This window comes from Talpa europaea (genome assembly GCF_964194135.1).
Source record: "Talpa europaea genome assembly, chromosome: 9".
Classification (NCBI taxonomy): Eukaryota; Metazoa; Chordata; class Mammalia; order Eulipotyphla; family Talpidae; genus Talpa; species Talpa europaea.
In genome coordinates, this window is record NC_140076.1 from 48,660,860 (window position 1) to 48,949,217 (window position 288,358).

General features: G+C 37.8%; 1 protein-coding gene across 1 annotated transcript; it reads right to left on the bottom strand.

Moving 5' to 3' along the window:
* Positions 1-12,878: 12,878 nt before the first annotated feature.
* Positions 12,879-229,822, bottom strand: ST6GALNAC3 (ST6 N-acetylgalactosaminide alpha-2,6-sialyltransferase 3; the record flags this gene model as incomplete). The annotated part of the gene is made up of 3 exons (XM_084243186.1): positions 12,879-13,065; positions 14,405-14,512; positions 229,464-229,822. The coding sequence occupies 3 exons, from the start codon at positions 229,820-229,822 to the stop codon at positions 12,879-12,881; spliced, it is 654 nt and encodes a 217-aa protein (XP_084099312.1).
* Between the last annotated feature and the right edge of the window lie 58,536 nt (positions 229,823-288,358).

Below are 288,358 nucleotides of genomic sequence, written 5' to 3' on the forward strand. Positions count from 1 at the left end.
CAAGGACCGATAAGAGACTTGTAAGTGTATTAATTCACCATCTTACAGGAAGCTATATATTTTTCCTTTACCATTGTTTCCCACCCAGAGTAACTCTCCTACAATACAGGATAGTAATTTTTCCTAGAATATATATATATATATATATATATATTATATATATTTATTTAAATATATATATATATTTATTTATATATATATAAATAAAGTTTTATATATATATATATAAAACTTCTAAGACATAAGTAGGTCATTTAGGTCATAAAAGCCATTTAATCACATAAAACAATGTGAATCCTCTGTTAGATGTACTTTTTTAAAAAGATTTATTTATTTATACAAGAGCTGGGGTATAGGTCAGTGGCGCAGGAGGGTGAGAGAATTCACCAGAGACAGAGTGGGGAGCAGAACAGGCAGACGGACCGAAGACAATGTTGAGGGGAGCAGTGGGTGAGGCAGGAGAGGTCTGCCGCGCCATGTAGGTTTCTCCCTGGGCCTGCCAGAAATAGAACCCGTACTGCAGAGGCTGCGAATAGAACCTGTGCTGCAGGGGCTGCGGACAGCTTCACAGCACGGCGCCCAACCTGCTGTGCCACCGGGTTGGCCCTAGATGTACTTTTGAAGTTGTAGACAACAGGTGAAAGTTAGGACAGGTGCTCATTATGATTTTTGCTTTCCCAGTCTGTTTCTTAGTTCTGCTTAAATCTCCAATTAGATGCATATAGCTATCATTACATTAGAAAATTTTCATTCAAGCTCAGTAGATAAGTATAGATGAAACCATCATAAGAAAAAGCATAATCAGGGTAATTCACATTCATGGTAACTCCTAAAGCTGAGAGTAAATGCCTATCAAGAATAATAACACAAGACTAATTGATCTACATGGATAAAAGGGATAAAATGGATCCATATTTACACCTACATTGGTTCCACATCCTATGCTATTTGAATTCACAGCTTACTTTGAAATGTCTTTGAAAGGTGCTGTTTGTTCAGTGAACACATTTAAAAATAGTACCAGAGCCTTGACAGAACCCTGGGGTCCCCTGGCAGATTCCAGAGAAGACAGGATTAGAGTTATTAGCATTTTACTATACTATGGACATTTTCACTTGATTTTTCAAAAAATAACCCCTACATGGGGGGAAGCAAATATTGTTTAAAAATGAACAATGATGTAAAAAAAAAAGTAACCCCTCCACTTTCAAATAAACATTACTCTTCCATAAGACACTGTTTTCAGGAAGGCTCATCTTGCATTAGATGTAACTTTATGTCTTGATGATTGTCTCCTGTATTAACAATTTCTATAAGACATTGCTAATAGAAGTTCAAGATGAGCTTCCTGAGATTCAGTATGTGCTGTGTCATCTTGACAGCTTGAATCACCCTAGAGGTATATTTGAACATTACTTGTACATATAAAGACAGTTTTGATATCTGAATCCTCATTTCCTTATTCTTCTGCGTAACATATACCATTACCTTGTTCTGGGTTATCTTGTAGCTATTTGAAATTTTGATTTATCTTCCTAATTCTTTGGTAAACTCAATAGAGATAAATACTAGGGCCTCCCTATCTCTGCACTGTCTAAAGCCCTAATGAAGTAACACAGATTTAGTTACATTTAATATATATTTGTTGAAATAATACTTTTGTACAGATATGAATAAAGACTAATTCCAAGACTAATTCTACAGTTATAAAGTAATCATATTACCAAGCTTTTGCTCTAGTTACATTGCCAGGAGCACAATTAAGCTCATGGCCTATCCAATTCTCAGTAATGAGAAGACAAGTTTGACAGTGTGGGATGATTAAAATGCTTAATGTTCAATTAGCTTTCTTGGATTAAGTCTAGTAAAGGAAAAGGTAGGTAATTTAAAGTTATATTATGTAGAATAGCATTTTGCAAAAAACTTAAGAGGGCAATTTGAGAAGGGCATTGATTGCTCAAAACTTAAAATATCCAGGACATCATTTTGAAACTACAAAGACCAGATAAAAGGATTATAAATACACTGAAAGTGAATGGTACAGACTAGAAAAATGAAAAATGTAGCAGAACTCGATATGAAGAATTTATTTAATCTAGCAGAAATAGGAAAAGGTGGACAATATAAATGACTCCTAAATCTATAGTGACATCCATTATCATAAATTACCAACATGAGGAATGCTATGATACTAAATGTAATTTTCTTGAGTCATTACATTTCAAAGACATAGCACAATAGCAAGTATATAAAACATGGATATATAAAATGTGAACAAATTTCCCCCACTGAGAAGCAAAGGAAGTTATAGCTCCTTGGGAAGCATTACAGGAATCAAGTCAGTGAGAGGCAGCACTGTGGTGGGGTGGTGGCATGTATGTGTCCCTACCTGACATCAAACATATTCCCAGAATTTGCAAGCCAATTGCAAACATAAATTTGGTAAAATTTGCCAATATCAGAAATAACTTGCATTAAGAGGTGACTTCTGAGTATGCTTGCTGCTAAAACAAAAGACTCCCAAAACTCAACAATTTTTGCCTTATTTGTACCATTTCAGTGTCAAATTTTGCCTTTCCCTCATGTCTATTTCACACAATGTATGTGTTAGAGGAGGCCTTAGGGTCCAGTGAGTCCAACTTTCTATGAAATCACATGAATCATTAAACTAGTAGGTGGTCTGATCTACCTGGGAATATTTTCCACAAAACTCATTCTCAAAATTTGCACTATAATTTCAGACTCTTCTGAAAGTCCTCCTGAGATAAAATCTAAAATTTCTCTCATTGCCTCTGATTCTGCCCAAATGGAAGCATAGTTTAAAACTAGCTTTGGACCTCCATTATGCTTTTTATTTTATTTATTTATTTTTAAAGAATACTTGAATTTAGTTCTCCCCAGAACATTCTATCAAGCTGGCTAATTGCTTTGAATCCTGGTGCAATCTGACTTCCGGTTCCCTCATGGTCAGTCCCTGTTCCTTTTAACTTTTTCCCTCTCTTTTGAATGAATGCTCATTTGCAAGTATCTTTAAAGTAGTGTGACTCCCACTGCAGTGGATACATAGACAAAAAATCAGATGAATTAATTCATGAAAGAAGAAATGTGAATTGCCAATAAATATGCAAAAATTTTCATTTCCATAGTAATCAATTAAATGTTAATTAAAGCAAGATAAGCTTTTTTTTGCATATGTAAAATTGGCTTAGGTGGAAAACAATCACCCATTTTTGGCAAGGGGGCAGGAAAGTAAGAACCATTTGTATATTGGTGCTATAAAAAAATCAGAGAACTGTTCAAAAATTCATGACCAAAGCTGATTATCATATAGAGAAGAGTGACGATGAGGGAATGGTTAAATAGATTATGGCTCAGTGTAACTATTAAAAATGGTTTAGGATAATTTAATGACATTGGGAAATGCATATTCTTATTAAAGAGAAAAAGGATATAAAATGGCATTTTTATACCTAAATTTTTTTAATATGTATAGAAAATGCCTGGCTGAATACTGGGCAATGTGATAATATGCATCATAACTTTTGTCCTTCAGTATTTCTAACAATGAACATATACTACTTGTCCAGTCAAAAACTGAGTGAAAGCAAGTGTTAAAAATACTTCCAGATGTAGGCTAACCAATCCTGGACCTTGTTACTGTTCTTAGATGACTCTTCTCTGCATTTTAGGTCATACTGACCTTCTAAATTGCTATGTCTCAGAGTGTTCTAAAGCCCCCAAAATATTTTTCAGGAGGACTGCTGTTAAGTCATGCTCCTGTTTTTTTGAACCTAAGTGCCTGACTTTACGTTTGTTCCTGTCAAATTTCATTTAGTTTCATGGAACTCCTGTGTTGTGTTGTTGAATACATTTTTTCCCCTATTGTTCTGGACTGAACAGTGACCCACAGCTGTGGCATTAATATCCTCATCCAACATTAATGTCCTTTTATCCATCAAAGATTGTAGAATGTGCCTTTTCCCCCCTTGAGATGAAACCCATTATAGTCAGTGTCACCGAAAGAGGTGTTGGGCTAGCCATTTTAATTTGAGGTAAAACTGCTTGTGAAGATGGAAGCTCATTCTAAGTAAATTTCATTGTATGTGTTATACTTCTGGGGAAATTGAGGAACTTGGTAAAGTTATTTTGGAAGATTATATAAAAGTGATTTCATAAACATAGAAAATAATGTTTGAAAAGTTTTACCAGCGAAAGATGCAAGTTTCTGCTGGGTACACACTCTGTTTACTTGTTAACATTCAAGAATGTTAGCCATGAGCTTAGGTGTAGTGAGAACCGCCACTCTGAATAAACAAAACAACTTATTCTTGTAAAGCACATTAAAATATTCTTATCACCAGGTAGAACTCTTACAAAGAAATTCACATTGATTCCATTTACCAATGAGGTACTACTATTTCTTATCCTTAAAAGAAATTTTACATTGATCTGGAAGATGGCAAACACTGGCAGATTCTGTTCTCTAATGATTTTACTTTTAGTGTCTCAACTAATTTCTCTCAATGGACAAACTAAGAAAATTTATATGCAAACATGCAAAATATTTTCCCCAAGACAGCAAACAGTTTCCTGTTAGGTGAGAAAGAACTTTAGGATGAGAAATACTATTGGTATTAAGGGAAAAGGATTTCTAGATTGTAAAGAAAATAATGTCAAAGAATACAATGCACTGCAAAAGGGAGAGAACTATTGGGAACTGAAAAAATGAGTATGAAGGGCCTCTCTCCGTGGGGATGTAGCCTGTGCTGTTTTGGTGATGGCCAGCCCTTGTTTACCACATTTGGTTATTTTACTTTGAGCAAGCTCATATACCAATGGGAATAGAGAAAAGGAGACGGTGAGAAAGAGAGAGATTCATAATTTTGAGATATGAAAACCAGCAGTTTTATTTTTATACATTAAAAAAAATCTTTGCAGCATTGCATAGTCCTGAAAAACAAAAGTGAGTTGAAGGAGATAATAGTTGTGACATCTTGCCAAAGAAATGGGCATTCACATATACATGCAAACAAAATGAGTTGATGAGAGGCAAAGATGGATATATCTTACTTAAATCATGGATCATTAAGACATTGAAAAGCAGGTCAATTCTACTGTTGGTAGAATTAAGTTACATCGAAGTTTCTAGCTTACCAGTTTCTAATTCCTTCAGTAGAGAAAATCATGGCTTCTCTCTTAGAATTATAGGACATAGAAAACATTTTGTTCCCTAGTATATTCTGTTCATGGTGTAGATATTGACATCTATGTAAAGACAATTTTTGTCTCAAGTATTCCTAACTCTTGAACAAGGATTATCAATGTAAACCACTCATCGATACACTTACACAAAACTGAGTAATTTTTTTTAGATTATATGTTATCATAATTAAGAATATTAAGGCAAAGATGGCTATACAGCTATCAAGTTCTCTTCTTTTTCTTCCTGAGCACACAGTTAAACGACATTGCCCACTTTACTATCAGACTACACAACTGAACCTGGTCAATGAATGTGGGAAGAATGATGCACGTCACTTCTGGACTTACCCATAAAGCCTTCCAACACTAGATCCCCCATGCTCTCCCCAATAGTAGGGCAGAGAGGCTTCCAGCAATGCATAAGAGGGCAGAGTCCCAGGACAAAAGGACCCTGTATCTCTGTGTCATCCTTTGATGTAAATTGGCTGGGGAGGACCATCCATATAGCACTCAAGTTTTGGAGAGAAAAAAATCTTTCTCTGTTAAACAACTGAAATTTGGCATCATTGATTACATCCAGTAGCCTGATCTAGCTAGGTATAGACTCTGGGTCAAATTATCTGAGTTTAGAACCTCATTCCATCACTTGGTATGTAAACTTGGACAAGTTACTTTACCTCTATGTGTGTCATTTTCCTTATATGTGAAGTGGTAATAATATTATGCACCTCATAGAGTATTTGAGGGACTGAATGAGCTACACAGCTCTAAAGGATTGTATTAAAATAATTAAAATAATTAAAGAAACCTGGTTTATAAGTTATTACATTATTTCCAAGGAAGACCATCATTTTCAGATCATATCCAAATAAGGACCTCCTTTAACTTGTAAAGTACTGTAAGCTGATTCGTATAATGAGAAACTATCCAAATGTGATGGACAATTGCAAGAATGCTAGTTTCCTTGAAAGAAAGTAAGGAGAAGTGGAGGGAGGAAAAGGCAGAGGTAAAGAAGGAGAGAGAAAAGAACAAAGACTTCAGCATTTTAGCAGTTTATATACTAATCCAACTCTGTTAATAGGTCTGACACAGCAAAGGGAGGAAATTCACTGCAGAATCTTACAGTTAATGTAACAAACAAAATCCAGAGACTGGTTCACATTTCCTCTTGTCATGATCTGCAAGTAGTCACCCATACATCTTTCTCTTTGTGTATAGAGTATATTAAATACCTTTCCAGCTCTATCCCACTTCCACCCTGCCTCACTTTTTTCTTTCAGTGACAAATACTTTGCTCATCTCTCCTTACTTGTCTTATTGTAAAAGCAAGCCAAACAAAAATCCAGCAGCATCCATTTGCCACTTAGAAAGCTCTAGGCACAGTGACTATAAATAGAGCAATATGATGCCAGGGAAACACACCACCACCTCACCAAATGCACAACTGTGCATTTATTGTCTCTTCTATAAATAGATGAAAATTACAGGTTTTTAACATGAATGAAAGACTACAGCAAAAATTGTGTGAACTTAGAAAAATGAGTGAAGCATAAAAATACTGTATGTAATAGAAATGAATATTTATCCAGGAGCATGACAACAAAGTTAAACACAAGGAAACTAGTATTTTGTAGGTTTTGTAACAAGGAACCCTGAAAAGCCCGGTTTGGGTCCTTTTGGAATTTCTTAGAAAAAAATACTCACTGTATAGGCAAATATATGAATTTAGTCATTGACTATTTGTTAAGATGTTCTTCAGTTTTATGAAAGTGAGCTTCTATTTTTCTGAAGTCTCTAAGGTATGAAAAAGAGAGACATATCCGTGGAGAAAGAAGAGCTTTTTACTCCAAAAACAAATTGTGCCTATTCTGAAAAGGAAAAAAAAAGAACTTGAAAAAAACTAAATGAGTTTTTCTGCAATGTTACAATGCCCAAGGACAGTTCTGGTTTGATGCCTTAGCAATTTACATGGAATTTTACTCTAGTGGTTTCTCTAAGGTTCAGCAAAAACAAGCAACAGAACAATATGTTATCTCTGTGCCACAGGAACCATTTTCAGCGCCTGGTGCATATATTTTCAAAATTCTCCTCTTCTAACTTTCATATAGGTAAACTGTAGAGAAAAATCCCTTTCAATCTTGTGTGGTGATTGAAGCTTGTGTGGCTTTTGGGACTTTGATTTACCTTTAAGAATGATATCTGGGTTAAAAGATTATGTGCATTATAGAGATGAGGGTGAAACCAAGGGGTAGCATTTCACCAGCTAGTGAGATTAGTTCACTAACTCATTCAGCTGAATGCCTGGAGAATGAGGACACGAAGGTTCTGGGGAAAATTCAGCAATCGGACCTGCCAGTTACAAGACACAACCTCCATACTCAACAACCTAAGGAAAGAAGAAATAAACTTCTTTATATTAGCCCTGGAGTTTTATGATAATGGAACATGGTGTAGTCTTTGCAATAAATGTAGATAATAGAGAATATAGACAATTACTGGGAGATGTTCCTTCAAGTATATGCACATTTTTACATACAGTGTGTGGATCTCTCTGGTCATTATTAGAACCAACACAAATTGGAGCCCTTGCTTCTCCGGATTAGAGTCTTTCAGTAAGTCACTGATTCATTTTTCTAATGAATTACTGTTCTAATCTTAAGAAATAGTGGGAAAATCTTACAGAAGGAGAGATGAGATAGAATGTGAGTCTTGATACTGTCATTCATCTTTTTTACAGTCACTTGTACGTCACTTCACCCCTATTGGGTGAACTTCAAAATGCAGGGGTTGGGGGCCTCCCCTGGTGGCGCAGCGGTTGAGCACTGGACTGCGAAGCTGCCTGCAGTCTCTGCAGTGCCGATTTGATCCCCGGCCACCTGCGAGGGTCCCACGTGGCACCTCTGGTGAATTCTCTCACCCTCCCCGCGCTTCTGACTGTACCCAATGCTTGTATAAATAAATAAATAAATCTTAAAAAAAAATGCAGGGGTTGGGTGGCCTGGTCACCAAAGTCCCTGGCAAGTGTAACAGTCTAGATTAATTACAAAGGCTGGCACTGCTCTTCACTAACACCATCTATTAATGCTATTAAAATGATGATGGTCTCACTCATAGCAGGAATCTAGAAAACTTAAATAAGGGACCAGGAAAAAGAATAACTATAAGAAGGAAAATATCAAAATCAACAAATAACTATAAACAAGAGACACTCTATGGGGGATGGGGGGTGGGGGGCGGGGGGCGGGGAAAGGAGGGCTTGGGGTAAAAATAAGGGGGTTGAAATTATATGGGGAATATAAAAATAAAATTTAAATTAAAAAAATAAAAAATAAATAAAAATGAAGGTAAGGGAAAAGCATTTTTCCCCTCATCACCTGGGAACTGCAAATCATGTGCTAAGACATAAACATGTGACACTGGACAACGTAGTTTGTTCTTTGCATTTGACATGCCACATTAAACATTGTATGTTGTTAAAAAAAAAGGTAACTATCTGATTGTGTTTCCTTGCTTATTAAATTTAAAGCAAGCTCACAATTAACACCCAATTAACACCACCAGGTGAAATACTTAAGTGTTGTCTTTTCTCTGAGGTAATGTAAGAAGTAATTCTCTTCTGCTAGCTTTATTCCTGTAGAAAGGTCAGTAAAGTGCCCAATTCGGACTCTTGCTCCCACATTGGCTGACTCATTCCAAATCCTCAAAGAGCAATCTCCTTATATAATTTTCTTTTTTCACAATGGTCACAGTTCTCTAACCATATAATAAAAATCATGCAAATGTGCGTTTGCTTAAGCTAAAGACAGGCTCATTTGAATAGGGGGACCAATGTTCATTCATTTCAGTGTGAATGAAGCTTGATGTGATGTTTTTCAACGTGACTTTAGTTGAGCTGCAATCTTGCCAGAGACTACGATACAGATTGCTATACTTACCGGTCTGATTTCTGACAACTGCTGACACCTAATTGTGTTCTCAGTTCTGGATTTAGCAGTTTCTCTAGCATTCTTCTTCAGACTGACTTGCCACTGAATGATTTTATGCACTTCGAGTAATCAATGCATTTAATTTGGACTTTTGCTTTCTTTTTTCATCAGCATTCAAAATATAAACTAAAAGGTTTCAGATGAAGTCTAAAATACGTTTTTTTTTAATGAATATATACTGATTCATACATACCAGTAAAACATACAATAATGGCACATATGCCATTATTCACACACACAAATGTACTCTATACATATATATGAACATCCCCCAAATTAATTTTTTGATAAGTTTGTGACATCACACATTCTGAAAGTTTTCCTATTCAAGTGATAACATAGTAATCCATCATAACAATAGAAATCATTAGGACTTACCATTAGATGAATTCAGGATTCGAATATTCATTTTAAAACCCTTTTAAAATGTCCATACTTTTTCTAGGTTTTCACAGAATTTAAAGCATTTATTATTTTTAGATTCTGGTTTTTTTTTTTTTAAAGATTTATTTATTTATTTATATAAACACTGGGTACAGTCAGAAGCGCAGGAGGGTGAGAGAATTTACCAGAGCCAGAGCGGGGAGCAGAACAGGCAGAAGGACCGAAGTACACTGCTGAGGGGAGTAGCGGGCGGCAGGAGAGGTCTGCGCACCATGTAGGACCCTTGCCCGGCAGCCCGGGATCGAACCTGTGCTGCAGAGGCTGCGGGCAGCTTCGCAGCCCAGCGTGCAACTGCTGCACCACCGGGGAGGCCCTAGATTCTGTTTCTTATACTTATTTCAGCAAACGGTGGCCATTTTCTGCAGTACATTTGCCTAAAGCCTTGGATGGCACAGAAATATTTTTCATAGATGTTAATTAACTTTTGAGATATGTATACATCAGTGATAAGCAAGTGCAGTTAAACTTTGCAGTGTTTACATGGTGGGTGAAATTTCTTTCAGTTGGCTAGAACCAGTGGAATTCACCAGAAATCTGCATGACAATTTAGTTTCCAGGAATTTGCTCTTTAGACATGCTTTCTCTATCAGCAAATCTTAGATGTAAAATTTTTCCTCAATATGGGAAAAATTAGACTTTGTACTTCAACTAGAATTAGGAGGTTGAGAGTAAAAAAGAACAGGACATGGAACTAGAGAAAATTAAGACTGCAGAGAAAAGTCAGCCATGTGATTCTATCAAAGTGCTGATTACACTGAAGATCATTCAATTAGGTTTCCAAATTGAGAATCATGTGCTTTTGTTTCCCACTTTTAGGAAAAAAAAGAGACAAGAGACAACAACATTAAAAAGTATAGAGATTTAGTTAAGATAAAAGGAAGGGAAAAGAAGGGAAAAAGAGTTGAGGGGAGATGAGGGAAGGAAACCCCCTCTCTTCCAGAGGAAGCACTGACTATTCTGCTCATATTACTGTCATAAAGTGAGGAATACAGGGCACCTCAAAAATCTCCATGGAAGAAGCTATAAAGAAGCAGGAGAACAAAGAATTTATCAAAATCTTGTCATTGTTAAGGGTTAAAACAAACAGAGTTGGTCCTCCATTTACTAGAATACTAAATAAATGATGCCATTCCCTGAAGCATTTTGATAATCAAGAGGTTCCTTTTTATTTAAAAGTAGACTTCTATATCACAACAGGGGAGGAAACAGTCTGCATTACAATTTTAACATTTGTATCTGTTTATTTTCTTTGATTGGGCATTTCTATTCATCATTAGCTTGAAAAAACTAACATACACAGAACTGAAAATCACACAAGGAAACAAAAGAATAGCAACAATAACAGTTCCAGTGATAGAAGTGGCACTTTGTTATTTTTATCAATTTGAGTACTGGGGTACAAAGAAGAGAGCTGGAAAGAGGCATTTGCCCAAGATGGCCCATAATAATGATAACTAAGCACAGGACCTTTAGCACTGCTAAAGACCCACAGTACCCCCGAGGTGAAATGCATCATTACATTACTTCCAGCCTCCCGAATATTTTGTAAATTAAGCCTGACTTTTGTCTTTTGAATTATTTGCAAAGATCTTTTTTGGTCTCTGAGCTACTTTCTCAGCAAATTAACCCTCTCAAATTTAGTGATCGATAGGGAAAACAGAATCATATTATGATGGGGACAGGAAACTATTTTTCTGCTTTCATTTCTTCCTGTTGTGCCTGCTATCTCATGCTTTCCCCATCTAAATAGTCATTAAAAATAATTAAAAGTACCTGTGTTCACAAGGGTGCTAGTCTATGGTCCAGACCATCCTTGTGATACTTTTTGCATAATTCAGATATAATGTATTTGGCACTGAAATCAATTGGTTACAATTATACATAAATGCTATTCTATGAAAATATTAGCAAGAGGAGTAATCTGGAATATATTAGAACAATTAACAAACTACACATCATTGCTGAGGAAATATCAGAAGGTGTAGGCAATAGTCCAATGGAATGGTCTTGGGCATCACATGGGATAATATCTGTGAAAGGACCCCAAATGACAAAGCACTTTGGACATTAAGGTCATTACTGTTGCCAATATGGTATAACAACTGGTACACTATGGGGAAAATAAACCCCAAGAAGGCAAAAACTCTGATTAGATTAAATACAAGGAATCATATCCTCTCCATGTCTAAGAGTTGGCACTTGGCAAAGATAATGTAATGTATGGAGAGACATAATTAGGCCTATAAAATAGAAATTTGAATATACAAATATATATTATGAAGTATGGTAAGTTACAAAGTGATGTAAAAATATGCTTTGCTTTCCCTGTTTCATGATTTTAAAAAGCATGTACGTTTGTGTTGTTGGATGTTGAAGAGTTAGCAAACCCTTTTGGTGATGTTTTAAGAATGTTTTCACAGTATCTGTTATTACAGTGTTGGTATCTTACATGTTACTAGCCTTCTGAAATGTCTTGGGCTCAACATAACTAAACATTAATATAGATCATTCTATTAACATGTTTAGTTACATTGTTTGGGGTAGCGAGAATGGAGTGGTAAGAGTGGAAATTCATCAAGATTTGCTATTTGGCCCATTTTGAATTAAATATATGAGATAATCGAGTAATCCTGATGGGAGGGATATCCAAGATATCTTTGTTGTTAATTGGGTAATGGCCTGAGGCTTTAGCTGGAGAAATTACTGTAGAAAAATGGTCAGGAGGAGAGTCTTACCTGTCCGCAGACTAACTGGGAACTATGGTAAGATACTTGCACCCCGATTGCATTTCTGGGGTCAATGTTTAACAATTAATCATTCTTCAAGATAATAGAGCTGCTTAGGTTTGTGAGCCCCTGGAGTTAATAACCTTGCCGTAGGAGGCCTTATTCCATAGCTTTTGAAAGATCCTTCCTGTTCAAGAATTCTTGGCAGCTATCTTTAAGGATAATCTTTCTGTTTCTTAAGTCACTGCTGCCCAGTTACTGGCCTTCATTTAATTCCAGTTAAATTATAAAGTGCAGTATGTAGTATTGACCCTTCAGAAAGAATATAATGAGCACAACCACCCTCCATGGATCCCAAGTTCAAATTACTGGCAGAGTCACCACCCATATCTGAAAATGTACAGAAACTTGATCATCATTGTTCATGTAATCATCATCACCATCATCATCATCATCCTTAGCATCACAGTTGAAGTATCATAATCATGTCAAGTGGTATGGCAAGGTCAGAAAACCAATATCAAGACACGGTCCAGTTTGGGTGTGTAAATATTATTCTGTGTTTCTTGGCCCAGTTAGCAAACACTTTCTTTTCAGTGATAAACCTATGGCCCCCATATGGGGCATGTTCATGAAGAAAATATTCATCACACTCATCTCTTCCTTGTTCATAGTAATGGTAGGGAACTTTTCTATGCCCTTCTGTCCTAGAAAAGAAAAAAAAAAAGAAGAGGATTGAGATGAAGAATGAAGCATTCATTTAGAAGAATCCATTATGTGCCCAGTAAATGCATTCACTTGCAAACCCATGCATGATTCTTATCCATGGACTCAGTTAAAAGCTATTATATATAAAAGCTTTTAGGAAAATGTATCAGGTCCTTAATACTTTAATAAATCAAACAAAATGTACATATCACACCAATTACATTCAAACATATAAAACAATATAGCTATCCTTTAAAGGAGGAAATAGTATATAATGAAAGCAAACTTTGGATAGCCTGATGCTCCTGTAGAGCTTGAAGAAGGTTTGTGATTTTTCAAGAGTAAAATATTTGATTCAGGGCCACCCCAGTGGCACAGCAGGTTGAGCACAGCGTTTGAAGCTGTCCTCAGCTTCTGCAGTGCGGTTTTGATTCCCAGCCGGCCAGGGAGATACCCACATGGCATGGCAGACCTCTCCTGTTCTGCCTGCTTCTACTCTCAGTAGTGTATTTCAGTAGATCTGCCTGTTCTGCTCCCACTCTGTCTCTGGTGAATCCTCTCACCCTCCCATGCCTCTGGCCTATACCCCAGCTCTTTAATAAATATATAAACCTTAAAAAAATTTTGATTCATCTGTACTCCATTATGCTTATACTTAGGGTAGAAATATTTCATCATGAAAATTATGACTTAGTTACCATTCTGACAATATGATTGAAACACTATGAATTATTTTGTGTCAGTTGTTGGTAGGGAAATATTCTCAATTACCTTGATAAAGCATGGAGGATTTGTTTTATTATCTAATTAGAACCTATTCTACGAGAAAGGTTAATCCATAGTATTGTGGATTAACATACCCATTTTAAATAAGGATCTGGGAGATTACTCACTTATTAGTAAAATGTAATTTTGTTGTCAGTTTCTCTGAGGTTTTAGGACATTTTGTATTTCATGATCAGATATAACCATTGAGCGTTGAGCAGACAACCATCTATCAAGTCATTAGAGGAGCAGAGATGACAAACTTGCTTTGCAAATTAAATAACCACTGAACTTGCTCTGGATTTCCAAGCCACAGTCCCTGATAAGCCACTGATTAAAGGGAAAATGTTTCTTCTGGCATTTGACATTAGATTGTGGTAAATATTTTTCTTTTTATCACCCTTAAAACTCACAACTTGACGCACTGACAATAAAATGTCATGTCAGTAAAGAACCCCAGGAAATAATTGTTGCTTTATCTGTTTCTCAGATTTATGATAGTAAAATGAATTGTGATATTTTGACAACATATCAGAATAGGAGATGCATAAAAATAATTTCCTGTAATCTTACTTGCAGTAGGTGTCATTTATCATCCCATAGACGTGAATGCTGTAACAGGCATCCATGGCCAGAATGAAGGTAAACCACCCCGTGCTGAGATAAGAGCCAGACTGGACTCTGTGGGGGGAAAACCAACAACAACAACAACAACAACAAAAAAAAAAACAGAAAAAATACACAGAGCAATAAAGTGTGGTGAGAAATGACACTTTTGTCAAGAACATAGCACTTGTTATCAGAAAAAAGCATTAAGAAATGACAATCTGTCTAAGTTACACACTTATTTTGAATTATCTCTGAATAATTTATAGGCATGCTCTGATTCTTACTACCTTAAGCCTAGAAGCAATGTTGTATGGAAGAGAAGCCATATGGCAAATATCTGAAGTCAAATAATCCTGCTCCCTTCAGGTGAAAAATAATTTTTTTTGATTTTCTGTAAGACACAAATTAGTGCTATGTATCAGAGGACAGGTTTCCAAAAATTGCTTGGAGCTCTGATGGGAACTGAATGATAATGGTTTTATCTCACTTACCTGGACATATCACTTTCTCCAGAGTTGCTGGGTTTCTAAGTGAAAATTGGATGCCATATAGGTGACTGACTTGGCCTATGGAAACTCCTGAAAAGTTTTCTTTCATTGCTTTCTAGGCATTATGAGACAAGACTTTTCTTCTTACAGACCTATGTTGCCAACCTCTTCAATACTTTTTTATAGTATACCTACTATGAGCCCATCATTGCTGTAGATGGGATACAGCAGTTAACTAAACAACCAAAGCTGTTGTCTTCATGGAGGCTGAGAGTTAGATTTGGAGGTGATTATGTTATAAAGCTTGATTAGTGAAGGCCCTTGATAATAGAAGCAAAGATTTGGGGGGAATATATGGGGAGGATAGTCAGGGAAAGAAGCCATGTGGTTTATGTTGGGAAAGGCAGCCTCATATGTGCCATCCTTTTACCTGTTTCAGCCGCATTAACAATGGGCCTTGAGGCTGTGGCACTTCCTACACAAGTGATCATGGGCTCTTATCACCTGTGCTAGAGGTGCCACCTTGTGTGGGAGTATGTTGCCTTATTTTAGATTTACTGCATGCTCTTTTGGTATGCTTGAGCATGTATGCCTTTTGGCATCTGGTCAACCTTGCTGCTATATCTGTCTCCTGTAAAGAGGGGAATGGGTTCTTTGTTCCGTGGCACAAAAGAGTTTCAATCAGGCCAATGGCCATGCATCAGCTGCTGGAAGGGCCCACCGGCCATGAGGAACTGATGCCTGTTATTAGGGTTATCTTTCTCTGTCTCTTCATGTGAGTGAAATGTTCCATCCAATGCTTGACTGGTGTGTTTTCCTTGATGTGTTTGCCATGATGCAATGAGACAAGGGTCCAGACTTTTACTTCTGGTGATAGGCAACAGATGACACTAGTTCCACTGACTACATGAAAGAAAAGTCTTTCAAGAAGAGGAAACATTAAGGCAAAAATCACAGATATGGAAATATCTGGTATATGTAAGGAGGAGAGGAAAAGCAGTCAATGAAGATGGAGAGTGGCTGTTGTAATAAGGCAGAGTGCTGATTGGAGGAGTCTGGTAAATTCTAAATGGTCCAGGGAGATATTTGAGGAAAAGTTGGGTTTTTATACTTGTCTTTGACAAAGGTGACCCAATCTACCTAAAACAGAAGACTGCCTACCTCCTTAAAACTCTCCCTATAGGGGCATTTGGGTCACCTCAGGTTGTCTGGTGACTATGTAGCACCATTTCTAAAACAGGCTAAGTTTCCCACATTCCATCTAGATTTCATGGCAAGTAAGCACAGCCAGCTCTTCTCCAAAGTGACACTTAGACACTGATAATCCCTATCTGGACACGACCCTCCAGCCAGTCATTGCCCCGCCGATGTCCAATCCTACTGAAGCAGTACTCTAGAACCAAGCCATCAGTGTGCTATATTTAGGAACCCAAATCTTTTGATTCTTTTTTTAAACAGGCACTGCTTAATATCAAATTACTTACAATGGTAAGCATTTCAGGAGGAACAAAAACTCACAGTGGGGTCGAGTAACTATTTTTTAGCCTTTATTTCAGTGACTTTGGATGATGTGCAAAGAGAGACAAAGGCAGTCCACATGTATCTGTCCCCTCTGCTTGCTTGTCATTGAATCTGAAATGCCACAGTGTAAGCAGCCTTCCTGTGTTTCTCCTGGTGTGTCTTTTAAATGGAAAATATTCCAGAAAGAGGATCACGTTGAGTTACATGCACTTTCCTCTGTGATAGGAACAGTAGCAGCAGCATGGGTTAGGAATGGGTGCCAAATGGGTGGGAAGATGTACAGGGAAGTGAAATCCAGTAAAGAGCAACTATGCTTATTACACAACTCAACCTGCAGTCAATCCTGCATTCCTGGGTCTGAGGAGGCACAGCAATGATGGGAACTGCTTAAAGTACCATCTGCTTAAAAAGTCCTTATTTGAAAATTGGGAAAGATCAAAAGAGGCAAGAGTCTTGACAAAAATCTCCCAAACTAAATCTAGAAACTTTGTCTATGCACTGAGATTTTCTGGTTATTCTTCTTACTCAATTGTATACATGATTTTCCTCTCCTTGCATGCTTATCCTACTTTTTTCTAGCTTTCTATCCTATCCTTCTTCAATTAGGCAGACCAAACATTAGGAGATTGATAAAAATTACAGCATTTATTTGTATATGATGAGGAAAAAAAACCAGATCTCACTAGTCACCCATTTATTCATTTTTTTCAACATTTATTGGGATCCTATTATGTGCCACTGACTGTATTAGAAGCTGGAGATGAATATTTTCTTGAAGAGCATGTGGTCAAGTGGGTAAGCCAAGCATGTTAAAACAATTACTCACAGTATAATACAACAAAGCATCAATCCGAGTCAGTACTGAGTGCATACAGAATGGAGAGTGAGGAGACCTGGATTCACATTCTGGCTGTTGTCCAAATATAAGGTTTGGGGCAACTTACTTAACCTTTTTAGTTCATCTTAGTTTCCTAATCTCTATAATGAGATGGTTGAACTAAGTCATGTCAAATGCTTCTTCCAATTTTTAAATCAAATGATCCTGTGATCAACATCAAATCAATCTAATTTAAGTTACAGTCATTCTAAATTATTAGCCTCCATGCATGTTGGATGGAAGCTTAATAAGCACATTAATTAGTTAGATCACATTTAATGTGCACTTATGTGATAGGATGCTACTTGATGTCTGGGTGTATTTTAAAAGGGTATAAAGATTTTACTTTCTAAGGTAGTGGCAATCGCTACTCAACTTTAGGAGGGAGGAGCTCTATATCTTCCTACCTCATACTACTGCTCATGGTACTGGAATGGCTATTTAGGGCCAAGGACACAACTGGACCATCATATTGAAGGCAAAGCTTAATTTTAGTGAGGAAAAAAAATCGAAATTGGGTCAAGGTATTTTTCTTTTTATGCTTTTTTTCCCCTAGGAGTTCAGACCTTCATGGAATTGCTAAATCTCAAGAGTCAAGATAATATAATAACTCCAGACTAAAGAGGGAATTGTATGGCACTCAGTCCCTTACTCTAAAAACAACCCCTCTTGGCTCATTCTGGTCCATTCTAGATAGTCATTTTTGAGAGTTCAACAGGAAGCTCTGAGAACAGAAATCTCAAAGGATAAAGAGAGAACAATTACTGAAGTGGAATGCCTGTCCATCTATTCTTTACCACAGGAAATGAGGGTCAAGAATATTAGGGCTTGGCATCTGGTCAAAGATCTTCCCATCTCACCACCTAATAAGGAAAGATTACCACATTTCTGATCCTTGATTACTTTCAAGCTTAACCTGATTAATTTTCTTTCTGGGTAGACAGATCATAATAACTAGCACAAAAACACTTCCAATGAGCTATGTTGCATTTGATTCAGACTGGGGAGGTTCATATTGCCCAAGTGTCCTGTCCTACAAATAACATTTAATCAGGCTGTTGCTTCTTCTTTTCCTGATGCCTCTAATATATCTGGGATATGAAATCATGTCAGGTTTCCTATCCATGGTTCATACCAGGGCTAACAAAGTGGATTTATTACAGATACATCTCATGACAGGAGGAAAAATATTAGCACAGTAAATGTGAGCCATATTACCCATGCCCACTTCCTTGCAGCCGCCTTGGACTACAATTCCCAGCATGGCATGCTGGGCAGCAGCTGGGAAGGAGGAGTAGACATATATTGGAGGTGGAAAGAAAAGGAGAACAGCTGGAGAGACACTTGAAGGAGACATATGGGAGAGAGATATGGGGAGGTTGCTCCTGGTCCTTAGCAGAAATAGACAGAGACTTGGCAGCCGTTATCTTGACCTTGTGGTAGATTATTTGTGATATTTTGAATTTTAGGTCTTTCCTTCAGTGCCAGCTCACTGGAGACTGCCTAACCCTTTTCTTAAGTTTCACCTTCAGAAGGTACTTTAGACTTGTGACAAGCATTTGGGTCTCAGTCACACCACTTTGGGTTTTGTCTATTTAGCTGGGAATTTGCTCATAAGGGGAATAGATCATTTTCAGAGTTTTATTGGGACTCTGATATTTGAAATCTTTCTTCCCTCTCTCTCTCTTTGTACATCAGTTCTATTAAAGATCTTCTATACCAAGAGTCTGCTTTCTTTGCCTTTGTGAGTACGCATGGGCAGACTTCTTTTAGTGTACCCCTTTACACTTTGCAAGCACTCAGTGCCCCTCAGTTAGAGCCAATGTCCATATAATGATGCCTATGATGTAATAATGACAATTACTAAATTAATTCAAGAATTCATCCATACAAATGTAATGGTGATCTGGGTTCCTAAAGGAATTTACTGATCTGGATGGAACTGGCTCTGGGATTCTTACAGCTGCACCATTTCCAAGTTCTATTGTGCAAACATACTAGAAAGGAGGGAGTATAAATTAAACCCAAGTAGGCCTTTTTGAGAGTCAGTGAAAACAATAACAAAATGACTTGAGTTGATATATAAGAAATTGTTTATGTTTTTTAGCTTGGAGAGTCCTAGTGATAACTACCAGATGCTTTAAAAATTTCTTAAAGGATCTCCTCTGGGACCAAATAATGTCTTGTAATTTATCACTCATGCACATGGCACTAACTATGTACCAGCCAGTCATCAGCCATAACATTTTTTGTGACTTCCACATTTTGGACTCTATAAAAACAATTATTGTAATTTGCAAATCAACAATCAAAATTTTCATAAGAATGATAAGATAATTTAAGCCCCTAATTCAATACAATAAGGAAGCTTAAATTAATGCAGCAGAATAATGAGCCATGCAGGGAAAAATAAAAGCAGGAGTGTTAAGAGGAAACTATCAATCATCTGTTTCCACTGGCCAAGCTTTGCATCCCACTGCTCTTTGGTAATCAAGATACTTACCACTTGGAAACTACTTAAATTTACTTGCTCATCTCTTGGAAAAATGATGCTGTCAACAACTTGATGGAGCACATGCTTGAAGGCATATTATTTAAAATATGATCTTTCATCTAGTTTATTACCAATAAAATATAAGCTACCTTGCTTCTTCAAGTTTACCCCTGCTCCTTGATGTCTAAAGGCCATTACATGTTCACAGGGATTCCTTGTCTGTCAAATTATCCTTTTTTAAAGCAATCTCAATAGTTTCGGCTGTCAGCATGCCTCTTTCACCTGCACCATTGCTTCTGAGCATGCTCTCTCATCTCTTTTCTAGAAACATGCTGTGAAGCATTTTCTCCTATTGTCTGGAATGCTGAAACTTTCTAGGTGAGTGATATTTCCCTTTCGGACAATTCCAGGGGAGGAACTGAGGAAACTGAAGTAGTCACTCTTCAAAAGAAAATGGAATGTATTACAAAATGCTCTGCTAATCATTGAATATTAGTTCAGTGACTTGGGCTTTTGAAATCTATAAGCTCATACTTTAGTGGGAAAAATAAGAGCTCTTTCTCTATATTAGTATTTCTTAGTCTCAGACTTATTGATGAGATAATTATTTGGTGTGTGTGTATGGGGGCGGGGGGGTTGCGGGAAGGTAATTGTCCTGTGCAGTAAGTTCCTTTTCACACTTTTATTGGAGTCACCACTGTTCCAACCTCACCTGTGTTCTCAGAGAATAGATTTCTTAACTTCCTAGTGCCTGCTCTAGGCTTAGAGTGATCTTTCCCAATGTTTTCTACCCTAAAAATCCAGGTTCTCCTTAACTGTAGTGTCTTCTTTGCCTGTTCACTAGCCAAGCATCTTACTCTTTTTGCCTTATTTACAAGTCTGTGGAGTCATTCAGACTCAGCCAGTATTGAGTCTTACCTTTTAACACCACCCTCCAATGGGGGATGTTCAGTGAAGAATGGAAGAAAGTGTCAGGAACACGGACAAGGAATCTAGTAACTTCAGTCTCTGCACTGCCTCCTCTTTATGGAATGGTTCCTTTGGGTGCCTTTGACTCAAACTTTGCAGCCTAAATTCTACTGTTTCTCACTCATTTCTTCTATGAACTGATGAAAACAAGGCCTGGGGCACTCAAAGCTAACATTTCCAAAGCATAAAAATCATTTATCAAAGCCCAAAGGGGATCAAGACCCACCTAATAATGGAGGTTTATTGGATAGCACAATATTGGCAGCAGCTTCTGAAATCTGCTACACTCAGGAGTAAAAAGGGAATTTAAAAAAAGAATTAATCAATATTTCATGTCTTGTTTTAACACTATTGGACCTCGGTTCTTTCATCAATATACTACACTGGCAGGATAAATAAAAATAGCAAAGCAACTTTCCATATACTTTCCCAGGGAGAAGGAATACCTGACAGAATACAGATTATTCAATTAAAAACACTCTTTTTTCCTCCATTTTTTTTTAAAGCACATGGATAATGAAAGAATACATTTAAACAAAGAGACTGGGTAAGAGAAACAGCTGATGATTATCAGTAGCACCTAGGGATTCAATCTAATACTGTGAAGCAGTCTAATGGAAGCAGAACTCAAAGTGTGGAAACAATTTCAGCTGTCCCCAAGTCATATATTTTGGTGTATCATTCGATAGTTGGGAGCTATGGAAATCCTCTGGAGTTGGCTTATTATATTAACACAGTATATTTGTACTATCTATCAATAGGACATGTCCAGAAAATCTTTAGGCAGCAACAACTTTCTGCAAATCAGGCAGCAGAATCCTCGATCTTGGATGGAACCATTTGCAAATAAACACGAATATTTCTAATGTATAAAACCATTGTACTGTGGATAGTGATTCTTAAGAGACTGCACTAAATGAAAGGAATCCACACCTGGAAAATAATGAAAAATGAACCATAGGTAAATGGAGAAGGGAATAAATTTTAGAGAAGGATTCCCTACCATCCTGTTCAGCTAAAGCAAAATGCGTGTTAATCAGTAGGCACTTGGATTGCGAATATAACAAATAGTTTTCCTGCCATAGAATCAACAGGGCTCTCTGACGAGTGATGAATGCAATGAAATTGTACAAAAGGAGGATAATAAGAAATGACGGCATTCTTTTCAAAATGTACATTTAAAAGTAAAATAGTACAGCTCCCAAAGGTATGATTTATGGCTGTTGTAGAAATAGAAGATACTACTCACAAAAATTACTTTGTTCATTCATCTCAAATATTAAAAGGTCATTTTGCTTTTGCCCTTGGACTTTAAAGCCCCTTTGATTGGAAATGTGGATTTCTGGGATTTCAGTCACTTTTTTTACATGAACAATGGAACTTCAGGAATGGCAGGGATGAACGATGGGATCTCTGCGGTTCACTTCATTAAGTCAGCACTGGCCCTAAATCGCTGAGTATTGTGTGAAACATATCCCTTCCAAATTCACATGCTTAAGGTCAAACCTCCAGTGTGATCTTGTTTGGAGATTGGGTCTTTGGGAGGTAATGAACTTTACATGATGTCCCGAGGGTATGGCTCTCCTATTGGGATTGGCTCTGAAAACATCATTAATGTATATTTTTATAATAGATTATTGGGTAGAGACAGTATGCCCTTTTTTTCTTTTTTTTCCTTTTTTAAAGATTTATTTATTTATTTATACAAGCACTGGGGACAGTCAGAAGTGCAGGAGGGTGAGAGAATTCACCAGAGCCAGAGCAGGGAGCAGAGCAGGCAGAAGGACCGAAGTACACTGCTGAGGGGAGCAGCGGGAGGCAGGAGAGGTCTGTGCGCCATGTGGGACCCTCCTCCAGTGGCCAGGGAGCAGCCGGGAATCGAAACAGAGCTGTAGAGGCTGTGGGCAGCTTCACAACCCAGCGCTCAACCGCTGCACCACCGGGGAGGCCCGACAGTGTGCCCTTTTAAGAAAAGGAAGAAACACTAGATTTTCTTATCTTCCCCCATGTGAGAAGGCAACAAGCCAGGAACAAAATTCTCAGAGAAACTGACCATGCTGGCAACCTGTTCACTGACTTTCAGCCTCTGGAACTCTGAGAAAATAAATTTCTGTTGTCTATGGTATTTTCTTATGGCAACCCAAGCAGAGTAGACAATGGGTATTTCTCAAGATCCTGACAAACCTAAATTCCCAACTGTATTTTCCAGGAATATTCTTATTGATCTCTCTTGTCTCATCATGGAGATCATTTATTGCTTCTTAAACACATCTTGTGCCTGTCAGCCTCTTTTTAGTATCTTTACTTGTGTATAAGTTCCTTCTTCCTGAAACAATCTCCTTCCACATCCTATCTGGTTTCTAATCTTATTAAGTTTCATTTCTGCTTACTCTCTTCCTTTTCAAGAAAGATTTGTTGAGTGCACTGTGTGAGGCATTAGAAATACCCAGCTGTCTGTGATCTCAACTCACAGTAAGTGGAGGAGAGAGGCTCCATGACTATTTTCAAAAATAGGACTGGAAGGAGGTAATATCATTGTTATAGGAATGCAGAGGGAGAAAAAGGCACAATTGGGGGAAATTGAAGATGGTAATTCCTTCCCCGATAGGTGGTAAAACTTGAGCTCTGGATTAATGTTAAATAAGAACACCAGGCAGGAAAAGAAGGAGGAGACTCTTTCAGGCAGAGAAATAAACCTGTGCAGTTGTACCGAATTATACAGATAATAGAAATACAGAATAGTTCTGATCTCTCTACTCTGGAATGGCTCTGAAAACATCATTAATGTTTTTTTCCATAATAGATTATGGGGTAGAGACAGTGTGCATAAGTAACACTGATTTATTATTCTTCCTTACATTACATTTTGAAATATAAGAGATAACTTGATGTTCTGGGTAGTCCTTTTTCAGATGATGGAAATGTATGGATCTGGAGAAAAATACTGAGGAAAAATTGGCAAAATTATATTTTTTCTTTCTCATTAAATTCCTCATTAATTCAGAATTGTGAACAAATGTAAACATTATGACTGAATAGAAACAATTTACAAATATGTAGCTAGTAGTGTTAATCTGTGTCATAAATTAAGTTACAAGTTATGAGCAAACTCATTTAACCTCCACTGACCACCAAACAGGCTTCCTCAATACACAGTTGGAAGTTCTCAACCTCTTCTACTAAAAAGGTAAATAGCTCTCATATAAACAATATACTAAATTATTATTTTTTTATTCATGGAAATGAAGACTCATACCATTGCTGCTTTTAAGATATGAAACCTTTGAAACATCTTTTAGGTCTGGAAATGCTATTGAGCTCAATGGCCTCTAAAACTACATCTCTTCTACCTAAGTGAAGCTTCTGGGAGAAGGGAAGGAAGGGGCTATGTATCCTGATATTCACTCCATGCTAAGTAATTCTGTTGCCTTCCTTGGATCTCTGTTTTTCCTAATGAGGCCATATCTTTTGAAGACATGAGGTGTTATGGATGCCTGTGTGGCTTCTTGTTTCAGACTATTAAAAATACCCAGAAGCCCTTGTCTCAATGACCCTAGATTTTCTTTCAACCTTCCTGTGCTGGGTGGTATTATTCATTCCCTTCTTGAATGTGGCTTGCTTGTGGGAACAGTAACTTTCCTGCCTCACTGTCCTTGGGCTTGGCCAAAAGAACTGCTTTGACTGATGTAACCTAAGTAGAACTAAAAATTGCTATACTTCCCAGTAGAGATTTTCAGAAGCACCACATAGTTCCCATTTCTTATACTTCTTTCCTCCCTCTTCCCTCTCTCATTTCTTATACTTCTCCCCTTCCCTTACCCCTAAATAGGGATTAGTTCTTCAGCTGGATCTTGGGATGAGAAAACTCATATAACAGACATGAGCCCCAAATTGGATCCAAGTTCAGTTAACTCAGCAGAATAATAGCTGACTATAGATCTATGAATAGGAAAGAAATATTCTTAAATACCATTGAGTTTCAGGGTTCTTTGTTATTTATCAAAGAGCTGACTAAATTTTTGGATTAATAATAACAATTAACTGCTATAAATATGAAACACATTTATGTTCCAGACATTGTGCCAAGAGTCATGCATAGGCATCTCAATTAATCTCATGACAACTTCACCCCATAAGGAATTTCAATATCCCCTTCATACAAATGAAGTTTCAGAGAGGTATTAAGTAGTTGTCCAAGGACAGTCTGGTACCAGAGAAGTCTGTTTCTTAACTAAGTTATTTTTTCTTATTGTCCCCAGTGTCGCCCAAGGCACCACAGCTGACAGTGCAGCCATCCAACGACCTTGACTCTTCTGGTTCTACTGCTAATGCTCCAGGAAATCCTGAATATGTTACTTTGGGCTCCATTTTATTGATGACCAAAAGAGAGGACTGGTCCAAGAAGTTTGGGGTCCCTACAGGTTTTGTATTTGTAGTTATGTTAGTGTGAGGCCAATGGGTAACCCAGGTACCTCAAACACTAAATGGTGCACCTTCTATGTACACAAAGGCAAAGGAACCATACTCTTAGTGTGAAAGACATTTACAAATCAAGATAATGTCTCTTTCTAAGGACAGGCTCTGCATATCTTTCCCACTATCTCTTACAAGTCTCTCCACCACACATCTCCTTCAAGTTCCTGGGTGCAAGTTGAAACTGGAAAAACAAGAAAGTAGAAAAGCAGAAGACAAGCCTGCCTGTCTTCTGTGTTATATAGATCACTCAGTTCTGCACCTAGTATCCAGGAGCTCCCCCACTTAGGAAGTTCAGTTCATGGCATACTGGTGCTTATAATCTAAGATGGATGTTTGTCATTGGGAGGCAAAATGGTGCCCTTTCAATGTTTTTGCCAATTCCATGGAGAATCATCTGTAGCAGATAGACAAAACAGTCCATGCTGGAGAGATTATACATATACAGCTGTTTTTTTAGGACAGGGTTATTATCAGTGCTTTATTTATTTTTAAAGATTTTTTTTATTTATGCATACAAGAGCTGGGGTACAGGCCAGAGATGTGAGGGGTGAGAGGATTCACTAGAGACAGATTGGGGAACAGAACAGGCAGACTAACTGAAATACACTGCTGAGGGGAGCAGCGGGCAAGACAGGAGAGGTCTGCTGCGCCATATGGGTCAGCTCCTTGGCCAGCCGGGTGTCTAACTCCTGCTGCAGAGGCTGCAGGTTGCTTCATAGTGTGGTGCTTAACCCCTCGCGCCACCAGGGAGGCCCTCTATCAGCACTTCATAGATTTGTTTTCAACTTCAGAATTCAAAATATTTATCTAGAATTTCAACCATGGTTATGTACAAATGATAGCTTATGTCAAAAGTGTATATGCATCAACTTCAATTATTTTATTTTTAATTTTACTTTTTGTGTTCCTTTTTGCATCAGTTTTAAAGTAAAGATCAGGTTCCTGGGTCCACTTCATTCCCCAGGCATGGCCTCGATCTAGATAGGTTCTATAAACTTTTAATAAATTCTCCTCTTTGGATGATGTCAGCTGGAGATGATGTCTGCTCCTTGCAAACAAAGATTTGAAATTGGTCTGACTGACTTCTAATATCCTTTCTAACAAAATGAATCTACTAAATACTCTAGGTATAATTAGGGGCTTTATTTCTAACTAATTCTTAACTTATTAACAATCACCATTTGATCTGATCCTACTTTTATACTTAGGCTTAAAAAAGTTCCTTCTTTCTAACTTACCCTTCAACTTATCTTAAATCATGCCCTTCCTAAATTGATGTGATTTTCAATATTCTGAATGCTAATCACCTTTCTCTACCTAAGGCATGCTAGCTGCTAACCTGATAAAGGTAATTAATGGAAGGTTTGGCTTTTTCTTCTAATTCATTTATCAGCCATTCTCCCTGCTTATACTTTCCTTAAGACAAAAGAAGAAAAAATAAATAAAAAGGAAAGATTGTAATCAAGTAGGAGTATATCTAAGTAGATAAAAGAACTTTTCCTGCCACTTTACCCTTTTAGAAGAGAAATGAAATGATTCACTCTCCCTTCACTTTTTTTTTTTTTTAAGATTTTCTTTCCTTTTTTTTTTTAAGATTTATTTATTTATACATACAAGCACTGGGTACAGTCAGAAGAGCAGGAGGGTGAGAGAATTCACCAGAGCCAGAGCGGGGAGCAGAGCAGGCAGAAGGACCGAGGGACACTGCTGAGGGGAGCAGCAGGCGGCAGGAGAGGTCTGCGCGCCATGTGGCACCCTCGCCCAGTGGCCGGGGATCGAACCAGCACTGCAGAAGCTGCGGGCAGCTTCGCAACCCAGCGCTCAACCGCTGTGCCACTGGGGAGGCCCTCCCTTCACTTAAAAAAAAAAAAAAATTATACAAGCACTGGGTACAGTCAGAAGCGCAGAAGGGTGAGAGAATTCACCAGAGCGGGGAACAGAACAGACAGACTGACAAAATACACTTCTGAGGGGAGCAGCAGGCGCCACAGGAGAGGTCTAGTTGAGCCATGTGGGACCCTCGCCAGTGCCCAGGGATCGAGCCGGTGCTGCAGAGGCTGCGGGCAGCTTTGCAGCCCAGCGTTTAACCACTGCGCCACCAGGGGAGGCCCCTCTCCCTTCACTTTTTCACTTAACTGGAACGTGAGTGTAGGGGCAGGAATGGGCACTGAACAGGTTTTCTGATCCAGCAGACAGGGTAAAGGGGGAGAGAGTCCTGGAGCCCTCGGTGGCTTTTGCAGGCTTTTATTGGTATTTACCAGGTACATGGCAGGTAGGGGTCCTGGGGGGCTGTGAGGCTGGCAGGCCTCCCGAGCCCCCAGCAAGTCTTCATTCTATCTGGGCTTTCCCGTGTTTTCTCGTGGCTTCTTTTCTCTGCTTCTGCTTCTTCTCGTCTGCTGGCGTCCCCGTGACACCGCCCTTAAAAGCCCAGTCTTAGCCCAGGTGACTCCCATCTACCTATGCCCACACCCTATTCCACGTGCCCGCCATCAGGCATGCATTCAGGACCACAGGGTTCCGTCATCTATTCTAATGGCAGGAAGGCAGAAAAGCCTGATACTTTTACCTTACCCTACAGGGAGTTCAGCTAAGCTTTTCCTGTGGAAATAGGTCTGGCACAAAATCAGACATAAGTTTGCCCCTGATGTGAATGCTTTCTGAGTCCCTGTATTTCTTTGAAAATGAAAATTTATATTTAAGAATAACTTTAAAACAACTACAAGTTCTAACAAGGATTTAAGATAGAGATTTGAGGTGGTTTCACTCCACTGAAGGAGACTGGGCATTCAGCTTATTGCTAAGTTCTTCAGTACCACTGGGATCAGGATCATCATTAAACCAGCCTCAGCCAGAGCCCCAGCCAGGAGGTTCACATAAAAGTGAAATTTCAAAAAACACAAAGCAGCTCTGACCTTCTTCTGGCTAAGAAAGACTAATTTTGCTGCCACTTTCTTCCTAGTATTGCTTTTCTGACTGAGTTACATGGCTCAATAAGTCCTGAAATAAATTATTTTGAGGGGGAACATTTATTTTTAATAGGAAAGCTATGCTGTACCCCTATTTCCCCCACCTATTAAAATTGTTTTTATCTGGTTCACTAAGGGAGAATAATTCAATTAGAAAAGGTCAGAAGCAACAACTGACATATGGGCCAGCAGGCACTGAGAATTTTAGCCCCTAACCTAAAGAAGGAAGCTTTATTTGTCATTTTTCCAATAGGCTGACATTCACTGACTACCTTATACACAATATCTTTGCCAAATAATAGGCTGTTATGAGTGTATCAAAGCAGACACTGATCTGGTTCTTCTACCACAGCACCAGTAAATTCCTAAAAGGGAGTCTGACACCTGAAGTCAAAAGATGGTGATGGAATCTTCCCTGAAACAAAACTATTAATAGCTCTTAAATAAACTGCTTGCTAAAGAAGAATGTTATTCCAATTTAATTTTGCCCAGGAATTTCCATCCTAAAAATCTCATCCCTATTCTTGAGATGGGATAGGGTTTGAGAGGAGAAAATTCTTCCTTTGATGCTTGACCAAACTTTCCAATTAAACTAGTGTAGAGGCAGGAATGGCCACTGAGCAGGTTTTCTGATCCAGCAGGCTGGGTAAAGGAGGAATTCTGGAGCCCTTAGTGGCTTTTCAGGCTCTTATTGGGATTTACCAGGCACATGGTAGGCAGGAGTGCTGGGGGGCCTGGGAGGCTGGCAGGCCTCCCAGCCCCCAGCAAGTCCTCACTCTATCTGGGCTCTCTGGCCTTCTCTGATGGCCTTGTTCTCGTGGTTCTTCTGCTTCTGCTTCTGCTCTCTCAGCTTCTCTGCTTCTGCTGGCATCCCTGTGACGCCACCCTTAAAAGCCCTGTCTTAGCCCAGGTGAATCCCATCTACCTATGTCCACACCCTATTCCAGGTGCCCACCATGAGGCATGCATTCAGGACCGCAGTGTTCTGCCATCTATCCTCATGGCGGGAGGGCAGAAAAGCCTGATACTTTTTACCTTACCCTACAACTATCTTCCTCCTTTAGTAAAGGGAAGACTTTCTTTCACGGAGTTGGTATCTTCTCCTCAGTATTGTACAGCTCAGTAAGAAATCTATGGCAAAGGACCTGTGTGTTTGTGCTGTGCATGGTGTTAAAAAAGAAAGAAACGGGTTTAAAATGTAGTTTTTCATGCTGCACCCACCAAGACCAAATACCTAACCTAACTGCAGTTTCAGCTGCTCCCCAAAGTGGAATTCTAAACTAATCAATCTGGAGTCTTCTGGTCAGCACTAGTGAGGTAATCGGCATGATAAGACCCCCCTGCCTTCCTCTGAGTGAGGTGACTTTGCCTGAAATAACCTTCTTTCTCTTTTGCTGATAACCTTGTTCCACTCTTTCTGACTATAAAAAACCTTCCATTCTGTGCAACTTCTTGCAAGGTTTTCCTGCTTGCTAGATGGGAAGCTGCCCCATTCATGAATCTTTAATAAAGCCAATCAGATCTCTAAATTTATTCACATGAATTTTGTTTTTTTAACATTTCCCTCTTGTGAACTAGACAAAGGGAAATAGGGAGGGATGCTGACACTGGGTTCTTACCAGCTCCCTCCCCATCAATGCAGCACCAGTGTTTCTGGAGCTGAATATCCCAGACTCCTCCACCATGCCAGATTTCTGAAAAAACTTTTATCATCATTGAAGTGTAAGAGCCAAGTCACAGCACTTTACTCCTGTGGCTTCCCTAAGGAAGACAGCTGGGGAGCTTGGAAGAAAGTCCTAAGTCTAGAACCAAAAGGCAGAGCAGGCCATCAGGGTAGATGTTAAAAGACAGATTTTGTGGGTGGTTGAGTGGGGCCTCCTGCTTCTGCAAGGATTCCCCCCTACCCCAATACTCTAAGGTCTCCCCCACCAGCAGGGCCTCCAGCTTCTGATCTCAGAGCTTTGGCAGGTAGCAAGTTCCCACTTTCTTGAGAGACCTTGCAGTGGCCATCTTGACCTTGTGATGGACTCAGCTTGGGGGTACATTTTGAAATTTAGTTCTCTTCCTCTCCCAACCCTTTGAGCCCTGTACACCTGTAGCTTGTGTTTCCTGCTGGGCGGCTGCCTTGAATTCATTCTCCTGGTGCTCTGTTCTTGGACTTTGGCTTTTTCACTTTGAGCCCTACCTGTTTGAACTTTTTGTCCAGGAGATGGTAGATTTCAGGAGTGTGATCTGGAATCTGTGTTTTGAAATCCATCTCTTCCCTATTCCTCTTCTTCCTCTCTCTATTCCCTGAGAGCATCTCATTTATAAAAATCTTTGTGCATACTAGAGTTTGGTTACTTTGATTTTATGTATACTGGTGGGCATGAATCCTTAGAAGAGACTGTCAGAGTACCACTTAATAAGGTTAAAAACTAAGCCCCCACTCCTTGCCCAATATACACATTTGGGAGACTTAAATGGATAAGGGGAGTGGAAGGGTCTGGCCTAGAACTGGCCTATTGAGGTGATATTCTGGATCATGAGTCAGGACATGTCCAAGACCAGAATCTCAGCCAATCACTGATGCCAGAGTATCAAAGGACCCTTGACATCTCGCCCAACGCAGCTGACCTCTCCTGTCTCTCCCACTGCTTCCATCAGCAGTATTTCAATAAATCTGCCTTTTCTGCTGTGCACTCTGTCTCTGGTGTATATTTTCACCCCTATACCTCCAGCCTACACCCCAATTCTTCCTCCAAACACAGATAACTTGGGGTTTTCCCATGTTAATAGTTTAATAGTTTGGGGTCCCTGAGGACCTTTTGCATTTCCCCAAAAGCCATAGCCCAAAATCTCTTCAAAATTGTGAGTGCTTAACCCCATTCCTTTCCTCAGAGGCTTCTTAGTCATTAGTGCCACTATACCCAGACCCCCCACCCCTACCCCCTAGAGCCCTGGCCTCTAATACCCGGTTACAGTCCTGATACCAGTCTCCTTGGATGCTTTGTTTCCTGCCCCATTACCTACCACTGCTACTGATGATGGATTCCAATTTTATGGTCCTGGTGAGTCTAGTCTGGGTATTGGTACTTATTAAAAATAAAAAAAAACCCCTCTTTTAGATGATTATAGTGTGATGTGTGCAGAGTTGAAAATCACTGCTATACATGGCAGTTAGGTTTGAGGATTTCTATTAGAAGTTGAGATCCACTTTATTATGAATTAAATTAGCTTTTAAGGATTAGCTTGAGTCTCTAGCCACTATATTTAAATTTATTTCCCTAGGAAAATGTGTCCCAATTTATGAGCAGCTGATTTGCAAACTGACTGGAAACATGTTAAGTAAGGGATACTGGTCAGCAAAGGTGTCCCATTTTAGTGAACTATGTCTGGCACATAGTAGGCACTCACTTTGTCCAATTAGGTGAATAATTTTTGGAATTCAGGCTGTTCCCAAGTAGGGAATTGACAACATTTTCTCCCAAGGAATTTTAAATAGTTTGCCAATATTTTCCTCATTGATGATGTAGTAGGAAGGTCTACTGAAAGGTCTAAGGATATAAGATGTGAACTGAAATTAAAGTTTCAATGATAGTTAGACAAGGAATTTATCAGATAGTCAAGTGAGGATCAAACCTGGGAAGCAAGGGGACAGACTGTACTCTGGAGCTATTCCAACAACCCCAAGTTTGAGTTACAATTTCCATACTTGTTATGGAGTAGCATATGTGCTTAAAAGATAGGAATATTGAGTCACTGATGTTAAAAATGTAATTATTCTGGAAAGGGGGGGGTTCTCTGGCATTTGTCTATAGGTTTAGATCTCTTAATTCCTAAGTTATTTTGACCTAAAGAAATGTTGATGCTCTCCATGCATAGAAGAGGGCAAATGCTGGGATTTCAAATCACTTTGCTGATATCTAAAGAATGCACTGTGGCCTAGGAGCCTTCTGCTTATCTAGCTCCTGGGTTATTAGTGAGGGGTGAAAAGGTGGGTTTACCCACAGGTACCAGATTCCTGCATGGCTGCTTCACAGAACAGACCATCACTTGTTATGAATCCAAGACTATGCAGATAGCTTTGTTTGTTTGCTTACTACAATGGGGTGGGGGTTGGGGTGTCCCTAAACTGTTACAATATATTCACATCTACAGGTCTGGAATACAACCCAAATCACCACTCAAAATTTGATAAGCCTCACATGTACCCTAAGTAACATTTATCTCTGGAATCAAATTTCCTCCCTAGCATGACTGAGATATTAATGACATAGAACAAATGTAAATTTAAAGGTTACTAATGTGACTAGCTACATACACACACACACAAACACACACACACATGAAACAAAATGATTACCACAATAAGGTTAGCTAGCATCTCCACCCCTTCACATAATTAGAATTATGTATGTGTAGTGGTAACATTTATTTATTTTTTTTAAAGATTAATTAATTAATTAATTAATTTATTTATTTATACAAGCACTGGGTACAGTCAGAAGCGCGGGAAGGTGAGAGAATTCACCAGAGCCAGAGCGGGGAGCAGAGCAGGCAGAGGGACCGAAGTACACTGCTGAGGGGAGCAGCGGGCGGCAGGAGAGGTCTGCGCACCATGTGGGACCCTCCTCCGGTGGCCGGGGAGCAGCCGGGGATCGAACCGTCACCGCAGAGGCCGCGGGCAGCCTCGCAACCCAGCGCTCAACCGCTGCGCCACCGGGGAGGCCCCTGTAGTGGTAACATTTAAGATCTACTCTCTAAAATACTTTCAAGTGTATAGTACATACTGTAAATTATAGTCACTAGGCTGTATATTAAATCCCCAGATCATATTTATCTTATAGCTCAGACATAATCAGGTTTGAATTCCTTTTGAGTCTGCAGACCTATAGAGTTCAGCCAGAATTCTAATTTTCACTATCAGGATTGAAAAAAACATGCTCTGGATTTTTTTATAAATAATGAATTATGGCAAAAGGCTAGTCACACACAGTCTACCACAGAGAATGAACAGAGGTAGGCTGCAAAAGGTGGGAAGGTATTTATTTTCTGTAACTTATTGGACCCACAGTAGATATATATAACCATCAAGAGGCACGTTCACTGTTAAATTCCTGAAATCATGGGGTAAAATATCAAGTTAGCTAAATTAATTTCAATCTCTTGAATTTTCACTGCAAAGCAAACTTTTAGAAATTTAAGTGTCACTTGTACCTTCCTGAAAATGTACAGCACATACTTAATGGAATGTCATGGCAACTGAGGTCTTAGGTCATCCCACAGATATCGACAGGACTCTTTCCTCCCTGCTTTTGGTTGCCACCATGTGCCTCTCTTGCTGCTATGATCTCCAGTTTCATAATCAAAAAAGGCCAATGGTAATATTTGCATATTGGTCTCCCTACAAAAGTTTTTAGTCTTCCTGTAAGCACAGAGTTCTTTTGATTCAGTCTTAGAAGTGCCATTTTATTTATGAGAAGGCTACTTTCCCATTTTTAAATGGCTTTGGACCTGCCACTTCTTTGAGCAACCTTGACTACATGAGCGATTGTCATTCACCTTGGGTTGGGCTTAAATAACCACCTGCCATGACAGGCATGCTTTTGTATAATAGAGCTATTGTATTCAAGATGATACCCTGAAATACCGAGAAGACTTTCTAAAACCCAAGTATGCAAATTGCAAACCCAAGCTTCTGATTTGCACATTGTAAGAGAAGAAAAATAAGTGTTCATCATAGATGGCTTTGGCTCCTGAATTATTTAATGAATTGGTTTGGGGATGGTGACACCATCGCTCTCCAGGTTAATGCAGGTTGCCTTTGGCTTGGCCCTCTTTCTCCTCTTGCATGCCCCATTAGCTGAGCTGAGTCAGCTGTCCCTTCATGGTGTTCCTCACATGTATTTCTTCGTCTCCCACTGCTACTTTAAAATCCTGGGTAACAAAGGGCCTTGGATGTAGGCCTCAGATTAGTACATCCACCCACTGTGGAACACCTCTGAAATGTAGCTTCATCTTTAACAGAAGGGAATGAGGTATTGGATGAACAGGTGGTAGCACTGGACAGGAATCCAATTCCAGGGAGTCACATCAACACCATAATATCCCTTCACAATCTTGGCATTTTCTTTAAAAATCACAAAAAGAAGAAGTGGGAAGGGGTAAATAAATTTTTTTTAAAGGAAAACACTCAAGCATTGCTATGGGAGAATGATTTGTTTTCCTATCGTCCTAACCAATAATTTTCTAAAGTCACAGGTGACTTTATTGTGGAAAGTTTCTATGTATTTCCTGGTGAGGTATTGGAACTGAAAAAGTGCAAGCTGGGTTAGACACAAAATCAATATTCTTTGATTCAGTTTCAGCTCTTCACTGTGGCACTTTCCCCCCATCATCTCTTTCAAGAAAGCAACACAACAGGAAAGTCAGATTTTTTTTTCTCTAATCAAGAGTAAGGAATGATTTTTAGCTTTGTGATAATCAAAGAGCTTCAAAGAACTCAGTGTTGGTTAAAATATCACAGCCACTCAAATCCTGATTTCATGTTGCAACATATCACTGAATCGTCTTTTGATTACTATTATTTTTCCCCTTTGTGCACAGCTACAGAAGTTGCAATATTTAATAAGTATATTAAACATAGGTCTAGCACTATTAAATGAAAGGACCTTTCCATGGATGAATGGTTGAATTAGTTTCTCCCAACAATTTATCTAGATAAACATGTTTTCTTTGAAGAGAATGGGCGAGCACGGAGAGGAGGGAACCACTTTTCTCTTGATAGCCATAATTTTTCTCTAACACACCTTTCCTTTTTCGGGGGTGTGTGAGGGAACTGATCACAGCACAGAGAATAACTCAGTAGTATGCAATCTTAGCAGTTACTTTTTGTCTTGAAAGAAATACACCCAGGATTTATTTCAAGAATTGCATCAGATGCAATTTGCATTTTAGACAAAGGTACATTATTTTTTTTAAAGATTTATTTATTTATTTATACAAGCACTGGGTACAGGCCAGATGTGCGGGAGGGTGAGAGAGAATTCACCAGAGCCAGAGTGGGGAACAGAACAGACAGACTGATGAAATACACTGCTGAGGGGAGCAGCGGGCGGCAAGAGAGGTCTGCGCACCATGTGGGACCCTCACCCGGTGGCCAGGGATTGAACCAGTGCTGCAGAGGCTGCGGGCAGCTTTGCAACCCAGCGCTCAACCACTGCACCACCAGGGAGGCCCAAGGTACATTATTTTTATTCTTAGGCTACCAAGCATATGAACACACAAATAGAAAAACCCATAACTTAATAGCTTATTTAGAAAAATCCTCTCCAGTATTAAGTTCCTTTAATATGGTGAAATATTTGAGACCATTATCACATCCTGAGTGTACTGTGATAAAGATGCTGAAAGTTTAAGTTTCAGTGCTAAGATATGCACTAACTAAAGGAGGATAGAAAATAAATATTTAGCCACTAGGGCAGTATTTTATATCTACAGATAGCCCCCATCTTATGATGATTTGACTTAACTATGATTCAACTTAGAATTCTTTTACTTTAATGGTGTGAAAGCAATATGACTTCAGCAGAAACAGAACTTACAAGTTTGAATTTTGATCTTTCTTTTTTTTTCCTAGGCTTGTGATAGATGGTGGGAAACTCTCTTGTGATGCTGTGCAGTGGCCATGAGCTGCTGTTCCCATTCAGCCATATGGTCATGAGGGTGAATTACTAATACTCTATAGTGTACTGTGTTGTCAGTGGTTTTTAACTATGAGATTTTCAGCTTATGGTGGGTTATCAGCAAGTAACCCCATCACAAGTTGAGGAAGATCTGTATAATAAAAAAAAACAAACTTTGGATTCATTTCTCTCCATTTCATTAATTACCCCTTTTTTTGAAGCACATCACTTGTATAAAAATGGGAAGATAACACATATGAGCTTGCTTATTCTACAAATACCACTTACACAGCGAGGTGCTTGCTATGATACTGGCACTGCACAGCTAAGGTATTTTCCTTTTAATGTTGAGCAATCCCAGATCAGAAAGGATCTGTCTGTGTTTTTAAGCCTGGGTCTGTGAAAGATATGCAATGCATTTTTTTAAGATTTATTTATTTTTATATGAGAACTGGGGTTCAGGCCAGATGTGCGGGAGGGTGAGAGGATTCACCAGAGACAGAGCGGGGAACAGAACAGGCAGACTGATGAAATACACTGCTGAGGGGAGCAGCAGGTGAGACAGGAGAGGTCTGCCCCGCCATGTGGGATTCTCGCCGGCCAGCCGGGATCAAACTGGCACTGCAGAGGCTGCGGACAGCTTCACAGTGCGGCGCTCAACCACCTGCGCCACCAGGGAGGCCCCATTTTGTTTATAGTAATATGTCACCTCTCTGAATAAAGTGTTCTGTGGCTTTGTCTCAAAAGTGACCCTAACACCGCATTTCTCCCCTTACCAATGATAAATATGCAACTTTGTCCCACACTGCTTCAAAGAATGTGATTTAGAAAGGACTGAAATTTTTGGGACTCTAGACCCCAATATTTGCCCAGCTTTGTTGCCTCCCTCCCTCTGGACCTAATTAATGTCACCTCACATCATTCCCAGCCCCAGGGAAATATATTCCTGGAGAAGTTTGATTCTCCTGTCTGAGAATCTATCCTTTTCTGCTCCTCTGACCTGACTTTGATGCTCTCCTGTTCTGGGCTGAACTGGAGTGACAAGAGCAAGGAGTTATGGCTTCTAAGCAGAGTAGGTTGTCTGAACTGTTAACCCTCTGGAGCAAAGAGCAATCATGTTTACTCATAGGAAAAAAATGGAGACACTTGAAGCCTCATCAGTAAAGAAAATAGAACAGGGGATTCAATTACAAGCTCACTGACAACCAGCTAGCACTGTGTTTGCCTGTCTCTCTTTTGACTATTTTATAGAAAGCATTTCATACTAAGAAAATAAAGTTCTACGTTAATTCCCATGCTGCTTGAATTGCTGCAGAGCCCAGAACAATATGGAGCATTTCACAATTCATATTACCCAGTTTACGTCACACTAACACCAAAACCCAGGAAAGACCCAAAAGGGAGTAGGGATAAAAAAGACAGTACAACGGCTTTTATAATTAGAGACTTAAAATTCCTCAATTTAAATCCAACCAAATGATCTTAGCACTGCATTAAATGGCCATACTCTGTAGCCAAACAGGTTCTATTCCAGGAGTACAAGGATGATTTAATAGAAGGAAAGCTATTATATTAATGTGGCACTTCTCAAGTGTGTTAGATTGAACTCTAAGTCAATGGGGTGCTAATGGGTATTATATAAGGGAAGGGGAGCAGGTAATGTTGGAACATGGTGGGTTTCATTCATCAAATTCATTAAACTCAGTTAAAGTTAACTGCTTTTCTTGACTATCAGATTTGTCAGTGTCTTCACATGACAATGAGCCAATGAATCTCCAAGAAGGGAATATGATACACAGTGTTTTTGTTTCTCCAAGTTATTTTACCAGACAACAATAGCCCCTTTCCTACTCAATTTTTTTTCATAGAAAATTTTTTTCCACGGTGGAAAAAAGTGTTTTCAGGGAAACATTTCTGATATAGCTTATATTAATTTATTGTATCAGTCATTCAAAGAAGAAACGCCATATAATTTTTTCAACAAATGCCAGATAATTTGATAAAATTCAATATTTAATCCAAACAAAATTACTTTAATCACGACAGAAGGGATATCTTCCTAACCCTGCAAGGAAGGGATATCTTCCTAACACTACTCTTAAGGACCAGCATTATAAGCAAAGGTAAAATGTTAAAAGTTAGTGTCATCAATATCTGGACCAAGAAAAATGTGTAGCTATTTGTTTTCTTTAACACTGGCCTGTAAATTTTAGCGAATGGAATAAAACATAAATTGTTAATGATGAGAAGGAACAGCTCTTACATCTACTTAAAGTAATTGTTTAAAAATTGTAGAAGGAAACTACACACTAGTAGAGTAAGAGGATTAAATAAAATTGTTGAATATGAAATATATATTTTAAAATGAAGAGTTTTCTCTTATAACCAGAACTGATAGTTAGAAATAAAATGTTCTGAAATAATCCCAAAATTCATTAAAAACAGCATGTGTAGACAGACACATACAGACACACACACACACACACACACACACACACACGACTAACTTAGAAAAAAAAAAAACTTGTGACGCTTTTAGGAATGGACTACCAATTTTAATTACTGGTAAGACTGAAATTGCAAATATGTTCAAATTAAGTAATAATTCAAATGAATAAGTCTGAATGCAATTTTAATAAAAATTCCACTGTTGCAGTAGTAATCACAAAGGTAAACTATTGACAAAGTAGGGGGAAAATATGGAGCACACATATGAAATGCAGAAGGTTAATGTTTTGATATAAAAGTTGCTCTCTAAAAATGATTGAAAAAAGGTAAATGTTGCAAAAAATGTCCATAGCTGTAGGTACCCACACATTTCTGGCTCAGGTACTTTGGTCTCTGACAAATGTCCCTGAGTGAGCGCTCTCCTCTGACCACTTTGTAGAATAGCAAATGCACAACCTTTACTCCTAGCCCTCTCATCCACCTGATTTTTCTCTGCAGCATTTATCAACACCCAAAATAGCAGATATTGTTCATTCATTGTCTTTCTCCTCCCATTCAATTCCATAAAGGTCATTGATTTGTTTGATCTCTGTTTTCCCAGGATCTAAAATAATGCACCTCATTCTTGTAAAGGCTCAATATATTTCTTGATTGGGTGAATAAACATCATTTAGTTTCCTCTAAGTATTTCCTAAATTCATTAGACATTTTGACTTATTCTTTGACATGTGATTGTCTTTTTCATTTATAACCAGCGTGTGCATGCTTCGGTTCCTGTATTAACCTCACCGGCTTACGATGAACTTGCTCTTTTTTAATGAAATTGTATTTCATATGAAGCAGGACACTGAGCTTTGTCTAAAAACCACATTTTAATCTGAGTTGGTTACAGGTCCAGAAATAGCCCAATTTGTGTTGACTTATCGGCACATCTCAGGATATCAGAAAATTATTATACAGAAAGTAGTTTAAGAGGAGTTATCAACTAGTCACAGGCTGACTGCCAAAGATAATTAGGCAAATGCTATGCTTGGTTGGGACAGACATAGGACCACATACAGTATAGGGCTGCTGATCAGAATCAGAGCTGTAGGTCATGACTATGCAGCTAGTTCCCTATACCAGGGCTCAAGGCCAGGAGGGAGACTTGGGGATACATAAGACCTAAAATGAGTCTTTATTCTGCCTGTAAGACTTATTTCTTATTTATGGCTTTATTAACCCAGAAAAAGGAATATGTCTTTCAGTAACCCCTCACCCAGAGGGCCATCTTTTTCTATTGAACAAAGGCTAGGTATATGATACAACGAAGACTTTTGATAGTAAACTAGACCACTAGTTTAGAAGACAGAGAAAAAGAAAATCATCAGAAATTCTACAACTAGGACATTGCTGTCAATGAAGGGGAAAGAAAAGGCCCTGGGAAGAGCCACTACTAATTAGCTGTTAGAGGAGCAAAATGCCTAGTTTTAGTAAATCTCAATAAGCTTAATAAAAAAAAAATATACAGGGCCTCCCTAGTGGCGCAGCGGTTGAGCGCTGGGTTGCGAAGCTGCCTGCAGCCTCTGCAGCGCCAGTTTGATACCCTGCCGCTCCCTGGCCACCGGAGGAGGGTCCCACTTGGCGCGCAGACCTCTCCTGCCGCCCGCTGCTCCCCTCAGCAGTGTACTTTGGTCCTTCTGCCTGCTCTGCTCCCTGCTCTGGCTCTGGTGAATTCTCTCACCCTCCCGCGCTTCTGACTGTACCCAGTGCTTGTATAAATAAATAAATAAACAAATCTTTAAAAATATATATATATATATATACAAAGAGACCAAGGTAAGAACAATACTGGAAACATGACTTTAAAAGAAACTCTGAATAAGTTTACACCCAAAATGAGTTTAGTAAGATTGATAACAAGAAACATCTAATGACAGAAGTGCCACCTACCCTTCTATTCTTTAATTCATACTTTTAGTGAGGTTCTTCCAAGTGTCAATAGATTATGGCAAAAACAAGAAGGATGATTAGGTGAAGAAACAGTATGCTGGGTTAGATGCTACAATGGAAGTCCAAACAGATTTCTGGTAGTTTAGAAAATGAAGTGACTTCTCTTATCAGGAATGTCGGAGAAGGTGTTCTAGAGAAGGTGACATTTCTGGGTATTAAAATATGGGTGCATTGGTGAAGGAAATTTTGTGGGGACTACACCTGAGGAGGGGGAATAGCAAACATTGTTTAAAAATGAACAATGATGTAAAATATATATATAAATAAAAAAATAAAAATTAAAAAAATTAAACTATGAGCAGGAGTTTGCATGTTGAGGAAGAAGACAAAGCATTCCTAACAGAGGAATCAGTATATAAAAGAGAAGTTAAGCTACATAACATTCAGGGAATGATGAGATGTTTAATACTACCATGGCATACAATATGTATGATGGATGGGACAGAAAATGAGACTAATTAAGGTACTATTAGACTGTAAAAGATTATTCTTTGCCAAATTTGTGTGTTTCAATTGTATCTTTCAAGTTATGGAGAACCAACAGATATTTGTTAGGCAATAACATGGTTAAATTTTTATGATAATAAGTCCAGGAGATTATAAGCTACATTTGGGAAATATTTATGATAGAATGACAAGATAGGAAGTTCAGTTAAAACATAACAAAGATGAATACTAAGGAGTGACAAAGGATTAGAGAAAAGGAAGGCCAGTACTAGCAAATATTTGAGAAGAATAGCAAAATAATGCAAGAAGATGCTGCATGGAGTGAAACTGAAGTTATTTCTAATTTGAAAACTAGTCATGATGATGACACTATAATGAAGATGGAGAATCCAATGGCCAAGTTATGTTAGGTTGTAAGACAGCATCTATATTTTTGTGTAAATTTGAGATATCTCTGTGTTTTCAGCTTACAAAGTTCCTAGATAAATTCAGATCATGAGTTTGGACAAGTCAAGTCTAGAGAAAGAGATCTTGAAATAATCAGATTATTGATTGTAGGGGAGGAATAGAGATCAAGGAGAGGAGTAAGAAATGGGTCTTTAAGGTACTCTAGCATTTATGTTTTCATGGTGCGAAAGGGTTCAAAGAAAGTGATGGAGAAGAGATTGTCAGAGAGGTCACATGAAGCACAAATCTGTTAGTTGCTAGAGATCACATTTTTATTCTCTCTCCAGCTCTCATCAGAAACCTTTGAATTTTGCATACTGTTCTTTTAATTAATTTTTTAAAAATTAAAAAACCAGTAACCAGTATACATTGTTTCTTCTGAATTTCTAAGAGTGGTTATATTTCCAGAACTTTCTGAACATATTTGATTACAGAAACTTTAACATTTGATGTCTCATAGATCATATTCTGGAAAATACGATACTAAATACTTTTAGTAATCCAGTGTTCTTTAAGTACAGAGTAAAATTGACAGATTTGTTTTAACCAGGTTGTTTTTTTACCTATTAGCAATGAAATACATAATCTAAATATTTAATCATTCTTTAAAAGAAATTCTGACTTTGCAAGGCCCATCCAATTTCTTATGTAATTATGTAATTAAGTAATCTGGAGTTGAAGTCACAAACACTTATTCATTGAAACAAACATGTATATTTAAAAATTAACACCACGTTTTCTTCTGTAAGCTTGACTTCTTCTTTCCCAATTATTTTTTGCCCAAGTTTACATTATTTGTTATTAAGAAATATCTCATACATATGACTAGAGGTATTATTCATATGTCCATAGAATAATAAGCTAATAAGTTTAAGATATCAGGACCTTGTGTTCCAGTCACATCTCCTAAGAGTAACCATCATTTCAAATTTTGGATTATTTCTCCATATTATTTTTCTGTATACTTTAAATTACATTTGTCCATGAACAAAATATCATTTGGTTTTATTAATTTTTCAACTCTATATAAATGACTTTATTTTGCCTGTATTCCTCTGTGACTTGTCTTTTTAATTCAATATTTTATGTGTGAGATATATCTCCATCAATGCTTGTAGCTATAGTTCAATCCCTTTTTACTACTATTGTACTCCTGTTTATGAACACATAATTTACTTATCCATTCTGTCAATGGGCATTTGAGATGTTTCCAGCTCCCTTTTCCCTCTTGCAAAATATTACCACTATGAGTAATCATATACCGTAGTAGCATTTCTTTAAGCAAATACCTAGAAGCAGCATTGTTAGGTAGAAAGGCAAGCAAATATTTAACTACAAGATAATTCCAAATTGTTTTCCAAGGGACTGGGATCAAATTATACTCCTATCAGTAGCTGATAAGAGCTCCTGCTGTTCTTTGGCTTTAATAACAACTATATATTTTCAGACTTTAAAATGTATGCCAATCTGGTGGGTATAAAACAGTATTTAATTTTTGTTTGATTTTTCATTGCCCTGATTACTAATGAGGTTGAGAATATTTTCACATGTTTATCAGCTACTTGTGTATCTTCTATGAAATGACATTCTGGTTGCTGCTTATTTTTTTCCAATGGGTTGTCTGTATTTTTCATAATTATTTTTTAAGAGTGCTTCATGCTACCCCTATGTGTATGTTATAAGTATCTTCTCCCATGGCTTAATTTTTTAGTTTTTGTCTTTGAAATTTTACATTTTAGCTTAAAATTAATGAATTCATTAGCTTGATTTTTTTTAAAAATAGAAACCAAAGCAATTAAAATATAATTCAATTAAGAGTAATCAAATGTATCAATCTTTTCTTTTACAGTTTACGCTTAGGGACTGATTTTAAGAAGTCTATCTCTAATATATTAAATGGAAGACTCTTTAAAGACCGCATTTACTTACAACTTAAAATCACAAACCTATTATATTAACTTAGTATTATTATACGAATATATTATAACCAAAATAATTCAAGGGGTCTTGGGAGTATTTTTGTAACTTTTCTCTTGCTAGTCCCCCTTCCTGTTCTCTCATTAGATTTATTCATTTCAACAATTTTTTCTCATTCACCTGTACTCAAAAGTAGGTGTGCACACATGCACCAGCACACACACACAACACAACGTATCTGTGTGTCTCTCTTTTTCTCTTCCCATACTCAGTTCCAGTTTTGCCTGAAGCAGTTCCCAGTCATAACTTGGGTGGACTGAAAACATGAGATTTCCACACTTAACCTTGTTCCTATGACCACATGCAATACTTAACTAAACTATATAAGTGGTTAGGTTGCTTTTTAAATCCCTACTTCCCTCCCTTTCTTCTCCCTTCTACTCCTTCTTCCTCTCTCTCCCCCATTACCCTTTCTTTTTTCTGTCTCCATTTCCCCCTCCCCTTTTTTTCTTTTTTCATTTTCAACAACATTGAATTTTGAGTCACCTGAAATATCTGTTGCATTCAAATGCTCAGTAAGGGCCTCCCCAGTGGCATAAGGGGTTAAGTCTCAGCACAATGAAGCTATTGGCAGCCACTGCAGCAAGAGTTTAGTGCCTAGAGAGGGAGCTAACCCACATGGTGCAGCAGACCTCTCCTGTCTCACCCACCTGCTGCTCCCCTCAGCAGTGTATTTCAGTTAATCTGCCTGTTCTGTTCCCCACTCTGTCTCTGGTGAATCCTCTCCCCTACCCCCCACCTCTGGCCTATACCCCAGTTCTTGGATGCATAAATAAAAAAAATCTCTAAAAAAATGCTCAGTCATGTTAATAGTTGAACTATTTATTTGATTTCAATAGATACTCAATATTCCACATACTTATGTCACTTCAACATAGCATCGCACACCAAAACAATACTTTATTTTTTAAATTTTGACTCATTACTCCCATATGATGGTTTTTCAGGTGTCAAGTGTTCTCCTTCTAGAGAAGTCCTATTAACTTCTTCTTTTTTCTCACACATGATCACCTCATATCTTACTTAGCAATTATATACTATTTAGAAGTCTCTAAAATTTCTTCCTCCCTGTATTTTTCACCTCCTCCACTGAACTTTTCTGCACTTGAAATCTGTTTTCATTCATTTGGATAGAAGAGGGATGCCTCCTAAGCCATTGGGGCCCAGTGTTCAAATCTTGCCTTTACCAGCTTCCAGTTAGACTTCCTTTTACTGCTTGAAAATTTTTCCTTTCCTGAGTTTTACTCCTCAGTATCATGTCATGTGCTCATCTTCCCCTAGGTTGGTCATTTTCAATAATGCCTGTACTAACCTCTCTTTTTTACTCCTATTCTCCCCAGCGCAAACTGGCTTCTACTCAAGTGTTTAGATCACAGACTCCAAATGGTTTTTCTTATGAGACCAACATTCGCACACTGACCTGATCACTGACTGGTTGTTCCAAGCCTTGGAAGATAGAAAAGGAAGATCACCCAGTTACATCATCCTTGTAAATGGAAATAATCATCCCTCCCTCATTAGGTTGTTGTGAGAATTAAATAAAACAGTATTTGAAGTTGAGCATCATACCAGCCCATGATAGGATTTTTGTATGTGCAAAGTCTCTTCATTTTTTAATTGCCTCTTCTTTAATCTCTCTCAACTTTAAAAAATAGATTTCTATTGTTTCTTAACAATTTAATAATTTAAATATTTTTGTCATAAATTATCTCTTGCAACCAAAGCCCAATTTCCTAATTCCTTTACTCATTAAAATAATGAAACATTTCCCTCAAATTCTTTTACTCAGTTTACTTCATTCTTTTTATTTATCCAGTAAAATTTCAGTGAATACTGGAAGAAAAAAAGCAAAAATAACTGAAATTAATGGACTTTAATATACTGTTTTCCTGAAAGAAAAGACTTTTTCAGATGGCATATTGACTTCAATGCATTTTGTCCATTTTGTAGATGACCATTTCCAGGAAATTTTCCAGTGAAATGGGATTTGGAAAAACACATTAGATAAATGGCTTCTGAAATAGTGTTCTAATCTAATTATTAAAACCAATCCATATTCATAAATTGGAAACTGGCAAAAAATATGTTGCTTTGATGCATCCATTTTATAATAACCTTGACATGTTCTAAAATGTACCAGACAGACATCTTCAAGACACATCACAGTACACTCTCAGAACAGCAAAATACCACTGAGGTGGAATAGATTTATTAACTAGATGATGTAGGAACTGGCATTCACTCAGGTCCAGGACATTTTCTGGAGGGGGATGGTGATACAGAAAAATGAGCAGGGCCTTTTTCTATCTGTTTCTGTGTCCCTAGTTTCCAGCAAAATATATGTACTTAGATATAAGTACATATAAGTTTCTTAGATATAAGTTAGATATAAGTTTCTACTCAGAGAAACCTGTACTAAATAATGAAGGTATGGTTGAAATATGACTCTTCATTTGAGAGAGGTGATGATGATCCCATTTCCAGATTAGTATACCTTTAAAATCAAATTTATTCTAAAAGAGATTTTTAATTCCTACCTATTTCTCTATTCCCATAAGGTCATGTCTCCAGTTGCAGAGAATCAACAATTAGGCTATCAGATTGTGTACTCTGAAAATTATATATTAATGATCACATAATCTCACTGATACACATAAGCTAATATAATGAAATATGATAGAGAATGGAAATATTTTTCCATATTTTTACAAACAATACTCTTTCCATCACACACACACACATACACAAATGGAGGGGGATAATAAAATAATCAAATAACCCATTTTATTATAATTACTTGGATATTCTAGGCAATCCATGATTCTGGATAGAAGTATGCTGATTTTTCAAATATGGACACACTACTTAGCTCCTTTTTTACTGTGATATGTTTATAATAGGCTCATATTCTAAAACTAAAAAGAGAAATCTTACACAAATGTTGCAATTATTTTATGCATAAAATGATAAAAGATGACTTGTTCTAATGTGAACAGCTAATGAAAAATAAATGAGAAACATTAATGGTAGTTCTTCTATCAAATTTATGGAAATCAACAATCCTAAAAATACCCAAAGAATGAAAACAATGCATGGATCTACAAGCATGAAAAACACAGAAGCAAATAATACTAATATAGGTAGATGACTTGAAAATATAAATATTTCAATACTCATAAATTTCTTCAAGTGTTGCTATTTTCTATGAAAAAACACAAAAATGTGTAAGACTTAGATATATTTATATTCCACATGTGGAATATCAGAAATTGATTTCAATACAAATGTAGGAATAGGTTTATGGTAGACATTGGTATTATTATTATTATTTTAAAGATTTTTTTTTTATTTATACAATAGCTGGGGTACAGGCCAGAGGCATGGGAGGGTGAGATGATTCACCAGAGACAGAGTGGGGTGCAGAACAAGTAGACAGACTGAAAGCACTGCTGAGGGGAGCAGTGGGCACAACAGGAGAGGTCTGCCGCGCCATGTGAGTGTCTCCCTGGCCAGCCAGGAATTGCACCCACACAGAGGCTGTGGACAGCTTCACAGTGCTGTGCTCATCCCACCGCGCCACAGGGGAGGCCCAACATTGGTATTATTGAAGAAATGCCGTAATCAGTCTTCACTTAAACACTTAGTGAAAGGAATCCTCCTCTTTTCCTTAACAGAGGCTTCCCATTTATTTTTTATTTGTGAAGCACTTATGGCAGGGCTGAGCAGTGAGGCCTTGTCTATAAAGTACCCCTGAATCACAAATACAGAAGAAATCAGTGGAGCGGAGGTTTGAAAAGGTATTTTCCTCCCATCATTGAACACATTGGAGTAGATGCAAAAAGTTTTTGATCCAGGACTGAAATAGTATTAGAATTCCTATTTCTTTCTCAACGTCTCACCATCAGTTTAAATTCTAAATCTGTAAGCAATATTTTGCAAAACATTCCTACTTGTCATCTTGACTCCAGTCATTTTTTTGATATCCTGGACAACTTATCTTCCCGAAATCCTGGAGGCTGTGTGGTGGGCAGAAGTGCATGAATGTGTGGGATCCCCGTTTTCCTCCGGTCTTACTGGCATCCTGCTCAGGAAGAATCTGCCATCTTAATTGAAAAGGGACTTAATTATATGCATTTGAATTGAGCCTGGATGACTAAAATCAGGGCCTGGTGGAGAGAAGCATGCCAGATGGCAAAGAGCATGAGCAAAGGCACTAATTTAGACATGTCTCTGAGGGAAAAGCACAGAGCCCAGGGCTCCAATTCTAGTTCTGATATTTATCAGCAGTGTGAATTTAAGCCCATGACTAAATCTCTTTGAGTTTCCATTTCTTCATTAGTAAAAGGACTTTAAAAATACAGGAGCCTTGTATTTACTAACAGCTTAGTTTTATAACAGCTGTTCAGATGCCAATTTCCTTAAGTTCAAATTACCAATTATTGAATTTCTTTGAAAATCACAATCTTAATGTTCCTTTAAAGTTTAAAATCAGGAATACTTTCTTTCTTTCTTTTTGGCATATGTTATTTGGAGGAGAATTTTTTTTCCAAAATAGAGTCCAGTTGCTTATGGACAATGTTAAGAGAAATGTAAATCTCCCCCATGTCCTGCCACCACAAGTGATGCCCATGTTGGCCAGAGGGAGCACTGCCAGCTTATGGATCTGTCTGATCTTTCAATGCATATTTCTTTACATGGTGCAGACTGGAAGAGTCTATGACCCTATGGAGCTGTCCCAGTACAAGATAAGAGTTTTTTTTTTTTTTCAAAGATTTATCTATCTATGCATACAAGAGCTAGGGTACAGGCCAGAGGTATTGGGGGTTGGGCGGTGAGAGGATTCACCAGAGACAGAGCAAGGAACAGAACAGGCAGAGTGACTGACATACACTGCTGAGGGGAGCAGCGGGTGAGCCAGGAGGGATCTGCTGCACCATATGTGTAGCTCCCTGGCCGGGGATCGAACTCGTGTTGCAGTGGCTGCGGATAGCTTCACAGGTTGCATCTTAACCCTTTGCACGACCAGGGAGGCCCTCAAGATAATAGTTTTATCAGCAGCTGTTTCCCCATGCTTCTCCAACAATGCTTGACAACTCCTGAGTTAATATGGAGTGGGTCTGAATCTCAAAACACAAAGCCAGATGTATATGACATACAACTTTCTTAATTAGTATTTTCAACTCCATTTATATATATATGGCAAAAGTGAAGTAAAGTGTGTGTGTGTATGTGTGTGTGTTTCTGTCTGGTTTGAATTTCCACAGAAAGGGAAGGAAACATGCTACCATCATCATCAGGATGAGGCACATGGTAAGAGAGTACTGTATGGAATAAATGAATAAAAGATGACTCAAAATGAATGACTAGTCGGGCGTCCCCGGTGGTACAGTGGTTGAGCGCTGGGTTGTGAAGCTGCCCGTAGCCTCTGCAGCGCCAGTTCAATCCCCGGCTGCTCCCCGGCCAACGGAGGAGGGTCCCACATGGCGCGCAGACCTCTCCTGCCGCCCGCTGCTCCCCTCAGCAGTGTGCTTCGGTCCTTCTACCTGCTCTGCTCCCTGCTCTGGCTCTGGTGAATTCTCTCACCCTCCCGTTCTTCTGACTGTACCCAGTGCTTGTATAAATAAATAAATAAATCTTTAAAAAATAAAGATGAATGACTAGTCAAAATGGAACACCTAGACTCTCTGCTCCTTCTTAGATCCTTTCCAAACTCACTGAAGATTGTAGGTAGGAGTGTATTCGTGGGCCTCCTACACTGATCAAATGGGAAAACTAATCAGCAGAAAACTGCACAGCATCTCTTTGCTTTATGTTTTCAGATTGGACTAAACTATAGATTTTCTTTCCTTTTATTAATGTCTCTAGAAATCTTTTAGGTAGTAAATCTCTTTGAAAATACAGCAGTAGTTAGCAAGAAGGGAAAAAAAAGAAACCTTTTAAACGATCTCTTAAAATGAACCCAAGGATAATTATAAGATCACAAGTATAAACATGTTCAATCAAAATTGAATTCAGATCTAAAGAGACTGATCAACAGCATCCCATACATTTTGTGTGTAGGGGCCCAGATTGTGCTTGGCCAAGTGTACAATGCATTGATAGCAACAGATATTGAAATGTTTTGATGTGAAATAGAGGTGGAAAGTCTGGACCGATATTATTTCAACTTTGGTATGGCTTAATGGAATCAGTCATTTACTTGTTAGAAACCCCAGTGCCACTATATGTGGCTTACTTTCTAGAATGAGAAGTTAAACTAAATTATTTAAATAAAAAATTTCATAGCTGCATTACAGCAATATATCTTACAAGTTGCAATAACATACAAATGTAGATTTGTCTATACTGAATTTCTTAGAATTTAAAGTCAGTGTTTATCCAACAAGAATTTTTTCAGTTAATACTAAATTTTATATATATATAAAATTTTTTTTTCAGATTTATGCCCACCCTGTCTTCCTAGAACACTTTTGAGCAGCTACTATGTGCCAGGAATTGTGTTAAGAGCTGTGGTTATCTCACAAAAACAGGCCATAGTCTTTACCTTGGAGACCGAATGTCTAACTGGAGAGACAGGCAGTGAACAAATAATTATAATTTCACATGATAAGTAAAATAAAAGAGGCATGCATAAGTTATTAAAGAGAGACTAATTAATTCTGCTTTGGTGGCAAAGGGGATACAAAAGCTACAGTAGGAGGTCCTTGAAGAGTTTTCTAGGAGTCCTTCAGGCCTAAATTAATAAACAAGGCCCACATTTTATATGTTTATCTGAATTAAAAAGATAAACTCTGCGTTTCCCAATGTCCTGGTTCTCAGCCTTGGTTGTGCATTGGAATCACCTGGGGAGCACTTACAATATGGGGATGGGGAAACAACACAGATGAATTAATTCGGAGTCCCTGGAGCGAGCCTCAATCACTGGTACTATAAAAATATTTCCCAAGTGTGCTTCAAATAATGTCACTAGACCTGACAACAACTTTTAGATAGGAACCAAACAAATACAGGACTCCTAAGTGAAGGGGGCTATTATTTGGAGAGGAGATAAGAAATGGAATAGAATGATATCTGTCCATCTGTCCACCCATCCTCCTTGGAGCGAAAATATAAGAAAAACATAAAAGTTTAAAGTCCACAAGATGTGTGTGTGCGTGTATGTGTGTGTTTATGGAAGTGGATAAGGACAACAGAAAGGATGGATTTTTTATGACTTAGGAATGATCTCAATTGTCCACTGGCCTGTTTTTCAGAGCAACATGCTGTTATATCAAAGGACAGTGAGTAGAGGCAGGTAGGAGGGAAGGGAGCAAGATGACCTAACGGTCCATACACTGCCACTGTCTAGAGATCCTGATTGTTATTAGTTGAATTCAAATTGTTCTGAAATCAATCCCTGGCATGAGTGACTTAGTGGGAAGTTTCCTTCTTCTAAAGGGAACAATGCTACTCTATTCACATCAGAGCATGTTTTGCAAGAGACACACCCCAAGTTGTACAAAACTTCCCCCACTGGAATTGTGGTCCCTCTCAGCCCTGGCTGAGAGTTTATCATCCCTGCTTCTAAGAGAGATGATTAATGAGCAAGGGATGCCTAGAAGGAAGGAGGCTGAAGAGGAGGACTCCATCAAGTCACCAAACTCACTCTTTTCCCAGAGTCTGCTCTCCATTCAAGATGACCCAGTCTGATTCCAATCCTGAAGTTCTCTGTTCTTATCCCATTTGGATATGCAGTTACATCTTCCTGACCATCCCTGCCAGCCCACATGGACTAAGTAATTCCTTATTTGACCTTCAGATCTCATTTCAATGTCACTTTCTCAGAGAGACCTACTCTGATCCTTCTAGACTGAGTCAGACCTCTCCCCACGTTTTACATATACATAAAACAATGAGTACTTGCAGAATAATCTTAATGCACTTTTGTCATTAGATGAGTTGCATCTCTCTTCCTGTGGGCACTGAACACAGGGATCATCTCTGTTGTTCCCTTTTCTATTCTCTACCCAGGACCTAGCACACCGTTTATTCAATAAACTTCTCGTATCTGGATGAAAAATAAATAAGTAAAATCCCCAAGATCACTTTTGTACACCTGACTGCATACTTCAAGGTGGACTAGTATATACAAGTGATGTTTATTGATACCTACTTATTGGGCATTGAGAATTACAAATCAATATGTGGACCTAAAGACTCTTACATGTAGAACACTCTGGGATTGTAAATACTTGCAATTATTCCTGTCTCGAACTATTCTAAGTGGTTGCTGAACACTTTATGTATGCAATGGATTGAGCATAGAATATATCACCAAGTAAAGGTCTCCATTTTTCTTTATAACCATAAAATATGAGGTAATTGGAAAAAAAATATGGATTTCAGCTGATAATGCAACGTATAAATATTAATTTATTAATTGTGACAAATAGATTAATGTAAGAATCTTATACTAGGGGAGACTGGGTGTGACATATTTGGGAACTATCTCTATACAACAAACTTTGCAATATATCATAAATAAAATTTTAAAGGTTTCTATTTAAAAAGTGTTTCCATTTTGTTTTTGTTTTTTAAAGATTTATTTATTTATTTATACAAGTATTGGGCACAGTCAGAAACATGGGAGGGTGAGAGAATTCACCAGAGCCAGAGCGGGAAACAGACCAGGCAGAGTGACGAAATACACTGCGGAGGGGACCAGTGGGCAGCAGGAGAGGTCTGTTACGCCATGTGGGACTTTTGCCAGTGGCCAGGGATTGAACCGGTGCTGCAGAGGCTGTGGGCAGCTTCGCAGCCCAGTGCCACCAGGGGAGGTCCTCCATTTTGTTTTTAAAGCCAATATGCATCATTCACTGGTCCCTTTCTCCTGCAGCATGAAAATTTGACCTTCAGTTAATTCTCTAGATCTTTTACCTGATAATAAGATAGACTATCAACTATGTTACCAGGCAAACATTGTTTATGAAAAAAAATGATGCCTAGTCTGATAAATTACATACAAGCTGGGAGCATAAATATCTAATAGGAAGTGATAGCTGTAGGCTCACTTGAGTGTAAAGATTCGTATTTGGCATGACCTTGACCTTAGTGGGGGCCCAAGCTATGGTTATAGGAGATATTGGCTCCTGTGAGACATGAGGTTTTGAATTCAAGGCAACTTTCACACAGAATGAGGCTCCACTTGAGCTGGATGCCAAGGCAGTAACTGCTAGACAATTGTATGGATTCTGAATGATGTCACCAAAGAGGAGTGTCAGATGCTACCCTGTCCTCAGGCTGTATTTCTTGTCTTAGAGTTTTCTGAGTAACCAAATTTCCAAGCATGGTCTTTGAAAACCTGTGAGTCTGCAGCAGAACACTGTTTGATGGGTACTGACTACCTAAAAAGCTGTAGACATAAGAGAAATGGTTTCTTTTCTTTCATACATCCAGGCATGCTTTCATACATTTTTTCAATGGTCACATAGGTCAATTCAAGAAATAAGTAAATGGGCCTCCCTGGTGGAGCAGGTGGTTGAGTGCAGCACTGTGAAGCTGTCCACAGCCTCTCCAGCGCCTGTTCGATCCCAGCCAGCCTCGGAGCAACCCACATGGCGAGCAGACCTCTCCAGTCTCACCCGCTGCTCCCCTCAGCAGTGTATTTCGGTTGTCTGCCAGTTCTGTTCCCCATTCTGTCTCTGGTGAATCCTCTCACCTTCCTGCGCATCTGGCCTGTACCCCGGTTCTTGTATAAATGAATAAATCTTTTAAAAAAGAGAGAAATAAGTAAATATTCCTACTAATTCTGTTGAATCACATTTAATTCAAAAATGATCAAAGAAAATAGGTAAATTGCCCAAAGGAATTATCTATCTACGTACCTACCTTCCTTCATTCTTCCAAGTTTTTTTTTTTTTTTTTTTAAATAGAGGCATGTTTTATTTATTTATTTATTTGTTTGTTTGTTTTGTTTATACATGCACTGGGTACAGTCAGAAGCATGGGAGGGTGAGAGAATTCACCAGAGCCAGAGCAGGGAGCAGAGCAGGCAGAAGGACCGAAGTACACTGCTGAGGGGAGCAGCGGGCGGCAGGAGAGGTCTGCGCGCCATGTGGGACCCTCCTCAGGTGGCCGGGGAGCAGCCGGGGATGGAACCAGCGCCGCAGAGGCCGCAGGCAGCTTCGCAACCCAGCGCTCAACCGCTGCGCCACCGGGGAGGCCCCCTTCCTTCATTCTTCTCCTCATCATCATTTATAAGTTATTTATGTTTTCACCCATCCATCCATCTATTTATTGTATTGAGGCTTTCCTTTATAGAGGAAAGTATCAGGATGAAGTTAATAATTTATTATAGATATAATTTTGTAACACAGGTCCTCTGAAAAGCTAAAAGTAATGTGGGGTTATTAGAGATCTTTGGTATTTTTGAAAGTCCTATAAGTCAATAAAGATATTGAAGGATAAACATATTTCTTTCTAAGAACAGGGACCAAGTTGGATAAATGTGCTATGTTCTTTTTTTTTCTGTTAATCTAATATTGTAAATGGAAATTGTGGGATATAATATTTGTAATACTGACTGATGGGGCTGCTGGCTTTCTAATTAAAAACAAAATTAGTTCTGGATGTGTAGAAATTGCTTCATTTTTATGTTTGCATTTTTTTCATTCTTTACATTTGTCAGAAAAATAGATTTATTTCCAAGACCCAAAACTAAAATCATATGGCCACGTGACTAAATTTTAGCAGCCACTGACAGTTATTCCCCAGCCCATGTCAGAGCCAGGCCCAACACCATGCAAGAGCTTCTATGGACGTAATGAGGGAAGGAAGGACAGTATGAGGTCTCCCCTTCATTCCGGGTTCTTTTTTATGCCTAGTTGTGACTCACTCTGTATCTGGGTAATTCCTAGAGATTTCTACAGGTGAGTGTGCAGCTTATTCTGAAAGCGCAGGTTTACATCCTTTGTTCGTGCTGCCCCTCCCACCTACAACATCAGCAAGCTTGTCACACTGCATTGAGGCTATTTGCTACAGGTCTGTGCTTCCCACCAGATTCCACTGTGAATGCCTTGAGAGCAAGACCAGGTCCCATTAATCCGATTCCACAATAGTAGAATCACAACAGACAGGCATTCAATGATTAACTATTGGAGTGAAAATATACTTTTGGGTGGGTACAGAGCAAACAGTTTCATGTAAATAGTCGAGGAGATGATTCTAAAATTCTGGATAGAGTTTGGTATAATCTTTACCAAAGAAAGAAAATACAAAAGTAGTTTAAAAAGATAACCATTGATAAAAATATCTTTTCATTCTGCAAAGTCCGTTTCTAAAATCATGCCCTTTTAAAGGCTATCAGAGGGCCTCCCCGGTAGCGCAGCAGTTGAGCACTGGGTTGCGAAGGTGCCTGCAGCCTCTGCAATGCCGGTTCGATCCCCGGCCACCATGTGAGGGTGCCACATGGTGCGCAGACCTCTCCTGCTGCCCGCTGCTCCCCTCAGCAGTGTATTTCATCAGTCTATCTGTTCTGCTCCCAGCTCTGACTCTGGCGAATTCTCTCACCCTCCTGCACTTCTGACTGTACCCAGTGCTTGTATAAATAAATAAATAAATCTTAAAAAAAAATAAATAAAGGCTATCAGAGCCTTCTTTGTCTCTGCTCTATCTTAGATGTATGTTTATTTCCAAATGTTCATCATGGCAAGATTTTGTTATCTAATGTAGGCACTTAGAACTCTAGATAGGTGCTAATAACCTTGTTGCTATTAAGGATACCAAATTAAAAATTAACAATGCAATCACATAAAATTCCAATGATAGCATCACAATTAGCTCTGCAAAACAACACAGTTCTCTACAGAATCTTCGTTTCCTTCTATACTGCATTTTGTCTGATAAGCGCTTGCCAACAAAGACATCATACTAATTACAATTTGTTATACAAAGGGCAGGAAAACTGATAAATGATTCATTGATTATTTTCTTTCAGAAGTAATTCTTCCATTCTTGTCCTTAAGTTACATTTGGATAATAAGTGGAGCCTTTAAGTGCTTTCCTAAGGAGTTATTTAGAAGAAATCATGTTGACAGTTTTAATTCTTAGAACTTAGCGACTGTGAGTGGATACCTATTAAAAAAAAACACACAAATATTTTGTGTTCTTTGTTTGTGGAAATGAATGACTCTTTTAAAAGTAGATCTGTCCATAAAATGTTTCTTTTGGTTTTCTGTAAGATTTTTCAACCCTTACCATTCCAAATCCTGTGAAGTGTGACTTTCTCTCCTCTTTAGTCCCAGATGCGTGTGCCAGCAAGACAAGATGTGACTTAGCATTTATTCTGGTTTTCCTATCCTGAAGAGATCAACACATGACAGCCAGTCTTTGCAAGGACTATGGTTGGGAAACAGCAGGAATTTGGGCAGGTGTGGGAAGGGAGGTGTAGGGCTGTGGGGGGATAGGGAGGGATATGAGCTAGTTGACAAGGTATTCAGTGACTAGGAATGAGTGTCCAGTAGGGTAGAGATGAAGAAGGGTGGAGGGGGACACAGCAAGAGTCAGGGGATTTCAAGGTTCTCTCTGATGACTTCTCTTTCCTAAGTCTGTGAGTAAGTGAGTTTATGATCCTCAGATATATGCCAGTGGCCCCAAGCTCTCTCCACTGGAATGTTTTTCTTTCATTCATAACATGCTGCAAACATGGCTCTTTGTTTTTTCAACCCTTTTCCCATTTCTGTATCCCAGTCTCAGTTGATGCAGTAAATGTCACAAAGACCAGAAATATTTTCTCATCATCCCTGTCTCTTTATTTCCCCTTAACTCTACAAATTACTGCTGGGTTTTACTTCATAAAATTTCACAAATTCATTTCCTCCATTACCCTTCACTCAGAATCTTATCGTCTCTTTCTGGACAACCATAATCACTTCTCCACTGGTCCCTTTGCCTTCTATCATTTCTCCCACTTACCAATTTCCTAAAATGCTGCCACAATAAATTTTTTATAATGCAAACCTGATAATGCCATTCCCCTTGCTTAAAATATCTCATTTGTTTTCCATCATCTAGACCAGAGAAGAAAATTTTATTTTTTTTACCTTGCATTAAAAGCTTTCCATTATTTTTCCTCCATTTACATTTTGGGTCCCCTATCTATAAGATGACTTGCTACTTGTTTGGTGTATTTGAACCATTTAGAATAACATGTAGAACTCCTTACTATGCCAATTGTAAATTAAACAGATACTTGGTATAAGTATCTGCTGTTTAGATACTAGGTGTTAGACATTTCTAGCTCCCGGGGATGTAAATGTGATGTCTTTGCAATATCCTTCTGGAAGGCCCATTCTAGTCTAGACTTCCTTTAAATTATGCTCACATATCATCTCCTCTGTGGAGTCTTCTCTGACTCTCCCAGACAGAGGAAACCAGGCCAGAATTTACTGATCAAATGCACACAGTTCTGGGACACACAGTTCAATGGGGACAGACTCCATATTTGTTACATAGGAGAAGCTTAAAACACATTTGTGGAAAAATAAACAAATGATCTAGTTTAATCTTTACAATAATTATCCAAGGTAAACATTTATCATCTGCATCTTACAGAGAAAACAGATGCAGTTAAATAACCTGTCCAAGTTCACAAAGACACAGATGAAGTTCTGGGACAGCTACTGGGTTTGTACATATGGTTCTCTGTATCAAAAACTGACCAAGAGCTATTTAAAAACATGAGTTTAGCTTTATCATTCACTGCTGAATGCCTAAGAAAGTTATTAATTTTAAACATGAGTTAAAAAAAATATGAGTGGATCCACACAGGATTTGTCTATTTCGATCTCTTAGCTCTGATTGGAAATAAGTCAGTATTAACAGTGCAGTGTTGTTGAAATCCCCACCATGACTTATCTAAGTGGGTGCCTGGAGTCTAACAATAGAAAAGGTAAGCCTATTTTCTCCTCTAATATATGGTTCTTGTATAATTCCCGGTGTGAGTTTGAAATAATTAAAAAAGTAATCTGATATTCACAATTTAGTGAAACATATCTGACGACTGGGTATTTAAGAATTTATTGGTGTGTTATTTTAAAGCCTTTCTAAAATTCTAATCCCATTTCTCTTACAGAATGGATATATTCTTTCCTATTAAAAGACACTAAAAATTAATGGCAGATGAAATGTGATCACATTGAGCAGTTGCTCAGAACTACAGAAATGCATGAATTTTGATTATACAGAGTTCTATGAACCCCAGTTAATAGGGAGTAGAAACAGAGGCACCTCTTGAGGGCAGAAGCATCACCTGGGCACTACTTAGCTACGCTGAGCACATTTTCCAGGGCCACTTGTTGATCTTGTTCTTCCTGCCATTGGATGATGAGAATTTACCTTGGATAATTATTGTAAGGGTTAAGCTGCCATTTTACTGTCAATTCTTATATGGATTCATCTGCCATTGGAGATAACATGCATTCTTGGTTTGCAGGGTATTTAGCCCAGTGAAAAGGAAGGTAATAATGAATACCAATTGGATTATAAAAACAGAACTGGAATCCACCTTCTACCCTCAGAGAAAGTAAGGACTTTCTCTTCCTCACTATCCTCTTCTTCTCAAGTCTGACGTGGACAAAAACGTAAATGTGTGAAGGGGTACTAGTCATCAAGGAAGAACTAATTCATTAAGTAAATTTAATTCATTAAGTAAATGCCCAGTTTATTTGGTTCTAAAAGGATCTTGCTATAGTCAAAGTGAACTTAAGCTACCCTTGAAAATGAGCCAGTTTTTCTACTTCCTATCTTTCAGATAAGTTATCTTAATATTATTCAAGCAGTCACAGGGTTAGGACCAGAACACTGAGGAGTAAGTTCCTTTACCTGACATGTTGCATCACATTAATGTGGAATTTCAGACATGAATTATTTTAATGACCTATTTTATACGCTACATATGAATTCTTACAAGAATTAGCACATTTTATCTCTGACCATGTAATAAAATCTCTCTCTAGTTTTTCTTACTTAGGAGGGGATGGTAGAAAGCAAGCTAGGGCATACTTATCCTGCGGTCCTGCAGCTTCCTTTTCACCAGGGCAATGGGCAGACCATCTGGTGAGTAGAAATTGACTGTTTGGTAGGAAGCATAGGGTGAAAGGAAAAATCTATTTCAGAGCTCATTTTCTAACCTGGAAAAGTGTTGATTTCTTGCAAATTACTATAGAAGTGTTTGACTGTCATGTGAAATACTTTAGACTTTATGAAAATCCTCAGAAAAACAAACATGGAGGGATATTTGCAAATGACAATAAATATTAGAACAGAGCAGTTCTTGGCTGTGATGGAATGTCTTGGTGCCTTCATCATGCACTTTTGTTTTTATTCAGAGCTGTCTAGACATGCGTCTGCTTAAATGCATTAACTTTCCCATTCTAACTGAGTCATTGGTCAGAAGGAGGTTTATATCACCATGTGGAATGTATCATTCAGGGTCTAGATAAGAAACAGAACCTCTAGATATTAAAATGGGCAGCAGGTACATGAAAAAAATTTTTCACAATCACTTATTATTAGAGCAATGCATACCAAGACCACAATGAGATACCATCTCATACCTATGAGAATGGCCCATAATGAAAAGACCAGAAACAAGAAGTGCTAGAGATGATGTAGAGAAAAGGGAATCCTCCTACCCTGTTGGCGGGGATGCAAACTGGCCCAGCCACAAAATTCAAAAACACTAATTCAAAAAGAAACTGGCACTCCCATGTTTACTGAAGCACTATTTATTATAGCTAAATTATGGAAATAACCTAAGTGCTCCAGAACAGATGAATGGAAAAAGAAGATGTAGTATATATACATAATGGAATACTACGCAGGGATCAAAAAAAGATAAACTCATGGCATTTGCAGCAACATGCATGGAGCTTGAAAGGATAATGTTAAATGAAATAAGTCAGAAGGAGAAAGATAAACACAGGATGGTGTCAATAATATGTGGAATATAAAATAACTAAATTAATAGTCAGACAAAGACAAGCTGAGAAACTAACCCTTGATAGCTGACTATAGAATTAAAATACCAAGGGGGCAGAGTATGGGGGATGGAAAAGAACAAAGAGGGGAGGAAGTAAAGTGATCTGTGATGGTGGAATGTAGGTGATTTGGTGGTTGGTGGTAATACCTGATGGGAGTACCTCAATATTACCTCAGTTAAAAATAATTAAAATAAATAAAAAAGAAGCAACCAACTCTACACATTTCAGACAGAAAATGTAATTACTGGAATGTTTGCAGATGATGGAAGTCCTAAAATGTCCATAAGCAGAGGATGAGCCCACCCAGACATAGGCAACGGTAGGATGTCACTACCCCTATAAAGTGGTACTTTTAGAAGCCAGTTCACTCTGGCAGGAAGAAGTACCTCTGTGGAGACTGCCTGACAGAGTGGGGAAATGGAACCAGATTGAAATGGAACCTGATTGAAATGCTCGAGGCAGAGGGAGAAAAAAATACCTTGACCTCTCTCTCTTCCAACCTCCAGTCTTCTGCTAGTACACCCTGGTGAGTAAAACTACCCAGAAGTTGGTGGGCAGGGAAGCCAAAAAAAAAAAAAAAAATAGCGATACCTGTTATTGACAGCAAAGCAGGAGAAGGGAGGGAAATGGATCTAAGACACACCAAGATGGCCAACCAGCATGTATTGGCTGCCCTTAAGTTCCTCAACCACGGCAAATATCAATCACATTCCTTTTGTGCTATAAACCTTGAGATTCAGTTAATGTTATCTTCTCTTAGTGACTTTTTTGACCTATACCTTGTGTCTTGTGTAACACAGAGATGCTGGAGTTTGCAATGGTAGAAAAGCAGAGATCAGGAGGTGATGAGAGCTAAGGGAGGAGACCTTTGGGGAAGGCATTGTGTGCTTTGGAAATAGCTTCATTTAAAAAAAATCTGAGTGGAATGTTTTATTTACTGACTTTTTAAAAGTATGTTTCTTTTGACCTAGTCTACATTTTTAAAAACTATTCATGATAATCGAGCTGTTACTGGGTCCATTATTCATTTTTAGCATGGCATGGGTACAGGGGCTCAGAGTATAAAGAGAAATGAATGGGTGCTAGGCTCCAGCATGGAGCAGAATCCCTATGGATCAAAATGGAAAAGCTGCAGAGCATGCTCTATACCTCTATCATCCCTGCTCCTTATCTCTTCCATTCTACCATCCTCTTTTGGCATACCCCAGAACCTTAGATCATAGCTCTCCCAGTACCCTCCTCAAGTTCCTTGAGGACTGAGTAGATCCTCACTAGTGGATGCTTGCAAGGAGCTTACACTTCCACAGCTAGCAGTGGGATATGCCCACATCTTTCAGTGCCATGAACCAGCCTTTTGCCAATTCTAGCCTCTGGGCTTTGCCATCTCCATGCCATTTTCCTTGTCCCACTGGAACTCCCTGTCTGAGGACCGGACTTTTCTTCTAAGTTCCATATATCAAGAGCCCACTGTGTGTCCAGAGTTGCTCCAGACATTTTGCTTGGATTTGGATTATTTCATTTAATCCTCATGGTAACTTGCAGTTTACAGATGAAGAGACAGATTTAGAGATTAAACAATTTTCCCAGGGGCAGCCAAACAATAAGTCATAAAAGTGGGATTTGAACCAGCTTCTGTATCCAACCATATTTTCCATCATATTGTCTCAGAGAGCCTGGGGTCATTACAGAACAACAGTAGTGCAGGCTGTTCTTCATTTATACCAGCATCTTGACATCCAGAGAACTTTGCTTTTTAACCATGTATCTCAAAGCCACAATTAACAATGCTACTCTTCTCTCTCTCTTTCTCTCTCTCTTTCTCTCTCTCTCTCTCTCTCTCTCTCTCTCTCTCTCTCTCTCTCTCTCTCACACACACACACACACACACACACACACATGAGCTGAGGAGAATTGGATGGGCAGTAACACCTTCATCAGCCCAGCTGGCCAGCAACAGTGTACATGTTCACAATGTACTGACCAGGATTCACACAACATGCTCCCCTAGTCCCTGGACTCCTAATTAGCCTCCCATCTCACAGAGGGAACTGGTGTCAGGTAATCAAACACATATCTTTCCTTGTCTCTTCTCATTTAGGGGACTGTATCTACTTCCTACAGCTTATTCTGTATCACTTATCAAGACTAATGTACAATCATCCTAATAATAATCCACCCAAACTGACTTTCCTATCTGGTGTCTGTTGGAGTATAACAGAAATCTTTTCATTTCAGTTTTAAAGCATTGCTTTCATCCAACCAGCTGAGTAAAAACTGACACACATTCTAACCTAAAGGTTATGGATCAGCAGGTAAATTCAGAAATTCTATTAGTTTTCAGATCTGGGGTTTATGCCATTCGTTTTAAATGAAACCAAAATCCTACACAGAAATAGGAAAAGTACCAGGGATAGATTCATTTAAAAAGCATTCACTTACCTATTACATAAGCACTAAGAAGGCAGTCGTTTCTGTATTATCATGTACGTACTTTTTATTCCTGTTCACTGACTTTGACAGAGACAGTACATAGCATACAGAGAATAGATACTTTCTGAAGAAATATTAAAACACTGATTAATGTAATGTTAAGAAATGTTAAGTCCCTTGCATAAAGAGAGAGAAAAAATAAAATGCCTTTGGTTCTTAATGAAACTGCACCAGGTTTATATAAATCTAAATTCCTTACCTTAACCTGTGCTTAAAATAATGGGCTAACTTGACAGAGCTTTACAAATCCTAGCAATGAACATTATCATTTATTACCAGAATGACTGATAATAGGAGTAGAAGGGAGATTTCACATACTGGGAAGTGTCCAAAGAGTTTAGCAAGCCAATATTTCTTTTGTACAATACAAAGATAAAACAGTCGTAAAACCAAGACTTCATTACATTCACACGGAGGAGAAGGGCGGGTTAGTGTTCTGGTTAAACAGATTGCAACCCTCTCCTATAGGAGCGTAAAGGAAAATGAACAAACACGAGGTAATATTCACTCCACAGTGCAAGAAGTTACATGGATTTAAAGTCCATCGCTGTAATTAAATTTCAATGTTGACACAGTACATCTCAACATTTAGAGTTCTAAATATAGTTTATACAGTGCCTGTGAGCAAAATGCAATGTACATGAATATTTATCTCACTAGAGACGATTCTTCTGCCACATGCTCAGAGAAAAAGGGTTGAGATTAGGACAGACCAGAACAAAGTCCACAGAATTTGTTAATAATCATTTCAAATAGTTGAAATGATCTTGTGGCCTTATGTGAGGCAGTGGTTTTCTACACAATTTTGGTTTCAGAATCTTCTGAACAAATGAAATCTAATTAGAAGCCAAATATTTGAAATGGATTGAAGTAGAGCTGGGCAGTTGATTTATGAGGGAGAGCAGGATGTTTTGGGTCCTGGGCTGCTGAATATCACAGTAGAACCTGAAATGCACACCCTAAAACTACTATTTTACCCATAAATAGGTAAAATAAAAAATCCATTTGGTGTGATTGATTTAAGATACCGTAGTGATTTTAAGACAATGACAGATGGTAGAGGGCTATGTATTTCAATGGAACAAATCATGGAATTGGTTGACTATGATAGAGAAGAGGCAATAAGCTGAGGAGAATCAAATCTTACTTATTTTCTTAGACTCTTCAGGAAAATACCATCTTCTTTCATATTATTCCCAGGTGGTTAGCAATGGGTCTGGTCCCAGTATGGACTACACATCCACTCAGTGATTACTTGTGCTCCCAGTCTGTCCAACTCTGTGCTCAAAGATGTTGTCCACATTTAGGCTTTCTCTTTGCTGGAATTAGTAGGGACTTTCTTTTATGCTTAATAGGTTTCTCCAGCATTAGCTCAGATGTTCTCCAGTATATTCAGTACTTTATTATTGAGTTTTGGATATGCATGCTGGGGTAACATATAATCCCAGTTCCCCAGAGATTTATAACAACTTATTTCTTGCTAGTGTGACATGAACACAATGAATCGCCAAATGGTTTCTTCTCTCTAGGATCCAGGTTAATGGCACCCTCATATTTGGGCATTGCTGGCTTTGTGATAAAGAAGTAGCTATGAGACAATATATTATATAAGCGTTCTGAAAACTTCCTATTGGAAATGACACACATCAGTTTTGTTCATATGACATTGCTCAAATAAGTCAACTGTACATCAACGTGGAGGTGAAGTTGGGGGATAGATCATTCTTCCAAAAGGATGCATAGGAAGGTTCTATAACTGCTTCACTCATCCTAGGTCTGCCATTTAAGACCTACCTACCATCTATAACCTTCTCTATCTATAAAATGAGGAAAATAAAGCTATTTCCCTCATAGATTTGTTCCAATAATTTCTTGAGATAATGAAAAGCCTATAGCAAAGCAAGCACCTTACAAATATTAGTTGTGAATCTTATACCACTATGACCAGATTAAATGTTAGAATGGGGATGAGAAAGAGAAACTGATTTTGCAGAATTTCATCTGAAAAAAAATCTGGGGGGGGGTTTCATTGAAGGAGTTTAATATGAGACAAAAGTGTAATGTAGCTATTTCAAAGGCTAAATTGAACTCAATAAATTAAAAAATGTCATAGGAAAATTAATTCTATTTCAGTCTTCTCTGATCACTTCTTCTAAGTGATCACAACTCACCTAGGATAGATATATACTTTTTGATGTGGGGCATGCATTTCTGAAAATGGAATGCTAACAGTATCTTAGGAGACAGAAGGTCCTAAAAACATAGTCCCTATGGAGATGTGTTTCTGGAATTCTATGCTGACAAGCACTCTTCCATTTTTTGCTAAATCACTAGAAGTCATGACAGACTCTAGTTTCTTGTAGGGAATTTCAGACAACTGTTGGTCAGTCCTTCAGGGATGCTTTACAGTGCCCTTCAGAATGTCAAAAGGACTTACACCAATCCCCAATTTCCTGCTGATCTTTACCATCTGCTACCTTGACCTTTTCATCAAAGGCTCCTCAAGCTGCTGGGAACCCTGCATGTTTACACTCAGTATGATACTCTTCCTGTATTTCTTTGCCTCAATCTCAGCACTACCACTTGCATACATTTTGTTTGCCATAATGCTTTGAAGCAGTTTCTGAAAACACAAAAATATCGGACAAAAAAGAGGCTCCTGAGGCGCATCTAGCACTCGTTATTGGACACTTCCATTATGCCCTGTTCTAGAGCACAGATGAGGACTAAAACCTGGAAATGATGAGGGCATTTGTTTGTCCAACTTGAGAGATTTTCTAAAATTTAATACTATATAAAAAGGAATAGTCTGTATTCTGTGACAATGAGCTTCACATCATCAGAGTTAGCAAGCTTGGGCAACTCTTTGCTAAGAATGCGACATATGGGATTTATGCATTGGAGAGTGTAACACTGGCCAAAAATTGATAATATGACAAACTGATATTGCTTTCATTCACAGGTGGAGTCTGTGTCCGCTCTCCTTGAATCTAGGTGGGCTTGTCATTGCTTTAATTAAGGATTGTAGAAGTGACACATGTGACTTCCAGTGCTAAGTCATTAGAGGCCTACGTTTGCCTGGTGTCCTTGGAAGGCTTGTTCTCAGATGCTGTCCTCTCCTCTAGTCATCATGCTGTGAGACATCCAGGTCATTTGGAAAATTTCCAATTAAATTTATAATTTTCATTTATAACTTTTTTTTCTGTCATTTGAAAAATCAAAAGTAAATTAAGTTCTACTAAAACTTAATAGTCTACTGGATCATGACATCATCACTCATCCATATGTCAGAGTCAATATATTATACATTTTCATTCATATATTGCTGCATATGTTGACTTATATGGTCCAGTCAAATTAGTTTATATATTTAGATATTATTTAGGTTTAAGTTATTAATGTTTCCCCTCAAAATGCTCAATAACTTAAGATTCTTGCAAAGAACTGCACATTGATGAAAAATGAAAACACGTGTACAAAAAGAAACTAGCGAGCTGACACTTCACCTTTCTAGGTCAACCTTCTATTTAACCACAGTTTCAAAACAAAGTATATGATGCCCTGAGCAGAATGAATAAAACAATTCAGAAATCATCTCAGATATTATATGAAATACAGATTTACATTGACTATAATATTGAAATTCACCCAAAGAACTATTCCTTGGTATATTAGTGATAATAGCACATGTATGCATATTTGTAAATAATAAGTATTAACATAAGTTGAAAAAATGAGAAATTGTCAATGCTGAAATATTTGATCCACAAAAATATCTATTTCATGTGGCTCAACCTAATTTATGAAGCTTAAATGCTCAAAAATTATTTACCTTTAGAATGAGCATAATAAAATATGTAAGTTACTGTTAAAAGGACATGCGATAAACTTGGATTTAGTAATTGCATAGAAAATTATTTACCATTGCTCTCTAATTCTATATATCTCTTGTATATATTTAAGCTCTGACACATGACATGTTACAGAATTATTGCTTTCCTTGTCTGGGGGATAATTTTATTATAACACATACACCCTTTCCAATTAGAGTGGCTCTTAGCACCCAGATATATTGTAAAGTACTGACTTGAATGACAATGATTATTCTTTGTCTGGCTCCATTCTGCAGTGATCTATCTAGAAAATCAACATTCCTTAGGAAGAAACAAGGCTTTAAAAAGAATGATCTTTATGGGAGCTGGTGGTTATAGAGAATTTTAGTGCCAATAAAAAGAAGATGAGGATTACTTGTTCCTTTGAGGCCATGAGGTAATTAAAAAACAATATTTAGTGGCTTTTAGAACACCTATTTCCATGAAATTTCAGCACTAAACAATTCAAGGCAATCAGAACAGATAAATCACCTAAACAGATCAGAAGAAATGGATAAAGGAACCATAATTCTATGCTACCTCCACCCCCTCTAGATTCACTAAATTATCTCAACCTCTTAGCACAAAATCCCATAACACTCCAAAGCATGTGTCTCACTTTGGTGCTTGTCAAAATTACTATCTAAAAGACTGCACAGGGGATGCTTCTCTGTACAAGGGACAGTTCCCATTGAAGTCCTTCTCCTAAATGGCTCAGGATACCCACTCATCCTGCTCATGTAATACTATTTTTCTCTTATCAGCTAATACTGCGTTCAATTTCAGAATGCAATGTCTAAAACTAGATATGTTCCTGAAAGTAAAAGGAGATAATGGATTTGCTTATTTATTTGTTCTTTAAGTCACTGATTCATTCAACAAATATTCTGGGGCTACCATGTGCTGGGTATTGATGAAGGAGACACAGAAATATACAGCAATTTGTAATTCTGGGGCTGAGAGACCACCAAAAATTTTGAATTCCAAACACCAGGTAAATTTGGTTCCCTGAGATAACATGAAAATGAGAAGAATAAGACAAATTGTTGAAAACTAATGTGTTCTGTCACTTTTGTGTATCTCAGTAATTTACATTTAAAAAATAGCTCCTTCGGAAGCTATCCCAAAGTTAAAATCATGTGACAGAATACTTAGAATGAGCAGGAAACAGAAATGGTAGGCAGAATAAAAGGGAGAAGGAGCAGTCCATTTCCAAAATCTCTGGGATATAATATCGCAGAGTTAAAAATGGACATGATGTTCAAAAAAACATTAACAACTTCCTCCTGGCTAAAGATAGGACAGTTTGAGCATCAATAAGAATAATAACTGCAGTGATTGAAATACTGCAGTAAAATTTAAATTTGTGTGTTCATGATATTAAAAAATGTCATTGGATACTGATGACAGCCAGAGAGCTAAGTCATTATTTTGAAAACTATAAATAAAGAATCTAGATTTTGCCCTCTTTTATACACTAACTGTATGTACCACTAGTAACTAAAGACTAGATAAGTGCAATTTTTATTATAGAAATATTAAGTTATAATGAAGAATGCCTAAGAAAATGAGAATATCACCATTTTAATAACTAATAAATTGATGAACCTAGGCATTGAATACCAATGACTAACTCCAAGAGACAACAAGTTTTATGTACTTTCAATATTAATTAGACAAATCAGATATGTAGATTTTTAAATAAAAAATTTAAACAAATCTCTAGATTCCCAAATACTAATTACAGGAAATAAGAGGACATTTAAAACTCTATTATGAGGATGCCATCTGCAAAAGTTAGACAGTAAGAAACTATGATGAAAATCTTCATGTATCTTAAAACCACATCAATGGATTGCAATTTAAGGACTTTATTTGAATCTTAAGATAATTGCTGAAGGTGGCTACCCTAACCAAAAAAATTTCAATGAAGACAAAACAGCTTTTTGTTGGAAAAAGATGGCATCTCAGTATTTCGTAGCTAGAAATGAGAAGTCAGTGCCTGACTTCAAAGCTTCAAAGGACAGGCCGATTTTCTTGCTAGGGGTTAATGCTGCCGATGAGTGTAAGTTGAAACCAATGCTCACTTACCATTCTAAATATCACAGGGTCCTTATGAATTATGCTAAATCTCTGCCTGTGCTCTATAAATGGAACAACAAAGCCTGGATGATAACACAGCTGTTTACAACTAGGTTTACTGAATATTTTAAACCCTTTAATGAGTCTGGCTGCTCAGAAATAGGACTCCTTTTAAAATATTTCTGCTCATTAGCGATATACCTGGTCACCCAAAAGCTCTGATGGACATGTACAAGGAAATTAATGTTGATTTTCTCTTATCCTGTTTATCACACTTATAATTATAAACACTGACTGGATATTTGATGATATGAGGAAGTAGTTACTTTGTTAGTATGATATTGGTATTCTGGTCATACATAAAAAGTGAGTATCTTTTAGAATAAATATTTAGAAATGAAATTATGTAGATAATATGATTTAGATTTACCTCAAAATAACACAGAGGGTGGGGCTGCGTTAATGTGGCTAATTCTGGGAACAATTGATATTGGAGGGGATGATGGATATGTGGAGGTTCCATTTATATTTGTGAATATTTGGAATTATCTATAATTAAAAAGAAAAAAGAAAAATAGTGGGCACATATACCCAAAAGACCTGCAGGAGTTGACCATTTTAAGCTCTTACTGGTTTCCCATTCAAGTTACCATACATCTAATGGGCTGCTTTTCTCAGTCAAAGCTATACCTAGGAAGAAACATGAATAGATGATAGAGGGCCTCCTCTGGTGGCGCAGGCAGTTGAGTGCCGTGCTGTGAAGCTGTCCACAGCCTCTGCAGCACTGGTTCGATCCTGGCTGGCCAGTGAGGGTCCCACATGGCACAGCAGACCTCTCCTGTTGCACCTGTTGCTCCCCTCAGCAGTGTATTTCATCAGTCTGCCTGTTCTGTTCCCCACTCTGTTTCTGATGAATCCTCTCACCCTCCCATGCGTCTGGCCTATACCCCAGTTCTTGTATAAATAAATAAATAAATCTTTAAAAAAATAGATGATAGAAAGAAAACAGGAACTCTCTCAGCGTACTTGAATATATCCATGGCCACATACATACACAAATGTAGCCATGCATATGATATATTCCTTGATAGATCTTTTTATTATTCTGCTTGAAACTGTTCTGAGCCTTTTTGGAAAATGCTAAGATCAGACTGAAAACAAATAAACCAATATTTCAATTAGCACAAAACACATTTCAAATTATGTGCCAGACAAATGACCTTAGTGGCGTGAATAGGTAGCAGATATAAAGTGTGTCCACACGAATGAACATGCAGATCCTGTGCTGCAAAGATTAAGGGAATTCTGCATTATTAAATGTCTGTATTTAGGTTAATTTCAGCCTGGAGAAAATGCACTAGATTTAGGAATTCACACTGTAGAGCAGTTCCAAGTTTCCTGAGGCAAATCTTTAAAACTGAATACACATAGAATCTTCTCCAACCCAACATCATGTAATAAAAAGATGTTCTACCTACTTCTCATATCAAAGGTCAAAAAATTCAACTTAATACTACTATGAAATGCTAGCACAATGAAATTAAAAGAAACAACACAAGCAAATTAACACAAAACTCCAAACTCCTGAAAAGTAGGTCCAGATTATGATATAATGATATAATGGCCTCTTCAGCTGATTGCTTACCGCAACCAGTTGTTTACACAGCATAGAAACCCTTATGGGCTCCTGCATTATTAGAGTAAATTAGCATGTTTCAAGAAAGTGGTGGATTATTGCAGATGAAAGTGTTTTACCAACAGGGGTTTTATGGTTGGCAAATGTGATTATATATCCATTAGCATCTGCAAGCCAAACAAACATGTGTCATGTACCTCCCAGAAACACCTCAATGTGTATATTCTAATTTCCACCATTTCAAAAGGACAAAAGAATTTTTATCCAGGCATAGCCAAAGATTATTTTTTAAAAAACTGAGTAGTAAACTAGGGCAAATTTTTTCTGTAACTTAAACAATTACCAATTCCCCATCTGCTACTAAGGATAAATGGCAAAAAGAAGCGTCTGTCATTTTTTGAAATGTGGCAAATGTTGACCATCTACTTAATTAGTCTATGTACTCACCCACTAAACATATTGAAATTTTATAGAAGAGAAACTTGGGGAAAGTGGTAAATAGGCTCATTCTCCATCTGAACAGAATAAGGTCATAAAAAATGAGAAAGCTGCCCTCCCAGAACTGCTGGCTGGATGAATGCAATTCTGGGGAGCACTATCACTGCCCTGATGTGTTTACCGTTTCCATGACCACTAATGGGAGCAACATGTGCATGGGGATGAGATGACAGCACCTTGATGCTTTAAGGGTGTTGATCTGAAATATCCCCTCTCTCTACCACTGCTTTACTTTTGACAAATGCTGGTGTTTTTGTAATGAACTTTAAGCAACAGCTGGAGGAAGACATGCCCAGTTTTCAAGGTCTATGGGAAATGAATGTTTTTTATGACATGATTTATAAATGATATTATATCTATGAAATTTTAATGTTTTAATTTTGGCCCACATGACATGAATTAGTGAGCCAAGATACTATCAGGCCCCGTTTTTCAGAAGAGCAATTTCCACTAAAAGATTAAGAGGCCTTAGCTCTTGCTAAAGGTTACCTTCCCAGCAGAAGGACATAGTGGCAGTAGAAACCTAGCATGGCCTTTTCTACAAAACAATTCCCTTGGAGGAATCAAAAAGCACTCCATTCTACAGTCCTATAATCAAAATCAGAGTAATGGGAAGATTAAAAAAAAGTTTTGCTTGGACAAGATTCAATAGGACAAATTAGATAAACCAATACAGATCAGAAAAGAGGAAAAACCTTTAAAGAACATTTACATAGCACAATTTCCTTCCTTTTTTTTTTTTTTTTTGGTTGTCATCATATCTGAATAATTATGCAGCAAGCCAACAAAGCAAAAGAACTTTACTTAGGTCATTAGCAAAAGAACTTTACCTGGGTCATTCAACCACAAAAATAGAAATTTGTTTTGCTTATTTTTTCTCCCCACCCCACCCCCCTTTTTTTTTTTTGTTGGGGGTGGTGGTGGTGGTAGCTGGTGCTCAATCAGACAACACTGCATGCACATCTCTGTACTGTACTAGACATTGTAAGAGAGAAGAAGCAATGTCAGAACTGATTTTGGGCTCACAATCTAGGTAAGAAAAAGAAACTTAGAGAACAAACTGTCAAGGTGGAGGATGATACTGCCTGGTGTCATAGGTTCTAAATAGTTCAGGAAGGAAGGAAATAACCAATATCTACAGTGATCAGGAAGGGTCTATATAAAGAAGAGATGAAGAGTTAGGGCTTGCATGGGGCACAAAATAGAATAAAATAAGATAGCTACAGGGAAAGGATACTCTAAGGCAAGAGATCCTACTAGATTAGTATTGGAGCTTCAAGCCTCCAGTAATGAACGTGTCTGGAAGCTTCAGAAGAATATACATTGTATTTGCTACATATTATATATCCTATCATGTATTTTATTATATTTAGACACTGAAGGGAATTAGTTGCACATGTAAATCTACTTATAAGAATCAGCTTACAGCTCTAGTTCCTTGTGTCTACTGTGGAAATGGTTAATTAGACTCCTCAGAGTTCACTCTTCTGGCATTTTTTTCCTAGCATTTCTTCTGCACATTCCAGAGTTATTATACAAGTTTTATGAAACTAAGTCTACAAGACAGGCTTTCAGGTGTGACTGATGTCTCTTTTGTAAGCCAGAGAAATTTGCACAGACTGTGTCTCAGGAGGCTAATATTTCAGCTCTTCTTGGGGTGTTATTACCTGTTTGTGTCTGACTTTCACAGCACTAGACTGCCAAAATTCCTTGGTCTAAATGCAGCAAGGGAAAGCTATCATCAATTATGGATTGGGAGCAAACAATTAACTTTGCAGGAAGCAATTCAAATGAGAGCCAAATTTCTTTTTGGACATTCTGTGATATCAAAACTTCAGCTTATCAGAAGATACAAAAACACTTCATTTTCCATAGTGTCTAGGACTTCCATTAAGTTCTATCCCTTGGCCTTTCCCTGTGCTGCTATAAAAATAAAAGCACCATCATGGAGAGAAATACCCATTGCCAAATGACTAATAATATTGTTCTCCATTGCATCTGATGGTCTCTTGGGCAGATGCAGAGAAATTCTTTGATCAGAGCTGCATAAGGTTTCCCTAGCTGGCCCTGACTATTCTGGCCACCTGTTCCCTGTTTAAAGAAACCATCCTTCTCTCCCCCAACCTTCTGTTCCTTGTCTCAGACTAACGATGATATATGGGGTGCTGTGTTCCTCCTAATTATGAAAATTGCTTTCTATTGGTTCCAAGATTTTTATTTGCTATCTTCTCAGAATCTTGGCTAGCCTCTGTGCCTTGGAGTCCTTAGGTAAAATTAGATCTTAAAGCCCCCATATGGGGTATGACATACAGCTTTTAACCAAGAGCTCTTACTTAAAAAAGCAAAGCTGATGCTTCAAAGAAAAGATGACAGTAATTCACCATGTCACCAAGCCTGGCCTTCTCCATCTAAGGAAAAGGTCCCAGATCCCGGGGCTTGAACACCATGATCAATGAATATATCATTGCCCACCTCTTCTTCCCTATAGCTCTCCATTAGTATGGTGCTCTGTTATAATTCCTTGCTGAAATTTGTCGGGGCGCCAATACCCCCTAAGCTCCCAAGTCATAAACCTGAGAATCACCTTTGATGCCTTCACCATTCTCTCCTTCACCACTGCCATAGTTAGTTACCATCAAATCTTTCTCTTCAATATCTTCTACTCCTGTATATTCCAGTCCACCCACATCCTGCTACTTTATATTAGGCTTTTGTGATTTTTCCACTGGGAGTATAGTAAGCAGGCAGCAATTCATTCTTAGTTCCATCTGCCCTCCTTGCTTTAGCCTTATTCCTGTTTGTTTCTGCATACTGTAGCCTGAGTTCTGAATTGTACATCTATTTTTGTCCCTTGCTTCAAATCCTTTAGTGACTCTCCACTCCCATCACACGATACACAGTCTTTTGCCAGTGATGCTTGATTGTCCTTCCTTTTTTCTAACTCCATTTGCTCTTGGAACACGTCTGACAGATGTCTTTCATGTGTTTCTGTATTTCTCTGAATAACCTGTTAACCTGCTTGTTTCCATGAACCCCCCTTTGTGGGATGGGAGGATGCTCTGTCTGATTGGTCTATGAATCCTCAGCACAAATGATAGTCTGACACACCCTAGGTTTATATGTTTAGTGAAAAAATAAATGAATGATAAGTTAATGAATAGTCAGCCCTTCTCCTCATTGCCATTAGGGGTAGAAGAGCCCAGGACACTGGTTTTCTGGCACTACAGGAAATCATAAGATGGAGGACATCCATTCTTCTATTTTTATCATGTTACTGTTATTGAGTTTACAGTGGATGTTAGAAAGGAAACCAAGAATGGTTACCTTTCCACTGGTAATTATAGTGGATTCCCCCATCCTCTGTACATAATGATGAGACTTTTCTTAATGTCTCACACAAGACATTTCATTGTTGTGTTGTCCATGACAGCATACTCTGTATGTTTGAGTCTCATCTCAGCTACAGAAAAAGGTTGCTTCAAACTGCAGTTTTATATAGGCAGAGTTACTATTAAAATATCTCAGCTATTTCTATATACTTGACCAAGCACGTGTTCACATAGGCTTAGAAGATCAACTTCTTTGCCCTGGCATATGACTTGAGGGACCACACACAAGGATCAGTGAGGGAGGTAGGTGTGACACTTCTAATTTGCTAAGTCAGATAAAATCAGTCCTAAGGACCAAGAAGAGCCAGATCACCACACTCCTCACCCTTCCAAATACCAAGGTATCGCTTTGATCCACTCTGTTATCTTCTTCATTGGTTTTTTTGAAAGAGAGTTCAGCAACTTAGATGCTTTCTAGGCTTTTCCTGGCTGGTTGAACTTTTGAGCTTGAGAAACAAATATGCTCATATTTAACCTGATTGTTTCAGATAATTCCAAAGACTTGCACATTACTTTTATCAGAAGAAATGAGAGGTCATGGATTTCAGTTAACTATAAGGAAGATAGTTTTTAAAACTGGAGTTAGAGGCTGGTACAATGGTCTGCCTTAGGAAGAAGAGAGCTTCCTGTGCTTGAGATTTTGAAAAGAGGCAGATACTGTTTAATATGCTGGGGAGAGGACTCAAGCATGGGAAACAGGGTTGTATAGTGTGTAGGAAGGGAGAGAGAAGATAAGATAATATTTAAGTTTATTCCATCTTCAGATTCTGTGATTTTAATAGATTTGATTTAAGTAGTGACAAATTTTTTAAATGATTTTTTTTAGAAAGATTTATTTATTTATTTATATAAGCACTGGGTACAGTCAGAAGCACAGGAGGGTGAGAGAATTCACCAGAGCCAGAGCAGAAGGACCAAAGTACACTGCTGAGGGGAGCAGCGGGTGGCAGGAGAGGTCTGCGTGCTATGTGGGACCCTTGCGGGGGGCAGGGGATTGAACCGTCGCTGTGGAGGCTGCTGGCACCTTTGCAACCCAGAGCTCAAACGCTGCGCCACCAGGGAGGCCCAGGAACATTTTTTTTTTTTTTTTTTTTTTGTGCAGAGTTAAATAATTGTCAAAAGCTATAAAATAGCATCTGGAAATATGGCCAATAAGATTGTTTCATTTTCATGTAACTCACCATCCTAGACACCCAGATTAGATAAAAATTCTTTATTATGAATTTAACACGCCATCATTCAAAACTCTACCATATACCAAGTCCTGTAAGTGCTGACTTAGAGTAGTTTGATTTATAGGATTTTCAAGATTTGCAAAGGGCATTTCTACCCTTCTCTTCCACTTTCTGTGAATATAATCCCTACAAAGATATTTTTACATTACTCATAGTAGTATTTTTAGAATCTAAAACAGTACTTGGCACATAGTAGGTTTTCAATTAATCTTACTGAATGATGAGAATTTTCTTACTTATGAGATTTGCCAAAAAAGATAAAGGTATCTATTAGGAGCAAACATTTCTTTGTTTCCTTCTCTGATGCCGCCATGACCTGCCCACTCCTACCCATAATTGCTCTAGGTTCTCAAATAACATAATCAGACCATTTTTACTTTATAGCGTACAATACCAGGGAATAATTGCAAAAATATTAAGTGTATTTAGTTCTGGACATGCACATTATGAATATGCTTAATTTTTTCTTTATGCTTTTTCATTTAAAAAGTTTTTCTAAGATGAACTGTTCTTACCAGTATTACACATTTATAGAAGGAAAGGGAAAAAGATGCCATTTGGGTCAAACCTTCAAATTTGGCCAACATCTCTAGAAATGTGGAGCCCAAAGCCTGATTTTCCATTTTCTCTGTGCTTAAAGCATAAGCAGTGTGACTAAGGTCCCAGAGTCAAACAAAGGAATGGACAGAGATTGGACAGAGCTGATATTCAGGCTCCTGGAGTCAGAGGAGGATCCAATCATGAGTTGCCCTCCACTGTGCAGAGACACAGAGCTCTGCTTCCTCACAAATAAGAACACTAGTTTAGGTATTTCAAATATGTGTGATGTATGGGGCTACGTGGCAGTCACAAGTGAAATTCGCAATGTGGATGGAGAAGGCAGGTGATACAATGGCCTGTCAGAGGGTTCATACTGCTTTTGATGGTTTTGGAAGCTCGTGAGAAGACCTAAAAGGCTGGTAATCATTGTATAAAAGGGCCTACAGGTATCATCGGGTGACTTGCATGAGACCTGGTTGAAACAAAGTGACTTCTGTAGTTTGTTCAGCTCTGCCTTCAGCCAGAGCAACAACTAAAATGATGAAGCCTATTTCCCATGAGTCCCCTGGCAGCATGCTTTTAATCTGGCCACATCAATCACCGGGAGAAGTTATCCACTTCTACAAAACTTAGTTAACTTTCTGGGCTATGGTCTGAGATCAGCGAAGCTTCTCTTAAGTGATAAGACAAGCAATTTCATTTTCTTCTTTAGTGAGCTTAAGGTACTAAGTCACTACCTAGAATTGTTCAAAATGGTATCTTCTTGTCTCCTTGCCAAAGTGTGAGATTAACAATACTTTTGACATGCTGAAAAATTCCGTAGCTGCCTGCTGTCTCTGCAACAAATTTACTTCATCAACTAATTCACTAATTTGGGCCTTCTTGAGAACTCAGCTAATTTGTAAGAACAGGTGGCTCATTCCATAAGTGTTCAATAAAGATTCACACATGATTACACATGCAACACTGCCTTAAAAACAAATGAAAAAATGTGTGTATTTATGGAGAAGCTAAACAGACGAGAGATTCTTCAGTAGTTAACAGTATGCATCTGGTGATCTGGCAAAATTATTTCAAGACTGGTGCAAGAAGGAAGTGGAGGCAGGTGACATAAGGATATAAAGCCCTTGTACATGGACAGATGAGTATTCTTGGGAAACTACCAAGAAGTGATGAATATGAAAACAAACAAGCAAAACTCATTAACCACAACCTCACTCTTAGTTTTCCCTATTCTTCTGTTTACTTGGATTTGAGTTCATTTACTTATGCAACATCTTTTGAGTACAATAGCATTTACTATGTGTCAGGGCTGTTCCAGGCCCTCAAAGTCAACTATCTTCTTTCATTCTAAAAAGAAGAAAAGTTAATGATATGCAGTTAAGAAAATACCATAATCTTATTTAAAAAAATAAGCCACATTCCGATATATTGATGGATTATGTTAAAAAAAAAACCATGGTACATGTAAAAAAATGTAAAGGCAATCAATTCACCAACTGCTTGTATATAAAATATGTGGGAAAAATTACAGCAATGATTTTGGCTGATGTTTTTGCTGAATTTAAAGATTATTTTCTCATGAGGAATAAATAACTTGCTTTAAAAAATATCTAACATGAGAATATAGAAGATAAAAAGTGTTGTTATTCTCATTTTGTTTAAAAGATGATAATTTCTTCTAGAGAATTCCTGAAAGAGAACATATAAACGTCTCCCTATTTTTTCTTAGTATGCGAATTAAGAAAACTCATGAGGATGTTGCAAAAGTCAGCTTATAAGCCATCAGATCAAACAATACAATGTACAATCAGTGCCACAATGGTTTCAAATTAACACATACAAAACAGGGTGACAATGAATTAATTCACTTGTTCTTTATGGCCAAGAGTGAGCACCAACTCATTCAGGCACAGCGGACCATTCTATGTACAATTCTGGCTATCCTTTTCTATTCTTTTATCCAGGGTAAAAGAAATGTTTGCATTCATAAGATAGTAAATACTTCTAGTGCTCTGAAGGCTTAAAATAGAGGTTAATGGAGGTGAAGAAATCAACACAGATCCTTAACAAAACACAATTGTCTGAAAGAGAGAGGATTCCATTCTACAACCTGTGATAAAATCATGGCTGTTAAAATCCTTCCACAGGTACAAGGATTACTGACCTTATAAATGTGGAAGTTACCTCTTTTAAAGATACATGGATACAGAGGTAGTCAACATTTTTAGTCTAAGGTATTAAGAGGCCTCAATTATTTATTCACTTTCACTAATTTGTTCACTTACTCTACAACCATTTCCTGAACATCTACTGGGTATCATGATTAGCTCAAGGCATATGAAAGTAAGTGGAACATTACTACTGATGACTGCAATAAAGTTTATAAGTCCCAAGAACTGCTTATGGGCATCTAAACAAGATTGATTTGAAGAATACATAAGAGATAACTTTAAGGGGAGGTAGGATATAGGGAGCTACCTTGAGACAAAGAAGATGTATTTGTAAAAATAAAAGTAGCTGTAGAGATGGCAGTGACTCAATTAGGTAGAAGATAAGTTCAGGAGTATTCAAGAAAAAAATCTATATATCTTTATCATCTATAGCTCCATCTTACCAGTTCTGTTTCTCTGGAGAATGCGGACTAATACAATGGGAAGGATTGAGAGATTTTAATCAGAAGTGTGATATGATTGGATTTGCATTTTGTTGGAGGCCATACCAGAAGCAGGGATAATATTTCAGAAGTTATTAAACTAATTCAGAAGACAAATGACAATTAAAAGGCAGTGGGAACGGGAAGAAATATACAGATAGGAGGTAGAATGGAATACGTTTATTGTACAGTTGAATGTGGAAGATAAGGGAAAAAAGAACCTTAGATAACTGAGATGTTGGCTATAGGACTGAGTAAAAGCCTTGTTCTATTACCAAGTCCATCATTCTTGACCGTTGTTATAAAAATAAACCAATTAGTAGTTTTGAGAAAAAACAGAACATGTTTAGTGTTTAATTTCTCATTTTTTGAGTTTTAGTTGTCTATAGGGACACCAAAGTGTAGACATCTAGTACATAAATATTTGAGACAGAGGGAGTCATCCCAGGGCAAAGTGAAAGCACAAGGCCATGGGCATGGATGGACTCACCTAGGGATTACCTACAGAATTAAAAGGAATATCCAGGGCCTCCCCGGTGGTGCAGTGGTTGAGCGCTGGGTTGCGAAGCTGCCCGCAGCCTCTGCAGCTCCAGTACGATCCCCAGCTGCTCCCCGGCCACCGGAGAAGGGTCCCACATGGCGCGCAGACCTCTCCTGCCGCCCGCTGCTCTCCTCAGCAGTGTGCTTCGGTCCTTCTGCCTGCTCTGCTCCCTGCTCTGGCTCTGGTGAATTCTCTCACCCTCCCGTGCTTCTGACTGTACCCAGTGCTTTTATAAATAAATAAAAATAATAAATAAAAAAAAAAGGAATGTCCAAGAAAAAAGACTTGGGGGGAAATGCTATGTCTGGATAAAGAAGATCCAAGTAAGGAGATGAAATATGAAGAGTAGTGTCCCCCAAAGCAAGAGAAGAGAGCATCTGATGAAGGGGAAATGTGTCCAATGTTACAGAAAGACAAAAAAACAAACCATCCCTTTGCACCCCCACCCACCCTGAGAAAATGTTCATGTACTGTGGCAGCATAAGATGGGATTGGTAAGTTTACTGATGCGGTAGTGTGAAATAAAACTGCATGAATTTAAAAAGTAAATGAAAATTTAGGAAGGAGACATGGAAAGTGCATAACTCTTATAAGCAGCATAACATTTCATAAATATGAAAGAATTTTATTATAGTAAACAGGAAAATATGAGATATAAAAGAAAAAACAAGGAAGAATGGACAGAATTAAGCAGTTTCATGAGCTGCATGGAGAAAAATCAACAGTACAGAGACATAGCTGGATATATAAAAGAAGGGAAGAAGGAAGCAAAAAAGAGGGAGGGTGGAAGGGAGAGAAGAAGGCATACAGGGACCCTTCATGTCAGTGCAGAGTATCCGAAGCACAGGTGAAGAATTGCCCATTATTATACATACATTTTTAATAATTCATAAAGGTTTATTTTATAAAGATATTCCATAAAGGTTTAAATTTCATATTGATTTAAGATGATCATTATTAGCTCAACCAACATGAGTGCATACTACTCAGAACTGGCTGAATTAACTATCTAAATTAGATCCATTATGTCCATGGGTTCATAGCATGGCCCAGGCCTTCTTTAACTGCCACTTCATTACAGAAAATGAATTGAGTTCAGATCTAACCTCAGACAGAAAATGATTGGTGATTCATCGTTCTTGCCATGGATGAAACACCAAAGTCACTTGATTGTTGGAGAGAAAGTAATTGTTTGAAACTGATTTCCTAAATTTTATAAACATCAAATCCAAGAATGCAGAAGTTTCTGGCTTAAAAACAATCTCTGATGCTAATAGCACAAGTGATAAAATATAGTTCTGATCAAAGTGACTCAGTATTGAGCATTACGCCCTGCAGCACCCAATTACTCAGTGCTGTTTCTGGTGAGAAATATGATGTTTGGGAGTACTGCCTAACCAGCAATCATAAATAATATACAGGGTGAAAGAAGTGGGAAGCAGCTCCTTAATGCTGTCCTACATGATCTTAATTGTAGTCCTATTAAGAAGAGTAATACTTTGAAGGTGTTTTCCTCAAGCAATCAGGTTTTCACATCCAGAGCGCACTTCTCCTAAAGTTGACTTGCTAATAAAGTTGCATTTGCAACCCATATTAACATGATTTTATTTTGAATGTGTCATTTTGATTTGCCTAGGAGTCTTGTTTTGATTTGCCTGGCTTAATTTTGCAGCAGAACAAACAATATTCTTCAGTTGTCTCAGCTCACACAAGGTTAATCTGGCAGCCTCTGTATTGGGTTGAAGAAGTGAATTGCCATGTTTCTAACAATTCACTTTTGCCAAGTTAAATTCATTTTCAGCCTAGAGTACTTCTTCCTCCTTGCATACATGGAACAGCTCCCCCCCCAACACTTTTTTTTTTTTTTTTAACCAATGCAGCAAAATATGTCTTGGAACAGAAACTGTAACTTGAAAAAAAAAATCTATTCTTTTTTACTATTTTTTTATTGTATTGTTTTTGCGGCCTTCACTTCACACAGGTGTATGTTTGGGCAGCAGAGACAGTAGTAAATGGCCCTTCATTTATTTCCCTAGAGAATGGTTTATCAACTACTGAAAAAGGAGTTATTTTACTCTGCAAAACACATATCAGATCTTTTGACAAGGAATACTCATTAAGGTCCTTCCACAGACAAGTGATCTCTGGGGGCAGTTTAACCCATTTATTCTTCTCAATTTCCCTCTAGGTTTCTAGCTACAAAAAGAACAAAATATATTAAATTAACAAAATCCATTTGCAAAACGAATCTTTTGTAATGGATTCCTGGAAATGTTCAGTGCAGGCACGAACACTAGCAGCATTTCCACTCGCATCCGAGAAGGCTTTGCTTTGACACATGAGCGGAGACACTCTTGGCAAACCTGGGATTTGAGGCCAGGGCTCATTAATGCACCTGCACGCGAAGTAATGCGCGGTGTGTCAGTGTTTCCACTGTGTCTTCCACTACCTCCTCTCCCTGGTGTGGAACCTGCATCTGCTATTATTTGGTTGGGTAAAAGCTGCCGGTGGAGGTGGGGGAATGGCTGTGTGTTTGAAGTAGGTGTTATTCCATGCATTGGTTCAATGTAGTCGGCCCCCTGCAGAGACTCCAAATTACAATGCGACTGCACAGGGTTTTTAGACAACTCTCATGCTGGGATGGAGATGGTCTGCAAAGAGAGTGCCAGGAAGAAAGTACACACACACACACACGACACGGAAGCGGATGTGGGCACAGATCGCCTGAACATTTCTATAGATAGGCTTTGGTGTGTTACAACAACATGAAATGCTTAACATATATATCATTTCATTTATGGCAGGAGATGTGCAGGTATCCTAGAAAGAACACTACACTACAGGAGGAGGGCAGGGTTCAAATCTTGTCTCTATGTGGACTTGTCTGATTTGGGGCAAGCCACTGAGCTCTGAGCTTTGAGAGCAGGGTGTGACAACCCTTTTCACCTGCTTATAGGACAGACCCACATAAAAGCTAAACAACCTCCTAATGTCCTCATCGAGTTAGCTAGGCACAACCCCAGGCACTGGGGATACAATGTAGTAATAGGTAATTTCAGCCTCGAGTTTCAAATGTTTTCTTCCTTTCTTTAATTTCTAAAGCCTCTTTTCCCACTGTTGTAAGACCTCAAGGCAGCAATTTGTACCACACAGGTGCAACTATGGAGGGATAGAGATCTATAATTATTTGCTCAGGTCAAGTAAAACAGATATTGAATCGAGAGCCTGTGGTCCTGATACCCAAGATTAGAAAGGCAGGTACTTCCTTGTCACATTCCACAAACTGATTACATATTTGTACATCTACCTCGGACAGGTTGAAGAATTGTCAAAGCAAATAACTGAAATGCACCCTGAAGAGATACATTAGGTTCTTGGGAACCACAATATAAGGATCCACAAGAGATATCTATTTCCTGTAAGTATCAGTTTGATTTTATTTGGGCTGCTCAAAGGATATCTTTGAAATATCAAAGGAATTAAAACTGCAATATTATTAAGCAGCTTCACATTTGGATATCATTGCTTCTGGTGGAGTGGCTGCCTAGAGGTGCAACTTTAAAATGTTTTATTGTGTAAAAGGAAAGAAAAAATGACGTTTTATAACATTGTTTTGTTAGTTTTAGTACATCGCTGGAAACAGTCTTTCATTTTGCTTGGGTTTTTCTAGTAAAATTTCACAAGTAAATACCAATTGGTACTCCCTGTTTCTTTGATTATTGTTCTCTTGTTGGTATGTTACTTTGCCCCTCATATCAAAACTAAGGGCATGATTGCTCCCCTGAATATGCATAATTATAAAGCCTGCACCAGCTTGCACAGTATATTAAACCTGGAATTGAAATTCCAATCAGATGTGTTATGGTACTGTGAAACATCTAAACCAAGAATAAGAGGGTATCATAGCTGTAAAAAAAACATATTTAATTTGATCCAGGCATCTCCTGAAAACAGAGTACCAAAATAACTCTTTTGCTTTCCCTATATGTAACAGGGAAATATTAATATCTTTGCCCTTTCCCTTCCTCGCTCTGTCTCCTTTTTCCCAACTCCTTCCCTCTCTTCTTCCCTGTCTTGGTTATTTTCCTTCTCCCTCTTTCTCTCATTCAACAACTATTTATTGAGAGTGGATGATCAGCAGTCTGGCATTTCAGGACAGAGTGAGTTCTGGGATATGCATTTTTTTCTGCTAAAGCTGAGAAATTTCCAAGCAAATTAGGATGAGTTGGTCAAGATAATTGATAGTATACTTTGTGTCAGCTACTATACTAGGGCCCAGACTTCAGCAATAAAGCAGATCCTATCTCATGAAGTATACTTCCAATGAAGAGACAGAAAATAAAGCTGGACCATTCAAACAGGTGCTAGGAAGAACAAAACAGGGTGGGAGGACGGGTGGTGGGTAAGGCGAGGAGAGGGCTCTTGTTTTACTCAGGGTGGTCCAGCAAAACCTTTCAACTTAGGTGACATTTCAGCAGCTGCACAGAAAAGGAGATGAAACACAGGGTCTCAGGGAAGAGTATTCCAGTGGTGATGGTGCACAGGTGCATTGGTGAAGGAAACTCTATGGGGATTAAACCTGAGGGGGTGGGGGGAAGCAAATATTGTTTAAAAATGAACAACGATGTAATAAACAATAATAATAAATGAACAATGATGTAAAACATATAAATTAATTAAAAAATTTAAAAAATAGCATATTGCCTATTAAAGATCATGATGATTTGAAAAAAAAAAAAAAGAATATTGCAGTCTCTGGAAAGACCCAAGACCTGAGGCAGGGACGTGTGGAAGGGCTGGAAGAATAACACGGAGGTCAGAATGAACTGAGAAGAGCAGGAGCAAGGAGATAGGGAAATGCTGGGACATTTTAAATAACTTGATCTTTTACTGTTAGTCCAATAAAGAGCCACTGGGGGTTATTTAAGTCTATAAGAAAGGTTCTTCTTTTTTTTTTTTTTAAGATTTATTTATTTATTTATATAAGCACTGGGTACAGTCAGAAGTGCGGGAGGGTGAGAGAATTCACCAGAGCCAGAGGGGAGAGCAGAGCAGGCAGAGTGATGAAGTACACTGCTGAGGGGAGCAGCGGGCGGCAGGAGAGGTCTGCGCGCCATGTGGGACCCTCGCCCAGCAGCTGGGGTTAGAACCTGCGCTGCAGAGGCTGCGGGCAGCTTCACAACCCAGCGCTTAACAGCTGCGCCACCAGGGGAGCCCAGAAAGGTTCTTCTTTCTGTGTAGAAAAGAAACTCTGGGGAGAAAGGGTGTAAGCAGGAAGACTAGCTAGGGAATTCTTGTCACAGTCCCTCTATTATTGGAGTGTTTGAATATGAATTGCCCTTTACCATCTGGTTAATCCAGGTTTCTTTGAAAGCTACTATAATATTAGGCCATGTTTGAGATAACTGTGTACAGAGGTATGTCATGTCACTCTCTGGAGTAGAAACCAGAAGATATTTGCTGGTTGGAATTCAGTTTCCAGGGATCCAGATCTCATTTGTTATTTTTCTATTATCAAGTATCTATTATCCAAAGAACCTGCCATATTAAAAAACAAATCTTTGTTAACCAAATAGAAGTATGTAATTACCTGACTAATTCTGAAGTGATGTCAGAATATTAAACTGTTACTCAGAACAATAATTGAAATAAAATAAAAACATAACAGTGCTCTTAGCAGAAATGTTTAAAAGAAAATCCAGAGACCATGACCTCTTATAAGTTTTATGGAGACAATAACTTTGAATTACAAAAAATGAGCTTTTTTCCTTCTGCATCTCTCCATCTGCACTCCCATATCGTTCCAGAGGCATCCATTTGTCCCAGGGAGCATTAAGAGGTTTAGGGCAGGATTGCAAAGTAGAGGGAGAGTTGATATATTGCTTTGGATATCCAGATGGTTGATTCAGGTAGCAAGACCATAGTTCTGAACAACTGGTTCTACTGAACACGAAAAGGATTTTCTTGTCTGTTAGCTTCAATGAACACATCAAGAACAAGACCTGAAGCACAAATCAGGTTTATTTGTGCTTTTTTTCAATAATGTAGACAGGACACCCTTTCTGCCACTTCAGCTGATCTGAGAAGCTGATTTTGCTAGGAAGAAAGATATAATTTAGAGGAAGCCCATTTAAGAGAGGAAGAGATAACAGAACGGCCTCCTCTTTCTCTGAGGAATTCCTCTGTGGGAAGCAGCAAGAGAGAGTGCCAGGGGAAACAGAAGGAAAAGACGCCCGCTTGGATGTCTCCCAGGGAGTGGAGCATTGTGTTCCAGGAAGAGGCTGCAGGGGTGACTCCACCAAAGTGAAATGGTCTACATTTAGCTCTTGAGAACCTTCCTTAACTTATGTGTGGTGCACAAGGTATCAGAAGCTTCATTCCATACTTTGTAAAAAGCAGAAGGTGGATGGTGTGGTGGTAAGCTTAAAACAGGGTGTCTTTGGCCTCCCCTGGTGGCACAGGCAGTTGAGTGCAGCGCTGTGAAGCTGTCCACAGCCTCTGCTGCACCAGTTTGATCCCGGGCGGGCAAAGTGAGGGTCCCACATGGTGCGGCAGACCTCTCCTACCTCACCTGCTGCGCCCCTCAGCAGTGTATTTCATCAGTCTGCCTGTTCTGCTCCCCGCTCTGTCTCTGGTGAATCCTCTCACCCTCCCACACATCTGGCCTATACACCCATTCTTGCATAAATAAAATAAATAAATCTTTAAAAAAAAAAAAAAAACAAACAAAAAACAGGGTGTCTTCTCACTTGGAGTTATTTTGTTTCCAGCATGGAACCCTCCTAAATTTTATCCATGGAGGGCCCATGAGAAAACACAGGCACTATCAATGAAATCAGAGACGGCCTCTGCCCTGGGACACCAGGACCAGAGGAACCCACACCCCTAAATACCCAGGCCTCATCAATGGGAACAGAAAGGGGGAGGAGAGAATTCTGAAAAGGCCAAACTCTTTCTTGGAAAGGAGTATTTAAAATGGAAAGGAAAAGAAGGAACAGAACTGTGAAGTTGAGGTCTCTCTTGTAATCTAGGACCAGGATGAATATTCATGATGATTAGATTATTTTCAGAAGAATAAAGATGCAGTATTTACTTTGCATATTTGAATCAGGTATGTTACCTTTGATCTCACCAGTTTGGTATCACCAGTGGATCTACCACCAGTTTAACATTTAATCCAAATCTAGCCTTGCTGTGAAGGTTGAAGTCACCTCTTGTGGCATTACATTGAATTAAGTACTCTGCATGGGTAGATTGAGGTGGCATAAGGTCTAAACCCTATGTGACTGGGGAGACTGGGGATTTTAAGAAAAAATAAAATTGCAAATAGAAATTAGGTATGAAAATACATACTTAGAACAAAAATATTATTGGGGAGTTTCTTTTCCCTGTGATCTGTTTACCTCCCAAATGGGTCCATGTAATTGAGGTCTCCTGATGCTAAAGCATTATTAGCTTCATGTTAAATACCTGGTGCTCAGTTTATGCCAGTAGGCTGGTAGGAGAGCCTACTTTCTGTGTATGATCATCCTTGTTGGAAAAGCAGCATATGGTCAAGTTCACACATCCCATCCCTTTTGCTCACTTTTCCCTAGACTTGGGAGGTTTAATGGATCCTGCTTGCACAGAATGGGAGAAATTATTACTAAACTCTAGTCCAGCTGAAGGCGTTAGAAAAGTGAATATTAATATCCAAAACCCTATTTAAATGAGGTCAAGGGACTAGAAAGAGAGTATCCATTTATGTCTAAATCAGCAAATTGCAGGATCCAACATGCATCGCATCTCCCAAGAGAAATGATGCTTTCCCTCTCTATCAGAACTGAGGGGGAGCTGTCTATAGGTTATATAGGGGGTTGTTAGCCTTGGATTATGGAAAGTTCATGAGTCTTGCCGTGAATGCACTCCCCAATCTGCCTTCTCTTCTTTTGTGTCTGAAAGAACCCTATTTTGCTGTTGGAATAACTGATGACTTGTTTGAGGTCAACAGGGACATTTAACTGTTAAACTAAAGTGCCTTTGGAAGGGCAGAAGGGAGAAAGAACATTACTGAGCACTCTCTTAGAAGATGCACTAAGAACACTTCTCTGGGCTTAATTTTCCTATAGAGATAACCTTTTTTGCTTCATATTTTTTAATAATAAAATCAAACAAAACATATATTGAGCAGTTAAACAGCACAATTTTCTCTACTGGGTAAATTAAATAAGACAATATATGTGAAGTGCTTTGTAACTGTATCATGCTAAATAAATGTAAAATATTTTTATTATTGTTATTATTGTTATTATTTCTACTGCTCTGGGCCATGAAAGTTAAATAGGTTAGATGTGCCTAACTTTTCATCAAGGTGTTGCTCAGACTCTCAAATTCTAAATATTATCTTCCTTTGGGGAATCCTTGAGAAAATAATATGGGTGAAAAGAGCAACATTTTAAAGAAAGCACTGGAAACAATCAGCATGACTTCTGAGATACCACCTGGTTCTCCAGGCAAAAAACAATGTCAGGCTTCTGCTGCTGCCATTCCTCTCTTTGTCCGCACATGCAAAGTGATGCAGATTTTAAAGTGGATGGACCAACAAAGATTTAATTTCATCTCTGGCTCAATGCCTAATGTCCTTCCTGCCTTTCCACAGGTCTCCTGCCTGCCTGGTGCAGTGAGAGGGTTGTCAAACAAGATTGAAAACAGATTGATTTCCCATTTTGATACAGCTACGTTGCTAGTTGTAGTTTTCTTTAGTAGTGTTAGTTAAATATTTAATGCAATCTTAAGAGAAAAATTCTGTCTGTATAATATAAACATATTGTTAGGTTGCCTGAAAGCGTCACATCTTGATTAAGCTGAATGTCAGGAGTATCGATAGTATTTGAGAGATGCCATAATAAAAGCCCCACACAGCGTCAGGCTGCTATGCCTTTCATGCACTGTCCAAGAGTATTTATGCTAGTCCAACACCAAACAGAGGCCGGATCCCTTCATCTGCACAGCTGACTAACATTTCAGGTTTTTCAAAAATAGAATTCTAATTTTAGAATTAATCTTTCTGATCTTTATTGTACAAATATGTACAATCTATAATCCACAACAGAGCCTCATCATTTTCTAAATAAAACTTTCGAAGTTACAGCAACAAGTTTATTTTTTTTTTACAAGGCAGAATGTAAGACAGCAGATAATGTTGCAAACAAGCAAATATTTCTCCTAACAATAAAATCAATTAAACTGATTCTCTAGCTAGGCCAGTTGAGAGGTAAAAGGTAAGGAATAGAGATTGCAGCTCTGGGTATTTGAAAATAAACTGATGGCTACCACCCAGCAGGGATGATGTTGGAATAGCCTGCCTAATTATCACTTTATAACCCTGCATTTGTTTCCTTTGGACCATCTCCATAACTACTGTTAGTTTAACCTCAAACATCTTGAGCAATTTGTTGAGTTTTTAATAAAGTCAAATGCATTTGAAATACTTGGTTTCTGAGATTTTTTGCTTTACTGGTGTGTGCATCTACGTCAGGAGGTTAGCATATCTTGTTTGATAGCTTTTGCTTCCTTGAATAATAATAAAAAGCTTGCAACCCCATGCAAGACTCCCAAAATTGTTTATTTTATTTTGTTGGCTCATGAAGTTCAAGTCTAGAAACTACTACTACAGTGAACCACTAAAAATTTTGAATTCAAAGGGAAATTCTTAGATTTGTATGTTAGAAAGAACAGTGCTTCAAAAAATGGTGTTAAGACAAATGTAGTCACATACAAAACAGTGAGCTGAGACCTCTACCTCACACCATACCTCAAAATGAATTAAGTTGATAATAGACTTAACTGTAGGTAACAAAAAAAAAAAAAAAAACTCTCAGAAGAAAACAGGAGTATATTTTCATGATAATGCCTTAGTCAGTGGTTTCATACATTTGACACAAGAAGTATAAACAAATACAACAAAATAGATAAACCAAACTTTATCCAAATTTAAGACTTTCATATTTACAAAACCCCTGACAATAAAGTGAAAAGGAAACCCACCAAACAGGAAAAAAATATTTGCAAGTTATGTATCTGATAAGAGACTTATATCTAGAATATGTAAAGAATTATTAGAACTCAGACAAAAAGGCAAATGACCCTACTGAAAAATGAAAATGGATTTAAGTAGACATTTCTCCAAAGAAGATATATGAGTGGCCAAGAAGCTGATGAAAATATGCTCAATATTATTAAGCATCAGAGAAATGCAAATCAAAACCACAATGAGATACCACTTCCTAACCACTGGATTGACTTTTATCAAAAAGACAGATGATAACAAGTGTTGCAAAGATGGAGAAACTAGAATTCTCATGCATTGCTTCTGGGGATGTAAAATGAATCAGCTACACTAAAAGGTCTGATATTTTCTCAAAATGTTAAACATGCAGTTGCCTATTATCGTTTAATTGTACTCTAAGAGTACGGAAAACATCTTCACACAAAAACTTGTGTGTGACTGTTCAAAACATCATCATTCACAATAGCCAACAAGCAGAAGCAACCCAAATAACCATCAAATGATGAATGAAGTAAAAAATATGGTATATACTTACAATAGAATATTAATCAAAAATGAGAAGTTCTGATCCATGTTATGACATGTATGATCATTGAAACATTATGCTAAGTGAAAGAAGTCAGCCACAAAAGAATAGACATCTGAAAATCAATCAGTGGTTTCCTAGAGCTAGGAAGGATTAGGAGTATTGGGGAATGACTGATGATGGGCACTGAGTTTCTTTCTTGGACAGATAAAATGTTATGAAATTAATTGCAGTGATTACTACATAACTCTGAATATATGAAAAAAGTGAATTGTACACTTTACTAGGGTGAATTATGTGATATATGAATTATATATCGCAACTAAGCTGTTTAAGAAAAACAATGTCCTTTTTCAGAAGGCCTGATTCAGTTTATCACTCAAGACCTTATAAAAAATACATCCTTGCCACTCTAATATACTCTTTATCAACTTCTCCAATTTTCTTTCTTTTTTTTTCCTAAGGCATGTTTCTATTTATTTATTTATTTATTTGTTTGTTTGTTCTGTTTATACATGCACTGGGCACAGTCAGAAGCGCGGGAGGGTGACAGAATTCACCAGAGCCAGAGCGGGGAGCAGAGCAGGCAGAAGGACTGAAGTACACTGCTGAGGGGAGCAGCGGGTGGCAGGAGAGGTCTGCGTGCCATGTGGGACCCTCCTCCGGTGGCCGGGGAGCAGCCAGGGATCGAACCGGCGCCGCAGAGGCCGCGGGCAGCTTCGCAACCCAGCGCTCAACCGCTGCGCCAACAGGGAGGCCCTCAACTTCTCCAATTTTCTTGAGCTATTTACTTTAAAAAAAAAAAAAACAAAAAACAACAACTTATTCAACCTGCCATTCCTGCTCTCTTCCTTACATCTGCTCTCACCTTTCCCCAGTTCATCTATATCCTCACTCTACCTTATTCCCAATAAAGAATGTGCCCCAGCTCCTCTGAACTAATCAACATATCTTACCTTCTTTGGCTCTATTTTAAATACCATCTTGGGCCTCCCTGGTGGCACAGGCAGTAGAGGGCAGTGCTGTGAAGCTGTCCGCAGCCTCTGCAGTGCCGGTTCGATACCCACCAGCCTTGGAGCAAGCCACATGGTGAGCAGACCTCTCCTTTCTTGCCTGCTGCTCCCCTCAGCAGTGTATTTCGCCAGCCTGCCTGTTCTGTTCCCTTCTCTGTCTCTGGTGAATCCTCTCACCCTCCTGCACATCTGGCCTGTATCCCAGCTCTTGTATAAATAAATAAAATAAATAAATAAACAAACAAATATCATCTTCAGGATAACTTGAAGAACCAGCCCCATTCTGCTTTGATCAGTTGGCACTTGCTATGTTTTCCCTATCAATTTGTTCATATGTGCTCATGAGAATCACAAACAAGCAGGAGTGAAACAGGGCTATAGCAGTGCTCCAAAGGTTAAAGGACAGTGCCAAAGCAAAGGACAGGTCCTTGTGTATGGGTTCTTTACCCATGTGCACAATTGCAAGACCACTCAGGCTCAGGGAACAACAACGATAGGATTTAATTAACAAACAAGGGAAACAAAGTGTTTCTTTTTAAAAAAAATTTTTTTCAATTTAATTTTGCATAGAAGAACTGGGGTGTAGGCCAGAGGTGCAGGGGGTAAGAGAACTCACCAGAGACAAAATGGGGAGCAGAACAGGCAGATCTACTGAAATATATGGCTAAGGGGAGAAGTAGGCGAGACAGGAGACATCTGCTGCATCATATGTGGGTTGGCTCCCTGACTGGGGATTGAAGTCAGGCCATAGTGGTGACAGCACAGAAACTTAACTCTTAGGCCACCAGGGAGGTACAAAGAGTTTCCAAGGGCATAGATGCCCAGCTGTCTCACCCCTGATATTGTCCACACTGTCCAAAAATCCCAAACAAAAGGCTCCTCTTCCAAGATGGCACTGTCCTGTCAATGAGGTACTGGAGCTCGTGGCATGCCAGCAAGCAGTGGGCCAGGATCCAACTCATGGTGGCAGCTGGAAATATATACATGTGGGGTTGACACAGCAGCAGCCCACAGCAACTATCTGAAAAGCTGCACAGTAATGGGTACTCACTGGTCATCAATAGAGGCAATAGCCAGGAGGCAGTGTAGGATGTGGACAGCTCTCAGAGATGACCCAGAAATAGAGTGCCAGTCACCTGTCAATAGTGCTGGACAGCACTGGCCAGTAGTGCTAGTCACCACTGGTCACCAGGAGTCAGTTTCAGAGATACCAGTGTTAACAGCTTGTTGTGAGTTGCTGGTCTACACAACAACAAACAGCTCTATGAGACCCCAGGGCGAAGCCTGTGCTCCTTTCTGGCAATGTCAGAGGCAGGTGTAATGGCCAGGTCTCTGTGAAGGTCTTCAGCTTCTCTTCTTTGTTTTGAGGTCAGCTGCTTATCTTTCTTCTTTCTTCAGAGTCCAGGAATTAAATTCCTAAGCTGGCTGTGGCATTCAAACTTGGCTAGCTAGCACCAGGCCAGCCGTCAAGTCTGGCCCTCTATGGTGGGCCTACACATACCTGTCAGGGCAGCGTGGGTGCTTCCAAGGTCCGGTGCTTCAGAGCAGCCAGCAGGAAACTCCTGCTGTTGCTGCTGGAGCTTTAGGGGCTCCTGCACTGAAATCCTGCTTGCACTGGGGGAGGGTTATCCAAGGCCAGCATGCTTCAGCAATGGGCTGGGAAACTCCTGCTGCTGCTACCTGTTGCCACTTTCGGAGCAGTGCTCACTGGCTGCAGCCTGCACACACTGGGGCAGGTGAATCACCACTGCCCTTCAGCCTCTGGGCACTGCCACCAAGGTGGCCAGTTGTGGCAAAGTTGGTCAGATTCTTGTGTCGCAGGCTCTGGTTTCAGAAGAAATCTTAAAGGGAAGTTGTTTTAAAACCCCCATTGTGTTACAACCAAGACAAATGAGATCCAGAGAAATTGGAATTCAATTTCAAGTATTTGCCTACTTTGCATTTGTTGACATTTTGTTTTTTAATTATTTCAAGTAATTCCTCATGCATTTGCCTTATCTGCCTGAGTCGATGTCAATCTTGAAGCTGTATAGTAACTTCATCCACATGAATTTCATGTTCCTGTTAACAATGGAATATAGGACTACCTTAATATGATTCAAGTGCCTTCTCAAGGAAGTGAAGGGTATTTATTTAACGGATATTTAGGCTATTCATAAAAGGCAATAATTAGGTAGTCTTTCCATTTCACAGTAAAGAAATAATTTAACCTGCCAGGGGACGCACTAAGGTAACCTTGGGCAAATTACTCAATTTTTCTGAATTTCAGTTTCTAATTGTAAAATGATAGAATACCTCTCATGTGTGTTTTCCATAAGTAGTAAATGAGTTATTTTTTATTACATGCTTAGAAGGTACTTGCATGGGGTATCTGTTCAGGACATGTTAGTTACTTTTATCATGGTGGTCATTATTATTATTGGAAGTATGTAGCCTAGCTTTTAGAAGCCCAAAGATATTTTACATAGTTGGAAAGTATCTTTGCCTTAGAGCATTAAAGTAGGTTTTTTTGTACCTGTTTAGCTAACACTATTTCTCATAAAGCTAAATTTCATCTAGTACATTAAACACTAGAATACTACAGGTAACAAACATTCATGATACTAATTTCCACCTCTCCTTGCATCAAATCTAAAGGAACTAGTTCTGGGCCTCCCTGGTGGCGCAAGGGGACAGCCTATTAGGCTGTCTGCAGCCTCTGCAGCATGAGTTTGATCCCCCGGCAGGCCAGGGAGAAACCCATATGGCACAGCAGACCTTTCCTGTGGCCCACTGCTCCCCTCAGCAATGTATTTTGGTCCATCTGCCTGTTTTGTTCCCCACTCCGTCTCTGGTGAATCCTCTCATCCCCCACACTTCTGGCCTGTACCCTGGCTCTTGTATGCATAAATAAATGAATCTTTAAAAAAAATAAAGGAACTGATTCTATTAACCAAGTAAACCTCCTGACTCCAGTTTTCAGAGAAGGAAAAGCCTGTGTCTCAGAGCTCACTGTCTCCATCAAGTAATAACATGCCCCATGTGGAGTGTCCTCTTTAGTTAATTTCTCCCATTAATTTCATGTTGAAGCTTTGTTTTGAAGCTGACTTAATTGGCTTTTCCCCCCTGTAGCAAAAGTTTTGGGGGAAGATGTATATCTTGAAATCTAATTACATATTTTAACTGTAACCTGAGAAGCTTAAAATTCACAGATGCACTTTATCTGTCAAATAAGGAGACAGTTGGCAAATGCGGGCCATAAAGGTAAAGATTTAGTACCCAACTGCATGAATTGTTGCTGCTTTCCTATGTTTATTACTTCACAGTTAATCAAAGAGATAACTCCCAGGAGTTTGGTATCTCTCTCTCTATGTTCTATATGATGAAGGGGGAAGGAGAAAAGAATATTCTGTTTGCAACACATTTTCAATTGGAACAAAGTATCTGGTTCACAAAGCCTTGAATGAAATATGAATATTAAATGTTTTAATCAATTTCTGAAATCTTTTTTAAAGCCAACAGACCAGGACATCATATTATTATGACTGTGAATACAGTTCTTTTGGTGTAGTAACTTCTCAGTAATTATATGATATGTGCATGCAATTAGTACAGATATTTGGAAACAGGACTACTCAACAACCATCAGAACCATATTTCTATACTGACCTGGCATTTTACCACCAAGGGCAATTACATTGAAATAACTTTGTAATATGGAAGCTGTAATTATTGAGCAGAATATCGTTTCTTTGCTGAGCATCAGAACTACAAAAGGTTTTACATGTCCATAAGTCTCAAAAATGCTGCAATTACCGAAGATGAATAAAAAGAGAGAAAAAGCAAAAGTGACTCTAAGATAATAACAGCAGATGCGTTCAACATCATCAACCACCATCAGTGCTACCCAGGACAACTTCCAGGATGACAAGTCCTTCCAATTCACAAGCAATACTAAGCTACGCAGAGTAATTACAGGTTTGTGTCCTAAATTACTATAGATATAAGTGTTGTCAAGATTCTAGATAAATGGCCAGAAAGATTCACCTACTCTACAAATACAGTAATTATGGCGCTGGACCAAGTTACTCCAGAAATCCTAGACTGTGTGGAGAGTCTTCTAATCCTTCATTTCATGATACAAAATAAGTATTGTTAATATTTCCACCCTTTTCATTCATTGTTGTTATCTATTTCTACTATTTTACAAGTTTTACTTGTTTCATTTTTCAAAATAAAGAAATTCAAAAAAAGGAAATAAAGAAATTGTGAACTTAATGTACAAAAATCTAAAAAGAAACTTATGTGAAATCTTAGGGTTTCTTGTCATCCAGGAAAAGACCCAAATGTTTCTTTGAGAAACTTATGAAAATCTTTGTATATAATCTTAGGTATGAAAATGTCTTTCAATATTAGCAAATGCATTATTGCATTACAAAATATTAAAAAGGGTAATTCATAGTAAGTTTAATGTATGCCAAAAGGGTATTTAATGATATTTAACATGTTTAAATGCTTATTAAATAGAAATAAAAAAAGGAAATCCTACTCTTGATTATTATTATCAAACATCTGTAGGAAGAATCCAACTAAACTATGAAATTTAACAATGTTATCTCTAGAATTATATAAGAAAGACTCTTCTTCAAAGCTATTAGGTGGTCCCAGTCAACAAAAAACAGGAAAAATAAAACGAAGTACATATTGGAAATAGAAAAATAAAACTCTATTTATTTTTAAAGAATCAGTTTGTTTGCATAAATAAGCCATGGTGATCTACAGAGCTTTAGGATTAGCAAGGTAGCTAGATAAAAATCAATGAAAAAATAATAATAGGATTTCTACAGAGCAGTAATTGCTTAACAATATAAAAAGTACCTCATTCACAAACAGACTAAAATATAGCTAACAATACATGTAAAAATACGTGTTGATTTTTGTGGAATTAAATAATAAAATAATTTTCTGATTGACTTAAAGAATTTAATAGACAAAGAGGTATGCCAAATTTATGGATAAGATTCGTCAATCCAAATATCAATGCGATGGCAGCTGTATTTTTGCTTTTTAAAATTTTTTAAAGATTTATTTATTTATGCATACAAGAACTGGGGTACAGGCCAGAGATGTGGGGGGTGAGAGGATGCACCAGAGCCAAAGTGTTGAACAGAACAGGCAGATTGACTGAAACATACTGCTGAGGGGAGCAGCGGGTGAGACAGGAAAGGTCTGCCTCACCTTGTGGGTTTCTCCCTGGCCAGCTGGGGATCAAACTTGTGCTGCAGAGGCTACAGATTGCTTCTTAGTGTGGTGCTTAATCCCTTATGCCACCAGGGAGACCCTATTTTTGCTTTTTTTAAATGACACATTGTATACCAATCTTGAAATTCACTTGTAAGAGGAAAAGTGCATCAATAGTTAAGACAATTTTGAAGGAGAAAAAAATAGTGGTGGCCTGAGCTATCAGTCTTAAAGGTTTTAATTATTATTAATTATACTTTATATAAGAACTAAAATTAATAGCAGCTAACTTGTATTGAGCATTTACATGCCAGGTAAAAGCTTTTCAGGCATTATGAGTATTATGAGTATGTACAATTGTTGGTGCTCTGGCAGAAAATTATTAAGAAGCTTTTGCAAGGTACCAAGTGTTGAGTATAGAAACAGTTGTGGGAATATCAACTGGCACAGTATTTCACAGAACACTTAGTCAAAAATCAAATAAAACTGAAGAATAGGGCCTCCCTGATGGCGCAGCAGTTGAGCGCTGGGCTGTGAAGCTGCCTGCAGTCTCTGCAGCGCCTGTTCGATCCCTGGCTGCCGGCGAGGGTCCGGCATGGTGTGCAGACCTCTCCTGCTGTACCTGCTGCTCCCCTCAGCAGTGTATTTCTTCAGTCTGCCTGTTCTGCTCCCCGCTCTGGCTCTGGTGAGTTCTCTCACCCTCCCACGCTTCTGACTGTACCCAGTGCTTGTATGACTAAATAAATAAATCTTTAAAAAAAAAACTGAAGAATATATCTCCTTCACCCTATAACATTATTTCTAGGTGACTAACTTAAAACTAAGATATCCTTATACATGTGTGAAAGAAATAAGTAAAAGAATGTTAACAGTAGATAGCATTATTTGTAATAAGGGAAGATTGTAAACCATCAACCAAAATGTTTTCCAAAAGAAAACTGGGTAACTAAATTGTGGTATATTGATAAATGAAACACTGTATAGCCACATGGAGAAATATGGTTAAACATCAGTAACATGAAAAGAGTAAAATGAGTAGAGAATATTAATTTTAATATTTACACAATTTATATAGGGTTTCTATAAAATATATTTGTAAAAAGCTTTAAAACATGCAAAATAATGCCCCACAGCTTTATGTTACTATGGATACATATATAGTCATAGTACAAAAACATATATTAGGTTGGTAAACTCAAATTCACCATGGTGATTATCTTTAGAGCAAGAAAGGCAGGGGCAGGAACATGGAACCAGGAAAAAGGACTAGAACTGCATTTGAGATGTTTTGTTAATTAAAATACACTAGTATCATCCATAGACCTCAAGGATCTAGGGCAAAATCTGTGAGTTTGATAGAGCAGGGTGGCGGATATGTGAATGTCCAATATTTAATTCCACATACCATACACCTCTTTTTAAATCTGAGATATTTTTAATAGATAAAAAAAGCTATTTTGATAACCAGAATGAAAGCAAATTTTGATAACCAGAATTCTATTGTTCCAGGAGTTTGTGATTATATGATAAATTCAAAGGCAGATACACTTTTCATTTTCTTCTAGTAGCCAAGAAGCCTGTGAATTAAGTAATATTAAAGTGCTTGCCATTAGTCAGGCACAAAGTTAGGCAAATAGTGTAAAATGAATTGGCCATGTTTTGTGTGTGTGTATGTGTATTTATGTATATGTGTGTGTGTGTTTCCAGTGGGATTACAAAATTTTGGAGAAATATACAAAAATTACATCTGCAAACCATAATATATGCCACAAGAAAAAGGAGGAGGGAACTGACTGAGAATGACTGAGGAGAAGTGGTTATATATCATGTCAGTGAAGTTTGAGTTGTCCACATTCTCTCTTTTCCCTTGTCGCCTTTTTACAGATGTATGGCAGCTAATTATGATTTTCCTCCCTTTTTTGCATGTAGTTCTAACCAAGCAGATATAGTGAAGAGACTCTGAGGAAGTCCCCCCACCCCCGAATAAAGATGCAAAGCCTCATTGGAAGAAAGCCTTTCTTTCTCCTTAGTTCCTCCCCGGTTATCCTGCCTGTTGCATGGATGTGACGCTAGGGGTGGGACAGACATCTTCAGGTGGTAAAGAGGGAAGCCATATGCCTGGGAGTAGAGCTGAGGCTCTTGGGTTCTTGATGACATGGTTCAATTGGGGTATCAGTTCTGGACTGTTTACTCTAAATTTTTAAGCAGGTAATTAGAATCTACTGGATTGAACCACTATTAATTAGATTTCCTCTTATTTGCAACCAAAATCATTCCAAAAAGATATATTTTTACTGAGAGAAATGAGAAAGAGGCAGCCATTCAGAAAGAAGTATGGGGTGAGGAAGTGAAAGGTAAACAAGAGCAGCCCAGAAGGGACAGCATGGTCCAAAGGTTTCCATATTCACCCCAAGAGCTCACTAAGGCTGGAGTTTGCTAATGTGTGACTGGTTTACAACTGGTTAGGAATCTGAATGCTTGACTTTCTTTCTCAGGCTCCAGGCCAAGAATAGTGTAGTCAATGATCTGTAAATAAAAATGGATTCTATAGCATCCAAGGAAGTTGCTATTTTTAAAGACCCTTTTCTACAAAAAAAAAAAAATCTAAACCCTAATTCATCCACTTGGGTATTTCCATGTCCATTTTTTACAAAGCAAGGTCTAGCCAGTCCACCTGCAGTCTTGAGGCATGGCTTTCTCCCATCGCTCAGGAGGGGAAATATTAGCATCTAACCAATGCCTTTGACAGAAAGTAAATTGCAATGATAGGATTTAAGCAGCGGTTAGCCAACCGTTTCGTAGGCATTCCCTGTGTGACAAAGGTTTCTATTTTGTTCTGTATTTATCTGAATGGGAAGGAGCAACTTCATTGTTGAGAAGTCTGACTTGAACAACACAACAAAAATCTAGCTCCTTTAATCCTGTGCTCAGTAGGCACTGGGGAAAGAGTTGACCGATTCTCTAATGTGGTTCTTATTGGTCGGCTTCCTCATCCTATATTCTTTCAGCAAACAAAGATTATTTTATCAGATAGTATTTACTGAGAACTTGGTTAGACAGAGAGTGGGTTCAGGCAAGAAGCCCATGATTTGGAAGAAAATGTCCATTTTCATCTGAAAAGTCTTAATGTGATGGATATTCTACAAGTTTCCACTTGGCTATTTTAGAATAGAGCTGCGTATTTATTATTAGTTTCTGGACCTCCCCTCCTCTTCCCCTTAGCTTTCTGCAGCTAGACTACAGCTATCTTTTAATCTCTCCTCCAAGTCCTTTCCTCAGGCTCCTGAATTCATTCATTCTTGTTGCTATTCTCTGCACTTTTTTCCAAATTGCCCGAGCTTCCCTAGTAATGAGATGGTGGGAATACAAGGTGTGGTGCCAGGTGCTGTTCAGCTAGAACTGTCCACAGAGGAACTGTTATTCTGTGCCCTTCTGCACAGGCAGCCTCAACCTGGACTTGCCTTTCATCCTGCCAGACTGCATGGCTGGCCTGATTTTAATTTGCAGACCACTGTGCCCCTGGGGTCTACTTTGGCGTCGCTGCGCTCTGGCGTCTGCTTCCCAGAGAACAGCCCTGTGTTTGGATTCTCTTCCCCCAGGTGTATTTGTTGCCTTGCCTTTTTCAAATGCTCACAAAGTTATTATTCCCAGCCTACACACCTCAAGTCTCAAAGGTCGTTTGCATTTTATTTCTGTTGCCTGAGCTGCTCACGATTCTTTCCAAATTGGAATCATTAGTGAATTCCAAAAATGAGCAGCTTCTTCCTTTTTCCCATCCAGGTCATGAATAAGAATGCTTAAATAACAATCAGACTCAGAGTGGCGGCAAGAGCGTATTAGGCTACACATCTTCTTAATCCTTCCTCGCTAGAAATCCCTCTACAAGCAGTGTCACTCAGAACATTCTTAGTTTACAGGAGTTTTTCAGCCAATTGAAAACCCACACACTCAACCTTCCAAATATTTATTGAGAATTATACTATGTACTATGACGGATTCCAAATCATCTAAGACACAATCATTGTCCTCAAAAGACTTTTATCACTATAGGCTATGTGAGGTCTTCAATATTTCATAAGCACCTTCAATGTGCCAAGCACTATCAGGTACTGAGATTTCAAACAAGGAAAACAATAGAGTACTTACGTGTTTCCTTCCATTGTAGCAAATTACAGCATATGATTGCAATATAATGTAAAAACAATAATGAAATGTAGCCCTGGGTAGGTAGTCTTTCAGTTTCTCCATCATAAAATGGTACCAATCTTCCAAGTTGTATTTAGGGTTTATATAAGATGAGGAATGGACAGCGTTCAGTGCAGTACATGACACAGAGTCCTGAGAATGTGATTAACAATAATAGCTGCAAGACTATGGTTTTCCGGGTAGTTCTCTGACTTAGGAATGCCACAAACTGCATAGGACATAACTGACTTATATTTCTGAATGGGAGGAAACTGATGTCAAATTCTAGGATCTTGGATCCCTCTGTGACTGTCAATGCTGTACTGCTTTGATTTAGAAACTCCAAATGTGTTTTTAAGCATGAAGAATCTAACAGGTCTGGTGAAGTGGGGTGTGGATAAGACCTACTGCTACCAAAATGAGGTCATTCCTGCCTAAGGCAGTTGCAGAAACTCTAGGGCAATGATTTGCAGCTGTTGCTCCTGACAAAGTTCTCACAGATGTACAGCAACATAAGAATGATAAAGACAGTAGAGAGAGGATTTCATACAACTAAACATCCTTCACTGAAATGACTGATACTGTGTTCTTTCTATTTTGTGGGTTTTAAAACATCATCTCTTTCATTGAAAAATGGCAAGAAGATTTCTCCTCAAGTATGAGGCCTCAAAATATTCTAAGTTCCACAGTGTTTGCTCCTATGAAATCTTATTTGCTCCCACAGTTTTAAATACCATTGACATGCAGGTAACTGTTAAATGTATATCCCACAGCAAAACACTCCTCTAAACTTCTGACATGTATACCTGCTTACTTTGCATATCTCCCCTAAAATGGGACCCTGGATTTTCTCCTTCTTATCTCAGCCTAGTCTTCTCTTGGTCTTTCCATTCAGTAAATGGTACATTAATTGGCCAGTTGTTTAAGCCCAGATGATGAGTCAATTTGCTAACTTCTCTCTTTTCTCTTTCTTGCCTCATCTATTAAGGACTAAGCAATTCTAGTTTCAAAATAGTCTTCACATCCAAATACCATGGCAGCTGAAATAACCATGCCACTGAAATTCTGTTGCATTCCTTTTACTCCTGTTTCCCTCCAATTCATTCTCTAAAAAAAATCCAAAGGAATATTTAAAAAACACAAATCCTACATAAAACTTCTTCATGACTTTTCATTGCTGTTAGCATAAAGTTAAAATTCTTTACCATGGCCAACCGGGTCCTGTATAGTCTGAGACCTGTTAAGTCCAAATATCACTTTTAAAAGAGTTCTTAACCCTATCTGTCCATATAAAATCAATGTTATAGACACCCAGAGAACCATATCTTTCTTTCATTGCACCTATCTTTATCATATATATGTGTAATGTATATGTATAAACACGTATATAAATACACACGATTAATTAATAGCTGTCTCCTCCGCTAGACTATATGATACTTGAGGGCATTCCCAGGGCATACTTAATAGCTATAGCTAGAACATACACAATATATATTCACAAATTAACAAATAAGTGAAAAGTGAAAAATAATTTAAATTATTTGGTAAAATATAAAAGTGACCACCTCTTAGCAGGACTTGAATTAAGATGAATTTTTTCCTGGTCCCCAAAACCCAAAAGTCTGGAATCTATTTCTGTAGGTTGAAAAATATACATCAGCTTGATTCTCTAGAAATTACTAGGAGGTTCAGGGGTTATGCAATCGACCTTTGAAAGCTTATAGGAAGTGGCCATACAGAGTCCCAGTCCATTATATGGACTATAAATTAGTAAAGCAAGATTCTAAGCTAGTCAATCAGATGAACATTTTCAGTAGCAGCTTGTGTTATAGCACCCTGATTATTCTATCAAATAATTTATTGAGATCCAGATGCCCCAGTCCCGATCTTCCCTGAGTGAATGGTCGTCAGGTATTCCTGTCCAAAAACAAGACAATCGGTACTTAACTATAGGCTCTCACACTTGTCAAATGATCTCCAAAGAATATGAAATTGCTTGTCATCTTTGTCAAAATTACACATGAATGGGATATTTACTATCTGTGTTGTAATTAAAAACTTAATTAAAAGAAATTCTGAAATCGTTATCAACTTTTTCAGGCATGAGTTGTTCTACTGAAAAGCTGTTTATAGCTTAGATTTCATCAGCGCTCAGAAGATGGTTGAATTACAAACAGATTCAAGGAAAGGTAAGCTCTCGACTAAGATGGCAGTATGCTAAAGGAGGGTAAAAGCAAGCTATAGACACCTTATTTGTCATGTGCTGTGAGAAAAATACACACGTGACTCCCCAGGTTCCTGACACAAGAGCGCAGGAACACTTTTTGACCTAGTTCCTGACACAGGCTTCCTGAAAACCTTACACTTTCCTAAGTCATAGGAATATCTTTTGTTCTAATGAGGCAATTTTGGGTGAGATCCAAATGAGGGTTGGTCATAGGACAGAATGTTTTTTCCATGATTAGAAGCTTGGAATTTTCAGCCACCTCTCATTCGCTTGCGCAGGAAGAAGAGCTGAAAATGGAATGAATAATTGATCATGATGAAAATATATACTGAATTGGGTGATGTGTCCCAACTCTACAGAGGTAGAAGCTCCTAGACTCAGGATTTTCACAGACCCCACCCTCTGTATTTCTTCATCCAGCTGTTCATGTATATCCCTTATCATATCCTTCTGTAATAAACTAGTTAATATTTAAGTAAATATTTTCCTCAGGTCTATGAGCCACTCCATCAAATTAATGGAATTCAAAGAGGTAGTCACAGGATCCTCCAATTTTTGTAGCAAAATAGAGGACAGAAGTTGTGGATAATTTGGGGAATTACTGAAACTGTACAAAGCTGAGGGGTATCAAAGAGAAAAACCTATTTTGCCCATTCTAAAAAAAGTCCAGCCATCTGCAAACACAAAGGCAAAGAAAGTAGGCTTAGTGTCCTCAAATTTGTGTGCAGAGAGAAAGAGAGTGGAAGGATTTCAAACAACAGACTCCCAATCAAACATTGAAAATTACTCATCCCTTCATGGGCAAATGCCCAGCCAAACAGGCTTGACCCAAAACTGAGCAGCTGAAGCCTGAAAGCTTGTCAGAACTCTAAAGCACCTCCTGACAGGGAACCACAAGAAAGAAGTTAGGCAGGTCTCAGAGAACTGGGGCAAAAGTAGAGACCCATCATTCAAAACGAACCATTTAACTCACCAAGACCAAGGACAAGGAGCAGTTTCCCTATGGATAGTTCCTCTCCACATATTTCCCCTTCCTTCCACATCCAATATACATATATCAGCTTCATTCCTTCCTCCTCCACAGCTGCCCCCCATTCAAGAAGTCTGGCTCATGCATGCTGGGAGTTGTAGTCCAAAGCAGCTAAGATGTTGGTAGCATGGAAAATGGTGGCCACAGCAGACATTCTACCCCCTTTCATGGCTACTTATCTTGTAACATTATTACTTGTGACTGGTACCTTAAATGTGGTGGGAACAATCTCCTGGGACTGAGTCTTTCACCTGAGGGATCTGATGCTACCTCACAATGTTAGAATTGAATTAAAGTTGCAGAATATACAGGTAGTGTTACAGAGAAGTGCTTGGTATACTGAAAACCCCCCACATATTTGGTGACCCTAAGTGTCAGAAGTGAAATGATCTGTATGAGTAGCAAGAAAGACACACAGGAGAGAAACTCAGGAGGTAGATGGAACTGAGTTTTTTTTTTTTTATTCTATAGCAATTTCTTTCATTCAGGCACTAGTGTGTATAACTGCAATTCTCTAATTAGTTTGTCTCATTTCATTAACATTGAGGACCACTGTCCCTAATGAGTCTCTTCAAAATGAGCAAACGGGAGGTAGCTTATCATTATGGCTCTCATTTATACCATGCCTATCTACTAGATGAATATTATTGGAAAAAATTAATTGCATTACAGTGGGTACCACTGAATGTACGCACATTTGGTTCTTAGGGAAACGATTATCCTAAGTGGCTGATCATATTAATTGACTACAGAGAAGAAACATCAGTGATGAGAGCAAAACAAGTATATGTGCAGATCTGAAAAGAAAGCTCTCCATTTTATAGCCATATAGCTGAGGCTGGATGAGAAAGCATTCCCAGTCTCGGCCTAGAGCTAGATAGCCCAGGCAATTTCTTAAATCAGAGCATGCCTTATTAATAGTAATAATTCAATAGCAGCCTCCTTTTATTGAGAACTTACTATGCACTAGTAAAGAAGGTAGGTCCTTTAAAGTCATGATCAAACTTAGCCCTCAAAATAACCCTATGAGATAGGTCTCATAGTGTATAAGTGGTCATCAGGAAGAAAATCCATTTGGCTCTAAATCCTGAATCCCTAACTGTAATGCTGCGCATTCTAGACTCACATTCAGTAAAGATCAGAGCCCCTGGGTTTTTATTAATTGCCCAGCCATTCTATCAGGCTTCACATAGTGAGTACATGTGGGGTTAAGTCATCTAGGTATGATACTGAGTCCAAGGAGCTGCTATGGATATTCTTTCTTCTATTAACTTGAAGATTGGATATCATGGAAAACACCATTTTTTAGGGGGCAATGGCTTTTCCTTTACTACTGTTATTGCAACACTAACTCGCAGACAATAGTAAAGTCCAATTTTAAAAAGTAGCACTTATTCAAGCTTTCTTAACTTTCTGTTAAAACAGAAGGTGTGATTAGTATGCCTCTTCTGGATCCTAAGACTTGTAATGATGGAGGAAACATATGTTGGAACATGCCGTATCAGAATCAGCAACACCTCTGTGCAGAGCTGCCTATGGCATTCATTTCTTTGTCAGGTAGGAGACAGCTCAGAAGGTTGTCACTGTTCCAATTATAATTCCAGCCCTGTGGTACGAAAACCATGGGGTTCACTTTTAGGAAAAAGTAAAGACATAGAATGACAGGAGCACAGAATACATCTTGATGGAATGTGGGCAGAAAGGTTTGAATAGAGGGGTTGGGTCTCAGAAGGCAAGGCCATTGAAAGCCAATGCATCCATCTAAAAGGTAAGTGCTCCTGGGAAGGTTGGCCCAATTCTCTCTGAATGAAATTGATTATAATATACTTGAATGAAGACAATCAATGCATATTTTAAGGGGAAGACAGTGTGTGTGAGTATGGGGGTGGTGGTGAGGCATCCAGTACTACTACAGAAAAGTATATGCATGGGTGTGAGAAAAGAGCATCAAGAATCAAAGGTAACTGAAGGGCAATACTTTATTTTACTCGTGGGAAAGCAACTCTGAAAAGGACGGTGAAGGACTTCTGAAGATGGTTTCACCTCCTTAATCCTTGTGTTTCATCCTTAGGGGAATGAATAAATACTAAAGACCTTTGTTTGAAGTCATGAAGCATGAGCTCTTCCTCTACTTGTCACCCCTTCTTTTCCTCCATCCATCCTTCCAGTCTCACAGATTTAAAAATCAAGTCCTTCCTATCAAAGCCACTTTTTCCTATGTATCCCACTCCCTCCCCCTCTCCCATTTTCTCTGGAAAAAACATTGCATCAATTTATTTCCATTTTATCATTCTATCTTTTCCTACAACTGGTTCCTTCTACTCAGGCTCCAAATTAAACTTCTCTACACTTAAATTAACCTGCTCTTGACCCTATATTTTCTCTAACTGCCACCCTATCCATCCCTTTCCTCAGCCCAAAACTTTCCACTAAGGATTCTGTGCTCATCTCTCCAAATTCATTCCTTAAGAAACTGAAGGGGAGTCTCTGCCACCACCACTGCTGTGAAATTGCTCTAATAAAGTCACTGTTTTCTAAATTGAAGGATACTGGGTTTCACTGCTTTGGTTTCTCTTTGGATTCCTGAAGCTTCCTGAAACTATTCCTCTGCAGTCTATGACATGATACTGTATTGGGTCCCCTTATACCATTTTTTTACAGTCCCCTCTAGATGTCTTTCTTATTTTCCTTTTCTGTCATCCAGCTTCTAAATGCCAGTGTTCCCAGGCCCTTGCCTCTCTTCCCTGAGAGTTTTAACTACCACTTATAGTCTTATGACTTACAAATTTAAATTACTACCCAGATCTGTTCACAACCCAGGGCTACATGTATAATTGCCTCCTGGACACTTATAGAAACCTTGAAATACACATATCAAATTATGAACTTATATCTTATCCCTTATAACTGATTTTCCTTCAGTATTCTGTGTATTGTAATATACTACAAATTACCCATTGAGTCAAAATATAAACTTGAGGGTCATCCGCCACAGCCATTAAAATTAATTGCCATGCATTACCCTTCTTCACTATTTTTCAATTTTGCCCTCCCTATTCTACCCAACTGTCCTTGCCTAAATTCCTACTCTCATTATCTCGGCCCTGCACTACAGCAATACTCACCTCATTACTTTCCCTTATACTCTAATCCACTTTCCATACTTCCCCAGAGTTATCACATTCTTCCCTGGCTTCACTACATTTCCATCAAGGGCAGAATAAAAATCTGAACTTTTTTTCCCTCCATCCCAGCGCTCCAAAAGAATCTGAACATTTAATCTAATATACACTCCTTCTGTAATCTGACCTCTGCAACTCATCTTTTGCTATCATCTGCTTGGTATTTTATTTTTTTAAAGATTTATTTATTTATGCATACAAGAGTTGGGGTACAGGCCAGAGGCATGGGGGGGTGAGGACTCACCAGAGACAGAGTGGGGAACAGAACAGGCAGATGGACTGAAATACATTGCCAAGGGGAGCAGCAGGTGAGACAGGAGAGGTCTGCTGCGCCATATGGGTTGCTCCCTGGCCAGCCGGGGATCAAACTTGTGCTGCAGAGGCTATAGATTGCTTCATAGTGTGGTGCTTAACCCTTTGCACCACAAGGGAGGCCCTGCTTGTTATCTTAAACTCTAGGTATACTGATATCTTTAATGACTCAGATTATACCGGGTTGTTTTTCACCTCAAGACTATATTGATGCCATCCCTTCTTCTCTCTAAATTCCTCTGAACATCCCTGACTCTAAAATTTAATCAGGGACTCCTTTCCATGCCTCCAAACACCTGGTATATCTTTATCAATTACACTTACCACAATACATTGACGCCCTTTGTTTAAAACCATAATTATAAATCCTTAAGGGCAGAGAGTGGTGTTATTCTTTCTCTAAATCCTCAGTGCCTAAAGCAATTCTTGGTATACAGTAGGCACTCTTCTCATTTTTTATTGAATGCAATAATAACAAAACAAATATGCATAGAGGACTTTAATTAGATTGCCTTCCCACATATTATCTCCTTTAATTTTCAGGCTAATTCTTCCTGCTTATGCAAAATGTATATTTTATTTCAGGTCATACTACAGGGAAATAAATGGCAACTTTCTTTGAGAACTACCTGAGAAACACAACACAGAAAGACATTATTAAACACAGCCCATCTTTATTTTAATAGTAAACTATGGTACTCCCTGAAATTAAGTTCATGAGTCAAAATACATAAATTAAAACAAATCAAACAAAAGAGGTGCCTTTTTTTTTTTTTTGAGTCCCTATTCACCATGTAAGTCTGAGGTCTTTCTGAGCTATAAAACAAATGGCTCATGTATGGTTCCTATGTTGTTGTTGGTAATTGAACATTTTACCTACCTATGTCTACAAACTTTTGAATAGAAATTTTAATCTTTCATTAGGTCAAAAATTTCCAGTCTATTCGAGTCCCTAGCTCTCATTTTGTATTTTCACTTGATTTTTTTTTTTAAGGTGGCAGATGAATCCACAGATTGGAGTTTGCATGTACAAGCATTAAACTGAAATTCTATTTGATTTAGACTTCTTTGACCCAGGAGAAAAGTAAAGCCCAATAGTTACCAAATGCTATTTTCGCTCATGAAGCAAATATAGTTAAATTATAAAACCTGTGGCCCATTACCAATACCATTTAATTTTTTTCTTTAAGACAAATAGGTTTACCTTTTGACCTAGAAAAAAGGCCTGTAGCAAAAAACAAGCTTATGCTTTAAATGCTGTTCAGAATTTTAATAATGTTTGTCCAGTATTTGAATTCACTTCCCTAAAGATAAGAGAAACAAAATTAGGTTATTTAGTTACTAGTTCCCTACTAAAGGGAAAATATCTCCCACATAAGATATTAATAAATTCACAGTTCTACTTTAATTTGTAAATGGGTGCTCTGTGGAAGCAAGATTTTTTTTTCTTTGACATACAGCAAACATTGAACTCAGGGTTCTTGTCCCAATATTTTTATTGCTTGCTACATGATCTTGAAGGACAATATTTCTTTGCTTCACTTTACAAAAGTCATGAAAATAAGAATGTGTCTATTACCAGAAGAAAAGCAATTTAGGACTAGAAGAAATCAGAATGTTGTCTGATAACTACTGTCCTATGCAAGAAACTATTAATTTCATCAGTGATGCTAGGATTCCTGGGGTGTTGTTTATATTTAAGTATAGAGAGCAGACCTCAGGCATCAGACAAGATTATCACAAAGGTTAGATTTTTCTAAAATTTCTAAAAATAATAATAAACACTTTTATAGCACTTACTATATACCAGACCCTATTATAAGCACTTCACAATTAGTAGCGCCTTTTATACTCCTAATAATGTTGGAAGTCTAAGAACAGTACCCAATAGGTTGCTCTCCCCTCTACTCAGTGCTACCTCTCCCATGTTCTGTTGCAATGTGTTCCATGGAGATGACTTCATAGTGAAGATTCTCTTACTTCAGTATTGGAAAATTGTTAATAGTCACAGGGTCTTAGCAAGTTAGAGTAGATGCAGATCTGAAAAATCATCATTTTAATCAACACCTAGAAAAGCTACTTGATATGATGGGTGTCACATGCTCATTTTGTGGCAAAGCAGAAACAAAACTATTGTATCTTGACCCCCGACTTCCTTTTCCTATACGAAAGGTAAGACAAGCATTTACTGCAAGCAGATTTCCTAATCACCTACCACGTAACAGTTTCCATTTAGACACTGGAGATATGGTTAGAAAAATAGAAAATACCTATCCTCACGGGGTCAAGCTTTTCCATTTACTAAATAAACAAGGATTTATTGAGCACTGGTTAGAAGAAGGTGCAAAAGTGGTGATGGGTAAAATTGGGGGAGGGGAGAGAGTAAGAGAGTTCCAAGGAGTTCCATAAAAGAGAAAACACTTCACAGGAAAATAAAAAGCACATAAAATTGAGAACCCAGTTGTACGGTAAATGAATACTGAGGGATTTTTGAGAAGTGGAGACCCAGAGAATGAGAGGGACCTGGCTGGGTACCTCAGGAGAAAGTGGAGAGGTAAAGGTGGTGGTTGACTACCATGGCATATGGAACATGCAGTAGCCAGATTTAGAGGCATGGATCAAGACTTTAAAGATATATGGCTGAATGAATAAAATAGACAAAATTTAATTCAAGTCATTAATTCAAATCAAAATACATGCAAAAAATAATAATGGTTATTTTGGCAAATCTCAATGCAAAAAAAAAAAAGATGCACAGAAACACAGCAGAATGCCTGTCTAAGCAGAGAGGGGAAAGGAAATAGGAATAATTATAGTAAATATACTAATTAATCGATTAATTAAAAAAATATGATCAGGGTTCTCCCAACACAATGATGAAAATGTACCATAACCTGATCATGTCAATCAACTTTCTGCCATCAAGTCTAAGGAAAAAACTCAGCGTGGGCTGTGAGAGACAGGAGGAGCTTTGTTGGACATATAGACCATATTCAGGCTCAGAGAAGACTGGCAAAGATGATCTGGGTGAGGGGAATGTATGACTGGGAAGAGACTATTTTGTCTTAAGGGGAAGGTGCATGTGGAGGGAGTGGGGGAAATGTGGGCAATTAGATGGCTTTGATGTTTTAGGGAAACCCTTAGAAGTCATGCAACAATCTCAGAGCTGATGTGGTAGAAAATGTAGACTGAGGGCATTTCCTGATCAGAGAAACAGGAGACAGAGGAAGATGAGCCTGCCAGCACCTTCAGGGAGAAAGACTAATAGGATGGGGCACTAGGAATTCCAGATGTCCAAATGTGTATGGATGAGGGTCAAAAGCAGTGTTTCCATGAGAAAAAGGGAGATGAGAACATAAGGGGACGCATTTATTTGATTGTGTGTACCATTTTCAAAAGTTTGCTTTGGAGTAGCCATAGTTCCTGAAAAACAGTTAAGTGGGTTACTTGCATAGCTTTCCTTAGTGGTAGATTAATTAGTCAGCTAAAACTCCCGGATCTCTATTTTTAAATAACGACTTGCATAAATCTCTGAAGACAAGAACTTGCCTCCAGTATACAGCATATTCCAGCAGCTGCAAGTTATTATGCCCAGTGGAAATTAAGTATCTTTTAGGGAAATCATATAAGATCTCGTGACAAATATGAAATTAACCCCTGCCACCTCTATGCCCAACTCATTTCTTCGCTTGCCTGCCATCCTAATGAGCAGAGTCTCTGGGGTTCTAAAATGACAGCAGAATTGGCAGTACTTCAAATGGCATTATTCGTCAATGAGCATCAGTGGAACAGAGTGTTTGTCAGGGGTTGGACTAGAAGCTTTGGAAATCAAACATCAGTAAACACAGACAATAGGCTGTTCCTCAAAAACTATTAACCCATGGTCTGATGAAGATACCTACCACCCCAGGGATGTAAACAAACACTTTTATTTATCATTTAGGTGTTTTGTTTCCTCTCACTTCTCCTGAAACCCTCAACCTTACACTTTCCTTTCCTTCTGACCAAATGCATTTTCATTCTAGTTTCAAGCTCCAGGTTTCAAATAACATGTAGTTTTTTTACTTTCCCTTTTTATTCCCCAGTTTTGGGTTTCTTATAGTTTGTAGGAGATATGACCCCTGCATTCTCAGTTGGAGCAAAAACCCAGCAGATAGAGCAAGAATAGCAAGAGTTGACTATAACTCTGACAAAGCTGTGTTAGGAAGAGTCTCAAGGTCTGGGATGACATTTGGTATTCAGGTGCCATTTGTAAATGTCTTTTTAATAAAGTGGCAGTCAATTCACCAGTCTTTCTCCCTGAGTAAAGCACTTCATTTTTTTGGTAATTTTCCATAAAAGGAAGAAGACAGGTATGATTTGGGCAGGCAACCCTTCCCTGGGTGGGTGAAAATGTAATGCTCCAGATTACTAAAGCAGTGTAGACTCTACAACAAATCTGTGATTTTTCACTTGAGTGCCATGTAGCGAGAACCCAGGAGAGGAAAAAGAAGTCATGCTTTCCTTGTGCTAAAGAAAAACAAAATTCATAAATTTAGAGATCTAAACTGGATTTATTAAACAATTCATGAATCAGGCAGCATATCATCTAGCACAAAAAAATGGAAGGTATTTTCAGTTAGAAAGATGGTGGGAAAAGGTTATTAGCAAAAGAGAAGATTACTTCTGATAAAGCCACCTGTCCTTAGGGGAATTCAGGGGGGTCTTATCAGGTAGACGACCTCACTGATGCTGTCAAGGAAACTCCACATTTGATTGGTTTAAGACTACTCTTTTGGGAGAGGCTGAAATTGCAATTAGGTTAGGTATTATATCTGTTGCATCCCCTGCACAAACAATACCATTTGGGACCTGTTGCTCAATTTTTAACTATACAGATGATACAATTTTGACTCATATGAGAGGCAGAGGAAATGAGACCTGAAAGGAGAACTGGAGGTGACTTTTATCACAACACCCCTGACTGGAAAGACCAACACTCAAGCTGATCACTGTGAAGTTGGGGTCTATGGGTCTCTTATTGTTACAGAGGTATCCCCATGAAAAGAGGAGGAATACTGAAGAGCATTGAACAGACACCATTTTCTCAATCCCACTTCCCTGCAGCTGCCTTGGACTACAAGTCCCAGCAAGCCATGACCCAGACTTCCTGAGCAGGGGAGCTACTGGAAACCAGGGGAAGAGCTAAGCAAAGTATATAATGTGGAAGGCAAGTGGGTTGATTCTTCTACTTGCACTCTGGTAATGCTGTGAAGGAGGCTTGGGGGAGACATATGGAGGAAAGACATGAAGAGATACTTGGAACAGACACATGGTGAAAGGCACATAAGAAGACTGTCCTTGACAGAGACAATGGCAGCCATTACCTCAATTTGTACTTATATTCCAATTTTGCACTTTCTCTCTCTTGTTCTGTTCCAAACCTGCCTAACTTTTCTTGTGGTTCTCTGCCAGAAGGTACCTTAGACTTGTGGCAAGCTTTCAGGCCTCAGCAGCCCTGCTTCAAGCCAACCCTATTTGTCCATAAGGAGACAGGTAATTTGAAATATCCTTTTTTTTTCTCTCGATGCATACCAATTCTATTCAAATACTTTCACTTTAAGATTACGCTTCCTATGCCTTTGTGCAGCAGATGGCTGGACACCTTTTTGAGTGTGCAACCTCTTAACAGTTTGGGGTTCCTGGCTGTCCCCCAGCTGCATGCTCACATTATCAGTAGTCACTGTCTTGATGATTCCTGGCAACCCTCCCACATTAATTTCCTTTCCCTAACTGTCCACTTGCTCCAGGATGTCTCTGAGTCTGCAAATTCTAGTGTTTTGCTTTTTCATCTGAGTCCAGACAGAGTTAAAGCCTGGACCTTCACCTTGACCCTTTGATCTTCTGTGTCAAGAAGTTAACAGGGTTCTTCCCTCCAGCTAATAGTTTCCAACATTTTAGATTGGGAGTCTATCTTATCAATTATGTGAACTTCAGTCTTTGGCATAAAGGTCATTATTGTGTTATGCACCTGGAATCACATTGTAATGAGGCAATTCACAATCTCTTACAGTCAATGAGGGGGAAAAAAGCATACAAAATGGAAATTATTCCTAAAATGACCTTGCTAGATTTCTACATATGACTAGCAGAGCCTGTTTCTATACATCAAGAAATTGACATGGCAGCTTTGTCATACAACCAGGCAGTCCAATCCCATGTTAGCAAACATGCTATTATGGAACATATGGCAGAAGCCCATTAGTAGAGTGCACAGTTGATGAATTCCCAGAATCATACCAGTGATGTTTACTGATTCACTGTCACCCTGCCCTAGGCTGCTTCCAAAGATGTCAGAAAAATAAAATGTAATCCATATTTGCATACAGAAGTTATTCCATATTTACACATGCTAATAAAAACAAAAGCTTGCTTTTTAAGGAAGGGGCAAGCTCCATAATCAATTTCTGAGAGGCCCAAGTGTTTGACATGTTCTGCATACATTGCATTCACTAGAATAGCAACTTAAAAAACAAGGGTAGTCTGGGTCTGTGGTATCTCATCCTTTCCTGGACTGACAGCAGCTGAGAGCAGACAGTTACCCATGAGAGCTGGGGGCACCTGTGGACCATTCATTTCTTCTACCTAAACAACTTGCCTTAGATTGTTTCTTAGTGACTGAGCAAATATTTGATGAACTGGTGAATGAATTAGCTATGCAGTTGATCATTACCTGATGGAAGCCTAAACATTTTCTCCTTTTCATAATAACCAGATCCCTCTCCAAGTTCCTTAGCCTTGCTCACTTTACTGGAATATATCATTGTGAGGATCATTAAATAGGGCATGAAGTTCTGACTCTGTAAATCACTGGCTGTGTGATTTGTGATTTTCATGAACAAATGACTTAATCTCTTTGATCCTCAATTCCCTTATTCATAAAAATAGGTGAAATTAAGAATTTATCTTGTAAAGATTCTTCTTTAGAATGTACACCTCTTATTTTGATAGAAACCCAGTTTGAACTAATTTGAGAGAAACACAAAGAATAAGTCTCTTGGTTCATATGACTGGAAGATATATTGGCATATATGACCAAGTCAAAGGATGGGGATACAGGTCTCAAATACTAGGCCTCAGAGCCACCAGAACTCATCCTTCCTCCATCTCAGCTCAGCTTCTTGCTCTTCATTTGGAGACATGCCTGCTATATTTGGAATGAACTGGGTCACTTTTAATCCTAATTTCAGATTCTTCTCGCATCATGAACCCAGAGGCAAAGCTGTTTATTCTTTACTTTCACATCAAATCCTTGTTCAGTATCCCAGGGGAAGCCCAGATCAGCCATGCTGGTTTGCATGTTTACCTTGGTATGAGAAATCTCTAACTTCTCAAGCATGGGGTCATGCCAACCTTGAACCTATGGTAAAAAGTATGGCTAGAGTGAATTAGCAAGAGACAGGTAAACAAAACCTTGCTGAGCAAGCAAGGTAAAAAGTAAGAGCCCACTCTATTTACCTATCTCACTAAGGGGATGTGAGGATCTAGACACACAGCGAATGTTGGACACCCATAGGTTAATCTTGTAAGTAATGTAGACTGTTGAATGCCATCTTAGCAAAGCAACTAATTCTATTTATTAATTATTTGTCTAAATGTGGAACTTACTTAGGCCAGTATTAATGACAACTATAATGATTATAGTTAACATTTAAGGATCAATATTGCATGTTAGGGACTACTTTTCTGAGTGCCTTCTATGTAAGTAGGAACCATGGAATAGGTATTATTATTGTCCTCAGTTTTAACATAATTAAACAAATGCAAAGAAAATTAAAGCCACTTGCCCAAAGTGATATATAAAAAGCAATAGAGTGAGGGTTTGGACCTAGAGGGAAGTAGTCAATACTCACAACCCCAACATTCATGCCTCAACATTTAATGTAACTAGAAGTATGGAGTGTAGGTTAAAAAGCAGTGTTTTGCATTATACTTTGTGTCTCTTCCTTGATGCACTGAAAACTCCATGAGATTGGTAAATATGTCTATCATGCTCACAGTCACATAAATATGACACTTTTATGGGCTATGACTGATACGAGAAGAGTAGAGATAATTAGGATGGGGCTAGACTTTTATTTGAGTGCCTGAATATCATTCAAATAATAGTGCTTTTGAAAATGAATATGCACACTCATTTTTCTGAAATTCAGAAAAGATGCATAATATTCAGGTGCCTAATAACTTGGCTGCTAGTTAATCATGCTTGACACTTATATAGCACTTCACCTTTTAAAATCATTTTAGAATATGTTAGTTCATTAATCCCTACAACATCCATGTGAGACAGGGAAGTCTTATGAACCTGCCTCTGATCTTCCCACCATCTGTTATCTAAATACTTGATGGACTAGGGAAGGAAGAAAAGAATGCACAACCCAGACAAAGAAACATGTACAGCTAAGAACGACAGAAACTTGTGGGCAGTGAAAGTGGGAACATCCTCCAATTTTGTAATGTTTGCCTAAGATTCATAAAGTTTCAACATGCAATATCCATAATAATAATTATTCACTTCTGATTGGTTAAAACGTAAGAAAATAGCAATTGACATTCATCAACTTCAAATGCTTGTAAACCAATCACTCGACCTTATCAGTAGTTATTTCCATTGAGTAAGATGTACTTCAAATTGTAAATTTTCATGAATTTTTAAATATTTATTTTCTAGGTCATGTTGACTGCACCATTTTATACTTCTCAAAAAGGGATTTTTGATGTTAACATATAGCATATTTTTGGCCATGTTTAGTATCAAGCATTTCGTGTTCTCTTGTCATTTGGCTAACTTTTACCCTAGGTTTAGAGTGGGCATAACCCCTTGCCTGAGCAATCAGAGACTTCTCACAAGGTAAACATGCAAACCAGCACAGCAGATCTGGGCATCCCCTGGCATACTGAACAAGGATTTGATGTGAAAGTGAAGAATAAGTAGCTATGCCTCTGAGTTCATGATGCTAGAAGAATCTGAAATTAGGATTAAAAGTGACCCAGTTCATTCCAAATACAGCAGGCATGTCTCCAAATGAAGAGTAAGAAGCTGAGCTGAGCTGATGAGGGATAGAGAGGGATGAGTTCTGGTGGCTCAAGCTGTTGCTGAGCCGATTCCAACACTCACCTGAACAAAGATGCTATAGCTATTATTTTCCCATTAATCTACAGGGATTACCGCAGTCATGAATGCTAATTACCACTCAGTCCAAAAAAAGTAGAGAGATAGGTACCTGAACAAGGTATTAGGACTAAAGTCATCATTTTGGAGCCACAAAAAACACTTTCAGAATTAGTGAGATGGCATAAAATTAGATTCAACCCAGATTAGCATATAGTCATGCCTTTGGTGAGTAGAGAATCATTTTATTTCTAGCATTGGCTCGTCCTACTATCTCAAGGTGCAGAGGACTAAAGGGACAAAGTCACAAGACAAAGGTTAAGAGTTGAATTCTAGGATCAGGAAGACCTGCTTTCAAATTGCTTGAACAAATTACTGTGTGACTTTGGGAAAGCTGCTCATTCTCTCTGAGTGTCCTTTTTTCCATAAGAAAATGCCAGAACCTAATGTGAACAATTGTTGTAAGTTTAAAGAAGAGAGTCACTCACAGGCTCAGCACAGTGCAGGGATAAAGCGAACATACAGAAATAATTATTAACAACTATCAATTCTCTGGTATTATCACATTCAATTTTGAGGTATGATATTCGGTTTCTTTAAAATGATAAGCACAGCAATTCTAGTTAACGGTTGTCTGCGAAAGAGGAATATATGGTGGTCGGTGTTAACATATAATGATCTTCATTCACTCAGGCTAGAAACAGAAATACTCTAAATCACCCAAAAGGTCAGACACTTGCCTGCAGTTAGCAGACTAATATGCAATGTTGACCCTGGGCAAAATCAGGGAATAGATGATCTGTCCATGACAAGTCTGTGTTTTTCTGCTTACCCCCTCTTCCCTCTCTTGAAATGTTATCCTTACCTGATTTGATTTGGGGGAACTGAAGCCCTCCTAGATACCCTGGAAGTTCCCACAACTAAATGACCATTTTACCTACTCATGAGTACTACTTTGACAGCTTAAGACTCTAAGGTTCCTGATAGTAGCTTTTGTCTACTTCCTATAGCCACATTATTAACTTGGATGATTTTTCAGCACCTTCCTCTCCCTTCAAACAGCTACAGAGATTGTCCATGATATAAGGACTTGACAGTGTCTCTGACTGCTCATTAGCATGGGACATGACAAGGATTCGAGGGGCGGTGTTCTTAAGATCATAGGTTAATTTGCATTAGTACAGGGAAATCTGAGTACATCTTTTTAGAATCAACCCATGCAGGGGAAATATAAAAGGAAGCATTCTAACCACGGTGCTCAAGCAGAATGAACACTTATTTCACAGACACAATTACAACTGCCAGGGGAGAAAATTTTTCCAAAACTATTTAATCTTTGAAATGGGCAATAAGCTTGTCAGCCTCTTGGGCATTTCAACCTTGGTTCAATGGTTCATAGCAAATCTTTCCATGACCAAAACCCATCAGATTCATCAAGTGTCTCCATTCACTCACAATAAAAGTCTTTTAAAGCTCTGAGGATGAGGCAAGTTTTGTGGATGCAATATATGATGCTCTTTGTCACCAATGCAAAACCTAAAAATGTGCTGGAGAAAGGAGCATTGAAATATGAAGATATTTGTCTTGCAAGTGTTTGAGATACTATTTCTAAGCTAATCCTCCCCTACAAATCAAGGAGTCCAATTCAATTCAGTCCAATTCAAGCTTGTCTTTCAGAATGTCTAATAAATCTTCCAAAACATGAACTGTGCACTTGCTTTGTGGCTCATTTTCTACCCATCTTCCTCTCAGCTTCAGGAATTCATTATGACCATGGAAAGCATTAGGTCTAGAATTAGCAATCAGAGAATTTGCCAGAACTAGCCATTTTTCCCTATCATGTCTATTAATGACTGCAACATCATAAACAATAAAGTTTAATTAGGAATGAAAGTGTCTACAGCAATTAAATATGAAGGAAGTATTCAAAAACACAGCAGGAAGGATCATATTTTTAAAACATTTAAATTGCAAATGATGTTATTGATGGAACTTTTAAAAGAAATTTTGTGTTTGGGGGGAAAAAAGAAGAAAGAAGTTGAAAGTAAAGTGTTGATTCCATGACATTTACAGACAAATAAATATTTAGGATGGCTCAATTTGCAACAATGAGCAGATGCTTCAGGAAATATATAGAGCTAATGGGAGCTGTCCTTAATTTCTACCTCAGTAAGTCAATGAGGAAAAAAAAAAAAACACATCAACTTAAAGGATTCCAGAGTAATGACATGACTCATTAGTGTTAAGGCCACTTCAAATTAAAGGATTCATCTTCAGTAAATGAGAGAAGAAAATTATTAATGAGTTTCATGCATGAATATTTAGAAAGGGCTACAGCTTACTCTCTGGGCAAAAAACTGCATAGTGTCTTAGTTTCTGAGAACAGATTCCAAAAAGTTTTAACCCACTTTTCTTCTGCATGACAAACAGTGCTGGGAATGGAAGTTATGTCACCACAATTCCACTGAGAAGAACTGGGAGTGTTGTGAACTATAGGGATTGGGTAAATACTGGAGAGAATGGAAAATGCACTCATCATAGAAAGAAATGCAAAGGAAGAGGGAAGATGAGCCTTCATTTCTCTAAGTTTATGTTATTCCAAACATAATGGTGGAAAGCTCAGGGCACAACATAAAGATGAAGAAAGGTCAGGCATCTCTAAATACTCTGAAGTACAGCGCACCTACTGAATTTGTCATTGTTATGGCATTTGTTCTAGAGCCTGGAACTTAACCTTCTGCTTACATCTTGAATTCTATCACATATTAGAACATTCAACCTCCAAAGAGGTGTCTATTTTAAGCCTTTGGTAATAAAGGTTTGTTATTTGAACGAACTGTACTAAGTGACCTCTCTTACATCTTATAAACAATTTATATAAATAATATCTTCATAGAAAGCAAAATATTCAGGTATAAAGTTTTGAGGAATACATTAGAGTAAGCGCTCTCTACAAGATTGGAAACAATTGGCACTTGGGATGATCTATACCCATAGCTCAATTCTATTTTTTTTTAAAGATTTATTTATTTATTTATTTATTTATTTATTTATACAAGCACTGGGTACAGTCAGAAGGTCGGGAGGGTGAGAGAATTCACCAGAGCCAGAGCGGGGAACAGAACGAGCAGAAGGAACGAGGTACACTGCTAAGGGGAGCAGCGGGCGCAGCAGGAGAGGTCTATCGTGCCATGTGGGACCCTTGCCTGTGCCCGGGGATCGAACAGGGCGCCACAGAGGCTGCGGGCAGCTTCGCAACCCAGTGCTTACCCGCTGCACCACCAGGGGAGGCCCATAGCTCAATTCTAAATTAAGGAAGGTAGAGCAAAGGTTGATCTTTGCTAATGGACAGGAATTCCTAATGGACAGGAATCAATCTTTGCTAATGGACATGGAATTCCTAATGGACAGGAATCATGGCAATTTTTCTTCTAGTATGGTTATGTTTCTTCTTCCTCTGTGTTTGAATTTTAAAAGAACAGAAGTCTGGCATTCCCAGTTGAAGTTCTTTAAGTTGACAGTGTGATAGTCTGATCTATTTTTATTTACTTCTAAATTTAAATTCAAACCCAGTGTTCATAGGTGTATTTACAATGAGCTATAGGCCTATGGGAAATGCTCCCCGGCTCCTCTGTTTATCTAAAGTTTGGTCTCCTCATTATGATCAATTAATATTTCAGAGAGCTAATTTTTTTTTTCTGAGATTGGAATAGATGTGACTTTCCAGAAAGTCATTTACATTGCTATTCATTTTCTTTTCAGTGCCTTGTTTATGACTAAAAAATGCACTGATTTCATAATGAGAGTATAATGTAGAAATGGAACCATAATCTTTCAAAAGTATGACTTTTTATGTGTTAGGTAACATTTCTCTTCAATTTCCCTTTTGATGTAATTTTTTTTTTTCTTTTCTAAAGGGGAATGTGTTAGGAGAGAACTAAAACATATATCACAATTTTTTTTATATGTATAGTTTGAAGTACTATAAAATCTAAAGGGAATAGATGATTAAAGTCCTTCATTTTTAAAGCATTCTCATTGAGAAATCCCAGAAGCTATAGGAAAATTGTTTTTATTATAGTTTAAATTGTGTTTAAGGGCACAGAATATAATAGGCTCTATAAAGAAGTAAAATATTTGTCTTTATTTCTCTAACATTATATAGACTATTTTAGATTTTCAAGCATTACTATTCATAATTACAATAAAGATTACAATAAAGCAATTGATAGTGAATATCATGAGGCCATTATGCATTTATTTATTTTAAAATGATGCTATTCACTTTATGTAATTACATATGCTACATTTTGAGTTACGCATGAAAATGTATGACCTATGTTTAAGAAATGTATAGTATGTTAGCAGAGTTAGTTATACTCAGGTAACTATAATACAGGGCAGAAGGTACAAATGCTATTGGATTTGTAGCTCGGGATGGCTGACAGAAGATATTATCTTCCTTCTCAAATTATTACTGACCTGACCTCATAACAATAAATTATAAAAGTTGTTGTAGGACTGGAAAATGCGCCTCCTATCTGCAGACTAGTACACTGACAGGAATGGAGGAAGACATAAGTGAGATTCATAGACATTTTGTTCCATATAAAGTAGTTTTCAGTCAACTCACATACCTGCTGAGAAGAATTTTAAAAACAAAATAAACATAAAATTCCTGTGTGTAGGTAAATTCAGATGCAAAAATAATGACTAGACAGGCCAAAATCATGGAAAGGGGAGGCGCTTGGAAAAGTATCATAATGTTCTTCAGCTGTATTTTCCGTGTGTGTGTGTGTGTGTGTGTGTGTGTGCGCGCGCACGCGCCCACATGTGTGTGTGAATACACTATGCCAATCTCCTGGTTTTAGAGAAGGTAATTCCAATGTTTCTTTCTAGGATTAAACCCTTAGCATAGTTTTATAAAATGGGACTTCTGAGGAGTGCCTCTGGTAAGTTATAATCTCCTATGCCCTATGAGTGGCTATGAACTATTTTTGAAGAAGGGCCCATTAGTTATGTATTTCTTTCCCTGGACTAGTCCCTAGAACCAAGACTCCTGTTATCAAAGCTCATCTAGCTCATGTTGCTAGATCAGAGGGGATTTTTATTTGTGCTAAGAAAATAAGATATCACTATCCATAAATATATGTCACTATCAATACTTTGTAGTAGATACTCAAATACAAATAAGAGCAAACAGGTATGAATCACTAGACTTTTGAGTGAAACTACAACATGGAAAAGAGTCACTGATTCCATCAACAAGTAAGCACCAAAGGAACAAAGTTAACTGAGAAAATAAGAAAAAAATATGTATACATTCTTTATATATGTATATAGGTTTAAGTAATTCTCCTAAATAAAACAATAAAAGAACTTATTGCTATAAAAAATAAATGAGTTTGGGATTACCATAAACTTAATAAAATAGCAGGATAGTGGAAATATGAATATTGAACTAGAAGATCATAATAAAGGATTTGACTATAAGGCAGTACACATGAAAAAGAGTCGATGGGTATGACAGAAGGATATGCTTCCAAAAAGCCTAAAAGACTCTAAGAAAGGATGAAGATGGGCAATATGAGATAATTAACCACAGGGTATGTTTATAGATCTAAAAACAGTTGCTAACAACATTGCAACATTTTAAGGCAATTTCTCAAAATAATTTCCAAGAAAGTGTTTTAAAAGATAAAAGCTGGGGCCTCCCCAGTGGTGCAGTGGTTGAACGCTGGCCTGCAAAGCTGCCTGCAGCCTCTGCAGCACCGGTTCGATCCCCGGCTGCTCCCCGGCCACCGGAGGAGGGTCCCACATGGCGCGCAGACCTCTCCAGCTGCCCGCTGCTCCCCTCTGCAGTGTACTTCGGTCCTTCGGCCTGTTCTGCTCCCCACTCTGGCTCTGTTGAATTCTCTCACCCTCCCGTGCGTCTGACTGTACCCAGTGCTCGTATAAATAAATAAATAAATAAATGCATAAATGAATAAATAAATAAAAATAAATCTAAAAGAAAAGATAAAGGCTGACTGAGTATATAATTGTTAATCATTTCCACAGAACACATAAGGGACAGAAAGGTGGAGGCAAAGTGAAAAAGTATTAAGGGCATAACTGAGAAAGGGTAGTTTTGAGAAGTCTTAAAATAAATGCAGACTTGGAAATTTTAAGTTCTCATAGTGTGTTTAAGCATACACTATAAGAGAAAAATTGAATGCATAATTACGAATTCCTTCTTTAGAATGAAGGAAAAGAAAACCAAATAAAAATCAATGAAATACAGGGCACTCTCCGACCGGCAGAGAGGAGGGAAACAACAAACCAAAACGGCCAACAAGAAAAACGGACGCAGCAAGTGGGACTGTGAGCGGAAAGGAACTATTTCAGCCACCACACCCCGTGAGCGGGAGCTGTGGAGAACCCTGCAGGATCCACCGCGGAGGTGAGCTCCAGGCGCCATTAAAGAGAGCCCCGCCCCCCAGGAGGAGACCAGCCCCAGCACACAGCCCCGGCCGCCCAGTAAGCTTGTGCAGAAAGCGGCGCGCTGATCCACATCGGATCGCAGCTGCCCAGGTCCCCGTGCCTGCGACCTAGGCTTGCAGGGAGACCGCGGAGGCCCTCCCTGAGTGAGCAGGAACAAGGCGCCCAGGCAGGGAAGCGGGATTCAAAAGGCGCCATTCCCGCACCACTGATCTGGGCTACAGCCCGCGTCCTGGAACTGAGGGCTTTGGAACTGAGACCCGGGGCACGAAATTAGGGGCGTGGGTTCCCCACGACGGTGGGGCACAAGGCAGACACAGCACCACAAAGCCGTTGAGGTGTACCCTACCATCTCCGCTCTGCTCCCTGTCCCACGGGGTGGAAAATCAGCTCCCCAAGGGCTCTAGGAGAGATCTCTGGCGCCACCTAGCGACTTGAAGCCAGCAGAGGCTCCTGAAGGAGCTAGTGGCCAGCTGGGGAGTTAGCCCACACCGGGCCCCTTCCAAACAAGTAGTCTGAGCCCACAGGGAGAGCGAGCACCCACAGCTGGGGCAGACCAGGCGCACAGAAGAGTGTGCCTGAGACCAGACGCGCAGGGAGTGTGTCCCACATCACCATTTTAGAACAGGAACATTTCTTCAGTAAAGACTACCTGCAGAAGGCTTCCTCAGGAGCCAGAGGTGAGCGGGGGAAGTTCGCCCACGCCAGACCCCCTCTGGCCTGCAGTCCAAGCCCAGAGAGGGAGCAGGAACCCACCGCCGGGGCAGACCAGGCGCCCAGGGGAGTGTGTCCCCACATCGGCATTTTAGAACAGGGACCTTTCTCCAGTAAAGACTGCTTGAAACTGACAGATGACTCCTAGAGGAACCAGAGGGGAGCAGAGAAGCCCACCCAAGATGCCGGCCAGTCCCAACAACACAGTGTCCCAACGCATACGGCAAATTAGAAAACAGACAGTAGGGAGGAGAAGAACCACACGCAACCTAGCAACTCTCCAGAGAAAAAGCACACCACAAAAAGAAAACCAGCCCCCAGATTGCAACGACAATAACTTGGAAGAATTTCTGAGCCTTCCAGAAAGAGAATTTAAAATTGCCGTGATTAAAAAACTGACAGAAGTCATAAAGGAAAACATTGATAAGGGAAAAATAATCAACGATCAGAAGAATGCAATTGAGTCCCTAGAGAGGGAAAACAATGGTCAGAAAAAAGAAATTGAGTCCCTAAAGAGGGAAGTAAAAGAAATGCAGGAGATCAAAGAATTAATGGAAGAACTAAAGAATTCTGGGAAAAGCAATGAAAGCAGAATAGATGAAATGGAAGAACGAATAAGTAATCTTGAAGACACAGAAATAAAAAGAACCAAAACAGAAAAGGAAAGAGAAGTACGAAGGAAAGAGAACGAAGAAAGACTTCGGGAACTATCTGACTCCATGAGGAAAGGAAATATAAGAGTTATAGGAATACCAGAAGGAGAGGAGAGAGATGTAGGAACAGAGAAAATATTCCAGGAGATAATTGAAGAGAACTTCCCAAATGTGAAGAAGGAGCTGAAAATTGATATAAAAGAAGCAAGAAGAACACCAAACTTCCACGATGAAAGGAAAAATACAGCAAGACACATAATAGTAAAGCTCCCAAGAATCCAGGACAAGGAAAAAATAATGAAGCTGGCAAGAGGGAAGAAACAGATAACATTCAAAGGAAAACCAATCAGGCTGACATCAGACTTCTCCGAAGAAACACTACGGGCAAGGAGAGAGTGGAGGGACATAGTCAACAGCCTCCAAGAAAACAGATGCCAAGCAAGAATACTCTATCCCGCAAAGCTCTCCTTCCTCTTTGAAGAAAGAATATGGACCTTCCCAGACAAATAGAAACTCCGGAATTTCATTGCAACTAAACCCCCACTCCAAAAAATACTACAAGGAGTCCTAAAGCCAGAACCTCAGAGGGACGAATAACAATGAAAGAAGGCCAAAAAAAAAAAAAAGTTATTAAAAGAATAAATAAATAAAATCAAAGGAAAGACAAACACAATGGCAAATACAGATGTTAACATATCAATATTAACTCTAAATGTAAATGGACTAAACTCTTCGATAAAAAGACACAGAGTTGCAGCCTGGATTAAGAAACAAAACCCAACCTTTTGCTGTCTCCAGGAAACACATTTAGCTACAAAAGATAAAAATAGGCTCAAAGTTAAAGGATGGAAAACAATCCTACAAGCAAATGGACCAAAAAAGAAAGCAGGAACAGCTATACTTATATCAGATAAAACAGATTTCAAACTCAAAAAGATAAAAAGAGACCCCAATGGTCACTACATTATGATCAAGGGGACAATACTTCAAGAAGAAATAACACTCATTAACATATACTCACCAAACGAAGGAGCACCAAAATATATCAGACAACTGTTGTCCTCTCTGAAAACAGACATCAGAGAAAACACATACTTAGTGGGAGACTTCAACACACCACTATCAACAATGGATAGATCAACAAGACAAAAAATAAGTAAAGAAACCAAAGCTCTAAATAAGGACCTAGAGCAATTAGGCTTAACAGACATCTATAGAACACTAAACCCCAAAAAAACGGAGTACACATTTTTCTCAAGCGCACACGGATCATTCTCCAGGATCGATCACATACTGGGGCACAAGACAAACATCAACAGATACACCAAGATTGAAATCATATCAACCATCTTTTCTGACCATGAAGGCATCAAACTAGAAATAAACCATAAAAAGAAGGCAAGGAACTTTCCTACCTCATGGAGATTAAAAACCACACTACTGGAAGACCATTGGACTAATGAGGAGATCAAAGAAGAAATTAAAAAATTTTTTGAATTGAACGACAAGGAGGACACTAATATCCTAAATGTATGGGATGCAGCAAAAGCAGTAATAAGAGGAAAATATATAGCAATAGAAGCTCACATCAAGAAACAAGAAAGAACGCAAAGAAACAACCTAATCTCAAAGCTCAAAGATCTAGAAAAAGAACAACAAAAAAACCCCAAAACCAGTAGAAGAAAAGAAATAATAAAAACCAAAGCAGAAATAAATGAAATTGAAACTAAAAAAACAATCCAAAAGATCAATGAAACCAAGAACTGGTTCTTTGAAAAAATCAATAAAATAGACAAACCCCTAGCCAGGCTCACAAAGGAAAAAAGGGAGAAAGCACAAATAAACAGGATCATCAATGAAAGAGGAGAAATCACAACGGACACAGCAGAAATCAAAAGAATAATCAGTAACTACTATGAACAGTTATATGGAAACAAGTTTAACAATCTAGAGGAGATGGACAAATTCCTACAACTCTACAATCACCCAAAGCTAGATAAAGAAGAAATAGAACACCTAAACAGACCAATTAAAATTAGCGAAATTGAAATGGTAATCAAAAACCTCCCCAAAAACAAAAGCCCAGGACCTGATGGATTTACAAATGAATTCTACCAAACATTCAGAGACGAATTAGTGCCTATCCTTCACAAACTCTTCCAAAAAATTGAGAAGGAAGGGACAATACCAAACACGTTCTATGAAGCCAATATTACACTAATACCAAAACCGAATAAGGACAACACAAAAAAGGAAAACTATAGGCCAATCTCCCTAATGAACACTGATGCAAAAATCCTCAATAAAATTTTAGCTATCAGAATCCAACAATGTATCCATAAGATAATTCACCACGACCAAGTTGGATACATTCCAGGGGCACAAGGATGGTTTAACATCCGAAAATCAATCAACGTTATCCAACACATCAACAAAAAGAAATATAAAAACCATATGATAATATCAATAGATGCTGAGAAAGCTTTCGACAAAGTGCAACACCCATTCATGATAAAAGCCCTTGAAATTCTGGGGATACAAGGAACATACCTCAACATCCTAAAGGCCATCTATGACAAGCCAACAGCCAGTATCATTCTCAATGGTGAAAAGCTGAAAGCAATTCCATTAAGATCTGGAACAAGACAAGGATGTCCACTCTCACCACTGCTTTTCAATATAATACTGGAAGTCCTAGCCAGGGCAATAAGACAAGAGAAAGACATCCAAGGAATCCAAATAGGAAAAGAAGAAGTCAAACTATCACTATTTGCAGACGATATGATATTATACATAGAGAACCCCAAAAAGTCCACAGAAAAACTAATTCAACTCATCAATCAGTTCAGTAAAGTGGCAGGATACAAAATCCACACGCAAAAGTCAGTAGCCTTCCTATACACAAACAATAATTCTGAAGAAGAAGAAATCAAAAAAACCATCCCTTTTGTTATGGAAACAAAAAAAATCAAATATTTGGGAATAAATCTAACAAAAGAGGTAAAGGACCTATACAAAGAAAACTATAAAACACTGTTAAAAGAAATAGAAGAAGACACAAAGAAATGGAGAGACATCCCCTGCTCATGGATTGGAAGAATAAACATTATTAAAATGGCCATCCTTCCAAAAGCAATATACAGATTCAATGCTATTCCAATCAAAATTTCAATGTCATTCTTCAAAGAAATAGAACAATTATTGATGAAATTCATATGGAATCACAAAAAACCCCGAATAGCCAAAGCTCTCCTGAAAAAAAAAGAAGGGAATGGAGGCATCACACTCCCAGACTTCAAACTATACTACAAAGCCATAATCATCAAAACTGCATGGTATTGGAACAAGAACAGACATACAGACCAATGGAATCGAATATAAAATCCAGAAATAAACCCACAGATTTATGGTCAACTAATCTTTGACAAAGGAGCAAAGACTATGCATTGGAGCAAAGAAAGTTTGTTCAATAAATGGTGCTGGGAAAACTGGGTCGCTACATGCAAAAGAATGAAGCTTGACTACTACCTCACACCATACACAAAAATCAACTCAAAATGGATTAAAGAACTAGACATAAGACCTGAAACCATAAAATATATAGAAGGAAATATAGGCAAAACACTACGTGATTTGCACATCAAAGACATCTTCACAGACAAATCACCCAAAGCAGTGATAGTGAAGGCAAAGATAAACAGCTGGGACTACGTCAAATTAAAGAGCTTTTGCACAGCAAAAGAGACAATAACAAAAACAAAGAGAAACCCCACCAACTGGGAGAACATTTTTGCACCCAACACTGATGACAAAGGACTGATCACAAAAATCTGCAAAGAGCTGATGAGACTCAACAACAACAAAGAAAATAATCCAGTCAAAAAATGGGCAGAAGAGCTAAAAAGAAACTTCTCTGAAGAGGAAATGCAAATGGCCAACAGGCATATGAAAAAATGTTCAACATCACTTGTCATCAGGGAAATGCAAATCAAAACTACCATGAGATACCATCTTACACCAGTGAGAATGGCACATATTAAAAAAACTAGCAACAACAAATGTTGGCGAGGGTGTGGAGAAAAAGGAACTCTTCTGCACTGTTGGTGGGAGTGCAAATTGGTCCAACCACTGTGGAAAGCTGTGTGGAGATTTCTGGACCTACTAAACATAGAGCTTCCATATGATCCAGCAATTCCACTCCTAGGTATTTACCTAAAGGACATAGAAACATCAATTCCAAAGAACACCTGCACCCCTATGTTTATAGCAGCACTGTTTACAATAGCTAAGCTTTGGAAACAGCCCAAATGCCCAAAAATAGATGACTGGATCAAGAAGATGTGGTATATATATACCATGGAATATTACTCAGCATTCAAAAAAGATAAACACATGCAATTTGCAGCAACATGGATGGCGCTGGAAGGGATCATCCTCAGCGAAATAAGCCAAAAAGAGAAAGAAAAATACCGGATGGTCTCACTCATAGCAGGAATCTAGAAAACTTAAATAAGGGACCAGGAAAATGAATATAAGAAAGTGAAAATCAAAATCAACAAAAAACTATGAACCAGAGACACTTTTAGGGGGGCGGTGGCGGGAGGGGAGGGATTGGGGTCAGAATGGGGGGGCTGCAATTGTATGGGGAATATAACAATAAAATTTATAAAAAAAAAATCAATGAAATACAGAAATAAAAAAAATGAAATATAAAAGACTAAATATTTCAGTTATTTCAATAAATGGGAATCAATGGAAATATCTTATTTAAAAAAGCTATATATGAAACAGAAAATAGTTTCAGCTCTATGTTCTTTACTAGAGTCAAACCTACTTAACAAAAAACTTTCCAGGTTTAAACACAAAAAACCACTTTCAATAAATCTTGATTTTAAGAGGAAACCAAACTAAAAAGTCAGCATCAGTGAAAACATAACAAAATGGGCGAAGAGATAAAACTCAATGGAAAAAATGTAGCCTTAAATGTACCAAAACAAAACTATAGGAAATAATTAAAAAAACAGCAAGTAATAAATAAGGAAGCAAACAAAATAATGTTAAAGGAAATAATTGATAAAGGCAGAAAGTAAACAGCAATAACTGAAGGTAAACCTTAAAAAAACAGACTTGATTAATGACAACCAAAGCTGAGTCTGAAAAAAAAAAAATACAATTTACAAAAAACAAGATTAATGAAAAAATATATGTTAGGTAAAAATGAATAATTAACTTTTTTGAATTCCAAAATATAATATTAATCTCATATTGTTAAAGTCTATCTACTAGAATCATAGAACTATAAAATACATAGATGTGCCAAAAATATGCAAGACCTACATGAAGGTAATGATAAAATTTTATTGAAGACATTAAAAGAGACTTGAAAAAATAAAGCAATATTTTGTATCCTTGGTTGGGAAGAGATATTTTAAATACATTGATTACCTTAATACTGCTACAAAGTTAATATAATTTCAATCAAAATCTCATGATTATTAATCAATTTAAACAGGTAACTTTTTAGTTTATACAGAAAAATAAAACGTTTTAGACTGTCAAAGAAAACTTTGAAGTTAAAACAAAATTAATTGGGATCTGACTTACCAGATATCAAATATATAAACAAAAAGATAAAAGGACTTAGAAAAAAAATGAATGAAAAACTGAAAATTTTATTTTATATGTAATTACATATATACACAAATATATTTTAAATTTCTTTTATTTTTTTAAAGATTTATTTATTTATGTATACAAGAACTGGAGTACAGGCCAAAAGCGAGTGGTGGAAGGGGCAGGGGTTTAAGTGGATTCACCAGAGACAGAGTGGGGAATAGAACAGGCAGACTGACTGAAATACACTACTGAGGGGAGCAGTTGGTGAGTCAGGAGAGGTCTGCTGTGCCATGTGGGTGTCACCTACCTGGCCTGGGATTGAGCTCATGCAGCAGTGGCTGCGGATAGCTTCATAGCGCTGTGTCTTAACCCCTTGTGCCACCAGGGAGGCCCCATATTTTAGATTTCTTTTTCAAAAGTTAAGATAAGGGGGGGGCGGAGCAACATGGCGGCGAGGAGACTCTGTGAGTAAGATCTCCCATTAAAAAAAGTTAATAGGGAGGAGAAGCGGCAGGTCCCAGTGAGAACTGGGACACGGAAGATAAACGGGTGACTCCAGCAAACTACCCGAAGAAGAAAGTGGCCATAAAAGAGGACCAGAAGGGAGGGAAGCGCAGAACCCTGCTCCCCTCCCCCGCCCACAGAGGCGGCACTCTCCAACCGGCAGGGAGGAGGAAAACAACAAACCAAAACGACCAACAAGAACAAACGACGCAGCAAGCGGGACTGTGAGTGGAAAGGAACTATTGCAGCCACCACACCCCGTGAACGGGAGCTGAGGCGAACTCTGCAGGATTCGCCACAGTGGTGAGCGAACGGCTCTGGGCGCCATTAGAGAAGAACAAAGACCCCGGGAGACGCGCACACAGCCCAGGCTGCTGGTAAGCTTGTGCGGAAAAGCGGCGCGCTGGGCGCGCTTGAAAAGCAAGTGCAGACCTGGATCGCGGCTGCCCAGGTACCCGCGCCTGCGACCTAGGCTTGCGGGGAGACGCGCGGAGGTCCTCACTGAGGTGAAGGTCCCTCCTGAGTAAGCAGGAACCAGGCGCCCAGGCACGGGAGCGGTGCAAAAGGCGCCATCCCCGCGCCACTGAACTGGGCTACAGCCCAGGTCCTGGAACTGAGGGCTTTGAACTGAGACCCGGGGCACGAAAATTCGGGGCGTGGGTTCTCCACGACGGTGGGGCACAAGGCAGACACAGCACCCCAAAGCTGTTGAGGTGTACCCTCCCATTCCCGCTCTGTTCCCTGTCCCACGAGGTGGGGGGAGGCGAAAAACAGCCCCCCAAGGACAATAGGAGAGATCTCTGGTGCCACCTAGCGACCAGGAAAAAAAAGTCACTAACACCCCATAGAACAGGAAATTTCTTAAGACTGCTTGAAAAGGGCAGAAGGCTTCTGGAGGACCCAGTGGCCAGCCGGGAAGTTAGCCCACGCCAGGCCCCTTCCGACCAGCAGTCTGAGCCCACAGAGGGAGCAGGCACCCACGTCCGGGGCAGACCGGGTGCGCAGAAGAGTGTGCCTGAACCGGAGGCGCAGGGACTGCATCCCGCTTCGCCATTTGAGAACAGGGACATTTCTTCAGTAAAAACTGCCTAAAACCAGCAGAAAGCTCCCCCAGAAGACAGAGATGGCTCCTGGAAGAGCCAGAGGGGAGCGGAGAAGTTCACCCAAGATGCCAGTCAGTCCGAGCAACACAGTGTCCCAACGCATACGACAAATTAGAAAACAGACAGTAGGGAGTAGAAGAACCACACGCAACCTAACAACTCCTCAGGAAAGAAGCACACCACAAAAAGAAAACCACTCCCCAGATTGCAACGACAGCAACTTGGAAGAACTTCTGAGCCTTCCAGAAAGAGAATTTAAAATTGCCATGATTAAAAAAGTGATAGATCAGAAGAAGGAAATTGAGTCCCTAAAGAAGGAAGTAGAAGAAATGCAGGAGATCAAAGAATTAATGGGGGAACTAAAGAATTCTGGGAAAAGCAATAAAAGCAGAATAGATGAAATGGAAGAACGAATAAGTACTCTTGAAGACACAGAAATAAAAAGAACCAAAACAGAAAAGGAAAGAGAAGTACGAAGGAAAAAGAATGAAGAAAGACTTCGGGAACTATCTGACTCCATGAGGAAAGGAAATATAAGAGTTATAAGAATACCAGAAGGAGAGGAGAGAGATGTAGGAACAGAGAAAATATTCCAGGAGATAATTGAAGAGAACTTCCCAAATGTGAAGAAGGAGCTGAAAATTGATATACAAGAAGCAAGAAGAACACCAAACTTCCACGACGAAAGGAAAAACACAGCAAGACACATAATAGTAAAGCTCCCAAGAATCCAGGACAAGGAAAAAATAATGAAGCTGACAAGAGGGAAGAAACAGATAACATTCAAAGGAAAACCAATCAGGCTGACATCAGACTTCTCTGAAGAAACACTACGGGCAAGGAGAGAGTGGAGGGACATAGTCAACAGACTCCAAGAAAACAGATGCCAACCAAGAATACTCTATCCCGCAAAGCTCTCTTTCCTCCATGAAGAAAGAATATGGACCTTCCCAGACAAAGAGAAACTCCGGAATTTCATTACGACTAAACCCCCACTCCAAAAAATACTACAAGGAATCCTAAAGCCAGAACCTCAGAGGGACAAATAACAACGAATCTTCATAAGTTTTTGACAAGATTTGTTCAAAAAATTTTAATTACAACTCTGCGTTTTTGAACTAATAGCATATGTTCTTCAAACACATATTAATATTGCTTTTGATAGCATAGTTTTCTTTTGCTATATCTGAGTGAGTTAGAAAGAAAAATAGTGAAGAGAAAAATTAGCATTTTCTTAAAATGTAAAACAGAGGAACACATTTAGCTACAAAAGATAAAAATAGGCTCAAAGTCAAAGGATGGAAAACAATCCTACAAGCAAATGGGCCAAAAAATAAAGCAGGAACAGCTATACTTATATCAGATAAAACAGACTTCAAACTCAAAAAAATAAAAAGAGACCCCAATGGTCACTACATTATGATTAAGGGGACAATACTTCAAGAAGAAATAACACTCATTAACATATACTCACCGAACGAAAGAGCACCAAAATATATCAGACAACTGTTGTCCTCTCTGAAAACAGACATCAGAGAAAACACATACGTAGTGGGAGACTTCAACACACCACTATCAACAATGGATAGATCAACAAGACAAAAAATAAGTAAAGAAACCAAAGCTCTAAATAAGGACCTAGAGCATTTGGGCTTAACAGACATCTATAGAACACTAAACCCCCAAAAAACGGAGTACACATTTTTCTCAAGCGCACACGGATCATTCTCCAGGATCGATCACATACTGGGGCAGAAGACAAACATCAACAGATACACCAAGATTGAAATCATATCAACCATCTTTTCTGACCATGAAGGCATCAAACTAGAAATAAACCATAAAAAGAAGGCAAGGAACTTTCCTACCTCATGGAGATTAAAAACCACACTACTGGAAGACCATTGGACTAATGAGGAGATCAAAGAAGAAATTAAAAAATTTTTTGAATTGAATGACAAGGAGGACACCAATATCCTAAATGCATGGGATGCAGCAAAAGCAGTAATAAGAGGAAAATATATAGCAATAGAAGCTCACATCAAGAAACAAGAAAGAACGCAAAGAAACAACCTAATCTCAAAGCTCAAAGATCTAGAAAAAGAACAACAAAAAAACCCCAAAACCAGTAGAAGAAAAGAAATAATAAAAACCAAAGCAGAAATAAATGAAATTGAAACTAAAAAAACAATCCAAAAGATCAATGAAACCAAGAGCTGGTTCTTTGAAAAAATCAATAAAATAGACAAACCCCTAGCCAGGCTCACAAAGGAAAAAAGGGAGAAAGCACAAATACACAGGATCATAAATGAAAGAGGAGAAATCACAACGGACACAGCAGAAATCAAAAGAATAATCAGTAACTACTATGAACAGTTATGGAAACAAGTTCAACAATCTAGAGGAGATGGACAAATTCCTACAACTCTACAATCACCCAAAGCTAGATAAAGAAGAAATAGAACACCTAAACAGACCAATTAAAATTAGCGAAATTGAAATGGTAATCAAAAACCTCCCCAAAAACAAAAGCCCAGGACCTGATGGATTTACAAATGAATTCTACCAAACATTCAGAGACGAATTAGTGCCTATCCTTCACAAACTCCTCCAAAAAATTGAGAAGAAAGGGACAATACCAAACACGTTCTATGAAGCCAACCTTACACTAATACCAAAACCGAACAAGGACAACACAAAAAAGGAAAACTACAGGCCAATCTCCCTAATGAACACTGATGCAAAAATCCTCAATAAAATTTTAGCTATCAGAATCCAACAATGTATCCATAAGATAATTCACCACGACCAAGTTGGATTCATTCCAGGGGCACAAGGATGGTTTAACATCCGAAAATCAATCAATGTTATCCAACACATCAACAAAAAGAAATATAAAAACCATATGATAATATCAATAGATGCTGAGAAAGCTTTCGACAAAGTGCAACACCCATTCATGATAAAAGCCCTTGAAATTCTTGGGATACAAGGAACATACCTCAACATCCTAAAGGCCATCTATGACAAGCCAACAGCCAGTATCATTCTCAATGGTGAAAAGCTGAAAGCAATTCCATTAAGATCTGGAACAAGACAAGGATGTCCACTCTCACCACTGCTTTTCAATATAATACTGGAAGTCCTAGAGCAATAAGACAAGAGAAAGACATCCAAGGAATCCAAATAGGAAAAGAAGAAGTCAAACTATCAGTATTTGCAGATGATATGATAATATACATAGAGAACCCCAAAAAGTCCACAGAAAAACTAATTCAACTCATCAATCAATTCAGTAAAGTGGCAGGATACAAAATCAACACGCAAAAGTCAGTAGCCTTCCTATACACAAACAATAAATCTGAAGAAGAAGAAATCAAAAAAACCATTCCTTTTATTATCGAAACAAAAAAAATCAAATATTTGGGAATAAATCTAACAAAAGAGGTAAAGGACCTATACAAAGAAAACTATAAAACACTGTTAAAAGAAATAGAAGAAGACACAAAGAAATGGAAAGACATCCCCTGCTCATGGATTGGAAGAATAAACATTATTAAAATGGCCATCCTACCAAAAGCAATATACAGATTCAAAGCTATTCCAATCAAAATCTCAATGGCATTCTTCAAAGAAATAGAACAATTATTGATGAAATTCATATGGAATCACCAAAAACCCCGAATAGCCAAAGCTCTACTGAAAAAAAAAGAAGGAAATGGAGGCATCACACTCCCAGACTTCAAACTCTACTACAAAGCCATAATCATCCAAACTGCATGGTATTGGAACAAGAACAGACATACAGACCAATGGAATCGAATAGAAAATCCAGAAATAAACCCACAGATTTATGCTCAACTAATCTTTGACAAAGGAGCAAAGACTATGCATTGGAGCAAAGAAAGTTTGTTCAATAATGGTGCTGGGAAAACTGGGTCGCTACATGCAAAAGAATGAAGCTTGACCACTACCTCACACCATACACAAAAATCAACTCAAAATGGATTAAAGAACTAGACATAAGACCTGAAACCATAAAATACATAGAAGGAAATATAGGCGAAACACTACGGGATTTGCACATCAAAGACATCTTTACAGACACATCACCCAAAGCAGTGATAGTGAAGACAAAGATAAACAGCTGGGACTACATCAAATTAAAGAGCTTCTGCACAGCAAAAGAGACAATAACTAAAACAAAGAGAAACCCCACCAACTGGGAGAACATTTTTGCACCCAACACTAATGATAAAGGACTGATCACAAAAATCTGCAAAGAGCTGATGAGACTCAGCAACAACAAAGAAAATAATCCAGTCAAAAATGGGCAGAAGTGCTAAAAAGAAACTTCTTCTGAAGAGGAAATGCAAATGGCCAACGGACATATGAAAAAATGTTCAGCATCACTTGTCATCAGGGAAATGCAAATCAAAACTACCATGAGATACCATCTCACACCAGTGAGAATGGCACATATTAAAAAAACTAGCAACAACAAATGTTGGCGAGGGTGTGGAGAAAAAGGAACTCTTCTGCACTGTTGGTGGGAGTGCAAACTGGTCCAACCACTGTGGAGAGCTGTGTGGAGATTTCTGGACCTACTAAACATAGAGCTTCCATATGATCCAGCAATTCCACTCCTAGGTATTTACCCAAAGGACACAGAAACATCAATTCCAAAGAACACCTGCACCCCTATGTTTATAGCAGCACTGTTTACAATAGCTAAGCTTTGGAAACAACCCAAATGCCCAAAAATAGATGACTGGATCAAGAAGATGTGGTACATATATACCATGGAATATTACTCAGCATTCAAAAAAGATAAACACATGCAATTTGCAGCAACATGGATGGCGCTGGAAGGGATCATGCTCAGCGAAATAAGCCAAAAAGAAAAAGAAAAATACCGGATGGTCTCACTCATAGCAGGAATCTAGAAAACTTAAATAAGGGACCAGGAAAATGAATATAAGAAAGTGAAAATCAAAATCAACAAAAAACTATGAACCAGAGACACTTTTTGGGGGTTGGGTGGCGGGAGGGGAAGGATTGGGGTCAGAATGGGGCATTTGCAATTGTATGGGGGAATATAAAAATAAAATTTATTATTTAAAAAAAAAACAAAACAAAAGTTAAGATAAGTAAAGTTGAAAGATAATGAGTAGGAAATAGATATAACATATATAATATCCAATGGTTTACCATTCATTTTATACATATTTCCAAAATTCACAAAGAAAAATAAACCAACAGAAATCTGAATAAAGGACCATTCACAAGAAATGCAATTGGCGAAGAAACAAAGGCAACCTTCATTAATCTCCCTAGTGTAAAGGAAAAAAAAAAATTAAGTAATATCATATTTTTTCCCATTTGACTGAGAATGTAAAAAACGATTGACAGTATTTTTGAAAATATGGTGAAAAGGGCAAGTCAGACACTATCCAGGCACAGTTCTTTTTGAAGCAATCTGTCAGTATACAGTTATCAAAATATGCAGTGTATATACTCCCTGACCTAGCAACTTCAATTCTAGGAAAGTATCATAGCAAAAAATCTTGCATTTATACAAAAGTCATATATACTCAGTAACAGCAAAATAAGAAGAGAGCATTTTTTCACTTGCTAGTTACAGAAACCTAATTTAAATAGTTTGCAGGAAAATAAAAGGGAAAAAACAAAAGTATCCATTAAAAGTAAACAATAAGTGTATTTAGGTGTAATGCATGTATGTGTGTACATGTATGTATCTATATACAGACATTTCTAAAACATTGTTAGATTACATTTAAAAACACATTGTCATGGGCCTTCCTGGTGGTGCATGGGGTTAAGCACCACATTATAAAGCAATCCACAGCCTTCTGCAGCATGAGTTCGATCCCCAGCTGGCCAGGGAAAAACACACATGGCACAGCAGACCTCTCCTATCTCGCCCGCTGCTCCCCTCAGCAGTGTTATTTCAGTCAGTCTGTTCTGCTCCCCACCCTGTCTCTGGTGAATCCTCTCACCCCCCTGCATCTCTGGCCTATACCACAGCTCTTGTATGCATAAATAAATAAATCTTTAAAAAAATAAAAACACATTGTCAGAACAATAATGAATGTAATCCAACCTAATAATAAGAAGCAAAAAGAACAAGCACCACATAACTTGTGGGGGCTTGTGTACAGGTATATGCATAGAAAAAGGTCTAGACTCTTAGAGGTTATCTTACTAGAGGTAAGGCTCTTGAGTTTGAAGGAGAAATAAAGGCAATCTTTCACATTTTTTACATTTTATTTTCCATCTTATTAAACTCCTTCTCTACAGAAATCATACCTTTATTCATTCAAGCAAGAGGTTTTCCATATAAAAGCAAGCACTTAAGGCAGAAGAAATTATGTCATAGTGGACCACTACAGCCTGGAGAAAAAGTCCTAATTTGTAGTCCAAGATACTGTCCTTGCTCTTTATGAGGTTAAAAAGAGATAAATATTTCTCAGATGGCAATGACATAAGTATAGAGGTCTGTAAAAGTAAAAACAAATTGTAGGAGAAGTCAGCAGAGAGCTATTACTTCAAATGCATTACCTAATAATCATTTTGTTCCACCACTTAATGCTGAGAGGAAAATTCAATTCATTTGAAATCATTTATTCATATTCCTAAACTGAACGGCATATTGATTTTGATATTCATTTCCACTACATTCAAGAGGCCTTCAATATGGAGCCCTTTCCATTTTTAAGTGTCCTCAAATCACCCATGATTGTACTGCCACTCTCTGACTGTCAAAGAGCCAGTTGTACTAGGGAAGATGCTTTCCTGTTCAGTTGAGTGGAATTTAACAGACATTGGCTGACTAGCATGTATGTGCCAAGTACTGTGCACAATACTACTAGACTGGGAACAGGAAGGTGAACATGTATGTCATTGCTCTGAAGAATCTTCAGATCTCCTGGGGAGAGCAGAGGCATAAATGTTGTAACTATATTCAGGGCATCGAGGGAGAACAGAGATCAGGGTGGAGGGACTGACAGGAATTCTGTGGAAGAGCTGGCATGAAAGGTGAGACTTGAACACCATCAGGGTTGCCTGAGGAAGGGAAGTGTGAAGGTCAGGCTCACAGACATGAAACAGCACAGCTGTCTAGAAAGACTGAGCCCAATCTTTCTGGATGAAAATAGAGTGAGTGGGCAAAGAGAAAGGGGGAGGTGAGGTCAAAGAGGTGGATTGAGGGCCTCCCCAGTGGCGCAGCGGTTGAGCGCTGGGTTGTGAAGCTGCCCGCGGCCTCTGCGGTGCCGGTTCGATCCCCGGCTGCTCCCCGGCCACCGGAGGAGGGTCCCACATGGCGCGCAGACCTCTCCTGCCGCCCGCTGCTCCCCTCAGCAGTGTGCTTCGGTCCTTCTGCCTGCTCTGCTCCCCGCTCTGACTCTGGTGAATTCTCTCACCCTCCCGCGCTTCTGACTGTACCCAGTGTATGTATAAACAACAAAAAAAAACAAACAAATAAATGAATAAAACATGCCTCTATTAAAAAAAAATTAAAAAAAAAAGAGGTGGATTGAGGAGAGACTCTCAGAGAATCTGAATGGAAAATTAAAGAATTTGTTTTATTTGGGCAGGGTTTGAAGTCCTAGCATTAGATTCACTTTATAAATGAATCACTCTGGTGTAGGATAAGAGAAAAGGGCAGGGAAACAGGCAAAAGGCCCTGATGTCTACCAACTAGCACAATAGCAGTATGTAGGGGACATGAAAAGTTGAGAAACTCTATCTAGTAAGTTGATTTTACCAGACTTGAGTTGAGGATTGGATGAGTTCATGTACATAAAGTTCTTAAACTAGTGTATGGCGTATAGTGATCATAAAATTGTTTGAGATTATTATTCTTGCATCCACTATAATAGCTCTGTCTTAGGATTTTTAGACTTTCTGCTCCCACTTCTTGGATCACCCTTCCTTGACTGTCCCTCTCTCTGGCCCCACAGCTCACTCTACTCCTACCATAATATGTTCTGATATATGTGCTTTCTCTGGCTGTGTCTCATGTACATTGCCTTTCCCAGCGTCCAGAACACTACCTTATACAAAGTCTTCAAGGTATTTTTGGTGAAGGGTAGGAACCATTGTCTATAATATATTACACACACTCCTTTTAGTTCCAAATCATGTTTCCAAATGTAAATAAATCAAATTCAGTATAAACACCAATTCTAAAGTTTCAGAGCAGTACAGTACAGGTTAAATCATATGTAAATATGTGATTTGCATATTTATGCTGTACTTCTTATTCTAACATGGAAAACCTATTACATCCAAGTCTTGATCTCACTGTCAGAAGACACTTTAGGATGGCTCACCATGATTTAACTGTGCCCTAGAGGGTCAGATGCGCTCTCACCAAACACTTGGCACATATTCAAAGGATTGAATATGTACCAGGGGTCAGTACAGTAATTACCCCATAAAGACTTCTGCATCCTAATTCATGAAACCTGTAAATAAGTTACCTCACATGGTAAAAGGAACTTTGCTTGTAAGTAAATTAAACATCCTGAGATGGAGTGATTATCCTACCCTGGAATATTCAGGCCTAATATAATCACAAGAGCCTTGTGATTTATAAGAGCAAAAGGCAGAACAGGAGAGTTAGAAAAAAGAGGTGTGACAACAGAAACAGGGATCAGTGATGTGACACCTTGAGCCATAGGACCTGGACACCCTTGCATTCCATGCTAGAAAAGGCAAGGAAACAGATCTCCCGTAAGAGTTTCCAGAAGGACGCAGCCCTGCCAACCCACTTTTGACTTCTACCTCTAGAATTGTAAGAAAATAACTTTGTGTTGTTTTAAGCCACTAAGTCTGTGGAAATATGTTGCAGCAGCAATAGGAAACTAATACATTCCCCTAACTCAAATCTCACTGGTACAAAAAACAATTTCTAGTTTATTTGTTCCCTTTGATGTAGTTCCAATAAATCAAGAACTGCCCTTACATTTTTAAAGTGTCAGAGTAAGCATGGCGCCTCATTTTTTTTATGATTCTAACCAAGATATTGATGTAGCATGAGACCAAACAACTCCAATATTATAAATTTCCATCTATTCTTAATATGAAAATCAATTTGACCCAAGCTAGTTCTCTGAATTCCTGTCAATATTTTTGGAACTGTTCCTTGAATGCAAATTGGACTGAAACTATGCCCAGCCCTCTTCTTTATCTTCTACTTTGTATTCACTTATTTGTTTGTGAGTTGTTTTCTCTTAGACTATATTGAGCAATTAAAGATATTTTCTAAGACCACCAGTGTTCAAATAACTTAATACTATATAAACAACTAAAGAATAATTCTGTTGGTTTTTCCAGAATAAATCCCATTTTCATTTCTTGATGAGCTTAAAAATGACAAACTGCTCAATTCTTAGACTTTCACATTAGAAGAATCTCTCAGATCTAGAAAACTGTCCTACTCAGTAAGATATTTATTCTAAATGTATATTGTTCTTACTAATTTGACACTGTGTTCATCATCTGATTAATTCTGGCAACTTCAGTATATTTTTATATGACAAAAATACCTTTTGTACTGCTTCTTAAATGAGAAATATGCTCAATGTCTCAGAAGTCACCACCAGTTTGCAACTTTCCATTTATGCAAATGTGACAATCTTCCAGAGTCTGTAAAGTTTTACAGCATAAAATGGGAGAGTGAAAGGACACCATGGAGCATGTGCCACCTAATGTTCACCTACAAATCTGGGGTCCAGTTCAGCTCCTGGCTGGTACCTGCCATGAAGTTCTCTTCCTTCACTCTCTCCCTTTTATAGAGAATCTTCTAGATGCCTTTCTCAGCCACTCATGCTGGAGTGGCAGACTTTTGGATGGCATGCTGCAGCAATACTGAGACCCAAGAGACAAATTTTACACACAATGTAAGCTTCCTCAGTCTTTCTGCAGAAACCATAGAGGTGGTTTTGTTCACAAACACTGGAGTGTTGAATCTTTTCAGCCATTTCATCTCCATTGTGCTGGGTCAATTCTTCCTAAGGAAAGTTTACTAGTCAAGATAAATAAGTAAAAAGAGTGTATAAGCACTTAAAAAGATACTGAACATCATTATCCTGCAGGAAAATCTAAATTAAAACTACAGTGACATATTGCTTCACACCCATTGTGATGGCTGCAAGGAAAAAGGCATACAATAGCAAATAGTTGTGAGTATGTGGAACAGTGGGAACCTTATATACTGCTAGCTGGAATATAAAATGAAGTGACTGCTCTAAGAAATGGTGTAGCATTTCCTAGACCTAGATTACATACACAGTTACCATGTGACCCAGTGCTTCCACTCTTGGGTCATTTCAAGAGAAATGAAAACTCAGGTCCACTCAGAGCAGCATGATTCATCATAGCCAAAACATGAAAATGACCTCAATGACTGTCTGACGATGAATAGATAAGTAAAAAGTGGTATATTCACATCATGGAATGTCAATCGGTATTAAAAGGAATAAAGAACTGATACATGGTATAACATGGATGAGTTTTGAAATTATTATGCTATGCAAAAGAAACCAGTTACCAAAGTACACAGATGATTCCACTTACATGAAATATCCAAAATAGGTAAATCCACAGACACAGAAAATGGGTATTGGTGTCTGAGGGCTAGCAGGGTCTGGTGGTAAGAGGTGATGGCTAAGGAGTATATGGTTTCATCTTGGGGTGATGAAAATGTGCTAAAATTGACTGGTAATGACTGTACAGCTGTGGATATACTAAAAGCCATAGAGTTGTACACTTAAAATGAGGAAATTATGACTTGTGAGTTAGATTTTAATAAAGTTGTTTCATAAAGAAGTGGTATGAATAAACATTTCCCACCGTGTTATTTCCTGAGCCATGTCACTGGGTTTCAAACCCATGTTACCTCCTGCAGCCCCCCCCAGATCTTTTCTGAGTACTGAGAGGATCAAGAGCAGCAACAGCTCCTGAGAGACAATGCTGGACTGGCCAGAATTCTTAATGTCTTGTTTTGTTCGGCAGGAGTTTTCATGAAGAAGCAAGATTAGGCAGATGTCTCTGAGCCCAACCACCCATCACTTTTCATTATTTCCAAAGACATTTCACCTTAAATATTTATTTCTGTTCTCTTCTAATCATGCACCAAGGCTCCACTCCGCTATGTCAACATTCATGTACTGTAGATTTACTTCTGCTGACTTCTAGTCTCCAGGGTATGACCTTGAAAGAGAGGTGACAGTTGTTTGCCTTTTTAACATGATCTGAGTGTAGCCATCCAATCCAGGTCTCCATAGCCATATTGTGTAGCAGCCTCCTCTATTCGCTAGCTAAACCATCTGCTTTGGACATGAAACCCCCATTATCAGTCTCACCTTTGGAATAAGACTCTGAAGCTTTTCCAAATGTCACTATGCCTTGGAAAGGAAATACACATACATGCATATGTGTGTGTGTGTATAATTATATAGGTATTCCCACATATATCTCCCGGTAAGAAATCAAACACAATGGTTGCTCAATATTTTTAAGGAATAGGTTGGAAAGGTCAGGTTAAGTGGTAGGGAGGATTTTGCTATGTTGATATTCTCAGAAAAGTTGATAAGGAAGATGCACAGAGCCAGGGAAAGCTTTAGGGTGATGACAATCTGTTTAAGTGGCTTACTGAAAGAGAGAAAGGGACCATTAAAGGGAAATTGTGGCTGCAGTGTAAAAGACCTTTTACTTTATTCACAGCTTTGCCTGGAAAAGGCCTAGGCTTCTTCCTGTGACCACAATCTTCTTTCTGCTATCTTAATATAATATCACTCTACTGCTCTTGAACTTATGTCATATTTCAGTGGTACGAGAAGTGCTTGCTCTCTCCCCTTTGGTATATATCAGTTAGAAAAGATTTGCAAGAGCCCCAGGATTCCATAGGGTGAGGTAGTGCTTAGTGTAGAAAAGAGACCTGCCTGATCTCACTTACCAGTTCTGTTTCACAGGGTCTCTGCAACACTGGAGTTTATTAGCATATGATGTGTCAAATAAAACCCATGTTTCATATACAGCACATTATTAAATAATGATTATGTCTCAAGGTAGGAGCTGAACATATTTCATTTTTCCCTTTGCTGTTAAAAAAGGAGGTTGCCCCCAGCGACTATTGACAAGTACAAACAGTCAAATCTACACTGTGCAGGGCACTGAAATTAAGTGCTACCTCTTTCTCCCATACACATGCTGCTCTCCATATCCATTTTAAAATTATTTCTGATTGTTAAGACTAGCAAAGGTGAAAGATTCATGATAGTGCAGCTGAAGGCCCTCTATTTTGATCTCTATTTTCGGTGCTTTTATCTACAACTCTGCATTTTGTGCATGTACAGCCAGGCAGACTTGATCTGCTACTCCAGAGATGTAAAGGTGATTCTGCTACCAAACTTATGAAGTCCTTGTCTCTTTGAAAGTAAAATTCTCAAATTTGGCAGACTGAGTCTTGCTAATCTGAGCCCCAGTCTCGATTTTTTTTTCTGCACACTAATCTATACAGTGATGAACAGCCACTCTTGAGGTATCAATAATGGATGCTGTCGAACAAGTTCCAGTTTGATTATATGTCTAAATGTTATCTGAGGTTTTCAATAATAATTTTGACTGCCCATTTCTTGTCTAAGTATTCTAAGTAGTGTATCATCACTGAAAACCACAATGCTTCTACTAGATACCAAAAATATTTATCCACATTATCTGATAAAGAATTGCTTTCTGTTTAAGATTAAGATATCCACCTTCTCTTGGGCCATATTGAGTTTCATTTGTGAAATGAGAAGTTAGGAGAGAAGAATAGAAGATTGTGAGCCCCCAATCCTTGAGCAAGAATACATCTGAAATATACTAGAAAAAAAAATGACAGTAGGCATGATCCTATTAAAATGCCTCCATGTGAAAAGCTGAAAGCAATTCCATTAAGATCTGGAACAAGACAAGGATGTCCACTCTCACCATTGCTTTTCAATATAATACTGGAAGTCCTAGCCAGGGCAATAAGACAAGAGAAAGACATCCAAGGAATCCAAATAGGAAAAGAAGAAGTCAAACTATCACTATTTGTAGACGATATGATATTATACATAGAGAACCCCAAAAACTCCACAGAAAAGCTAATTCAACTCATCAATCAGTTCAGTAAAGTGGCAGGATACAAAATCAACACGCAAAAGTCAGTAGCCTTCCTATACACAAACAATAAATCTGAAGAAGAAGAAATCAAAAAGACCATCCCTTTTGTTATTGAAACAAAAAAAATCAAATATTTGGGAATAAATCTAACAAAAGAGGTAAAGGACCTATACAAAGAAAACTATAAAACACTGTTAAAAGAAATAGAAGAAGACACAAAGAAATGGAGAGACATCCCCTGCTCATGGATTGGAAGAATAAACATTATTAAAATGGCCATCCTTCCAAAAGCAATATACAGATTCAATGCTATTCCAATCAAAATTTCAATGTCATTCTTCAAAGAAATAGAACAATTATTGATGAAATTCATATGGAATCACAAAAAACCCCGAATAGCCAAAGCTCTCCTGAAAAAAAAAGAAGGGAATGGAGGCATCAGACTCCCAGACTTCAAACTATACTACAAAGCCATAATCATCAAAACTGCATGGTATTGGAACAAGAACAGACATACAGACCAATGGAATCGAATAGAAAATCCAGAAATAAACCCACAGATTTATGGTCAACTAATCTTTGACAAAGGAGCAAAGACTATGCATTGGAGCAAAGAAAGTTTGTTCAATAAATGGTGCTGGGAAAACTGGGTCGCTACATGCAAAAGAATGAAGCTTGACCACCACCTCACACCATACACAAAAATCAACTCAAAATGGATTAAAGAACTAGACATAAGACCTGAAACCATAAAATATATACAAGGAAATATAGGCGAAACACTACGTGATTTGCACATCAAAGACATCTTTACAGACACATCACCCAAAGCAGTGATAGTGAAGGCAAAGATAAACAGCTGGGACTATATCAAATTAAAGAGCTTTTGCACAGCAAAAGAGACAATAACAAAAACAAAGAGAAACCCCACCAACTGGGAGAACATTTTTGCACCCAACACTAATGATAAAGGACTGATCACAAAAATCTGCAAAGAGCTGATGAGACTCACCAACAACAAAGAAAATAATCCAGTCAAAAAATGGGCAGAAGAGCTTAAAAGAAACTTCTCTGAAGAGGAAATGCAAATGGCCAACAGGCATATGAAAAAATGTTCAACATCACTTGTCATCAGGGAAATGCAAATCAAAACTACCATGAGATACCATCTTACACCAGTGAGAATGGCACATATTAAAAAAACTAGCAACAACAAATGTTGGCGAGGGTGTGGAGAAAAAGGAACTCTTCTGCACTGTTGGTGGGAGTGCAAACTGGTCCAACCACTGTGGAAAGCTGTGTGGAGATTTCTGGACCTACTAAACATAGAGCTTCCATATGACCCAGCAATTCCACTCCTAGGTATTTACCCAAAGGACACAGAAACATCAATTCCAAAGAACACCTGCACCCCTATGTTTATAGCAGCACTGTTTACAATAGCTAAGCTTTGGAAACAACCCAAATGCCCAAAAATAGATGACTGGATCAAGAAGATGTGGTACATATATACCATGGAATATTACTCAGCATTCAAAAAAGATAAACACATGCAATTTGCTGCAACATGGATGGCGCTGGAAGGGATCATGCTCAGCGAAATAAGCCAAAAAGAAAAAGAAAAATACCGGATGGTCTCACTCATAGCAGGAATCTAGAAAACTTAAATAAGGGACCAGGAAAATGAATAACTATAAGAAAGTGAAAATCAAAATCAACAAAAAACTATGAACCAGAGACACTTTTAGGGGGGCGGGGGCGGGAGGGGAGGGATTGGGGTCAGAATGGGGGGCTGCAATTGTATGGGGAATATAACAATAAAATTTATAAATAAATAAATAAATAAATAAATAAATACTATAGAGAAAATGGAAAAAAAAAAAAAGAATGAGTTAGGGAATGCAGGTGAGAACTAGTCACTGAAGACTTCATCATGTTAAAGTGTTTCACTCCAGTAAGATAAGTCTTAAATAAGTGTCTAAAATTTTGCTTCTGAGCTCAAAGTAAATCCCACAATTATTTTCCATTAATATGTCTCAAATTTTATAATGTTTGAGCTGAGGAAATAATGGTATTTCTCAAAACCTAAAGTGAGTTGCAGCAAATAGTAACTGAAGGGATTATGTTTGGATACAAGGACTTGTTTTTGATGAAAATTTAAATAAATTTTCAATAACTTTGCAAAAAAAAAAAAAAAAAAAGAAGTTAAAGCCAACTGAGCACATTTAATTTCCCTACTACCCTTTAAAGATGCCCTCTTTTTTTTTTTTTTTCAACAGGCCACTTTGCTTAATTAGAAGTGTCCAGGACTTGCAAATTTTATGAATACACTGGTTTACTTTCTCTAGTATTTGATTGAAAATTCTGGTTTAGTTTTGAAAAATGCAGTACAAATTTTCCTTCATTTTTCCTGTAGAAACATTTTGTACTTTTGTAGAAAACATTATAAAAAGTTTTCATATAAAAAAAAATAAATAAATAAAATGCCTCCATGCATGGCAACATTATTCTATAGTCTAAATTTTTAAAAAACAACCAAATACCTTCTATCAATACTAGAGGATAATGCTATTTACTAGTTCAATAAGCTCAAATAGCAAATAATATAACTCCAGCAATATTAAATCCTCACTGTAATGTGATCTATTATGTCACTGGATTACAAGTTATGAAAGATTCTTTCAGATCTAAGGCTCCACATAGTGGAGGCCAAAAATACTATGGCATTGCCCTCTAACCCAGGCATCAAATGTTCTTTGAGCATCCGTAGCTCAGGTCTATGTTACATGTATATTTCAGCTGCATTTACATTTATGAATATTTTAAAATACAGGCTACTTTTATGTAGTTTGAATGCATCATTCTTCACACTAAGTATTGAAGCCATGTTGAATACTCTCCCAGACATTCATTCAGTACTGTAGTTGGTTGAAATGTGCCCCCATCCCATGTTATATCTACCAGGAAGCTCAGAATGGAATCTTATATTGAATAAGGGTTTTTTTGTGTTGTAATGAAGACACCATAGATAGCTTCTGCTTGCTGATAGTGTTTGGTGGGCCAGTGAGTCTTCCTACCCCACTTTTTTTTACATTCTTCTGCTGACTTAATTTATTTTAGTGTATAGAGACTGAAGCACATTTAACTTTTAGGTTTTGTTCCATGTTATTTAGCCCACAATTGCATCTGCACTGAAATACTGACTTGAATGTTTTGGCTGAAAATGTGTATTTTTCCACGATCTCTATGTAATACTCCTAAATTCTGTCATACACATTTTTCAAAAGGAGCCAACCCTGTCAACACCTTGATTTTGGAGGTCTGGCCTCTGGAACTGTGAGATAATCCATTTCTGTATTTAGGGCAACCTAAATAAATTCTGTGGTAATTTGCTATGACATCCCTAGTAAACTAATACAAATGGTAATAACACTTATGTCAAAAGGTTGAGATTAAATAATGGGGCAGATATTGTTGATTGCTTCTGCAAAGACCATCATCTTTTCTTATTTTCTTTGATTTTTCTTTAGGTAATAGAAACAATTCCTTGAACTCAAAAATGGGGAATAAGTGCCTGTAGTAGGGTGAGCATGGAATCTGGACAATGAGATGTGAGGGGATACTGATGGGAGGTTCTGAGCAAAAAGTTTATCTGCAGTAAGAATCACTGGTGGTGAGACTCTGCTCTTTGTCACAGTTTGTCTCAAGACTTGGAATTAAATTATAGGAAGATGTCGGGCCTCCCTAGTGGCGCAGGTGGTTGAGCGCCACACTGTGAAGCTGTTCGCAGCCTCTGCAGTGCGGGTTTGATCCCGGCTGGCTGGCGAGAATCCCACAAGGCGCAGCAGACCTCTCCTGCCTCGCCCGCTGCTCCCTTCAGCAGTGTATTTCATCAGTCTGCCTGTTCTGTTCCCTGCTCTGTCTCTGGTGAATCCTCTCACCCTCCCGCGCATCTGGCCTGTACCCCAGCTCTTGTATAAACAAAATAAATCTTTAAAAGAAAATAAATTATAGGAAGATGTGACCTCAAAGCTACCACAGCCAACCCAAATGTAAGAACACAGGGGAAGCCAGAAGAGTCATAACGATGCTGATCAGGAGCTCTGATTTCATTGATTGGTTGGATCAATTCCAATGACCATCTATGCCCATTCTGCCTGTTTTATGATAAAACTTTTCTAGCACAGGTACTCTAAACCAGGGGTTATCCTACGGAACTAAGGCAATAGGGCTCCTATTTCATAGTGTTTAGTCATTAAACATGGCTTCCCTTTCCCCATTGTTTTCATGTTGAAGCTTCTATACCACTGTTCCTCTTTCTTCCCTTGGAGGCTTACTTGTTTAGGCTACTTTGATAAACTGCTTCTTTATCTTTGGTTTCATTTACTTGGAAAAACTGCATTTAGTTTGTTCATCAAGCATGTTTTGTACTCCCTTCCTTCCTTCCTTCCTTCCTTCCTTCCTTCCTTCCTTCCTTCCTTCCTTCCTTCCTTCCTTCCTTCATACAAGAGCTGGGGTGCCAGAGGTGAAGGGGGTGAGAGGATTCACCAGAGACAGAGTGGGGAACAGAACAGGCAGACTGACCAAAATACACTGCTAAGGAGAGCAGCGGGCGAGACAGAAGAAGTCTGCCTCACCATGTGGGTTGCTCCCTGGCCGACCTGGGATTGAATTCATGCTGCAGAAGCTGCGGATTACTTCACAGGGCAGTGCTCAACCCCCTGTACCACCAGGGAGGCCCTGTACTTTTTTCTTTACCAACTTCATAGAATTTGCTTTCTTCAGTCAATTTCCCTCAAACTGACCTCCTCTCCTGCTGTTTCAGCTAAACAAAAAGATGTATTCTTCCCTGGTGTTTTGTGTGACTTGAAGTAAAATCTCCTGGGATAAGGACTTTGCCATTTGAATCATTTGCCTTGTAAAACATCATGCACACATTTGTAGATTTACTGATGAGCACAAACAGGGTTTGGGTGAGTGGCTGCTAGAGAATAGATGGGAGAGAGGCTAGAGGCTTTGAAAAGGCTCTGGCCTTTCCCACCAGAAGGTCAGTGGTTTCATTTGGCTCAAGGTAACAGCAAGCAAAACTCCAAATGAGAAATGGTTTGCAGAAGAGGAAGAGGGGAGAGAGAAAAAGGAAAGAAGTGCATGTTAAAACTAATTTCCATTTAATATGTTACTGCCAACACCACAAGGGGAAGAGAAAAATATGTGTCTTCCTTCTCTTCCTGGAATCCTTCCTCCCGCTCATCCAATGAGTAATCACAATGTATTATTCCAGAAAATGTTCATGAATATATGGTCACATATAATTACAGATGCTTAGTGGAATAGCCTTTTTATTTTGTACAAATGAGTTCACCGTAAATATGATTCTGAGTCTGTTATCTTACTTTGAAATATATCTTGGATATTTTTCCAGTCTGTATACAGTCCCTAAATGCTCAAATAAAAGGTAAACTTACTACCCCAAAATTATCCTTGGAAAAGAAAGACAGCAATCTTTGGGCGCTTGCAAAATTTCTCACTATGGGAAGCTTTCCTCATTACACAATTTTGAACAGAAGATTATTTTTTGGAAAGATGTAGTGGCCTGAAATAACCTTAGTCAACAATAATTTGGATGGTTATTACGGTAACCTGATAGAATTGATTAAAAGGAGGCAAAGGAATTTATCACAAATTAGTCTTTTCTCCTGTAGGTAAGAACTCAAAATTTCAGGTTTAAGATTACATAAACAACCTTTCCAAAGATCATTTAATCAGCAAACAGAATTGTGTTATGAAACCGCACTTATGCCCTTATGAGTGATAATAAAAAAAATTTCCGGATGTCATGTTAATGGATACTTATGGTTTGGGATAAAATTTCTAGTGAGAGCATCCTATGTGGGTCAACAAATGCTGCATCTCAAGTAACAGATGGAAATAAGTCAAATGTACTCTAAAAAACAAGTGTTAAATGACTCAGAAAGGAGTTCATTTTTGTTAAAATAGAGTTAAAGATACATGTGAAATGTTTAGATAATACTGATTCAATAAATGCAAAGAGTAGAAATATTCTAATGTTATATATGTGATCCTAAATATAAATATACAATAAAAATAAATTAAATATAAATAGACATTTGATAATTGCATTTATAATTCTAAAAACATGTACATTTAAGTAAGTCAAAACCTTTTAAAAATTATTTACATTGGCAAATAGGAAACTGTTTTATATTCGAGGTGACATTCTAAGAGAGAATAATGGAGTATCTACCCCCTTCTTAAGGGATGACTAGCATTCCCTAACAAATACACCATGGTTTATTTTTCTAGTTGCCTATTGATGATCATTTACATTTTATGGTCTGCAATTATAAACAAGGCTGCAATTAATATCCTCCAATATTCCTCCCCATGTAATCTGTCAATTTTTATTATAATTGAATAGAATTTTCTAACCTTCTTTATTTTCTCTGCTGCTCACCAAGAACACTCATATATATATATATATAGTGTATTTGAGTTACTGTTTATAAGGGACAGTCAAAATCAGTAAGGGATTTGTTTTATTATCTGAAATATTTTCACTCTGAAGTCCACAGGGTCTCTTCCCCTCCACTAAAGTCCAGGACACAAGAGAACAGGGGAGGGCTTAACAGAACTGAAAATCTGACAGTTGCAAAATTGGGGTAAGACTCACAAAATAAGATGACCAGCTGGGGAAGGAGAGAACCACGGACAGAGGAAGTGAAAAAGGACATAGAAAAAGTGACCAGAGAGGAAGTTTACTGTTCAGCTGAGTTGGACCCTGCATTGTGTATGCAAGTGGCCCTAGCTGAAGAGCGGACTGATCCTCTAGTCTCTGTGCATACTTCTTTTCTACCTGCACACTGTCAAGTGTTATAAACAATACTAAGAGGTGATCCCAAATATTTCCAAATAATACTCCTACCAAGAGCTTTCCCCATATCCTCAGTAATATTTCCTATCATCAAAATTTTAAAATTATTCAATAAGTGGAAAATGGTACTTAAGTGACAATTCTTTAATTACATACAAGTTTAAGCATCTTCTCATAGTCATAGATCAACTGCATGTTTTTTCTCTGTCTATTTTATTTTTGGCTGTATTTTTCTGACTGATATTTAAAGAACTTCTATATTAAGGAAATTAACCCTTCTTCTGTCAAGTGGGGCAAAGATCTCCTCATTTATTATCCATCTTTTCATATTATTTTGTTAATATTGCCATACAGAGGTTTACAATTTTATGAAATCAAATTTATCAATTGCTTTCTTATACTGTCTGCTGTGAAGTATCATTATACTTTAAGAGTCATTTTGCATATCAGAACACAGAAAAGCAGTCAGAGTCTCATGTCAGCCATTTACCAGTCAAATGACCTTGGACAAGTCACCTAAATTGTAGTAAATTTCTTTCTATATAGAGAAGAAGCTTTATCTTCTATCTTCCTGTTATTCCTCTATCATCTTAAAAAAATGAATGAGACAAGGTTCATCAAGAGCTCAATACCAGCCTATTTGAATGGTAAAATAGTTTAGATCTGCAAATGGAGGATAAAATGTGAAATATTTTTAGAAGAATTCCTCAAAAATAAGGTAAGACTGGCATTCACGTGTATTCCATTGGCAACATGAACATCTCCTAAAATTATAGGTTTTGATGCACACAATCTTAGTTTTGAATCTACCAGCAATCATTAAGCAACTTTAGGAAAGTCACTTAAATTATCTTCACTGCCTCCTCTCTAAAAGGGCCATAAATACTTACCTGCTGGGGTAGGCAAGAGAATTAGACAATGAATGTGAGGCACTTAGCAAAATAACTGGATCAGAATGTGAATTAAATAAACATTGACTTTATTTCTGTGTTTCTCTAAACATTTTCTAGGCCCTAGGCTTAGTGTTGCTTTTTCATGTCAGTGAAGGTCAACAGCAGTCACAGATCAACCTTTTAGCCATGGCTTGGTTTTGTTTTTGAAGCTAAAAAATATCATTTCTTTTATTAGCCTCCACCAATTTTCTAATGCTAGACTTTAGAACTCTCTTCAGAACCCTCCTCTAGTTCTCTTCATTTCTCTTCATTTATGGAGTAACAGACTAGGAAGTGGACTCTACTCCCAAGAAGAAGATCGATGGGCTTTTCCCCCTACCTCTTCTCTCCTTGCCCCAAAGTCACACATAGTTGCATCTTTCTCTAGGCCAGGAACCCTGGGAATCCCTTTCTTTGTATTTGTGTGATATCAATGGCTCTTAATTTTCTGCCATTCCAGACAATGCAGTTCCTTTTTCCTCAGAGAATCCCAAATTAGCGTTATTAATACTCATGACTAGGAGTCCTCAAGAAAGTAGACCATCTGGCATCTTTGGCAAGGTTCCAAATTGTAATCATTAAAAATGAATCCCCCAAAATAAATGAAAAATAAAAGATCTAGTGCCAAACTTTTCAGTTTCTTCACCCAGTTGAAGAAGGCAGATGGCAGAATGGCCTCAGCATTGGAGAAAGCGCCCAACCGGAGCCACAGAGCAGTCAGCCTTAGAGGGCAGCGACTCCAGGACACAGACATATGGAGAGGTCATTTGTTTCTCATTTACCCAACAGATAAGAATATGGAAATAGTCTCAGTCCATTTGTTTGATGGGTCTCCTAAGCCAGTAATAAACAAATCAATACAATTAGTTTTGGCTCATCATCATTAAGGAACGTTCACTACTGGGACACAATTTAATTATACCTCTGGCTCCACAGGAAAGGAAGCCTACATGGGTGGCTTCTCTTGGGGTTGTAGCAAAGTGGTGGCAGAGGGGGGTAGGCTCAGAGGCAGTGTCTGTGTGGCTCCCTGAGATGCTGTGATGTGTAAGGCACAGCAGAGATCTGTCCGAGATGATTCTAATGTTACTGCCACAAGTACTTGGAATCATCTGAACAAATCAGCATTTTGTATACAGCTCAGAAATATAACAATGTTATCCAACTGAAACAATGACTAAAGATTAAAATGTCTAATCTAGCACTGAAATCAAATCAGAAGCCAAAGCCTGAGTAGGCCTCTTCCCTGCTCTGTGACAGTGACAGAAGTGCCCTCTGCCACAGGCTTCCCAGTTATGTCTTTGGCAAATTGTGACTAGCAAGTATCTAATACTCTGTAAATAAGACCTGTGAATGTAACTTTGTTCAGACAGAGCAAATGGACTACTGTTTATACTCAGTGGACTTCCACCTTTGCATAGAACCTGTCTACATTTCAGGCAGGTTGTTGCACGTGGATAGAGAGAGGAAACTTTTACATTTCCTAAGGATGTAGGACTCATCCTTAACTTAAATCTAAAGAGATAATTCTCCAATCAGAATATTGCAATTTTGATTGGGAACTGATCTTAGAGAAATCAGTGTGGCCAAATTCCTAAGTTTTAAATAGGGAAACTGAGGCCCAGAGTAGTTAATTGATTTTCCCAAGTTACCTAGTTGCTGCCAAAATTCAATTAGAGGATTCCCTTTGCTGTACTAGCTTAGCAAGTTTACATTTCCAAAAGTTCACCATTAAGGAAGATACCTAAATAACAATCATTTTCCAAATTTTAATTTACTATTTCAATTTGCAGTACATTTCCACTGGGTTCCAGAGGAATCATCAATGGAAAAAGTGATTTTTCCAAGGTTATATAGCTTTGAGTTTAGAGGACCCAGCAATCAATTAAACATATAATTTTATAGTTGACTTTTTCTTTCTCAAAGTAAGTGAGATACATATTGATTTCACAATCTATATTTAAATATTTGGAAGAGTTCTACAAATGGATATTATAACGAGTTACCAAGGAGAGCCTCCTTTATCAGACTTTGATGTGAGAATTTTTTTATTTAAGCTGGCAATATTTATGGATTGATTATTAAAATATTTACTGTTACTTACCCTGACTAATACATGAGACTTTTCATGCTGTTGTTTGTGATTACAAAGGAATCAGACCTTCCAAACACAAGAAAGCCAAAAATCTAATTCATATGTAACAATATTATGACAAGTATATAGTTAATTTCAGTAATATTCATTAAAATAGTAAAATTAGCTCTCTCATTCTGTTTTCTAATAATAGTTAAAAGCTCTGTTTAGTAAGCACCTAGCAAAGACATATATTCTATGATGGTTAATTTTATATGTCGACTTGCATGGGCCACCGGGTGCCCCAAAATTTGGTGAAACATTATTCTGGATATGTCTCTGGAGGTGTTTCGGGATGACACTAGCATTTGAATCAGAAGACTGAGTAAAGAAAATATAGCTGGCCCCTTGAATCAGTTCAAAGCCTAAATAGAAATAAAATACTGATCCTACCATAAGGGTCAGTTGTATGTTATAAGGATCAGTCTTATGTAAGAGGAAATTCCTCCAGTCTGGCTGCTTTGAGCTAGGGTATTGTTTCTTTTCCCTCTCTTTGTATTCAATATTGTCCCTTGGGTTTCAAGCCTACAAGCCTTTAGATTAGAAAGATAGCATGTACTTAAATAATGTCATTTGTTCAGTATTGTTTCATTATAATATTGACAGAAAAAAATACAATCCCTTTTGACATTGAACAAAATGACATTATTTGAGGACCTGCTTTTTAAAATTTTTTTTTGTGTAAAGTTTCAATTTCAAAAACCAATCTACCATGATAAATAAGGATTTACTGCACATGATTGACTCTACTGAGAACTTGTTTGCTGACAGAAGATCTTGGGACTTGTCAATATGTATAATCATGTGAGCCAATTCCTTATAATAAATGTGTCTGTCATCTACCTATCTATCTGTCTATCTATCATGTAACACATACATATTATTGGTTCTTTTTTCTCTAAAGAATTCTTAAGAGACACTCGATGAGTGTTTATAAATAAACAAATGGATTAGAAAACTTAATTCAAGAGGCTTAGCTAACTTGAGAAGACAAAAATTTCCTCCAAGAAAGAAAACTAACTTTACTAAAAACAGGAATGTTTCAGTAGAATGTCAGAAATGAAATTGCTAGATATTTAAGGTGGTTTGGATTTTATAAAATATGGGATGTGGTTAAGACATCATTTACCGGCAGACCGGGCGTGCAGGGGAGCTCGTTCCCGCATCGCCATTTTGCAGCAGGACCTTTCTTGCTGGAGACTGTGTGAACCAGCAGAAGGCTCACCAAGGAGACAGAGGTAAGCTGGGAGGCTTGCCCATGCTGGGCGCCTTCTAGCCTGCAGTTCCAGCCCAGAGGGGAGCAGCACCCACCGCTGGGGCAGACCGGGCGTGCAGGGGAGCGCGTCGCGGGCACCGGCATTTTGCAGCAGGGACCCTTCTTGCTGGAGACTGTGTGAACCCAGCAGAAGGCTCACCGAGGAGACAGAGGTTAAGCTGGGAGGCTTGCCCACACCGGGCACCTTCTAGCCTGCAGTTCCAGCCCAGAGGGGAGCAGCACCCACCGCTGGGGCAGACCGGGCGTGCAGGGGAGCTCGTTCCCGCATCGCCATTTTGCAGCAGGACCTTTCTTGCTGGAGACTGTGTGAACCAGCAAAAGGCTCACCGAGGAGACAGAGGTAAGCTGGGAGGCTTGCCCATGCTGGGCGCCTTCTAGCCTGCAGTTCCAGCCCAGAGGGGAGCAGCACCCACCGCTGGGGCAGACCGGGAGTGCAGGGGAGCGCGTCGCGGGCACCGGCATTTTGCAGCAGGGACCCTTCTTGCTGGAGACTGAGTGAACCCAGCAGAAGGCTCACCGAGGAGACAGAGGTTAAGCTGGGAGGCTTGCCCACACCGGGCACCTTCTAGCCTGCAGTTCCAGCCCAGAGGGGAGCAGCACCCACCGCTGGGGCAGACCGGGCGTGCAGGGGAGCGCGTCGCCGGCACCGGCATTTTGCAGCAGGGACCCTTCTTGCTGGAGACTGTGTGAACCCAGCAGAAGGCTCACCGAGGAGACAGAGGTTAAGCTGGGAGGCTTGCCCACACCGGGCACCTTCTAGCCTGCAGTTCCAGCCCAGAGGGGAGCAGCACCCACCGCTGGGGCAGACCGGGTGTGCAGGGGAGCGCGTCCCCGGCACTGGCATTTTGCAGCAGGGACCCTTCTTGCTGGAGACTGTGTGAACCCAGCAGAAGGCTCACCGAGGAGACAGAGCAGGGACCTGTCTTTGCTGGAGACTTGTGAACCCAGCAGAAGTTCCCCAGAGGAGCCAGTGGTGAGCTGGGAAGGTCGCCCAAGATGCCGGCCAGTACCAGCAACACAGTGTCACAAGGAATACGGCAAATTAGAAAACAGGCAGTAGGGAGTAGAAAAACAACATGCAACCCAGCAACTCCTCAGCAAAATAGCACACCACAAAAAGAAAACCATCTACCAGATTGCAACGACAGTAACTTGGAAGAACTTCTGAGCCTTCCAGATAGAGAATTTAAAATTGCTGTGATTAAAAAACTGACAGAAGTCATAAAGGAAAACAATGATAAGGGGAAAATAATTAATGACCAGAAGAATGAAATTGAGTCCCTAAAGAGGGAAGTAAAAGAAATGCAGGAGATCAAAGAATTAATGGAGACGCTAAAGAACTCTGGGAAAAGCAGTGAAAGCAGAATAGATGAAATGGAAGAACGAATAAGTACTCTTGAAGACACAGAAATAAAAAGAACAAAAACAGAAAAAGAAGGAGAAGTACGAAGGAAAAAGACCGAAGAAAGACTTCGGGAACTATCTGACTCCATGAGGAAAGGAAATATAAGAGTTATAGGAATCCCAGAAGGAGAGGAGAGAGATGTAGGAACAGAGAAAATATTCATGGATATAATTGAAGAGAACTTCCCAAACGCTAAGAAGGATCTGAAAATTGATATACAAGAAGCAAGAAGAACACCAAACTTCCATGACAAAAGGAAAAATACAGCAAGACACATAATAGTAAAGCTCCCAAGAATCCAAGACAAAGAAAAAATAATGAAACTAACAAGAGGGAAGAAACAGATAACATTCAAAGGGAAACCGATCAGACTGACATCAGACTTCTCTGAAGAAACACTACGGGCAAGGAGAGAGTGGAGGGACATAGTCAACAGACTCCAAGAAAACAGATGCCAACCAAGAATACTCTATCCCGCAAAGCTCTCCCTCCTCTTTGAAGAAAGAATATGGACCTTCCCAGACAAACAGAAACTCCGGAATTTCATTACGACTAAACCCCCACTCCAAAAAATACTACAAGGAGTCCTAAAGCCAGAACCTCAGAGGGACGAATAACAACGAAAGAAGACCAAAAAAAAAAAAAAAGTTATTAAAAGAGTAAATAAATAAAATCAAAGGAAAGACAAACATAATGGCAAATACAGATGCTAACATATCAATATTAACTCTAAATGTAAATGGACTAAACTCTCCAATAAAAAGACACAGAGTTGCAGGCTGGATTAAGAAACAAAACCCAACCTTTTGCTGTCTCCAGGAAACACATTTAGCTGCAAAAGATAAAAATAGACTCAAAGTTAAAGGATGGAAAACAATTCTACAAGCAAATGGACCAAAAAAGAAGGCAGGAACAGCTATACTCCTATCAGATAAAACAGATTTCAAACTTAAAAAGATAAAAAGAGACCCCAGTGGTCATTACATTATGATCAAGGGGATAATACTTCAAGAAGAAATAACACTCATTAACATATATTCACCAAACGAAGGAGCACCAAAATATATCAGACAACTATTGGCATCTCTGAAAACAGACATCAGAGAAAACACATACGTAGTGGGAGACTTCAACACACCACTATCAACAATGGATAGATCAACAAGACAAAAAATAAATAAAGACACTAAAGCTCTAAATAAGGATCTAGAGTGCTTAGGCTTAACAGACATATATAGAACACTAAACCCAAAAAAATCTGAGTATACATTTTTCTCAAGCGCACACGGATCATTCTCTAGGATCGATCATATACTGGGGCACAAGACAAACATCAACAGATACACCAAGATTGAAATCATACCAACCATCTTTTCTGACCATGAAGGCATCAAACTAGAAATAAACCATAAAGAGAAGGCAAGGTATTCTCCTACCTCGTGGAGATTGAAACCCACACTACTGGAAGTCCACTGGACTAACGAGGAGATAAAAGAAGAAATTAAAAAATTCTTTGAATTGAATGACAAGGAGGACACAAATTTCCTAAATGTATGGGATGCAGCAAAAGCAGTAATAAGAGGAAAATATATAGCAATAGATGCTCACATCAAGAAACAAGAAAGAACTCAAAGAAACAACCTAATCTCGAAACTCAAAGATCTAGAAAAAGAACAACAAAAAAGCCCCAAAACCAGTAGAAGAAAAGAAATAATAAAAACCAAAGCAGAAATAAATGAAATCGAAACTAAAAAAACAATCCAAAAGATCAATGAAACCAAGAGCTGGTTCTTCGAAAAAATAAATAAAATAGATAAACCCCTTGCCAGGCTCACAAGGGCAAAAAGGGAGAAAGCACAAATAAATAGGATAATAAATGAAAGAGGAGAAATCACAACGGACACAGCAGAAATCAAAAGAATTATTAATAACTACTATGAACAGTTATATGGAAACAAGTTTAACAATCTAGAGGAGATGGACAAATTCTTACAACTCTACAATCACCCAAAGCTAGATAAAGAAGAAATAGAACACCTAAACAGACCAATTACAATTAGCGAAATTGAAATGGTAATCAAAAACCTCCCCAAAAACAAAAGCCCAGGACCTGATGGATTTACAAATGAATTCTACCAAACATTCAGAGACGAATTGGTACCTATCCTTCACAAACTCTTCCAAAAAATTGAGAAGGAAGGTATAATACCTAACACGTTCTATGAAGCCAACATTACACTAATACCAAAACCGAACAAGGACAACACAAAAAAAGAAAACTATAGGCCAATCTCCCTAATGAACACTGATGCAAAAATCCTCAATAAAATTTTAGCTATCAGAATCCAACAGTGTATCCATAAGGTAATTCACCACGACCAAGTAGGATTCATTCCAGGGACACAAGGATGGTTTAACATCCGAAAATCAATCAACGTTATCCAACACATCAACAAAAAGAAATATAAAAACCATATGATAATATCAATAGATGCTGAGAAAGCTTTCGACAAAGTGCAACACCCATTCATGATAAAAGCCCTTGAAATTCTTGGGATACAAGGAACGTACCTCAACATCATAAAGGCCATATATGACAAGCCAACAGCCAGTATCATTCTCAATGGTGAAAAGCTGAAAGCAATTCCATTAAGATCTGGAACAAGACAAGGATGTCCACTTTCACCACTGCTTTTCAATATAATACTGGAAGTCCTAGCCAGAGCAATAAGACAAGAGAAAGACATCCAAGGAATACAAATAGGAAAAGAAGAAGTCAAAATATCACTCTTTGCAGATGATATGATAATATACATAGAGAACCCCAAAAACTCCACAGAAAAACTAATTCAACTCATCAATCAGTTCAGTAAAGTGGCAGGATACAAAATCAACACGCAAAAGTCAGTAGCCTTCCTATATACAAACAATAAATCTGAAGAAGAAGAAATCAAAAAAACCATCCCTTTTATTATTGAAACAAAAAAAATCAAATATTTGGGAATAAATCTAACAAAAGAGGTAAAGGACCTATACAAAGAAAACTATAAAACACTGTTAAAAGAAATAGAAGAAGACACAAAGAAATGGAAAGACATCCCCTGCTCATGGATTGGGAGAATAAACATTATTAAAATGGCCATCCTACCAAAAGCAATATACAGATTCAATGCTATTCCAATCAAAATTTCAATGTTATTCTTCCTAGAAATAGAACAATTATTGATGAAATTCATATGGAATCACAAAAAACCCCGAATAGCCAAAGCTCTCCTGAAAAAAAAAAGAAGGGAATGGAGGCATCACACTCCCAGACTTCAAACTCTACTACAAAGCCATAATCATCAAAACTGCATGGTATTGGAACAAGAACAGACATACAGACCAATGGAATCGAATAGAAAATCCAGAAATAAACCCACAGATTTATGGTCAACTAATCTTTGACAAAGGAGCAAAGAATATGCATTGGAGCAAAGAAAGTTTGTTCAATAAATGGTGCTGGGAAAACTGGGTCGCTACATGCAAAAGAATGAAGCTTGACCACTACCTCACACCATATACAAAAATCAACTCAAAATGGATTAAAGAACTAGACATAAGACCTGAAACCATAAAATACATAGAAGGAAATATAGGCGAAACACTACGTGATTTGCATATCAAAGACATCTTTACAGACACATCACCCAAAGCAGTGATAGTGAAGGCAAAGATCAACAGTTGGGACTACATCAAATTAAAGAGCTTCTGCACAGCAAAAGAGACAATAACAAAAACAAAGAGAAACCCCACCAACTGGGAGAACATTTTTGCACACAACACTAATGATAAAGGACTGATCACAAAAATCTGCAAAGAGCTGACGAGACTCAACAACAACAAAGAAAATAATCCAGTCAAAAAATGGACAGAGGAGCTAAAAAGAAACTTCTCTGAAGAGGAAATGCGAATGGCCAACAGGCATATGAAAAAATGTTCAACATCACTTGCAATCAGGGAAATGCAAATCAAAACTACCATGAGATACCATCTTACACCAGTGAGAATGGCACATATTAAAAAAACTAGCAACAACAAATGTTGGCGAGGTTGTGGAGAAAAAGGAACTCTCCTGCACTGTTGGTGGGAGTGCAAACTGGTCCAACCACTATGGAGAGCTGTGTGGAGATTTCTGGACCTACTAAACATAGAGCTTCCACAGGATCCAGCAATTCCACTCCTAGGTATTTACCCAAAGAACACAGAAACATCAATTCCAAAGAACACCTGCACCCCTATGTTTATAGCAGCACTGTTTACAATAGCTAAGCTTTGGAAACAGCTCAAATGCCCAAAAATAGATGACTGGATCAAGAAGATGTGGTACATATATACCATGGAATATTACTCAGCATTCAAAAAAGATAAACACATGCAATTTGCAGCAACATGGATGACGCTGGAAGGGATCATGCTCAGTGAAATAAGCCAAAAAGAAAAAGAAAAATACCGGATGGTCTCACTCATAGCAGGGATCTAGAAAACTTAAATAAGGGACCAGGAAAATGAATAACTGTAAGAAAGTGAAAATCAAAATCAACAAAAACTATGAACCAGAGACACTTTTTGGGGGGTGGGGGGCGGGAGGGGAGGGATTGGGGTCAGAATGGGGGGATTGCAATTGTATGGGGAATATAAAAATAAAATTTATTAATTAAAAAAAAAAAAAAAAGACATCATTTACCCCTCAGTATGGATAAGAAATGAATTAAGAAAATGGTACCCGGAATGTGTTCAGGGACCCTGCCACCAAGACTGAGTTAAAGTTTTGGTAAGACATCAAGACATTTTGACTGGTAATTTTCTCTGAAAAACTTTATAGTTGCACAGACTTACAGAAATATAGACATACTGAACCCATCTGAGTATCTGTGCACAAATTATGCAGTCAGTCAGAAAGGGGAAAAGATCTGGGAGCTTTATGGATGTAACATCCTCTGTCCATATCCTATGAGGAAAAGCCCTGCACCCATACAACAGTTACAGACTGCAGCGATTTCTGGTAAGCTTGCTGATGTCAAACTGAAAAGGTTCTGAGTGACTGAATTCAATACTTCTTCTTTAAAACACAGGCTAAAATAACAAAGTGGGTCAAATAAATATATCAATACCTGTTGAACATGTTTTAAAGTCAGACTAAACCACATAATAAAAAGAGAGAAATCATACCAAATGTTTGCTCTTTTATTTAGAAGAGCTGAAAACACCTATAGCTGTTAGCTCATTTAAAGTAGAGACAGGCATTCTCTTTGGATAGTTCAGGAGGGCTCACATTTTAGAAAGCCAGAAGATTTCAAAACAACAGGGAACATTTGAGAAATGGGTATTCAAAATCAGTAATCGGGAATTTGAGGTCACAATGCAAAACAAGGAGAAAAAGAGTAGAAGGGCAAAAATACTGTAGGCAGAGAGATTACAGCTATGGTTTTTGTGTCTTTCACACATTTCACACAGACAACATTTGTACTTTTGGTATCTCCTAAATTCACAAGCCTTACAAGTCCAACTCCAAAAATTATAATCAGTTTTTTTTTCCAGTTGTACAAACCACATTTAACTTCTATTATCATATAATCAAATATGTCTTCTTGTTAGTTCCTTGGGTTGAAACTGGTTAGGTCATGTCATTTGGACTTTGCCAACTCTAGATGTAGCAGCTACTTCTCTAGCCACTTGAAAAACCTCCAACAGAAGTAGTTTTATAACAGATATTCTTTATTTCCAAAGACAGCATTCAGTTTTGAAAGGCTGCTGAATAATATAAGCAATTGGAAAAAAATAATCTAAAATTGAAGTTGATAGGCAGCAATATGATACATAAAAGTAGGTCTAATGGCACTTTAAAAATAAGTCAACCAAAGTAAGAAGATGCCAGCACATCCTCCCACACCCCTGCAGACACAGCCCTCAGGGTGAAACAGGATGCAGGGTCAGAAACAACTTAGTTCTGTTCCAATCCCACAGCAACAAGAGGTGACCTTTCCTTTTAGGAGAATCAGCTACTTGGTGGAACAGGTAATAAAACACGGCTTATGAATGACACCACTGACATTACAGCACTTCCCTCAGGGTGGTTTATATTGTACACTGGGACAGCCTATACCATGGCCTATTTCCATGCTAAAGTTAGCCTTGTAGATCTACTTCCTTGTATCCCCATGGTTTTACAACAAGGGAGGTGGTTTGGTTTCCCAGGATAATTCATATGGCATGGGTATTCCTTGTTGGTGTGAGTAATCAGTTTTCTTTCCAGTTGTACAAACCACATTTAACTTTTATTAGCATATAATCAAATATGTAATTTTAAACAACAGATGATTTTCTTTCTAATTTTTATTGTTTTTTTTATTTATTTTAGTTTCTTTGTGATGTAAACCTTTTTTTTCACATAAGTCTATTTGAAAGCTCATTAAAACTACTATTTCATTTCACTTTACTACCCATTAATTATGGGTTTTATTTATGTGGTGTAAGAACCTCCTATTGGCCTATAAAACACCAATAACACTTCCTATTCATTAACCTCCAGTCCACTCTTAGAAGGGCAATGTGTCAACAAGGAAAAGAACAAAGATCATGGCATGAAAAAACCTAACTGGCCATAGTGTAGTCAACTGAAATCGTCTGTACAGGAGTGATGATATATGCTACAGATGCCATGAGATAGCTGTGTGCATCAAATCATATATTCATTTCAACATGTTAAATCAGAAGTTTTGGCTGAACAATCATCTCTTGTAGATTTCAGATACCAAAGTGATTTGTGAGGCAGATCAGCCTGTAGGACTTGAGAGACAACTAAAACGAATTACACGGTCTTAAGCATGTCAGTCACACAAAATATGAGGTCTACAAGAGGAAAGGAAATTTGAGAAGAATCTTTTTTTAGCAAAAACTGTGCTGTGAGGTCCATTTCCCAAAGGGTGCTTTCCCTTTCACTTCTAATCAAGAGAAAGAGATTTTGATGGAACTACCTGAAATTTGGTATCTGTCCCCTGCAGGTGGAAAGATGCAGTAAATTGATATCTAAGTTCCAGTGGCAACTATGGCCAAAGAAGAGTCTTATAGAGCTTCTTGGGTTAAAAGTTGTATGAGTATGTTCCTTAGATAGGCCATGTAAACGAGGGAACCAGAATATGGTTATGTTTATTCTGTCCCACAGGACCTTTGAGTTGGGAAAACTCATCAGATAGAAACAAGCGGCAGCCCCCATAGCACTGCTGAAGGAGTGAAGAACCATTAATCCATCACATGTATTAAAAGAACCGTGCAATTAAGAGGTTTCCAGCACTGAGGATTAGTGCTCCATGAGAGAAATAAATTTAATATTGGCCAGGTGCAGCAGGCATGATGCCGGCTCACAGCGGAACTGGCCATGTAACAGCTTGCCCCGCCTCCTTATCGCGTGTTCCAACTCCAAATGATCTAAAATCACAGCTACCTGTGCAGAGAAGAGCAAGAAAGGAAAAGGAACCAAATGTATCACATTTCCAGGCTGTGGGCCCACTGGGAGGAGAAAGTAGCTGCAATTTTGAATGAAGCTGGAAAGTTTGACTATTCTATGAGGCTGGGCATTTAAAGTACCAAATTGTGACAGTGCTTTGTTACTTAAAGTGATCAGAATACCTAAGAGGTATCACAAAAGCCATGGGAATACCTATGTTGAGTTTTTATCCAGGAACAGAGGAAAAACTGACTATGTTTTAAAGACAAAGGTGACAAAATAATTGTATCATTGAATTCTACAAGTTATATGTGTTCAACATACTTGAGATAGACTGTTCAACATACTTGAGATAGACACACACACTCACCCCCCCACAAGTTCACATCCTAGTAATATGCTAAACATGGAATTGTCCTCAGAAACCACTGTATAAAATAGATGGGAATTTCCAGGGCCAATTTCCAAGGCATCATGTGCAGAGTCAAAAAAAAAGTTTCTGAATCCTAGAAAATGTACCCCCAAGTTGAAAATGCAAGAGGGTCTAGAGCATGGTGCAGAGGACAGCTGTGTGAAGGCATTCACCAGAGAAGTGTTGCTTTGCTGAATCTCCACCTCCCTCCTGGTGAGAGGATATTCAAGAAGATGCTGCAAGATATGTGGGCTGTTTCCTGGTCAAGAGAGGGAGAAGACTGATGCCTCATTAACCCCTGACTAACCAACCTTCCCTCTCAAGCCTGTCAGGGCAGGGGTGTGGATGATTTTCTGAGGGCAGATTGGGTCATACAGGAGAAAGACCAAGTAAGATTTTCTTACATCTTCTCAAAGATACCTACCTATAGGGCTCTACACTAAGCTGTACCTTCCAGTATCTAAAGGCTGAGATAAGAGTCACATCTATCCCATCTAGATTAGGATAGGTCCTGAGATCATCTGAGGATGTTTATCCTCAGAAGAAGGGGCTCAGTAGGGAAATTCTGAAGGTTCCACGAATATGTCCTCAACCATGCAGATCAACTTGAACCCTCTGCCACACTAATCGATATGTAATTGACAAATAAATGAAATTAGTGAGATTATGGCACTATCACCTAACTTTCTTCTCATCCCTTGTTCATTCCTCAATTGAGAAAAATCTGAAACAGCAGCTAGGTGAGGAAAGAGAGGCCAAGCTAGAGACTCAGAGCCTCCTCACCCCCACCCCCACACCCCTGACTGCTGAGCTCCACCTGGGTGAGCAAAGGAGACTTAATGCCAACTCATGTTCAGAGTTGTGACTATTCATGGACCTGGAAATCACAATTTCTGAATTTAGACTGTGTCTGTGACTTAAAGTCATTTAAGGACCATTTCATCCATCAGTGAGCAGAGGAATAATGAAGCTTACTAGAATTTTCAACCAGAAGCAAAGAAAGAGTATCTCTCTCCAAAAAAAGTTTAAAGGAATGGCAGAAGACAACATAGCATTTTAATTGTAGAATGGTCAGCAATCGTATACTCTAATGTCTAAAATAGCACAGGCATATAGGTATTCAGTAAATATTTATTAAATGAAAAACATACTAGTACTGTATATACATGAATACAAACATATGCACACCAACTCTGGGAACTATAATGCTTCCGATAGTGATAGTAATACTCTTACATAAGAATGTGATGATAATTATTATTAATGATAATAGTATGCAATTACCTGCAATCTTGATAAACAAGGTTTTGCAGTGAAAAGCATTTATCTATTCATTCATTCAGACACTGATTTACATAGCAAATGCTGACCAAACAACCACTTCATTCCTTTTCAAAGGGGAACACAGAAAAGCAAACAACTCCTTCCAGAAAACCTGAAACTTTGTTAAGAAAGAGAAAGAAGAAACAGGATAACAAAAAGTTCAAGAGTGGTTCATTGGGCAGGGGTAGGGGCTGAAGGATGAGAATGACCTTTTGTAAACTATCTTCCCTAGTTTGGCTTCATTCAAGCAGACATTCATTCAACATATATTGATTAGGTGTTGGCTCTGAGCCAGCCCATATCCAAAGGGTAGATGTGGACTTTGGAACTATCACCTGGAAGCACCTTGGCTTTTATGTTCCTCAGTTACTTTTTCCAGTCAGCGCCTCTTCTTTTACTCTTCTCCCAGAGAAGTCACTAGGCTAGCTAAGCAATTGAGAGCAGAGGCTGGGAATGAATTCTATGTGGAATTTGTCTAGGTGACCCCACTCTAGTTAGTTTCTCTAAACCTCAGTTTTTTCTTTTTTCATTTGAATATATTTTTTAAAGATTTTTTTTTTTTAATACAGGAACTGGGGTATAGTCCAGATGTGCAGGATGGTGAGAGGATTCACTGGAGACAGAACAGGGAGCAGAACAGGCCGGCCAGGATCGAACCTGCACTGCAGAGGCTGAGGACAGCATGGCGCTCAACCACCTGCGCCACCAAGGAGGCCCAAACCTCAGTTTTTTCATGGGTAAAAATGCTCAAGTAAAAGGGCTTCCTTGGAGGGATGTTGTGTGGACAAAATGAAACAACACATGTGAAGGAACTAGCACTTGCGTGCATGTAGAAAACCTTGGATAAAGGTTAGTTGTTTATCATTATCATTGTCTTTTTCTCTTTTCTGCTCTGCTCCTTAAGAAATTTGGCATTTCATTCTACTCATCGCAAATGCTGTGCTCTTTAAAATATTCTTACTTTGTGAAGCCATTTGATATTGGTATGTGAAATATCTTCACTTTTTCCTCCTCTTAATCAGTGTTATTGTTAACAACTCAGAGCAACATAGTGATTATGACTCCAAAAGCAGTGAAATCTCTGGGGCTCATAACTTTCCAGAAAATGAAAGAGCTCTTGGGCTAAATTTCTGAATGCTGGCTCTTACTGCCAAGGTGAGTTTTGTGTGTATGTCTGAAGAAAATTTGATAAAATTCTCTTTGACAAATTTCTGAGTCATTGGAGCATGAAAAAAGGTGTTTCTCATCCCTTGAAAGAAATTCTGGGTGCCTTTTTCAGCGCATGAATATCTCAATAAGCAGCTTGATTTTAAAATGTCAAACTTGCCACAGAACTTGGTTCTTGGGTAGGACAAATGCCTTTGATTTGTTTGAAGAAATTTGATTTGGAAATAGCCAAGTGATTAGTTGTAGAGACTAAGGCTTTGAAGTCACAGCGTATGGATTTCTATTATAGGCCCTTGTGGAGCCCCAGACATTTGCATGTAAAATATTTCTAGAATTTTTGCATATGCTTAAATATTAAAATAACCATGCTTAATGCATTTATAAGATCCCATCTGTCACATACACAACACACTTTAAAATGCTACCCAATGAGGAAATAATCGTCTTGTTGTTTAACCTTAATCAAATAGGAGAAAGAACACATAGTACTGATGAACTATGATTGTTGAAGTCCTAAATGCATAATAATATTTAATTCTGTACATTGCACATTTGGGATACTGTTAAATAATAGCTCTTATGAGATCTCCATCTGAGACTCAAGAATATGGCTATGAACCAAAGAGAGTCAGGAATCATTCAAGCATGAAAACAAAAGTCTGAAAAAGACCTTGAAAGGTTATAATATTCAATCCCTACCTAAAGGTACAAACTTGTGAGATACTAGGGTTGGCGGAGACCCAAGGAAGATCACCCACTCTAAATCAGTCATTTCACAAAATCAGGAAATCAAGTCAAAATTAAAGTTTGTTAAAATCTTATTTGTGCTTCTCTCTCAGATTTTCAGAAGAGAAAATTCTACAACTTCCTCAAGCAACATATTGTTGTATGTAATCATCAAGAAATTGCAACTACTTTAATTTCCTCCAATTAGGCCTATTTTCCTGATACGTGTGGATTTAAAATAACAGTATACCATACATACCTGTTAGTGACTAATGCTGAACATGACACTATGACAAAATGTAAGAAGCTGGAAATAATCCAGAGATGTAAAACTAAAGGGGGGAAGGGGGTAGACAATGTATTTCAATGGATTCACAGTTGGTATATGATGATGCAGGACCAGGTGGATAAAAAAAGCAAGTCCAGCAGATGGTGTCACCTCTAGCTTTGTCCCTTACAGATTGTGGAATGGGGCAAATTACCTGTCTTCTCTAAGTCTCTACTTCCTTATGGTTAGTAACAATGAATCCCAATAAAATAAAGCTTTAAAAATTCATAATTGTTTTACTCATTTAAAGACTAATTATATGGGGCCTCCCCAGTGGCATAGTGGGTTGAGCACAGTGCTGTGAAGCTGTCTGCAGCCTCTGCAGCGCCAGTTCGATTCCTGGCCGGCCAGGGAGATTTCCACATGCCGAGGCAGATGTCTCCTGTCTCGCCTGCTGCTCCCCTCAGCAGTGTGCTTTGGTCCCTCTGTCTGTTCTGCTCCCTGCTCTGTCTCTGGTGAACTCTCTCACCCTCCTATGCCTCCTGCCTGTACCCCAGTGCTTGTATAAATAAATAAATCTTTTTAAAAAATTGTAAAAAAAAAGACTAATTATAGGGTATTTTGATGTGCTTCATATTATTTTTTATCCATATTTTCAAGGAAATGAAAAATGACAGTGATTAACTGTTATCACCTATCATTTCTAATAAATATTTTATTTATACATATATAAGAATTTATTGCTGTAAAAAGAGTTTGAAAGACTAATATTTGGGACATGGGTGAAGAAATTACTAAAGCTGATTACATGATGATTTTTTCTTTCTCCCTTGGAGATCATTAAGTATGAAAGAAATCAGAGTACTATGTATCCCACATAGGAGAATAGACTAGGGGGCATTTCAGTGTCTTTCAAATCTATGACTTCTTGATTTTTGCTTATCAGCATCATTTTATTTTCTTAGTTTCATGCTCCACTAATTCATATTTGCACTTAAAGGAAACTTCAGAACAGTTACCAAAAACCGCATGTACAAGGCGTGTGTCCAATCTCAGGATCCAATTTTAAGAAATATATTTCATTTTTTTATATGAAATACAAAAGTCTTTCTATCATTGAAGATTCTAATTTATCTGGGTAAAATGAATTCTAAATGATATTGATAGTGGTAACTCTTATGTAAATCTATTTCAGACCAGTGGTTGAATGCTAATTTGAACCATAATGAAAAGCAAATCCTCTAAGTTCTCTCTCTCATTATTTAATACAAATTGATGTTACAACATGACCAGTAAAGAAAAAAAATCTTTCTCTAATATTTCCATTTGCTAGTTTCACACATTTAATTACAGACATGGGAGCTGTCAATTTTGTTGCTTTTATTAGACACAGCTTTAGGACAGCATCACTATCTCCAGGTCAATATGTGATATAAAACATGGGAACTTTTACAAGTGGATTATCAAGTAAGGGGAAACATTTGGATAATCAGAGACTGACATACATATTCAGGTGAATCCTTAGAGGTTAAGAGGGAATCAGTGATGAAGAATGAAGATCTTGTTTGACTCTAGGAGGTTATCGGTGCTTTGGGGAAAAGGGAAGACTGTTTACTTTCTCTGTAACATTCCCCCCAAGCCAACTTACTTCCTGGAGTGATGTTAGGTATATGTGAATTGGACAGCATTTCAATTCGATTGCATGTTTTCAGAATATAATTTTAAGCAGGTTGATACTATGCTGGAGAGGGTATTACAAATTAATAACTAGAGAAAGGGTTAAAGGCACAAATCTGACCATGGAGAAGAAGGTCAACCAGAGTAATAAAATTAGACCCACATGAGTGGGCAAAATAATGATATGGGAGTATCTTGATTTACAACATGAAAAACATGTCATTTTTCTCTCGTGGATAATAAAACCCCATTCTCTGTCTTAATGGGAGACCCGAGGCATGCATGGCAAAGAATCTCCCCTCACTGAGAAATTCAAGTCTCCCTAGAAATTACCTGCAGTAGATCAGTCAGCACAGCAGAGCTCATGTACATCTAACACAGAGCAAGTGATGGGTCAGCCTAGGAGTCAACAGTGTTTTCTCAGAAAATAAATCATAAAGGAGCCAAGAAAACAAAAAAGGCTGGGGTTGCAAAAGTTCAGGAGAGGTGGTCAACATCCAGTAAAGAAACTTCCCTTACCCAGATGAAATAACTTTTGATGCAGTGACATGATACAGATGGCAACTGCGAAGTGGATGTTTTAGTCCTCAGCCTAAATAGGCTGAGACTTAAAGATCATAATGTAAGCTGAAGGGCAACTAGGCCAAGACAAGGCAAACAGAATAGAATCAGATGAGGTTAGGAGAGGATACTCACAGTTCTATCTACAGTGATAGGGGTTCATTATCCACAGTAGGAAAGAGGGCCCGGAGGCAGAAGACACTCACAGATCTTTATTCACCAATACTCCTTCCCCACCCTTCCAAAGAGGATCCTGCTATATAGCTCAGCCTGGTTCAGAGATCTTTTTCTGGGTGTCAGACCCACAGGTTTCACAATGCTGAACACGAATGATTGAGGACAGAGCCCAAGGAAGAACAGACTCTTCAGAACAAGGCATGGAGCAAATTGATTAGGAATCTTTTCTATCAGGTTCACTGTTTTGTTTCAAACACTTGTAAGAGCGTTTGACACATGATAGCTACTTGAATCTGCGGGGTCGATGGGTGACTGAATGAACAAGCAGAGGATGGAGGGTGTGTCTTCCTTAGTGCAATCCTTTCCTCAGCAATAGCTGGAGTAAAAGTACCCAAGACTGTTCTAGCATTGGGCATACATGCGTGGGCTCTCTGGTTTCTCCTGAATCAGCCTTTCCTTACTACTAAGAGAGTGAGCTGCAAATAGAGTTAGGAATGAAAGGAATAACCCAAGTTCTAATTGGTTCCAGGACCTAAATTAGACTAAGACCCAAGCAAAAGGCATTCTCCTGGGCCTCCCTGGTGGTGCAGCGGGTTGAGCGCAGCACTGTGAAGCTATCCACAGCCTCTGCAGTGCAGGTTCAATCCCGGCCGGCGATCGAGAATCCCACATGGCACAGCAGACCTCTCCTGTCATGCCCGCTGCTCCCCTCAGCAGTGTATTTCGGTCCTTCTGCCTGCTCTGCTCCCCGCTCTGTTTCTGGTGAATCCTCTTACCCTCCCGTACCTCTGGCCTATACCCCAGCTCTTGTATAAAAATAAATAAATCTTTATCTTTAAAAAAACAAAAAACAAAAAACAAAAGGCATTCTCCTGATCCGGAGAAGCATGTTAGGGGATGGGGCCCAGATCCCAGTCAAAGGACCGCAGTGTGACCAAGGGCCCTTAGAGTGACAAGGATGAAGATTGAGGGCAGAAATGGAAGATTTAGATTGTGCTTCATAGTTCCATTCATGTTTTTAAACATAATATATGGGATTTATGTAAAACATGCTGGATTGTAAGAATATGTTCTGCTCTCAGCATATCAAAGATAAATAATATTGGATTACTTCATACATTTGAAAATTACTTTTCCCACTTTTTCTCAATCTTCATAGTCAATGGAAAATAGACCACAAGGCAAAACAACAGAATAAAGAAAGGGAAAAAAGGACACTCCATAGGTGTCTCCAGGGAAGTTTCTTGGGTCATGAGTCAGAAAGAAAAGATTAAGACAATCCTAGATCATGGCTTCCGGGTGACTATTTCTCTCCCAGGTCCACAGAGAGACAAAAGCCAAAGCAAGCACAGGGGCTGAAAGAGACATTAACCACTGGTGAGTAACTCTCTCCAAATGGGTGATGGAAAATGTTCTAGAATCTCTTATTGTGAAGGGATATTCAAAGCTACTTGTACATAACACATACAGATCTGAGGGCTTTCCAGCTGTTCCTTTTCATAAAGGGCAACACAATTTTTACTTTAGGGTTTTAAGCAGCTTGTGCCTGATGCCATAAAGACCTGAATGCAAACTGCTCCTCTGAGGAAGAGAAATATGTTAAAGCAGAGAGATTTTTTTCAGAACTAATGTGCTGAATGGCCCCCAGTCCTAAAAATCATACCTAACCACATTACATCTCAATGAAAATTTCCTGTCTCATCAAGGAAAGTGATCAGTGGTCTTAAGTCCTGCACAGTCTGAGTCAGAATCAGAATAGCTTACATGGGGTTTACTTAATGTATTTTCTCACTCACTGTTTTTCAATTCTTATTGGCACAAGTACCCTTAGTAACAAACAGTACACATTTACATTTGACCAGGGGTCTGCATACTAAAGCCTGTGGGGAAAATCAATCTGCAGTGTGTTTTCCTATGAACTGAAAATGGTTTTTACATTTTTAAAGGGTTGTGCTAAGTGAAATAAGTCAGAAAGAGAAAGACAAATACTGGATGATTTCCAGCCATATGTGGAGTACAGGGAAACACAACAAAAGAACAGATAAAAGTAAACCAAAACAAACCCTAGAAATCTGGCTGTAGAATTGAGGCTACCAGAGGGGTTGGGGGTGGGTGAGGAGCAATGCAGGAAGTGGTGCCCATGAACTCTGGTGTGGGTGTTGTGGTAACATACATCTGAAGAGGTGTGAACCTATACCTCTGAGTCTTATACAGTGTTGTCAACCAACATTACTACAATAAAAAAATACAATATAAAAAAAGGGTTATAAAAATAACAAAGAATATGTACCAGAAATCATATGTAATTGCAAGACTAAAATATTTATTATCTGGTTCTTGACACAAAACATTTGTGGAATCCTGTGTAAGAACATTGCTTATTTTCTTACATTGAAAGTTACAAACAATGAAATAAGGAGAAGCCAGCATGACAATTCAGGTTTGCCTGAAGATTTAAAAGATTCAATGAAACGACACAATTTGTAACCCAGGAGGGAAACTTTAAGGATACCTATAAATGATAAAAATAACTTTTTTGTCCCATAACATTTTATTAAACAGTTGTTACATTTAAATCATTGACTAATACGTGATCAGAACTCATTTCCTCATGTGGTAAACACAACTGAAAAATCATTCAATAATAGGGCCAATGTGAGAAAAATCCCAAATTATCACTGATTCCAGTGACTATAGCACCATTTACTGTGCCATTGTGAGATTAAGAGCTTCTCATACAACATCTCATTGACTATTCAAAATAACACCATGATTCCTTTTGAACTAGTGTTTTTGAACTTTGTGGGTAGATGCTTAGGAGTGGAATTATAGGGTTGAACGGCAGACCTACATTTGATGTTTTGAGACCCTCCATACTGCTTTCCATAAAAGCTGGGCATTCCTACTGCCACCGGCAGTGTAGGAGGGTCCCTTTTTCTCCACATCCTTGCCAGCACTTACTATTTCTGGGCATTTCTATAAGGGCCATTCTCATAGGTTTGAAATGGTATCTCATTGTGGTCTTGATTTGCATTTCCCTAATGATAAGTGATGGTAAACATTTTTTCATGTGCCTGCTTGCAGTCTGTGTGTCTTCACAGGAGAAGTCTCCTGTTTTTTCTGCCCATTTTTGCTCACCCATGTTTACTACAGCACTATTAACTATAGCTAAACAGTGGAAACAACCTAAGTGCCACCAAACAGAGGAGTGGAAGAAGATGTGGTATATATACAAAATGGAATATTACTCAGCAATCAAAAAGGATAGCCATGCCATTTGCAGCAACATGGATGGAGATAGAAGGGATAATGCTAAGTAAACAGAAGGAGAAAGATAACTACCAGATGGTGTCACTAATATGCGAATTATAAAGTAACTAAACTAAGAGTAATATAAAGACAAACTTACAAACAAATCCTTGAAAGCTGACTACAAAACTGAAGCACCAAGGTGGGAAAGGGGTGGAGGAGGGGTAATGACAAAGAGGGAAGGAAGCACAATGGATTATTGTGGAGGACCATGGATGAGTTGGTTGTGGGTACACTATGGTGGTAATCCAAGTGGGGTATACACATATTACTTTGATTAAAAATGAAACCAAAATAACTCCATGAGGTTGACAGAATTCTACTCATTTGATAGCTGAAATTACAGAGGCTCCACAGGGTAATAGTGTGTCCAAAGCTTCATGGATAGTAACTATGGAATAAGGATTTATGCTGAATTCTAGCAGATAGCAATAATGAACATGTAACTTTACACTATACTACTTCCCTTAAAAGAGAGACTTTATACTTTCCTTTTTCACTTTATTTATTTTTTTTACTAATATTGCACAACTTAGCAAGTGGGAAGTCATAACATTCCCAGTTATGTGAAATCTGACCAACTCAGCATTCTCAGCTTCTTTGCTTTGTACACAGGGGCACCAGTCATCCTGTTCAAAACACAAAAGTACCCTTTTTGAAGGTTTAAGAAGCTATAAAAAGAAAGCATCTCTTGTCTCTTCTTTGTGATTTAAAATGCTGAGGTTAGGGTTTCTTATTTTCATGTGAGGCTATTTAAAGGGAGAACCTTTGAATGATGATAATTTTAGTTGAGTGTGTTATGTTGCATTCCTTATTTTCACTTAAGCAGGGCAGCCTTCCAAGAGGTATTACAAAAAGGTGTAACCCCACAGGCACCACATTGCCTCTTTCTTCTTTTTCCTCTCCCTGTCCTTTCTTTCCGGTTCTGCTTCCACTTGATGTCTCCACTGCTGCTACTATGTACAGGAGAAAGAAATTAGCAAATACCCTTTCAGTTAGAACAAAAGGGAGTGAGCTGGTGGCATCTTTTTGTTTGCAACCTCTAACAGCTCCATCCTAACACTGCCCTCAATCATGGCCTGTGTCTCCAGCTGCTAAGGGAGCATTTGTACAAGGAAGCTGTGTGGTCACATCAAAAAATAACAACTGTAAGCTGGACTTAACTTTCTTAAGAATTCAGTTATTTATCTAGACCTGGTGCTGTCCACAAAAGCATGATTTCCCAGATAGCGTTTCATAATAATGCTTCATTTCTCTTTGTCTTTTGATGTCCATCCAATCACCAGGTCACAGGGAACCCTGCTGGCTACTATACCCCACATTTCCCTTCTCTTTTGAAACTTGCCAGTTTATCGCCTGACACCTGGATTATGTCTGGAAATGTTTAATTTGTTTCCCTGCCCTGACAGTCTTCTCCTTTATACCTTCTTATAGCATATAAACCTCTCAAAATGTGGAGGTATAAAGCAACAACCATCATTTGCCCAAAATTCTGGAGGGTGGTTAGGATTGAATTCATCAGCTTGTCTCTATTTCAAAAGTGTTGGCAAAAGTGACCTCACCTGGCACTGAAGGAGTTGAGTTGACCTGACTGACATGTCTGGTGGTTCTGCTGGGACAGTCGGACTACCTTTTCCCATGTTCTTGCACCCAGGTTCTCTGTCTAACTGGCCTCTGTCTTTATAGGGTCAGGGAAGTTGGACATTTTTTTTACAGGGTAGTTCAGGATTTCAGGACAGTCAAAGTGAAAACTGATCTTTCTTAGGGCTCAGGCACAGAAGCAGTGATGTGTCACTGTTGCCTCATTCTGGTCAAAGCAATCCACTCATCTAGCTCAGATTCAAGGGGCAGGGATAGACATCACCTCTTGATGGTAAAAAGTGATAAAATGACATTGCAAAAGTGCCTGTAGGGTAGGAGGGCATTTTGTGTGACCCTCACAATGAGATACAATCATTCTAGCACTCATATTTCTACATCAACAGATTCGCCCTACTCAAAAAATAAAATGGGCAACATGAATTTTACCATCATAAATATACTCCAAGGACAGACTGGGTGGTATAGGAATAGACCTAATCCAATTCTAAGTGTATCTTTCTAGTAGTGTTGCAAATTTCTAAATCCTCTAAAGAGGATTCGATAAATTTGGAAAAATATGAATATAACCAATCATTTATTTGCAGTGAAAATTCATTTTATATTCTAATGTTTTGCACTGCAAACCACAAAAATTTCTGAATAGTTCACCTTAGACTTGTCATCACTGCGAAAGTGTTACCTGTGAAAGCAAACACCAATGTCTCACTTTGTGAGCTCAATTTCTTATCAAATCAGAGTTCTCACTTCTTTCGTCAGACTATACATTCTGGCTGGTGTCATCTTGTCTCCAAAAGTTATTGCTGTGTAACTGCTTCATTTATCAGTCCTACTCCATTCCTCACTTCTGCCACCTCTTCTCACCCACTAGATGAGTTTGTTCCTATTTCACAAGGACATCCAGCTATTAGTCTTGAATGCCTTCAACTTTTTGAGCCCTACCCACAAAGATATACCCTTTCTATCACCCCAAATAAGCTCTAGCCTTAAAAATCATAAAGTCTCTTTTATCCAAGACTCACTATCCATCCAATTATTTCCTGCGTTCCAACCTCTCTAACCTACCCAATAATATTAATCCAGGAAGGCCTCCCTGGTGGTGCAGGGGTTAAGACTCAACCTATGAAGCTGTCTGCAGCCACTGCAGCATGGGTTCAACCCACAGTCTGGGAGATACCCACATGGCACAGCAGACCTCTCCTGACTCACCCGCTGCTCCCCTCAGCAGTGTATTTCACTAGATCTGCCTGTTCTGTTCCCTGCTCTGTCTCTGGTGAATCCTCTCACCCCCTGTACCTCTGGCCTATACCCCAGTTCTTGTATGCATAAATAAATAAATCTTGAAAAAATATTAGTCCAGGAAATAAACCCTCTCCTTCCTATATCTTCAAGCTGTCATTCTCTGAAAACTACTTTTTCCCCTCTGGCATATATAATAGAATACTCATTTCTCACCAATCTGGAGTAAAATTTGGACTCCTTCTCATGCTATAACCTCATTTGCATAAACAAGTTCCAAAAGTAGTCTTAATATGTTATCTTTGCATAGTCATCAAAAAGCACACCCTAAAGGGCCTCCCCAGTGGCACAGCGGTTGAGCGCTGGTTTGTGAAGCTGCCCGCGGCCTCTGCAGCGCCAGTTCGATCCCCGGCTGCTTCCTGGCCACCAGAGGAGGGTCCCACATGGCGCACAGACCTCTCCTGCCGCCTGCTGCTCCCCTCAGCAGTGTACTTCGGTCCTTCTGCCTGCTCTGCTCCCCGCTCTGGCAATGGTGAATTCTCTCATCCTCCCACGCTTCTGACTATACCCAGTGCTCGTATAAATAAATAAAAATAAATCTTAAAAAAATAAAAAATAAAAAAATAAAAAAGCACACCTAAAATTTCCTCAGGACTTATTAGGAAACTGGCACTATTGTAAGAATTTTACCTACTTGACATTCACCCCTCATTACAACCTTGACATAGTTGTCTTTATATCCCCATTTTGGATGAGAAAAATGAAGTAGAGATTCCCTGTCCACAAGCAACAGTTAACAGATGACAGAGTTTGGGTTTGAGCTTGGGCAGTTCACCTCCAGAGCCCAAACACCTCACACCAGACATCACTGACTCAGTTATGCTATCCTGTCTACTGACACCTGGCTTCTCCCCTCACCATCTCCCTAAAATATCTCTCACAGAGGTCACTGAGGACTTGCTAAGTTGCCAATTTCAACTGACACTTTTTGGCACTCATCTAAGGTAGCTGACAAATTACTCATGAAAATGAACGCGGAAGGAAACTGAAAAGGAGGGCAGTGGGTCCCACCCCATGCTCATGTGGGATGGCAGAACACGGGAAATTCTACCCTTGTCCAGCATAGCTGAGACCAAGAAAATGAATCTTTTCTCCAACTCATCCATTCCTTACTTATTTTGGAACAAATATGGAAACACTTGAAATGTTAATCACTTTAAATCATAAACTTATAAATAAAGGTAAGTACTCAATTGTACTTGCAATTAACCCCATACATGGAATTCTTCCCTTGATAAATATCAAGTTTATTGGAACCATTGAATATTCTTATTCACACACATGGGCCTGGCAAGCACTCTGGCTGCTAGAAGCACTTTATAAAGCTCCATTTTTCACCAATGGATCCATGGTGTTGGAATATACAACTATCAGAAAATGTCTCCATTGTTTAAAAAAAAAAAACGCTCAGTCTTAATGAAATTAAAAATTTAACTTAGATGTCATATAAATGGAAAAATAAAATGACAATGAAAAATAGTGAAATTCTGAAAAATTTCAGAAATGAGACTGAAATGTTTGGTTGGTAGAGGAGGTTATTAGACATCTGGTGGTGAGATATATGCAGTGGCTGAGGTGAGAAAGTATACATACTGCTGGACCCTATATGGTGCTGCCTCAATATAAATGGAAAGAAAAAAGAATGAAATGGGGCCAAAGATTGAAGAATGTGAAACAAATGGGATACAGTTCATTCTTTTACATTTGAATACTTTTTAAATTCTAATTAATCAACAAATGTTTGCTGAATTCCAAGCACACATATGTTGCCATGCTATGTGTAGAGAGACTGATTTGAGAGGAAACAGGATCCTTCTATGTCTGGCTTTAAATGTTGCTGGTCCATTTATCTGCAAACTGAAAGAGCATCTAGTCATTCAGAGTCATAGGGTGATTGTCAATGATGGGAAGCTAGGTCACCACCAATAGGAATCCCACTTTGAATGAGCTTTTAGTTTACTGGGGGGAAGAGACAAGAACAACATAAATAATAAGATGAAGTAGACAAAATATTTTAAACACCTAGACTAGCAATAAGCATATGGTAAGCTTCTAATAAACATATTAATCAGTAAATGTTATAACATAAGCTCATGTCAAATGGGTATTTCATGAAGACGGTATCTGAACTGGTCCTGAAAAAGTTTCAGTGCATTGACAAGGATGGTGAAAGATGTTCCAGAGATACAAAATAAGGGGCAGTTGCTATTGTCAAGACTGGGAAATAAGAAGGGAGGTTTACCAAGGAATTAGGATTTTTACTGATAAGTATTAAAGAACAAGAAATATTATTGAGGAATATAGGACTTAGATATTTAAGTCGAATTGGCGATAATGTCTTAACAGAGTGGAGGGGTAAGATCTTGAGAATGATGGAGGCAAACTGATGTTTGTCTTTGTGTCAACAATCTGAACAAAGTCTGACTACCAGTAAGTATAGGGAACATCTGTCATGTGCTTTTAGTGTCCAGCCTCTGTTTTTGGTAAAAGCATTTGAGCAACACAACCCTTGCCCCAAACTCAGTCCATTTTGTGTGGAGCTGGTCCCAGTGACCCAGGTACAAAGCTGGCCTTGATGTTGGGTTCTTGACATGGAAATTTGACCCCATTTGGACTGAAGAGATTAAGGACTGAATTTTTGTCTAAACTCTTAGGGAAGTAAAACCCTTGATATTTTTTTTTCCTCTTGGATTTGGGAAAGCCTGAGGGAAACAACACAAGAGACAACACAAGACAAAGTATATTTCATGCCTGTGATGTAATGACTTTCTTGGTTGCTTAGGCCATTTTCAGCTGGAATTTTCTCCTAACTAGCAAATGAAAAGGATCTTGAGTGATACTATTGAACTTTTTTTAAATGAAAAAACATAAGAATAAGAGATTGCTTTTATATGCAGAAATAGAATAGATCTAGTGGGAGAATACAGTGGTGTTTGTTAAGTCAAAATACTATATCATAATACCTAAAACCATAAAATGCATAAAAGAAGACACAGGTGACACACTGCTAGACATTAAAAGCAGAGATGTATTTGGGGACATTTTTCCAGTGGTAAAGGAAAAAAAAAAAAAATGAATGGAACTTTATCAAACTAAAAGGTTTTGTATCTCAAAAGAAACTAGCACAAAAACAAAAAGGCAACCTATGGACTGGGAGATGATATATGCATTTCACACATTTAATATGGGTTTAATTTCCAAAATATATGTAAAGAACACACACAATTCAACAACACAAAGACAAACAACCCAGTCAACAAATGAGCAAAAGCCCCAAATAAACAATTCTTCAAAAAAGACATTCAGATGAAAAAATGTTCAAAGTCACTGATTATGAGTGAAATGCAAATTGAAGCCACAATGAGATTATCACCTCACCCCTCAGAGAATGGCTTATATCAAAAAGAATGAAATTAAATTCCGGGGAGAATGTGAGGGAATAGGAACTCTCATCCACTGTTGGTGGGAATGTAATCTGGTGGAACCTCTATGGAAAACATTATGGAAATTCCTTGAAACAATAAAAATGGAAATACCATATGATCCAGCAGTACTTCTGCTAGATATTTTCCCAAAGAATATGAAAACACCAACATGAAAAGATTTACATATTCCTATGTTCACAGCACATTATTTACAATAACTAAGATATGGATCCAACCTAAATGTCCATCAATAGAAAACTGGGTAAAGGAATGATAGAATATATAGTCAGTGGAAAACCACTCAGCTATTTAAAAAGATGAAATGGTGCCTTGGGGACAATATGGATGGATGTGAGGTGAAATAAGTCAGAAAGTGAAAGATGGTTACTGGTTGGTGCCATTCACTTTCGGAATACAAATAATCGGGAAAACATAATACCCAGACTCTATGAATAATATAGTGGTTATCAGAGGAGATGGGTAAGGGGGAGGTGGGGACAGAAGAAGGAAGGTGATGGGGCTTTGGTGGAGGGGGGGGTGAGACATGCTCCCATGTGGAGGTATGAAGGTGTATTCCCCAAATCATACACCCTATAAACTGGTGACTAATCAATAAAACTTTTTTTAAAAAACGTATTATATCATTTCACATCCTTAAATTTATTTTATTATTTTTTATTTTTAAAGCTTTAAAAAAAAAGATTTTATTTATTTATGCATACGAGAAGTGGCGTACAGATCAGAGGGGTGTGTGTGGGGGGGGTGAGAAGATTCACCAGAGATAGAGTGGGGAACCGAACAGGCAGACTGACTGAAATACACTGCTGAGGGGAGCAGTGGGTGAGAGAGGAGAGGTCTGCTGCGCCATGTGAGTAGCTCCCTGGCTGGGGATCTCACTTGTGCTACAGTGGCTGCAGATAGCTTCAACCCCTTGTGGGACCAGGGAGGCCCTTATATCCTTAAATTTAAATAGTTAATTAGTTACACTTGGAATCTCTTTCACTCATGAGTTGTAATTCATTTCTACCCAGCGATATTACCACCTATATTTCCATCCAGTCACAGAGACTCACAGTACTAGGTAGACAGCAGCAATGCAATTTATCCTTTTAATTAATTTATTGCAGAACCTAGACTGTAAGAGGATACTGTTTTATAAAAAGAAAAGTCTAGTTACAAGCAGAAAAGTGTACTGGAAATACCGCTTAGCATCCCCCAAATAATCTCCACTGGGCAAATGCTAAGGAACAAGCAGGGCCATTTTCATTTGTGCTCATCTGAAGCAATTGCTCCATTAGCACAAAAAAAGAAACACGCAAAACTTTTTTCATTCTAGGAGCCTACTCCAAACCAGTCACAGCCACTCAGTATTCCCACGGTTGCATTATATTGCCAAGGCTTTGGCTGTTTTGAAATAAAGTAACTGCTTTTCTCTGCCTCACCTATCATTAAATTGGTGGGCTTTATACATCATTCATAAGCCTCCTGGTGTTATTTATTGTGAATCTCTCTGGCTCAAGTCACATTTGATCAACATACTGAGAAACAAGTGTTCCAGCCACTAAACAAAATTTTTATAAGAAGAGAAATGATTTGAAACATGGTCTGGATTCAGCTTACCTTAATACAGTTAACTGGATTAGCTGCCAGGGATATGTCTCTTTGTGAATTATTTGATAAATTTGTGATTTTATTTTCTCCAGGGTTCTGAACTGAACTCATTCAGTACAGAGTACCTCCTCCATGCAAGACAGGTGCTAGGTCCTGGGGCAATCTGATGCTTGTATTATTAGATATCATCCCTCAAATCCGTAAGGAAGTCACAAAAATGTTAATGATGAGCATGTGGATGAAGGAGGAAGCAGGAGGTATGTTGTGTCAGAGTAGCAATAAATAGTTCTGGAAAAAGAAGTCTTTCAACATTCGTCTTTTATTAGGGGAAAAAACATTATTTGCCTAGCCCCTGGGCTAAATCACTGTAATACAAAGCCAGAGGGATTTAAAAGAAATCAGAGGCAATGTCTCCTATATAAATTACATTCTTGTACTACCCAGCTAATACTGTAATAATTAATCGGTTTCCCTTTGCAAGACTTTACCTTTTATACTAAGGTAGAAATCCCAAGTGATTCCCCCTCAGTAGACAGTCATCAAGAACTTATTTTTTCATCTTTGATGCCAGAGAATCTTCCCCCCTTGCTCTTCACCTCCCTCCTTTCTTTCTTCTCTTTTCTCTATTTTATAAATATTTATTCAAAACCACTAAAAAGCTAAGGAGGAATTGACATGGTTTTTGCTATTGTCAATATATTGATTAGAAGTTCCTTCTAATGATTAAATACATTGACCTATGTGCTCTGAAGCTGGAATTCCATGATTCACAACCTTTGTTGGGACGGTAAGAGTAAAGCCTCAAGAATTACAAGCAAAGACAAAATCTTTTGGTATAAAACGAGTAAATGACAGGAACATTACGGGGGGTAGGGGGAAGGCTGCTACCTTCCGAGTTTACCTCAGTTCATTAAGTGTAGGCCTGGTGTATTAAAAAATGAACTAACTAATAATTTGGAGCCAGTCTCCTTCAGGATATTCAAAACCAAAAAATACAACACTGTTCTTTTGCAGGATATTCTTTTGTGAGATTCAAGGCTAAAGGATTTTTGTTATTTACTGTATTTTATATATATCTCTATTATAAATATAGATATATACATACATATATATATTCATATTTCTTCTCTGCCCTAGGGACTTGGGAATAGATCCCCCCATAAAGCTTATTTACCCCACTCATATAAAGCATATAAAGACTTAAAGCCTATAGTGAAGGCTATAAACTATACTGTTGCAACATGTTAAAGAAAATGAATCCTTCTAAGTTATCTGAAAAGATCTTCTTACTCCTAGCACCAACATAAACACACCTCCCCCCAGTGCCCCCCAACCCTGCCCAAATAAGAATGGGAAGTTTTAAGATTATGGAAAACTATCTGCCTCTTTTGTTTATTTATTTGGTTTCTCTTTGGGTTAAATTTGATCATCTACATGTCAATTTTCTAAATCCTTGACACTTTTCAGGCCTTAAAATCTTATATTTGAACAATACCACTACTTTAGCAAAGTTCCAACAAAAAAAATAAACCTTTACCACAGATATTAATCTCCACAGTCAAGCAGTTTTTAGATCCTAATTATTGTTAAAGGTGAAAAAACATGGTAACACTAAAATGAAATTTAAATGCTAAGCCTAATACATTTTACCAAATTCTCTTCAAATGTATGCAATAATTTTATATCCTTGTAATCAGAATTTTCACTGAGCCCTGAATCATAAAACTTTACATGTTACAAATTAGACTTCACGTACATAAATTCATTTTTTAGATTTTTTTAAATGAATAAAAGAATCTTAATTGTTGAGTACTTGAGTTATTTTTAAATGTTCACAAATATTTAAAATTTTGCAAGGAACATCTTAGCTTTTTTAATTCTTCTTAATGATTCCCTTAGGCTAATCTCAGAAGATTAAATACAGTATCAAAGGAGATGGGCAATTTTATGTATTGCCAAGATCCCTTTCAATGCAATTACATTGCTACTGTTAGGATATGAGTCCAGCAGATTCACCAATATTGTACTAGCAGTGACTATTGCACTTTAAAAATGATTTCTAATTTGATAGATGTAAAGTGCTAACTGCTCATGGCTTTAATCTCTAGAATTCTATGTGTTGCTCTTTCAACCCCGGGGAGCTTTGTGCAGGATTCTCCTTGGCACTGTGTGTGAAGTGGTAGTCAGAAAAAGCAGAGACATAAATAAAATGAGTCACTCCAGAGCAATTTCAGTCCATTGAGACACTGCTCCTCTTCTAAATAAAAGATGATCTAGGGAGTTGATACGAGTGTTATCCCCTTATATCTGAGACTGTGTCATCATCACAGTGATTTACCCCAACTATTTGAATCTGAAGGTCAGTTTTTCTGAAGACTAACAATATTCAACCTAGATTTATTTGATATTAGGGCTATTGCACACCGTGACAGGGAGAAATGTTTGTTATGACACAATTTATTTTTATATGAGCATCCTTTATACCAAGAGTCATAAAATATTTTACAGTGATACATAAGCTAATGGTCCTTGCAGAATGCTGATTTTTCAGTGTTTATTTAACTTGTGATTGTGATGAAAAATTGGTTGTTTCATTCTCTGGCAGGTAACAGTGGATTTTCCAACAACTATGTTCAAGAAAATAATCCCAGTGGCTTAGACAGACCATAGATATGAAACATCATGATTTACCCTCTCCCAGAGCCTCACAGACTAGGAAAGGGCAACACTGTGGAGAAAACAAGGGCAAGGAAAAGAATTAGGAAGGAGAATCAACAATAGTCCACATGAACAGGAAAAATCTGTCAACCAGAAAGAATCTGTCTTCCTAAAAGAAGCAAAAAACACTCTCCAGTCTTTTCCCACTAAGTTTGCAACTCCTCAGCTGCTCTCAGTGCATGGTAGATATGACATTTAAATGATAAAGTAAGACAATTTGAAGTTCACCATATCAAATACAGCAACAGCTCCCCAAGGCACCAGAAAGAAGAATCAGGGGCTGTACTGTTGGATGCTTTAGACCTGTAGTAGTATTTTCATAAATTAAATTTATAACTGGCTGGCTTACTTTCTTGTACTTTTTCATTGAAGTCAAAACATCATAACTCCCCATTGAGATGATACTGACAGTTTTCAGATAGACTTCCTGGCTTTCTCTTTTCTTTCAGCCCCAGTTCCTCATCTTAGTGCAGAAACTCTGGGAAATGCTTGCTTCCAAGGGAATAGAAAGGAGCTAGGGTTCTTCGAAAACCACATAGAAATGACTCAGTAGGTCAACAGTAAAACCTTTTATTCTCCAAGGACACAAGTTCAAAATCTAGAATCAGGAGGAAGTGTCACTGGATGGTAGGGCAAACAGCTCAATATCTAAAATGCAGAAAATTCAATGTTTGATTTTGTTATTCACTTGAGGGTTCTCCAAGTCCATTGCTGATACACAGTTCATTTATTCTTCCTCCTTCTCCCTCAAATTCCAGTCTCCTTTCTTTCATCACTGGAAGGAAAGGAAATGAATCCCAATCTCAATAGTTCTACAACTTATAAAATGCCTAATTTAAAAAAAAAAGTATGATCTTATCAAAGCTTCAAACTTTTTTTTTTTAAATTATGCATTTGGCAAATGAGCTGTTTGGCGAAAATGAAGAAGGTTTTGGGAGAGAGTGGAAAGAATGTTTCTGAGTTAGAGGAGATTGTGTTTAAATCTTCATTCTGAAACCAGCTGTACACCCCTAGCTGAGTTACTTCTCCCCTTTAACCCTGAGTTTCTCTGTCTATAAAATGGAATTAAGAGCTACCTCAAAAGCGAATGGGATAATTAAATAAGGTGATGACTTAAAGATTAGAATATGATGTCTGTCCAGTGCAACACCTGGCATACAGCAAGTAGTAAATAAATGGCACTGATGCTGCTACTGTTGTTGCCAGGGGTTTTAATTAATACCTTATTCTATTTCATTCTTGCCTGAGAATATATGGAAACACGCAACAAAGTGGAAGTTGGTGGCAAATTTGTTAGCAAGGTGGTGAGCTCTCTTATTTTTCTCCTCGGCCACTTAGCACAAAACAAACCTAGTGAACCAGGTAATTAACAATGAAGGCAATGACCGCTTTGTGGGGCACAATCTGCATCACCCACAATGACAAATATTTAGTGAACTTTTCAAGCACCATTGCATAGAGATAAAACATATTTGTAGGAGCCAGAGGTTATGGTTTTAAATACCTTTCCATATTGATTAATAAGATGGTTTACTGGAAACATATATACAAATAAATAAGCCACTGAAATTATTTCAACTGTGTATGGCAGAAAATTAACTAAGGTATAAATCAGGGGGAAAGTTTAGTGTTAAAATGGTAGTCAGCCTGGGTATACAATGTCAAAGGAATGATTAAGGAAGGTGCAGGAAGGGTATAGAGAAACCAAGGTGGGTAGTTCTGAGGCTATCTCCCCAGGCTTGTTAACAGTGCAGGGTTAGAGGAATAAGAAGAGAGAGTGCAATGCCTGGAATACAGAAAGTGAAACAAATGTGTGGAAAGGAAACAGGAATGGAGCTATGATTTTCAGAAGGGCAATAGAGCCAGCCTTGTGTGCTCTTGCAAAGAGGCTGGAAGAATAAGTACTCCAGCCTCCTACTCCTCCATCCCTCCGTCTGTTCTCTGGAGAGTGCCCCCACTAGTAAACTCAGTCAGAGGCCAGAGAACAAGAGAGCATTTGGCTATAATCTATATAACACAATATCCTTGGGCAGAAAGCAAGGAGAATGGTAAGAGTAGACATTGGATGGCAAATGGAGGATCATCAATCTACCCTAGACCTGGGTAAGATGACACCAAGTTCAAAAGTGGGAACATCTGGACCAGATGATCATCTGGAGTAGGGATGGTATTTTGCTTACTTTTTTCACCCTCTAGCCCCAAATCGCCTAGCTCAGAGGAAGCACTCAACAAATACTTGTTTTAGGAAGAGTAGTACTGTGAAGCTGCTCACTTCAGTATTCAATTTTTTAAGAACTAAATCAATCAAAGGCTTGTCTCTGTAGAGTCATAGAGAAATATGAAAATAGACAAAGTGACAAAAGTTTGGCATGTGAAGCCAGAACTGTCTTATCTCCAATGAGCTGTGCAAGGCAGCTATGCACATGAGTGCATTCCACAGCAAAGTTTGGCTCCCTTGCCACAAGTTAAAGTTTAAATCCTAGAGTAATGCTATTGACTGATATAAACTGAACCCCCACAATTTACCTAAAGCAATAACACTTTCAGATTACAATTTGGAGGAACACATTTAAAGCAGAATACAAAATAAAGTAATTCTGCAAATTCCAAAGCTGAGCTTCCACGATTAATTTCTATAAGCTTTCTATGTGTTTTCCTATTAAAATTCTTTGTAGTGTTTTTATTTTTGATCAGATGATGTTAAAATAATTGAACTGAGATTAAACTTCCTAACAGCTGGCCATAATTTTAAGAAAAGCTGACTAAATGTAAAACTCTAGGAAGAGTTTAAGCAGAACAAGTTTTATTTGATCATGGGTCACATGTGGGGATGTCATTTAGGGCAATGTGTTATCAGCAGTAAACAATATATTTTACATAGCCACCTAGAACTAAGATATAGCAAGCTAGCTAGCTATAAAATGTTATGCTTAGCATAACCAGTGGTCAAACATTTTGAAATAGGCTACCCTAAATGCCAACATGGCATTTGTCTTGATTTAAAACATGCCTTAGTGTATGATGTCCAGTAAGTGCTATTCACACCGATGTATTCCCCATTTATGGCTAAATTTATGGCTAAATGGACTGCTTGTCTATGTGTCATGCATGCATGCTGATAAGCTGTATTCTTTTCTAGTCTGTGTCTTTTTCAAAAGATGCTGATTGCCACCCATCAAATTAATTTTGAGAGAACTACAATGATAAAAGGTTTGACTTGGCTTAACTGATAGACAAGGGCCTGTTGTAGAAAATAAGAAAGCAGGGCCTCCCCTGGTGGCACAGGCGGTTGAGCGCCATGCTATGAAGCTGTCCACAGTCTCTGCAGCTCTGGTTCGATCCCAGCTGGCCGATGAGGGTCCCACATGGCGCTGCAGACCTCTCCTGTTGTGCCTGCTGCTCCCCTCAGCAGTGTATTTTGTCAGTCTGCCTGTTCTGTTCCCCACTCTGTCTCTGGTGAATCCTCTCACCCTTCCGTGCATCTGGCCTGTACCCCAGTTCTTGTATATATAAATAAATCTTTAAAAAAAAAAAGGGCCTCCCCGGTGGCGCAGCGGTTGAGCACTGGGTTTCGAAGCTGCCCGCAGGCTCTGAAGCCCTGGTTCAATCCTCGGCCACCAGGCAAGGGTCCCACAAGGTGTGCAGACCTCTCCTGCCACCTGCTGCTCCCCTTGGCAGTGTACTTCGTCAGTCTGCCTGTTCTCTTCTCCCCTCTGACTCTGGTGAATTCTCTTACTTTCCCGCACTTCTGACTGTACCCAGTACTTGTATAAATAAATAAATAAATAAATAAATAAATAAATAAATAAATAAATAAATAAATAACAAATAAATAAATAAATAAATAAATCTTTTAAAAAAAGAAAAGAAAAGAAGAAAGCACAAGGCAACCTCAAAAAGAAACACTGGGCACTGAAGAAATCTAGGAGAAAAACAATGGCTCAATTTGACCAATGTAGATGGCTGAGCCTATTATATACTGAGTTAGGAGACAGAGCAGGAAACAGCCTATTCATTTACTCACACATCTTTTTTTTTTCCTTTTCATTTTTTCCCACTTATTTATTTATTGAACTTTATTTTATACATTTTTTACATCATTTTTCATTTTTGCACAATGTATGCATTTTCACTTGGTTATAGTCCCCATACAATTTTCACCTTCCTTGTTTTGATCCTACTCCCTCCAATCCCCGTAGTTTGTCTCTGGTTTATGGTTGATTTTGATTTTTACTTTATTATAATTAGACTTTCACCTGGTCCCTTATTTTAGGTTTTCTAAATTCCGGCTATGAGTGAGACCATCCAGTTTTTTTCTTTTTCTTTCTGGCTTATTTCGCTGAGCATGATCCCTTCTAGTTCCACCCATGTTGCTGCAAATTGCATGAGTTTATCTTTTTTTATTGCTAAGTAATATTCCATTGTGTATATGTACCACATCTTCTTGATCCAGTCATCTATTCTTGGGCATTTGGGTTGTTTCCATAGCTTAGCTATTGTAAATAGTGCTGCAATAAAGATAGGGGTGCAGGTGCCCTTTTGAATTAATGATTCTATGTCCTTTGGGCAAATACCTAGGAGTGGAATTGCTGGGTCATATGGAAGCTCCATCTTTAGCAGGTTGAGGAATCTCCACACAGCTTTCCATAGTCGTTGGACCAGTTTGCACTCCCACCAGCAGTGCAAGAGAAATCCTTTTTCTCTGCATCCTCACCAACACTTGTTGTTGCTATTTTTTTTAATATGTGCCATTCTCACTGTTGTAAGATGGTATCTCATTGTGGTTTTGATTTGCATTTCCCTGATTGCAAGTGATGCTGAACACTTTTTCATATGTCTGTTGGCCATCTGCATTTCCTCTTTGGAGAAGTTCCTTTTAAGCTCTTCTGCCCATTTTTTGACTGGATTATTTTCTTTGTTGTTGTTGAGTCTCATCAGCTCTTTGTAGATTTTTGTGATCAGTCCTTTATCACTAGTGTTGTGTGAAAAATTTTCTACCAATAGGTGGGGTGTCTCTTTGTTTTGGTTACTGTCTCTTTTGTTGTACAGAAGCTCTTTAATTTGATGTAGTCCCAGCTGTTTATCTTTGCCTTTGCTATCACTGCTTTGGGTGAGGTGTCTTTAAAGATGTTACTGAGGTGTCTGTCTTGTAGTGTTTCACCTGTATATCCTTCCATATATTTTATGGTTTCAGGTCTTATCTCTAGATTCTAAATCCATTTTGAGTTGTTTTTTTGTGCATGGTGTGAGGTAGTAGTCAAGCTTCATTATTTTGCCACTTTTCCCAGCACCATTTATTGAACAAACTTTCTTTGCTCCATTGCATATTCTTTGCTCCTTTGACCATAAATCTGTGGGTTTATTTCTGGATATTCTACTTGTTTCCATTGGTCCATGTATCTGTTCTTGTTCCAATACAATGCAGTTTTGACTATTATGGCTTTGTAGTATAGTTTTGAAGTCTGGGAGTGTGATGTCTCCATTCCCTTCTTCCTTTTTTTTTTTTTCAGGAGAGCTTTGGCTATTCAGGGATTTTGGTGGCTCCATATGAATTTCATCAATATTTGTTCTATTTCTTTGAAGAATGTCATTGAAATTTTTATTGGAGTAGCATTGAATCTGTAAATTGCTTTTGGTAGGATGGCCATTTTGATAATGTTAACTCTTCCAATTCATGAGCAGGGGATGTCTTTCCATTTTTTTGTGTCTTCTTCTATTTCTTTTAACAGTGTTTTATAGTTTTCTTTGTATGGGTCCTTTACTTCCTTTGTTAGGTTTATTCCCAAGTATTTGATTTTTTTTTTGTTTCAATAATAAAAGGGATGGTTTTCTTGATTTCTTCTTCAGATTTATTATTTGTACTCACACATCTTTTATCCCTATTAATTCAAACATTCATTCCACAAGTTTTGAGCTCCTGCTCTGTGCTGTGTCCTAAAGATAGGGACATAAAAGGCACAATATCCATGCTTTCACGAAGTTCACAGTTTGGGAAAATGGGGACAAGTTTGAACACAATTATTACATATACAACAATAGCTGCTCTAGATGTACAGGTTGCCAGGTGGCCAGTCTTCTGGGAAAGTTGGGTACCCTGCCAGAGGAGGCCATTGTAAGACATGCTAGGTACCTTCAAGAAGCTGCCAATTTGCTAGTCAGTATAACATAGGTCTGAATCCTCATTCTGCCTTTTACTACTTCAGTGACCTTGAACAACCTCTGAAACTCAATTTTTCTTCTGTAAAATGGAAAGGTAATAACACCCACCTCATGGGGTTGTCGTATGTGAGAGGCCTAGCACAGCACCAGGAGTCCAAAATATGGCCATATTTATTATCAGTATCACCATGAAAATCATTACAGGGGTTTTCACCTCAAAACTGGTGGCAAAGACTCCTTTGCACAATGATATCTTGAATAATTAGACTTTTTTGTGATTGAATCCTTCTGAAATTGTAGTAGGAAGAGCAGACATACTCAGTGAGGCTGAGCATGGCCTGAAGTCTTGGGAGAAGGAAGAAGTGGAATAAAGACTCCAGCATGAGGCACTATTGCTCCAAAGTGAGTGTATCTTCCTAAAGTTCTAACATTGATATCTGAAGTGTCTAATTGTGCCTTTTAAAAGTATTTTGATGCTTTCAAGGCTTAAGGGTACATGATACAATTAGAGATGAAATATAAAATAAAGAGTAAGGAGCTATCGAACTCCAAAGTCTGCCACAGGCAACCACCAGGGTAGAAACTACTTCAATATAAAACACAGCTTATTAAAGTTGTACTAAGATTCATATGATAACCGATCACTTTGTGATTTGCATAGTTAGAGGAGTCTATGGAGGCTGTGAACTATCTTCAGACAGACTCATAAAGAATAATTTTATAGATGAGAAAAGAAACCAGAGTCCGATTACACAAGCCAATGACAATTTTTGATTTCCAGGATATAATTTTCACTTTCAGCTTTCATAAGTTGGATCTTTTGTACTATGATCTTCCTTCAATAAATAAGGAATTCTGCTAAAATGATCACAAACAACACTTCTACTCACCTGACTCAAACTTCAGAGAAACTTAACCCAACCATTGTAAAATTTTTTACATTGTTTAAACTTGTCCCAATTTTCCCAAACTGTGAACTTCTTGAAAGCATGGATATTGTGCCTTTTATGTCCCTATCTTTAGGACACAGCACAGAGCAGGAGCTCAAAACTTGTGGAATGAATGTTTGAATTAATAGGGATAAAAGATGTGTGAGTAAAAATAATAAATCTGAAGAAGAAATCAAGAAAACCATCCCTTTTATTATTGAAACAAAAAAAAATCAAATACTCGGGAATAAACCTAACAAAGGTTTTTAAACATTGTAAAAATTTTTAAACATTGTAAAATGTTTAAACAAAATTCCAAATTCTAAGTCTCTCACCTAGTTTTGAATCTAACTAAAGAAACTCAACCTTGTTATCAGACTAAATGTTTCTATTGAGAATGATTTTTGGATGTGAAGAAGAAGAAAAGTAAATGCTCCTTAAAAGGCTCCATTTCTATGTGTTAAATCAAATATATAAAAGATAAAAGGATGTTGGTTTGGGGTGATAATCTTGTAACTGCTTAGAGCAATTGCTAATGCAAATGAAGAATAATGAAGTCAGGGCCATTTAGCAATCATTTTGATGGCAATGAAGACTCCTGGAAACCCACAGTGATGAAAACTCTCGGATGAAATAGTGAGACTTGATTCTGCAGTGTCTCATTTATTTCTGGAATCAAAGATTGGCTTGTTTCTTGACAAATGGAATCAGAATATCAATGATCAAAGAAAAAGAAATGAGAAAGGGTCTTCGTAGTGATTAGTGGGCAAAGAACTTAGCAAAATTTATCTTTGAGACTTTTCCAAGATATGTGATTTCTAATAAAATGACCAATTAGTAGCTTTCGTTTTGACTAAAGTTTCATGCTTAAAACATTATGGCACAAAGACAAACAACCCAATTAAAAATGGTCAAAAGATTTGACATATCTCCAGAAAAGATACATAAATCGCCAACTAGCACATGAAAAGATGCTCATTCTCTTTAGTCATTATGGAAATGCAAACCAAATGCATAGTGAAATGTCACTCAAACAGATTAGGAGGGCTAGATTTAAAAAAAGAAAAATTACAAGTGCTGACAAGGATAGGGAGAAATTGGAAAACTTACACTTTGCTAATGGGAATTTAAAAAGGTGCAGTCACTGTAGAAAACAATTTGGCAGTTCATAAATAAGTTAAACATAGAATCATCATATGACTCAACAATTCCATTCCTAGGTACATATCCCGAAGTATTAGAAACCAGAGTTAAAATAAAAATCTACATATGAGTTATCATAGAATCTCTATTCACAATAACCAAATGTCTATCAACTAACGAATGAATAAACAAAATGTGGTACACCCATACAATGGAACATTTTTCAGCCATGAGAAAAATGAAATACTGACACACGGTAATATATGAACTTTAAACATATCATGATAGGTGAAAGAAACCAGACACAAATTACTACATAATGTATGACTGCATTTGTGGGAAATATCCAGAATTAGCAAATTCTTAGAAAACAATTTAATGAGTGTCAGGAGCTGGAGAAAGACTATAGGGAGTAACCACTTACTAAGTATGACTTTTCCTTTTGGATGGTGAAAATATTCTGAGAATACATAGTAGTGATGGTTGTGCAACACTGCAAAAGTGCTAAATGCCATGTGATTGTACACTTTAAACTGGATAAGCTAATAGATTTTTTATTATGTCTTGTTAATACACACACGTGTGCATGTGTGCCATGGAAGTTACAGAAGCTCCATATAGAATTGAGGAAAGTGCTTAGGGATAGTGTAGTATTTGAAAATGATCTAGAGGCTCTGCATTGAAAGTGTGGTTGCTAAGCATGAACATGGGCTTCAGTTAGATTGAATATTTATTTAGAATGGCTGGAAGTCAGTGATTGATGGGAAATTCCATTATAAAATGATCAATGTGGGATACTATTTCTTATAGTGAACACAGAGAGTAAAACAGACTGTATTCAACAAGTTCACATTTTGTTATCTCTATTTAAGCTAGCATAGCCTATAATATCTGGCCCCATTTTACCACATTTTCTTTCTGCAATATGGAAACATACCTAATTTTCTTCTCCATCCCCCTGGCAATTTTTATTGTTTTGTACACCACCAGGGGACAAGCATGTTTACATACTTATAATAAGCTACACCTCTCATCAGCCCACAATCAATTCCATTCTATCTCCCTATTTCCTGATCTATTAGATAGCAATGACTTATTGTCAAAGGACACTATTTTAATTTGTCATCCCATCTTGAAACTAAGTTTAAAAATAAGAAAATGGAAGGAACCCAATTTCTCAGAACTGATGGCTTAGAGGTTGATTCTGTACAACTTAAACAGAGGTATTTGCACTCACAGGGATATTTACCAACATGCTAGGAGGTATATAAATCTCAGAAATACTGTGGTACGTCTTCTTGAATTGATTGTCGATTTCACTCCATGATAAGGGATCTGAGAACATTATTTTTATATTAAAACAGATATATTATGGAGCAAGATGCAAGATCCATGTGTATTTTTAAGATTATACAAGACTTAAAAGAAATTTCTCACTAGTTTCCGGACTCTGAAGGGGCAAGATTATTCTCTGCTGCCTCTAGAAAGATGTAAAAGCAATTTGTAAACTGCAACAGACTGCACAAAATCTGCAGCAATGTAGCAGTGGCACACTGGTAGAAAAGTATGAGGGTCCCTTCTCATGCTGCAGAGAAGTCACAATCTTACTGCAGGGTTGTACTGTATTTTACAGTTAGTCCATAAAGTGTTGTTACATATATAGTTTATCCCATCTTTAAAATGCCCTTGTGAGGTTGGCAGTTTATAGAAGAGTAAGGAGGCTCTGAAAATTTAAGCAATTTTCATGTATAAGGACAGAAACTGTCAGACTAAGTATCCAAGGTGACCTAAATGGCAAAGGAATTGCTGGAGTAAAGGAGGGATGGTGGATTGGTTCAAAGTCAGTGTGTAGAGAACAGTTAGCAACTGTGCTACCTCCTTCCCCCAAAATTCCCCCAGCTAAGCGGAGTCAGGGAGTTCTTTTCTAGAGTAATTAAATAAAGAGAGCAGTGGGAATTGTGAAGTGGGGGATGACACCTTGTCAACAAAACCCTAAATCCATACACTGAATGGCGATACCATTAGCATTCTAGTCACCAAAGGAACTGAGGAAAGAATGGAAAGAGAGACTCAAGTTATCTTGCAGGTAACATACAAGCTTGCCCAGGAGCAAGCATGCCATTACTGGGCATACTGCCACCTACACTCAAATAGTATAAGCAGAGGCTGTCGATGAAATATCTTTGATTTAGGAATTTGGGGTTCCCAGGCTGCTCTGCTGCTCAGTAGCTACATGACCTTGGGCACACCTTCTTTTCCTTATCTTCTCCGGGAGACAGAACCCCACCTTATTTCACACGGTGGATACAGAAATCCAGATACCAAAACCAAGAAAAAAGTTTAGAAAACAAAGGTCTTATGTAACATTACTGACACTTTACATGCCAGGGATTTTCTTTTTTTAAAAATATAAATTAACAAGACTTAATTTTTATATTTTTATTGAAGTAAAATCATAATCTTTTTCCTTGAAGTACATTATAATGTATGATTACAGGTGTTTATCATTACAAATCAACATCTGTATATACTACATTAATTTCACCACTAAAAATCCAATTCTGTCCTTGCCAGGGATTTTTAAAATGCTATATGCCAGATTAGAATGACATATGAGATAATTCATTAACTGCTCCTGAGAACTTCTCCAGCTTCATTACTGTTTTGAGGAGCTTGGTCTGTTACTCACTGGACTGTGTGCCTAGCACAGGGCATTGCCCCAAAGTAGCATTAAGCAAAACTTGATTAATAAATAGGCAAACAAAAGTTGCAGAAGCTACCTAGGAGAACTGAGACACACAATTAGAGCATACAGAGATTTACAATCTTCCACTGGCAGAAGAAAGGAGAGCTTGAGAAAGTGATCTAATATCCTATAGTTTAGCTCTAAGAGTATCAGTGATTCCACCTTTAAAGAGATAAATGCTAAGGATGGGTTGCCAAGCTAGTTGCTGTCAGTTAACTCACTGGCAGAGAAAAATTCTGAATCCGAATACACTGAAGGTTTGTAGTTGACCAAGTCTATCATAAGCTAAAAAATAACTCTTATAAAGGTACTAAATTCTTTGTTTCTGATTCTATGCAAAGCAGACAGTCAATTCTCTTACCTAAAAGAGTGATCTCAGCCACTCTAATAAATCTATTAGATTTGTGTTGAGAAACAATTGAAAACACTATTTTCTACACTTCCACAGTTATTAAGATGCCAAATTGCACTGATTATAGAGTCACCCAGAGAGCAAGAATAAACAGCATTTATGTGAAATATAACTCTCTTGACCTCTTTTTTGGCTAGGAGCCTGACCTCTTTATAATGCATAAGGCAAGATCAGAAGGCTGCATTCTATCATAATATCTTCATTTTCAAATAATTTCTTTCAAAATTAATGAAATAATTTTTACAGACCATCAGATTGTGCTTTAAAAATTCTGACAAGGTCAAGAAAGTTAAATCACAGTCTTCCTCACTCACTGCTGTCAAAGTGACTGAAAATATTCTATTTTCAGGCCCTATTTTGTACAGGAATTCTTGGTAGGGGGTGAGATAGGAAAGGAGAAAGATGTTTGGGAATTAAAGGGTCATGAATTCCCTGCCTTGTACACTGCAACAGAATCTTTCAGACAGGAGCACAGTCCTTCCAATTGTAGACTAATGAACTGACAAGGCCAAGTTGGATCACATTGCTCTAACATGTCTCAAAAACTGTTTGAATGAAAGATGACAGGTCTGTCTTTAGCTTTGGTTTGGCCACTACACTAAATCTTAAAATTTAAAAGTACATCAGCAAATGTGCTAGAATAAAACTAAGTTAATTCTCTCAAGACTAGGAATGGAGACTTTGAGAAAGAAATTTTAGTAATCATAATGATGATACTATAGATGTCAAAGACCACAGAAGAAAGTTACAGAAAGCCAGTGATTTAAAGAGAAAAAAGGAAAGCTCTTAAACACAGTAGGAGACCCTTTTGATCCTCCTTGTCAGTCCTATGTGTAAACAAATGAGGACTGAAGGAGTCTTCATTTCTAATTCCCCAGGAGTGTGATGACAGAGGACTAGTCAGTTGTCTCCACTCAAAATTTTGAGTCTTAAATTTCTTTTAAGAAATACATATTTGTGTTGATGGAAAGCCAAAACAGATATCCAAAAAGGAGCAGTATCAAGATGCCCATAAAGTAGAATCCCTTACAGAGGGTCTGAGAAAAATGCCAGGCTGGGGAATCATCTAGGAATGTGTTCTTAGTTGAATGAGCAAAAAGACAAACTTAATTTTTCTCCTTGTCCACACCTGGACTCATTAAAACCTGAGATAAGGTATAAAATAGCACAGACAGATTACCTCTTAGACATAATTATGCTCTGAATTATGTCATGCTAACAAAAGCAAACAATGATATGTATTTTCCAAAAGAATGAAAAAATCACAAAATTACTAATCTTAGTGTTCAGAATTTATTATATTATTTGGGAGGTATCAGATTTGCTTTTCTGTTTATATTTTGCTGGTAGAAATTACTGTGTTGGCCTCTAAGTACATATCAATTGGCAGAGGAGACAACTGGAGTAGGAGGAATAAATCAGTTTAAAATTTAGTATGTCTATAGATAAATTCCAGGTGGCAAATTTAGAGCTAACTAATCATACGATCACACATAAGATTGTACAGCTCCTTTTATGAGAAGGAGCATACAGCATAGAATAACTGAGGTTATTCTAACCCAGGACAAATTAGAGGTCCGAGGTTGTTCCCATTTAGTCACACTACTTATTCCATTTGCCTATTCATTAATATTTATCAGTACTAGTGACAACATATAAGAGGTGGCAAAAGGTACTAATAAATTGATAGGTGAGACCATCAGAAGATTGTTTAATGAAAATGCCAAAAAAGATGGAGATAGACATTAAAAGAAGCTTAGCTCTCCAAAATATGCCCTCAGTGACCTTGGCCAAAGGAAGAACCACGTTTGATGAAGGATAATGGGATCTCTCTCAACGTGAAGTTACTCAACTTTTCACATAATGTTTCCTACTAATATATTTTTGGGTACTTTCAGGATAAGACAGTTAAATGTATAGGTTGGAGAATAAAATCTATATTCAAGTCTTGCCTTGAGCAAAATTTTCCCCCTATAGTTCCTTTCCTTGTTAGGTTAAGCAAGTAACGTAATCTTTCTGAGGCTTACTTTCCTTACCTGCAGACTAAAGATAATAATTGTACCTGCCTCATAGAGCTTTTTGAATGATCAAATGAGATAATGTATATAATACATGACTCAGGATCTGGCATAAAGTAAGGGTTTAACCAATGATATATATAATCATTAAAATAGTAATAATAGGCACACATATCTTTGTTCTATCATCTTTTGGGTTGAGCAAATCTATATTCACTTATATTTCTTTAGGTTTGGTATCCATGTGGCTTTTTGTTTCTCTTTTTTACTTAGTAGCTCCTGAAAAAAAAAATCTTTTATCTTGTTTTCTCCACCTGGTTACTGCCAGACAGGGATTAAATTTCCATTTACTTTAAAAAGGGAGTCACAAAACTTCATCAATTATAGTCCATGGGGCTATTACGTTCCTGGGTGATTTGAAGGTAAAAATCTAAAGCAGAATTTGATGAAGAACAGTAAGAGTTCATCAAATACTATTCTATTATCTAGAAAAGGGAATAAAGAAAGCTGTTGTGGTATTTTGCCTTTGCTATAGTTTCTGTGTGTTCCTTGTTCTCATTATATTCCCATAGATAGCATGTCCCCATCCTGGCCCCATCATCTCTACTTGGGCTAATAACCAGTTAGTAACCCTATCTGGGCTCTTTAGCTATACTTTTTAAAAAAAATATTTATTTATGCATAAAAGAACAGGGGCACAGGCCAGAGGTGTGGGGGTGAGAGGATTCACCAGAGACAGAAAGGGGAACAGAACAGGAAGAACTACTGAAATACACTGCTGAGGGGAGCAGCGGGCAAGACAGGAGAGGTCTGCTGTGCCATGTGGGTAGCTCCCTGGCTGGGGATCAAACTCATGCTGCAGTGGCTGTGGATAGCTTCATAGGTTGCATCTTAGCCCCTTGCGGCACCAGGGAGGCCCACTTTAGGCATACTCTTAAAAAAAATTCCTTTTTTTTTTTTTTTTGCTACAAAGCTAGCTTTTTGAAAATATAAACATCAGAGTCATAATGGCTGGATCTGACATTGAACTTTCTGATCTAGTGTCTAACTATATTTCCAGGACATCTTCTCAATATTTCCCAATGACAGGAAGTTCTATCTATCAACACTGAACTCCTCTGACACACTCGTGTTTTCATACCTTGTGTTTTTATGAGGCTACTAACTCTGCTTGGAAAGTCTTTTCTCAACTTTCTTCCTAAAAAGTCCAGAATATCTTTCACAAAACTAATGATATTTTTATTCTACTGAGCACATTCTAGGTGTCGGGGTCGCTCTATACATATAAGGGGCCGCTTATAACTAATTCAATTCCAATTACAACATATAAACATATGAGGTTGTATGAAGCTTTTCTTACTGTTAGTGAGATTAAATCATGTATCCAAAGTCACACCACTAATAATCAGAAGCTGCTTCTGATCAGTCAGAATTAATTTTGTCCTCTATTCTAGTATAGGGGCTTGTTTATACTGCTATTTTTGTTTTACAGTCTGACATGTTATAAGCTTCTATTCTCTTTTTGGGTTATCAGTATCCAGCACCATACCTTGCATTTAGTTGGTCTTAAGCTAATAATTACTAACTATTGATACATGAATCCAAATGCAAAAAACACAGCTCTGCTGTTTACAGATTTTCCTAGCATCATGGATGCTATCAGATCTTCGGTTGTTGCAAATAATGGTTTAGTGGCAACTGAGCAGAAATGAGAGTGGGTAGACGAGAGAAATAGTTTCAGAGATGGCATACTTCTCCAAAAGTACATGCTTCCACCTACAGCAATAACTAAATGCCTTACACACGCCTAAATCCTGGAGAGTTACTGAAGTGTATGAGGAGAAATTGAAAACATAAAGCACAGCTTTTCAAAGTCCCAAACCTTTTTAAACAAACTGCCTTTTTCATTTCTATACATTAGGTTTTATTTTAAGTTATACCTATTAGGGAGAGTTAAGAGTCTCTTGAAACAGCTCAGTTTACTTTCGACAGTAACTCTTTTGCAAAGACTCTTTACCATATGATTTCTCCAGACCCACTTCTCCTCTTAGCTGTCAGAGGCAAACCAATGATATATGACATTTCATGTATGCATTTGGATGTTACTTATCTTGATTAAAAATTTACTGTGGAAGAACTATGTTGGCAGAGTTACTATGGAAATCTTCAGACATTTCCAAAAGTTACATCTCAGCAGCCACTTCAGCTTTCAAGAAAGGTGGTAGCAGAGACATCAGGTCCTTATTTTAAAAGAAAAAAAGTGAACCATGGAACATTTAGTGTACCATACCATCACTTTTCTGATATCCAAGTTGATATTTATTAAGCACAGAGCTACAAAGACTGAAAGAGTAAATTAACCCCACTCTCAAGAAAGCTCATTTCTAGCTTCTTGAAGATATTTTCTCAAGTAGCTCCTCCATTCCAAAATCTGGCCAGTGCTCAGTAAGTATGAGAGCCCAGAGAAAGAAGAACCTACACTGCCTAGAGATGGGCATCGCAGGGAGGGTTTGTGGAGGAGAGGCCACTTCTGAGCTTCAAGGAAGCCCCAGGTTTGGCTCAGGAAAGAGGTAAGGAAGAGGCAAAGTGGGAATTATGGTATTTGTGAGTGTAAAGGTAAGAGAAGATGCTTAAGATATTGTTTTGTTGGCACACAGGACAGTTAACTATATGAAAGGAGGAGGAGAGGGGAGGGAGAGAAGAATAAAGTTTTGTCCTGCTTCATATAGAGAAAGGCTATGGCTGTGGCTGCAAAACAAGAATGTTAAGGAGAAAGTTAGAGGTCTATGGGAATTAAATGCAATTAAACAATTCACTAACAGGCCTCCCTGGTGGTGCAAGGGGTTAAGCACCTCACTATGAAGCAATCTGTAGCCTCTGCAACACAAGTTCGCGCCCCGGCCCGCCAGGGAGCAACCCACATGGCGAAGCAGACCTCTCCTATCTCACCTGCAGCTCCCCTCAGCAGTATACTTCAGTCTCTCTGCCTGTTCTGTTCTCTACTCTGTCTCTGGTGAATCCTCTCACCCTCCCATGCCTCTGGCCTGTTCCCCAGCTCTTGTATGCATAAATAAATAAATCTTTAAAAAAATTCACTAAGAAGTCAGCATATATTACTTGAGTGTATCTCATTAATGATATCAGGAATTTTAGAGAAAATTTGTAAGGAATTCCTAGACCACAGGTCATCAGAATTTGAAAAATTAATGTCAGGGTTTGATTAAAAAATTTAGAATTGGTGAGATATGGAGGAAGAGGAACCCTTATACACTGTTGGTAGGAATGTAAATTGGTATAGCCATTTTAAAAAGCTGTCTTGACCTTTCTAACAACTAAAAATAGAAATACCATACAATTAAACAATCACACTTCTGGGTATCTATCTGAAAAATACAAAACTACCAACCTTGAAAACAACATGTTACACAATGTTTACTGCAGCATTACTTGTAATAGTTAAGATGCTTAGCTAAGATACAATAGCTCAGTGCCCACTGTTAGATGATTGGATAAAGAAGATGGGGTATTATGCATAATGGACACTATTCAGCTTTAAGAAAAGATGAAATTTTTCCATTTGCAACAAAATAGAAGGAACTTGCAGGAATTATGTGAAGCAACTATAGCAAGAAGATAAACACAAATATTGGCTGTTTTCACATATATAATATAAGGAACTAAAGCAGATAAACTAACAAAGAAAAAAGAACCAAAAAAACTAGTGGACAGTGATAACCAGAATGAAATTACTAGAGATGAAGAAAGTAGGGGTGGGAGAAAAGGTGAAGGATATTTAAGAGATGATGGCAAGTATTTGGATTTTTTTATTTCTCCTCAAGGTCACCTTCATTTCCCAATTGCTCTGGAAAGCTCATATTCTAGCTATGTGAAGATATTTTCTCAAGTGACACTACCTTGGCATTGATGCAGTGGTGGATTCAGAATGGAAGCCAGAGGGATTCAGTGCAAGGTGCTTGTACAAGATGACATCTGAGCGGTGGATAGTCATGACTGATACAAGGATGGGAAAGAACATGTCTAGTAGCCTGAAGAGGAGGAATCTGTAACTGATTGGATATGGAGAGAAAAAGGACACAAGAGTGGCTCTGAAGTTTTGGTGTGACCCAGTAGAAAGCAATTTGATTGATAAAGAATGAGGAAATTAATAGAGCTATCAATAAATTCTTTATCATATTGAATCTTAAGTGTTTTGGGAATATCTATGTAGAAACAATTAGTTCCCAACTGGGAAAGCATATCTGAAGACAAGTGCCTTCCCAGTGGAGTTTATCTCTACTCTCATCTTTAGTTATATATACAAACCCATCAGGATGAAGCTCTTTGCTTGCTAGAATCTCAGATTTAAGAATCAGTAAGTCTTCTTATTTAGGTGATCTAACTTGATAAATTTAATATATCAAACAAGTAATTCTGTTGAACAAAAGAAAACATTAAGAAACAGAAAGGAAAGCCGGTAGAGGTCGATGAAATGGAATTTATAAAAAAAAATTCTAGAAATTTACAAGAAATAGACTGACAACTCATCGGGAAAATGTACAATGGAATTTTATAGATGCTTTATAAAAGAAAATATTCAGTGCAAGTTTAAAACAAAATGAGATTCTACTACAAGTCCACTCTGATTACTAAAAGCAAAAACTCCAACCACGTCAGGTGTTGCTGAAGATGTAAAGTAAATAAAACACTCATCTACTTCTGGGTAGAACACAAATTGGTATAACCACATAACTGAATTTGAAGACACACATAACTCCTTATCTCACAAATTCAGTCTTAGGTTTATATCCAACAGAAATGCCTGCCTGTAAGCCACAAGACATGCATAAAATGTATACAGAAACATTAGAATTAGAAAAAAAAAATGCAAAACCAGAAATGACCCAAATACCCATCAACAATAGGTTAGATGAACAAATTGTGATATATTTGTAAAATGAAATACTATTGATTAGTGAAGATAAATAAATCACAGCTACACACAGCAATAAAGACAAAACTCACAGAATTTAACTAAATGAAGTCAAACATAAATGAAACCATGTACAATGACCCCATTTATACAAAATTAAAATCCCAGGACTATAGTGTTTAGATATGTATACTTAGGAGTTGATCGAGAGCAAAACCAGGGCTTTTATAAGTATGTTGGCAATATTTTATTTCTTGATCTGAATGATAGTTACATGAGTGCTCACTTTTAATACATTTAACTATACATTTGTGTTTTATAGACTTTCTGTATCATTAATATATTTTACAATAAGGAGATAACATCCACAAATAGCTAAGAAGATAAATTATCTATGGCATAATCAAATTACAACTAGAATATTCAGATCTTTGTGGCAATGATTTTTAAAAATAATTTTTTTCAAAACTGTTATTTAATTCCTAGAACAGATTTTAAGAAATTGCGAAAATACAAAAATAATGCTCCAAATGCAACTACATAATCTTATTATCAATGTAAAATTATGTTTTTTTTTTTCTGAAATAGTTAATCCAGGAAATAAAAAGACTTCATTGGATTCTAGAGTAAATCAAGGAACGATATATTTATCAGAGAACAAATTCATAAGAAAAACATTTGATTGTAAATAAATCAAACTATAGAAAATTTTATTGAGTAGGGTCACTAAGAGACAAAGATATGAAAATTAACTGAACTATTCAAATTGAGAATTCTGAGCTTCAGCATCTTGACAGACTGGGGAGACTTGGACATAACAAACCAACTACTAAAGACATGGTTCTTTCTTCTAGGTGAGGCTTTCATTACTCACTCAAATTTGATTTTACAATATGTGTTTCTTTTGAGGATGTGAAGATTTAAGGAAACAAAGGAGGCAAAAAACAGCTTTCACTCATTTTGTGGTATTGCACTTTCTACTGGTATGGGAACAAGAAGTTGCATAGGATGATGGCTTTAAAAGGGGTTTTAAGAACCACGTGTTGGTAATACGGCACAAATTGGGCACCACTGAAGAGCAAAGCAGGATTTTAATCAGATCAAGTCTACTTTCCAACATGCCACCTGGATTAGGGATTGGAGTTCAATTCTTTGAATATAGTGTAGTTCAATTCCTAAAAATGGTGATGCCATAATCAATACTGTCGTTACAGTTTTTAAAATAGGGACAACTTTTTTTTTTTTAATTTTTTTTTGAAAGATTTATTTATTTATGCAAGCACTGGGTACAGTCAGAAGTGTGGGAGGGTGAGCGAATTCACCAGAGCCACAGCAGGGAACAGAACAGACAGACTGACGAAATACACTGGTGAGGGGAGCAGCGGGCAGCAGGAGAGGTCTGCGTGCCATGTGGGACCCTCACCCAGTGGCCGGAGATCAAACCGGCGCTGCAGAGGCTGCAGACAGCTTCACAGCCCAGCGCTCAACCGCTGCGCCACTAGGGGAGGCCCGGGGACAACTTTTAAGATTTAAAAAATCCTCAAGTATGTGGTATATCTTCTTAGACAAATATAAATTTGTATTTCAAATAATGTCTCTATGTCTCAATTCCTTTATCTGGTGTGTATGTGTAGTGAGAGTAATATTTTTCAGCATGGTGCTATTTTGAGGATTAAATGAGATAATGTATAAAAGATAAGTGACATAAATCCTGGTAAGAAGCCAAGGATTTGTTAAATTGTTTTTTAAATTCCTATATTAATATAACCACCGTATTTGTGGTCAAAGGCTCATTTCCAGTATTTAATGAATTAAATGAATATTTTTAATATATTTAACAATAACAGCTGGTATACAGGCAAAACAGAAATGTTGACCCTGATTTCTTAAGGTACACAGTCCTCATTATTATTATTTTTTTTTAAAGATTTATTTATTTATTTATACAAGCACTGGGTACAGTCAGAAGCGCGGGAGGGTGAGAGAATTCACCAGAGCCAGAGCGGGGAGCAGAGCAGGCAGAAGGACCGAAGTACACTGCTGAGGGGAGCAGCGGGCGGCAGGAGAGGTCTGCGCGCCATGTGGGACCCTCGCCCGGTGGCCGGGGAGCAGCCGGGGATCGAACCGGCGCTGCAGAGGCTGCGGGCAGCTTCGCAACCCAGCGCTCAACCGCTGCGCCACCGGGGAGGCCCATACACAGTCCTCATTAAATGAAAAAATTGTGACTGAGGATACCTCAGTAATAACACTGGTTAATTCATTCTAAAAGAAAGCAACATCCCTCCAGGCTTAAATTCACAGCCCATAGCCTGAATGGCCAAAAGTTTCCTAAGTGTGATATTCTGATGGACTTTCAGGTCCTTTAGGAATTACTGCCATCCTCAATTATGTGCCTTTAATCTAGCTTAGAACTCAGTCTAATTTGATTACTAGCATTCTGAGCTTAAATGAGTTTAGAAAATTGCATATTGACATAGAAAAAAATTTATACTTTTTGCAGTGAAATGTTTTTAATGCAAAAGGGAGTGGATTACAAATTTCACTCAAAGCAATTATTAGAAAAATGAAGAAAGTCATTTTAGCTTTCACTCTATATTGAGGAGCTTTAGAAAAGAGTAAAGCATAAGTCAATAGGTGTGCTGTCAATAGATACTCTGTAGGATTTACAGATATTTAATCATTGATGTAAAACAAATGATCAATAAAACCACGAACACATCAAAATCAACATTATTTTGAAGTTATCCTGAAATACTGACCTGAATCCTACGGAATCTACTTTTTCAGGAAAGAAAAAAAATGTTAATTTTGGGAGAATTATAGTTAAGTCTTTTTAGCTGTGGACAAATAACATTATTCAGGTTGAGTTTTATCAAGGTCTCAGCACAATGTACCTCACATCTTTAGATTTACTCAATTATTTACCCAGCTTTCAGGACAATCATTATTTATGATTTATCATTCTACACATGGTAATGTCAAACCTCTAAATTTCTTTCAATTTTGCCCTAGCAACTGAATAAGACTATTCCTTTCTTCTGAAACAGGCGACATGAAATCTATCTTAACATTTGCAACATGCATATATTTCATAAATCTGCCTTATATAATATGTATATATTTATTTCATCACTTGTTTTCCTCATATATCAGCTAATAATACTAACAGTTTTAATACTTTTCCTTCTCCATATATTCTCAAATTGCTTTTCGATTTACAATCTCACTTGATATTTTCAATCAACTCTGATATATAATTTTTTAATATCCCTAACCTACATAGTTTTTGAACAATGAATACATGAATTATTAATTCAATTTTATAGATAAAGAAAATGAGATATTGAAAAACTAAGTGACTAAAAGTACTAAATTTGAATTACCAAAATATAAAATGGCAATAAAAAGTTATCTTGCAGAGACAGCTCATAATATGCTGTTGTACACACATATCAGCCAATTGCTATCAATTTAATACAAAGACAATTTTGTTCACATGACAATAAAAAAATGACTTAATAAAATGTTAACCACTCTCTCTACTGCATTCCATAGATAGCTACCTCTTCTGAAATATTTTTTTATAATCTTGCTTTGCATTTATTAACATGTCAGCATCTCTCACAAGAAGAAACACTATAAGGAAACTTTGATGTAACTCTGTTGAAGGAATTTGAGCATTTAGTAGATGTTCAATAAGTGCTTGTTGCAAAAATAAATGAAATGCTTATTTGTCATGCCATGTGATTCTCTGACTAGAAAATTATATGTATCAATAGTTAACAGCCTGATAGACTAAAGCAATTAGAAAATGGTAGTTTTCATTATGAAATACTATGCCCATGCTCACATATATATAACAGGTTATATGGATGTGAAAAACGGGCCTGCATCTGTCTGAATCTGCCACGTCAGTTTTGGAGTGGCCTGCCATGATTTGCTTCTTGAGGTTGTTATGTGTGAGGAGTAAGCAGGTAGCAACACCTGTCATGCAATTGAATGAGCAGAGTAATCAATAAATCAATAAGAATGCTAAAATGAAAGAATGAATAGACAAAAAGAAAATTTAAAAAAAAAACCCTCTATTTACATGGGATGCTATCATAGTGAATAAGCCACATCACATCTCATCCCCATCTGCTATTATCAGCAACCTTCAAAATAATTGCCATATTATTATTTTCTTTTAAAAATTTATTTATTTTTAATTTATTTTTTTTAAATTAATACAAGCACTGGGTACAGTCAGAAGTGTGGGAGGGTGAGAGAATTCACCAGAGCCAGAGCGGGGAGCAGAGCAGGCAGAAGGACCGAAGTACACTGCTGAGGGCAGCAGCAGGCGGCAGGAGAGGTCTGCGCGCCATGTGGGACCCTCCTCCGGTGGCCGGGGAGCAGCCGGGTATCAAACTGGTGCCACAGAGGCTGCGGGCAGCTTCGCAACCCAGCGCTCTACCGCTGCGCCACTGGGGAGGCCCTTATTATTTTTTTAAAGATTTATTTATGCATACAAGAACTGGGGTACAGGCCAGAGGTGTGGGGGGGGAGAGAGGATTCACCAGAGACAGAGTGGGGAGAAGAACAGGCAGATTGATGAAAATACACCGCTGAGGGGAGCTGCAGGCGAGACAGGAGAGGTCTGCTGCACCATGTGGGTTGCTCCCTGGCCGGCCGGGGATCAAACCCATGTTCAGTAGCTGAGGACAGCTTCATAGGCTGCATCCCAACCCCTTGCACCAACCGGGAGGCCCCTATTTTTGAATAATTTCTTTCAAAAATAATTGCAACTAAGGATGGTGGATTTCCTAAGGCAGTTAATGCTATTTTCCCTGTATTTCTTCTATTTGGGATGAGCTAGCAGCAAGAACCTAGCCTTGGGGATTCAATAGAAGTGACCAATGGCTTGCAGTTTTGTAGGCACCTCGTAATCATGGATTTTTTCACAATCCCCAGGGACTGCTGTCCATATCCAGTTCAACCAGCCATTGTAGTCATGGTTGGTGGTAAAGACAGGTAATGAAAGGCTTGATGGGCAGCTAGATGCAAGACTCAAACTGTACACTGAAATTACTTTTCCTTGTCAAAATGGAAATTGCTTTATTGCTTTTTCTAACTACAAATATTTGCAGATATGTACCATGAAACAATTTCAAAAAATACAGAATACTATAATGAAAGTAGAAATCATGCAAAATCCCACCACTCACTCTGCTGTTGCTTTGGACTTTAAAACATGGTGTGTACCCATATTTTTTTTTTTTATTTAATAGAGGCATGCTTTATTTACTTGTTTGCTGGTTTGTTTGTTTTGTTTATACATGCACTGGGTACAGTCAGAAGCGCGGGAGGGTGAGAGAATTCATCAGATCCAGAGCGGGGAGCAGAGCAGGCAGAAGGACCGAAGTACACTGCTGAGGGGAGCAGCGGGCGGCAGGAGAGGTCTGCGCGCCATGTGGGACCCTCCTCCAGTGGCCGGGGAGCAGCCGGGGATCGAACCGGTGCCGCAGAGGCCGCGGGCAGCTTCGCAACCCAGCGCTCAACCGCTGTGCCACCGGGGAGGCCCATGTTGTGTACCCATATTATAAAACACAACAGAAAGGAACACTTGAATAAGAGTGAGGATAAAATATTTGAAAATTAAGGGAAAAAATGAAATCAAACAAAAGCAAAGCCTAACAATGACAAACATGGCCAGAAATCTAGAAGATGCACAAGACAGAAAATACTTTTGAAAGGAAGAAGAAAAGAAAGTGATCGTATCAGCCCATCTCAAAAAACCATGGCACTGGGCCTCCCTGGTGGCACAAGGGGTTAAGATGTAACCTATGAAGCTGTCAATAGCCACTTGCAGCATGAGTTCAATCCCCAGCCGGGGAGCTACCCACATGGCGTAGCCAACCTCTCCTGACTCACCCGCTGCTGCTCCCCTCAGCAGTGTATTTCAGTCAGTCTGCCTGTTCTGCTCCCCACTCTGTCTCTGGTGAATTCTCTCACCCCCCACACCTCTGCTTGTACCCCAGTTCTTGTATGAATAAGTAAATAAATCTTTTTAAAAAAAAAAAAAAAACACCAGCATAGGCAGCAGAGGCAAGAGCTCTGAGGAAGAGCAAAGAAAGATGCAGAGGGAACATAGTGGGCAGGTACCAGGAAGAGAGATGAGAGAAGAGACAGAGCCAAGGGGAGAGAAGGGAGAAGGGAGGTCAAAAGATTGCCATTATAATAAGAAAAGCAGCTAAATGAGAATGAAGATGCCCCCATATTTCATCCTTGAAGACTACCTGTGTAAGTTTGTGAAGTGCCTGATTTCTTTGTTATATTTTTGTTAAATAATAAAAACATTTTAGATTATATAAATGAAAGAAAAAGACTTCCTGTTATATTCAATATCCCTACTCAAAAAAGGCAAATCAGTCAGCATTATAAAAGAAAAAAAAATCAATGAAGGCAATTTAGCTACATATTTCAGCCAGAATTTTTTCAGTGTGTAAAGGAAATCAGTGTATAAAGAAATCAGCTTCTTATCCTATTTCAATGTCCTATTTCATTGGCAACCCTTTTCACATAGAGAAGTGTGTGTGTGTGTGTGTGTGAGCGAGAGAGAGACAGACAGACACACACACACACACACACACAGATTAGAATTTATTTATCTCTATGACATGAAGAACTACAAAAAATCAAGTGGATTTGTCTTAACTTTTATGTCTTTACCAAAATACAATTATCATATTATTTGGATCTACCCAGTTTCAGAATTTTAAAAAAAAATTATAATCATCAAAGACTAATGTTAAACCTTTTCATCTATTTTAGAGTGAAGGAAATAAAGTCCTAAGACTGGGAAGTGACTTGTCCAAGCCTGCCTAGTTAGTGGCAAGTTGAGGCAAGCAGACACAGTGTTCACCAGCTTGAGTTTCTGGGGTTTGCTAAGAAGAATCAGCTACATATGATCCAGGAGCAGCACTTTAAGAAACCTAAGTTAAGGGGCTTCTAAGATGGGAGATGAAGCAGCTGCCCTAGCAGGAGGGAGGGCCAGGGGTGTGATGCAGATACCTGCCTGTCTGCCCTTATCCATAAACACTCAGCTAAAAGGTTACTTCCCCAAGGAAAAGGTCTTTGACATCAGAGCAGAGGGGATTGCACTTAATTCAGCAAAGAGGTTTTACAAGACTCCCCTAAGAAGAAGGCTCAGAAAACATTACTTCTAAATCTGAAATCAGCTCCAGGCAGATTCCAGTAGTTGCAAGATGACTTTTGAGTATCATGTCCAATTGCTTACAAAATTGACATACATTCTCATCAACAAATATTTGTTGAGGACCTCATATTCACCAAGTACCCTGTACAGAAAGATGTAAGACAGCCTTGAACAGTTTCCCATGTTGCCAATCTTACTGGCCAGCCAGAACATACATAAAAGATAAGAAACAGCCAAAGCAGCCTTTACAAAGTGCAGGATATAGGGCAGGAAAAATAAATGCCCAAGGAAGTGACAGAAGGGAGAGATAATTAGGGCTGTTAGAGACAGCTGCATGAAAGAGTTGACTCCAGGGCTAAGCCTTAATAGAACTGCAGGATGTGAGGACAAAAAGGAAGGGCATTTCATCTGGGAAAACAGGGCCAGGAAAGATTTAAAGCTCAGAGTGTGTTGAGGATAATGATCAGACTCATTTGGTTGGGACAGAGAATAATTTTAAGGACTAGTTGGGACAGACTTGGGGAGACGATATGGCAAAATTCTCAGGATGAAAATGCTGGAAGAAAGATACAATTGACAATAAGGAGTCATCAAAGACTTGTGGGCAGGCAATTAAATAGAAAGTGATTTAGGATGATTAATCTGGCAGAAGTATAAAATGCTGATTGATGGACAAAAGATGTGAGGCAATAGAGGGAGAAAATTTGAACAATCTAGACATGAGGAAAATAAATGGAGACTTGAAATAGATATAAATATAATCAATGTTATGTAGCAAAAGATGGTGGACTTGGTAAAATATGCAGAGTTTGGCTTGGAAAGAAGAGACAACTGTAGACATAAGTTTCACATAGAAAATATCTAATATCCAGTCTAACTTAAGAAAACAATGTTTGGAAGTGATATCAGAGATAGACATAGAACAACAGTGGTTGACACTATGGGAATGACTGAATCCTAATAGGGAAGCAATGATTCATTTGCACTTTACATTTAAAGGGAGCAGAAGAAAAATTAAAACCAAGGTCAGTTTCTTAGAAACACAGTAGCAATTGACTAGGTCAGCCAATGTCTACTCAGTCTCTGCTTCCTGATGCACTATAACAACGAAAAACTGAAGACACTGGCCAAAGAACTGGAGGGAACCCCATAATCATTCTAAAAGTGAAATTAAGCAGTTAGAAGTGCTGGAGACATGGCTAATACCAGCCAGAGCTCAAGAGTCTCAAAACTGCATGCTGGAGAACATGTAGGTCACATATCAAGGCCCCCATGGTGTTTTCATATGATCCATATACTGATTTTTTTGAATGAGGTAAAAATAAGGTACAGTAAATATCTAAACACACAATGACATATCAGTAGAGGGTATGTTACAACAAAAGTGCAGAAACAGGTATTACTGCTTCAGTTTTAATTTACTCATGGGTAAACTGAAGCACAGAGAGTTTACACTCAGCTTTTGTCATACAGCTAGGATGTGAGAACAATCTTGTACAAGGAATCAATGCTTACTCCCATCCAGCATTACAATCCAAATCTGGGTAAACCTCCTTTAACTTGAAAATGTAGTATAACACTATTTATCTTTATACACAAAACATAGTTGAATCAATCTCTCTCTCTCTCTCTCTCTCTCTCTCAGACACACACACATAATGGGAACAGCTAATGGGTTTTTAACTATATCAATCAAAGAAAACTTTTTTTTTTTTGAAGATTTATTTATTTATACAAGCACTGGGTACAGTCAGAAGCTTGGGAGGGTGAGAGAATTCACCAGAGCCAGAGTGGGGAGCAGAACAGGCAGAAGGACCCCAAAGTACACTGCTGAGGGGAGCAGCGGGCGGCAGGAGAGGTCTGCGCGCGGGACCCTCCTCCCGTGGCCGGGGAGCAGCCAGGGATCCAACTGGTGCTGCAGAGGCCGCGGGCAGCTTCGCAACCCAGCGCTCAACCGCTGTGCCACCGGGGAGGTCCAATCCAAGAAAACTTTTAATAAAACTACCCTTGGTAAGAAATCACATTTCCATTTCATTTAACAAAAGGCATTAAGTTACAGTTTCTGGTAGGACTGATGATTACATTTCAAAATTCGTAACAGAGATGGACCGTGGCTTCACTAATATTGCCACATACACCATTTCAAGCAAAATATAGTCCATTTACAAGAAGTGCAGAAATGCTGTCAAATTTAATTAGATATAATTGTCACACTATCATTAGCTATTAACATTATGTAAAGATAAACTAATGCATAATGAGTTCTTTCATTGTCACATAATAGTAATTTTAATGATTACATTATGACCATTATAATACAGTGCATATTTTCAATTTTCCCATTAGTGGGCTATTATTTATAAGGTTTTCTATTACAATCTGTCCATAGAGACCAAGTTATTAATGCCTTCATTTTCCTATAATGATGACCACAGTGTTGAAATCAATATGATGGCCAAAGGGAGAATCGTGAAGTTACATGGAAAGAACAACAAAATTACAACCACAAAGTCAGCTCATTCGGTATGTGCCAGAGGATATTTCAAGATGGAGAAAAATAATATATTAATATTCTTATGAGAAGCTCTAGTTTATAAGATTTCCTCAAGTATATTTTCCCTCACTTTTGTGTGGCCTTAAGTCTCCGATTCTTTCCTAAGACAGTTTCCATGTTATGAAATATTCAATAGTCTAATCTTTGAAAAATGTCTTAAGCCATTTTCACCACCCAGAGAATTAAATTAGCATCCCACAAAGTCATTTCTGGGAAATTTTTTGAATTGTTCAATCTCAAGGTTGTGTCAAGAAGTGAAATGCGAATGAACTGTAGGCTCTATCTCCAAAGATGATGAAGAGTCAGAGGATATTTATTAAATCAAAGGCAAAGGGAAATGTGATCGGTAGTGATTATGAAAACAGTGATTCTGGGTCCTGCAAACTAATATTAGGAATAATACTAATAATAACAATACCCAATGGAGTTTTTGCTTTCAACCACCACCTCTGAGAACTCAAGACCCCCTTATTATTTACTTTTGTTTTGTGTGTGAAGGGTTGGCTAATTTGGTGTACTTGGAGAAATGTCTAGGAGTTTGCAAAGAGATTTACAAATTTAGCTTGCTAAATACCTTGCCTTATCTGGTGGTGTGACTTGATCTTGAAACCTTATATGGAAGGATCACAAATGTCCAGGTCCCCCTTGTAGCCCTGTGAAAGCCTGTATGTCTCTCCCAACTACTAAAGGGCTATCTCTGTTACGTTTGAATCTCTGACATCTTGCATTCTACAAGGTTTGTGGGAGAGGTTACTTGGTCTAGTTATACGTTCAAAGTACATGACTTATGTTATCTAACTTGATGGTTAAACCATATTTTATCATGATCCAGTGTCCCTCCCTGGGAAAAGTTGTTGGTCAAAATATTCCATAAGTAGGGCCTCCCTGGTGGCACAAGGGGTTAAGCACCAGACTATGAAGCAATCTGCTGCCTCTGCAGCACAAGTTCGATCCCCGGCCAGCCAGAGAGCAACCCACATGGTGAAGCAGACCTCTCCTGCCTTGCCCGCTGCTCCCCTCAATGTATTTCAGTCAGTCTTCCTGTGCTGTTCCCCACTCCGTCTCTGGTGAATCCTCTCACGTCCTGCATCTCTGGCCTGTACCCCAGCTCTTGCATGCATAAATAAATAAATCTCTAAAAAATAAAACAAAATATTCAGTAACTATTCATACAGTCTTGCGATAAGATGTTTTCTTTTTTCATTTTAATGGAAGAGAGTTAAGAATCCTCACACATAATAGGTGTCTTGTTGCCAAAAATTGTTATATGTAAGGCATACCTGGGGAATTTATTAACATGCATAGGCTCAGGTTCTATTCCTAGAGATTATGAATCTATAGAGTTGAGAGGCTATGTTTTCATTAAGATCCTCCAGAAGATTCTGAAGCATGGTCTAGAGAGTACATTTGAGAAACACTGTAGCTGGTTTCAATTCATTGGAGGGGAATCCAGATGGACTCAGTAGGCCCTCCCCTAAGTGTCTAGACTTCAGAAGTCCCATTCAAAAAAGTCACTAAATCTACTCTGGTCTTAAATTTACTAACCTATGAAATGTGTGTCAGGTTAGCTTTTGGAGATTTCTTCCTTGACATCTCTGAACATCGAATTTTATGAAGTTGGCAATATTCTTGAGCGATGCATAAAATTTCAAAAAGTCAATTAGGAATCATCTATTTGTCTAATGTGAAGTCTTATTGACGTATGTACTTTTTTGGTTTTAGGCAGATATGATATCATCTCTGGTTTTCAGAATTTCTAATGGCAGTTTTATTTGTCTCAGATTTATAATGATGGAGAAATAAGTCAATTACTACTTTAAAAATGTAAGGTTTTTAGTTTTTTGTAAATCACATCTTTCAAAGCATGAAGCCCACAGAGGTAAAGTTGCAAAAGGAATATTGACATGAAAAATCTTGGGACACTATGGGAGAGAGCTTTCTAAATTCTAAGCCAACTCTAAGAAACATTGACCAGTGTTATTTCTTAAATTAAGGAACTAACAATTTCAAACAACCTCATATCCTCCAGTCAACGATGGGGTGGCAAATGTCACCTATATCCCAGGTGCTATTTGAGGGGGCAGAAATACAATATTGGATAAAACATAGTTCTATTCACATGGTGCTTATATCTAGTAAGGGAGGACAAATGAGCAAACACATAATGTATCCAATCATGATAAGAGGTATAAAGGATAATAGAGTTTGGTAAGCAGTTTGGGAGAGCAGGAAGAGGGTTTGTTAAGGAAGGGCTCTCTGATAGGTCTTTGAATCAAGACCTAAAGAAAACAAAAAAGAATCATATTGTAACAGGGTGGTCCCCAGGAAAGGGGGAGGTTCCCTGCCCCACCCAAGGGAGGGTGGAGCTGAGCAGGAAGAGGAGAAGCTGAAGAAGAGACTGAGGAAGGAAGGAGCAGGATGGAGCCAGAAGGAGACCTGGAGGAGGCGCATGGAGCCTAGAGACACGTAAAGAAACTGTGCTTGTCTTTTGGTCGTGGACTGGGTGACACAGATGTGGGTGAGACCCGTGGGGAGGTGACAATGGCAGCTTTTATCTTGATGTTGATTTTGCTCTTTTCCTTCCGGGCTTGTCCGGTTGTTTGTGACCCTTTTCTGTGGGTCCCCACTGGAAGATGCTTTAGACTTGTAGCAGGCTTTGGGGCCTTGCTCTGGGCCAATCCCATTTGGATGGACTTTTACCCACGAGGGGACGGGTAACTTTTGGTGCTTCACTTAGAAACTAGACTCTTTGCCTTACCTGTATTGTTTCCTAGTTTTTATTAAAGTTCCTTCCCATTAAAGTGTCATATGTTTTGTGTTGATGCGGCGGATGGCAGAACCCATTTAGAATAGGCAGGTTTGCGGGGTTTGGGCTGCCCCTCTCCCTGTCCTATAACAATATGACTCCAGACACATTCAGTTATGGAATGCATGCTTTTCAAAATAGGATGATTCATCTTCCATATTATCATAAACTTTACTTAAGCTAACACATTTATGAGCTCATCTTCTGGGTGGACTCCAGGCTTACAGAAAAGCCACATGGCCATAATTTCTTTACAGGGTTTGTGGGGTACACAGGTAAAAATCTCTGGCTCACTGATTACCTAACAATGAGGTAAAAGTCCAGACTTTGGCACCATACTTACTTCTGCTTCTTCAAGAACACATCTTAGTTTGTCATACATTCCTGTGGTCAACATATTTTTATTTCACTCTGGGATTTCTTCTATCTTGGCAGGGTTCTCAACTGCTTTAATTTCCTACCTACTGACAGCCTGATGAGCATGATTTATAAATATTAAAAATAAGAAGGTGAGACCGGATGCAAAGAATCTGCCAACACATGCCAGAACCTCTGATGATTTCCAATAAGACTAGAGAATGTGTTTAAAATATCAGTGAATTCCCCAAGTCTAGGGCAATGTCTGGCACCTAGTTAGCACCCAGGGAATAAGTACTCAAAGAATGAATGAAATGTTTGTAAAAGACTTGAATTACACTTCAGAGCTGCCTATCTGAAACCAAAATAAAAACTCTGCATAAATAGCTTAGTGTAAGTGTAAGTGGGTGAGGGCATGTGGGTGTATGTTAGTAAACAGGATGTTTTCTGTCCTTTATGAGAAAGCATGGCAGCTGCTCTGCTCTCTAAGCTCTTATTAGAGGAAGCTGCTAGTTTACACCCTTGAAATCCTCTATTTGCATAGACCCTATATATAAGCAGAAGTTAGAAACTGAAACAGTATATGATCACCAAATCTCACTTGTGCTCAAAAACTCTGCCTATGGTTTGTGATTTTTGGAAATGTAGATGTGCTGACAACAAAATTAACTTCTCCAAAGAACTGAGAATTGCCTACTCTCATCATCCCTCTCACTGTAATTTACATGACTTGACGAAATTAGACCGTTATTTTCATCGGGGTGATCTGCAAAATCATAAAATGATGTATATTTTGGGAATGCCTAATTAACTCTCGTTAGTTCCACTGAGGTTTCAACTACTAATATAAGCATTGCAAATATCATGGAGGTGTTCACATCTAGTTTTAGTAACTACGAAGAAATACTTAAAGGAATGGAGAGAAAAATCTCTTTAAAAATCATACACCCCACCGAATGGGAGAAAATTTTTGCACACAACACTAATGATAAAGGACTGATCACAAAAATCTACAAAGAGCTGAAGAGTCTCAACAAAAATAAAGTAAATAATCCAGTCAAAAAATGGGCAGAAAAGCTAAAAAGGTACTTCTCCAAAGAGGAAATGCAAATGGCCAACAGACATATGAAAAAGTGTTCAGCATCACTTGCAATCAGGGAAATGCAAATCAAAACTACAATGAGATATCATCTTACACCAGTGAGAATGGCACATATTAAAAAAAAAATAGCAACAGGACCTCCCCAGTGGCGTAGCGGTTCAGCGCTGGGTTGCAAAGCTGCCCGCAGCCTCTGCAGCGCTAGTTCAATCCCCGGCTGCTCCCCGGACACCGGAGGAGGGTCCCACATGGCGCGCAGACCTCTCCTGCCGCCTGCTGCTCTCCTCAGCAGTGTACTTCGGTCCTTCTGCCTGCTCTGCTCCCCGCTCTGGTTCTGGTGAATTCTCTCACCCTTCTGCACTTCTGACTGTATCCAATGCTTGTATAAATAAAGAAATAAATAAAAAAAATCTTTAAAGAAAAAAAAAGCAATAACAAATGTTGGCAAGGATGTGGAGAAAAAGGAACTCTCCTGCACTGCTGGTGGGAGTACAAACTGGTCCAACCACTATGGAAAGCTGTGTGGAGATTCCTCAACCTGCTAAAGATGGAGCTTCCATATGACCCAGCAATTCCAATCCCAAAGGACACAGAATCAATTCAAAAGGGCACCTGCACCCCTATCTTTATTGCAGCACTATTTACAATAGCTAAGCTATGGAAACAACCCAAATGCCAAAGAATAGATGACTGATCAAGAAGATGTGGTACATATACACAATGGAATATTACTCAGCAATCAAAAAATACAAACTCATGCAGTTTGCAGCAACATGGATGGAGCTAGAAGGGATCATGCTCAGCGAAATAAGCCACAAAGAAAAAGAAAAATGCTGGGTGGTCTCACTCATAGCAGGAATTTAGAAAACCTAAATAAGGGACCAGGAGAAAGTCTAATTATAATAAAGTAAAAATCAAAATCAACAAGCAACTATAAGCCAGAGACACACTACAGCGTGGGAGCGGGGGTGGGTAGGAGGGATTATGGTCAAAATAAGGGGGGTGGGAATTGTATGGGGACTATAACCAAGATGAAAAAGCATACATTGTACAAAAATGAAAAATGATGCAAAAATATATAAAATAAAAAAGAAGAGTTATTGATTAAAAAAATTAAAAATAAAGATCAGGTAATAATGAAGATTCAAACCAAGCAGTGAGAGCCTATTGTATAAGATTCATTATACACTGATTTGCCAAAACTTATATTGCAGCAAATGGCAAGAAATAATTTGTAACTGATGTCAATATTAATAGTCAGAATGGCAGAATTACAGATATGCACACATAAAATTCATTCCTATTCACAGTTTTTAATCACTGACATTAACTGATATTGAACAAGCTGTTTGTCACAAAGTTTGCTTTAACATATAACCAGCATCTGAAGTGAAAGCCATGTTTCTGAGACAATTGCCAGCACCTTGTGTCATTCTTGTAAATAATGGACTACTCCTATTGCGCACCATCTGCTTAATATAGAAAAATGTTCATCCTAATTAGGAAATTCTTACTATTATTTAATATTTATTGAACACCCACAATGTGCTTGGCAGTAAAAACACCAGAAAAGGTTTTCTACCCACCAAGAGTCCACCTGCTAAGAAAATATGATGAGCCAATTATGCAGATATTTCTGTTTTTAACAAATATTATGTTACTTTTTCCAGGTGAACAAGGTGACAATGGCTCACTCTTTGTATGGGTCTTCTCTCCTAATGAAGGTGGGATGGTGTGATATCAGCTGGATTATGAGTGAAGTAAAGATATAGAGGAGATAAAGAGTAAATTAATAACAGTCACTATGAAGCATAAGTGAAATGTGTCCCATTGACAGAAGAAAATTTTCTGCACCCAAATATATCTGTTATAGATAGACTTATTAGGACAACATATTAGAAGTAAAGAATATATAGTGGAAAATCACTGGGAAATAGCTATTTTTTTGGTTTCGCATTTTCCTTCAAATTGTCTGCCTCCACAGTCATATAAATAAACTGTGAGTTACTCATTTCATCACAGGGATATTAACATCTTAGTTAATATAGACTTAATAGTCAAAGATTTATCAACTAAAAGAAGACAGATTGAACAGCCCTCCTCACCCTGAAGCTTCTTTTTCCTACCCTCCAATCAACAGAAGTTGAAGAAAATTTGACATGTTCAATATTGTAACTGAAAAGAAACATTCTTGGGGAGGACCATGACCCATTCACATCAGGAGACTGTTCCGTGTATACCTGCAATATTGCTTTCACATAAATCATCTAATTATAACCTTAATTGTTTTAGTAAAAATTATGAATTAAAAATGTGGTTTCATTCCAATAGCTGATTATCTTAAATATTATATATTTTTTCCATATATGAATTCTACATAGTTCCCAACTTCACATGGGAAAAGGTTCCCAATCTTTCCAGTGTCAAATTAAGTGTTTCAGATTTTTTTTTAATACTTTCAATTACATCAGATGCTTTTCTTATCCTGCTTATTCCTAAGGAAAATTTACAATGAATGAGAGAGTATGCCATGACTTGGATTATAATGTTACTTTTTTATCTTCAAGTTGCATTGTTTTCAAGAAATCAGCAATGCTAGTCTCAGAGAAGGAGCAGTTCTAAGGGAATGGGTCCAGTAACCCATTTGTAATGTGGTGAATCAGAATGGCATATTATCCAGCATCTTAGCTTTATGGATATTCTTTCTCAATAACCACCCAGATAATTTAGGCAAGAGAAATTACATATTAGTAGAGGTAATGCTGTGATGATGACAGTTGTCAAACAGTGCCAATATGAACTTTAAATGAATATAATTTGAAAGAAACATATGACAGAGGGATAATGACTGGCTCATATATTGTCAGGGTAATAAATACCTAATGAGCAAAATTGTAAAGCAAATAGTAGGTTGAACATACACCCAAATGTTGATTCTTGACTTAAATTCAGAGACCAGAATGATTTGTCTCTCTGTCTAAAATGATAAAGCATCACTTCCTCATAAGCTAATGAGCAGCACCATCTGGCTTGATTACAGAGGAGCAAGATCTTAAGAAAGTGAAGAATAAAATGACAGTGCTGCAGCAGGATTTTTGCAGAAGGTTTAAAAATTCTTGCCATTAAAAATATCCTAAGAAAAATCACTTTATTCACATAAGACTATACTAACAGCAACCATGATTCTTGATATCTTAGAGTCTTTCTCTACTCCAGTGGTTTTCAAACTTTTATCCCAGGACCATCAGTAATAGCCTTACATGGAAATTTGTTAGAAATGTATGCTCTGGGACCTCATTCCAGGACCATCAATTCAGAAACTTGCAGGATGGACCCAACAATTCGTTTTTTCCACCAACCCTCCCTGTCATTCTGATGTAGGTTCATGTTTGGGAACCACTGCTCTACCAAGCCAAATAAGATTGAGAGATTTTTGCTATTTCTGCAGGATAGCAAAGAAAACAGCTCATCAATTCTGTTTAAGTGAATGGTCTGGTGCTGAAAAACAAAAATTAGAACAGCTACTGGAGTGACATTATGTCTCCTCGAATAAAAGCTGGCTTCCTAGTATCTTTTTCTAGAGCAATGGAATAAAGAGCCTTAAACATCCAAATAAATTCCAGGGTTTCTGAACAAATGCATTTTCTTCTTTTTAGTCTCCTTTTGTAGACCTTCTGAGACAACCTATCCTTTGTAAGTTTGTCTGAATCCTTTACTTATTGGATTGTTTTTCTGACTCCTGGTCATTCATTCAGCAAATATTAAGTGTTCAGTTTATGTCATGCATTAAAAACTAGATGCTTGTAATATATAGAACTATATATATATATATATATATATATTGTTATATATAGAGAGAAATATATGAGGCAAACAATGTTATGGTGGAGCTGGTAATAAAGGAAAAGAAACGATACAGAGAACTGGGAATGCTGGTTATAGGATCAGGATTTCAGTTTTAAGCAGTATTATGGTGGGCTCATTGAGTGGTAAAAATGGGTTCAGACTGGACACAGATGATGGAGTTGATCATACAACACAGGTATGATCTAGCAGAAAACTAACACAAAGATTTGAAGGAGGAGGCATGGTGTGTTTAAGATACGGCTAAGAAATCTGTATGGCTGGAGAAGAACGAGTACAGGAGAATTCAATAAATGAAGGTCAGAGAGGATACAAGGTCAGATCAACCTGCAAGTATGTTAAAGTAATTATAAAAGTTTGTACTTTAATGGAAATAGGGGACTAACCCAGGTATTTTCACTAAGGCAGTTTATTTCCTTTGTTTTCTGGGAGACAATAAGAAGATAAAGTTGGACAAGGATCTGATCTTAGTTGGGCTTTTTTTGTGTTCTGCCTTTTGTGTTTTTTTGTTTGTTTGTTTGTTTGTTTTTGTTTTTTTTGTATGTGCTTCCTAAGTCCCAAGAGTATAACCTGTGTTTGGGTGTTAGGACTTCTTTTTTTCACCAGGCAACTGACAGCTAACAGAATTGTGAGTGAAGCCTTGGAACCTGTTCTGCCACTGAGGTGAAACTAAAATGGAAACCTGTATATGAGGAATGGCTCTGTCAGTGATTTATTAAAAACCCAGTGCTCAGTCACAAAAACCCTAGAGAAGGTAATACATTTGCCAACCTTTGGGTAAGATAGAGCAAGGGGTGGTCTCTCTGAGTAGAACTGTGGAAACTTTTCTAATCAAAATCTAATCTTAGAACTTGCCTCATCTGGTATGACTGTGACCCCTATCTACTGAAGCAAACTGTTTGGAAATTCACAAGTATTTCAAGGAGTGATGAAGGAACACGTAATCTTAAAAAAAAAAAAAACTATCAGGAAGTATTTCTTTCACTCATGTGTTTGTTCATGTCCTCACTCATCTTTCAAATGTTTACCAATTACCTATTGTGGCCAAACATTCAATCAGGTGCTGGGGAAACAAATATATAAGTGATGGTATTCCCTCCAAGAGTTTATCAACTATGTGGAAAGATTAAACATAAAAGGAAACAATGTATGGTAGAGAATGATTTCTGTTTATTAAAAAGTCCAAATGAATTTTTAGAAAAAAATATGAGTTCTAATTAGAGACATTGCAAAAGGCTTCATGCAGAGGTAATATTTCATTTGGTCATAAAGGATGGGTTGAATTTGTGTCCCTGATGATAGGCTTCACCTGTCAATTTCAGCTAAGCATACAGTCTCTGCAAAGGCATAGAAACAAGACTATATTACTAGACACCCTGTGAGAGGCCAAGAAGGTCTAAGCTAGGGCAGCAATAGTGGTAATGATAGAAGAGAGTTACTGAGAAGGTCATTTCAAGGAAACTGGAAGTATCTATGGTCCATTTAACTGAAAAAAAAGTTGAGTAACACAATGTAATTTTTTACATTTATTAGGTATTTTGGTGGCAAACCACTATTATTCTAAGTCTGAGAATAAAATAGACATATGCATAGTCTCTGTCCTTAAAAAAATGTGTTGTCCAATGAGAGGAGTGAATAAATACAATAAGGTCAGATAAATAAATTCCTGATTTCATTCTTAAGGACTTCTGGACACATGTTTATTTGGCTAGAAATAGGGCAGAGTCACAAAACTGGGATCCAACTACAGGCAGATTCCCAAGACTATTTGGAAAATAGTTATTCTTCACCTATATAATTCTTTGGTTCAAGGCACAAAGAAATACTGCCTTGTTTCTTGGTTCAAAGCAATCTAAAATAGAGCTAAATGTCACCTGCAGATTAACAGCACTGGCTTAGGAATTTATTCAAAATGCAAATTCTCAGGCTTCACCTCAAATCACTTGAATCAGCAGGGAACTGTATGCATACTAAAGTTTGAAAAGTAATGTACTACAAAAGAGAAAGGAAGATTGGATGGAAGGCAGGTAGGCAGGCAGGAATGGAGGGAAGGAGATAGAGAGGGAAGGAAAAAAGTAAAAAAAAGGAGAACTTATGCAGAAGGACTGATTCTTCAGTAGGGAGGGTGAAGAAGGGAGATATATTTTGATAGTCACAATACCTCATAACAAGAAGTTGCTTTTTTGTTCTCAGAGTAGCAAGAATTAAATAATCACTTGTAAAGTTACTACAACACTTCAGACATTATGCAGGCTATTTTGAAATGATTGTCTAAGCCATTAAAAACCTAATAGTACAGATGTATACTACATAGGATGCAAAGTAACAAAACAACCAACTTGCAAGAATTGAAGGGAAAAAAGATGTTTCTTCTGCCTAATTTTTTTAATGGGCAAGTGTATAACCATTCATAATTTTAACCTAAATGTGAAAAGAGTCAGAGATGGTTAGAAAAAAAATTTAAATAAAAGAAGAAATCCAATTATAGAAGGAAGTAAATCAGCCAAAGAGATAAATGCCATGATTTTATCATGGGATGGACAGGTAGGTAGATAGAAAAATGCTAGGTAATCAGGAAAAGAAAAAGAAAAAAAATCTTTTACATCCTTACAAAATTGAGGAAATGTACAGCAAAAGCATCTATTGGGGTTTTCTTTCTATTTACTATAATCTGGCCATGTATCTAGTGCTCTGATCAGTATATCCTCAGGCTCAAGAGAACATTATTTCCCTAGGTAGGCAGGTTGCAAGTCTTCATTTCTATAACTACCAGCCTTCCTTTTCAATATGGTCACTAAATCTTAGATGTTGCTTTAATCCCAAATTAAGCAGTCTTATCAAATATGTAATAGTTTTTACCTGAGGGGTGTGTGTTTAAACATGACTGGTTGCAACTGATATCTTGCTAAATTACAAACATCCCATTTTCGGAATGGATTCTTCCTTCTTATTTAATTGAATTTTTAATTTCCAGCTCCCAGGTAGTTTAGAGGAGGCCCAGGGTAGGTCATTAGAGGACATCATGAATAATGGGAAAAAGGAAGTCCCTAGGTTTTCCAATGCTTGTTAGCATGAAAACACAGCCCTGGATGCTTTCTTATGCTTTTGACTCAGGAATCCTCTGGGGCTGCCCATGACTGCTGTGTGGACTTATTGCTCCTGCCAAATATATTAGCTGGGGTAGGAACATTAATTCAATTTAACAGAGAGGTATGACAATGTTGCTCCAGAAAAGTGCTGAGGTGTTGTATTTGTGAAAGATCATCTTCAAAAAGAAAAAAAAAAAAAAAGAAAATACTGTTTTGAACACTATCTTTTGATCCAAGAACTTTACTTTACCTATTTTCTCTTAGTTCTGGCATACCTGGGGCTAGTATCTATTTATTCTTTTAGAAATAACTAGAATTCCTTGTTTTTAGAGCCTTGGTAGAGTAATAGTCCTTTTTGGGGTGAACTAGGTAGGTATGCTCATGTGCCTCATGACCAACTCTCAGTCCAATCCATTTTTTGTTCTGTTTTGTTTTTGGTTTCACCCCTATACCTTTGCTTCCCTGTGTTTGTACAGTTTGCCTGCCTTGTACCCCAACAAGGGAGCTCTCAGAGTTTCAAGATTCTCAGGGGAAAAACTGGAAATCTCATCTCACTCTAGAAACTTAGGTTTTGTAAACCCGAAGGATGTGAACCAATTCAATCCCTTAAGTTAATCACACAGGGATACAACAAGCTTTCAAAATGGCCAAGCTGAAATAGCAAAACCTGGGTTGCACTGAAAATCCACAACAGATGACAAAACTGTCTCCAACAGAAGGCACTGAGCAGCAACAGATCACTGATTTCTTTTTCTCTCCTAAGATTGAGTGGGAATAGATGGAGCAAACTGGCCAACATTAACCACTAGGCATCTTGATTTTTCTTATTAGCTTTCTACTTTGACAGTGTTTCCTGAAAGTGACTTTGTGCATTTTCTCCTAAATGAGCCTCAAAAGTAACACTCTCCCTTCTTATCCTCTGTACCGGAGGGGGTAACATCTTGAAACACTGATCTATTTGCTGCTAGCTTTCATTAATTTCATCCATCCCTGAAGGCGGAGCCACATAGGTGCCAGCTAATTAAGACCTATTTAGGGCAGCTCAGGGCCCTTTATCAGCCCTGAATTAGCTTTGTGCTTTTAATGGGAACTATAGCTTTCTCAATTATTACTTAATTAAATAATGTGCCTGCATTTACCAATGTATTTCTGCAGTGGGAGGCAAGCTGCAACTGCCCACTTGCCCACAGGTAACAATATCTCATTTCAGCTCTCTATTGCTTCTCCAGGAGTTAAAGTTCTTTTTGCATCTGTACATGGCCAGGCACATAATCACATTCTTCAAATGTTGAGTGTGTTGTCATGTGCCACCATCCACATTATAGGTCCTCTAGGGTAGTTCAGTCTTAACATGTATTCATGCAAATACATAAATGTCAGCAGACTAGTATTATTATTATGCATACCAATCATTCAAAGGGAAAAAAGATCTATTTGGTCTACATTATTTTGAATAAAAAACCTTTAATTCCAAAGGTTTCTAGAAGGAATGAAAGTCTTTGTAGATTTCACAATTCTTATTTCCCAGAAAAATATTTGGTAAGTGAAAATACAGAGGTAACCACAGCCCAAAGGCCTAGAATTCCAAAAACACTGGGCTCCAGCAGATGAAGAAAGAAAGAACAAACAACCTTTTCTTTCTTTTCCCTCATCCTTTCTCATGAGGTCACAGTTTCTAAGTGATAAGCCAAATAATTTTAGTTAGTAACGGATAAGAAAGCAAATTAAATTTCATTTTTTTTTTAATGAATCCTACTTGGTCGTGGTGAATTATCTTATGGATACATTGTTGGATTCTGATAGCTAAAATTTTATTGAGGATTTTTGCATCAGTGTTCATTTGGTTTTAAAAATGTATGCCAATATGCTTATGAGCTAGTCTAAATTCATTTTAAGAAAGGTAACAGTATACATATTTCCTTTACTACTTCATGTTTCCTCAACAAGGAATCCTTTACAAAAATAAAAATCACTGGAAAAAATGAAAAATAATTGTCCACCTTAAATGGGGGAGGTGCTTAGATATTTTAAAAAGTACTTTAGTAAGATGAAAATGAAAATCAAATATTCTTTAAGCAACTCCATTTAATCATTTTTCCTATCATGAATCATGTCAAATACCAGGGACACAATTTTTAAAAATTCTATAAATTACAAATTATCATGGTGACACAATCTCTCCATTAAAATTTAATATAGTATATACAGATGTTGATTCATAATGATGCACACCTTAAACTTATGAAATGTTATAATGCAATGTTATTTCCATTAAAACAAAAACTTGATGACAAAATGAGCACTTGCTAAAAAGTTCCCATAAGTGCTGACAAACCAACCAAAAGTCAAATTAAAAGAACATCCTTTTCCCCTTAATCCCTCATGCCTACAATGTTGTATACCACTTAGCTTAGTCCTGTTTACTGAAGGGAAAAATATTTAAAGCTTTATTAGGAAATAATCAGCACACACTTTGTGAGCATGGCCACATGAAAGCCTGACCTTAAAGCATCTTCTTTGATGCAAAACAATCTTAAAATATTTACAATAATTATATTGCTGGTTGTGCTGTAATTCTTATTCTAAGACTGTTGTGTATATGTTGTGGATAATAGAAGATGAATAATTACACTGGTGTCTCTAGAATCTGTTATTGTCAGCATGACAGAAAGAAGAAACATGGAAGATAGATGAGGGAAAATAAAAACCCGGAAGCCCTGAATTTGAATTGGAAGTTTCAGTTTGAATTCATAATGATTTTATCTTTAAACAATATATCCAGCATGTACTGTTTATATCCAATGAAAAGGTTGAAACACAAAGATCGGTTTAGTAGCAGTAAGTACCTATAAGCCCAAGATCATATCTCTTAAATGCCCAAAGAACCAAAGCTCATTAGAGAAATGTGTGAATCCAGGTTTGTATCAAGACATGTACAAGAAGAACCTAAGACAACCAAAGAAACTATCCAAGTAAACTAATGACACATTCCCATAGTCTAAAATAGGACCATTTGAGCGTAAGGATATAATGTTAACGAAATGAAATATTTCAAATATGTTTATATTTGTATGTCAATACGTAAATATTAATGATAATAAACTTAATTTTGAAGGATACTAAGGAACTAATGCCTTCAAATTGATGATGAAAAAGGGATAGTACTATGTTCTATTTCATTGTAACCACAGCATTTAGGAGGGCAAGTTGCTCTTTTAAAGTGTATCAGGTAACAAATGAAAAGGAAATGATGAAATATCATCACTTTGGAACCTCTAGTGAATTATTGGATCTAGATAAGCATTAATAACTGTTAACACAAAGGTAAGAAAACTAGACAGTGTTACTCCTGATAGAAGTACCACCTAAAGGTCTTGGCAAAAAATAATTGAAAACTGTATTCAACAAAGCCTCAACACAGAAATAACAATGTAAAAGAAATATCAGGGAGGTGCAAAACCAAGATTGCAGAAAATTATAGGAAAAAGAGCTAGGTTTTTACAGTAATAGGGGAGAAGCTATTGGTTAACAAAAATATTTTTTAAAAAATACACCAATTGGTTGCAATGTATATATATTATGCTAATCCTGATTGGAATGATGTATGCACTCTGCTAATTCAGATTCAAATTAACATTAATAATAATAATGAATTCATTGGAGAAATCTGAAAATGGACTAGATGTGTTATTAAGGAAGTACCACTGATTTTTATGTAGAACAATGACATTTTTAAGAATCTGTATCTGTTAGAGATATATGCTGAACTATTTATGAAGGAAATAATAGGATTTCTGGGATTTGCTTCAAAACTATCCTTGGGAAAGGGGTTAAGCACTGCACTATGAAGCAATCCGCAGCCTCTGCAGCATGAGTTCGATCCACAGCCTCTGCAATATGAGTTCGATCCCTGGCCAGCCAGAGAGAAACCCACATGGTGAAGCAGACCTCTCCTGGTTTGCCCTCAGCTCCCCTCAGCAGTGCATTTCGGTCTGTCTGCCTGTTCTGCACCCCACTTTGTCTCTGGTGAATCCTCTCACCACCCCTGCATCTCTGGCCTGTACCCCAGCTCTTGTATGCATAAATAAATAAATCTTAAAAAAAAATAATCCTTGGGGAGGAAGAAAGTATATGAAGTACAGGTGAAACAAGATTGGCCAGGATTTCATAATTATTCAAACTGAGCAGACAGTATACAGAGGTTCATTACACCATTAGCCTCTCCACTTTATAACTTTGGTATTTTCCTTCATAAAAAGTTAAATATTTTTGTTTGAAATTTGACAACTAATTTCAGGTTCATGGACAGTTAAAGTTAAGTTATAGATTTAAATCATAATGGAAATAGCAGCCTTTAAGGTTATTTTGGTCAACCTTTTGCCAACCAAATAGATTTTACCAAAACCATCTGTTCTGTTCATTTATAAAACATTAATAGTTGTTTTCTTTGGTCTGGTTGTGGTACTTGGAGAAACAATCCGGTTGCAGTATTCAGTGAAACAATCAGACAGGAATAGATTAAGTGAAGAAAACAGCAAGAAAGCTTCAGAAAATCATTTTGACTATTTTTCCTACTTTTATTTTGGTAAATCTACCAATTGTATCACACCTGCAAGTTAATTTTACCAAGTGAGCTTTTTCCCTACTATACGAATAGCTTTCATCATCACAACCAGTATGAAAATTAATCTCCCAAAGCTATTCTTTCCCAGTTCATACTGAGCAATCCACACATCTGTGACAGCGCTTCTCACTAAAACTCACAGCAAAAGCAACATGATATAAACACACAGGAATACAGACATGCTAAGCTCTTCTCTGATACCTCCAAATGGGCTTATAGTTATGACTGGGCCAAATCCCGAGGGCTAAATACGACTAATGAATATCCAAAAATATTCTAATTAATTTCATTGCTCTGGGTTAGTGAGAGACCAGAAGTTTCCAAAGCCCTCTGAGAATTGTCATATTTATATAGAATGGTGCTGCATGTGAGACTACTTCTTTGAAGCACAACCTAACCCTTTTATCTCTACTACCTGTCTCTTTGGACAGCTTATGCTACTCTGACTCAAATCTAACCACTGGGGTTCTTCTTGCTAACAAATTCTATCAGCATTCAAATTCTATCTGTAGATCAAAAACCTCCCCAAAAGTATATACACTAATGTAGTTAAAAGTTTAGATTTGACAATATTGCATAGTAAAACATGTATTTTGACAAAATCAAAATGTTAATATTGAAATTATAACCAAAGTTCACTTTATCTGTAGTATCACACAAATAAGAAAATAGATTATAAAACATTAGCATTTTTATATCTTCCCTCAGTATTTCTTTACTAGAACTAGATATATGATCTGAGATTAACTGATATATAATTCCTCTTCTTTCCCACATGCTTGTTACTTTTTTTTTGTTTGTTTGTTTTGTTCATACATGCACTGGGTACAGTCAGAAGCGCGGGAGGGCGAGAGAATTCACCAGAGCCAGAGCGGGGAGCAGAGCAGGCAGAAGGACCCAAGAACACTGCTGAGGGGAGCAGCGGGCGGCAGGAGAGGTCTGCGCGCCATGTGGGACCCTCCTCTGGTGGCCGGGGAGCAGCCAGGGATCGAACCAGCGTCGCAGAGGCCGCGGGCAGGTTCGCAACCCAGCACTCAACCGCTGCGCCACCGGGGAGGCCCTGCTTGTTACTTTTTTAAAGAGGAAGAAAAATGGTGGGCATTAATGTTACTCAGGGAATAAAGGAGAAAGGAGGGAGCAGAAAGGAAGCAGGAAAAGAAGGGAGAAGAATGAGGTGAGCAGGCCTCAGGCAAAGGAAGTAGGAAAGGTGGTTTATAGAATTGCAGGCAAAGAGTTTGATGTAACAAAAATATAAATTGGTTTTTGATAATTGATGATTTTTATAACCCACTTCTGTCAAGAATATACTGTTTATGATTTTAACTAGCACATCATTTCAATCTGAGATTATGCATAATGTGTTAGATATTAAGTTATGGCCTTCACCTTCATAGGGCCAATTTACACGCAAAAAACTATGCAACCTTATTAGCCTGTTCTGTTTGTGGTCTCAGGCAGATTTTTGCCAGACTTCCAAAGAAGTTTATGTCCCAAAGTTTCTTAACATTTCTGTCTTGAAAGAGAAATGTGTAGATTTTCTCTTTCAATGAAAATCCATTTTAATCAAGAGCAAATTAAGCTAAATAAGAACAAATCTATAGATAGTGTGGGGAAGCACCAGTGTTATTTGGAGCCTCAAGCCAATCAAAAAGGAGAGAACAGAGGCCATACAAGTGGATTAAAGGGGGTCTGGCTGCTGGGTCCTCCAGTAATCACAATAGTCAGAAACATCACAATCAGCTTGAAAAATAAATCTGTTCATTTGATAGCAGGTGAAAAGACTAAAAAAAGATTTAGCATAAAAGACAATAAGGTTGTTTCAAAGAGGACTCACCTGTCTTTCCCAGTTTCTTTCTTAAAAACTCCATCACAGTAACTCATGCGCTTCTCTGTGGTCACATAGATGTTGGCATTTGGGTAGATGTCAACAGTCTTTTTCAGCATGTTGTAAACGATGCCCTTGCCATCTTTCCTCATATTGCGGAAAGGGCCCCAAATAACATAAATAGTAGTGTTTGCCTCCTTGAAAAAATAGTCAGGGTTTTTTAACAAAAGAGGTACGCTGGTATGGGACACAACTCGAATCATTGTCGTGTGGCCAACATCTTCTTCATAGCCCTTGGTGGGGGCATTGTTCATTCTCCAAATGCAGGAGGATTGATCTATCTCATTCCCCACCTTCTGGCCAATCATCTGACCTGAGTTTGACACTATGGCACAAAGGTCACAGTCCAGTTGCAAAGGCTGAAAAACAGAAGGAGAAACAAGGCAGGAGGAGAAACACATAAATTAGTAAGTTCCACGCATCCAAACAAGTTCCCCTAGGAAAACAGTACATTCAGATATGATTCATGCAGAGTGAGAATATCTTTGAAATACATATAACAATTCTATAGCAGCTGTCATAGCTTATCAAGCCAGAGGGAGGTTTTCATTAAAAATGTGAATATAGATTGTTAAGAAATAATTTTAATTTCTATCCCCTTGTTTTGTTTTATAATTAAATAGAAGCCAGGCTTCCCCTGGTGGTGCAGGTGGTTAAGTACCGCGCTGTGAAGCTGCCCACAGCCTCTGCAGTGCTGGTTCGATCCCGGCCAGCAAGGGTCCCACATGGCGCGGCAGACCTCTCCTGTCTCTCCCGCTGCTCCCCTCAGTAGTGTATTTCAACAGTCTGCCTGTTCTGTTCCTGCTCTGTCTCTGGTAAATCCTCTCTCCCTCCCACACATCTGGCCTGTAGCCCGGTTCTTGTGTAAATAAATAAATAAATCTTTAAAAAAAATAGAAGTCACTTCTTTTCCACTTTAAATGATGACTTTTCATTCAAAACCATAACTTCAAGTGAAATAGGAATATTTGATCTCCTTCATAAAGGCAATTGCTTAAAAAATGTAAATGGAAGATATCTCGTCACCAACTCTGTATTTTTATTTATATATATGAATTGCTATGTAGCAGTTGATCAGAAAAATGAAAAATTCAACAAATGACAAGATTGAGAAATACATAAGTCTCAGACTTTCAAAAATAAGATACATTTAAAAATTATCCTATGCCATCAAGTTAACTGTATGTTTGTTCTAGATGGATAAGGAAAAGCCTCCTTTAAAAACTCAGGGAAGGCATATACAGTGAGTCTTTAGAGCTAATCTAACTACCACTTTCCTTTAAAAAAACCCAAAAAACTAATGAAGTCACAAGTCACAAGGGTTAAACAACAGATTTCAGGACTTGCAGGTGATAGACTCAAGTTACAGTGGTAGATTCAAATTTAGATCTAAACCTACTACTCTTTCCATTATTCCTTACAATCTTTCCTTCCAAGCAAATCCAATAAATTCCTTTTGTCTCTTACCTGCCAAATGAAAGGAGTCACCCTATCTTTTAAAACAGTGACCAGGGAGTAATGGGCATTGCTGATTCACATCTTTCTTACCTCCCTTCTGTGCAGTTCCATATTATATAACCAGATATTTGATCCTGGATTTGTAGTGTGCTTATTGGTCACTGGCCCTTCTCATAATGGGCCTCTCCTAATTTTCCTCATTATATGGTACCTTAATTTATTGTTTAAGTATGTCTGTCTTCTAGATAGTAAATTATGTAAGAGCAGAGTCAATGTCTGTCTTCTTCATTTTAACTCCACTCTCCAAAAGTCCCTGGAATACTAAAGGAGCGCAATATAAGATTGAGAAAATGGAAAAAAAATATATTAAGAATCTAACAGGGAACTTACCATTAGGGAAGAAATAGATGTTTCAACTTATCTAGAAATGTTGATGTAGACAAAAGTAGAAAAGCAATCCAGAAGAAACACAGTAACAAAGCAACAGGTTGTTATTCAAGGTTGGTAAATTGAGAGAGGAAAGTGTGTCAGAAAAGAGACCTGGATAATTATCACACATCAGTAATACATTATCTCTCCTATCAGTGGTGGGTTCCCAAAGTAGTTACTGAGCAATTACTGCTAGTGCCAGATACTACTATAGGGGGTGAGGATTCTGCTGTGCAATTTTAAAGCAAAAGTCCCTGCCTTAATAATATTTACATTGATCTGGGGGAGAAAGGCAATAAAAAATCAGCATGGTATATAATGTTAGATGAAAATAAGTGCTAAATAGAGAAAACTAAAGCAAGGAAGGGAGTTGTAGAGAGGGTGTGTGTGTGTGTGTGTGTGTGTGTGTGTGTGTTGGTGGAGGGTGTTGGGGGGAAATGGTATTTGAGGAAAGACTGCAGTGAAGTAAGAGGGCTGGCCATAGGAATGTTGAAAATAAGTAAATAGCAGAGCATTCTTGAAAATCAAAAATGAATGTTACTTTCCTAAAAAATGCCCCAAGGAAGGGGCTAAACAATGGGAGAGATGTGTGATTTGACAAAATCATTGAGGAAAGAAAGCAGTAGTGGGGCTACTGAGGTGACACGAAGGCATGACCTGAGGTCTTAGCCACTGGGGGGCTCTAAACAGTAAATGATCTGAGTTATATTTTAACAGCTTTGGCTGCTGTGTGGAAAAGTGGCAAAAAGAAGGGAAGGGAAAAATGATAAAAAGAAGGCAAGGGCAGACACCGGGAAAGCAGGCTACTGTCACAATTCTAGCAAGAGGGTGGTGGCTTGGACTGGTTGGGTTGCAGAGAGAGCAAAATGCTGGTCACATGCTGGATATATTCTAAAAGGAAAGCCTCCTGACTGGCCAGTAGATGAGGTATGGGTGTGAAAGAAAGACAGTATTCAATGAAATTTTTAAATATTTAGCCCAAGCAACAGAGACTGGAGCTGCCATTAACTGAGAATTTCATGTCTTCAGGAGGAGCAGAGGAGGAAACTGAGTTTATTTCTAGATCTGTTGGATTTAAGATGTCCTGAACACAAATTCTAACAAATATTCTAACAAATCTACCCAAACTGCTTCACAAAATACTCCCTTCACTCCAAGTATTAAAGTAATATGGGATTACTATGGAAAACTTGAAAAATAAGAATAGATAAAAGAATAAAAACTCTACCACTCAACAATGACTAAAGCATTTTCCTTCTAGATAGATATATTACTTTGAGAAATACCATTAACATAACTTAGCAAGCTTGTTTTTTTATTTAATTTCATATCATTAGCTTTCAACAGTCCTTCAAGTTATTTTTAATGCCTGCCCAATAATTCATTATATGGATTTATTATAAGTACCTATTTGCCTACCACTGGCCATTGATTAAGTTATTATCAGAATTTTGTTCTATTATAAAAAGTTGCTATGATGAACATCCTTGTGCTATCCATTGTATTTTGAATGCTAGCAGTTATTATAATTTACTTTAAATCTTTGATTCATTTTTTTATTTAAATTTTGTGAAGATATACTAAACAGAGGGCCTCCCTGGTAGCACAAGGGATTAAGTCTCAGTACTATGAAGCTATCCACAGCCACTGAAGCAGGAGTTCAATCACCTCACCGGTCAGGGGGCTGACCCACATGGCACAGCAGACCTCTCCTGTCTCGCCTGCTGCTCCCCATGTATTTCAGTCAATCCACCTGTCCTGTTCCCCACTCTGTCTCTGGTAAATCCTCTCACCATCCCCCCACCTCTAGCCTGCATCCCAGCTCTTATATGCATAAATAAATAAATCTTTAGAAAAAGGATATGCTAAGCAGAGAAAGGCATCTATTGACTTGATATGTCAAAATTAAGTTTTAGAAAAAATCTTGACTTGCAGAGTCCACAGATGTCCACTTATAAAGTGTCTTAAAACTCTACTACCAAAGACCCTGTCCATCACACCTGCTAAAGTAAGATTTCTAAGCTATAGTGAGCGGCAAATAGCCTGGGCACCAGGTTAGGATAGGTCTGCTCAAGATGGCTGAGTCTCTTCGGGCACTTAGAAATGGGGTTCCATAGGTTGGTGCCATGTTGAAAACTCTTCAAAGGTCACATGGAAATACAAGGGATGCGTCTTGGCATCAGGCACTGACCTAAGACCTTTCCTCACTCATTCAAGAACTACAATCTTTTCAGGCAATAAGGAGAACACTGCTGGGTGATTTTGAAATAGGGTCTGATGTCCATTACATTTTGCTGAGTCCTCTAAACTCATTTATCTAAACCACTGCAAATCAACACCTGATTTAAAATGTATGTGTCATATGGCACACTCCAACTTACCACTGAGCTGCATATGCTACAGGGAGGTTACATTCCATTTACTATTCCAAGAAATTGCTTTACTGCATAATAAAAACATTCATGGTGTATGGCCTACACTAATTTAAAAAAAGAAAAAAAGAAAGATATAAAGAAAAAGTCTCAGATGTGCTCTAATCTACAAAATGCAGCAATTTGCATTGGATTTCCCAGTCATTAGAGTGAATTAGCTAGTTCTACTATAACAAGGCTTAATTTAACTAATAAGAATCAGCATACTGGTTTCACTTGACAATTGTAACCTCTGAAAGTGATCAATTAAGACATCACAATCTGTTTCATGACAACATATCGGGATGCTGCAGCTGTGCAGATTATGAGGTCAGCAGCTGACTAACAACTTGAGGGCAAACACTGCAAACAACAGCCTCTTGTTTATGTGACAAATATGAACTGGGCAGAGTGCTAGAATGCAATGGCTTAGGGGGTAGTGGTGATCTTTAAATGGCCCCTTCCTTTTTCACTATTCACTTAGCCATATTGTATTATGACCAGAGTCTTAAGAGACTTATACTTGTCTACACTACTCGTTCACAATGCTGCTTAGCTATCTGACTCCCTGAAAGAGGTACCAGGGGACCTGGCTGCACATGGTGACTGTTCTATTTACCACTTTGTTGCAGGAACCATCTTCAAAGTATGACAGGAGCACAGGGCTAGATGAAACATTTCTAATCGTTATCAGAAGTTTCATGTTCATGAAGAGCTTGCTGAGGCCCAAGGGATTCATTTACACATTTGAAGGTACCCTCAAACTACAGTAAGCCATGATAAAAAGAAAGACTACCTAGGCACAAATGGATGGTTAGACCCAAGAGCTACTCTTATCTGGTTATCCCAGTTTCTTTTATTAGCTTTATCACTGCATCTTGTGATCTCAACTTTCTTTGTTAAAATGTACTGCTGTTTCTTGAACTCATTTATTTTATTTGATTTGAGGGCCATGCTTGAAAATTTATTCCATATGTCTTCACTTACTTGGTTCTGCTGCAGTAAACTCTTTCTAGATTGAGGCCCTGGATTTTCCAAGACCTTTGGAAAGATTTATCTGGTTCTATTTTATCAAGCTCTATTAATTTTGAATTCTCCTTTTTAGTTGATTTGTCCCTATTTTTTGTGTCTTCTCATTAAAAACAACTTAACTTCTTCATCTTTTTTTTTTCCTGGATATGCAAAAGATCATCAAGTCAAATGCTTTGGTTGGGTTGCACTGTGTTCATAAGCGGAGACCACCAGAAAAATTCAGTCAACCCTGTTTGGGTAGGTGTATCCCTGTTAAAAGAAAACCCACAAATGTCAGACTATTTTTTTTTAAGATTGATTTATTTATTTATACAAGCACTGGGTACAGTCAGAAGCACAGGAGAATTCACCAGAGCCAGAGTGGGGAGCAGAACAGGCAGACTGATGAAGTAAACTGTTGAGGGGAGCAGTGAGTACAGCAGGAGAGGTCTGCGCACCATGGGACCAGTGGGTCCCTTGCCGGCGCCCCAGGGATCGAACTGGCACTGCAGAGGCTGCGGGCAGCTTCACAGCCCAGCGCTCAACCACTGCACCACCAGGAAGGCCCTCAGACTTCTTTTTTATAAGAAGTATAAATGATGAATTTTTGATTTGGATATTTTCACCCTGAGTAAAAATAAATTAAATCTACATGTACATATTGAGTAATAAACAACAGTTTGGATAAAGTTAAGAGCTTGGTGATATCTATTAAACAGCCAATTAAATTTTATTTAGTACCTATTCTTACAAAGCACTATGAATGGTAAAGTAATTTTAGAATTCTAATCTGTGTGAACTTCAAGCTCAGCGTACAGCTCAAAGGCATGTGGGGTAGTTCCATGATCAACCAGGATCAATTCATACACTATTTTAAAGGTCTAAAGGACTGCCCTGGAAAATAAGACCTTCTTCTGCTACAACAAATCTTAACATTGCTTCTTTATAAGAAAATGTACTTGCTTCCTGGCTGAGCATAGGGTGAGGATGAGAGAGGGAAGAAAAAGTGTGAGGGAGAAAAAATATAGTGTATTTTATTTATTGCTATATACATAATTGAACATCTATTATGGGTCAGTTATCATGCACAACACTTCATTACATTATCTTAATTCTCATAATAATTCTTCTAAAATTAGTTTTTATTTTCTATTATAGAATTGAGGAAACTGAGATGGACATAAGCTCCAATAGGAACTAGATACATTTCAGGTTAAAGAGAGAAACATGGCCCTCCCTGGTGGTGCAGGGGTTAAAATCTCAGCACTATCACTATCAAGCTATCACTAGCCACTGGCATGAGTTCCATCCCTGACCATGGAGCTGACCTACAGGGCACAGCAGACCTCTCATGTTGCGCACTGCTCCCCTCAGCAGCAATTTCAGTAGATCCACCTGTTTTGCTCCCCACTCTATCTCTGGTGAATTCTCTCACTCCCCACACCTCTGTCCTACATCCCAGTTCTTATATGCATAAATAAATAAAAATAAATCTTTAAAAAAAAGTGATGTTTAAAAAAAGGAGGAACATACGTTAACTTTCATGAAACACATTCACAACACTATTAAAAAGGGGATATTAAAAAGATACTTAGAATTAATGTGTACTATTCTGAATATACGTATATGCAAATGCTTCACTATATTGAAATTATTTATATTAAAATATAGATTAGTGTTTTTAAGCACATTGGGGGCCAAGAATTTCACCGGAACATAAAGGCTCCAGAGGAACACTAGGGTTTCCATATGAGTAGAGTGACCTCTCCATTCTATTAATACATTGGTATAAGAAATTACATGGGATTCCTTTCTTAATATTTTCAGTTTGAAATATGACTAATATTTTAATCTAAGATAAATTAGTCATTAATTTTATTAGTTTAAAAAGAGCCTCTATATTTCTTTTTTACTCAATTCTCTTTACAAACTTTTGTCACAACAGCAGTGAGCAGTATTTCTTTCTGCAGCATCAAATAATTACTGTCTATGCCTGAAAAAAGGTCAGGGCAGGTGTCCTTTTTATAAGCTGGTCTCCATGGCTAAAGGGAACACCTCCCTTCTGCCCAAAAGCCTACCTGAGGTAAATTCACTTTAGAAACTCACAATATCTGCTTTCTAGTCTTTGGAAATTAAAATTAGTAGAGACTTCCAAGTGTTGCTCTGACTCAGGAATGGCTTTTCCTTAGGTGCTTATGGAGATTCCAGGACACTGAATGACTGAGAAATAGGCTCATACTATAGGTCATTTTACAGCTATGTCAATTATTATTTTATCATCAACATGAGTACTTGACTGGCATAAAAATTAATTATATTTGCAAGAATGCTGACGAATATAAGTAGAGAAGGATTAAGAAGACCCTATATTCTCTACTACTATGGGCGAGGGAGTGTGGCGAGCATGGGAGGAAGAGGTGGCTATTATTACCTCTGTGTAAGATGATACAGTACTTCAATAATTATCTTTCTTGGTGTTTAAACAAATACAGTATTTATGTAGACTCTAGAAATCAATTTACCATGATATACCCAACTGACCACTGACAGTTTAAAAAACAAAAGGAGAAATGACCAAAACTAACAGGCCATTCACTCTGATTCCCAAGTTACAGCTCTCATTCAGTAACAGTCCCTTTCTTTTCAAATTAGTAAACATAGTTTAAGAATTACTCTGCCTGGGCCTCCCCAGTGGCACAGTGGTTGAGTGCTGGGCTGCGCACCTGCCCGCAGCCTCTGCAGCACAGGTTCGATCCCGGGCCGCTGGCGAGGGTCCCACATGGTGCCCAGACCTCTCCTGCAGCCCGCTGCTCCCCTCAGCAGTGTACTTGGTCCTTCTGCCTGTTCTGCTCCCCAGTCTGGCTCTGGTGAATTCTCTCACACTCTTGCGCTTCTGACTGTACCAAGTGCTTGTATAAATAAATAAATAAATCTTAAAAAAAAATTACTCTGCCTTTGCTAAATTTACACACACACACACACACACACAGTGTCCTCCTTCAGCTGATAAGACAGGTCCCTCTTAGTCATTTTTTTCATCCTGTTCCTAACCAACCAACCGTCCTAGAAAATTCCCCTTCTCTCTTCTTTAGGTAAGAACCTGACAAATTGCCCTCGCCTTTTTGAATGATATATTGGGACAACTGCCAAGCACTTTACATTTTAATCAGTAGGAAGAATGAAATATTTAACCTTTTCTTTTTTCTCCATGAATAAGCTTATAGACAATAGAATAGATAATTAAAATCTGAATTAAAACTTGCAAAACAGTCTGGTTTCCCCAGCAAAGAGAAATGGCCATGTACGAAAGGTCACCTGTCAACTAGTGCTAGTTATTAAATCTCTGCATTTATCACTAAGGTGGCTCTATGGAAAACGAAGGTCAAGACATTAAATTATGGAACAGTCAGGATTAGAAAAGGTCACCAAAAGCTCAAGTAAAATTTAACCAAACCTGCTAATTCTACACCCTAGCAGCAAGCAGAAACAGCTAGGGAGGGAAGACAACAGTGGGTAGTACTAATCTCTCTCTTTACTTTATGTCCACACTGAAAATGAATTTCTATTTAATGTCTTGAAGCCTAAAATGAAACTTGCTCATCTCAAATAAAAATAGTGGCTTCGATAAATATTTCAGAATGAAAATCATGTTTGAATCGAACCAGCTTAAATTATTAAAAACATTGTTTTACACCACTCTAATGGTTGCTTGCATTTCAACCTAAGAATGCAATTTAAAATGTTGGATATGGGGCACTCCTGGCACCTAAAATGTTTTGCAGGACAATTAGCAACTCACCGCTCACTAATTTACTACTTTAATGTGGAAACAAATGAGATCTTTGCTTTTCATCATCCAATTTGAATGAATGTGAACAAAGCAGGTTGAACAAAGCTCCAGAGACACACTCTTCAGTTTGCTGTCTTTTATTCCTCTGCTCTTCCTGAATGTCTTTAGAGTTTTAGTTTTAGAGGCTTCAACATGTATAATGACACCATTGGGGAATAGATTTTGCCTTTGTTCTCCTGAATGTTCTTTTGAGGTCTTTCAAGTGAAAGGTACAAAAGAGGCATTAACAATCTGGCATTGTTTTTATTGCTTGACAAAGAAAAAAATATATTTTAATTTTTCCTGTGTTTCAGGAATGATTAAGCAAGCTGTTTTCTTCTATATCAAGTCACTTTCAGCAGACCTCTAACTGCGAGCAAAGAATTGGGAAGATTGCGCTAGAGAGAAATCAACACAGTTCAACCAACCCAGTCTGTAAATGCACTTCTTTGCCCCTCCACAAACCAGCATCTTTCAGTTAATGCAGCTTTCAAAAGCAGTGTGTATAAATCACACACCACAAGCAACGGCACATAAAAAGACACATTTGATGACCCACGGTTTGACTCTGCATTTGGGATATGGCATTTACCTTGATTCCTACTTGGTGGCATTATATTCAAGCATAAAACTTAATATGGGGTTGCGTAAAAATGTTAATGTCAAGAAATAATTCTAAAACAGACAACATAAAGCTATGTTTCTCAGTTCCATAGGCAATGTGTTCTCTTTATTTGGAAGTTCTTTGAGAGAAATGCATCTATATAAACATGTAGGTATACCAAAGGAAAACAGACTGCTTTGTTCCAGCATACAAAAAAAAAAAAAAAAAAAAATTGAGTCGTTTCAAATCAAGAAGGATTTTTTCCTATGGACTAGAATTACAGAAGTATTTCATATTTCATTATCACTATTAGTCATGACAAAATCTGACCAATTTTATACCCAACCTAACCCTGTGTTATTTTCCTCTTTTAGGAAGATGAACTTAGGACCTAGTGTTAGCAAACCACCCAGGTATGTCACTCAAAGAAATTAAGAGAGAAATCTGGTTTATGCTTGTTATTAGCATAGTAACATGTCATCCAACTACAGATAATACAATGGCACTCAACTGGATGCACATTATAATGGCCAGAGGAGTTTATTTATTTTTTTTTATTTTTTAAAGATTTATTTTTTATTTATACAATAGCCAGGGTACAGACCAGAGACATGGCAGGGCAAGAGGATTCACCAGAGTCAGAGTGGGGAGCAGAACAGACAGACCGAAAGCACTGCTGAGGGGAGCAGTGGGTGCTGCAGGAGAGGTCTGCCGGCCATGTGGGAATCCCCCTAGCCAGCTGGGAATCGAACCCATGCTGCAGAGGCTGCAGACTGCTTCACAGCACTGTGCTCAACACACTGCGCCACCAGGGAGGCTCGCCAGAGGAATTCATTAAAAAGAATAATGAGCTATACTCCACACTTGATCAAATAAATCAGCTAACTCTTGAGGATGGTATTTGCACCCTCAAAAATTTTTTTAAGTTCCATACATGATTATAATGGGAATATAGATTGGAGAAGCATTGTCCTTAAGAATGATAAAAAATTAAGAATGGGCCTCCCTGGTGGCGCAGCGGTTGAGTGCTGGGTTGCGAAGCTGCCCGCAGCTTCTGCAGCGCCAGTTCAATCCCCGGCCGCCGGGCGAGGGTCCCACATGGTGTGCAGACCTCTCCTGCTGCCCGCTGCTCCCCTCAGCAGTGTACTTTGGTCCTTCTGCCTGTTCTGCTCCCTGCTCTGGCTCTGGTGAATCCTCTCACCCTCCTGTGCTTCTGACTGTACCCAGTGCTTGTATAAACAAACAAACAAACAAACAAATAAATAAATATTTAAAAAAATTAAGAATGATAAAATAGGAGACCACAATGCCTGGCCAAGGGAATTAAAAAAACCAAATAATTAATTTGGAAACCTGAGGTACCATGTGGGGAAGGTATTAGGGTAGTAAATCCTTCCAATTTTCCCTTAAATAGTGATACAACTAGGTTTGTGGGGAGCACATACATGTGAGATCAACTCTAGAAGTCAGAGGTCTGAAAAGGAAAAGTGTAGTGACAAATGTGAGAACTTTTATTTCCAACAAAGTTATTCTTAATTACACAGCATTAGAGATCTTTATGCCCTGGCTAGAATTTGCTTTGGAAGCAAGTAAAATCATGTTACCATATAAATTATTTTAATTATAATGTGGAAGTTCTGCTAGCATGTAGTTAGTGGTAAATTGAGCATTCATTGACATTGATTCAATACATGCTTTTAAAAAATCTTGTTTTATGTTATAGGCTGGAGGACACCTCAAAGGGTCTGTAGTTAGAGAGAAAGGAGTTCCTGGAGATGGAGAGATTACAAACACAAAAGAAGGGCCCACTAATGGAGTGGAAGCCCAGGGAAGCTAGCAGTCAATAATTTGAGTATCGTTGGAAGGGTAGCCTTTAAAAAGGTAGAGACACTTTTTCCTCTGAGAAAGGAAAAAATGAATTAAGAATGAAAGGGGAAATAAATGACCTTACAAGAGAGGATTACAATTAGAATTCATTCCAAATTCCCTTACATTTCTGTAAAGCAACTGAGAGCTTTTATTGAAAAACTAGGCACTTCGAGATAGGTTAACAGGCTTTGGGAGAGGGATGAACTTTTGAGAAAGAATGTTTTCAGCAAAAATCAGAAGAATCATCAATTGTACCACAGCCAAAATTCAGAAATTAGAGATTTTTGATGAACTTATTGCAAGGCTATACATTCTTTTTAGTACTCTTCAGGCATACAGAGGCCAAACTGGAGAAAGAAGGTAGCCAGCTTTATCCTCCATGGCAAGTAGAATACTGAAAGTCTGAAGTTGAAAAATAATTATGGGTGACAGTAACATGGATGCTACACTGAAAGTGGAAGTGGTGGCAAAGGAGCAAATGGAAGAGTAAAGAAGCCAGAAAGTTTTAGTGGGGTTATCTTCATTCATTGGAGCAGGCAAAGATTGTATTATATTTCCTAAGACTACTATGCTTATTTTAGTAGTAAGGATGAAAATGTGTCTTAAAGAGGCTTTGAATGAAGTGGTTTGATTTTAGATGGGACAGGTCTCAAGAAAGAAGCAGTAGTATAAGTCATTGCTTTTAAATTGGAAATGCAAAACTAAAGTACAGAGGATATTCAAATTCATAAATAGTATCAGCGTGAGAATATCCACTTCAGTATGTTAACCTAAAAACTCAGACCAACCTTTCATTGGAAGATAACCAAAGAGTCAGAAAAAAATATAAACCCATTTCTTTCAGACCACAAATTCCTAACCACACAGTAAGGAATCACAAGCCTGGAGATTCTGGAATGCTAGCAGGTACACCAACAAAAAGTGCTGCTTTTGCCCTGGAAGCATTGAGTCTTTGGAGTAAGTATCTGAGCTCTGCTTCTGGTAACCTCCTGGGTTTAGAAAAACAAAACTCAGGATCTAAAGTCCTCCAAAAAAGTAAATCAACACCTACTTTGGACTAAGACTTCAAGGATGTATTCTAAGACTAAACTTGAACTGATAATAAACTAGTCCTGCAAAATTTGTCATCCTCTTTCATGTGATTGTTTGGCTCTAAAAACATCAATTTTGGAAATTGAATTATGTAATCCTGAACTTCTAATAACCTTAGATACTTGCAGAAAGGGAAAAAAAAAACTACCAACTTTTCTAGATGAAGATAATATCATCCTAGGTCATATGACACTTGACAATGAGGGTATCTTCCAAGAAATGCAGTTAGGTGATTTTGTCATTGTGCAAAGGTCATACAGTATTCCCAAACAAACCAATATAATACAGAACCTGCTATTACCTGGGCTATATATAGTGACCACCATTGTACATATGCTCCATTACAGACCACAGGGTTATGCAGGCATGACTTTATATACACAGTGGAATAATATTTAACTATACAAAAAGATGAGCTACTGTCATTTATTACAACATGGATGGACTTAGAAAGTATTATGCTAGATGAAATAAGGCAGAAAAAGACAAACATTATATGATTTCACTCATCTGTGGAAGATAAACAAAGGGATTAAAAAAAAAAAACTTAGGTTCTGAGAAAAGCATGGTGGTTACAAAAGGGAGAAAGGTAAAACAGGCAAAGGGAGGTCAACTATATGGTGGTGGAAACTAGACTTTTGGTGGTGATCACAATGTGTATATACAGATGCTGAAATACAATGCTATAGATCTGAAAGATAGAATGGTATAAACCAACATTCACTAAAAAAATTTTTTTAGAAAGTATGATGCCCAACAATCAATCAAAGAATCTTGATGTAGGAAGAGACAAAACATCACTAGAGAAAACCAATAGAATAATCCTGCCCATATGTGGCAGAAAAAGGCAGAGACTAAAACAATTATGCTTACCATGATTGAGGAGATAAATGTCAAGCAAAAATGGCGTTAGGAAAGTGAAAGTTATAAAAAATGATGGAGCACAAATAAAAAGCCTACTTAGAATTTCTAGAACTGGTAAACATACTACATGCGGTGATGAATTCAATGAGTGTGTTTAACAGTAAATTAGACAGCTCAAGAGAATTCGTGAATTAGAAGATGGAATCAACCATCTTTAGAGTGAAACATGACCTTTTAAAAAGATAGAGAACACAATGAGAAGACCCAATATGAATTTATTTGAAATACTAGAGGAGAGGAGAGAGAGATTGGATAGAGGACAATGGTAAGGGATTCTAGAGAACGTACAAGGATCCACCAATCCAAATTCAAAAGGCTTAGCTGATGACTTGTAGGCAAAATAAAAATAAATTCCCATGTGAACATATGGGAAAAAGTGTAATAACAAAAATAAAGAGGACGTTTTTGAATTAAAATTAGCACAAATAAGTGAAATAAATCAGAAGGACAAATACCTTCCTGTGATGATGTAATACATCATCATGTGTAATACAAAAACAATACAAATGAACTGGCAAAACCAAATCAAAACAAACCCTGAAAATAAGATTGCAGAATTGAGGCTACCAGAGGGGGAGCACACAGGTGGGATCAAAAGTGGGAAGGTACCCAAGAGTCTATGGTAAAGGACTGTGGAGGCTTTGATTGTGGGTGTAGTGTAGTGACATACATCTGAGAAGGGGTGAACTATTCCCCTAAATCATATACGGTGTTGTGAAGCAATGTTATTCAATTAAAAAAGAAAATTAGCAAGGTAGCATATAATTTGAGAGGAGGTAGATAGAGGTAAACTATTTTATGTAGGTTTATATCACTACTTTATATAAGGTTATTCATTGTCAGGGGAAGAAGGTAATATATCAAATTATTCTTCCATAAGCTTAATCCTAGCATTATAATTAGGGAAGTGAAGTGGTTCTTAAATCTTTTGGCCTTATGTCCCATTTACATTCTTATAAATTATCATGATTACAAAAATCCTTTGTCTATCTTATTTCAATCTACATCAATATTATATTAAAAATTGAAAAAGAAAAATTTAAAATATCTATTAATTCATTTTAAAATGAACACAATATGCCCATTTCATGTTCACATATACATATTTTATGAAAAGTAACTTTTCCACAAAAATAGTGAAGAATAGCATTACTTTTATCAAATTTTTACAAATTTCTTTAACGTCTAAACAAATGAAAGATAGCTAGATTCTCATAACAATTTCTGCTCTGAATATGTAACAGCATCTTCTTTTGGCTGAAGTAAATAAAAAATTAAATCTAGCATCACAAAGATATGTAGTAAGGAAAAGGAGATAACTGTTGATATTTGTCTTTGAATTTACACCAAAATTTGACAAGTGGTAATTCCTTAAAGTTCATTTGCAATATGTAATCTGAAATCCTAGCAATAAAATTTTATGAGCTACCCTGAAATACATAGGTCTATTTTGTACTTTGCATGGATCTTTAAGACATGAATGACTTTGTATAATCAAACACTACTTATTTGAAAAATAATAGTTCAATGAGTTATGCAGATATTTTAAATGTTGAAAGTTTAATATATATAAATTTTAAACATTCACTGATCTCATCAAAAATGTCTCTAAGTTTTGGGAAACTGGAAAGTTGGTGACATATACAAGTTTTTGCAACTGCTAATTTTGACTTGAGAGCTCATTTTTTGTCATTAGCAAAATATGCTGCCTGTTATTTTCTTGAAGTAACAAGCTTACTTCATTCATTTTTAAGAATATGTCTGCCAAATACCTAGATCTGAATATTCATAGTTTGGCTGCTTGTTTCTACTTCAAGTAAAAATAGTGTTCCATGAAACTTACAATTCATATGAAATTTTTCAAAATAAAAATGTTGGGGAGAAAAAGAAATCAATGTAATTAGCAACATTAACAGTCAAATCATGATCATCTCAAAAGTAAAATCACGCAATCATCTCGAAAATACAGAAAAAAAATTGATAAAAAATTTTATCAATTATCAATTTTTATTAACTAATGATTAAAAACTCAGTTAAGGGAAATGAAACGGAATTTCCTTAGTTCTAATGAGGAATCTAATTAATCAAATATTAATCTAAATAATGTAGTATTTTTTTTTTTGGTGAAGATTTATTTATTTATTTATACAAGCACTGGGTACAGTCAGAAGCGTGGGAGGGTGAGAGAATTCACCAGAGTCAGAGCGGGGAACAGAGCAGGCAGACTGACAAAATACACTGCTGAAGGGAGCAGCGGGCGGCAGGAGAGGTCTGTGCACTATGTGGGACCCTCGCCCAGCGGCTGAGGATCGAACCAGCGCTGCAGAGGCTGCGGGCAGCTTCACAACCCAGCACTCAACCACTGCACCACTGGGGAGGCCCAATAATGTAGTATTTCTACAGAACATAAATTCTATAGCAAACAGTGTACTTCAAAGTGGTCATGTAACTTATGTCCTAGAAAGAGTTAATATACAAAATACGTAACAAATCTTTACAAACCAGTACTAAGACAGCAGTCAAAGCCATAGAAAGATGAGCAAAAGATTCAGTCATTACATAGAAGAGGAAATTCAAATGACAAATAAGCATAAGAAAAGATGCTTATCATTAGTAATCAGGAAAATGCAAATTAAAACTATGAGATGTTATTGCACATATACCAGGTTGCTTGAAATTAAAATGTCTGATAATACTAAGGTTCAAAAGAATGTTTAGTAAAAGGCGAAAGATTTATACGATCTGAAGAGAAACCAGAGTATACAGACACATCACCCAAAGCAGTGATAGTGAAGGCGAAGATAAACAGCTGGGACTATATCAAATTAAAGAGCTTTTGCACAGCAAAAGAGACAATAACAAAAACAAAGAGAAACCCCACCAACTGGGAGAACATTTTTGCACCCAACACTAATGATAAAGGACTGATCACAAAAATCTGCAAAGAGCTGATGAGACTCAACAACAACAAAGAAAATAATCCAGTCAAAAAATGGGCAGAAGAGCTTAAAAGAAACTTCTCTGAAGAGGAAATGCAAATGGCCAACAGGCATATGAAAAAATGTTCAACATCACTTGTCATCAGGGAAATGCAAATCAAAACTACCATGAGATACCATCTTACACCAGTGAGAATGGCACATATTAAAAAAACTAGCAACAACAAATGTTGGCGAGGGTGTGGAGAAAAAGGAACTCTTCTGCACTGTTGGTGGGAGTGCAAACTGGTCCAACCACTGTGGAAAGCTGTGTGGAGATTTCTGGACCTACTAAACATAGAGCTTCCATATGACCCAGCAATTCCACTCCTAGGTATTTACCCAAAGGACACAGAAACATCAATTCCAAAGAACACCTGCACCCCTATGTTTATAGCAGCACTGTTTACAATAGCTAAGCTTTGGAAACAACCCAAATGCCCAAAAATAGATGACTGGATCAAGAAGATGTGGTACATATCTACCATGGAATATTACTCAGCATTCAAAAAAGATAAACACATGCAATTTGCTGCAACATGGATGGCGCTGGAAGGGATCATGCTCAGCGAAATAAGCCAAAAAGAAAAAGAAAAATACCGGATGGTCTCACTCATAGCAGGAATCTAGAAAACTTAAATAAGGGACCAGGAAAATGAATAACTATAAGAAAGTGAAAATCAAAATCAACAAAAAACTATGAACCAGAGACACTTTTAGGGGGGCGGGGGCGGGAGGGGAGGGATTGGGGTCAGAATGGGGGGCTGCAATTGTATGGGGAATATAACAATAAAATTTATAAAAAAAAAAAAAAAAGAATGTTTAGTAACTAGAAGTCTCATGCAATACTTGGTAGGTAGGACTACAAACTTCACATTAACATTGTAGAAAACTGTGGCATTACCTTGTATGAGTGAATACATACTCAGACCCAGAAATTCTATTCCCTGCTGCGTATCCTATCAAAGTGCATTCTTTTATGTAACAGGATTCGTGTACAAGAATGTTCACAGCAGTGACTGAAATACACAGCATTGTTTCTAACACCTTTAAACTGCAAATAACACAAGTTTTCAATACACTTGTGCACGTCAATACTGCCCAGCATTTAAAAACCAATGGACAACATGATGAATCTTAAAGAACATATGACGAGCAAAAGTCAGATACAAAGGAAGATGAAGTAGAAGATACTACTTGTATAACACTCTTAGAAGCAAAGAGTAGGTTAATTCCTTAAGTTGATAAGGAACATCATTCTGAAACCAAAACTAGCACCCCAGTTAAAAGTACCCTTTTGGAGAAGCAATTGATATATCATATTTTAAGATATGTCTTTTCTACGAACATTACTCTGTGAACAAGGCTGTTGGGAAATGTCACATATATTCTTCACGTCTTGGAGACTGTCAATATGTATAAAATAGCAAAGGTTATGAACGTTTATGCGCTAAAAAAAGGTTCACTTTGCTTAATTCAGAGTTCCAGGAAATTCTTTAGAGACCTCATTCTATTTTTTTCTTTTTTTCTCTCATTTTTTGATAGGAAGCTAATGAACATCTTATAGGATAATGGTTTGGGACATAGTTTGGAAACTACTTGTCAGGCCTGGGAACAAGATATGAATGTCCAGGGATGCAATAATGATTTTAAAAGTTTGGAAATTTTACTTAATATAACACTGATGCCAGAGTCAGGATAAAGGAAGTATTAAAACTGTAACAAAGGAGAATAAATATTGTTAATGGTAGATGATGTTGTGTTTGCACAACAAACCAAAGGAGTTTTATTATAACAGGCAAATTTAAAAATGGAAACCAACTACAACATGGGTATACAAAGTTATGAAAGGAACATCACTGAAAAAACAGAACTATAAAAGGAAAAAAAAACCCTAATATACAATAGCTCCCCAAATGCAAAGCACCTAGAGAAAAAAAAAAATGGAGACTAATAAGACATTTGTGAATGCTCTAAGAAAGAGAAGCAATTTAATAAGAATGAGTAAGTCACAATAGGCTGTTAGTCCAGATACTGAGTTATAACTTTTCTTTTTTGTAAGATCATTTTAATTTTATTATTTTATTGAGGTAACACTGCTTTTGACACGGTATGCAATTCACAGGTATAGGCTCATATCTCCTCAGATCTATGTCCCCACACCACACCCAACACCAAGTTGCCAGAAAAAAAAAAAATACTTGCATTTCTATACCCAGATTTGATGCTTATGTAAGTTTATTTTAAGTCTAAGAAATCAAAATCTATTTTTAGTCCATTGAAAGCCTTTGAATTATAAGAATCAGATACTAAGATTTAACTATACTATTTATATTTGCTCTGGAGTTTTTCTTTTACTGTTATGGTAATTATGGTTTGAAATCCCTTTCTTGTTTGTATAATTATTAAAACTATTTTAAATCTTTCTTCTTCATATCACAGGTTATTGACCCAGTAAATGAAATTACTTAGCCCACAGTATTTTAATGCTTTAAGGAAGTGGATTTCTAAAATGCTCAGTTCTTGTGACTATTTCAAGCACAGCAATAGCTATAACTGAAAACTGCCACTAGTCCACTACTTAAGATTACAGAAACCAGACAAATTAAAGACCCGATTAGACTTCCAAAGATCAAAAGACAATAAATGATTATTCATAGAATAAATCAAATGCCTTAAAAAAACCATGGTCCTTATTGGCCACAATTTTAAGATTTTAAACTTTTTTAGCATCTTCTCTGAAATCTATATAACTGAATTTTATTTTATTTTTTTAAAGATCTATTTATTTATGTACACAAGAGCTAGGGTGTAGGACAGAGGTGAGGAGGCGGTGAGAGGATTCACCAGAGACAGAGTAGAGGACAGAACAGGTGGACTGACTGAAATAGACTGTTGAGGGGAGCAGCGGGTGAGACAGGAGAGGTCTGCTGCGCCATGTAGGCGCCCTGTCCAGCAGTGGCTGCAGGATAGCTTCATAGTGCTGAGATTTAACCCCTTGCACCACTAGGAAGGCCCTATGGCTGAATTTTAGAACACTCTATGGGATCATTTTGATAACAGTAATTTGGACAACTCTTGAGCAGAGAATATTATAAAAACTTTACAAGTTTTATTTATTTTTAGATTATTTATTTATTTATACAAGCACTGGGTACAGTCAGGAGCATGGGAGGGTGAGAGAATTCACCAGAGCCAGAGCGGGGAACAGAACAGGCAGACTTGACGAAATACACTGCTGAGGGGAGCAGTGGGAGGCAGGTGAGGTCTGCGCGCCATGTGGGACCCTCGCCCAGCGGTCGGTGATCGAACTAGCACTGCAGAGGCTGCGGGCAGCTTCACAGCCCAGGGCTCAACCGCGGCACCACCAAGGGAGGCCCAAAACTTTACAAGTTTTAAAGTTGGGGGAAAAAAACCCTTAAGTCAAACCAGATCAATAGTCATAAAATGTCAAAGCATACCCAATTTAAACTGCAAACAAATTTTCATTTTGTTTCATTTACAAACTAGGATTACTGACAGGCTAAAAAGGCAATGGATTTTCTTCTTTCCTTAAATAAGGAGAGGGCCTCCCCTGGTGGTGCAGGTGTTGAGTGCTGGGTTGCGAGGCTGCCCGCAGCCTCTGCAGCACTGGTTCGTTCCCCCACCGCCGGCGAGGGTCCCACTAAATAAATAAATAAATAAATAAATAAATAAATAAATAAATAAATAAATAAATAAATAAGAAGATCAGAAGCTGGTGTGAATTCTGGCTGCATGATGTTGGGGCGGAGACACAAACCCTCATCACAGCTTCTCAGCATCACATCTGAGTTTCTATCTGCAGCCACAAATCTCAACATAGGACCTAATTAACAAGTTAATGAATTATGTATGACTATATTATTGACCAGCCTGATCATAAAAGTAAATAAAAAAGCTTTTGATGCCATATAATTCACTTAGTAAAACGCCAACTAATTTTAGTAGTTCTAATTTTAATGTGAATATTGTGTGTGTTTGTAACTGCTATAAACAAAATTAACAAGTGCTAATTTTATACAAAATATAGGTAATATCTCAAAAAACAATACTCTTAGAAGAGACACATTTATGATATCATAGTGAAATCAGTTTTATATATTTTTGGTGCCAAAAATATGTATTTTCCCATACACTATCTTTTCTAATGGATTAAACAATGAAGACATAAGTTAATAAAAGCTATGGAAATAAGGATATTAAATGTTGAATATATAAGCTTTTACCTATATATACACATAACTATTTAGAGTAATTTTAATACAACAAACCTTCAACATTTCATCATATTCTACTTCCATCTTGTTTGGAAGAATTTAAGGTTTTTTTATGAAAATTATAATAGAACTAGTTTCTAGCAGCACTGTAGAATATAAACAAGAATTGGCTTTGTCTTCAGACTTGTGTTTAAATCCCTCTCTGCCTCTTTCTAATTTTGTGCTCTTGTATAGATCTCTAAACTTCTTGAATCGCTGTTTCTTAACTTCTGCAACTCATTTATTAGTTATAGAGCAGCCTATTTGTCCCAAAAAAGCTTGAGTAATATTCAACAGCACTGTTCATTCCTCATGAAAAGAAAGCTGTCCCACAGAGCATAAGGGGACAATACAAACTTAGCTGAAGACTTGAGGATATATGGAAGGGGCTCTCCTCTCCCAGATCTCCATTTTTTCCAAGTGACACACGCTGGATTCTCTCTCCATTTCTTTATAAAGCAGTATATTTCTCCCGTCCTCATTCCGCACACTAAAGGCTCTGCAGGTACCAGGATCTACCCTTCTTAAGGATCAGTAGAGATCTATCAGGAGCAACTCAAGTAATCAAGAATTGAAAGGACATATAGACACATTTTACAAGAGGAAAGAGAAGTTTATATTTCCTGCATTTTATTGTTTGAGGATTCCCTTCAAGACTGTAAAATCATTCTGCTCTGGCTTTAGCTATTTGCTATTTTACTTAAAAGATAGTAATAAAGTTAAACGTTTCAGAATGCATCATATACTTATTATCTTCATTTTTTTCTCCTACACAAGTCAGCTTGGTAGAAAATGCTACTTAAAAATATCAGGAGGTAAAATGTCAGATGTAACTTAAGGATACAGAGCAAAGGCTTCTATGTGGGTTGGACCACAAATGTAGAGAATGAAATGTAAATAAAATCATTCCTCTATCATGATGTGAGTAACTCCTCAGATCTGAGTTCTTCCACTGTCCCACAGAGGAAATGTAAGTAACACTTGTTATCCTTTCTTAAAGCTGCACTGCAAGCTTCTAATGAAAACCAAAGCCAGGAAAATTCTACTAATGGTTATCTGTCTCCTCTGAGTGACAAATTTGACAGTTCCAAATCAAACACAGCACTGGGAATTGTTTCTTAGAAACAAAAAGATTACACTAAAAATTTAAGAAAGAAAATTAATTTCAAAATAGATTTCCTGGCTGCATGTTAGGAAGACTGTTCTCAAAAAAATAAAGTGCTATTTGTAGTTCTTTTTGGAAAACTAAGTAAGGTTTTATGCATAGTATGGATAACCACAGATGGCAGTAAAATATATAATCTATGCAAAGGGGAATGGTTCCAGGCTGATATTTTTTTCCCTGGAAAACTTTCTAATACTTCCACATTAATAATGGGTCATTATCTAGAAATTGAAGCTGCTAACTCCAAAACCACAGGACTTGTAGTTAGGTTTTGAAAGTGTTTTTGCAATTATCCAGCTGCAAGTTAAATGCCGTGTAGCCTATGGCTTCCCAAGCTGAGTTTTGACTTTTATTTCTAGCCAATTGACCTGTGCTCTGCTTTTTGACTACAATATTAGGTTGATCAACAAAAATATTCTGGATGAATGAGATGACACTGCCACCAAACCCTGAGTTCCAACTCTCAAGCTGGAAGTCTAACCTCTAATTTACTCTAGTCTCAGGCTGATTAGACCCATTATTTAATGAAGTCTCTCTTGGTTGTCTGTCTATCAAATTATTTGTATTCATGGAGAGAAAGTGATAAGCCAAAATGCTAATTATCCATTTTTCTAAAATAAATGTCCATGCTAAGAATAACAATGAGTTATTAAAATAGCACTTTTCATATGACATAATACATCTTAACAAGCTCTTTAAATCCAGGGATTTTCATTGCTGGACATCTTATCTAATAAAAAGGAAGATATTTACTTTCTATGTATTCAGACTTTGCTAGCACTGAGCAACAGCTCTGCATTTGAATGGTGTTGGAAATGGTTAGATTAGGAAATCCAGTTTTTAAATTTTTTTTTTGTTGTCCTAATACTGTATTTATTTGTCTTATTAACCCTGCAGTCTAAGGGTTAGAGGTGAACTAGATCCTCTAGTTAAAGTTGTAAGGTTTTGGGTTTTATTTTGTCTAGACTAGCATATCATTTTTACTTATTTAATGTTTAATATTTTTCTTTTTTATAGAGTTTACATTGGCTTATATCACTGCTTGCCTTTTAGAAGTGTAGGATCCCCCCATCAGTGTCGGTGCCCTAGTGCACCCACCACCTAAGCACCCTTAGTCCACCACCATAGGCTTTGTGCTCCCTTCACTCTTTACCCTGGTCCCTCCTCTTAACCCTCCTGCTCTAGCTGCCACCACTCTATAGTCAGCTCTCAAGTGCTAGTTTTTCAGTTTGGCTTTATCTGACCCTTTGATTCGTTTTCTCTATATTCCACATATAAGTGACACCATCCAGTATTTGTCTTTCTCTCTCTCTTTTTTTTTTAAAGATTTATTTATTTATTTATACAAGCACTGGGTACAGTCAGAAACGCAGGAGGGTGAGAGAATTCACCAGAGTCAGGGAGGAGAGCAGAGCTGGCAGACTGACGAACTGCACTGCTGAGGGGAGCAGCGGGCGGCAGGAGAGGTCTGTGCACCATGTGGGATTGAACCTGCACTGCAGAGGCTGCGGGCAGCTTCGCAACCCAGCGTTCAACCGCTGTGCCACAGGGGAGGCCCAAATATTTGTCTTTTTCTTGATGAATTTCACTTAGCATAATCCTTTCCAGTTCTATTCACATTGCTGCAAATGGCAAGAGTTTATCTCTGTTGGTAGTTGAGTAGTATTCCAGTGTGTGTGTGTGTGTATCTCACATCTTCTTGAACCAGTCTGTCACTTTGGGCCATTTAGGCTGTTTCCATATCTTGGCTATTGTGAAAGAGTTGCAATGAACAGAGGAGTGAAAGTTTCCTTTCAAGATAGTGTTTTTGTATTGTTCAGATAAATACCTTGGAGCAAAATTACTGGGTTACATGGCAGATCCATTTTTAATCTTTTGAGATACCTCCATGTTTTCCATAGGGGCTGGACCAGTCTATACTCCCACCAGCAGTGTAGGCGGGTTCCTTTTTCTCTATGCCCTCACCAACACATGTTGTTTCTGGTCTTAATTGGGTTATTTCTTTTCTCTTGGTAGAGGTGCATGAGCTCTTTATAAATCTTTGAGATCAGTGCCTTTTCAGATGTATGATATGTAAATATTTTCTCCCTTTCAGTGGGCTATCTTTTTGTTTTGGTTACGGATTCTTCTTCTGGCAGAAGCTTTTTAGTTCAATGTAGTCCCAGCTGTTTATATTCTCCTTCACTTTCCTTGCTGCTGGATATGAATCTACAGACATGTTGTGAAATATTTTGCCTGCAGTTTCTTCTATGTATTTTATAGATTCAGGTCTTACATCCTTCTGTTTTACACATTTTGAGTTGATTTTTATGTGTGGTGTGAGGTAATGAGCTATTTAATAGTTTTGTTATTTTGCATGTATCTTTGCAGTTTTCTTACTACTACTTATTGAAGAGGTTATCCTTGCTCAGTGTATATTCTTGTCTCCTCTGGCACAGATTAACCATTCATACAGGTGTGGGTTGTTTCTGGGTTCTCTATTCTATTCCATTGGTCTGTGTGTCTATTTTTGTTCTGATACTACACTGTTTTAATTATTCTTGCTGTGTTGTATAGTTTGAAGTCTGGAAGTGTGATATCACCATTCTTCCTTTTTGTCAATATTGCTTCACTACTCAAGGTTTTTTGTGGTCCCACATGAAAAATCCAGTTTTTAAAACCAATTTTTTTTAAAAACCCTACACTTCATATATTTACTTATATCATCATTTATTCAAGTATCTTGGTTTAAAATAGTGATTCCTAACTGGGAACAATTTTGCTACTTAGGGACAATATGGTAATGTCTGGTACCATTTTTGATTGTTAAAACTGGTGGGGGTGAGAGGAGAATGGGCTTATTACTGGCATCTAGTGGGTAAAAGCAGAAACCAAGAATGCTTTTAAAGTTTCTTCAGTGAATACCAATGTCCTTCCACCACATATACCAAAGATTTATCCATAATGTCAATATTGCTGAGGTCGAGAAAATCAGGTCTAAAAGAAGTCAATAAATCCTAATAATTAGGCAACAGATCTAATAAAATTAGGTTATTCTTAGAACAGAACCTCACTGTACTAAATGTAGGTAAAGTTCTAATTTCATAAGATCCCATATTTACGTCTCAGTCTTCTGCTAGATTAAATAGAAAATTTTCCCTTCGATAAAAAGAGACTGGAGAAAAATATACACTATTGGAGAAATGGAAAAGAATAGGAAGAGTAACTAGGGGAAATGAGAAGTGATGGGGATGACTTGATCAAAGTAAGAAAAGTCAACTCCACTGATATGGCTTCCCCATATGTATATATGTATGTATGTATACACATAAATTTGCCTAGTAGCTTAGCGACTTGCTTCCAAAGAATCTTCTGCTGATCTCATAAGCATTGTCTGTCCACACAGCCCACATTAATTTATATTCAGCTACCCCACTGGGACAATCGCCATTCCTCAACACACACTCACAATATACACCCATACTCCAGTGTGTGTTTCACACCTAGGTATTCTCTTAGCTGAAGTGACAGTCACCATAACCACTTTTAAAAAAGTAATAGACATTTTACCAACTGAAAGTAAAGTGATGGGAGGAACATAAATAATGCACCATTTTGTTTTCTGTATGAAGTTGTAGTATTAAATTTCCAATATAAAGTCCTAAGTCATATTTACAGTTCAACCTCTTTTACTCTTCCTAGAGGAAAAGTCAAGAGAAAACAGTTTATTTTCTAGACAGGTTTCTGTTTCTTGGCACACAAATTCTTGGCACTAGAGAGCTGTGAGGAACACAGTGGTTTGGGATTGGCAAGCTCTGAGTATTTCAGTTCCCAAGTAGGCAGGCTCCTCTGAGGCCTGCCAAAGCCACAAAGCAACACTAAGTCATTGGAGCCAAAAGCCCTTGGGAGGGAACCATCCTCTGTGCAAAAACTCTCTATATGCTCCATTAGCTAAAAGGTTGATTACAAGTAGCAGAGTCCTTAATAAATCTTATTTAAGTTTCGGAATTTGAAGGAATTAATGTAATAGGAGTTTGGTAGTAAATAAAACATCAATAATGTAGATTGCCTATTAGTTAGAACCAAAATCCCTCTCATGGACTCAGACTTAATTCAATAAATTCCTTTCAAAAGTAAAGAAAACTTGGTAGATTAAAGATAACAATATATGCAGATAGTGGCAGAAAGAATTGTGAGTATTTATTCATGTGGAATAACTTATCTAAAATTCATGGATACCCAATGAAGAAATATTTGCTGGAATATGAGGTATATCCACTAAAACAAAACATGGAAATGAAAGCACCATGAAACCAACATAAATAATAAATCATTTCTATAAATAAATGAGCACAGGGATATCTATCAAAATCCATTAAAACTAGAATCACATATATGGGTATATATGTATATACATACAAACACATCACTGAGTTTGTATATAAAGGCTGGATAAAAGGTCAGTATGACACAATGATAGGAAGTAGTAGCAGATCATTTATAGGAGAAAGCAAATATCCAGCTGCTTTAAATTTTTGCCTCGTATGAAAGATTAAGTTATATGCATTCTTAATAAATGATGCCAACAAGCTAGGACTGAAAATATAAACAACATTCTGTAACAGATTAATACTAAACAAACTAGAATACAAATGCATTGGGATATTTGGCATTTGATCTTATTTTGTGTTATTTTCTAAAAGTATGATCATTTTTCATTTCCTCCTTGACAGTGTCCAGCATCAAAATCTTCCTAAAAAAGCAATGAAAATGTGGCTGTTATGTTCTATACTTTCTTAATAATTTTTAAGAGGATGAATTGAAAGTGATCTTAAAGATTAAATGTGATGAAATATGTCTAAGATACACATTAAATGTAATGAAATATGTCTATGATAAATGTCAGTTACCAATTAAGCATATATATTTGTGGTCATTAGGATTCAAAAAATATAGAGTCTGAGCTTTGAAGTCCACATCTAATCCTCACGCAAGGTGTATAAATTCATAAAAGTAACTAAATCAAAACACTACACAAAGCAAGTCACTGCTCTCTGGCGTTCCTTGGTAGAAAAAATCTTAAAGACACTATTGTATTAACTCCCAAGTCAATAAGGTTCCCAGAGCATGTGGAATAAACTCCAAAATCTTTCACATGGCTGCAGGCACTCTGGGCTCTAGTCCTCTCAGTGAAAATCAGCCAGCAAATTTAATTGCTCTAAGCTTCTTGACCATGCTATGTTCTTGCCTGAGCCTCAGGACTTGGAGTATTTTGTTTCCTTTTTCCTGAAAACTAGCCTTCCACTCCCTTTCTTATAAACTTCTGTTCATGCAGGAACCAGTTTAAAGGTTAGTTTCTCCAAGAAGTGTTCTCCTGAACAGCCATCAAGCTCGAGGTAAATCTTCCCCATCAGGTCTTTTCATAGCACTTAGTGAGGTAATCTGAATAGACGCTTATCATATTTAGAATTATGCACTTTTTAATTTATTTACTCCCTTACTGTCACTCTCTTCCATTAGACTTTAAGTTTCTTGGCGAAAGAGAACATTGTGTTTGCCACTGTATTAACAACACTAATAAGTTGCCTAACACAAAAAGAGGTTAATGAGATATTTGCAAATGCATCAAAGTAAATTCAGATGTACTGTATCATACTGGGTGAAAGACTTAGTTGTGAATTTTACTGATATAGTGGTTTTAATACCATTATGCAATATTAATGTAAAACAGTTTACTATATTTGCATAACATCTTCTATTTTTCAGAGCATATGCATTATATTCTTTAAGTACAGTGAAATCCGAGGACTCTTCAAGAACTTAGAGGCCCCTGGAACCACTGGGATATAGAGCTACTTACTGAACTGGGAAACAGCATAAGACGTAGTCAGTGCCTAACCACAAGGTACATGTCTGCATGTAAGTTACACATATGCACACCTGTGCACAATGTCATATATGACAGGTGACATGGCATATGCAGAAACATGCCTAGTGTTTCTATTCAGGGGCCCTGCTGAACAGACTGTCCTGATACAGCCATGTGAGGATTTATCTCTGAGTTTTTTTCTCTGAATTTTTCAAAAATTGCTTTCTTAACATACATTTTACTTTAAAGTCCAAGAGGTCTAATATGAAATTTCAGATAAAGTACCATATTGAGTCAGAGGGATTGAATCTAAAACAGACTTGAATATGTAATGAAATGGTTATGCTAGCCGGAGAGGCCAGGATCACAGAATTTTACTTATTTCAGCAGGTCCATCTAAATGGGTAAAACATGGAACTGCAGGATGAGTGTGAAAGCAAGGGGAATGGAGGATAAAAATACAGTAGAGTTATTAATCTGTAAGATTATAAAATTAGTTTTAACCTTCATATTTAACTGAGAAAGAAAAAAGGCAGATTTTGAGCATTATTGGAAAGGGGCACAAGGTATAACTTTCTTTTTTTAAATTTTTTTTTAATAGAGGCATGTTTTATTTATTTATTTGTTTGTTTGTTTTGTTTATACATGCACTGGGTATAGTCAGAAGCGCGGGAGGGTGAGAGAATTCACCAGAGCCAGAGCGGGGAGCAGAGCAGGCAGAAGGACCGAAGTACACTGCTGAGGGGAGCAGCGGGCGGCAGGAGAGGTCTGCGTGCCATGTGGGACCCTCCTCCGGTGGCAGGGGAGCAGCTGGGGATTGAACCGGCGCCGCAGAGGCCGCGGGCAGCTTAGCAACCCAACGCTCAACCGCTGCACCACCGGGGAGGCCCACAAGGTATAACTTTCAATTGCAATTTTAATGATTATCATTAATCAGCAATTATGAAATAGTAATTACTCAGTAAGTCTTATAAAAAGCAGGGAAATTGGTTTTCTCCTGTATAACTCGAGTAACCATAGAAGGGTTGGACATCTAGTAGACATCAGTAACTATTTATTGCATGAATAATACCAGTAACTACTACATAAACAGTAACCAGCTCACAGACAATAAAAAGTACCAATTAAACATCAATACCATTTGGTTAATAAAATCCAAATAATTTCTTTAAGATAAAAGAACAAAGCTATCATTCACATCCAGGACTAGCTGACTACAGAGTCTACTAATCACTGGACTAAACAGGCTCTTTGGATATGCAGAACTGTATGGAGCAGAAATGCAACCACATTTAAAAGGATGTACAGGAAAAAAATCAGAGTGCAAAATGAACTACAAAACAAGAAAACAGAGCCTATTTCATGCAATCAGGTCACTGAAGTTGCAAGTACAAGACCATAGGCTATGACAGAGGTGGCTGAAGGCAGGATGAGGGTGGGAAAGAGAAGCCGGAAAAAAATAGATAATATATAAAAAAAAAAAAAATTCCTTTCCATAGTAACAACTATGCCTCCTATACCTCTAGCTGCAACATTGCCAGTGCTGTCAGAAGAAACTTACAGAAAGTAGGCAGACCCTGTTTTTCAAAAGAGTAATAATGAAAAAATAAAGTCCTGTGGTGTTTTTCCTCTATCGGCCCTGCTTATAAATTCATAGCACAGCATGGAGGTTATTAAAATCCCATATGTGAGAACCACACACAGCACAAAGAGATATGAATTGGCGTTCCATGGAGATAATGCTATCTAATGGGCAAAACAAGTAGTAGGGTTTCATTTTTATTCTGAGTACATTAGAAAAGGGCTCAGCAGCCAACTACTGTGCATGGATAGCTGACTGTCCAAAGACCATCCCCCCGTTCCATCCTATGGATTAATAAGTGAGATATAGAAGAGTAGGGTTGTTATCCGCCCAAGCCTGGAAATTCCCATGACATTTTTTCCTTTGCTTGCAACTATTTGAAATAGAGTGGATTAAAACCTTCTCAAGCTGCCTTTGCACAAAGTGAAGCAAAGCCAACCTCTTTGTGCTCCCCGTACCACACCAGGCAGGCCCAGGAGTCTGAAGGTACTCACAGTTTCAGCCCAGAGCCTCCAGAGACTCACCTGAAGGCTCTGCGTAAGTCCGGTTTACTAATTCCTTGTCGGAGGGTTCGTTTGTTCATGAGAGAAGGGGTGGAGGATTAGAAAATGGTGCTGAATGCGCTTTTAGGGGAAATCTGTCTAATTGTAGTAAATGCTACAGGAGTAGAAAGCAGCAGTTCAGATCAAAGTCAGTTTTAAGAATATCCTATGACCTTAACAGAAAACCTTATAGCTGAAATTTCCTAACTTACTTAGGGTTAAAAATTTATAATATAAAATAAAAACTATTTTTAGTTCATTTACACCACAAAGCCAATCTTCAAAAGCAGGTGAATTTATGGTCATAAGCACAAAAACCAGAGTATGGGCATATAACACTACTCTAGGAACCAGGAAGTTTAAAAATCCAGCTAGAATACAAACCAGTTCTATGATTTTCCAAGCAACCAAAACTCTATAAGCATCTAAATTGAATCTAAAACAAAAATCTGAAACATATGGGGAAAGGGATAACAAAGATAGCAAACTAAAATGATAGGATTTCTGAGTTGAAACATCATCTACTCATTTAGCTAATATTTAACATTCCAGGCACTGTTCCATGCTCAGAGGACTGATTCCACAAAGACAAAGTGTCTGTCCTCAGGATCTTATATTTAAGACTGAGGGATGGTAAAAAACCACATCCGGCAGCCCTGGTTAAAAAAAAAAAAAAAATCTAATGGTTTGATTATTGGCCTCAAGTCTCCTCAAGGAAGCATTGAGGGTCAATATAAAAACTCAGTAGATATTCTCTTTGAAATGGGGGGGGGCAACAAAATTGGAAGCCACTGGCAAGCTACTCATCTTCAGTTTGGGAGGTAGAGGACCACAGAAAGGCTGCCAAAGAAGGAGAGAAATGTAGCAAGATGAAAGGTCATTCTAGAAGTTGCAGTTAAAAAGAACTCTAGTGTGGGAAAGTAAAAAAATCAAAATGTTGGGTCCAGATGAAGAGAGCATATATACACAATATATACACAATGGAGTACTACTCAGCCATATATATATATATATATATATATATATATATTATATATCCTACCATTTGCACTAATATTAATGAATCTAGAGGATATTAATCTTAGTGATATAAAGTAGATGGAAAAAGACACTGTGTGATTTCACTTGTATTTGTTATATAGAGAAGCAAACAAACAAATGAAACTAAATAAGAAGAAACTTGTAGACTGTAAGACCAAATAGTGGTTACGAGACTGGAAGTGGGGAAACCAGGTAAAAAGGGTTAACAGTATGGTGAAGAAGAGAAATGGACTTTTAATGGTAAAGTTAAGATCATATATACAGATGTTGATAATGATGCATATCCAAACTTATTTACTATAATGCAATATTGCTTCAATAAAAACTATTAATAAAATTATTACCAAAAGGGATAATGAAACTTTGATATCAAACTATATACTTAGATCTCTTAAAATCTCCTTTGATCCATACCAACCATGAAGCATCCACATCCAAAAAGACAAGATGTTCCTGTACTAAAAACTGAGGATAATACCTCTCTTTCACAATCACCTATATAGGGGTAGTGGAAACTCTCTCACTGTTTCCCTGGAGATAAGACAGAGCAGAAACAAAAATCTCAAGGCTAGCATTGAGGAGTCCTGAATCCTAGGTTCATCTCAGACACCAATAGTTATATGAGATGTTTAGGGAAATCACTTTACCTCTCTGCTATCATCTCATATGCCACTTGCACACAATAGCTCTCCCTTGAATATAAAAGCACCTTCCCTGTCCAAACTCTCAGAGTTGTCAGGAGAATATAAACAAAATGTATTTCAAAAGATGAGGAAGGGATACACTTGGAAAGCTTTCAGCTAATTATCACAGTTCAGTTCAGCCCAGATTGAGCCTCTTGGCTGGGAGAAATGTTAAAAATAACATCCACGATAGTGGTAATTGCTATGATTTACTGAGAGCTTAATACACATACCAGGCACATATCTCATTTAATCCTAACAACAACCCTGTGGGGTTGACTATTGCCCACAAATTACAAATGAGGAAGTAGAGGCCCTGAGAAGTTAAATATTTTGTGAAAATTCACACATTTAGTAAATGAAACTCAACTCCATCTGATGTCAGCCTAGGGATTAAACCACTAAGCTATTCTAATTCTTACTCATCTCTCAAGATTTACTTTAGTTCAAATCAGTACCATTCAATTTAATTCAATCCAGGATTTTTTTTTTTAATATATAGGCTTTCAGAGTTCAGGTAGCTCACACATTTGTAGAAAATGATACAGACATACCCTTGCTTGAAGTGCTTACTGAGAATGAACAGTGCAGCAAAGCAAGGTAACTACAGAGAAGGGACTGATGTCATGTCTTGGCACTCACCATTTGATTTCTCAGCAAAACACTAAGTTGCTCTTGACACACTCTCTAGGGTTGTAGGGTCCTGCCAGAGTTGAAAAAACAAATTCTTCCCATTTTATTCTAACATTTACACTAATTTATGCAGCCCTATTTAAGCTTCTGGTTCATGAGCCAAGCCTGTCATCAATGTAAGCTCATCCTCATCCATGGAGAGAAAACAGAGTCAGTTCCTAAAATGTCTTTGCCTCCAGCTTTCCTCAATCCCCTCTTCCAGATTGTTCCATATAGTTCCAGGTATTAGAGGGATTTAAAACAAATACAAGGAATGGCTCAATCTCCTAAGGCAATTATTGCAACCACAAACATTTATAGGGTGCTTATTTTTTAACAGACACTGTTCTAAGTAATTGCTGATTTAATTAATTCTCTACACAACACTATACCATAGGTATTGCTATTACCTCAATTTTAAGTGAAGAAACTAAGACATAGTGAGTTTAAGTGACTTGTCAAAGATTAAACTCAGGTTTAAACCAAGTAGCCTACTACAGGTCTTTTTTTTTTTTTTTCCATCATTATACCAGGTTGTTCCACATGCCCCTTATCATGGACAAAAGATCTGAGACAATTAATTATTATTAGTTGGTATCTCTATTTCCATAGTAAATAATAGACAAAATGCTAATAGAGTTTACTAGGCATAAGGGGTTCATGGAAAATATAGAAACTGGAACCTTGGCCTCCCCGGTGGCTCAGCGGTTGAGCGCTGGGTTGTGAAGCTGCCTGCAGCCTCTGCAGCGCCAGTATGATCCCCAGCGGCCAGGAGAGGGTCCCACATGGCGCTCAGACCTCTCCTGCTGCTCACTGCTCCCCTCAGCAGTGTACTTCTTCAGTCTGCCTGCTCTGCTCTCCCCTCTGGCTCTGGTGAATTCTCTCACCTTCCTGCACTTCTGATTGTACCCAGTGCTTGTATAAATAAATAAATAAATCTTTAAAAAAAAGAAAAGAAACTGGAACCTAAGAAAATTTCATTTGTAATGTCTGTATACCTTTCTTCACCCAGAAAACATATCTGCATTTTTCAGTCTTAAGGGTTTTGAGAGCGGGGGGATGTTGGGAGTTTTTTAAACATAGTTTTAACACATAAGAAAACACTATTCTGACTTGCATGACTATAGCTTAATTTTATGTTTCAAAATCATAATAGAATCACACAGTATGTAATTTTTTGTGATGGCTTCGTTTGTTCATTACATCTGCCAGACTTACCCATGTTGTTGCAGGTAGTCACAGCTCATTCGTTATTATATCATGTGAATACATGAAATAGAATTTTTCCATTTCACTGCACCATTTCACTGTAGACAAAGGGTTATTTTCAATTTTGTGAACATTGTTGTATGTTTTCTTTGCTGCCAAATGCACCCATTTTATTATGTTCTCATGAAATGGAATTCCTGGGTCATAGGGTGAACATATTATCTTTTTCCCTTTGATATTGATTTACAGCCTAATTTCTCTATGATCAAAGAAAATGCTACATGTGATTCAATCCAGTGAATTTTTAAAAGACTAACTTTCTTGAATAGTGTCAATTTTGTTAACTGTTTCATGGTATGTTATCCTGTAGTTCTTTGGTGCAGTTTTATAAATGTCATTTATGTCAAATTTGTTAAAATTTGTAGGTAAAATCTACTATATCCTTTTTCACATATTTGACTGCAAATACTAACAATTGAAGAGGGAGAGATCTATTATAACCTCCAACTGTGATTGTCAGATTGTCAATTTCTTAGTTCTGTCAATGTTTACTTTAAACATTTTGTGCTATTATATGCACATCTTTTTCAATTCTTGGATAAACCTGTCAAATTTCCCACTTTATTACTGCTTACATGTTTTTTCATTATTAATATGATTTATTTCTGAAAATATACAATGTCTATTCTCAGTACAGCCACACCAGCTTCCTTTCAATTAGTGTTTACATGGTGGATCTTTTTCCATTCTTTTATTGTCAACCACTCTATGGCATGCTTTTTAAGAATGTATCTATTAATGTAGCCTAAAATCATTGCTACATAGTTAAGCCTAAAATAACATATATATAGTTGTGATTTTTCATTAATGAGACTATTTAAACCATTTACATTTAATATAATTATAAATATACTTTAATTTAAAAATACCACTTCTTATTTCCCACTTCCATTTGTTGACTTTGTTTTTAATTGAGATAACACTGATTTACTACACTGCATATGATTTAGAATAAATTATACCTTCTGAGATATATGTCACCTGCCACCCCCACCAAATTCTTTACTATTTTTTCATCTTTTATTAGCTTAAATTTTTCCATTTCTTCTATATTAGTTTGTTACTTCTATATTCTTTTATTATTTCAGTTATTACCCTATAAATTGCTTATCTTTGACTTCATAAAGTATAAATCAGTGTTTTTACCAATTTCCAAGCACTGCAAGTTATCTTATTATATTATCTTATTATATCTTATTATACTTTACCTTACTCACACACTTTTTGACTGTAACATCATGTATTTTAATTTCACCACGTTATTTTTGTTCTGTAAAATGCACATCTATATTTACCTTAATATTAACTTTTTTCTTACTTTCACTCTTTTTTCATATCTGTATTTCTATATAGGATCGTTTTATTTTGCCTGAAAGTACTCTGATATTTTAATGTTAGTCTGCTGTTAACAAATTCTGATATTGTCCACAAATATCTTTATTTCATCTTTATATTGATGGATATTTTCACTTGGTATAGAATTAGATTGGCATCCTAATTATAATTTTCTTTCAGTACCGTGAAGATTCTATTCCATTGACTTCTGTATTCTACTACTTCTGTTGAAACGGAGCTTCAGTCTTAGTATTGGTATTTTTTTAAAAGATTTATTTATTTATGTATACAAGAACTGGGGTATAGGCCTGAGGTGCTGGGGGGGTGGGGGTGGTGAGAGGAATCACCAGAGGCAGAGTAGGGAGCAGAAGGGTGGATTGACTGAAATATACTGCTTAGGGGAGCAGCAGGTGAGACAGGAGAGTTCTGCTGCATCATGTGGGTCACTTCCCTGGCCAGGGTTCGAATTTGTGCTGCAGTAGCTGCAGATAGCTTCATGGTGCTGACGGCTTAACCCCTTGTGCCACCAGAGAGGCCCCAGTATTGTTATTTTATTTTATATTTTTTAAAGATTTATTTTTATTTATTTATGCAAGCACTGGGTACAGTCAGAAGCGCGGGAGGGTGAGAGAATTCACCAGAGTCAGAGCAGGGAGCAGAACAGGCAGAAGGACCGAAGCACACTGCTGAAGGGAGCAGCGGGCGGCAGGTGAGGTCTGCGCACCATGTGGGACCCTCCTCCGGTGGCCGGGGAGCAGCCGGGGATGGAACCGGCGCTGCAGAGGCTGCGGGCAGCTTCCCAACCCAGCGCTCAACAGCTGCGCCACCTGGGAGGCCCAGTATTGTTATTTTAAATGTATTTTTTTTCTTGAAAGCTTTTGAGATTTTTTTCTTTGTCTTAAATTTTTAACAGGTTCCTTCTGATGTATCTAGGTATGATTTTATTTATATGTGTAGCTTAAGACTCAGAGTGTCATGGAGATCTACTTTGAGGTTTTTTTTGAAAAATTCTTGGACAATACAGCTTCAGATATTACTTCTGCCACATTTCTCTCTCTCCCTGACTTCCGAGATTCCAGTTAAACACATTATACCACAGTTTCTCCAAATCTTTTTGAAGATTGCTTTTTTTTATTTATAAAACATTACAGACTATTTGTCATAAAATGCATTAAAGATTTTACGGCAAATTTCAATTGCTATAAATATTTATACTCTATTTATCTTGTCAGGAACCAGTATTAAACACGGTCTCAAGATCCTACTTTGAGAAGCACCATGTTCTGCTTTTTCCCCCATATATATCTGTTATGTTCTTTGCATAATCTTTCATCTATTTCCTATCTGTGCTTCAATCTGTTATCTTTTACTAACATCTTCAGCTTTACTAATCTTCTCTTCCACTATGTGTAATGCCTTATTAAATATATCTTTCACTCTTAATTTGTGTGTTTTTAAGGATTTCCATTTGATTCTTACCTATAGATTCCAGTTGTAAAATAGTCAATTTGTAAATCAATTTTAAGCATATTAATCATAGCTACTTTTTAAAATTTTTCTGACAATCTTAATATACCTTTAACTTACAGTCTATTTTTCCTTAACATTCAGTTATTTGCTCCTGTTTCCCGATAAGACTGATAGTTTTATATTGACAATTGTACATTTTAAGTAAAATAATCAGATTCTGGACAACACCATTTCCTACATTGAAATTTTCATTTTCTTCTAGAGCAAAGACACATCTGGATTCAGCAGAAATTAGTCTGTTTCCAGTCTGCTCTATGAGTCTGGTTCTTGTAAATTTCAGTTGAGAATTGCTATTTTTCCCAAAGACCCTTCCACATTAACGGCTTCTGAGCTATAATTTCTACCTCTTGAATTCTATGGAATTACTTAAATTCCTACTTAGATTTTTGGCCTCTTCATTGCTGTGTATTTGGCTTCTCAATGTCTCACTTTGCTTGTACACAACATGGAAGTCCAATGATTCCTCATGGAGAATGCTCATTCCCTTTTCTCTGGTTCCCCTTCTCTCCCTTCTCTTGGCCTGTCACATCATGATGGCCTTAGTATTCCTGATTATAAGTTTTTGCCTCCCAATTCCACTAAAATTCCTTTAAGATGTAGGTTAATACATTCTGTTTGGCCTATATGCCTCTTTTATGTATTGCAAATACACCATGGGAAAAAAGTCTTAGAGCAGGTCCTTGCTCACCTCAGTGAAACCATTTTTAGCATTTGTCTGGATCTCTGAAATTCGTATACCCTAACGCCTTCAAGCAATAATTTATGCAGCTTTTTAGTGAAGAATTAGTCTAATATCAACTCTCCATTATGTTTGCAAGCAATGTGCTCTTGTGAGGATTAAATGTATAAAATTAACATTTCTAAATAGTAGCCAATATTCAATAAATATTTGCTAAAAAAAGTTCCATTTAATACAGTACTTGACCTTTTATTCCAAGTGCATAGATACTGCCCCTAAGTTATATGGTCTTATGCCATAGATTTTCTCAACTTCTACTAATCTTTTGTCATCATATTGACAGTCCTCCAAACAAGTGCTTATTTTTTTCCTTTTTTTTTGAGTAGCCCAAAATATTTTTTAAATCTTATGTAGTCTTTAAAAGCAGGTCCAGAACTTGCCATTCTACTCATTCTTATCTCACTCCTTCTGTGATTGATAGATAATACTCTTGAGTTACAGAGTCTTTGAACTCAAAAACTCTAACCAATCCAGTTTAATAATTATCATAATGAAAATTTTTGGACATTGCAACTTTTAGAAGAAAATAATCCTTAAATATTAATGCTATAATCTGGGAAACACTACCCTTTATGTCCCTCTATAGAAAGACCCACATGGCTCAATCAATATTCCTGGTAACTCTGTGATTTCCATTTCATTCATCTTTGGTGTTATACAGTGTTCCATGATATAAATACACAAGTTGTTTATCCATTCTACTTTTGATAGATATTTTTATTATTCCCAAATGTGACTCTTATGGATAAGCTGCTATAAACATTTCTGTACATGATACTCAGTGCTCATATGTTCTAAATTTGCTTGAGTATATGCCTAGAAGTAGAAATGCTAGGTTAGAGGATATGCTTATGATCGATTTTAATAGCTAGTATTGAACAGCTTCCGAAGGGTTTATACTGATTATACTCACACCAACAGTGTGAAAGAGCCACACTTCCTGCATATCCTTGTCAACACTTGATTTTGTCAATTATTTTGGTTTAGCCATTCTCCTAATATTTTTATCTCACTGTGGTTTTAATGTGCATTACCATAATTAGTCATGAAGTTGAGCCTGACTAATTATTTACTGTCCGTTTCACCATCATCTTTTGTGAAGTAGCTGTTAAGAGTTTCTTTTATAAACATTTTTAAAAGAAACATCTTAATATTTTAAAACATTTCCTGAAAGTCTTCTTTGGTCCTCTTCTTTTCTCAGTAGTCTTAGCCCCAGCTGATGTGACTAATCTGACTAATCTGACACTCCTTGCACATGAACCTGCTTTTATTTATTCTTAACATAGAATGAAGTGGTCTGTCTGGTACACTTTCCTCCTTACCTCTTTGCTGCTTCCAGTGTTCAGATTCTCCCCAACAAAGGAGAGTCTGGGAAGCAGCCAGCAAAATTCTCCCCTTCTCTCTCCTCTGCTGCTTCTCTGTAGCATCTTCCTGTCTTTGCAACACCCCGATACTGTTAAACTTCTAAAGAGAAATTTCTTATAAGTTCTGCGATTTTGTAAAAATTCTTTTTTTTTTTATGACTTAACCATTCCCCTATATCATGTTGGACACCTGGCAGACACTGAATTATGCAGATGGGCTAGGAAAGACAGGACACTCACAGGAGGCCACTGTAAGGTCTCTCATGTCAAATTTGACCATTTGCCAGGAGAATCTTGTTTTTCTGGGAGATGAGCCACACATTACAAAGAGAATGAGCTGCCTACCAGTTCCCCTAATCTTCCTCTAGGGCAGGTTCATTTCTCAGTAACCTCAAACCAAAAGCCATTATCAGATTCTCTGTCTTTCTCCACCATGGAAAACTACTTGGCCACAGTTTGACAGGCACAGATGGTGCCACCAGCTGCAAGTTTTTTCAGTTCTTGTTGACTCTAAACTGCCCTTAGTCTTAATCTCTTTGCAATTTGCTCAGTAGAATGAGAGATGAGGCCAAACTTCTAATCTGGGAATAAAATTCATGGTGGGAGACTTAGCAGGGTCTGGTGGAGGGTGACATAGGTGGAGGAGATTGGCAAAATGCATGGGAAAAAAGTCCTAGAAAGAAAATATATGGAGAGTCAATTGAATGAGAAAATGTTTAAACAAAGCATCAGGGCCCATAAAGAGAAGAGACACATGAGAGGAAAATATTCTTAGGTCTGACAATAATTTTTCTGCTAAACTGAAAATGGAGTCAACTCCTTGTACCATGATAGTTATGTATTAAGAAAGGAATGAGGGAAATAAAAGGAAAGACCTTCTAAGGAAGTGTTCTCTGCATGGTTATAATAGCCTAAAAATGTCCTGTTTGTGTGACATGCTATCTGACAGACCTGAAAATCTTCTGTACTACAGAAAGCACTAAAAAAACATAACTAAACTAAAAAAACAAAAAACAAAAACAAAAAACTTTGTCATTTACATATATTCTGGGCTCTGTACAAAATAAGTAAACGTCACACATTCCCTGCAAGAGATTCTATCCAAAGATCTGTCAAAAAGGACACGTGGAAAGCTGGAAAAGACTGACCATGTGTTCTATTGCTAGGGACAGTGCCACCAGTTCTGACATCTTTTTCTCATCCTGCCAAGGTAAGAACCTATGAATCCATATCCAGCATTCTTTTTCACTCTTTTTCTTATGTGCTACTATCAAATACCAAGACCATAAGTCTAAGGTTGAGAAATGATCCAAGAGTTTCGGAGTAAGCCCTTTTTACTCCAAACATGTTTACATGGGAAAATCTGTTTTGGGCAGGAAAAAGTGGAAAGAAGGTGCTATCCATGCAATCAGAGGAGAGAGCAGCATCAGAATGCATGTCTGAGATGTCTATCTTACTGTCTTTAGAATAGTGCCATGTCACTGTACTCCTGCAACCCCTGGGACTAGAGAGACTCTCAGGAGAAAGTTCTTTTACAGAATAGCAATGATTTCAGTTTTTGCTATGTGCCACACTTGAATTTTACAAATATTTTACATATTTTTACATATTTTTTTCTCAGAAAATCCTCATATAAGGCTGGTCCCATTATTAATTTCCTCTTGTGCTCGGGACCTAGAGAATAGACCCAGTGGAGAGTGGCAGGGCAAAATAAAAACCCGAGACCTGCATACTCAGCAATGTGGCTTTCTCTATTCCATGCTTCAGGGATTCTGGGAGAGCCCCCAGTTTTCAATTTCTTAGGCATGCCCTGCAAACATAATTCTTTTTTGTTATTCTAGATTTCTTCAAGCTACTTCTCAGGTGCTTTTTCTTTCTTCTTCCTGTCTAAAGTTGGGTTTGTTTAATTTGATTTGGATGAGTATGAGTGGGAAAGGGTATTTTGGCTTGCTAGTTTTTATAAAAAGTTATCTAGTAGGTAATGAAAGTAACCCAAAAGGTAAAAAGGAATAGAATAATAGATTTTGCTAGTTTACATACATATATTGCAATACCAAATACAGCCACTAAGAAAAATGTAGAAAGCAGTATACTCAAAACACTATTAATAAATAAATATGGAATCCTAAAAAACTTTCAAGTAACTCTTAGGAAGATAAGGAAAAAAGAAAAGGCCAAAAAATGAAGGATACAAATAGAAATCTAATAATAAGTGGCAAATTTAAATCATAACATAATTAACTCACATATAAATGTTCTAAAAACACCAATTAAGAGTCAGAAAATTTTGCAGTGTAGACAAAAATCAACAATCCAAACTATCTCAGATGAATCTCAAGAGAAATACAGTGAATTTAAAAAGTCAGTCTCAAAGGTTACACACTATATGATTCCATTTATTCAATATATTTGAAATGACAAAATTATAGATACAGAGAATGGATCAGTGACTTCCAGGGGTAAGTTATGGAGAGAAGAGGGAGGTAGTGTGCCTATAAAAGCAATCTTTGTGATGAAACTGCTCTGCATCTTCACTGTCATCTTGGTCATATAAACCTACATGTGACAAAACTGCACAAAGCTACATACACACACACTGCATTTCTGCAAGATGTTACCTATGGAGGAAACTTGGTAAAGAATATATTCACGGTCTCTATCAATTCTTACAACTGATGTGACTCTAAAATTATGTCAACAATAAAAAGGCTTTCAAAACTGGAGGAAAATATATGTATTAAGGAGGAAGTTTCCTGTTGTTGTGCAACCATCCCAGGCCGGGCAGGTTCATTGTTGAGTCAGGTGAACGGAAAGCAAATTTTGGAGGCTTCGGTATCTCTGACATGCCTTAATGTTGCACCAGGAGACTGGACTCACAGACCAGCAAGCAGGGAGGCAAGCTGGCAACAACTGAGACCCCTCAGCCCCACGAACCTCCTTTTTTAGCCCACCTTGTTGGCCCAGGTGTCTGTATTTATATACATGCACACTTTTGGCTTCTTGACCCACATGTCCATAACCATAGGTGTCCGTGCTCACGTGCCCAAGTGTCTTTTGCAATAACAAATCTGCATGGGTAATGAAACCTGGGAGGAAAACAAGGCTGCAGGTGGCAGCAGAGGCTAGTGGTGGGAAGGTGAGAGAGCCCAAGTAGTACGCCATGTTCCTTACACTTGTCTACTTCTGTCTCCCAATCCCTTCATTCTCTTCCCCAGCAGTAAGCACTGTGGCTATTTTATCAACTATCCGTCCAGAGATAACCCATAGTTTCTTTATCAGTCTTTATAAATCAAGACACACATATAGACTTAAAGTTTTTGTATAAAAATTTGAGCATCATACACACATTTATTCCACCTTGCTTTATCAATCTATCTGAGCTTTCAGTAGTAACAGAGTTCTTTGTTTACTCCATCCTATGGATAACTCCTGATTTATTTAATCAATCATTTCTTCACATAAAAATAGGATCCAACAAAAAAACAGATTTATTTAAAATAGTTCCCATTGTAAACAATGCTCTGGGGTGAACCAGCAACCACTGAATTGATTTTTTTTTCTAACCATGAGTCCTACCACATCCATATACCCTCAAAATACCACCCTTGGTCTTTGGCATTTGGGAAACAGATCTTGACCCCTCCCCCCCCCCAAGTCACTTCACAGAGCACTAAACCCTGAACTTGGCAAACACTGAAATGATTATCTATCTTCATGACCAAGTCTGTGGTTTGCTATCACTCAGCTTCTTTACCATTATTTTCCTCTATTTTTAGGCTTATAACTTTTCCTTAGCAAAGTGAACCTATTCATAATTTCCCGCAGACACTTTTCTCCATTTTATGAAAATGTTCCTCTCCCTTCTCTCCCAATATCTGAACACACTCTCTTCTTTATTCACCTCCCTGTCATCTCTGCTTTGACTTGTCCTCCTTGAATGAGGAAATAATTTTTCTTACAACCCCATTTTGACAAGTAGCTCAATCAAAAGTATAATTGCCCTTTCTGCTTGAGTATAATGGAAGATGTTCTACTATGCCTGCAGGTGTATAACCAGGTATTAATAGTGTGGTGTTTATGCTAAAATGGAGCAGGCATTTATATTCTGACACCATATGGTCCCATTCCCTTTTCTCTTCATGTACCCCCTCCCCCATCTCTGTGGAATTTTCAATCTCCCAATCAGACACTTTAAACAGAATATTAGGCATAAAATAATTTTGCTATGTAAGACAAGAAGTAGAAGAAAAACTTGCCACTTCTCAATGCCTATTGTAGAAAGCTACACTAGAAAGCATTTTTCTTTCTGCTTATTTTGTTTTCATACCCAAATTCATAACTCAGCTCATGCACTAGTATGTTAACTAATTTCTGCCAATGAGTTGACAAAGAAAAATGCTAATAGAATTATAAGAATGTGTGTGTGCATGTGTGTGTCAATACTGGTGTAAAACTAAGGTACAATAGGCAAATGATATACCCCTGACAAATCCACAGTTCTTTTTAAATGGTTCCTACATAAGAAAGATCTAAATAGTCAACCAATAAATGACCAGAGATAATAAATGAATACAGTAAAATGGCAGGATACAAAATCAATATGCACACACATACAAATCTAGGGCATTTATATATGCAAACAATAAAAGAGAGAAATTAGGAATATAACCCCATTGATTATCAATGAAAGAGGTTAAAACACCTGGGAGTAAATGTAACAAAAGAGGTGAAAGACTTATACCTTAAAAATGATAAGATATTGCTAAAAGAAACAGAACACAAAGAAATGGAAGTGAAAAGATAATTCTTGCTGAAGGATTAGAAGAAATTAGAAGAATGAACTTTTTTTTTCTTATGAGAATTTTTAAATTTTTATATTTTATTATTTTATTTAATTCTTACATCATTTTTCATTTTTGCATAATGTTTGCATTTTCATTTTAGTTATATTCCCTATACAATTCATTATTTTGACCCTAATCCCTCCTCTCTTCCCCCACAGTAGTGTGTCTCTGGACTACAGTTGCTTGTTGATTTTCATTTTTTCTTTATTATAATTAGTCATTTTCCTGGTCCCTTATTTAGGTTTTCTAAATTCCTGCTATGAGTGAATCCATCTGGTATTTTTCTTTTTCCTTCTGGCTTATTTTGCTGAGCACGATCCCTTCGAGCTCCAACCATGTTGCTGCAAATTGCATGAGTTTATTTTTTTGATTGCTAAGTAATATTCCATAGTGTATATGAACCACATCTTCTTGATGCAGTCATCTATTTTTGGGCATTTGGGTTGTTTCCATAGCTTAGCTATTGTAAATAGTGCTGCTATAAACATAGGGGTGCAGGTGCCCTTTGGAATTACTGTTTCTGTGTCATTTGGGTAAATACCTAGAAGTGGAATTGCTGGGTCATATGGAAGCTCCATCTTTAGCAGGTTGAGGAATCTCCACACAGCTTTCCATAGTGGTTGGACCAGTTTGCACTCCCACCAGCAGTGCAGAAGAATTCCTTTTTCTCCACAGCCTCACCAACATTTGTTGTTGCTAGTTTTTTTTAATATGTGCCATTCTCACTGGTGTAAGATGGTATGTCATTGTAGTTTTGATTTGTATTTCCCTGATTACAAGTTGAACATTTTTTCATATGCCTGTTAGCCATTTGCATTTCCTCTTAGGAGAAGTTTCTTTTAAGCTCTTCTGCCCATTTTTTGACTGGATTATTTACTTTATTTTTGTTGAGACTCTTCAGCTCTTTGTAAATTTTTGTGATCAGTCCTTTATCATTATTGTTGTGTGCAAATCTCCTTGGAAAATGTCATTCAGAGTTTGATAGGGGTTGTTTTGAATCTGTAAATTGTTTTAGGTAGGATAGCCATGTTAACAATGTTTATTCTAAACATTGTTTATTCTAAACATTGTTTATTGTTTTAGGTAGGATAGCCATGTTAACAATGTTTATTCTAAACATTAACATGGCTAACCTACCTAAAACAATTTACAGATTCAAAACAACCCCTATCAAATTCTGGACAACATTTTCCAAGGAAACAGAACAGACCATTCAAAATTGTAATAGGAAAAAGGCATCAACCAACAAGAACTCTGGCGATGGCAGGGTGAAGTTTATATATACATACAGGGAAAGCTGTGCCTCTGAAATTTATAGTTTTGTAAATAACAGTAAATCAATTTTAAAATAACCCATCCCCATGTAATTTGTAAATGCATATCTCCAATGTCTACTAAGTGGTGGATGCACATTTGTTGAGTAAATCTGAATGAATAAATGAGAACACCTGTTCTTGTCAGTGATTTTTCTTAGATAACTTGTCTCCATGCCTGATGTCTGTTTCATTAGTGCTGCATGTGCCAGTGATGATGAAAGTTAGGTGATGAAGCTATTCTTTGGCTTTCTCTCTTCAGGCAAATTTTCTGTAGCCCTTGCCATATTCCATTCTATGCAAGCTCTGCCTTATCCCTAACCATTATTACTCTGCGAAGCAGGACTATTCGAACGTCTGATCTATTCCACCAGGTGAAGCAAACAAATTAGACAGAGTACCACAGCTGCTTGATATAGAATGTCCTCATGTTTTTGCTCCCTTTTTTTAGTACACCCAAGCATCACATTTATTTTTTCAACAGCTGCTGCACATTGAGCAGACTTCTTAATTAGCTAATGTTTGGAAGGCCTTTTGAAGATAAAAAGCCCTATATAAGTGCTAAGTGTTATTATTACCTTGACAAAAGAGTTCTCTTTTACCTTGGCTCACTGCAAAATGTGTGAGCTTTCCTTCTCTCTAACTAGCAGTAGTCAAACCATAGGCTACATAAATCAGGGGAGAAAAAACTTGGCAATTCAGCAGTGGCCCCTGAATGCAGGCAATTGGGTACCCTGGAGTGTTGGTCTGTGTCTTAATGTAATCTTTGCGAAGCACCAGAAAAAAAAAAAAAAAGAATGCTGGGGATGGGAAGTGGGGAGGAGACACATTTTCAGGCCCCCAAATGCTTTTGGGAGAATGAAAACACTTGCAGGCCTCTCTCACTTGAAAAGGATTTCTGGATGTCACTCATATATTTGTTTCGCTCAATTTGATTTTGGAAAACAAAGCAAATATTTAGCCATCAGAGATTACATCCATGAGTAAATAGATACTCATAGACCAGACACAAGAAAGGATTTGTCCCAAATAAATAAATGGCTGAGTCACCTTCTCCCCTTTGCCGTTACCAGGAGGCAGGATACTAGAGGAAATATGTTAAATAGAAGCGAAGGCAAAAGCAGCCTACACATTTCAAGTCTCACACTGTACACCCAACCTCCCCTACACAAACACACACACACACACCCCACTTACTTATCGAAAACACTACCTCTTCTAGAGTAGATAAGAGACAATTTCTGTGCTTAAGAATCTTCCATTTTACTTATTAATAAAACAGTATCTTTCATACACAATTTACTAGGCACCATGCTATATGCCTCATATACATTATCTTATTTACTGTGCCCCACACCCCATAAAGGTGGCTGCTACTATTATCTCCATCGTACAGGTGAGGAAATAGGCCCAGTGTATTCAAGTGGCGTGCCCCAAGTTACGGAGACATAATAGAGCCATCATTTGAACCTAGGTCTGCCTAGTCAAAGTCTAATCTCTTTAAACAAATGGTATCATTTCAAGGTATTGTCAATAGGGCTGTAAGCATGGTACAAAATAAGGGTGGTTACAATTCCTCTTACAAATTTGTATTATTATAGAAAGGAGACGGCAATGAGCAGGTCTGACTGGCATAATCAGGAATCATTGTGAAGATGACTTTGATTGCTTTCATTTCAGAATTTATTCAAGAAAAATGTGAAAATAAAGGGAGAAGATAAACTGAATGAACAAATAACCATGCCGGAGATATTAGTTCTGTGCCTGCCTGCTAATTTAAACAAATTAGTATATTTATTTTTAAAAGTGAGTGCATTCATTTCAAATAAATTACATTACTAGTTTTTCTTATAGACACTGAAGTTTCATATCTGAGTACCTGGAAAGTTAGGGCTGAGTGGCATTAACTGAGTTGAGAGTGAAGGAAATAGAGCAAAAGGAATTGGGAATGCAGGAAGTAATAAAACATACCAAAAGCAGCAAAATTGAAAATTTTCCATTTAAACTCCCAAACTGTTAGGCAAGGATGATGCAAGGAGCTTTAATACTGTCTACCCATGATGAGCTTTTAATCAGCCAGCTTCTCCTATACTTTGAAAGCTGCTGTCATCTAGAAGGAGGTGGTTCAATGTATCAAGATAAAAACACTTTTTTGGTGGGGCCTCCCCGATGGTGCGGCGGGTTGAGCGCTGCTCTGAGAAGCTGTCTGCAGCCTCCGCAGTGCCAGTTCAATTCCAGCCGGCCTGGGAGAATCCCACATGGCAAGGCAGACCTCTCCTGTCTCGCCCGCTGCTCCCCTTAGCAGTGCCTTTGGTCAGTCTGCCTGTTCTACTCCCCGCTCTGTCTCTGGTGAATCCTCTCACCCTCGTGCGACTTTGGCCTGTACCCCAGCTCTCGTATAAAAAAAACACTTTTTTGGGCCTCCCCTGGTGGCGCAGTGGTTGAGCGCTGGGCTGCGAGGCTGCCCGCAGCCTCTGCAGTGCCGGTTCGTTCTCAGGTGGCCGGGAGAGTCCCACAAAAATAAATAAATAAATAAATAAATAAATAAAATAAAAAAACACTTTTTTGGTGTCCTCCCTAAATGATATTAGGAGTAGCAAGTACTGTTACTACACAATTCTACAGCTGAAACACTTACGAAGGTAGGAAACCATACTACAGGCCAAAGTTGAGGAAATCTCCTAGAACTAGGAACAATTCATGAGTCTCTGTTAAAAGGCCAGAGTAGAGGCAGTGAGATACTGAGTGGTGAAAGCTTGTTTGTAGTTAATATAGTAGATAAATTATTCAGGAGCAATATCCTGTTTACCCTGTAACTTTTGCCATGGAGCTAAGCTTGCTGACCTATGAAATGTCAGGCCTGCATTTCATATAAGATTCCTTCGAGGATCCAGAAATGGGGATTGTCAACCGGCTGATTTGAAACCAACACTGGGAAGCACAAAATATTGTCCCTTACAAGTTAGAATGTAGGACAGATGGAGGGATTAAGATACCAAAGAGACTCTTGGGCTCCCCAATGCCAACAAGTGTTATCAAACTCCTCTATAATTTAACCCAGTTGTTCTTTCCAAACAAATCTTCCATTATTACCTCTCAGGTCTCCAAGCTTTCTTTAGCTTGGACCACTAGCCTTTCCATCTTCTATACAGCTTATATTCCCCACCTCCATGGGTTAATTCCTATTATCATTTTTTCTTAGAATGCCTCTTCAGTACTATTTTCCACTTCCAGTATTTTTTTAAGATTTATTTATGCATATAAGAACTGGGGTGTAAGCCAGAGGTGTGGAGGTGGGAGGATTTACCAGAAAGATTGGGGAGCAGAACAGGCAGATCTACTGAAATACACTGCTGAGGGGAGCAGCAGGGCAAGACAGGAGAGGTTTGCTGCGGCATGTGGGTTGCTCCATGCCTGGCCAGGGATCGAACTGGTGCTGCAGTGGCTGTGGATAGCTTGATAGCGCTGTCATTAACCCCTGCGCCATCAGGGAGGCTCTTCCCACTTCCAAATCGCTCCTCTTGTTTAAAGTCTACCTCATATATCACATCCTTAAGGAAGCCTTTCTCCCAGGTGGAAGTATAAATAGCGCTTCTGCTTCATTTCTCATATGGAAACGACTTTCTTTGTATAGTGATGGTTTTTAAATGATATATTTTGATAATGGCTTTATTATCTGGAATCTCCTTGAGAGTAAGATCTATATTTGCTTCATCTTTGACCCTTCTTGGCTCTCAGTTCGGTACTTTGAAAAGCAAGGGATGCAAAATAAATATTTACCTAATAAAAATTCACTCAACATACCTCACATTTATTATCACTTATTTCCAGCCACTGTTCTAAGTGCTGGGGATATGCTAGGAACTAAGTGGACTTGAATTTCCGACCTATTAGAATTTACATTCTAAAGTGTGAGACCGACAATAAATAGAATAAGTTGTGGGGAATAGAAGATAACAGTGCAAGAGGGAAAATAAAGCAGAGAAGGAACTTGATATGGTTCAGAGTGGTTGAAATTTTATATTGGGCAATGAATGGGTGGTTGGGTAAATGGGTGTACGGATGGATACCGAGGTGAATGGATTCATTACACAGTAAAAAAAAAAAAAAAATTGGCTTTCAGTGAGAAAATAAACTCTCCAAAACTGTTTTCTATGCTTATAAAAATCAAAAAGTGGCCACCATAAGTTTTAAAAATAGAGGACAGAGAATCTGATTTCTCACTTTATTGCTATATTGGCTTCAGATGTCCCTGAACAAGTGACTTTTAGTAACCTTGTAAAAAATACCTTAATGCTTATGATTTTATAGGGGGAAAAAACAATTTCTTTGGGTTAGAAAGAGCATGTTTTAGTCTAGAGATTTTCTCATAAAAGCAATCATATTTTCAAATGAAAATGAACCATTGAAGGTGGAACTATGAGAAGACAAAAGCCTGGCAAGAAAAATATTTTTACATTGAAAAGTGGAGTAGTTATCTGTTTATATTATTTCAATCAAGTCTGTAATGAAGACAGTTTTCACAAAGCTATTGGGATCTGATATTTGTGGCCAGTTCCTCTGTCACAAGTGAGTTCATTAAGCTTTTTATTACTAACTCACTGCTTTTTTATTTGCAGCATGGAATAGCGAGTGAGAAGCATTTCATGTGTCACCCATTCTATAGATGAGATATCTGTCCCAACGGGATGGCCAAGGTTCTCACGCCTGGTCTCTGTGTGCTGCATTGTCTCTGGGAAAAATGGCAACAGGCAATATATTCTTTACATTATTTCACAAATTGATTTCAATTTTAGGAAAAGCATCTATTTGTGGCTAAAACTCTACTTCAGACTCAGTAGAAAAATAGTTAGTGAATAAGAATACCCTGTCAGTGTTCCGAGCCAGCCCTTTGAAAAGAGAAAGCAGCAGAATCATTCAACAGCATTTTCATTTTCCTCTTAATTTTCTAGCCGCAGAATATATCAAATTTGAAATTTTCTAATTTGACTACAATCTAATGGCTGTCTGAACATTTCCATTCAGTCTCAGCCTCTACTGTCAAGTCATGCATTTTGTTCCCTGTACCTCCTTCTTTCCTGTGACATTTCCTGTCTGAGATTCTAAGACAGCAGTGGATAGAGTGGACATCGTGTGTGCTATGGGGAGGTTGGGCTGAGGAGAAGGGTCAGTGACCATAGAATTAGTGGAATGGTTTAATACAACACTTTGGAATAAAAATGTCCAAGTTCAAGTCTTAGCTCCACAGATACTAGCTTATGTGACTTTGGGTGATGTAGCTAATTTCTCTATGCTACAGTTTTTCTTTGGTAAAATAAAGATTTTCCATGAAGGCTATATAAGTTTCTATCTGCAAATAACTCAGAGATAGTAAATGCCTGGTGCACAGTAAGTTCCAACAACTATTTGTTATTAGTTATTCTTTCTGCAAGTGGAAGAGGAAAGAGATTCTTCTGTGGTCAAGGTCCCAGGGTGCTCTGGCTAGGATTCCAAGTAATGTCTGAGCATGTTGACAAATTGGGGGGCAAGCTCCTTGAACTGTTTTCTTATATAGAGGACTTTTATGGAAAATAATTATTCCCAAGGGTTAATCCCCATGGATTTGGACACAGTACAAACCCAGTACAAAGCCTTGATCTTGGTGGAGGGAAGAGTTATTCTGATAACATGTGATATGACTCCAAGCTAAGTCTTGTCAAATTAAATGATTATTTGGCTCTAGGGAGCTGATAAGCTATATTAAAAAGAAAAGAGATATTGCACTAAAAATCCTGTAAAACACTGGCATATTAGTAGTGTGGTTCTTGGGCCCCTCTAAAAAGCATGAAAGACACTGAAGGGGACAGAGAGGTGCTCTCTTCCACATCCAGAATAGCAAGCAGGGAGAACTGTGGGAACAGGATGACAAACCTTTTAGGGTCGCAAACTATCCAGATGAAACTTAGGTAAAAAAAGGGCAAAAACAATTGATTTCCACAGTTCTCTGAATGCCACTGGAACCAAGAATAAACACTTGTTTTGTTACAATATGGTGCTAAAAATTATGACAGAGCTCATAAACTACAAAGCCACAAATGAATTTCATCTGCTAGATATACGAGCCTAGAAAAGTCAGAGAAGAGATAAATGCATGCATTAAGCATTAAACAAATGTTTGTTAAGCTCTTCCCATGTTCCAGTTACTGTGCTGGGTGCTAAGGATACAAGTGGGAGAAAATGTAAACAGGTTTCTGCCCTCACAGGCTCTCAGTCTGGTGTGGGCTGCAGTGAACAGAAGTCCCCAGGCAGCTAGAATCAGTTGGTGCTCTAGGTGGGAAGGTGCACAGTGATGGAGAGCATGCAAGGGGCATGCAACCTAAATTTGGGGCACCAGTGAGGGTTTCTTCCTTGCAGGAGGACCTCTATGCTGAGAGCTGAAAAATAAAATCCAGTCAGGTAGAGAGAGGGAGGAGGAACATTTCAAAGCATGTGATTGGCATCCTGCCAGAGTCCAGAAGCTGTGTCTTAAACAAATATTGCAAAAAAGGGTCACCAAACTACAAGCTGGAGGCCATTGCCTGTTTCTGCAAATCAGTTTTTATTGAGATGCAGTCAAGTTTAGTCATTGATATGTCGATAGCTGGTATAGTGCTACAAGAACAGAGTTTAGTCCTGACAGACTGCATGGTACACACTCCAGAACTTTGCAGAAAAAATTTACTGACCCTTGGACTAGAGCCAAGAGGGAAAGTAGAAAATGGTGAGCGTTCTCCCAGTGGACTTCCTCCAGCATGCTCCTGTTGTTAGATTGGAGAGGAGTATAATGCAAAATAGCATGAATGAGACTACAGACCCACTTTTCTGGGCACTTTACAAATCATACTTAGAGCAATCACTCCTGCAGCACAACGAAAGGAAGAGGTGATTTCGTGGCATGTTGTAACACTTGTGCTTCATGCCCCCTTTTTAATAGGACATATTTTTATCCAAGTTACTAACTGGATAATTTGGGAGGCACTAAAAAATTGCCTTTTCCTGAGACCAAAGTCTGTGATTCTAAATTATAGGTCTCAAATTTCTAGCAAAATGCAAAATAAGTACACACTGACAAGTCATGTGACAAGCCCCCTTCAGATAAAATGCTAAAGGGATGGCACCCTCGGTCTGTACTGGCAGTTCTTGACTGAAATCAAGTTGACAGCCATTTGGTTTAGAAATCTATCTACAATATATTAGCAGAGATCACTGAGTCTTTATTGTGACAAGAGCTTCACCAAACGTTTAAACATTCAAAATTTAGTATACATACTTCTAGAAACTTTTCCCCTGCCTAATGCCCCATACCCTCTCCCTCCTCCTACCTTCCTTTGGTCTAGTTACACTTATTTTCTCTGTTCACAAGGATTCAGGTCAACATTCCCACTCCTGATCTCAAAGCATACTATGCTTGCACATACAGCATTGCTTCTCTTGCCATGTGCTCCATTCTATAAGATATTGGAAGACAAGTTGTGTCCTTTTCTGTACATCAGCACCTAAGACACCTGTGGGTCCTCAATTTACTCAATGTATACATGAAAAGGAAAAACTAACAGTGATTTGATTAATATGGTAGAAGAATGAGAATTTGGGTCACTCTGAGCATGCAGGGGTTAAAGTCTCTGCGCCACCAAGCTATTGCCAATCACTATGACACGAGTTCCATCCCCACCCAGGGAGCTAACCCACATGGCACAGCAGACCTCTCCCGTCTCGCCCACTGTTCCCCTCAGCAGTATATTTTAGGAGATCTGCCTGTTCTGCCCCCCACTCTGTCTCTGGTGAATCCTCTCATCCCTGCAGCTCTGGCCTACACCCTAGTTCTTATATGCATAGATAAGTAAAAATAAATCTTAAAAAAAGAATGAGAATTTTATATATAGTTATTTGGTTAGCAAGCATAATTATAGGAATAATGAGCCAAATGTTTCTGGATTAACCCCTATTGCCTTTAGATGAAGAAATTAGCTAGGTGCCAGAGAATATTCTCCCTTTTAGTGCAGTTACTTCTTGTTCTGCCTTCCTTTGTCTACATTTTGCAGTTCCATTGATTTTCTGCATTTTCTAACACTGTTCTGCTAGAACAGTCACCTCCTTATGTCAGAATTGTTAATATGTACTCTAAAGACTTCCCAATCTCTCTTATATAATAGAAATTTAATTAACTGTATTTCTATGGAGTTTTGTTTTTTCCAATTTTCCCTGCAATATGATGACTTCCAAATCATATGCCTAGTAATGGTACTATTTATCTGCTGTAGTTCTGTTATAAGCACTTTTGTTTATTGCCAGACAAGGGAGGTGGGAGATAGCTTTTATACAGAAGAGTAAGTGATTTCTAAACTGACTTCCATTATGACATCAGAAGTATCTTGATACTTGTTGGTTGGCAACTTCCTGTTTAATCATTTCATATCCATGAACACATACAAGAAATCAAATCAAACAGGGAAGGGCTTGGAACTTGTCAGTGAAGTAAAGTGTTCAAATTGTAAGCCAGATCCTTATATTTATTCTTATCATTTAATCCTTTTGATAAATAGATAAGCCATGGGGAAAAGAAACCTCACAGGTGATTTTTCTCAACAAATTCAGGAATCAACTATAATTGACAATGTACATTTCTTGCACTAAAAATACACTTTCAAATGTCTAACAATAGAAACAGTAGGTACTTCATTTTAGGAGCTAAATTAAAATCAGGGAAAAGAATTTTGAAGGGGTCAACCAGATTATGTATCTAAAAGGAGATCAATTTGAAATCATAAAGTTCTTTCTTGCTTTGAAAGCAAAACAAAGAACACTGGAGAAAATTAAGCTGAGTTAAAAATTAATATTTCATACACATTGATGTATAAGAGAAACAGGGCATAGGGTAAGAAATTCTGAAATAGATTATTAATCAGCTTAGAGAAATTGAATTTAACAATTAAATTCTTATAGATATCATCCAATGTGAATAGAAAAAAAGGGGATAATTCAGTCTGAAGCAGTAAAGAAATAACTTTTTGTGTTGCTGGTAATTTTCTGTAAGTTCACAACTAACACATGTTTTACCAGAGACTGAGGATATAAAAGGACTTGAGGGAGTGAGTAGAGAAGAAAAGGTAATTAATTGAAAGATTATATAATCTTTATATAAGATTATATTCATAGATGCATACATCTATGCAATTGATGTAAGAATTATAACCATGAATTAAACTAACAACCCTGATCTTTAGAAAATTAGAGACAGGTTAAATAACTCTATAAGTTTAAACCTTTGCAAAATGTGAAAAAATGGACACTATGCTTGTCATTACCTTAAAAGAATTCTAGGATCTATTTTTATACAAATACTGAAAGCTCCTGTGATTCCTTCCTTGAAAAGATCTTAATTATATGGATGACACATTGATTTTTACTAGCATAGACCTCTGAGTCACAGACTCTTTGGTCTTGGAATGATTTACGATGTCAGAAAATTCTATTCACTGTAATATAAAAACAAAAACAATAGCTTTACCTTCAGTAGGTGTGGGAAGGAATTTAATTCTAAAAAAGTTTGTTGTTGTTGTTGTTTTTAAGGGATGAGCTTGTCTTAATAATTCTGTCCCAAATCTCCTTGATCCTTCAGGTCAAGAGTCATTCATTTCCATAGTCTATTTACCAGTCTGCCAAAACATGCAATATCCATTTTAAGAGTTTAAACATTCCTCATACTGAGCTTCACAATATTATTCTGCCTAAAGAAATATGGTGACTATGTTACCAAAGATTAATAATCCAGAAAAAGGAGACTAAAGGGGCAAAGATTTTTTGAAAAATTTCCAAGTTTATTAAAGTATTCTTTTTTTATCTTTTAAAGAGTAGATTAAAAATAGATCTGATTTAAGAAAATTATATTTTCAAATACACTTAAGTTTTTTTAAAATTTCACAATAACCAAGAGGTAGAAGCAACCCAAATTTTCATGGAAAGATGAATGCTAAACGTAATGTTGTCTGTGCATACAGTGGACTACTACACAGTTGGAAAAGGAAGGAAAGCCGGGCACATGATACCGGACGGATCAACATTGATGACATGTTGAATTAAATAAGCTAATAATCAAAGGCACAAACTGTATGAGTCTGCTTATATGAGGTACCTAAAGTCACCAAAATCAGAGAAACAGAAAGTAGAACAGTAGTTACCAGAGGCTGAATAAGAAGAGAAAAGGGAGTTACTGTTTAAAAGGCAGAGCATTTCAGCTTTATAAGATAAGTTCTGGAGATCTGTTGCACAATAAGATAAATGTATTTACCATTACTAAACTGTACACTTAAAAATGGTAAAATGGTCAATGTGATATTATGTATATTTTTCACAAGTGAAAAAATAAGTTGTTTCTGACTCATTTACATTTAATTCAATGCTCATATACAGAGAAATCATAGGGCCATGAAACCCTTGCCATCAATCCTTTAATTAGCCTCTAGCTCTTTTTTCTTAGACTCAAAATCCCCTATTTTGACAGGATTAAATGAACAGAAGTACATGAAAGGAAAGGTTTAAATTTTCCTTGAAATTCAGATGCTGACTCCCACAAGGCCAATGAGGTTCTAAACTTGAAATGTATACTTGACGATCACTATTAATAACTAAGATATACCATCAGACAAATTCCCCAACCTACTTATTATGTATGAATACAAGCAATTATGCCTTTGCACAACACACATACCATATACCACGGAGCATAGAATCAAATTAATGCATAATATAATCTATCATGGATAATTGATAACAGGAATATTGATTAGCTACCAGAAATACTTCATCTCAATGCTTTGGATTTTCATTACTAAGCAGAGTATAGACAGATATATTTATGACCAAATGGTTGAAGGAAATAGCTGGCATTGAGAATATTTGAAATTGGGGTTCAAACATGTTCATTCTCAGTAGTGCAGTAGTTATTAAGTTATATGTCTTGGTGATAGGCGCCTGGTCAGGCAAATTGAACAGTGCTGCATTTGCTCTAGAGAGCTTACTATCAAATGAGGAAGACAATCCTCTACATCATTAGAATGCAAAAAGAATAATGTGAGTGCTGTTAAAACAAACAAAAGGACTGTAGGAATGCAAAAAGACAGGACAACAGACTAATGTCATAGAATTATAGTCATTTAAACTCTGTTTAAAGACATCACAGGTAAAAATCTACCTCCCAAAGGCACACAATCCATTCTGGGGACTTCTAGTTGATTAAACAATCTTTCCTAGAATGAAAGTACATTTCCCTTTAGCATACAATTACTTGGAGGAATAGCATTTTAAGTCTCTCCTCTTTCATCTACATCATAACCCTTATTAGTTATTAGTCATTCATTCATTCATTTATTTAAACATTCATCAAAGTGACTGGGAAAATCCAAGTGGAGTTGACTTGGCACTTGGATACGAGAATCTGGAGGGCTGCTGAGAGGCCTTAGCTAAAGATGTACATTTGGGAGTCATCAACCAATAAATGGGACTTGAAATCTTCCATCATTTCTCAAGCATTTCCTCTTCTGTTTCAATTCTACATAAATCCCATTATTTACCATTCTTGTTGGCTGTATTTTCAAATTAACTGTATAATCTCACACAGTCACTATCATCTCTTAATGCCCCACATTTTCTTCCAATGTCCAGTTTTGTATGTTTCCAGACCATTCTTCATGAAACTGCAGCCGGAATTATCCTCAATACATTAGTTTGCTAGGGCTGCTGTAACAAAGTACTGCAAAATGTAACCAGATTCTATTGTTTTACAGCTCTAAAGACCATAAGTCTGAGATCAGGATGTTGATCTTAAGGTGTGATCAAGCCATGCTCCCTCTGAAGGCATCAGGGAAGGGCCTGTTCTAGGCCCCTCTCCTAGCCTTGGAAGTTCCTTGGCTTGTGACAGTATAATGCAGCCTTCACATGATCTTTTCCCCATGTGCATGTCTGCATGTGGTTTTTAAAATAAGGGAGCTAACTATCGTGGAATACAGGCCCATCTTACTACGCATCATATCATCCTATTATTTTTGTACATGATTCTCCAAGTTTTAATTTAATGTTCAATTATCATCTGCTTTATACCTTTACCTGCTTTTATACTTTCCCTGTCCATTCCACTCTCCCTAAATTCTTTCATTATTTTACTTTTCTTCCCAATATTCAACATACTATACTTGATGTACTTTTTTTTTTTAGTCTCTCTCCCTTCACTACTCCATTCCACACTAGAAGGTAGGCTCTACAAGGAAAACAAAATGTGTATTTTTGTTTTGTTTTGTTTTGTTTTGTTTTACTCTGTAATCCACTGCTTTATCTCCAGAGTTTAAAAGAAGGTTTGGTACACATAAAGCACTAAAAATTACTAAATGAATTACTCATTGGTTTTGGACTTTATGACAATGCTATCAAAATCACTCTAAACAGACTACCTTGCTTCTTAGAAGACAAAGACAGCATCAAGGGTCCAGTAAACAAAAGGTGCTGAAGGGTGAATCCAAGAAATATCCAGGAGATAGAATGCAAAGGATTCAGCAGTTCAATAAATAAATGGAAAAGGGAAGAGAAGGAAATCAAAGATAATGCAGGTTTTTACACTGAGTAAGTAGGAAAAGTAGGAGCTACTGGCAAGACAGAACCAGGAATATTAGTGAAGGAGCAGGTTTGGAAATTAATCTAGTGTTCCAGAAACTGATTAACAGTATAATTATCATTCCTTATAAATTATCACTTTGCTCTATGTTATTTTGAAAAAGCAATGAAACATGATGAATTCTTGCATTCCAAACAACCTTTTTCAAACCAACAGTATACACATATGAGAAAATACCATATGGGAGGGCGAGACAGAAAGAGACAGAACAAAGAAATTCTGACTTTGATAGATTAAACCCTTGACTCGATAAATGGTTCATGCAGATCAGTAACGGGAAGTCCTATGTGCCAACACAAAGAGCCAAAAATAATCTTGTAGTTTAAAAGAGTGAATGAATGGTATGGCACTCTGAGTTTGGAAAAGCCTCAGCTGGGATCATGAAATATGTATCTAAAGCATTGGCTCTCTGGGTGAAACGTGAAGTTTCCTCTCTGGCTGTGGTGGAAGCTATTTTTCTTTGATACACAGTGAGCCAAACTCAAATTACAGATTCCTGATTTTATAATTCTTCTAGCATAAATTACTGCAAAGCTAGCGAAATCCAGAATACACTTTTCCATGGTTGGTGGAGAAGGTGGCAGTCTATAAAAGGAAATGAGCCAGCAGATTTATCCTCTTTATCACAACGGAAGATCACAATGCATATCCAAAGTGGAAGAGAAAAGGATCCTATCTCAGAAAAAGGACTAAAAGGAAATACACTAAAACAGATATTTTCTTTGGTGGGAATGCTCAATTTCTACTTTATTCCTGTATATTGTATATTGTTCTCCAATTAGAGAAAGATAAATAAAAGATTTCTCTAATAGAGTGATGATGGCAGGGGTGGGGGGGGGGAGGGAGGTGTATTGAAAACTGGCCCAAAACTGCAACAAGTTCATGGGTTATTTTTTAAAAATTCCAACAATATGGCATCTCTACTGAAAGGAGGAAGTAATAGAGGAGGGGGAGATATTTTTTTTTAATATCTATCCAAATCATTTTGCGTTTAAGCAAAATAGAATCCAGGTAACTGTTCTGGAAACAACCAAAGTGTTGGCAATTCTAATCACCCTGATGAGATTCTAAGTACATTACATAAAATTGAATTCATAAATTCTTAAATTCTATTTAATCAATACAGTCTCCGCATTCAAAAAATAGTCAAATAACTTAGTAATTTTTACTTCATAAATTCCCCCTTCTTATTTCAGTAAGAGTCCACAAAGCTAGTTTTGCTTTGCTTAAAAATAAAAGTCAGCACAACGCAAGGGGTAAGAAATCAGCCTGACAGATACATGTAGAATTATCAATACTGACTACATTCCCCAAACCAATATTCATAGATCTGGTGCAATACTGGAAAAAGAT